The 227,315-nt window shown below is 42.2% G+C and overlaps 14 protein-coding genes and 3 non-coding genes across 33 annotated transcripts; 8 read left to right on the forward strand and 9 right to left on the reverse strand.

The window, feature by feature from the left end:
• Positions 1-1,824: 1,824 nt before the first annotated feature.
• haus7 (HAUS augmin-like complex, subunit 7) lies at positions 1,825-7,176 on the forward strand. The gene is made up of 10 exons (XM_029247905.1): positions 1,825-1,889; positions 2,319-2,434; positions 3,336-3,403; positions 4,031-4,092; positions 4,313-4,389; positions 4,579-4,746; positions 4,938-5,043; positions 6,146-6,355; positions 6,641-6,752; positions 7,075-7,176. Exons 1-10 carry the CDS (start codon positions 1,833-1,835, stop codon positions 7,143-7,145), a joined length of 1,047 nt encoding a protein of 348 aa, XP_029103738.1. The 5' UTR covers positions 1,825-1,832; the 3' UTR covers positions 7,146-7,176.
• Positions 7,177-11,233: 4,057 nt separating this feature from the next.
• Positions 11,234-19,809, reverse strand: emd (emerin). Its single transcript, XM_018725266.2, has 7 exons — positions 19,720-19,809; positions 18,641-18,740; positions 16,950-17,048; positions 16,056-16,090; positions 15,930-15,955; positions 14,419-14,484; positions 11,234-13,495 (listed from the first exon to the last, which is right to left on the reverse strand). Exons 2-7 carry the CDS (start codon positions 18,720-18,722, stop codon positions 13,264-13,266), a joined length of 540 nt encoding a protein of 179 aa, XP_018580782.1. The 5' UTR covers positions 18,723-18,740; positions 19,720-19,809; the 3' UTR covers positions 11,234-13,263.
• Positions 19,810-22,033: 2,224 nt separating this feature from the next.
• flna (filamin A, alpha (actin binding protein 280)) lies at positions 22,034-54,450 on the reverse strand. 4 transcript variants are annotated; one of them, XM_018725592.2, is made up of 48 exons: positions 54,332-54,449; positions 50,603-51,094; positions 41,631-41,879; positions 41,308-41,405; positions 40,705-40,852; positions 40,441-40,559; positions 40,142-40,219; positions 39,890-40,052; positions 39,567-39,767; positions 38,411-38,548; positions 37,669-37,795; positions 37,417-37,553; positions 37,098-37,294; positions 36,878-36,991; positions 36,644-36,787; positions 36,451-36,574; positions 35,795-35,955; positions 35,627-35,717; positions 35,274-35,443; positions 35,061-35,178; positions 34,698-34,960; positions 34,252-34,570; positions 34,002-34,175; positions 33,740-33,902; positions 33,473-33,633; positions 33,185-33,352; positions 32,980-33,103; positions 32,685-32,841; positions 32,250-32,439; positions 31,696-31,719; positions 30,416-30,663; positions 29,206-29,292; positions 28,428-28,527; positions 28,109-28,249; positions 27,727-27,855; positions 27,465-27,638; positions 27,105-27,266; positions 26,627-26,830; positions 26,388-26,540; positions 26,114-26,236; positions 25,591-25,857; positions 25,353-25,490; positions 25,147-25,262; positions 24,088-24,220; positions 23,675-23,851; positions 23,345-23,563; positions 22,924-23,127; positions 22,034-22,782 (listed from the first exon to the last, which is right to left on the reverse strand). In XM_018725592.2, exons 2-48 carry the CDS (start codon positions 50,973-50,975, stop codon positions 22,598-22,600), a joined length of 7,653 nt encoding a protein of 2,550 aa, XP_018581108.1. In that variant the 5' UTR covers positions 50,976-51,094; positions 54,332-54,449; the 3' UTR covers positions 22,034-22,597. The 4 variants fall into 4 exon arrangements, with proteins under 4 accessions (XP_018581108.1, XP_018581110.1, XP_018581109.1 ...); XM_018725594.2 differs by lacking the exon at positions 29,206-29,292 and having other exon boundaries at positions 54,332-54,450; XM_018725593.2 differs by lacking the exon at positions 31,696-31,719.
• A 17,214-nt stretch (positions 54,451-71,664) lies between these two features.
• Positions 71,665-74,579, forward strand: rpl10 (ribosomal protein L10). The gene is made up of 6 exons (XM_018726012.2): positions 71,665-71,807; positions 72,311-72,369; positions 72,843-72,950; positions 73,388-73,526; positions 73,998-74,160; positions 74,354-74,579. The coding sequence occupies exons 1-6, from the start codon at positions 71,785-71,787 to the stop codon at positions 74,507-74,509; spliced, it is 648 nt and encodes a 215-aa protein (XP_018581528.1). The 5' UTR covers positions 71,665-71,784; the 3' UTR covers positions 74,510-74,579.
• LOC114909375 (small nucleolar RNA SNORA70) lies at positions 72,455-72,589 on the forward strand. Its single transcript, XR_003797260.1, has one exon. It is a non-coding gene; the product is annotated as a small nucleolar RNA SNORA70 (small nucleolar RNA).
• Positions 73,555-73,689, forward strand: LOC114909376 (small nucleolar RNA SNORA70). Its single transcript, XR_003797261.1, has one exon. It is a non-coding gene; the product is annotated as a small nucleolar RNA SNORA70 (small nucleolar RNA).
• Positions 74,580-75,010: 431 nt separating the features above from the next.
• Positions 75,011-79,166, reverse strand: dnase1l1 (deoxyribonuclease I-like 1). Of its 2 annotated transcripts, none has more exons than XM_018726008.2 (8): positions 78,805-79,166; positions 78,512-78,600; positions 78,033-78,122; positions 77,065-77,177; positions 76,829-76,941; positions 76,385-76,542; positions 76,093-76,189; positions 75,011-75,865 (listed from the first exon to the last, which is right to left on the reverse strand). In XM_018726008.2, exons 1-8 carry the CDS (start codon positions 79,024-79,026, stop codon positions 75,719-75,721), a joined length of 1,029 nt encoding a protein of 342 aa, XP_018581524.2. In that variant the 5' UTR covers positions 79,027-79,166; the 3' UTR covers positions 75,011-75,718. The 2 variants fall into 2 exon arrangements, with proteins under 2 accessions (XP_018581524.2, XP_029103747.1); XM_029247914.1 differs by having other exon boundaries at positions 78,033-78,157; positions 78,565-78,600; positions 78,805-78,924.
• Positions 79,167-87,583: 8,417 nt separating this feature from the next.
• Positions 87,584-95,483, forward strand: LOC108918560 (L-rhamnose-binding lectin CSL1-like). Of its 4 annotated transcripts, none has more exons than XM_018725963.2 (17): positions 87,584-87,680; positions 87,854-87,938; positions 89,408-89,431; positions 90,210-90,266; positions 90,386-90,521; positions 90,677-90,783; positions 90,879-90,923; positions 91,405-91,537; positions 92,573-92,682; positions 92,793-92,837; positions 92,922-93,054; positions 93,410-93,519; positions 93,619-93,663; positions 94,150-94,285; positions 94,366-94,475; positions 94,580-94,612; positions 95,154-95,483. In XM_018725963.2, exons 2-16 carry the CDS (start codon positions 87,905-87,907, stop codon positions 94,585-94,587), a joined length of 1,233 nt encoding a protein of 410 aa, XP_018581479.2. In that variant the 5' UTR covers positions 87,584-87,680; positions 87,854-87,904; the 3' UTR covers positions 94,588-94,612; positions 95,154-95,483. The 4 variants fall into 4 exon arrangements, with proteins under 4 accessions (XP_018581479.2, XP_018581478.2, XP_018581481.2 ...); XM_018725962.2 differs by having other exon boundaries at positions 87,591-87,680; positions 87,815-87,938; XM_018725965.2 differs by having other exon boundaries at positions 87,591-87,680; positions 87,815-87,938; positions 95,194-95,483.
• A 329-nt stretch (positions 95,484-95,812) lies between these two features.
• LOC108918559 (V-type proton ATPase subunit S1-like) lies at positions 95,813-103,096 on the reverse strand. The gene is made up of 10 exons (XM_018725961.2): positions 102,935-103,096; positions 101,950-102,073; positions 100,469-100,543; positions 100,194-100,384; positions 99,367-99,407; positions 98,816-98,901; positions 98,416-98,651; positions 97,831-97,881; positions 97,412-97,634; positions 95,813-96,926 (listed from the first exon to the last, which is right to left on the reverse strand). Exons 1-10 carry the CDS (start codon positions 103,054-103,056, stop codon positions 96,717-96,719), a joined length of 1,359 nt encoding a protein of 452 aa, XP_018581477.1. The 5' UTR covers positions 103,057-103,096; the 3' UTR covers positions 95,813-96,716.
• A 4,141-nt stretch (positions 103,097-107,237) lies between these two features.
• On the reverse strand, positions 107,238-112,840 carry tafazzin (tafazzin, phospholipid-lysophospholipid transacylase). Its single transcript, XM_018725462.1, has 11 exons — positions 112,712-112,840; positions 111,890-112,028; positions 111,575-111,703; positions 111,261-111,306; positions 110,738-110,823; positions 110,219-110,299; positions 109,958-109,999; positions 109,480-109,542; positions 109,229-109,281; positions 109,019-109,096; positions 107,238-108,706 (listed from the first exon to the last, which is right to left on the reverse strand). The coding sequence occupies exons 2-11, from the start codon at positions 111,996-111,998 to the stop codon at positions 108,602-108,604; spliced, it is 792 nt and encodes a 263-aa protein (XP_018580978.1). The 5' UTR covers positions 111,999-112,028; positions 112,712-112,840; the 3' UTR covers positions 107,238-108,601.
• Positions 112,841-116,413: 3,573 nt separating this feature from the next.
• On the reverse strand, positions 116,414-122,868 carry LOC108918500 (mitochondrial carnitine/acylcarnitine carrier protein-like). Its single transcript, XM_029247802.1, has 9 exons — positions 122,498-122,868; positions 119,723-119,815; positions 119,466-119,593; positions 119,122-119,212; positions 118,773-118,890; positions 118,197-118,269; positions 117,961-118,070; positions 117,112-117,233; positions 116,414-116,721 (listed from the first exon to the last, which is right to left on the reverse strand). The coding sequence occupies exons 1-9, from the start codon at positions 122,609-122,611 to the stop codon at positions 116,659-116,661; spliced, it is 912 nt and encodes a 303-aa protein (XP_029103635.1). The 5' UTR covers positions 122,612-122,868; the 3' UTR covers positions 116,414-116,658.
• Positions 122,869-123,532: 664 nt separating this feature from the next.
• Positions 123,533-135,714, forward strand: LOC108918499 (rab GDP dissociation inhibitor alpha). The gene is made up of 11 exons (XM_018725818.2): positions 123,533-123,992; positions 126,482-126,589; positions 126,865-126,964; positions 127,105-127,239; positions 128,804-129,002; positions 130,247-130,378; positions 130,996-131,095; positions 131,383-131,554; positions 131,915-132,059; positions 132,478-132,532; positions 132,686-135,714. Exons 1-11 carry the CDS (start codon positions 123,948-123,950, stop codon positions 132,836-132,838), a joined length of 1,344 nt encoding a protein of 447 aa, XP_018581334.1. The 5' UTR covers positions 123,533-123,947; the 3' UTR covers positions 132,839-135,714.
• Positions 135,715-138,945: 3,231 nt separating this feature from the next.
• On the forward strand, positions 138,946-144,108 carry ndnl2 (necdin-like 2). Its single transcript, XM_018725688.2, has 10 exons — positions 138,946-139,075; positions 140,145-140,255; positions 140,491-140,554; positions 141,968-142,047; positions 142,676-142,770; positions 142,973-143,052; positions 143,148-143,190; positions 143,273-143,335; positions 143,753-143,867; positions 143,970-144,108. The coding sequence occupies exons 1-10, from the start codon at positions 139,019-139,021 to the stop codon at positions 144,048-144,050; spliced, it is 789 nt and encodes a 262-aa protein (XP_018581204.1). The 5' UTR covers positions 138,946-139,018; the 3' UTR covers positions 144,051-144,108.
• Positions 143,535-143,661, forward strand: LOC114909373 (small nucleolar RNA SNORA11). Its single transcript, XR_003797258.1, has one exon. It is a non-coding gene; the product is annotated as a small nucleolar RNA SNORA11 (small nucleolar RNA).
• Positions 144,109-144,199: 91 nt separating the features above from the next.
• On the reverse strand, positions 144,200-160,587 carry LOC108918446 (6-phosphofructo-2-kinase/fructose-2,6-bisphosphatase). 5 transcript variants are annotated; one of them, XM_018725684.2, is made up of 15 exons: positions 159,626-160,587; positions 152,047-152,172; positions 151,608-151,704; positions 151,096-151,162; positions 150,646-150,720; positions 150,443-150,499; positions 149,952-150,073; positions 149,594-149,801; positions 149,288-149,434; positions 149,101-149,205; positions 148,835-148,964; positions 148,172-148,234; positions 148,037-148,101; positions 147,134-147,253; positions 144,200-146,255 (listed from the first exon to the last, which is right to left on the reverse strand). In XM_018725684.2, exons 1-15 carry the CDS (start codon positions 159,678-159,680, stop codon positions 146,196-146,198), a joined length of 1,497 nt encoding a protein of 498 aa, XP_018581200.2. In that variant the 5' UTR covers positions 159,681-160,587; the 3' UTR covers positions 144,200-146,195. The 5 variants fall into 5 exon arrangements, with proteins under 5 accessions (XP_018581200.2, XP_018581201.2, XP_018581199.2 ...); XM_018725685.2 differs by lacking the exon at positions 159,626-160,587 and adding an exon at positions 157,471-157,600; XM_018725683.2 differs by lacking the exon at positions 159,626-160,587 and adding an exon at positions 154,641-154,831.
• Positions 160,588-160,881: 294 nt separating this feature from the next.
• On the reverse strand, positions 160,882-173,199 carry smc1al (structural maintenance of chromosomes 1A, like). Its single transcript, XM_018725977.2, has 26 exons — positions 172,827-173,199; positions 172,021-172,209; positions 171,503-171,615; positions 171,078-171,281; positions 170,673-170,911; positions 170,085-170,343; positions 169,848-169,988; positions 169,338-169,420; positions 168,849-168,948; positions 168,559-168,666; positions 168,258-168,443; positions 167,591-167,770; positions 167,045-167,191; positions 166,806-166,943; positions 166,577-166,693; positions 166,368-166,474; positions 166,128-166,269; positions 165,776-165,921; positions 165,343-165,496; positions 165,066-165,179; positions 164,798-164,954; positions 164,467-164,621; positions 164,145-164,296; positions 163,051-163,120; positions 162,353-162,463; positions 160,882-162,115 (listed from the first exon to the last, which is right to left on the reverse strand). Exons 1-26 carry the CDS (start codon positions 172,933-172,935, stop codon positions 162,035-162,037), a joined length of 3,702 nt encoding a protein of 1,233 aa, XP_018581493.1. The 5' UTR covers positions 172,936-173,199; the 3' UTR covers positions 160,882-162,034.
• A 1,015-nt stretch (positions 173,200-174,214) lies between these two features.
• LOC108918419 (neural cell adhesion molecule L1.1-like) lies at positions 174,215-213,593 on the reverse strand. Of its 6 annotated transcripts, XM_018725608.2 has the most exons (30): positions 213,447-213,593; positions 196,286-196,400; positions 195,970-196,121; positions 194,546-194,560; positions 193,127-193,229; positions 191,870-192,063; positions 190,826-190,948; positions 190,325-190,495; positions 189,725-189,839; positions 188,897-189,084; positions 188,215-188,346; positions 187,982-188,125; positions 187,655-187,766; positions 187,215-187,375; positions 186,268-186,433; positions 186,022-186,143; positions 185,652-185,753; positions 185,311-185,508; positions 183,200-183,270; positions 182,700-182,922; positions 182,340-182,455; positions 181,780-182,011; positions 181,545-181,667; positions 180,903-181,079; positions 180,004-180,117; positions 179,669-179,815; positions 179,286-179,417; positions 178,664-178,736; positions 178,040-178,051; positions 174,215-177,786 (listed from the first exon to the last, which is right to left on the reverse strand). In XM_018725608.2, the coding sequence occupies exons 3-30, from the start codon at positions 196,100-196,102 to the stop codon at positions 177,510-177,512; spliced, it is 3,876 nt and encodes a 1,291-aa protein (XP_018581124.2). In that variant the 5' UTR covers positions 196,103-196,121; positions 196,286-196,400; positions 213,447-213,593; the 3' UTR covers positions 174,215-177,509. The 6 variants fall into 6 exon arrangements, with proteins under 6 accessions (XP_018581124.2, XP_018581123.2, XP_018581125.2 ...); XM_018725607.2 differs by lacking the exon at positions 213,447-213,593 and adding an exon at positions 212,317-212,633 and having other exon boundaries at positions 195,970-196,400; XM_018725609.2 differs by lacking the exon at positions 213,447-213,593 and having other exon boundaries at positions 196,205-196,714.
• Positions 213,594-227,315: the final 13,722 nt, after the last annotated feature.

Below are 227,315 nucleotides of genomic sequence, written 5' to 3' on the forward strand. Positions count from 1 at the left end.
AGACCTTATGGCCGCAGCTCCGAACAGCCGCACCGACAATGGAGGAGCGGAACATAGTCCATTCAGACTCAATGTCCCCCACCTCCCTCGGGACCTGGTTGAAGCTCTGTCGGAGGTGGGAGTTGAAGACCTCTCTGACAGGGGCCTCCGCCAAACGTTCCCAACAGACCCTCACTATGCGTTTGGGCCTGCCAGGTCTGTCCAGCTTTTTCCCCCGCCATCGAATCCAACTCACCACCAGGTGGTGATCAGTTGACAGCTCAGCCCCTCTCTTCACCCGAGTGTCCAAGACATATGGCCGAAGGTCAGAAGAAACGACTACAAAGTCGATCATCGACCTCCGACCTAGGGTGTCCTGGTGCCAAGTGCACTGGTGGACACCCTTATGCATGAACATGGTGTTCGTTATGGATAAACCGCGACTAGCACAGAAATCCAATAACAACTCACCGCTCGGGTTCAGATCAGGGAGGCCGTTCCTCCCAATCACGCCCCTCCAGGTATCACTGTCGCTGCCCACGTGGGCGTTAAAGTCCCCCAGTAGAACGACAGAGTCCCCAGTGGGAGCGCTTTCCAGCACGCCCCCCAGGGACTCTAAAAAGGCCGGGTACTCTACACTGCCGCTAGGCGCATAAGCACAAACGACAGTGAGAGACCGTTCCCTGACCCGAAGGCGTAGGGAGATGACCCTCTCATTCACCGGGGTAGACTCCAACACATGGCGGCTGAACTGGGGGGCTATTAATAAGCCCACACCAGCCCGCCGCCTCTCACCTTGGACAACGCCAGAATAGTGGAGAGTCCACCCTCGATCGAGTAGAGTGGTTCCAGAACCCAAGCTGTGAGTGGAAGTGAGCCCGACTATATCTAGACGGTATCTCTCAACTTCCCGCACCAGCTCAGGCTCCTTCCCCGCCAGTGAGGTGACATTCCAAGTCCCAAAAACCAGAGTTGGCGCCCGAGGTTCGGGTCGGCCGGGCACTCGGCCCCGACCACCGCCCAAATCACAACGCACCGGCCCCTTATGGTTTCTCCGGCAGGTGGTGAGCCCACCGAAGAGCGGCTCCACGTTGTGGCTTCGGGCTGAGCCCGGCCAGGCCCCGTGGGCATAGACCTGGCCACCAGGCGCTCGCATGCGAGCCCCCCCCCCAGGCCTGGCTCCAGGGTGGGGCCCCGGTGACCCCATACCGGGCGGGGTAAACGGACGCCTTGATTTTTTTGTCATAAGGGGTTTTTGAACCGCGCTTTGTCTCGTCTGTCATCCAGGACCTGTCTGCCATGGGAGACCCTACCAGGGGCATGTAGCCCCAGACAACATAGCTCCTGGACTCATTCAGGCACTCAAACCCCTCCACCACGATAAGGTGGCGGTTCACGGAGGAGGACAGGGAAGATGAAGGAACAAAATTCTGACCACTCTGACATACCAAATAGTTTGTCGTAGATGATGGACAAACTGAGAACAAGTAGGAACTTCTAGGTTACAGGTAATTTCCTGCACCGTGTGCCTGTACTAGTTTAATAATAGACACGGGGATTAGTGTGCAGGCACAAGGTGTCCACAAAAGCCTACTGTAAAGGTGCAAATTAATTCCTAACATTTTGCACCTTCTGTTACTGTGCGTGAGATGGAAAGAGCGGTTCTGGGAATCTAGCTACTTCAGCAGAGGTACAGTACCTCCTCCCGCCCGACAGGGGTCACTATGTACGCGTACTCATGTTCAGGCAGTTGCAGTTGCTCCACTAGTCCTGTAGGGGTCAGCACTGATAAGGACAGCGGTTCACAAAAGGTGCGGTTCCTCTTGCTCGGTGATTATAGTCAGTTTCGAAAGATGGCGGGGACTTCGAAGGAAATACTGCTCTCTCGCCGTATTTATAAAAATTTACAGGTACTAGCGGGGTATGCTGGCGTTATTAAAATAAACTTTTTTCCGTCTCGTTAGGAATATAAGCAGGCAGATAATTTATGTATTATTTTCGTTAAATTTTGTGTTTTTGGCTTGTCTAGAAGAACGAGACGGTTCGGTCGGTGTGAATAGGATGGCATATATTTTATTATTTTTTTACTTGTAAATTTGGAGTCTTTTTCTCAGACTGTCGCCTTCTACTAGATTTCAAAGCAATGGTTGCGTATGTGACCCTTCTCTGATTCAGCTGAGTGGTCGTGTTTTCGGTTATAATAACATAAGTTATTGTTGTTGTTGTTGTTTGCTAGCTAATACTTAGCCTAACTTAGCACTCAATGAAGATGTGCTGAGACGTCTGACAGTGACGTGTGTTAAAGTAGCTGGCCTTCCGCTTCCCTTGTGCTTGTGCAGAGTCTGGCCTGTCCTCTGCTGGAGGGGCTGTATCTCCAGGACGATGAGAGTATGAGGGACTTGCTGTGTACCCCTTCTTTACTCCGCACCGACATCCTCAAATGGCTCTGCCTCAGGTGCGAGCCTCTCATCCAGCTCAGCGGCCAGCAGGGGGCGAAGCAGCTAAGGACCTGTGACCTTTAGCCTTATATCCACTAACTTGAGCTGTTGCAGAACTGTACAGATGGGTCAAATGCACAAATTTGTATTTTCACTGAGATGTACGTTGCTTTGGAGAATGTGTTGTAAATGGAAAATCTAGCTACTGATAAGCAACAAATTAATAACATCATTGTCTGTAAGCATGGGTAAACAGAATTGGTGCCTCAGTTTGGCATGCTTTAGTGAAAGTTGAAATCTGGTAAATATTGCATGGCAGAGAGAAGTGAAGTGTGTGTGTGTGTAGTAATATATAATACCAGGGCAGCTAGTAGTAGCTGCTGTCTTTGGACCTCAGGGTTGTAGGTTCAAATCCCACTTCCAGCTGTAGCACCTATAAGCAAGGTACTTATGGTAAAATAAAATTAAAATTACCTGGCTCTGTAGATGGGTAAATAATTGCAAGTAGCTTGTAAATCACTCTGGAGAGAAGAATCAGCTAAATGTAATATAGTGAATATGTGTGGGCTGCCAGTTTACCAATATAAATAAATTTAGTTTGGGTTTGTACCTTAATTTGTATAGTGTATTTAGCATTGTAAGTTGCCTTGGGTTAAAAAAAAAAAAAAAAAAAGTTGTCAGCTAAATAACTAATATTCATTGAAAGTTGCTTTGGAGAAAAGCATCTGCTAAGTGAATAAATGTAATTGTACTAATGAAGCATCTTGATGTCGTTGCATAATCAAAAGACACAAATGGAAGACTGCTTGTGTTCTAGTTTCACTTCATTGATTTTGTAGTTGTAAATATTGACACTGAGGAACTTCCTGTTGTTTTGGTTCCCAACTGTGATTTATATGTTTGCTTTTGTTTGTTAAGCATTTGCCCATCGCTGGACAAAAAGTTCTCAACACTAAGATCAACACAGACGGATGAAATAAATCAAGGTGTGTGACTTTTTAAACTGTTTTTCAGAATTGTCTCATGATATGTAACTGTCCTGCACACTTGGTATTGCATGTGTGTGTGTAGTAGCTGACATTAGTGAAATGCTCTCTGTTTGAAGTGCACTGTAACACTGCTTTATCACTTGTTATACGTAATAAAGCACATAGTGCAAATAACAATTGTGTTTACAGGGGCAATATTTCTAGCAAAAGCCTGCATACAGCTCAATCCTCAGGGGTGATCAAGCCAAAACAGGAACAGAGTGGAGTTAGAAAAGTGCCATGAAGTTGAATTGGACTCATAGCAGCTGTTCAATCCCACTCCCAGAATTGCAGCTCAGATACTCCGAGGCACCATAGTTACCACTACGTGCCACCATGTTGTTCAAAAAGATTAGAAATAACAAATTACTAATTTTTGAAGAAACATAGCCTATTTTACTTGTTTGATTCTTATCCAGAGAATATAGTGAATTGTTTGAAATATTAAGAATGATACTTTATTAAATAATTGTCATCGTATGTTTCTGTAACTTTGAAAAATTCCTTAATGAAAGACTGACTGCATAGCTTTCTTCATCTGAAACATTGAAAGTATGTTTAAGGAATATTATTCTCCACATACAGAAATCTTGCAGTTGGGCCATGAAATGATGTTGTGTAAACTGGGTGACGTAGATTTGGTCAAGGTAGGATGATTGACTGTAAGCATATAATCTTTGAACTATGTTCATGAGCAGTATTGCAGGTGAATGTTGTCAAAAATTAAGAATAATTACTGAACAAGTTTAACATGAGCTATTCCCTCTGTTTACATTCTGTGTAAGCTATTCCTAAAAAATACGTCCAACCCATGTGAATCCAAATTTGTCAGTGAACACTGCTTCTGCAATTTTTCACAATTGACAGGGTTTGGCATCACCTGTCAGACAGCTTCAGTTTTTGGAACAGCTACTTACTAGTGCTGGAGAGTCTTCTTCAAATGGGTAAGTGGTGCTTACTGAAACATCCGGTGCAGTCAATATAAAAGTATCACAACACGTTTTATCAGAATAAACTGTTGACAACAACCTGTTCTGTTACTGAGTGAATATGACCTCAGATCTGGCTCAGAGAATGGGCCGATGGGAGGAACTTATGGATCTACTCATGATGACGACTGTTTGTGTGCCAAGAGGGGAACAGAGTGTGGCCAAGGCGGTGGTGCAGAATGAAGAGTTTCTGGGTGAACTGCTCTCAGCATCCCATTTGAAGCAACTGGGTCAGCTTCTGTGCCCCACCTGCACTCCATGTACAGATGACCTAAAGGAGCTACTTCACAGAGACACGACCTGGGGCAGGGCGTGAGTTCTCTCCTTGTACTTCACGTGAGGGCTGTATTGTCTGTCTTGGTGTGCAGTTCTCCTAAAGATGTTTTATACCAAATGTTTGTTTACAATGCAATGCATAAAGAGCTACCTTCCCATCTCTTTTTTTTTTTTTTTTTTGTGCAGATTAATCATGCTTGAATTTGATTGGTAATCTGTTGTTTTAGAGCCCATCACCAGTCATTGACATTCAAACTCAATGAAGACCACCTGAATGAGATGACCGCTTTACTACATTCCACTGAGACTCTACTGGAAGAGCTAAACAAGGAGGTAAAACATTTTGGCATGTACTATGAAATATCATGGTTTTTTTTTTTTTTTTTTTCCCCCCCCCCTCCATATGATATTTCAGTAATTAACTGATAAGATGTCAGTAGCTTGTACCAAAGTGGTTAAGGTTTCAAGCTGTGGGGATGACATAGTTCTATATTCTCTTAAGATAATTTGATTTGTTCCAGTTATACCTCCAGCAATATAAATCGAGGTTTATTTTTGGTTTTAAAAAAAAAAAAAAGTTGGTGGTATGTTGATTTAAAAATTCCTTCTGTGATTCTGTCCTAACCACAATGAGTCCTTAACAGTGGTTTTGAACCAAAGGCCTTCAAAGCGGCATCAGTCACACCTTTTGTCAAGGAAACGCATGAAAAAATAACATTTTAAACCCTTCCTACCTGGCAACACGCTCAGAATTTGCCCAAATAAGTCACTGATGACCCGTTTACAGCTCTGAATTCTGGTTCTACACCCATCCTAATTTTCCTAGACCTCATCACTACCTTTGACACTTAATTCATGACATTTTACTGTCCTGTCTTAATGTCTTTGGAGTTTTAATTATGGTGCTTAAATATTTCACCTCACATCTCTCACACAGTGCTTGTAAGTTATATTTCTGAAGTTAAAGATAAAATATTAGGGATTCTCCTACACTGGGCACCTTCACATCCAAACTCAAGTTCTACATATTTACATGTTCATTCATCTTCTACATGAATTTTGTTTAACGCATTTACTTTTGTCCCTTTCGCTCTCAATTTTTCACTATTCTGATTGTACTATTTGTTATCTGGTATCTTTTTTTTATTCTAGTATTTGTTATAATTTTTTATTGTGGTACACTATGGATTTCTGTAAAGTTCTTCGAGAAGCTGCTTTCAGAGCCACTATATTAAACAAAGTATTTTAAAGGACAAACAAAGCTTACAAGTGGTTGTTTGTAGTACAGAAATAGATTGCTTTTTTTATTTAAAAAAAAAAAAAAAGAGAAAATTTCTTGTTCCATAATGGCAGACATGGGAAATTTTACTCACTAAACAGAAGATCCACAATTCTTATATTCTCTCATTTCTACTCCCCTTTCCTCTTTCTGTAGTGCAAGTTCCTACAGGTGGATGCATCCAGTCCTCCCCTCTCGCCTTCGGCTCTGCGAATTGCAATATCGGACTTGTCCCAGCTCATGTCTGCCTTCAGCCAGGTCTTCAACACTCATTTCAGAGGATACTGTAACAGGAAGCCCCCTGTTTTCTCCCCCAGCACCCATACATTCCGGACTGTCCACCGGCTACTGAATGCCTGCAACCAGGTTTGTCACTGGGAGTTGCAGTGTTTGCTTTTTGTTTACTGCAAACCTCCATAGGTGCCCGTGACAAAGCAGTTGCAAAGGATACTTGTGTAAATGAATGTAACAGTCTGTGTGAGTTTTTTGGCAGCAGGTGATTTGCCTTCAGATCCAAAGGCAGTAGCGCTAACCACTACACTGTCAGCTGCCTCATAACATTGCTGTTGTAGAATTCTACACTTTGTTTTGGTCAAAGGAATGTGGAAGGCTTTATGTATGTTGGGTTCAAACTATGCATCTGTCACTCAGGAGCTGCAGGCTGTGGAGCAGCTGTTAGATACCTCCAGTGATGTGACGGAGATGGTGAGGCAGATGCAGACAGAGCGACGCTACTGGGGACATGGAGAGAAGCACACTTTGTGTGAGTGTCGCCTGTCTCGTACAAGGGGATGGGGTGTCTTGAAACCAGTTTCCTTCATGTATTATAATTGTAGCTGTTACATAAATAATAGGTATTGACAGACGACTGAAATATTTAGAACTTCAGTTACTGAGCTTAATTTCTAAGTTGCACAGTATTTGCAATTTCTGTGCTGCCTGCTACCTTCTACTGTGTACAGAATGGAGTACTGTGCTCTACCTACACACTGAGAGCACAGATTTTGTGTAAATTCTGCTTTTGAATGTAATATGAGTGATAAATGTGAAGCATGTTGTGATATGCATTATTCTTTCTGTCTCAGCTGCCAGGATGGAAGAGCTTAAGAAGAAATACACAGAATTTTTGACTTTTTATCAGAATAGCTGTATGTAGGTGAGGACCACCAGATCTGATGTATTGCACATCTTGAGGGTTTTTTTTTTTTTTTTTTTTTTTTTTAATTTAAATAAATGGACCCATTGCACGTGCTAATATTATGACATGATTCACTTTCTCCAGTTTTTTTTTTGTACAACCAGATCTTTTTGAAATGTTGGCTTTGGCATCTAATATTTCTGATACATGTACTTTTTTTACTAATTTAATAAAAGAACTAAATATTGAACTTAAATCTGAGATCAGTGGTTTACTTGTGTAACGAGTAGCCCTTTTACTTTGTCACCTTTTCTGTGTTTTTTTTTTTTTTCTTCCAGATATTGTTTCTCTTGTGTCAAACTAAGCATCTGCTGACACAAAAAAATAGCACTTCTTAAAACCGATACTTGTCTGTCCCAGTATTCCACTGTGCTCTTCGAATTAGCTGAATGTGTTTCCCCCCTACTTTTCAATGTCATGTTTCCGAAGAGGTTCAGCAGAGACGCAGAAGTCGCTCGGTGAAGCCACATGTGTAATGCCCAGTGTCCGCTGACAGGGGGCGCTGCAGAGTAAACGGAGTGACTCGAGTTTCTACAGGTCCCCTTCGCGAGGCTGGAGGCTCCGGCTTTCGTGGACTGAGAAGAAGTATAACTTGTTGAAATTTTAACCGAAGGCCTAAACAGTATGCAAACCATTATTCCCAGAATCACATAACATCAGGAGAAACAGCGTTTGAGGGGAAACTTTTTAGTCAACATTTTCCTCCACGCTGACTTTGCATTGTTTCAAGTGGTATTTACTGCTATTTGTGCACTATGGATTATTTCCACTGTGGCATTGCTGGTTTTCACTCTGCTGTCAAATTCCTTAGATTTGTAGAGTACTAGTGCACGCATAAAAATTGTGTGATGATGGTGGTATTAACTTATTTTTATCATTCTAGTAAGGCGAACCGCACTGTGGACGGCGAGAAGAAACAGTCTGGTATTTATTGGTTTCCTTTTATTTAGACTTTTTTTGGTTGCCACTTTCTTTGTCCAAGTTCTCGCTACATTACTGCTGCTGAATGATGATAGGTAGGAATCACTGTACTTTGCTCGCTTGATGGGCTCGAGACCCGCTTGACGTCACGACGCGGCTCTCCGCTCCGAAGCTCCTCTCAGCCGCACGGCACGTGTTCGAAAACTCGGAGGAAAACAAACTTTGTGAGTTAAACCTTTTTTCTTCTTGGACTGTGTTGGTGAAGGAGTGGGATTCCTTCCCATCCATTCGTTTGCACGCAGGTGCAGGGATTTACACTCATTTACATGGAATTACTTGTCTTGTGCTGTTGGCGCACATCATGAATCGTGGCGGAGATCGAAGCCATTTTGTGCGGGACAGATGGAATGAGCAGCGCTGCCGCTGTTCTCGGTGCGCCCCCTGCGGACAAGGACACGTGTGGACAGGTGCCGACATGGTGGGACAGGGACGGACACCCCGCGTTTGCAGGACCGAGGTGTCCGATAGAATGTGCTCGAAACCTAAAGTTCCATTAGTGTCTGCGGGCTCTGACCATGTGGCGTCATCCATAAAATGACATCAGCAACTATTAATATTATCCAACTGTAGCCTAAGTGTGTAAAGTGGCCTGTTATTGGTGAGAAAGGAAGATGGAAATGTTGTTTTTTTTCAGTCATGTGAAGCAATATCTAGTTAATGTACACACATCCAGTCCAGAGTGGAGACAACGAATAGGGGACAGCTGGTAGCGTACTGGCCCAGAAGGTTGCAGTTTTGATTCCTACCTCCAGCTGTAGTACTCTTAATGAAGGTACTTACCTTGAATTGCTGCAGTAAAATTGCACAAACGGAATAGCACAAGAGATGACTGCTGATGGCGGAGGGGGGTCTCAAGTGATCTCCCTCACTGGTTTAGCTTACATGTGTCTAGAAGCCTTATTTGTACTCTAAAAATCTGTTCTTTTCATACTTTAATGCTAAAATGGGGATGTGATTGGGTTGCGCTGAGACCATTTAAGTTAGCTGTGTGTTAGGTGAGAGACTTGATGATTTCCCCCCCTTCCTATTCCCTCACTTTTGTTATCCTCTTTTCCTGTTCAGGGTTGCAATGGCCTGGAACCTGTCTTGCAATCACTGGGCACAAGTCATGAGGGATACACCCTGGACTAGATGCCAGCCAATCACAGGGTAGCCTCACACACTCCAGGCAATTTAGTGTCCAGTCCACTTGAACTGTATGACTTTGGACAATGGGAGGAAACCCACACAAATTTGATGCAGACTGAAGATAACAAAAGTGAGGGAATAGGAGAAGGGGGGAAAAAAAAAAAAAAATCATATCAAGTCTCACCTAACACACAGCTAACTTAAATGGTCTCGGCGCAACCCAATCAAATCCCCATTTTAGCATTAAAGTATGAAAAGAACAGAGCTGGATTCAAACCTAGACCCAAACTAAACCCACTACCTGCTGCGCCACCATGCCGCCCTGAGATCTGATTATGTTTTAAAGGACATCAATTTATACCCCACCAAACTTCCTGGGGACGTGCAGTTAAAGGGGTATGGAAAGCAGATTTCCAGAGAACTGTAGAACATATTGTTTAACTTAACCATGTTTTCAGTGTATTTCTGTGTGAAAAATTTTTTTTTTTTTTTTTTTTTCTCTCCCCCCTTCCAACAGGAGGATCCATTCACTGGAAGGCAATACAAACCTCTGAACCTGAACCACCATGTGATCTAGAAGAGACTGGGACAGTTGGTAGCCTCGTGGTTGGAGCTGCTGCCTTTGAATCCAAAAGGTCACAGGTTTGATCCCCACCTCTGGCTGTAGTACCCTTGAGCAAGGTACTTACCCTAAATTATTCCTGTAAAAATTACCCAGCGGTATAAATGGGTAAATAATTGTAGTCTTAACACTGTAAATTGTTTTGGAGAACAGTGTCAGCTAAATGAATAAATGTAAGAGTGCAGCATAGAACACGCTGGATGTGGCGCTCCTGATGGGCAACTCGTCGGCATGAAGATGGGGTTCCATGAGGGATCAGACTTCTACTACTTCTACCCCCTTATAGTCCTCACCTCTCTCTCCATGATCCTATGAGCCGCTGTTGGCTTTCTTCTTGTCTTCATAGGTTGGAACTCTCAATGTGTTACTTTTCTTTTGCTATGCATCTTTGCTATTTTTTTTTTTTCCATTGTTCATGTCACATCATTCCTCTGTTGTGTCTTCCAGCAAAGTTTGACTTAAACGGTGTCATGAAGCAGCCTAAACTCAATCTGTTGAACAATGTGGCCACAGTCCACCTAGTCTTCACCGTTCTCAACACCTTCATGGCTTCACTAGGATTGGAGTTTGGCTGGTAAGCAAAGAACCTTATGGTGTATTAAAAAGAACAACACATTTAGAGTGACCAGTGCAGGAAACATGAATGTGATTCTTTATGAAGCTGACACCTTCATCCAATGTGATTTGTATGTGTTAGATTACCTGGCACTTGCTCCACCGAGGTTCATCGACCTACTCGATCGATGAACCTTGGTGTAGCAAGTGGTAGGTAACAAACAAACTAGGTTTGCTTGAGACTTTTTTATGTCCAGCTATGTCTCCTCCTCTCTTAATGTAATGCATAAATTGTACTTTTGCTGAGATGTACATCGCTTTGGACAAAAGTGTCTATTTATCTACCAATTTTTACGGCTGGGAAATCCTAATGTAGCAATTTAGAGTATTCTGAATATCCTCCTTAGCACTGCGTTGCTGCTCAGTGGTATAACGTAGCCCTTACCACACCGGGATTTCAACTCTGATTTTATATCTGTGTAACATATCAGTGTCCAGTAATAACTTAGGAGGGGGGGCACGGTGGCGCAGCGGGTCCTGCTTGGGGTGCCTTGCGACAGGCTGGCATCCAGTCCTGGGTGTGTCCGTGGTGCCGGGTTGGGCTCCAGCTCACCGCGACCCCGCTCGGAACAAGTGGTTTCAGCCAGTGTGTGTGACAACTTACAATAAGAAAGTTGCTGCTTCCTTTTACTGTTAAAAAAAAAAAAAAAAAGTGCTTATTGTTTAAATGTGGTGTTGGCACATAAAAATGCAAGGAATTGTGGTTCATATACCACTCCACACCAGAAATGTCCACTGGCTTTCCTTCAACTTTATTGGCAATATTTTGCAGAAGCAAAAAGTAAAAATAAGGTAGCAACATGGGTGAAGGTGTTTCATATCCCTTGAAAAACCTTGAGCTGCCCGTAAATCGAAAGTTTGTTACCCGCATCCACTAATTTCTCAAAGGAAATATACTGCTTTCACTCAGATATTGGGCTGACTAACTGCTTATTGCCCCTGTAGTCAGACTTTGACACATAGCACCTATAATCTTCATGATTTACAGCAAGTTTCCCTTGGAATGGTGTTAAGGTGGCTATTAAATATAGCATTGGTATATACCATGCTAAATGTCATTCCTTGTTTTAATCTTGTATTTAAAAACTTCAAAGATTCAAATTTAATTGCAGAAAATCTTTACATTTTTGAAAAACAAGTCTAGTGAAAAATTTGATATATATGCTTTGTTTTGCTGCACAAGTGAAAATGCAATCAGAAAATATACAGCTGAATGTTAAGCAAACATTAGACAAAGGAAACGGTAAGTAACATATTAACAAGGTCAAAGGAGAAGAGACAGGGCCACACCTGCACTGAACATACAGCATTAACTGCAAAAAATGGTAAGTAACAGCTGCCATACAAAACAATTATTTTTTTTTTTTTTTTATTGCAAACTGGTATACACTGCATGGCTGAAAAGTTAGTTACCAAGCACAACTCACTAAAACCATCCAAATGTTTAACTTCTAGAGCTTACTGATTTAAGTTATGTAAGAAAAGATTTAGTAGCTCAACTTCACTGGCAATGAAAACTGATTTTTACTGTTATTGTAAATCTTTTTTTTTTTTAAAAAAACAGCTGATGTGAACTAGGGTTCTCCTGTACCAGTAAAAACTGAAGCGTAGTTACTTATGCTCAGTTTAAGTTAAAGCCTTCATTTCCTCTTTTATTCTTAGTTCTCATAAGTATATTACTCTGACAAAAGCTGCAGTAACTGAAAGCCAAACCCCCTTTCACACAGTCAGAGGTCAGGTTTAAAAAATTGAGGTCTGACACTATTTGATGAAGAAACCATCCTACTCTAAATAAACACCACAGAAGCACTATTACTTACTACTAATCATCAAATGGTAGAGCAAATAAAATTTAGCTATTAATTGTTGAGGGAAGCAGGTGTTCAAAGCTCTTAAATGCAATTAAGTTCAGCACTGATACAGTAGAATGCAAGGCTGTGGATCACTTTGAAAAGCTTTTTGTTGTTCCCTCTCAAACATTTTTCAATACTGGCAACTGCAGTATATTTATTCGGATTGTCCACCAACCGTTTAAGACATCTACTTAATTACAGTTAATTATTAGCAGATATACACAAAATAATTCTCCAATTTTATATAATGGTTTATTTTTTAAAAATCTAAAAATTAATTACTTGGAGGCATTGTGCTACCCATCAAACTCACTGCAGACAGCTGGAAGATCTGGGAGTGTGAGGTGATTCTGCAGCAGCAGCCAGCTGATGCTCTCTGGCTGACAAACCTCTCAAGGCTGCACTGGCTTAATACCATGTGCAAATTTTTAAAAAAAAAAAAAACAACACTGATCCAGCATACTTTTCTATATAACTGCTTCACACAAAAAATATTTACAAATAAAGAGTCAAAAATGACTAAACATCCATTTAAACCCTATCCTGTTAACTGCCCTTTAAATTTTCTGAAACACTGCATTATATTCATACAAACAGTTCCTTTAATAAAAAAATAAGGCACATGTACGGTGTAGTGACAGCATTACAAAAAAAAACTTTTAAAAATGACTGAACAGAATGCTTGCAGCAGATTAATGGATTTCTTCAGTAATGGTAACAGTAGGTGATACTACATTTAAAAAAAAAAATTGAAAAACTCATTGCATCATTGACTTAAACTAAAAATTTTCATATTTGTCCTCATTTAAGATCTATATGCATACTGGTTACAATAAAAATGGTAGTTTGGATAGTTGATGGGCTATTTAAAAAAGAATCATTCCAGTTTGCTTACAAAGGGGTTGCTCTCTGGTGTTTCCATATTTGTAAAGACGAAGTACAAGAAGGCAGCCACACCCAAAAACACGAGAAACTGGAACCAAAGTGGAATGAAGCGAGTGTGAGCAGGAGCGCTCTCCTTGCTAGGGCCGTCTCGGGAAAGTTTTAGAGGAGGGGGCTTTGAGCGCGACACGTGACTGTAAACAGGTTCTGTTCTGTGGAAGCTGGGTCTGCAAAACAAACAACCGACATGTTTTTAAACAAGTACATCAACAGGAAGACTGACAGCACACAAGGCTCATTTATGTCATCTTTACATACATGACTGGTTCTGCCTCAAATGCTCATCATGAACTTTCCATCTCTAGGACCGAGATTCAAGGCCCAAGAAAGACCTTACTGAAGTAGCCTTATTTAAGAAACAACGTGAATTGTAAAGGGTGCGCTGGCGCAGTGGGTTGGCCTGTGCCTGCTCTCTGGTGGGTCTGGGGTTTGAGTCCCACTTGGGGTGCCTTGTGATGGACTGGCATCCCATCCTGGGTGTGTCCCCTCCCCCTCCAGCCTTATGCCCTGTGTTCCCAGGTTAGGCTCCAGCTCACCACGACCCTGTTCGGGACAAGGTGTGTGTGTGTGTGTGTGTGTGTGTGTGTGTGTGTGAATTGTTCCGCTAAAGCATCCTGCTGCATGAATGGGTGAAACTAATTTGCTTTGAATACACACAAACAGTAATATTTAAATAATAACAACACAGTGGCACAGCGAATAATGCTGCTGTCTCACAGCACCTGGGTGGTGCGCGAGAATGTGGGTTTGATCCCTGCTTAGTCTGCGTGGAGTTTGCATGTTCTCCCTGTGTCTGTGGGTGCTCTGGTTTCCTCCCACAGTCCAAAGACAAGCTGTTCAGGTTCCCCCCAGTGTGTGAGTGACAGATTGTGTTCCACTAATGTATGGATGAGTGACCCACTGAAGTAGTGTATCTAGCAGTGTAAGTCACCTTGGGAAATAAGGTGTGTGGGCTCATAACATAGAGTTCACTGGAAGTCACTTAGGAGAAAAGCATCTGCTAAATAAATAAATGTAAATGCAAATAATAAAAAGTTGTACATGTCATTAAGAAAAGAACTTAAGAAATAAAGCTATACAACAGACTTACTGGAACTCATAGTCCATCGGAGATTCCCCAGTATACCCTGGACTTGTATAGCGCCTCTGGAAAGAACTAAAAAGGAAATCGCTTAACAGGTATCTTGTCAACACGGTTCCATTGGTCCAACATTATTTGAACAGTGGGAAAAGATTTGAAGATGATACTTATCCCCCAGGTAATGAATGGTCCAGTTAAACTTTTCTCCAATTTTTCTCTTTACAACAAAGCAAACAACCTGTGTTTATACAGCTCTATGTTTACACACACAATCGGTCAAGTGTAGAATCACACAGTTTCCACTGCATGACTGGTGTTCCTGATAGAAACAGCATACGTAAGACGTGTCCTGTTACCATGGAGACCAAAGTATAAATAATAAAGCTGAAAGTGGCAAGATGACAAATGTTGTACGTTTACAGCATGACTTGGTCAATAATCAGGTCTACAGGAACATTTTGGCAGATCTACATACTGAGGGACATGTATACTATTATTTTTATTGACTGTCACTTGAGCAATATGGTGGCACAACAAGTATGCTCTGAAATCTAGTCCATCTGTGTCAAGTTTATGTTATATGTTTTGTGTGGTCTTCCTCTGGGTGCTATGGTTTCCTCCCAGTCCAAAGACATACACATTTAACTGAAATGTGACTAAGTTTCCCTAATTGTGTATGTATATGTGAGTGAATACCCTATAGTGCACAGGGGGGTGCGGTGGGGCAGTGGGTTGGACTGGGTCCTGCTCTCCAGTGGGTCTGGGGTTGGAGTCCCGCTTGGGGTGCCTTGTGACAGACTGGCATCCTGTCCTGGGTGTGTCCCCTCCCCCTCCGGCCTTACGCCCTGTGTTGCCAGGTAGGCTCTGGTTCCCCTGCGACCCCGTATGGGACAAGCGGTTCAGAAAGTGTGTGTGTGTGTGTGTGTGTGTGTCTGTGTACGTACCCTATAGTGCACTGACATCCCATGCCGGGGCTACCCTGCCTTATACCCTATACTTCAGGGATTGGCTCCACACTCTGCACCGGGCAAGCAATACAATGGATGGACAGATGATTGTAATTTGGGATTTAAAAGTGACTTCAGAGTTACATGCAAAATGAGTTACAAACAAATTTACAGTTCCAGTTTTATCCATTGAGGAGTTCAGTGTACAATCTGTGCAACACTTACTGATTTTACATGTTAAAAAAACCTGGATTGGAAATGATCTGGCTAGATGTGAACATTAAAACTGGTTATTAACACTCACTGTAAAATCTGTATGTACATTTGTGTTGGGGCACCTTAATGTGGAATTAAACCCTCAGTTTAATTTTGGTCAAAATTACAGCAGCATTTGAAGCCATGTCTATTTCTTGTAATCTAGACTTCTAATTTTTACTGTATTCCATACATTTCTTTGAATAAATAGTTTTTCTTTGGCGATAAAGAAAGCAATAAAAGAGCATCTTTTAATCAGTTGCCTCATTAACTCTGCATTTGACTGTTTGGAGACAACAACTGTAAAAGGGAACTTACCCATCACCAAAGTTTTCATTTTTTGGCTGTATTTTGAAAACAGAAAAAAGATAGCTAGTTAAGGATGGAAAACCATACAAAAACTTTTGCTGGAAACAAAATATTACTTAATATTACAATACTTACCGGAGTGCGATAGTGGACATAAGTAACCTCTTCCTCTGCAAGAAATAAAGGAAATAAAGTACAAATTAACCAAATGAGAGATCTCTCACTACAAGAGCAAGCAGGTTAACAGATGAAGGCACTTGGGGGAAAAAAGTAGAGAATGCTGCCATCTGCTCACTTAAGTGGAGCTCTTCCAATCTGTGCAACGCATAAAAAAGAACAGGAGCAAACAACAGAACGTTTCCCCATCCACTGACTGTAGTCTCTGAAAATATTGTGGCCGATACGGTTACAAGATACCATTACAGGGAGCAATTTGTAATTTTTTAGGCATAAGCCTCAATCCCTTATTATATCAATAAGCTCAAATCACCTGAGAAACGTGTCATAAACTGTTGGTACCAAACAATTTAACTGTGCATTGACAACTCTGTATCTAAAGCTTTTTATGTGTTCTTCAAATATATTCCTGTTTACTGAGCTGTAAGGTGTTCTGGAGAAAAAAAAGCCAAATGTCAAATTCCAAAGCAATTGATTGCTACTGTAATTCCACATGCCACAATATTTTTATACACTTTATTTGATCATATTATAAAAAACACCAGTAAGACTGAAGACCAAAAAAACAAAGCCCAGTAGAAACACGTTCCAAAGAAATTCATTCACACAAACCCCCCTCAGATGTTAGGATATTCTGAGACCAGTTCCATCGTACAAGAACCACGTCATGACTAGAGTCATGAGAAAAACACTGCAGAACAAGGACATTAAGCATCGTATGAGCTACGGACTGGCCACAATTGGTGTCGCAGTTTCAGCTGCCTTCATCCGCAGCTCTCGCACGTATGCATTTTCTTTTTCCTTCACACAAAAGGAAAATTACAGCAAGATTCATCAGGATATGTGCCTTACGCTCCTCTCTGTAGTAAGTCTTGTCAGAGGAGGGCTTCCCTTTGGCATCCTTGGCCATGACTTCCTTCAGCTTCTTTTCGTACAGTTGTCGTGTCGAACCTAAACGCATCAGGAAGAGATGTGAAAAACTTTCTGCTAAAAAACCCACAGGGCCACTTATATTCGCCAGGTCCTTCTCCATAACTTATCGAACCACACAACATGAGCCCAACAGCTTCTGCAAAACAAATACTTTCATTTAAATATTCATTCTCATCGGTAAAATGTTGCACTGAAATACTGCACTTATGTCAAATTCAGTAGTATCTATTTACTACTTTAATGTAGTGTTCTAGAATCAGGATGAGGACAAAACTCCCTTTGCTAAAGACTATTTTAGCAACATACTCCATTGTCTAACTGGCACTGTGAAATCTCTGAAAGTGCAGAGGTAAGTATACATTTAACAATTTATATGGGAAAAAAAAAAATCTCTGTTTCTATGTGTATAAGAGACATGCTATGTCTCTCTCTCCTAATGTAATGCACAAATTGTATTTCCTATGAGATGTACCTCACTTCGGAGAAAAGCATCTGCTAAATGAATACATGTAAATGTAAAAACCATTAATTTCTCTAGATGCTGGTTTAAAAACGTGTGAAAACTCAAAAACCTTAAAAAAAAAAAAAAAAAAAAAAAAAAAAAAAAAAAAGCACATCAAGATGTCCAGCATTCTGCTTAGATACGTAACTTAACAAAAGCAGAGATTCCACCTCATCGGAACTCCAGTTGCAAAGCTGAAATCTGTGTGTTTTAACCTCTTTTGTGTATAATATACAGGAAGTCCTCAACTTACAACATATCCGACTTATAATGGCCGTCCCATCAGCCTTATTATATTGTTTCTAAGTCCCGACATTTGGTCGTGACATGTAGCAATGACTCTTCCATCTGCCAAGTGATAACATCATTGACCGGCCGCAATGCCAAGGAACCACATTTCCTACGGACTCAGCCTGTGCGTCTAACAGCAACTGCATATTATTTACGAAATAAGAATGCATCACTTCATTTGTGATTCCATTCAAGTTACTTTTTTTTTTTAAAAAGCAATGGCTACTCAGTGCAAAAGCCACTGTTATGGTGGTGCAGAAAAGAAACAGCAAATGAAAACCGCTTTAGAAATGAAAGTGAAAATAATACCGTAGCATGATGCATTAAAATACTGTGCTGTATGTTATTTTTATTCAATATTAAAATACTTTAAAGTAATAATATGTTAAATTAAAGCCCTGTTATACAACACTGGATCATGCATGTCAACTGTTCACGATTTACATGATGGGTATAATGGGATTTGTGACTTTTGATGAGGATGTCAGAACGGAACCCTGTTCTGTGTCACAGTTAAGAGCACTTGTGCAAAGTACTTGAACCAAACCAGTTCAATGAGTTTATTTTATTGAGACAACACCAGTAAACGCCGCTGACTCCCTTACAACATGTACTTACACTTGTTGAAATAATATTACTGTCATCTTCTTCATAGTCCTTATTTCTCTCGATGCACTCCTCATGGTAAAGTTACATTGTGTAGCTTTGTTTACTGTACTGTTTCACTTCATCCGCACTGCTACATCCTCTATATCACAGATATGGAAAATAAAACCCAACATTGCTCTGATGGGGTTTTTGTAATAAACGTACTTACCGACCACGGGCCCATGTTTGATACCGTACTCATCCAGCAGCTCGTTGATCTCCTTGTCAGACTTGGTGCTCAAGGACGACATGGCTGTCGCTGCAAGGATCTGAGGTGAAACAAGCACACGCGCGCACACACATGCGCACACACACGCACACACACCACCCTATCATTTACATATGATCAACATATCCTCTGGTAGTGTGCTTAGAGCTGCTGCACCTGGATGCAAAAAGGTCACAGGGTTGAATGAATCCCACCTCCGGCTGCAGTCCCTTGAGCAAGGTACTTACCCTAAATTTCTCCAATAAAATTACCCAGCTGTAAGAACCTTAACACAATGTAAGTCGACTTCTAGAAAAATCATGTCAGCTAAATTAATAAATATCATATTTCTCTGATGCTTTTCTCCAAAGCAACTTACAATGTTAAGTTACATATAATTATGTAGCTATGTGATTTATAGAGCTGGGTCATTTTACTGTAATAAATTAGGGTAAGTACCTTGGCTTGTTGTTGTTCGTCAGGGTACTACACTGCCAGGTGGAAATCGAACCTGTGACCTTCGAGTCCAAAACAAGGCAGCGGCTGTACCACTACTCAACCACAGCACTATTATTATTATTATTATTATTGGAAAAAAAAAACGCTGTTGTTGGTATCTTCTGGCACCACTGTACTACTACACAGACAATACGTGAGAGGAGCTGAGCTGAGGCGCGGGACACTCTGTGTCCTCGTGAGGAACAGACAGAGAGAAGCGCGCGCGAGCACAGCTCCGCACGTTCGGCCGAACCACAACATGATGGTCAAAATGGCAATTTTCCCTAAATAAAGCTGAGAGTTACCAACAACAACAACTAAGCCAGGCCACTAGTACTAGTAGTAGTACGCGAGCGACGGACAAGGAGTGGCTGCAGTGAGAGAGAGAGAGTCAGTGTAAACACAGTTACGGCTGGATAATAAACGGCTTCGCTAGTTTACGTGGCAACGACTGCGAAGGGAGCGGTTCCACATTTTACAATGAGGTTTTTTAAATAAAAAAGTCCTACCTAAAGTACTTCGATGTGTACGTGTGTACTTACTTTTGCTACAAGAAGACGACTCGTAAGTTTTGCACGGCGCTCAAAGCCCCACGGCCTTCCCAGCCTCCTCCGCTCCGTGACGATGACGTCACTCCCTCAAACCACGTGACGTCTTCGGTTGCCTCGCGTGCCCGCGGAATCTGTAGGTGTGTCTCTCAGCCCAAACTTCGACGTTTCGTCCGCAGTTTGGAAGTTTCTGTGTTTCTGGATTCGCGCATCGATAATGGAGGGGGAAAAAACACTGCAGGATGACAACTTTCGGAGATATCTCGAGTTTTTCTTCTCAGTAAAGCTACCCTGAAAACACTGAGACACTACTTTCCTCATTGTTCCAGCATTGATTTGAACTATCCAATCATGTCTAAGTGGAAGTTGTCAAACTGAAGACTGTCAGAATTATGTTCGTTGGCTATTGCATTATAAAAATCGTCGTGTTATAATTTATGCACAAATTGTCTTTTCTACTATGAGATGTACGTCGCTGGAGAAAAGCGTCTGCTAACTGAATAAATATAAATACAATGGAGTTCACGATTAAAGGAATAATTTTTTCATTTTTATTAACATGGAAAGTGTAGTTGTTCATCTTTCTGGCTGCGTGTTGCGTATACAGGACTTTCACAACACATTCAAGTTAATTGTCTTCTACTGTTTCATTGATTGTACGCTTCGCCAATGAGCTGCCGCGTCTGCCCTTAACGCGCATGACAGATGCAGAAGTAAGAGACGGGCGCCCCCTGCTGGGAGCTGCGTGTAATTGAATGTGGTACAATACTGTGCTGTACTGCTGGGTACTGTGTTCCGTAGTTTACGTGGGGTAGAGTTGGGGAGTGAGTCAGCCGCCTGCCTGCGAAACTGGGCGTTGTCCCTTCCCTAGCTACTACTCTGCTCCCTTTTATTTCTGAGAAATCTTGCACAACATGGCATCTGGAACATGACCACACATACTGACTGACTGAAAACCAGGCCCTACTACTAGGAAATGGAGTTCTATTGCAAAGCACTGTTGATACAGTCCTCTTGGGCATATTAACCCTTTTCTATCCTTACTTCCCATGGAGAAGTACCCTTACAGTCTTGATGGACCATTTCAGCTAAGTATCTTGATCAGGGAAACTACGGCAGCAGGGGGATTCAGATAGGGAACCTTCGGATATAAGGTAATGACCCAAAACACTGCTACTTGCCAGACAAGCATTTTAAATTAAAAAAAAAAAAAAAACCATGTCAGATCTGTACTCATAAATGCTAGTGTTAACATGGGGGGGGTGCAGTGGTGCAGCAGGGTTCTGCTCTCCTGTTGGTCTGGGGTTCAAGTCCTGTGTAGGGTGCCTTGTGGCAGACTGGAGTCACCTCCTGGGTGTGTCCCCTCCCCCTCCAGACTTGCACCCTGCGTTTCCAGCTTAGGCTCCAGTTTGCTGCAACCCCACTCAAAACAAGTGGGGTCAGACTGTGTAGTGTTAATATCTGAACATAGACAATATACTGTTCATTCTGTAATGAATGTAGACTTGGAGCACACAGTTTTTCAAACCAATGCATACAACCCATGTGACCAAAAAAAAAAAAGCAGCAAGAAAAGCACTGAATATAAACTAAGGGGACCACACTTGATTGACAAATTGGATTGTCTAGGCTAGCTGGCCTCCCCAGGCAGGTCTATTTTGAGTCATTTTAAGTAATTTTTCCCTGTAAAAAATATCTCCACAAACCACTCAGGTTGGCAGCAGGGATTCCAAGAGCCTCTTGTCACAGTGAGATGTGGAGTGTTCTATATTGGTGATGACAAATGGTAAGAGGGTACCAAAAGGAAAGGGCAGTAGCTACCACCACAACAGTAGGTACAGGTTTATTATAGTAAACATGATTGCTGCATGTAGTTAAACCAGGTATCTTTAGATGTTTTATACCTGAGGCTGAAGGGTCATTCCCTATACTAGCTGGTACATTGTTCCAGGTATGCTGGTGCTAGATGTGTCTCATCTTGATTGCTTTAAGATACCCACCACCTAACAAAAATTCATAGGCTTGTTTGAGCACTGGTCAAATCCCCCTCGTCACACCCATGACTTTTGTCAATTGTAAGGATGAACTAAGGATCTAACCTTCACTGCAAAACAGGACAGTGATTCAAGTTGATGGCAGTTAATTGGTGAATAAACTGGTTAAAGCAGCAGAGTCCTCCTGAGCATTAAGTGTAGGCTTTTGCCAGAAATCTGATTTTAACTGCTCCAGTACTGGTGTCCTATTGAGCTGGCTGTCTTGTCAAGATGGTACTTAATTGTAAGGTTAATAAGAACACTAAGCAGTAGAGTATCATTAGACAACTTTATTGCATATCAAAATACTGTAACAGTCTAACAATGTTTAGAAAGCAGACATTTCCCTCCACCTCCCCCCTGCAGAGATGCACTGATTACCATAACTAGAGGGGGAAAAAAGTCTAACAGTGGCAAGTTAGGGGTTTGGTGAATCCATTAAACACCCTTTTGAGAGCAGAAGCCCAAGCAACTTCTTGGCACATGTTTAGCCATGACAAAGCTGTAAGTTATTTACATTCCCCTCATGAGAACCTATGCCATCTGAAGTGCACCATTTTCCACTGCAATGACAACTATGCCCAGAAGTATTCCATTTCAAAAACCTGGAACACAATCTACTGAAAATCTCTAAATCATGTGCCAAAGCTAAACAAAAAAGCCACCTTCACCAGAATTCCCAAACAGAACTTGCAAGTGTGGGATTTCTCCATACTGCAAAATTACAACAAAAAGGTTTTATTGTAAAAGAGCCTAAGACTAACAGCAAGAAACAGGGGGAAGCAAAAATTCAGTGTTTATGCATCTCATTGGACATTGGTGGAGGCCTGAGTAAGGATTTACACAGAGAGATGATATGGACTTCCAGGAATGTGTTCATCACCCCACTTAACCACCAGGATGTATTCACCCTTCTCTTTAAGTTGGTATGTGACGCTGTATATGCGGTTGCCCAAGTGCTTGACCAGGATCTCCTCACAAGGCACCTTGGGCCCATCAACTCCAACCAGCAGCATATTCCGTCCTGAAAAAGAATGAAAGTCTTTAGTTCAACACTGCATTTTGCAGAAAAAGCCTTGCAAATCCACATTCTTTGCACAAAAGAAAGTGCTTCTTCCTACAATAGCTGGACACAAACCAGGTCATGTTCATTTCTTCACTGTACCTGCTTTGCTGCAGTCCACAGTGAAGGTGTTCTTCTGACCCACAAAGGCCTTGTTCAGACCTATTCCCTTTGCTGCCACACGGCTGGCATCTGAAGAAGCCCACCCTGGCACTGCCTGCTGGCTGGTGGCAATGCCACGAGATGCTGGATCCAGCAGCACAGAGGTGGTCTCATGCATGCTGTGGCTGCTCACCAACCGTGAACCTAAGAATGGAAAGACAAATACTGCTTTTCACTACTAGGCCAATTGTGCACGAAAATCCTCTTGATTCTATGGCCAACTTCATTCCAACTAGTTGGAAACAAGTTTGGCATAAGCCATGTGAAAATCTCCAGCACAGCTTGAAGTTTGCTTAGTGATGCAAAATTTGCCATTTAAGCCTACAACCACCAATTTCACAGCAGTAACTGATTTTCTTACCTGTAATTTTAGCCTTGAAAGGGCTGCCCACAATGTGGTAGGGGCCACCATATTTTACAGAGATCAAGTAGTTCCCAGGGGCCATGGGCATATATGTGACCTTGTAGCCATCAGTACATTCTTGGCAGTCCATCTTCACCTTTGAGGGGCCATCAATTGTCACTGCAAGAGCCCCAGTACCTGCAGTACTTGTGTTCACAATAAACTCGCATGGAGATCCTGAGGAAGCAGACAGCCTTTGTTTTTTTGCAACAGCCAATTCAAAACAGTAGTAAAGACTCCTTGAAGGAAACTGGAATTTCATTTATATTAAAAAAAAATTAAGCTTGCCTGTAATGCCTCCTTCAAGTCCAGCCCCATAAGCAGACACCATGCCTGGGTCTCCAGCCTGGCCCATCTCTCCCACACGGATCTTGAAGGGACTTCCAGGGATGTGGGACCCATTGAACTTCACATCAATCAGGTACAGCCCGTTCTCCCGTGGAATGAAACGCACTGCATACTTGTCTATAGCTGGAGGAAAATGTTTAAACATGCTTGCACAGAACATGTACATTCCCACCAACACTCAGAAGCTGGCTCCTTCAGCCACTAGGCAGTCCTGCCCTCCCTTATGTAGGGATACTTAAAACAAAAGGTCTACCTCCAAGTCCAAGAACCCCCTTCACTGGAAGTGCAGAAGTCCTACATGAGTCATGACCTGACAGGAGCATACATGTAACCCTCAATAACACTTTGGTTACCTTCATCGATCTCTGTAACACAGCATTCTTCCAGGGCTCCAGATGGGCTGTGCACCTTGGCATCAATGACACCCTTGGCACCATTCAGGCTCACTGCAAAGGAGGCTGGCTGGTTCACCTTCAGCCCAGACTCCTGCAGAAGATGAAAGTTTAACAACCTTTTCTGTTAACCCCCTCAGCCAAGAGGGAAAGGACAGGTATTTACCCAGTTACAAGGTAAGTGGTGATCTTCTGCACCAAACTTCATTGAGAGTTCTCAAAGCAAAAAGTCTTGCAGTACATTTACATCACACAGGAAAACTAAGCTTCATGTTTTCATGCTGCTAAATACCATGCAACCCCTTGCTTGGAAGAAAATACCATATTCTGCCTTAACAGTTAAGATTTCATAGCAGGCAAAGTCAAGTTACCTGAAGGCAGCTAACAAGGTTAAAGAGGCTTTTACTGGATAGAGTGGAGGGGAACCACTTAAGTAGACTGACAACTTTACAGTATGTACAGTTTTCTATGCAATAAGGTTAAGACAGCTGGGAAGGAGTTATGAACACAAGTAGCCTCTTGCCCTCTTTAACCCTTTAGCCTCTGCCTTAGTCTTTGTCTTGTACTGCTGGGAGCCTTTAGGACGAGGCCCGAGAAACACACACAGTCCATTATCTCAGAGCTTCCTGAACCACCCAGCAAAACAGCAGCAGCAGCCCACTCCATCCTCATCCACTGAAGTTATAACCAGAAAGAAAAACTTGATGTGACATTTAATAGGAACTGATGTAGTACCTTTGAGTTTCAATTAATCAGCAAGTATAGATTTCAGATTCTATAGACATTAGATTTGTGTCATGTCCCCCCCCCCCAGTCATTCAGATGCTCAGTTGACACTGAAACACTTGCACTTGATCTGATTAGACTTAATGGAAATCCTAGTTGTCCATATTGGTTTCCCAGTGACACTATGCCTTTAAAACATGTTTATGGACCACAGAGCCTACTGCAGCTGCTGAGTTGTGGGTGGTAATGGGTTCCTCTGGAACGGACATGTGCCTGTCTTTCTCGATGCCTCACCTGAAGACTGGCAACAGTTAGGCGACGAGCATCATCAGATGGGGAGGCCACGGGGACCACGAAAGGGCTATCCGGAATGTGTTCGTCATTGAATTTGATTGACACCTCATAATCGCCTGTTGGGGAAGAGAAAAGATCTCAGCTTTAAGTTGGAAATGAGATCACCTTTAATACATTATCTGTTAAGTTTTACAAAATAGGCTTACCTGGTTCTTGGACAATGTAAGACACCCCACTGGATCCATCTTTACGGTCCTCAAAGGCAATTTCAGCCTTACTGGGTCCCTCCACTGCAATAGAAAGGCCCCCAGCTCCTGCCTCACGGGTCCAGATGCTGAACTCCGCTGTATGAGGTTTGGGGGGGATATAGATGTACTGTAAATGCTTTGAATATCTATTTTAAGCAGTACTCCATATACATCTTATTCCCCCCCCCTTCAATACCTGGAACTCCAGCTTCAGCCCTCTCCAGCCCAGGTCCTCCAGCTCTGACTTTGTGTGCACCACCCTCTCCAAGTGGTCCCACAGTGAACTGGAAGGGGCTCCCTGGTACATGTTGGCCCTTGTATTTGACACTAACTGTATGCACACCCATCTCTGTGGGCACGAAGCGGATGCAGTAGGTGTTGTTCTCTCCCTCCATGATTTCCGCTTTGTGCACTTTGCCAGAAGGGCTTGTTACCTGTGCTGTCATGTCTGCAATTCCACTTTCTGTTGGTGGGGAAGATGGCAAGGTATGCTTTCATTTGGGAGCAAAGAGCAGCTGACAGTGAATTTGATAATAGAATGTACAAATTCACAGAACTTTGACCATTTTTCCCTTTCAACACATTTAAGTGAAAGTCATTTACACTGTTTTTGGAAAAAAAGGCCTTTGCATTAGAGAAGGTTTTGTAAGCAGTGCCATTTAGGTGGTCAGCTCTGAACTCAATTGTTGCCAGGAGCAAATGTGTGTAGCTTGACTTACCTGGGAGCTTTAGGTTGAGATCACACTGGCTGCCAACATTGGCAACAGAGGCAGCCTTCCTGCGCCTGGTGATGCTCTCCTTCATCCTACCCTCCCCAGTCACCTTGACAGTGAATGCACTTCCTAAAGTGCAGAAAATCCATTTTACATTTGATTTTTACATTCCTTTCACCCAGATTTTCTAAATTACAGAAACAATCTATTCCTCAGCCAATTTAAATGATAGCTGTTGCTTTAAAAAAGGTTTACTGAGATTTAGCCTGTGACTGTATACCTGGCACATGCTGGTCTGCAAACTTGATGTTGATAATATAGTTTCCTGGTTCAGTAGGAAAGTATGTAACCTTGCAGGTACCATCCTCCTGATCTTCTGTGTTAATGTCAACCTTGCTTGGACCTTCAATGGAGAGGCTGAGACCTCCATAACCTAAAGAGAAGATTAATTAGCACCTAGAATCTCTGTAAAAGCAATGATTATGCTACTGCTTCACCCTACAGCTTCTCAGCACCAACCTGCTTCTCTGGTATCAATAATAAACTCTGCAGGCTCAAATGTCTGGGCTTCTGAGAGACCTGGTCCAGACACCCGAACCCGGCTAGCATCACCAATCTCAGACTGGCTAATCATAACAGCAATGGGGCTGTTTGGGATGTGTTGTCCATTCTTCTTGATGTTCACAAGGTGTTCCCCTATCTCCTTGGGGACAAAGGAGATCCCTAAAAGGTAGGACAGTTATACAAGTCAAAACATGAACATGTATGTTTGAACTAAAATTTTAGTGATCAAGTATCAAGCAACCTTATAATACCTTGATCTGTCATGTTTACAAAAGTCAAACCTGTTTTGTAAGCTTCCAGTAAGCCAAACAGTATTCAAAATGGTGATGAGGCTTTATCAACCAATTTGTTAGCCCGTTGAGTACAATTATAACTGTACAGATCTGTAAACAGTAAAATAAGTAGTGCCCCAGTTTATGGACTTGCTGCTCACCAACATGTCCATTGCGCAGCATCTTCAGCAGACAGGGTTCTTCCCGGCCTGAGGGGGTGGTGAGGGAAGCAGTCAGCTGACTCAGGTCAAGCTCTCCAATGTCCAGTGGAATGTCAGCTGCAGACCCCACTTTCAGATGAGACATTCGCATTGAATCATCTCCTGGGGTACAAAAGTAAAGTGTTAATGAAACCGTAACAGGGAATTTGCACAAATAGACATCCTAATGTTCATTATGAGTTAGTGTCATGAGGATCTTTTAGATATTCCACTGTAAAAGTACATCTGAAGACCTGGAATTCCACTGTTTCATTGTGAATCACCATCTCAGAAAGCTACCTCCACATATTCAGTACTGACCAGTGATCTTTGCCACATAAGGGCTTCCTGGGATGTGCTTGTCATTGTATTTCACCAGGATACTGTAGTCTCCCGGAAGCACAGGAAGGTATGACACTGTGCAGGTTCCATCTTGATTGTCGGTACAACTGATGTCAGCCTTTGAGGGTCCTTCAATGGCTAATGATAGGCCACCTTGTGGATACAGTGTATAGCGTTAAGTACAGAAGATATTAAAACCTAAGTGTTACAAGTCAGATCACACACACAAGATTTGCTGTACCTTCTCCTGCATCCTTAGTGTCAACTGTAAAGATGGCTGGCTTGTTGACCATACCATGGATGAGTCCAGGTCCATAAGCAGTTACATGGCCACTGTTCACATAGTCAACATAAAACTGTAGGGGGCTTCCTGAATAGAGTAAGAGGAAGAACACTGACTTCAATAGCTTTACCACTTAGTGATTTAACAAAAAAAGTTCCTACTATTCTTACCTACACTTTAAGTTTCATTAATAGTACTGCTAGATTAACTGCTGCAACCTCTAGATGTATGGCAGCCATGTGGAACTACAGATTAAACACTAGTATTTTATGCTCTCAACCCACCTGACCAATTATAAGCCCAAGATTTTTCTGGAAGAGGCATTACCATGCTAGTTTACCTGGAATGTGGATGCCATCATACTTGATGTCCATCTCATGAAGGCCAGCCTCAGTGGGGGCATATTTCACAGTCACTGTGCCATCTTTGTTGTCAGTGATGTCTGGTTTAGCCACTTTTCCAGATGGCATACGTACATCACCTGGTGAAGGGGTTTTGGGTCAGAATTAAGTTCCATTAATCTAATTAGTCAGTAGACCACCATAACTAAGGCACCATTATCCATTTTGTAATCAATGGCTCTAGAATGCAGACTGAAACTCCAGTCAATTAGTTAAGTTCCAAATCAGCATTTAAAAGCATCCCTTTGCAAGCTATACCTGTGATCTCTCCTTTCTGGATAGTAAATGGAATGACCAGGTCAAAAGGTCGTAGTCCAGCCACATCCAATCCGTTTATGCCCATTGGTCTGTCGGTTGCCTGAAATACAGGGTTTAGAGGTCACCATCTAGCAGAAAACAAACAGCTCAGCAGCAAAATTCATACCTGTGAAGAGACAAGGTTAGTCATTTTACCTGGACCTACAATTGAGTTAAAATCAGTGCTGTATGGTGACATCAGTAATTCATGAGTACTGCCAGCTGAAGTGAAAGCTACACAAAACAACCCATACATTGAAAAAGGATTATAGACAGGATGGCTGGAAAGAAGTGGTATTAGATAAACCAATTTGAAGACAGATGGATGATTTCACCAACACTGAAATGAGTGACAAGCAAGAGGTGGGATTTGAGTGCTGGCCACCAGTTGGTCACCATGGCCCTGATGACAGCAGAGCAGACAGGAGACAGGATGACTGGTGGACAGACCAACAATTAGTGACCCAGACACCTGACAAGATGAATGACAACACACCAGCCAAAGGTGAAGACCACGGGCCTGAAATTAGCAGCCATATTGTCATGTATAGCCCATCACTGGCAGCAGGTTCCCCCCCCAAATATGTTAAGTTTTGGGCTGCAGGACAGAGCTCTGCAGTCAAACACTAAGCAAAATAAGTCTGGTTGAACTGATGCTCCAAGATGTAGGCCAAACAAGACAATGTCTGCAAGAGGACAACAAAAAACTGGTACTGATGAAAATTATGTTCTCAAGTACCCAGGGTTGACCCATACTGGCCGCGTAGGCATACTGAGGAACCTGGGTCTGCTGCAGAAGCTGTTCAGTTGGGGCTCCATCCAGGGCCTGGGCAACAAAACAAGAGGGGGGCGGAAATGGGAATGCCTGAGTGAAAGGTCATTATGTCCCAGTTCAAAGATGAAGTTGTGCTTTATTCCTTCAACTGTAAGCTGCAGGAAGAATGATGAGTTAATGTAGCCTAGGCACTGGAATCTGGTACACTGGAAGGAATCCATTTCACTAGTCACAGATTTTGCCAATCTAGTATGTCACCCACAGACCAGTCAAGTTGGGCAAGCTTTACAAAAAAAGTCAGTATAATTTGTCACACTAGTGATACTGCTCATCCCCAGACAGCCAAAATTTACAAAACTGAGCCATTAACTAATGCAGTACTTTACCATTTCAAACATTTGAAATTGTAGCTATACCAGTGTGGATGTATTTTCAGGTTATTGTATAGCAGCAGGATGTAAAGAAAAAAGTAATTAAGTCAAACATTTGCAATTGTAGAACATTCTCACTGTGATATAGTGCATCATAGCTAGTTTAGCAGCCACTTGAACTTTGCCTGTAGGCTGGAAGTTATATTGCATGCAAGTAAAAAATGTAAAGCTTTGCTGTATATGTACAGTACTACCTTGAACATTTGATCCCTTTAGGGGATCATTGTATAAATGAAATTTACATACCTGAAACTCACCTACTTTAATTCAGCTTCTTATTTTTGCACCTGCATTACTTTGCTGCTATATGCATGATTTCTTCTAATGTATGGAGTGGGTAATTATACACCTATTATGGCCACTGAGTGGTTCTGATTACATTTATTCAGAAGTATCTCAGAATGTAATTTTGCAGTCAAACATTCAAGAGGTTCAGACTTTCAAGCAGCATTGTATAAGAGAAATCTGATGGGCTAGAAACCTGTTAAACATCCTCTAAAAGGGTACCAAGCCTTCATTTCAGAGATCTTACAATAGCTGTGAGATCAGCTTCAGTAAACAATAGAAACAGCTGCAAAGCTCAGCAAAAGCCAGCCATGGCCAGCATCAGTTGACAGTTTGTTATGCATGCCACTGATAAACCTGTGAAACCTGGTCCAAGTTCTACAGCTGTAGAAGTGCATGGCTCCACATTTCCATTCCCTTCAAAGAACTGCAAAGAAGCAGCCATCATGTTTACTTACAGTAACCTGGAAGGGGCTGTTGGGAATGTGCTCTCCTCCAAAGCGCACACAGATGACATACTTCCCAGGCTGAGGAGCAGTGTAGAAGATGTCGAAAGTACCGTCTTCATTCTCCACGACATCCACATCCACTTCAGCACCATCCGGCGTGCACACTGTGCATGTCACCTTGCCTTTTCCAGCTGCCTTGGCATCTACTGTAATCACCGTCTGCTCACCGATCTGGATGGTTGGGCCAATTCCAGCACCTGAGGTATACCATACCAAAGATCATTCATTTAGACAAGTGAAACCAAAAGTACTTCAATTAACCACTGCCTTCATCCAGTGCCCTGTAACCAAACATGCATCTAAACTGGAGATGCAAAAATGCTCACAACTACATCCATTAAGTTTACAAGCAGCTAGTTGTCAATTTTCGGAGCTCAGATACAGAGGTTGGACAATCTGCAGCGCAACAAATGGAAACTGGAACACCACATTTTTGCGTACTCCAGTTTTCCAACACTTATGTAGTTAATGTTAATATAATTACAGCAACAAATCAATAACTCAAGGTCTTTTGCAATAAAAGCTAGAACTACCAAAAGGGCACATACCAGCCAAGTTTGCCAAAAGGCTACATAGTTAGTCATTAGTCACCTTTGCAGGAGACCTGAGTACATGTTGTACAGCCAGTTAGGAAGGGACAGTAAATGAGTGAAATGAAGCCAAAAATAAATTTTAAAAAAGAATCCTATGACTGGAGTAATGTCACTTAAAGGTCCTGCTCAATGGTCCTATGCCTTCTTAAGTCTAAAGGCTTTGAGGTGCATTGTGTCATTCATACTGCTTCATTGAGACCAACAGTATGACATACCTGCCAATTTAGATGGTACACTAATTTGTTCTACCAACAGACAGACACTAGAAAACTAGACACCACCACAAAGGATGTCTGTTCTGCTTTAACAAAGCAAGCAAAATTCCTGCAAGTCTCTGTTCTACAGGAAGTACTATCAAAAATGACTGAGCAGGACCTTCAATTACTGAATTAATGGCCTGAAAAAGTTCACATTTTAAATGACTGCAGTCACTTTAGAATCAAGTCCAGCAGTCTTGTAAAATGTTAAATGCTCAATGATGAGCAGTAGGGTTGCATACAGGGGTATGCTGTGCAGTGTTTAAAAAAAGGCCAGTTTCCTCTCCCAATAGTGTACTACAAACCTTGTTAGCAAAAAGTCTAAACAGGCTGGTGCCAGCTATTTCCATGCAAAAATAAAATTTCACAAAGCGCTTACCCAACCCATGACCTCCAATTGAGACTGAGAAGAGGTGAGAAGCAAAAAAGGGGCAAAAGTGAGATTGAAATAAAAATAAAGCAATAAGACAATTGTGCTCCAAAAGAAAATGCTGGAATGGAAACAAAATGTGACCAATGTGAGCAGCACTGCAGAGGTGACATGTCCGTGTGGGGTTTAAAAGCATAGAGGGTCTTCAGTATATGGGTAATGACTAGGGCCACTTTGCAATAACTATAGCAGTTCTGAAGTCAGAGTACTTTGACAGTCAAGCCTCTGGACAAAGAACAAGACAAATTCTATCTGAACTCATGTTGTGTTCACTTTTGGTAAGTATGCCACAACATTTAACTGCAGTGTTTACATGTGTCATCTGGTTAGATGAAATTATGCAAGAACAAAGTTCTCAATTTGAACAGCACCATACTAACATCTGATTCAGGAGACTCATTACTTTCCCCATTCTTTGGGCCTTTGTATACCAATTCACTAGTATAATTGCCAAGTCTCAAACCCTCTTAGGTTAGTTACACACCTGAGGTAAAAATAGTTACCTGTGACTGTGCACTTGCTAGCATCTCCAGTCGGCAGAGCCCTGATGCGGTATGGAGAGTAGGGGATCTCATCGCCACCGTATTTGATGAAGATTGTGTAACGGCCTGTCATATCTGGGACGTAAGACACCAGATATGTCCCATCCTGGTTGTCATGGATGTTGGCCTTCTTTGGTTTTCCCTCAGGATCCTTAAATAACCATTTCAGAAATATGAATTTAACTGATAAATTCTCACTTCATAATTTCATGAATTTGAAGAAATTCAAGGCAGCAGCTTGAGGATAGCAAGTCCAAAAAGATGTTTACAAAAGGACTATTCAAATCTGATCTGTTTCAGTGTTAACTTCATGAAGTTTAACTGGTTTACAGAAATACTAGTGTAAGCTTGAATTGTCATATTAAACATGTTGAGGTAGTCCTGGATTTATCTTACCGTTATCTGGACTGCAAGCAGTCCCTCACCAGCATCCTTGGCATCAATGGTGAACTCCACAGGCAAGCTGGCTGGCACCCCTGTTGTGTTGAGGCCTGGTCCACTGGCTCGCACCTTACTAGCATCATGGGTAGGCAGTACTTTCACCTTGAAAGGACTGAGGGGGGAGTCATGACTTAGTTTATACTGCAAGGCTGAAGAAAATGATCTAGCTACATATTCAGACCAAAGTATTACATTTGGTGTCATTACACAAGTTAATTTTGGCTTGTTTGGGAGCATCATCTTGACTGACCTGCGTGGAATTTCCTCATCTGCATACAGGATACTGATTGAGTAAGGGCCTTCTTTAGTAGGGACATAACTGATTGTGTGAGTCTGGTCTCCATTGTCCACCACTTCTACTGGCTCAACAACTCCTGGAAGCAAAAGGGCTTATTTGCAAGATGCTTCACCTGGGCAACAGTTATGGTACAAACTTGAACAGTCATTCTCCTTACCTTTGGGTCCCTGGACTCGGACTTTCAGAGGGGCAACACCGGCTTTGTTGGCATCAACAGTAAAGGCCTGGGGGATGTTGGCCCTGACATTGGTTCCCAGTCCTTGGCCCAAGCACTTCACCTTTGTGGCATCCACTGTGTCATGTACTGGTACTGAAAAGGGACTTCCTGCAAGCAGAACCACAGTACATCTAGTTAAAGTTCACCAGCTACCATTTCAGTGGATGTTGGTAAAGCCATCTTCAACTCCTATAGATGGAAGTAATGCAGTATGAAAGTAAGTCGCACCAGTGACAGGCTGTCCTCCATAAGTGACGTTGAGATTGTAGGTGCCTGGTTCATAGGGGATATACTCCACAGAGCAGCTGCCATCTTTGTTATCAGTGCAGGACATTTTTGCTTCAGAGGGGCCCTCCATTGCCAGTCCCAGGCCTCCTGTACCTGCTCCACTACAATAGAAATAAGCAGAGCTTTAATACACAGTATGCCTTGGGTTCAAGACCAGTGTTCACACATGTTCCATATCATCCCATCTTAACCACACCCAGGATTCACCGAGTCTCCACTGTGAACTTGTTAGGCTTGTTGGTGGTTCCAGACTGAAGGCCTGGGCCATGTACTCTGACCCTGGCTGGGTCACAGCCTTCTGCCACTGGCACTCTGAATGGGCTGTTAGGCACTGGGGCACCATCATATGCCACCTCCACACTGTGCAAGCCTATGTAGACATAAGGAGTTCTATGAACACATGCAGCCAAGATGACCCTTCCCTCCCTAAATTTCTCTTTTTAAGGTAAGCACATAAAACCTTGACTACCTTCTTCATAGGGTGTATATTCCACTTGGTAGGTACCATCACCAAGGTCCCGAATAAGGGCATCTGTACGGTTGCCTGAAGGGTTGTTGATGCAGGTTTTGATGTGATTCCCACCAGATTTGGTCAGAGCACGAGCATCCACTTTGAAATCGGTGGTGGCTTCACGGAACACTCCTTAAGATAAAATTTGAATTACCAACTTGTCTCTACACAGTAGTATTGCTACTAAAACTATTGTTTATTTCATTACCTTTGCCTTCCACTCCTGGTCCAAAGACTTTAACTCCACTGGTATCCACAGCGGGTTCTACCTTGATTCTTGCTGGGAAGTTTGGTACATCCTGGCCACCATAGCGGATAGTGAGTGTGTAGACCCCAGGGTACAGGGGGATATAGGTGATTGTGTAGGTGCCATCACCATTGTCCTGGATGTGTACTTCTGCCTCTGTACCATTGTCAGAGATTATCTCAATTGTAAGCTCAGCAGGGCCAGCATTGGTACAGTCAACCACAAATTTCCCTGGCTCTCCAACTTTGGCACGTTCAAGCCCAGGTCCTGAACAAAGAACCTGCAGGGAATGTAGAGGATAACATTTACAATTTAGGCATTCATTATAATGGGATCTCTCCAAAGTAGCTCCTTAAAATTTTAATGTCCTTATAAACCTTTCCTAATGTGACTCAACTGATCTTTACCTTTGAGGGATCAGTTGCAGCAACAGCTTCCAGTGGGAAAGGACTCCCAGGGATGGGTGCGCCATCATAAGTGAGGGCAAGTTCATAGCGCCCTTTCTCCCTGGGGATGAATCGGACTTGGCTGCTCTCAGGGCTCAAGCCTGGCTCCACCTTACTGGGCACAGCCTTGCCAGTGGGACCAGTCACTACAGCAGCAACTTTGCCCTGCCCTCCAGCTCCTTTGGTTTTTACAGTGATGTCTTGGTCTTTACCCACAATTAGTTCTGAAGAAAACAGAAGTTGGTAAATACCAAATATAAAGCAACTTATTTTCATAGGTATGAAAAAACAGAACTCCAGACAAGGAGAGATTCATCTACTTACTGTCACTGACTCCAGACACCTTGACCTTATTGAGGTCCAAAGACTGAGCCACTGCCACTGTAAAGGGGCTTTTGGGTATGGAATCACTTCCATAGGTCACATTAACAGCCATGTTACCCTAGCAAGACATATGCAACTTTGATCAAGCACTCAACCCATTTAAAATGTGCTAATGCTTGCAGAACATTTTACATGGTAATTTAGATCACCAACCTGTTGCACAGGTGTATACTTGACAGTGTAGGTGCCATCATGATTATCAGCTATTTCAAAGTCACGGACAGCTTCTCCTTTGGTAGGCCCAGAGAACTGGGCATCCAGTTTGGCTTTGCCTGCTCCTTTTGTGCTCACTGTGAAGTGTGTGGGCTTGTTCAGCTCAACACCTGACAAGGAGAAATGACACTTTAGAAGGGGTAGGCACATTTACCACCATGAAAGATTTACCTACTTATTTTTTGCAATAAAGATTAAAGTGGGAGGAATGGGCAGCACAGAGGAATTTGCAACACAGGCATGTATGTAAATACAGTTGGTGTGCCATTTAGCGGAGGAAAAAAAATCCTTACCAGTCCTGGTAAGCCCTGGCCCCTCTGCTTTGACTTTGCTAGCATCATGGGAAGGATCTACCTTGATCCTAATGGGAGTCATTGGAATGGCCTGGAAACCAAGACCATCCATTACCCACATCTGATAAGTACCAAGATGTTGTTAAACATTGGTGCCATCTCCCTTACCTGATCAGCAAACAAAACCATGATAGTGTAGCTTCCAGCACCAGGGGGTGTATATTTGACAGTGAAGGTGTCATTATCATTCCGTATGATGTCAAAGTCAATGTCTGCCTCAGCAGGTCCCACCACTCCAGGGGCACACTTAATCCCAATACTGATGTCTCCTGCATTTAAAAAAAACCTGCACTTAATTTCTTCATTACTAGCATTTTAGCAGAATTTGTTTCAACACTAGTATTTTCCAGCAAATGTTTATACAGTTGAGCTGTGAAACCAGTGTAGTTTTGCCATTTATACATGTTTCCCTATGTAAAGGGAAATCAATTATATACACCATTTTATTCAATACAATGAATAGTCATTTCACTGCCACAATTAGTATTTTATTCAGCAAGACTCATACCACATGGATCCTATGCTTCTTGCACAACTTCTGTATATGCATGCATACTTCTAAATCACACTGTTACAATAAATCTAACTGCTAAAATGGACTCAATACCATCCTTAAACTGCTTCTTGTAATACAAACCCCCTAACACCATCATGAAAGTCAGTCTCAGCCCCCTCACAAAGACAATTTGCCTGATAGGGTGATTTTAGGCAAACATTACACCCGAGACATTAGGCAACGATTGTATTTAATACCCGAGGCATACCTTGGCCAGCTTCTGCACAATCCACTGTGAAACAAGTTGGTTCAAAAGCCTTCAGACCTGTCTTTGCCACTCCAGGACCAGACACTTTCACTTTGTTAGGGTGACATCCTGCACCAACACTCATCTACAAAGACAACACATTCAGAAGATATCCCAACATTTGAAGTTGAACACATCGGGAAGTTAAACCAACCCTAAAGGGGCTCTCTGGAATGTTGACTCCTCCCCAGGATGCCATGACTGTGTGTTTGACAGGTCTGCGAGGTGTATAGTTGCAGCTGTATGTCCCATTGCCATTGTCCTTCACTTGCACAGGCACTTGGTTGCCTTCACCATCCTAAGATTGAACACATTCAAAAGCACAATTTAATGCAGCTTTTGTCAAGGAGCCCCAGATTGAAAAGTTTTATATTCCATCCTTACGTACTTGGGCCTGTAACTTTAGTGGTGCTTTACCCCCAAGTTTAGCATCCACAGTGAACTCTGCAGTTTGTCCCACAGCCAGCCCACTACTCTGGAGACCAGGGCCATAGGCTTTTACCTGAATGACAAACAAGATGGTTCTTGTGTGTTTGAACACTTAGTGACACCATGAACAATTAAGGATGACAGCCATATGTTAATTCTAAAGATTTTCTTCAGTTTACCTTGTCTGGGAAGAAGTCTTTTCCAGGAGCTTGCAGGATCTCAGCCATGAAGGGGCTATGCTGGATATCCTCATTGTTACAAAGGACATGTACTGCATACTCTCCAGCTTCCATTGGCCAATATCGCACATCACATGAACCATCACCTTTGTCATCACACTCAATCTTTGCCTGAGAAGGTCCTTCCACAGAGAAACCTGCAAGGAAATTGGGGTAAAGAGCCAGTGTGCATCACAAGGCAAGCAGTCAGGTCTGAAGAATGTTTTTCCCCCAGCTTTTGTTGGGGGGGTGCAGAGAGAAGAGAAAAAAAAAAAGTTACCTAGTGTGCCAACATCATCCCCAATGGCCTCTACCACAAAGTCAGCAGATTTGCCTACTACACCACTCTCCAGCCCCGGGCCCCATGCCCGCACTTTCTGGGGTCCAGCCTCTGTCCCTACTTTTACCTCAAATGGGCTGAGAAAAAGAAAGATTCCAAAGTTATTCATATGTAGAATTAATGTCTGCTGAAAACTGTTTTCCAACTGAATGGACCAATTTCCACCCTTTGCTCCTTGACCCAAAAAGTTACCTGCGTGATATCTGTTGTCCACCCCATGTGATTGTGATGACATAATGTCCTGGTGTGGTGGGGTAATACTCATAGCTGTATACTCCATCACCCAAGTCTTTCTGCTTGCAAGGCTCCTCAAGGCCTTCTGAAGACCAAAAAGGTAGTCACTTTTTTTTTTTTAAAGTACATGATCAATCCCATCCTGCTTGATTTGTATGGAACTTTTCATTAACATTCTTAAAGCCATTGTTAGAAGTTAAGCAGCAAATAGGAACTGAAACTTATTTTAACCACATTATACCCAGTTTGAGGTAATATTGCTAATTGCAGAATACACAGAACAGTGGCAGATTGAGAACATATGGGATATGCCACCATAAAACACTTGTACAGGAATACATTTGAACCATGTTTAAAATTTCTCCATAAAGTATTCCTAAAACAATATGCTGTGCAATCCTGTACATAATACAAAAGCACATGGATGAAGTAAAGATGCTGCTGAGAGGGTATCATAGGTCACCCAGGACAGGGTTGATGTAAGCAGACTAGCAGTTTGTGTGTTGGCAATTTTTGCACATTTCCCTCCCTGAAAGAATTAAAGTTGAGGCAGTCAAAAACATCCAAGATGCTACTTCACTTTAAGTAGTTCATATACACTGAGATGATTGTCAATGCAAGATGTTAAATCACAACCAACTGTACTATAGCCACAGAGCTGTACATCCCTCTTCAGTGGAGAAGAGCTGTATCAACTTACTTGGTCCCTTGATTGAGACTTTCAGGTCTCCTGTGCCAGCACCCTTTGTGTAGACTTTAAAGTCTGCAGTCTCCTTAATACGCAGTCCCTTGGGCTGGAGACCACGTCCAGTTGCTCTACACACACTTGGATTACAAGCTGTATCAGAACAAAAAGGAATGTATGAGCTGCTTCATACTATAATCTTGTGCCCATATGGGGACCTACAGACTGAAATGCTTATGTTATCAATGCACTTTGCATTCTGAAAACAAAAAGGATTGGTTGAAGCTTACAGGAGTCTAATTCCATGCATATAATATGTCTGGCAATGCAAGACTCACATTAATACAAAGTAGCTCCCTTCAGTTTCCACTAAGCAGATTGCTTAAAGCAGGAAGCAGAAAGGAGGCAGATAAGCACTATAGTCACTTATCTTTCTAAGCAGTAGCTGGACCCATCATTCTCTTAGTGATGAAATTTGACAGTTCAGTTTCCAAAATAAACCCATTTATACATTGAGATTCATAGTGAAGAAGGAATAGGGGACTGGGGGGGTACACTGCCATTGGGCTAACAGGAATTTAACTGACAAGATGTGGAATTTTAGTTCACACACACAAATGCTTTATCAAAAAACATTTAAGTTAATTTCAGAGATCAGAGGAAAACATGCAGCATGCAAAAGGTACCAAACAGAGATCCAATGACACAGGAAAGGCATCAGAAGCCAAGAAGCTGATCCAAAGGAACACCAAGTGATCAGTGATGTATGCATCTATCAGGATAAGGAAAAAGAGTAAGAAGGAAGCTCTGGAAATCCAGAAACACAGGAGCTTTAGCAAAATAGACTGAAGGTTTAGCTTTGACAGGTGTTGAAAGACTAAATGAGACTGTTTGCCAAAATTCAAGCCAAATACCAAGTAGACTAAGGTATTGTGCAACTTCAGGGCAGGTTCCTACAGATTTACCCTTGATATGCAACTCTACACCTGTAATGACAAACATCTGATCCAGATGTCTCCAGTACTTTAGGTGTGTTTCTGCATTGCAAAATCAGCTGAAACTGCCTGTTCTTGAATAAGGTTGCTTAAGCCAATCAAGTCTTCAACATTAAGGTTTGGCCCAAATGCATAGGACTCAGGAATCTTTCCATTGCCCCCAACCCAAATCTTACCTTCTCCCACTGTGACAGTGTAGGGGCTCTTAGAAATTGCTCCTCCAGCAAATGTGATGTAAACTGTATGTGGCCCCTCCTGGATAGGCTTGTAGGTACAGCGGTAACTGCTGTTTCCCTTGTCCTCAATTACACATGGGACAGTATCCTTCTTTCCACTGGGGTCCATTATCACTACCTCAACCTCACCCACTCCTGCTCCTAGAGAAATAAGAAATAAAAAAAGGTTCAATAAAAAACAGCCATACCCACTAGATTATGAAGGGGGAAGAATACTAAGTTTGCTTAAGGATGTACAGGCAATAGGTCATCTTCAGCAATACCTGCTGTGTAGGTGTCAAAGTAAGTGGCTTTGTTAGCAATGTTTCCTGTAGGCTCCAGGCCAGGCCCCTGGGCAGTAACCTTGCTGGCATCTCCTTGTGCCATACCCACATCCACCTCAAAAGGACTCTTGGAGATGTGTTGTCCAGCAAACAGCACAGTCACCTAAAAAGGTGATCAGGTAAGGTGGGTGTGGGCACAACTGTCTCCAATGGGATTGTAGCTTCAAATTTACTTTGCTACCAGATTGTTACCTTATGCAGACCAGCAACTTTTGGAGTGTAGAATACCGAATAGGTGCGGTTCTTGTCATTGTTTGGAGTCACCTTAGCCTAAGGGAACACACATTGTAAGCATTTTCAGCAATGAAACCAACTTTGTGGTGCAAGCACATGCAACTATGCTGGATTAAAATGTAGTCAGGAAAACAATGATGTGGTCCGATAGGGCTTCCTGTGGCATCAGACGACCACTGAACTTCAGAAATTGCAGAAAGCTGATTGTAAGTATTGCATTTAAAATTTTACTTCTACATGCTGCCCTAGCTTCTTACCTCTTCCCTGTGCCCAGCAGGATCCTCCACATATACCAGTACCTCTCCCATCCCAGCACTGATGGTCTCTACTGTAAATTCTGCCTTCTTCATGACTACATTCCCTGTGGCCTCAATACCTGGAAAGACAACCATTTAGTTGGCCTGTGTCAGTGTCCTAACTTGCAGACTCCTATCCAATAGGGTAGAGGCCATTTAAAAAAAAATTCTAACAGTTAGTTACTTTGGTTATGCAACTGGAGGCATGCAAGACCAAAACATTACCAGGTCCATAGGCACGGGCCTTTTTGGGATTGAGTTTAGGTCTCAGTGGAGCACCAGGCTTGAGCTTAGCTTTGGGGAACTGGGAAAGGTAGGTCATCACAGAATGTTCATCCACATTGGGGTCTACAATCTCTTCTGGAGTGATCACCTAGAATGAAGAAAGAAAAATGTTGGGTCTAAGATGCATAGGGTAAAGTGTCCAGTCACATTGTCATCCAACATCATTTGTTTCCATCTCTTGATTCTGTATGCCTCAATTCCCTTTGCCATGCATGCCAACAAGACCATGACTAATGCTTCCTGTGCAACCTATTTCAGGGGAAGTGGGCCTTGTCACAAGCCACCTCTAGTGGCAGAAACTTTTACCCACAAGAACCAACTGTCAAACTATAGCTCAACATCCTGTCACATACCAACTCATTTCCTACAAGACTTGTGCAGAAAGATATTGAATACAAACTTTGGTCAAATTACTTGTATTAAAAAAAATTGTCTTCAAGACCTGCACACAAGCCTATTACCACTGTACTCCTAGGTATCAGACTTGGAATCTAGGATCTTCTTGACTAAACATTCCACATTGTAAGCAGTTATGTACAGTACCTGAGGGATTCCCAGCCAGTCATCAGCCTGCTGCATAGCTTCACGGGCATTGTCAACAGGTTTGTCCTGGTCCCAAGAATCCCAGTCAGGACACAGACCTGGAAGCAAAGGAGAATGTAGAAAACATTACTCAAATGACACTAATCACTTGGACCTTCAGAACATGAAGTCTTTCACCATGTACTTCAAACATTTTTCCATTTCAGCCAATATCTAACCCCACCCTTGTTCACAGCTATATGAGGTTATGCAACTTGTGGCCATAAAGGATCCTTACAAGCAGAGTAAGGAGTCTCAGGCACTTTCCCATAGCCAATTCTCACCTGGGGCACAGCTGTCAACTAGCGCTCCCAGTGCCTTTCCAGTCTGCCAGTCCCGGCTAAAGTTGGTGATTGGTAGTTCAGGTAGTTTGTTCTGGATCCAGCCAAGCAGCCTTTGTTTGGGCGTCTTTTGCTTTGCTTCTGCATCCTCCTCCTCGTCCCACATGGGCATAGAGATTGAGTAGTGCAGGATGAGTGTCCATACCAGACCCAAGATCAGCTTCAGGTTTCCATCCACAATTGCCTTAGAATCTGGAAGAAGCAGAGGTAGCAAAGCCATGACAAACTTGTTCCGGCTCCTGGAATTGTAAAGGCTATATATGCACAAACCCAAAAAACCACCACCACTCATCTGAGCCACCAATAAATTGTTTTTCCATCACCATGACATGAACATCTCCAGCATGTAGTTAGTATATAACACCAGCACAGCATTTCAAAAATAAAGGGATCACTAAAGCCTTGAGCAAAAACAAGGCAATCCAAGTAAGGCTTCAACACTCAAAAATACTATTCAAAAGAATCATTGCATTAATTCTGCATGGACATGTTAAACTACCAGACAAGTGCATGCACAGTTGCATTCAAGTTTAATGTATATATATATATATATATATATATATATATATATATATATATATATATATATATATATATATATATATATATATATATATGATCAGCTTACACAAACCTTGACTTTCAAAGTGCTTGTGCAGTCAGTTGCTCACATTTTGCTCAAATATCTGTGTTTACCGGCCTAAAAACCATCTTCCCACGGTCCAATCTTACAAGGCATACATTATGTCTAATCATCATGGAAAATTTTAATTGTATTGTCTCAGCAATTAGTTTCTATTGACAATTAAAACCAGGTTTAAAATATTGATCATACATGTTACAAACAAATGGGGTGAGAAAGACCAAATTGCCTGCGGTGAACTGAAAGCCAGCCTACAGCACAGTGGACTGCTGGGGAGCCGCCCTGCTGCCATGGAGACCACATATGAGTCATACTTGAGGGGCAGAGAAGGAAAGCAGCAAGCCTCAACAGGAACATTTCATAAAGTTATTCATTCAGTGATCTATTCTGTAGCAACAGAACATGGCAGGAAATTCATACAAAGCAGGCTGAAGCTTAAATTAAAACTACCAATGCAATGGTAAAGAGGTTGCCACAAAAAGTGGCTCGAGATGGTACTTGTTAGAAGAATGTACTCTTCAGTAGGGACAGAGTCTCTGGGTGTGGTTTGTGCCCTGAGGCAGAAGTGTAAATCAACACTGGTGTCACACAAACCTATGGTTCCTCCAGAGCTCAGGTCACACCCACTTGATACATGCCACAAAGCCTGACGCTACCAGGAGCCAGTAAACCATCTGAAACGGTTTTGATATTGCACATCAAACCTGGGGAAATTCAGGTAAAAACTCTTGAATCACATTTTCCAGCTAGTTCAGAATGCAACCTGTTTTGGGGGGGGGGGGGGGGGGGGGGCAGTTTATGAAAACATTAGTCATGGAGACAATACTTCTCCAGCAGAAATTCCCCTCGAGTTACTTCAAAATTTTCCACACTCCCCTAAATATAGGCTTTACAATTATTCTGCACATTAAGTTACTGCTCCCTTTTAACATGGAGAAAATCTATAACAAAGCATAACAAGCAAACCTAAAATGCAGGGTACTTGTATGGGTAAATTGTAACCTTAAACATTGTAAGAATCTTTGGAGAAGTGTTAGCTAAATGACTAAATGTAGATGTACAGGGATCCATGAGTTTGATTAGGCATGTTTCTGCATATGCAGGCCAAGTTTGTGTGGACTGAGTCATAACAGATTTACATAATCCATGGAATTAAAGAAAGCAATGATTTGTAGCTTTTACAGTCAGGATCATCTCAGCATCCTCACAACATGCCTGCAGGCAACTGAGGCTTGCAACACCAAGTAACCACAGTACATGAAACAGGACAGGACAGGAATCCAGAAACATTCCCCAACCATCAGCTGTCAGAGCATCACCAATGTTTTAGTCAGCCTTTTTTGGGCATTACAACCTAATTATTTAACCACATAAGGCAGACTGAACAGCACTCCTAGTATTTGGGAGTCTAATGCTCAAATTATTGGAATTTGCAAGGTAACCCTAAAAACCACAATCTGCTGATGCAAGACAAAGCATGCATGCCAAGTTTATCTAACATTTTAAAACTGGAATCAAACTCAGTTTTGTAGCAAGTAATGGAAAGCAACAAGACTTCCATCTCCTATTAAAGGAAAGATTATGCATTCTACTCTGAAATAAAGTGATAAACAAGCTTCAGTGACAAGATTGATACCAAGCTGCCATGTTTCAGCAACTGAACAGCAACCAGGTCATGATTCTTCCACACTGGTCCATAACATTGTCTGAAAACCAGATACATGGAAGGCCTCAAATGTTACATATTAGAGTGATCTGACCTGTGGTGGACTGGAGCCCCATCCAGGGTGTACCACAGCTTCAAATCCAGTGATGGGTTCTGCACCACTGACCATGACTGGGACAAAGTGGTTAATGAAAGTGATTGAAAGGTGGCCCTTTGTGTTCCCTACAATGTTGGGAAAAAAACACTACAAAAGTAATTTCCACAACCATAGACCTGACAGGCCAATGCTCATCAGTTCAGCATGTCCAAACACTTAATTTTCTCAGTTAGACCTCAATACTGAGACTAGTTACATTCTACAGAAAGAGGGGGAAGGAAAACAAAGAATCACATTGCTAAACCAAACAAAACCAGGTTAGTGAACACAAATGACTGCACTTTATTTCAATACAGATAGAACTTGCAAATGATTGCAAATACTGATCTTAGGAAAAACACAAGCTGCCCCCCCCCCCCAGCCAGCTCACCGCAGTGGGTGAGGAACACCTCAGACACGGAAGTCCCAGAGGAAATTGTTCACATTCCAATTACAACTTATCACAAGCCCCTCAGTCCGAGGCCTAAACCCTCCCCAACCCCCCCCATCCCAGTCACCCAATGACTCAGGTCTCCAGACAAATGGAAGAATGCAGCTCAACTAGACTGAAAAACCACCATTCAAACAAGCACTACCGGGACACGGTCAAAGCAGCAACTGATTCATCAGCTTCAAATATAAGCAGTGCATTTCTGTATTGTTCACATGATGCTTTTGAGGAAAGCATCTGCTAAATGAATAAGTGCAAGAGTCTTATCTAAAGGGATAGATGCATTTTACTTTAAGAAATGCCTCTTGTTTGAGCCACAGGTCTGAAAGCATTCACTTAGATACAAAGCTTGTACCACAATGGCAACTCCAAACATCCTCTTTTCTTTCTTCTACCTCCAAACTTCCTGGACTGCCTCCCTCGTCCCTCCTCCCTCTAGCTGGAAACATTCCCCTTGATTTTTTTAGCCTTAAAAGGGCAGAAGCAAACTTGATCCTGGCAGGACACCCATTCCTCTGCTCTGGGGTTTCTGATTACAGCAGGGAACATAAAGGAGAGCGAGAAGGAGGAGGGGAGTGGGGCGGGCAAGAAGGGAGGGGAGAAAAGAATCGTGAAAAAGTGCTGTGTACTGAGTTTTTGTTCCCCCACCCACCCGAAAAAAAGCCCAGCACTGACAGCAGCAGAGTGCCATCAGTTGCTCAAGCCTGTGGATGGCAGAAGACCAGATCCACAAGACACCCCCACAATAAAGAGAAAATGGCAGTATGGAAAGAACAAAAATTCCACCCAGGCGCCACTAGCACCCCAGCTCGGTTGAGACAATTCAATGCCATTCCATGACCTTTATTCAAAAGAGACCTTTAAACTTCAGCCCTTCTGTGTCCAAAGCCACAGCCAATTCTGCAACTGACTTCAAATAGGAAGGAGGCTGCCTAAAATGCTTCCTGAAACAAATACCACTCCATCCCTTGTGGCTCCAACAAAGCTGTATAGCTCTCAGATTCAGGAACTAATTTTTCCATCGCTAGTCTTAAAATTGGTCATCTCATATACGACGCAAGTTGTGTGCCACTATAGCATGGAATGCAACAAGAGGGCACGTGGCTGTATGGGGTGACACATTGCTGCAGTGGGTAGTGCTTTTGTCTCAGCACCTGGACTGAGAAACTGAGGTCTGATCCCTCTTGTTTGTGTGGGGTTTGCATTTACACCACGTTTGTGGGGCTTAGTGTGCCGTTCCCTCCTACAGTCCAAAGACATAGCCCAGGGGAAATGCATGTTCATACACATGGATTTTTTTGAAGTTGCCGCATGCAAACGTGCACATCTTACAGTTCTGCTGTCTAGATTGGTGACTAGTTGTCAGTATGGAAGACTTGTGTGCTAGATGTACTCACTTAAGACAAAGGTGTCAGCTAAATACAAGTTGATTGCAATATAATGCTTTGTCAGCTAAGATGCAACAGGATGTCAAACATCAGGTTAGTCTGACTAGAATGCCAGATACAGTAGCCAAGGGAAGCCACTTCTGAACAGATCTCATTGTTAGTCTTTGGTTTCCAAGTCATTAGTTCATGTGTACCAGTTTAAAAGACAGATGAACCTCACTGTGCTCAAAGCAGGGCATATTAGGTATACTGTGATTTAAAGCAGATGTAAACATTACCAGCACAGTAGAACAGAGGGAAAAAAGTTGCACTCTTAGAGGACATTAGCCATGCACAGTGTCTGATGTTTTACTTTGCTTACAGTCAAAGTACTTTTATTATACACAAAGGCACTGTGCCATTCTCCAGATCTTCTATAAAGAGAAATTAGATTGCAGTCTAATGATTTGTCCAAGCAGTAATGGCCATTTGGGATTCATCTCAGCACACAGATGGAGGCTTAACAGGTTGAGTGTTACTGGCATCTTGGTTGATGCCAGTATCTAAAAACCAAGGGTACTATAGTGGTGCAGCATGTCTCAAAGCAGCGAGTCCATACGTTTGCTGCCATGACCGCTGTGCAGCTCTACAACAGTCTTAAACCCATTGTTACCAATTCCATTTCACTAAATACTATTCAAAACCAACACCCTATTTGAAGGTTCCAGATTGGTGAACAGAAGGGATGACATATGGCATGAAAAGGTATGACAGTAAATCCCAAAAGCCCCTAGAAGGCAAATGAAATATAGCAGAAGATTCCCCACTTGTGGCTAGACCACCCTTGACACCATAATTTGGTTTTCATAATACATGAGATTCATAGCACTGCTCCTAAAGAAGCACAAATGCAATAAACCCTGCAAGCAGTGTAAACCTTGCATTGGTTCCAGCATCAGCAGGACTTAGTCATGTTAGCAGCTCCTATCAGTTGTGTGTTTAAAAACAAGTCTTGCATGAATGGTCTGCTACAAAGCAGATTACACAAAGCACAGAAATACACCAACTCCTTACAAAGAATTTTGAGCATTTTGTGGCAAGTGGCACTAAAACTGCCTACTGTTTTTGGAATCCTTTGTTTGAGCTGGACAATCTTGTGCTAAAATTAGTGCTGCACAAAGCTTCATATTCCTGTTAGACTAGTTCTCTTGTGTAGAGGTACAAAAAAAATAACTCAATTAGATGCCTATATCCCTTATTCCAAATTTGGTCAACTGTAGACAACCCTGATTCGCATCAAGTCTTCATTACTGCAATTACAATTTATTCAGTCCAATTTTTCAGGCAGATTCTTCCTGGAATAGTTTGGATATGCCAAACAATGCAGAGTTTCTACCATTGTAGAACTCTGCATCAGTTATAAAAGGCGGATGTGGGAAGTCCCTAGTTCGCGTGCCTGAGGTTAAAAGCTTAACTTGTGGATGAGCTGAAGTAAAAACAAAAATCAAGATGTGGTTACCACAGCTGCCATCAACACGATCGTGGCAATGGCTTACAGAAAACGAAAGTGCCAGATTAAAACTCAAAGCTAATTAGTCACACAGGTTTAGACTGTTCTTAATATAATGTGGAAACTTTCTTCCTACTCTATGGGGAAGAGGTACCAACCTGCTATGCTGTCTACCAAATCAAGTCCACATGCCCATTACATGCCTGTAGGCTACAAGCGGTGTGTCACTGACTAGAGAAGTAGTACTAACATCCCTACAGAGAAACATGCAATGAAAGCAACAATTGAAAGGCATCATCTTAACTACACCAAGGTTGACATGATGGTCCTACAGGTATCTGACCAGGAAACTCAAATCTTAGCTAAGAGCCCAGTATAGCCATTGGGGGAGGCATCCAACTCGGCCAAATGATGGTGCTCTTCCAAGGGATTAAACTAAGGAATGACAGATCAGCTCTTAAAATTAATCTTGAGGGTGAACAAGCCACAGTTGACCTTGGTGCTAAGGGAAAGCAGAGGAATTAGGGTAAAGTTGTCTGCAGATTGAAGCCCCACTCCCTATCATGTGTACAGTGCCTGAGCAAGGAGCCCAACGCTCAACACCTCCACATCCCACCGAGCCCCAAGCTAAATGGAAAGTTATGGATTATGTACCATTTAGTTCATCTTAAATTGCACCATTCCCGTTTCCCAAATAGGAAACAAGGAGGTAACAAGTCTACATGTGGGACAATTCAGAAACTATGTAAAGGTCTGCATATCAAGTTTTGGCAAACATACACCCAATGCCTCCAGGTTTGGCACCCTCTAGTCTTTTAGACCACTTTAGGTTTGTTAACCACTCAAGTCATTCAGGGAAAGCAGGGAACTGGTTATTTCTTGGAAGCCCCCCCACTTTGTTGCAGGCTGGCAGAACTCGCATGCCACATTCTTCCTGTGTGTCTGTCACGACACCACCAAAAAAACCACATTGCGTGATGTTTGAGCTGCATCTGTAACTTCAGCTCATATTTTGCTGCAGCACCTGGCAAACTGAATTTGGCTGACTGTGGCTTCATATTTGTATCCAAGTTCTGCTGTAAAATAAGCTTTTTTCCCCCCCCCTCTATTGCAAATTGCTTTAGAGGAATGTATTTGCCAAATCCATAAGTATATAAAATGTGGTAGCAGGCACAGGGATGAGTTTAGAGAAGTTTCATTTTATAAGAATCTTGCTCCAGTAACAGCTTTCTTTCAGACACCTCCCATATTCCCTCTTGTGCAAGCACAAAAACCATAGAAACATGGGTCATGTGTCAAATGGGTGTGTAAAATGTAGGAGTCAGCTGTGTGATTACAGGAACAGTTATATCCATGCCATGAATGTCATGAACATAGAAGTCAAAGCAAAGAAAGGCTCAAGAACAAACTGCCCAAAATTCATACCTGACAAATTTGCTAACCAGGGCTGCTCCAACTAGACAATACATAGATGTCTGCAGAAACTAGATACTGATGAGGGAAGCTTATGCAGAAGTTGTGGTCAGATTGGGTGTGGCAGTTCTTCCATTATGTATGTGGCAAAGATGAGTAGCCTTGTATACATAGCCACCCAAAAGGAACTGATTTCAACAGCAGCAGGTTCTCTAATGTTGCTCTTCAACTCAACCCTGCTCCAAATGTCCAGGGCAACAAGTAGGTGCACCATGTTCCTCCATAAAAACAATGGCAATAACTCACAAGGACATTGCTTCCTCAGACTCCTGGTAGTCTGAGCTATAACCATGGCTGTTTTCAGGATGACCCATTACCCAACACCTAGAACCTTCAGTATGTACCCAACCCCAATGACAAATTGCAAGACAATATGCAATTCATCAGAAATGCAAGAGCAGCAGTTGGGCAACTAAACATGAGCTGGCAGCACAGACCATCTTTCTTGATGCGGTTGAAAACCCTGCAGCAAGACCAGCAGGTTCTGTTGAAACAAAACTCCAGGACCTGGAACAGTCTTCCGAAAGATGGGCTACACCTCTCTCTGTCTCAGCTCACATTTATCCTGAGGCACTGAAATAAGAGTGAGGATTTCCCCCCCCCCATTCAGATGTAAAACAATACTATTCATCTCTGCCTGCGCATGGCTTCAGGGTGCATAAACTAATAAGCATATATGCAGACATAAGCTGTATATAAGTGTCCTTTGATTTACTGGAATCAAGTCCCATTTTTGAGTTCTGTGGCATAAACGTGGAGATGTTTAGCGAGCTCGTTCTCACACGAGCTACGACGCCACATGCACGCTGTAGCCACGGAAAGTGGGGGGGGGACTTAGGAAAGGGGTCGTTCGCAGCACCTCGGATCACAAGAAGGTAAAAGTTTAGTAAAACTTGGAGGGCCATTTGAGGGAACTGCGACAATGAAGGTATTGAACCGCCGGGCGGACTGAGTAGTGAGTAGCTTGTCGAGTCTGGTTCCCCGGCGCTTTCGCCCACCCCTCACGTCCCCCATCTCCCTCCCCCCTTCCCTCCCTCCTCCCGAACAGGCCGTTTTAGCCTGGACCCCGAACGCATTCCACCTCCACCATGAACTTCCAGCTCTGAGATCGAACACGAGCTTCGTTTCGTTAAAATATCCCGGAGCCATGATTCCCTCAGCGGCCCGTGCAGCCGCTACACACACGGAGTCGGAGACACGCAGCAAAGTTGCGAACTCCACTTTTACCCCGTTCCAGCGGCCCCCGCTACGGCCTAATAATGGACAAGTAAAACGGCCGAGCAGCCCACAAGGAAAAGAAAAAAAAAAGAAGTCTTTGTTAGTATTGGAGTAGCGAAAAGAGAACGCCGCACTAGCCTAGTCTGCAGAAAAAGGCGGCGGGTCTGTCCCGCTGGACATGATTGTGTCCAACAGCTCCATTATGGAGCTTATCCTCGAGTGTGTGCAAGTCCCCTCACCGCACGCCACGCAACATAACCGCACAAAACAAAAGAATGAATAAGAGAGAGAGCGCGCAAGCAAGAAACAACGAGACGTGTCACTAACGCGGACTTACGTTACGAGCAGATCTTTATTTCTGAGCAAAAGCGAACCCAGCCTCAAGAAGTGAGATGAGAGTAAACCGGCGGTTGGCGGTCGAAGACAGAAGGGAAGACAAACACCGACTCACCGATGGACACAAGTTTGATGCTTTCCTTATCCAGGAACTCGAGAGCCACGGACACGTTCTCAAGCTGCATCTGGCGGAACGTGGGGCGCTGGTTGTACTTGCGGAACATCTTCTTCTGGCTGAGCACCTCGAGCAGCGCGATGAGCCGCAGGCCGTCGCTCAGGTCCGTCTGCAGGTTCGCGATGCGCTTGTTCACGCATTTCAGGTGCTCGTTACACCAGCGGGTGAACGTGTTCTGCTGGATCTTCTTCCACGGCGCGTCCTCGGCCAGATCCTTCTCCGTGGCGGGCATGTCCGCGTCCTTGTCCGGGGCGTGAGCGGCGCTGGAGACGGGAGAGCTCGACTGGTGGAGGCGTGGGTGTGGACTGCTCATTTTTATTGACTGCGCTCTCTCACCCGTGCGCTGTCTGCCTCTTGGGTGGGGTCGCTCGCTGCAACTTTTTTATACGCCGCGCAGCTGCTTTGTGAAAAAGCACCAATATCGTCTGATGGCTGAATTAAAAAAAAAAAAAAAAAGAAAGAAAGAGGGAAAACGTTAACAAAGCGACAAAAAAAGACAACGGCGCGGAAAGTTTTATTCTCTTTTTTTCCCACCATCCTGCATAATTACCGCGCAAGCCAGGGCGGTGCGTTCGAAACAAAAGCTGGAATCGAATAGAGAATTAGAGAGGATCGCGGTCTTTCGTGAAGAATTAGATGTTTTCTAACTCTGTCATCAGATGGTTGTTGCCAAGGTATTTAAAAAAAAAAAAAAAGCATCTTTTCTTTGCTCACACAGAGCCTCATTGACATGTAGTTTTTAACAAGTCACCTCATTTGATAATTGTGTCGACTTATGAACTATGTACACTGTGCCATTAGTGACATTGAATCCTCTTAAAATATCTAGTTTTTTATCATTCTCTGTCTGCTTTGCAGCACCACATCAGCCATGTCTACTGGAAGCTTTAACTTCCCCCAGGTTTCCACTTTATGCTTAATTTTCATTGTCTTATTTCCTTCCCACCACAATTCTTTGTCACTGCATTCATCACTTGAACATCTCTAGTAATCTGTTTATATATATATATATATTTCTGAATTGCTCTTAAACTGCATGTATATATGCGTATACACATACACACTCAGGATTTAGGAAAAAGATGCTCCGCAGAACAGTTTTTAAACTATTTACCACTAACTAGTGACCTTCAAGAGCTGATTGTGAGAAAAACCAGTCAAAACAGAGATATGAATTACACCATAAAGAGTCACTACATTTCAGTGAGCTCTTAAAAATAAGGCAGTTCACAACATCTTATTTCTGTTAAAAAGGAAAGAATGTGTATTCTTTATCCCGAAGTTATGTTGGATTAACTATTGTGTATATCACAAAGGCCGTACCCACAAGTTAAAAAAGCTGTGCTTTGTACCTTGTAATGCACAAATAAAAGCAAATGGACACATACACTGAAGGGGAAAGTATGAGCTCATTTATAAAAAACAGTTCTATTGTTTGTTTGGTTTTTTTTATATATATATATACTTTATTTACTGTTAGAGAATTTGAGGAATGCAAATATCTAAAGAGCTACTAATCTACCCCAGACCAGGAGAACGGAGTATGGGCTTTGCAATTCATGAATTACACCACACCTTCACTTGCTGAAGGAATAACTAATATATAAATCAGTAAACTGGTACAGTACATTGCTGAGCTGCGTTACATATAGAAGTTGTTTCATCTATTTTATCTTAAACTAAATCACAAGTGGGGGTGCGGTGGCGCAGTCCTGCTCTTCGGTGGGTCTGGGGTTCAAGTCCCGCTTGGGGTGCCTTGCGGCGGACTGGCGTCCCGTCCTGGGTGTGTCCCCTTCCCCTCCGGCCTTGCGCCCTGTGTTGCCGGGTAGGCTCCGGTTCCCCGTGACCCCGTAAGGGACAAGCGGTTCTGAAAATGTGTGTGTGTGTGTGTGTGTGTGTGTGTGTGTGTGTGTAAATCACAAGTTTGCGACTATTACTTTACCCACAAAATGCAAAGCAATTGGGAAGAATGATTTTATAATGAAATCACTACACGAGGGAAAGAGAACGTGTTTGTGCTCGTGTTACACTGGTTCACACATGTCCAGCCAGGCCACACCTAAACGCTGACAATGAAACGGAGTTCAGTCACAAACGTCAACTTTCGGGATCTGGTGCCCCCTAGTCCTTGTCTTTTGTATTTCAGCTATCACCTCGAGGAAAAAAGAGGGAAAAAAATGTAACAAAAGTCTCAGGAGAAAGTTTTTGGAAATATGAAACGGTATGCTACCTCACAGGTAGCACTGAGAAGCCTAGAGCAAACGACTCGATCTCGGACGTGCCCACATTTCTTCAGTTATACGCCTTCTCAGCCAGGAGGTGGCGCAGTGGTTAGGACTGTAGCCTTACAATCTGAAGGTTTGCGGGTCCAGGCCCGTCAGTAACTTCTAAGGACATCGCTGTCTTTGCATCGAGCGTTTCCTGCCAAGCTGAAGAGACGGATGAAGTTAGCGAGCGTTTCTTTTCATCACACTAACCACACCGAAAAACACTCGCGGGGGGGAGACGAACAAGGAAGGAGGACGGAACTTTGCAGTCTGCTGCCTGCGCCCAGCCGCCTCGAAACCGCAAAAAGCTGACACGCACCTCCACCTTAGCCGAGTGAGACGCACTGATTACAAAAAAAAACGGCTCACCGTCGCTGCCTTCGCATTCGTTTTACACTGTTTTTACTGATTTTGTCATAATCCACAGTCATGGTGCAGTAGAGTAGATCAACAAGTATTTGTCCTTAAGTGCTGCGGAAGCTGGCGCAAATATTGCATCTCAGACTTATTTTATTGTACTTCGATTTGTCTAGATCCATTAATTGCGGTGACAACTTGTTCATAGTTTTTTTGCCCTTCCACCCTATGAATGAACATCTCAGTCCCCGGGTTGAGCGAAGGATGGCGCAAGAAAGCCTCGCATCTCTTTCCAGACACAAAACCAGACCCCCTTTCCCCCACATTTTGCCTTATTTGGTGAAAGCCCTTAATTAGATTACCCGAATGATGCACTCGGAGTTCTGCGAAAGAACAGATGACTTGTGTTCATGTTTCACAGCCGCGACACACGGCTGACTATACAATAATAAGACATGGAGCCATTAAACTGTCCGTGAAGAAGAAACGAAGGAGTCCCATCGAGGCACAAAATCAATTTTAGGACAGTGACTGCCTTGGAAACTATGTTGCGTGTGTCCTTCTTAGAACACAAGGCAGGAATCTCAGCAGGCATTTCCATCAAACAACAGCAGGCTGCAAGGGACCGTCGCACAAAATCGCGTGCCAAGGGCAGGACACGTTTGCGCGGCACGTCTGTACCTCGCAGGCAGGGTGTCTCTTCGCCGCACATCCTGCGACACCTCACCGACTGGCCCCGCTCACCTCCCCGCACTCTTGCACGAGGGAGGAATTAAATAATAAACGACATCTCTGCAATCGAAATATCGCCGAGATTCATTTGCAATGCAGTCTGCAGGAGCTGCTTAATGAATCCCGTGCAGATCTTCACGCTCAAAGACCCGTTAGGTCTCACCCCCCCCCCCCCCAACTCCCGCCTCGCAGTACGAACATGACACGCGCCACTCATCTTTACGTCCACAAGAACAGTTATTAGTTATAATAGTTGAACGCAAAGTGAGACAGGCACGAGGCGCGAAGGTGCGCGTCGAGGTGCCCGACTTACTCGCTCCGGCGCTCTGTCTGCGTGCCGCTCGCTGAGAGACGCTGCGCGCTCCTCGTGCCTCCCGCTCCAAGTGCGCTCGCGACACTACTGAGCAGCGGGACGAGCGCGCGCGCACTGCACCGTGGTATCGCAATGAGTGTACCAGTCAGCGTACCTCCTTCCGCGTCCTGCGGGGAGCTGGGGCTTCGCAGAGCTCCGACGACAGCGAGGACAACAGTGACACGACTCGCCTCCCTCTCTCTTCCTAATTCTTTTGCAAAAGCCTTCATTTGAAGGCAAAGAGGTCGGGGGGAGGGTAGTTTTTCCCTTTTTTTTTATTATTTTTTCTTACTATGTTCAGCAAATGACTGACGTTATGCCGGCGACCGCGCCTCCGGATTTTAAAGGTATGATGTCACCTCTTTGAGCTCGAGACGTACCCGTGCAAACTCCCAGATCTTTGCCCTGCGGAGTGACGCTCCGCTATTGTTCGTTTTTAACATTAAAACTGTACGAGGAGCAGCATTCTTTGTGCTCGTATCCGATCTGCTTGTCTGTTTATGATGAGCCTCAGCCTAAGAGATCCTCTTATTATACCGACTCTTTATCCCCCAACAGCAGAAACGGCGAAGGAGGGCTGCTGTACACTGGGACTCTGCCGCTTTATGGCCATAATACTGATCATATTGGTCATGCTCATCACTCTGGTCAAGCTGATCATGTTCATGCTCAACACTCTGGTCATGCTGATTCATAATGAAGGCTGCGCTCAGCCTGGAAAACAAAATGAGCATTTCAAGCTGAGCAAGCAACCCTCACCACCTGTATTCTGGTGCCTTTTTTAGATCAGTGACCCATGATCGCTATGCAATATTAAAAACATAACATGCTTAAAACAACCACTGCTTTTGTAAACCAAGAAACAGGCTGCTTGTTCTTCTCTGTCCCTCGACACCCTTACCTTCAGATGTACTTCTCTGTCCAAGGGTGTACTTTGAAGAGTCTCTGTGTGCTTCAAGGGCTGACACAGGATACTAAGATGTTCCACACCACTGTCTCCTTAAGAGTTGATATCCATCTGTAACTTCTGAAATAAATCTCACACCAGTTTATGTCAGAATGGTAGACCACAAGAGCACGGTTCCCATTCACTCAGACCAGGGTTTATGTCACGTACCTTTGTCTCACACTCTGAAGTCGTTTAAGTTTGAGCCATTCTTTTGTTTTGTGTAGAAAAAAGAACTTTATTGGGATTATTGCACTGCAACCGTACTGTTTTTAGAGGTGGATACCTTTCTGTATAAGATCTCCAAGCACCTTGAATCACTTTAGCAAAAATGATCCATAATACACCTTTACAGAAAAATCTCCTGCTATCTTGTAGGCCAAAAGTCTGTGAAAACTGTTGTATTGTTGGTGTCAAGATATTTACCTGAACTCTTTTCAGCACCCAGGGTCTCTTCTCAAGCGTGTGCATTGTTTTCCCATATTTCACCTCTGTGGGCAATAAAACCGCACCCAATCCGGACTCCGTCTAATCAAATCTCTCTCTCTTGCAACTATGCAAGCACAATTCCATTGATATGACATATAAGAATTTGTAATGGGAAATTTATTATGCATTCGTTTTTTAAGTGGAAGATTAATATAACACCATTTTACCCTGCTAAGAAACATAGTCACCTCACTGTGTACAGTACAATTTACTTAAATTTTAAATGAAATCTAGACCCACTCATTCATGGGAGCATGAAAACTCATTTGTTCTGTCCACCTGGCATGTTTTGCCCACCTACAGTATCCACTGCTGGTTTTCCAGCCTGACTTGGTCTCACAGGATCCCCACTGCTGGTTCTGTTGGAGTATCATCATTATGTAGTACTTATTATTTTTAACAGCACAAATAATACTGGCACAATAGACACTGTGCAGAAAGCCGAGAACGAAGCCAAAGGCACACGAAAAATGAAGACGACGATAGTAGAGAACCGCAGACATTAAGTATGGGATATATGAGAGAGAATTTATGTGTGGTCCGCTGCATGCAGATGTTGAGGTGTCCCACCCTTCCTTCCTCTGCTAGTTCAGTGCTGTCACATAAGTCGCCTTCTGACTCGCTGACTTACTGTGAACATGGTATTTGACAACAGCCTGACCAACGAGTCAGCGGAAATGTTTCGATGGTGTGGGAGAAACAAAAGAGAAGGAGGGAAACCAACCTACACATTGCAGACTCCAGCAAAGTAGAAATATGGACTTTTTCAAGAGGAAGTAGAAATCATACTTCTAATATAATCACAGTGATAATGCTGATTGGCTTTTTCATCCAGTGAAAGTGAGTCTTAGACAAAGGGGTCTAGAAGAAGAAATTGTTAGAATAAGTACTGATTACATGAGAATGGCATTGAGGCGGGACAGGAAACCAGCCTCTTTAGATGGGGAAATAACATTTGAATATGACACTTTCCCCAAACCTGCTTTGTAATCATGCCTCAGATTAACAGCTGTTCACATCTGTGGTGTGAAACCCTAGTATTATAGTACCATCTGCTTTTGTTTTCAAAGATTTTACTAAGTCTGACTCACTGGTTAGCCTTCGTTGTTTGTGTTTGTGCAAGGTACCATGTGGTTACGCATTTACATGCATCATTTCTGGAGATAACACGCCACAAAAGGTGTTAAGGACACATGCAGTCAAGCACTGGAGAAGTGGGTCTGTTTAAACCAAAGAAAGAAATGCTGAAATATTACTGAATGACCTCATAAATTAACTATGTAATTCGGTCTTTGGTTGGAGTCAGAAAGTGCAGTTTCGGTTCCCCGAGTAAACTAACAACCACAGGCCAAAAATAATGTAGCAGATAATGAAGTTTACTACGGTTCTATATGAAGATTATTTAATCAGGGAGTAACGTATGTATTCTGCTCAGGAAATAAACCAGCACATTGTAAGTAATTTTACCCTTATCTCTTTGCTATATATTTCGTGGAATGTCAGCAATCCGCTGTCGTACAACGGGGAATGATATGCATTCTTTAATTAAGACGTGTTCAAGTTCTGCATACAAGAAGCAGTACTATGAAATGTACAAATAATATTTACATTTAAATTCAGCAGACACTTTTCTCTGAAGTGACTTACAATGAACTCTGAATGGTATTAGGCTGACTCCTTTTCACTTACAATGCTAGATACACTACCTACAGTGAATCTATACACCAGTGCAACACACTCTCTCACACACACTATGTGCAATTTTAAAGTCCGGTTCAATTTGAAATACATGTTTTTGGACTGCGAGAGGAAACATGAGCGCCCAGAGGACACCAGGTGCCCCAGCTACCTGAATTGAAACGTGGTCTTAAGGAGAGTGCGTTTCCTTGAAGCAGTAGAGTTTAGGGTTTGCCGTTGACAGAGCACTTAAAGTACTTTGACTGGTGTGTTCTTTGTTAACATTCATTTTGATAATAGTCAGTAAGTGAGTCACAGTGTCCAGAACCACCAGGGGACTGCTGGCAGTACAGTGGTTGGAGCTGCTACCTTTGAACTCAAAAATTTTAGGTTTGAATCCCACCTCCAGCTACAAGACCCTTGAGCAAAGTACTTACCCTAAAATTGCTCCAGTAAAATCACCCATATATATTAATGGGTAATTAACTATAAGTAAGGGGGTGGCGCAGTGGGTTTGGGTGGGTCTGGGGTTTGAGTCCTGCTTGGGGTGCCCTGTGATGGACTAGCATCCTGTCCTGGGTGTGTCCCCTCCCCCTCCAGTCTTGCACCCTGTGTTGCCGAGTTAGGCTCCGGCTCGCCGCGACCCCGCTTGGGACAAGCGGCTTCAACCAGTGTGTGTGTGTGTGTGTGTGTGTGTGTGTGTGTGTGTGTGTGTGTGTGTGTGTGTGTGTGCGTAACTGTAAGTAAGTAACACCGCAAGTCACTTTGGAGAAAAGTGTTATCCAAGTGAATGAATATGATAGAAGCTCAAACCCAAATGCAGAACCTATATCCAATCCTGCATCCAAAGCACTGTTACCTGCTTACCTGCTGCACCATCATGCTACCGCCATTAGAACCTCCATTGCTGATTGCAGTGACAACATTGTCCCAGGACACGTGCGGGTTTCTTAGGGGCTGGGAAGGCTAATTGTGTGGGCGAAGAGTAGTTAGAAGCCATCAAATTCCAGATCTCTGGTGCTGAAGAAAGGAAATTGTACTGATAAATTCAAATTTAGTACAGAAAGTGCACTGATTCCATACTTTCTGGAGATGTCAGTGAAAAGTTTAGGTCATCTGATTGTTTGAACAGCAGGAGAGGTGTTTTTAAGCAGTGGATAAGTCCGGACTTCCAGGTAAGTTTAAAACATGGATGTCTCCCTATGCCATCCTGTTACAGTTTCTCTGGCCCTTTCTGTTTTACAAAGGAGATATTTGCATAATTGTTGCATTCGAGAGATTGTGGCCTCCACAGAGGGCTGACATACAGTACCGTGAGTAGTATTTTTTTCTGAGTTTCACATATGTAATCATGAATTGTTATGTGCTTCCCTTACCATTATTATTAGAAACTTGTATTTAGCTGATATCGTTCTCCAAGGTGGCTTACACAAATAGATTAATGCAAAGTAAAAAAGTGCTTAGAAGCTCGTAATGTGCCTGCAGTTTGGGCACCAGCTCTTTTGCATCTTTGACTAGTTCTTATGTGGCTTGTCATTGCTGCTGCCCTTCTCATTCATTTTTCATTCATGTGCCATGCCAGCTATCATCACCTTCTTAATTATTAATGTCGGTAAATATCAGAAATTTTATTACAGCAGAAAGAGGTGGTTAGCCAACAAACTGCTGAAAACACCGTGCGCTCTTGTCATTTGTTTTTAATAAGGAACATCATCCTCTTCCAAATCCGGGTGTTTTTGTTTACTTATCTGTTAGCTTCACTTATAATATACTGTAAATGATAGCAGAAAGTGAGCAGATGGGGAAAAAGGCTGACCTTCTCCTTTACTCACACAGTGATAACCATGACAACAGAGGTACAGATTTTGTGTAAACTGTCTAGGATGATTTACATTTCTCGATCAAAGTGGAGATAACATCCTTTTTCCTTACCCCAGCAGCTGGAAGTGATAAAACGTCCAATTACATGCAAGTGATAGCATCTAAAACAAACAAACAGTCAGCAACATTCCTCTTTTAAGTAAAAAAAAAAAAAAAAACTCTGGGTCATAAACGCAACTAGCACTCTGCATCAGCCTGTGTCTTTTAACCAGGGAAAATGCCATGAATAAACTTGAGTCAATTTGAAGTAATGTGACTTTTCTAAGGCTGAATGAAACACTTCTTCTGGGCAGCGCAGCTGAGAATTTAACTTGATTTAAATTGTTTTTACTCATGTCTGCTTTCTTAAGCAATTTGTTGTGCTGCAATGTTGAACCGAAGTGCGCTTTTCAAAATGCCCTTAAAGGAGAAGAAAGCTGCTCCACGACTGTCAGGAACGCTAAGAATGGACTCACTGGTAAACAGCTGAAAGGCTCCAGCGACCTTCGCTTTCCCCACAATGACACAAAAAATAAACGCACAAAACAAGCATAAGTCATGAGTTTGTTACAAAACAAAATAATACAGACAAAATGACACATTGCAGGAGGTTTGGCCGGTGCCTACTGAGGTCTGGGGTTCGAGTCTCACTTGGGGTGCCTTTCGACGGACTGGCATCCCGTCCTGGGCGTGTGCCCCCCCTTAGGCTTTGCGACCTGTGTTCCAGGTTAGGCTCCGGTTCATCGTGACCCCACTTGGGACAAGCGGTTGTTGCCAGTGGATGGATGGAAATAGCACATCACAGAGTGTTCTTAAAAAAAAAAAAAAAAACATCATCATGTCACCCCATGTGGGTTCTGGTTTGATGCCCTTCCTTGTAGCTGGTGGACCACATGCTTTCACTGTCACTCATGCTTGTCTTCCTTCATGCCCCAGGTCTCACCCTTTTGCTCACTTCTTCTTCTCTGGGTCTCCAGCACATACTGGAGATAATAACAGTACTCTTAGAGAAAACCAACTCTTTATATTTCAGTCTTCTCGAGGTCATTCTATCTAAATGCATCTTATCATGAGACATGTTTATCAGAGGATATGGCCTCCATCCAGTTTGTGGTTTGTACCTGCATCAAGGTAAACAAACCTCACCTAGGCTGTCTGGGCTGATGCTGTAGACCTGAGGCAAAGGTTTAAAAGTTATGCTAACAGTCCAGAATGCCTAGAAAGTAAATTGTAAAGTGCTTTAGTTATTTTGGAAAAGGTGCACTGCAGCAGCATCTCTTGATGTAAGTTATTCCAAATATTTGTCTTTGTATTTCTGAACTCTTTTTAAGAGATCAATGCAGAAAACGGCTTTACAGATGCCCTATAGATCTAAAAATTAATATTTGTCCTTATATGTCACAAAACATCTCTGGTTTGACTGAAGCCGGAGCCAAAAATCCTGCCCAAAATGTGATCTTCACCACCTTACCACCTCGCTCTGATCTTAATGTAACATGTTACCCTCTTTCCGTTCACTCATCCTGCTCAGAAAGCGGATGCCTGTAAGCTTCAGTAGAACAAGTGGGAATAAGACAGCTTTATCAATGTGAACCAGCTTGCTGACCGATGTGAATGTGCATACATAGATCTGTGTGTGTGTGTGTGTGTGTGTGTGTGTGTGTGTGTGTGTGGCCTGAGCATACTCCCAAGCACTATTCTTGTTTAGTAATAAAGATGATGGATGGAAAGAAAGGAAACAGAGGCAACAAGGAAGGAGCTGCATTTCAGCCTTAGTCTTGTTGTTCATACAGCTGGGCAGACTGGGACTTTACTTTTGCATCCAACGCAGAACTTTACTGTGACAGTTGAGTAAGAATCGCAGCATAAACTTGTTTATGCACTTTGGAGACAACCCACATGCCCTGGAAAGCACTGAGGGCTGAAATTGCGTAAGTCTTGTGTCTTAAGACGTAATAGACATAATCAGCGTTTTGCAAGGGATAACTTGGTCTTCTCTGGGGAAGGGTGGGCCAGAGGAGTGGTCCACTGAGCAGAGAGTTCCATAGTCTGCTTCCTCTCTGTGACTCAGCAGTGACTCCCTGGCACTGCATCACTGAGTCACATGGTAAAGATAAATGTGCAGATCTTCTAACGCACAAAAAAATGCTGCACTCACACCTGGGCCTCTGCCTTTATTGCACCCCACCAGACAACTGTGATGACTTTAAAAGGTAGACCTTCTCTTACGAAAGAGTGAATCAGAAGGTAGAATTTTCCCAGAAGCTACTGGCCATTACATCCAGGAAAAAAACCTATATAACAAGGAGTTCGCTAAACAAGGACAAACAATATGAATAAATTAAACAAGGAGTGACGCTCCAGTGTAAAATGTGCTTGCTATGAAGTGTTTGGTGTTTCAGGGCTCATGTTTTGTGCAGAGATATATAGTATGAGTAGGGTAGAGCAGCAGTTTTGGCTGGATCCCCCTATGTGGCAAGTCTGGGGTTCAAGTCTTAGGGTGCCTTGCTATGGACAGGTATCCTGTCCTGGGTGTGTCCCCTACAGCCTTGCGCCCTGTGTTGTCAGGTTAGGCTCTAGTTCATTGGGACAAGTAGTTTTAGACAGTGTGTGTGTCTGTAGCACGATCAGTCAGGTTTGTTTTTTGTGACACTGGACACATGCTTCTTACTGTAAGTGATCTGATAATATTTCCAATCCTATTTTAAATGGCAACAACAAACTCTAAAGGCGAGCGAAACTTAATTGATAACATTTTAGATTATATCACTTGCAAGTCAAACTAAAGTTGAGTGAAACCATGCTGCACCTCCTTGCAACGTCTGGCTATGTGGCCGCTTTGTATCAGGCAGACCCCTAATCCTCCACTTGTGATCTCCAGATGTAGTCCCTCCCCACCAACTGGACTCAACAGAACTTCTCAGGTCCTTTTTACCCCATCCGCAGACACAGCCATTGAAGGCAAACATTGTAGCCATTATATCAAGTCAATTTTCAAATTTACATTTACATGTTAATTTATTCATTTAGCAGATGCTTTTCTCCAAATTGACATACATCTCACAGAAAATACAATGTATGCATTACATTCTGAGAAAGAGAGACATGATCCAAAAAATGTTATGTGTCATGGAAGAACCAGAAGACGCAGGAAATTCTGGTGAGAAATTCATTCACACATATAATGTTAAAATGTTATACATTTCATATAACCAGTCTATGGAGAACTGATATGCTCAAAGTCAAGGATGACACTGGAAGTTTCTCTAGCAAAGGTCACAAGGTCATCTACACCAGACTGACAGCATGACAAGTAAAACACTATGACAGAAGAAGCACTAGGCTTAGAAATAAGAGGAATTTATATATCATTAAAACTCTTGAAGAGTCAAGTTTTGTTGCACTGTTTCTTGCAGAGATGTAAGCTGTTATTCTGTAATTTCCAAAAAACACATGTTTCTTTAAATGTCTGCATCATTTGTATACTGTTTTATGACCACAAAAGTAGAGAGCAGATGCTTGATCTTCAATCAGCATCGGAATTACGTCTAGTATTTAAACATCTTTGGGATCATGCTGTGGTTTCTTCCTGGATCTAGAGCCAGTATCAGTGCAGTCACTCCATCTTCATAGCCAGGCCTGATCTCCTGGACACTTTATTCTCAAAGTAGCTCCATAACAAGGAGCGCACAAATGAACAACATTAAGTAAGAATGACTTCCATATCAATGACTTATTCCCAAAACCAGGCCCCTAGAATTCCCTGCCTTTTATTTTGGTCCTTTAATTGAAGAGTGTGGGGGGCATTACATCATGGAGTGAGTAAGAAGGGAAGAGGGAGAGGGAATCTGAGGCTCCAGTGGTTTTGTCCTTATTTGGAGAGTGGAATGCCGAGGGGTCGAGAGGCAGCTATGAATGACTGATCTCTCTCACTTTCTCCCCCCACCTTGGCTCGTTCTCAGTCCTCTGATCTGGATCCCCTGGTCTCCACACTTAACCCTTCACAACTCAAGCAGCAGTCTGAAACACAAATATACAAATAGAATTTCCAGCAGAAATATGCTCAAACACTCAACGGAAAGTGTAGTACAGTAAACAGTGTGGGCATGGCAGGTCCATACAACAACTGGGTGCAGTCAGACTATAGTGGGGGGCAAGGGCGGATCAGGAATGTGTATCTGTTGAAACAACAGCAATTCAGCAGTGCTCTATTTCTCCTTCTTTTATTCCATAAAAGTCGTACAGATTTACTGAATCACGGATGGGGCACAGCTGTGTCTTCAGTACGGTCTACATTAAGTCACACTGTGTCGGTGTGATCGAAGAACATTACTATGATTTATAACAGCCTTCCATATCAAGAACACGCAGATCTTGACGAGATAGTATTACTATCATATTGCTGTCTTAAGTGTGAGCAATTGATTGGGCACTTTTGCATCCAAGCGCTGTCTTCTCCTCTTACTTATTGCTAAAGAAAAATATTCTATAAAAACACTGATGAAGTGCTGTGAACGTCACAGATTCCCAACAGACAAACAGCATAAGAAATGCCTAATAGTTTGCTTAATGCTTAATAATTTAAGAGTGCATGTAAGTCAAAGTAAAACTCAACCGCTCACAGACTTACACGCACAACCATTTAGAACTTGCATCGCTAAGGTAATTAAGGTGTTATCTGTTGCTAGGGTGTGGAATTCTTACTGGAGGGTTGAGAGTCTGCGAACCAGGTGGAGCGAAAGTTGCCTGTGCAGAGCATTTCCTTAAATGGAAATTATTGTTTGTAGCCTTTTTACATACAGATCACAACATTTCTGTCAATTGAGAGGGGTTCTAATTGTCCCAACCGTTGAAAAAGTTTCCTTGTAACATGGACTTACAGACATTACATTACATTTTTTTATTTAGCAGACACTTTCTCCAAAGCAACTTACAATGGATACTATGTAGTGTTACCAGCCCACACACCTTATTCAACAAGGTGACTTACACTGCTAGATACACTGGGTCACTCATCCATACACCAGTGGAACACACTCTCTCTGCCACTCACACACTATGGGTGAACCTAAACAGCATGTCTTTGGACTGTGGGAGGAAACCAGAGCACCCAGAGGAAACCCACGCAGACACGGGGAGAACATGCAAACTCCACACAGACTGAGCAGGGATCAAACCCACGTTCTCTCGCACCATCCAGGTGCTGTGAGATGGCAGCGCTACTGTTGTACTGATATAAAGAATTACTTGTATGTCTAGAAGGAAAGTAACTATCAAAGTACAGCAGAAGTAAGAAACAAGTCACACACTCATATGCAGAAAATTGCTCTAAAACAATATAACGTTAAAAATCTTTAACAGATTTAACACTGATACCTTTTTCTTACCTGCGTTTGGGGTGAATCATTGTAAACAGATGTTTGGGAAAACAATGATGTCATCCTGCATCCCCAAACTGCTAATCAGAGCTGAGGAAATGACTGGACTCTCCTTTTTTCTTCCGAACTGCTCATGGCTTCTCTTTAGATGCTGTTTCCTGAGCCACAGAGAGCTGGTGATACATAGATTACAGAGATACATGACATAGTCATGGATCTTCTACCTCTTAATTATTTTAACATGGCAATGTTTCAGGATGTGGCAGTGATTACTTGGTCAGCATCACTATTACTGTGATGACTGAAGCATGTCCACGAATCCCCACATTATCCAAATTGCAAATTAGTGCCTTTATTGTAAACACAACTGACAAAATATATTGTCTGGTTGCAAGGTCTGGAAACACTTTCTGTAATGTTTCTATGTTTTGTCAACATGTTTTGGGCTTCACCACGAATTAGGGTTGTGAAAAATAACTACCTCATGACATAAAGTTTATTTATCATGCAAAGTCTGTTGATTAATGAAGAAAATGTAAAGTATCTGGGTGAAATGAGAAGTGGAAATGTACTGTGCTGACTTGCATGTCTGAATATAACCCTTTTGACTATGATTTTACAAACTTGAACTTAACACATAATATAAGACTTGTTTTTGAGCAAGAAAATGCACTTTTTATCAGCTGAGGAATCTCCTCCTCCCTTCCGATTTTCTAAACACATATATGCACTCTGCACTAGAGCCTACAGGGGAGTGTGTCTAAACGACCTTGGTGACTTCATATGATCTCATGTCTGAGGCAGCTGGAACTGACACAAAACCTGTGGGGACAGGTTACTCTCTGTGAGATCTCAGGATTCAGAAACAGGCAGGAAAGTGAGAAGAAGAGGGTTAGACAGGCAGTGTCAAACAAATGTGAGCAGATACCATAAGTGAAATGATAGGACGCTCTGATGGTAAAAGTGTTCAGAATAATACAGGAAAATAATTGAAAATCGTAAAAAATTTACAATTCCAATTTAAAAAGTAGAAACGTGCTGTAAACATTTCTGAATTTTCTTAACTAGTACAGAATATGTTTAAAAAATATAAGGATATGCTTATTAATGACATTCTAATTATAGAATACGGTCACTAATCTCTTTGTTTCATTTTCAGTTCCTTCAAAAACCAGTATTAGGACACATATTTCAATAGCAATGCATATGTAAATATAAAGATACAGTTTGTAAATCAACCATGACACAATGGTTACAGCTGCCACCTCTACACTTAGAAGTTGCAGGAATCCCACCTCCTTCTAAGATACTTATCCTAAGTAAAAATTACACAGATGTATAAACTGGTAAAACGTTGGAAGTCGTTTTGGAGAAAAGTATCAGCTAAATGAATAAATGTGAATCATTATCTTTACTGTGTTGTGAAGGGAAATATTTTATCATTATTCCCCACCAAATTATACAGTTCACATTACTATAATTGCATTTTATGGTTACATTGTGCAGCAGGGGGTGTGGTGGCACAATGGGTTTGGCCTGTGCCCGCTCCCTTGTGGGTCTGGGGTTCAAGTCCTGCTTGGGGTGCCTTGTGATGGACTGGTGTCCCCTCCTGGCTGTGTCCCCTTGGCCCCCAGCCCTGCGTTGCTGGCCTAGGCTCCGGTTTGCTACAACCCTGCCTGGGTCAAGTGGTTTCAGACAGTGTGTGTGTGTGTGGGTTACAGTTGTGTATCTAGGCACTTCAGATTGTCAGATTATTTAGTAGTGCTGATATGGATCTTTACAGAGTCAACAGCAAATGGTGAGTTTGTTGTGGTTTGTTTAGTCAAAGCTATTAATAGCCCTTCAGCTACCAGCCCTCTTCAAGAAATAGAAAAGAAAGGCTGCTTCACATTATTACAACTGCTGGGCTGTGATCTTCATGCTCTTTTGAATTAGGGTATTTGTCAATCTTAGTTGATACTTTTAGCACAAGTCCAGATGATGTCTGATGCAGAATTTTTCCATTACCAATATTATACAATATGGGGGCGCGGTGGTGCAGTGAGTTGGACTGGGTCCTGCTCTCTGATGGGTCTGGGGTTCAAGTCCCGCTTGGGGTGCCTTGCAACGGATTGGCATCCCATCCTGGGTGTGTCCCCTTCTCCTCCAGCCTTACGCTGTGTTGTCGGGTTAGGCTCCAGCTCCCTGCGACCCTGTATGGGACAAGCGGTTCAGATGATGTGTGTGTGGGTGTGTGTGTGTGTGTATTATACAATATAATATAACCAGAACGATACATATCTGACATATGAACATTAGAAATAATCATTTACACTTTGTAAGATACTACTTTATAAAGTTCTTATCTCCTGGTACTAATACATGCACACAGAGAGAGAACACCAAGAATCAGCAATTCACAGGGAGCAAATTTCTCACAAACCTGGATAATTGGGAATAATCCTGGATTTGAATTGTGGAATTAGACTGAAGCATCTGAAAAATAAATACAAACACACTAAGGACACGCAAACAGAGCCAAAAAAAGTTGAGACGGACACTGACTACCCAGGAAACGTGGAAGCAAAAGCACAAAAAAGACAAAAGTTAATTAAATTGTGCAGAAACTTCTCATTTTTAGTTTATTTTTCAACTGTACTATGTTATCACCTGTGTTCCAGCTCTTTAACTTACACATGCATTCATTGACATGCAAATGAAATGAAATAACTAAATACAGAAGTAGTAAGAAATCAGTAAACCTGATGGGAAGAAATCCACAGTGCATGGTGGCACAGCAAGAAGCGCCTGGGTGGTGCGAGAGAACATGGGTTCGATCCCTGCTCAGTCTGGGTGCAGTTTGCATGTTTTTCCCGTGTCTGCGTGGGTTTCCTCTGGGTGCTCTGGTTTCCTCCCACAGTCCAAATACATGCTGTTCAGGTTCACCCAGAGTGTGTGCGAGTGACAGAGAGAGTGTGTTCCACTGATGTATGGATGAGTGACTCATTGTAAGCAGTGTATCTAGCAGCGTGGCTGGTAACACTACGTAGAGTTCATTGGAAGTTGCTTTGGAGAAAAGCATTTGCTAAATAAATAAACATAAACCAGAATACCTGCGGAAAACCTACATGAACACAAGGAGAATAAGTACAATCTACACAGACACAGCTAGTGTGAAATTCAAACTCTGAACACAGTGAAGTTTTGGAAGAAGCAGGCTGCCTCCATCCTTATTTTATTTAATATGCATGAGCAGCCCCTATAATAATTAGAGACAGTCTGTAGTTCCTCCATCCTCGTCTTTTCATCCATTTTGTCTCCAACATCTCATTATCTCCCATCTAGTTGAAATTTTCTTCCACAGTTATTATGTGTCTGTTCTCCTGCTTATTCACAATCTAAATATTATTTTGCTAATCCATCTTGCAGACATTAAATTGCAGGGAGCTTGAAGCCAGCCAGTTACTCTATTACCATCATCACACCATGTATTACAGTATCATTCCTTCCGTCACTCCTCTGAACTTACAACAGGAGTAGAAACTTTCTCAATCTTGTTCACTACTCTTTCCCATTTTTATTTCGTTTTCTGTTACCTTCTCCCTTAAACAGGGAATTATCATCAAACTGATGTAAATGGGTTTGGCCTTCTGTGAAGCCTTGCAAAAGATAAAAAATTAAGAAGAACATTGACACATTGCCTTTGGGTGTGGACTAGCATCCTGTTTCTGACTTGGGCTGAAATAAGAAGTAAAGATACTGCCTATGTTATCTGAAACTGGGTGTGAGGAGGCTATTGAGTAAAGGATATCATGAGAAATTGAGTAAAAAGGAAATGTCAATTAAGATGCACACCAACATTCAGAAACAAATCTTCCCAATATGTAATGCAACTTGTCCTTTCTGCAGATAGAGGAAATACTCTGAAAATTTATGAGGTGTCAGATGATCTGAAAGACTATAGCAGTCAAAAGGTGTGAATGTATTCCTACAAATAAAAGAGTTTTGTACAAATATCAGCATACTCTATAGATTGAGAACTTTCTTTGCAGTTTTCTGACTACAGTTGTGCAAAAACAAGATCTTGCCGTTTAGGTGGATAAACTGAGACCTTGTGGGTGGAGGCAGTGGGGGGAGAGAACGGTTAATCATTGTTCCTGTGTGTATTCGACCCACACAAACAACATAAACACTCCCAGAAGTGTCCTTCTTTTGTCACTCATTGTGTGGTGTACAACACGGTTTATGTACCTTGTGAGAGAAACAAGATTAACCCTTAGTCTGACCAAGTGATAAGGATTTATATACACAAACAATGAATGGCCATTTTGTCATGTAACAAATGATACAATATCATTCTTCTTTAAACATAAGAGAGACAATGAAATTTTTTTAGGATTAAGTCATGCCAAGGTTACCAATTCTTAAAATTCCAACAACACCCTCTTTACAAACAACTTTTTTCTTCATAAAAATTACACAAACCTATGAAAGCTATGAGTCCATCATCCTAACCCCCAAATGTGTATAGTTCCAGAACACATGCTTGGTAAATGCGAAGCTGATTCCACCAACAGGTTAATGAAAAGGAAGCCAATTTATAATAAAACTAATTCTTTGAAGCTTAAGAGAAAAACAATCAACAACATCCAAACCTGACCTCTTAGACCCAATCATTGGGACATGTGGTAAATGGGGCACAGAGAACGGTATTGCACCTGTAGCTTGTTGCATGAAGGCAAGAAAAAAATCATCACTCTGTTGAATCGTAGAAGCAACTCACATGAGAACACCACATCCTCTGCAATCAGGCCTCAAGCTCATGTTTATGTAGGCGATGCTTTTCTCCAAAGTGACTTACAACGTTGAGCTACTTACAATGCTTTGCCCATTTATAAAGTTCAGTCATTTTAACTGCAGCATTTGTCAAAGTATCTTGAACTTAGTCTGAGACCAATGGACTGCCAGGGGTGGAAGCAAGACAATGTGAAAGAATGAAACTATCCGCAGTCACACTTTCCACCAACAGGATAGATGTGAGTATAGGGTTAACTATACTGGGTTTATATGCTGTCACACAAATACATTGCTGCAATTTTCTTGGCTAAATCTCTAAAGCCAGAACTGAAAATTAAAAAAACAAAAATTTTGCCCAGAAAATTGTCTCTACAGAAGTCGTAAAGGACAAAACTTCATAAGGAAAACTTACTACAAAAAAGTGTTACAATAACTCCATCTAGTGTTGTACTGCAATTAGAGGTAAATATACTGTAGGAACTTCCCTTTGCATGATGACTGTACATGTTGTAAGAATTCAGATTTACAAGGAAATGTAATCTGTGTAAGGGGGTGCGGTGGCGCAGTGGGTTGGACCACGGTCCTGCTGTCCGGTGGGTCTGGGGTTCGAGTCTCGCTTGGGGTGCCTTGCGACGGACTGGCGTCCCGTCCTGGGTGTGTCCCCTCCCCCTCCGGCCTTACGCCCTGTGTTGCCGGGTAGGCTCCGGTTCCCCGTGACCCCGTATGGGACGAGCGGTTCTGAAAATGTGTGTGTGTGTGTGTAATCTGTGTCCTAAATTTTGCAAAAGAGCTATTAACTCATACTTATGCCTTACAAGTTGAGAAATGTAGAGTAAAACTATGAGATGGTGAAGTAGGCAGTCTCTACCCCACGCCTGGTGTCAAGGCTTCACCTCATGTGTCCATCTCCATCTATCATATTATCATCTATCATAACAATGAGCCTTAAAATTAAACAAAGAAAAATTAAAAAAGGGATAAAATGACAACTTTTTTTAAGGCCAAAGAAAGCCTTATCCATCAGTTTAAAAATTATAGTTAGAGCATGCTTATAATTCCCTTGAATTAAAGGCAACATGATTTATCATTCATTTATGTGAAAATTTGTGTTATAATATTTTGGAAGACATTTATGGGAAAATATACTTTGCAAATACATAAGAAAGGGGTTGATTACAGAATTATAAGAGCTGCATCATTAGTATCCTGATGAAAACTACAGCAATAATCCTCATTTTTATAGCTCATGTTTTTATTGATAATTAACTAATTATTTTGTTGACAAACTACTACTTTTATTACTGTAATTTTAAAGTGCTGAAATGGCTTTACTATGAAGTGCTTTGAGAATCTGCATGTGTTACTATGATGTTACCAAAGCACTAGGTCACTCATTTGGAGAAAATAAACATTCAAAAAGCAACTGGATATTGACTATGATGCAAAAAAAAAAAAAAATTGCTAAGCTGTTACAGGACCCTCCAGAATTTTTGGCACCCTTGGTAAAGAGAAGACAAAAAAGGCTCCAAATAATGTATTTAATTAGTATTCAGATGAAGGTAACTTACAGCATGTTGAACTACCTAGAGTAATTCAGCTAATTTTACAGCTGAGTAATGTAACACACACTATGGGCAATTTAGAGTCACCAGTTAGTTCACCTGAAATACCACTTTGACTCTACTAGTAAGTAACATGACGACGATGAGAGAAACTCCAGACTGATCGTTGAACTGAATTGGATGATTCCACATCTGTCTGAACCCCCACTTGTGAGGCACCAGCGATAGCCGCCGTGTCGACATTTTAAGTGCACGTCGTTTGAGAAATAAACGCTTTAACATATTAAAATCTAAAGATACTGATTGACGTCCCGCAATTTCTATATTTCACATCGAGGCCAAGCTAACGTCCTCTCGCGCCAATAACAAACCGTCCACAGAAAGATAGCGAACCCCCATGAACCGGAAACTATTGACTCGCACTCAGTCGATATCGGCAATATTCATTAAGTGCAAAAATTATTACTAAGTAAGTTAAAGTATTATTTTTTAATAATGAAGGACAATGAACCAATATGAAATATTTAATAAAAATGAATAAGGACATTTTTGAAAGGTGAAATGACGCAGCGGAAGTAGAGGAAGTCCTCTTTTCGCCATTAGGTGGGTACGTGTGAGGGTGGCTGCTCTCTTTGCGCTCCCTCGAAAAGTGTCAGAAATGATGGATTTGTACACTATTTCATGGTTATAATATTTTGTAATTGTGTTTTATTATAGGCTGCAACCATGGGTCGTCGACCTGCCCGTTGGTAAGTGCTGTATTGCTCAGTATAGAGTCGTTGTTCCGCAGCTGACTAAAAAATGGCAGCTTGCGACGCGGCGTTGCTCGTGGCCATGTGCGCTGAGCGGCTGACTGCACTTCATCGGATCGTATTGTCGGTTGTAAAGTACTCTGCCAGGGAGTGGCGTAAGAAAAAGAGCTCTCACGTGGTTTGGAAGTTTAAAGTTAATCAGCGAAATTAAAGTAGCTTTTTTTCCTGGTTGGCCTTTTCTAATTGAATGACAGACTGAGTGAGGTAGTGAAAGTTTAACGAGATATACTGAGTCTGTAACCAGTTACTGGTACTCCATAAGAGAAGTATAATTAGGATTTCATCAACAACATAACGTAATATGTTTCACTGTAAAATAATGACCAAGTAAATTAGCCTGATGTGTATATATAGTATCTCGAGAGGGTGGTTTTTGGATCAGTTAAACGTAGTAAGTTAATGCCTTAAAACATTTTATAAACTTGTTTTAAATTCTACAGCTACAGATACTGTAAGAACAAGCCATATCCGAAGTCACGTTTCTGCAGGGGTGTGCCTGGTGAGTATACCTAGCTTACATTTGTATGTTTAAGTAGTTCTATTAATACGCTAAACTAGAAAACAAGATTTGTTTGCTTTTTGTCTTGCAGCTTATTAAGCCGACCAGACTGGTTGCTGTACAGCTCTGGTGTGCAAAGGCTGCATACATTGATTCTCTTTGGTTGTGTATGTTACCAGCTAAATAGTACTGGTCACGCCAAGGGACCTTTGAAACATTGTTTTTTTTATTATGTAGATCTTGAAGTGTAATTTTCATAACATACTGATGCAGTTATAGTTGAGATCAGTGTCCGACTATCCAAAAGAGAATGCACCCATATTAATTTTAGTATGCAGAATGTCAGTGGACTGAGTGTTTGGTGGAGGATTTCTGTGTCTCTGTGCATTGGCCAGTTTAGTGCAGAAAAGTATAAGTTGCTTGATGTATTTTTCCTTTGTTCACTAAATCTCATATTGTCTGTTGTGAATTAGACCCCAAGATCAGAATCTTTGATTTGGGCAGGAAGAAGGCAAAGGTCGATGAGTTTCCGCTGTGTGGTCACATGGTATCTGATGAGTATGAACAGCTTTCATCCGAAGGTGAGAACTTAGCTAATCTCTTGTCCCTGGTGATGCAGAATGTAGTGCTGCTGCCACACAGCACCTTGGCTGTTTGAATCCAGATCAGTCTGTGTGGAGTTTGCATGCTCTCCCTGTGTCGGCATCGGTTTCCTCCCATACTCCAAAGACATGAAGTTCAGGGAACTTTCTTATGAGAGTGTCTGAGTGTTCCAGAGTGTAGCGGAGATTGGGCTGGACAATAGTTTATTCATTTGAGTGTCTAAAGTGTCAACTTCTTTTTTTTTTTCTTAAAAATCTGGAGTTTAAGCAGTAGGAGTACATGCTGTGCTGACATTTACAAAACTAGTATCCTGTGTCAGTTTTTGTCCCATGGCAAAGTTACTGAAATCTTTTAAGTACATTGCGTGGAATATCTTGAGCCTTGTTCGTAATGTTTTGTAACTTGTTCCTTGCAGCTCTAGAGGCTGCCCGCATCTGTGCCAACAAGTACATGGTAAAGACCTGTGGCAAAGATGGCTTTCACATCCGCGTGCGCCTCCATCCTTTCCATGTTATCCGCATCAACAAGATGTTGTCCTGTGCTGGGGCTGATAGGTAAGGTTCATGCTAAAACAGTCATTCTTTGCAGCTTATTAAGCCGACCAGACTGGGTGTTGTACAGCTCTGGTGTGCAATGGCTGCGTACATTGATCCTCTCTGGTATTGTATGTTACCAGCTCAAAAGTGCTGGTTATGCCAAGGGACCTTTGAGACAGACATTGTGCAGATATGTTGTGGTCTTTGCTGGCTTGCCCAGAGTGAGCTTTATAAATTTGCCTGTACACAGTTTGTACTGTGTCTTTACTGTAATTGGAGTGTGCCTTTTGCATGAAGAGAGGAGGAAGTCTTGTCTGTTGTGTGTGTCTTTGTGAAGAAATACTGCTGAAATAGTGCCTGTCAATGTTTCTTGTCCAGTCTGGACCTTTTTGGTCTTTCTGTCTTTGAGGTGGGACCAAACACTAATTTGTTTCGGGTTAGGATGCCATATTATAGTCTTTACCTTTTGGGCAATTGTTTCCCCTTTAGGCTCCAGACAGGAATGCGTGGAGCATTTGGAAAGCCCCAAGGCACTGTTGCTCGTGTCCACATTGGCCAGGTGATCATGTCTGTACGCACCAAGGCTCAGAACAAGGAGCATGTCATAGAGGCCCTCCGTAGAGCCAAGTTCAAGTTCCCTGGCCGTCAAAAGGTACCGCTTAAACCTGATTGGCAAGCAAAGTACTACATTGCTTACTGCAGGTGGATTATCAGGATTTTTTGTTTGCAGATTTTAATTATGTAACCCTCTCTTCATCTTTACATTATATTGTGTCCATTCCTCTATTTTTACATTTATATTTCTAAATATCCTATGGCTAAAATCTAATGTTCCTCTTTCTTAGATCCACATCTCCAAGAAGTATGGCTTCACAAAGTTCAATGCCTGTGACTTTGATGACATGATGCTGGAGAAGCGCCTGATCCCAGATGGCTGTGGTGTGAAGTACATCCCTAACCGTGGTCCTCTGGACCGCTGGAAGGCCCTTCATGCTGAGTGATTGCCCTGTTATTGTGGGGACAGCTTCACATTTAAGATGTCAGGCAATAAAGAAGTGATTAAACCACAAATGTGTTTTATATATGTTACTCAAAGAATTGAAAACAAAATATTTTGATTTCTGATCCCTACAGTGACATGTTTGTATATCTACTTGCATTGCATAGTCATCCACACAAAGAGAAACTCAGTAACAAATATTTATGCTAGTTTTTTAAACAAAATTTGAAATTTTGAAAACAACATCTAAAGGAACTTAAACATTAAAGCAAATAAATTGCAAAGAAAACAATCTGCTGGATTGCTTACTGGTGTGGCAGCTATAGGAAAGGTGTGACAATTGTCCTGTAACATGAATGTCTGAGGCAATACAAGGTTAATCAATTAATGCTCAAATTGATAGTAACAATTACACAAGCTGTAAAGTTTGTCAAATTACATCGCAGAGTAACATCAACATTAGAGACATTGTTAAATGAGGCTATTGCTAAACAAAAGGCTTTAATATTACCACGTGATTCAGCTGATTTAGTACCCATGTAACGTTTTCTCAACAAAAGCTTCAAAAAGATGGTAATTATAGTGTAGCTGCAATTCAGTTGTATTCAAGGTAAGTGTGCAAACTGCATAATACAGAGTATACAGAAACAACCTGAGCTTCTGAGTGGTATTTTGATTTGCCATCATATTGTGCCTGTGTTCAAGTGCAAAACTGAAGCATACCTTGATCTTTGGATTAAAAACAAATTTGCTAGAATAGCTTCTTGAATACAGAAATAGATTGAAAATGATAAAGGACTGAATTCAAGGACATTAACAGAATTATAGAAGAGCTGTAACGGAAGCATCAGAAAAACCGACAATGTCGACAGTATAATGCGTTGTACTGTTATAAATAGACCTAAACTGAAAATAAAGACCCACAGTTTTAACTTGGATGTATCTTAAAGTGAAACAGTACACTGGTTAAAAAAGTAAGCACAACAAAAAGTTTGTTGGTTGAAAAAAAAATGCCTTACTGTTCCTCAGTGAGATGTATCTCTTCAATAAAACTGCATTTCCCCCTGGTAACAATGTGCAATTACCCAATGATAACTGAAAATTAATTTTTTTTATAATCAGTGCCAGCTAGATAATACATTCATGTTCATAATTTACACACACACACACACATCGTCTGAACTAAAAAAAAAAAGGCTCCAGTCACTCTTCACCCCCAGTCGGGTGAAGGGGTAGAAATGACAAATACGGCCAGAGAGATGACGAGCCGCCAGTCAACGGATGTCTGTTCCTGACCCGAGGAGCTTAACGTCTTCAGCTTTACTTCCACGGGATAGTGGTCACTCACCTGCAACGCCTGAAACAGGAGCACCCACACCTTCGTGTCACACAGGTACAGACGAAGTGCACGCAACACCCAGTACCAAACTGAAATGTACACCTTTCCACTCGGTGAAAGAACAAAGTCAAGCAGTTAGTGAAGAGTCCTCACTGTTGTTGTTGTAAAAGAACAAGGGGCCTCTTGAAGCTAAATATTAGGAAAAAAATTGAGGGACAGATGCTGAGTGAGAAAAACAGCCTTACCTGCTCCTGTGACAGGTGGAAATCTTTAGCAAAATCGAAGGGTCTTGCAGAATTAGGTACGATGGCTCTCAGGAACCGTTCTCCATGCACAACGATACTGAAAGAAACGAGACAGAGGTCCGGATCAACTTCCACTGGAAAGTTCAATGCATGCCAGTAGTGCTCATAACTTTGTAGACGTCATTAAATATGGATCGGTTCCTTTTTACTTCCCCTCAATGCAATCTGATCCTCTCTTCCTGGTTTAATATGTCAAACATGGAGTCAATCTCTAGATATTCCCACTCCTCACCGGTCATAGGCACAGTTAGTGGTATCCTTGACCGTCGTATCAACTTTATCGTCAATCAGCCAAGCAAATCCTGGCTCGGACATGAGCCTAATGTTCTTCCTGTTTTTCTTTGCCACGTATCCACATGCAGCGTTGAAGTCGCCAAGGAACATCACATCCTGCGAAGAACAAGTTGGCTACATAAGAGGGATGAATCTGCAAAATTTATGTTATACAGGCATTACATACTGAGACATCCATCTAAGACTATAATTAAATTATCATAAAAAGGTCTGTAAATGTCGGAATAACAAAAGAGCTGTTCTGCAATCCAGGATAAAGCCTGTGAGCCACAACAAGCAAGAATAGAGCATTCATTTTGCAAAAATATTAATTTTAGAACAGCCTGGATAAAAGTCATCTTCACTTTTTTTCATGGTTATATTGGCGTGCTGATAATTTTACCTCAATTCCCCACTTCTTTTTAACATCTAGGAAGACATCATATAGCTCATCAATCTCTTTGGTGGCGTTGGAGGGGGTCGTGTGCTGAGGAATTAGGACAAACTCTCCAATCACTGCACACAGAGAGAGATGGTCAGAGGAAATGAGCACAAGTTTTCCCAGTCACAGCCTAGTCTGTTTTTTACATCTTCCATGTTTTCTTCAAAGATCTTTCTTGGACCTCTGAGGGCACCTACTTGTGCGGGGCGCTAGCAAGCGGAGCACAAAGGGCTCCCTAGCAAAAGCATCCTCATCACCCTTTTGTATGTCAGGGTACTGGTACTGGTCCCTCACAGTTACTGAACCTTTTCTGGAGAGACAGAAATGAACTTTAGAAAGACTGACATAATGCCACCCATTGCATGTTCAAAATCCAGTGGTGCTTGAAAGTATGTGAAGTCCTTGTGTCCCTTAGTTTTACCGCAAAATGGTTATTTAATGAGAATCAGTGTTTCTCATGTGACATAACAGGTATGTATTGACCAGTTCCATAGTTGCTTAGAGGAAATCGTGTGTGTAGTAAAAGCACGGTAGTAGTGCAAATGTCAAAATAAGTGAAGCCCAAGTTGCATTGGTTAAATCAAGTAGGTAAGTAGAATCAGGGGTGTAAATCATAGTCATTTATTCATTCTATAAGCTTATTTTACAATTTCACGTGCAGATTTTATAAGTTATTTTAATATTTTATGCAACAAAAATCATCATCCCTACAGGGTTGACACAATTTAAAGCAGCACTATACATATATATTTCCATTTAGCTGACACTTTTTTCCAAAGCAACTTACAATGTTAGAATTATTACAAGCTTACAATTATTTATCCATTTATACAGCTGGGTAATTTTTACTGGAGTAATTTAGGGTAAGTACCTTGCTTAAGGGTACTACAGCTGGAGGTGGGATTCAAACCTATAATACTGGGCTCCAAAGGCAGCAGTGCTACCCACTACACTACCAGCTGTCCCCATGAAATGCACAAATATCACTATGTTAAAGAGAAGGGTTTAAAAATATTCTTTGATAAAGTTCTGTTTCTCTGTTACATTACTGGTGAGTAAAGTGGCTGTTTTAGCCCCCATGCTGAGCATGAGCTCTGTGGTCACCCCTCTGAGACTCTGAGTTTGAAACCCCTGATCCTAAAGAAGGTAACTGAGATTTACTCACCTGTAGACAAAGACATACTGCTCTTGGTAAATAGGGGTTCTACCCAAACGCTCGCTGGCCACATAAGCGTACTGATGGGCTTCATCATAACTTGAAGAGAGAGCAGAGGGCTTAAGGAGAAGCGTCTGAAAAGAGGAACTACACATTCATCCTCACGTGAAAACTGAATTTCCCCCATTTAAACACTTTAAAACATCCAGACCGAGAACATTTGTTGCGGATATAGTCTTACTGTGGTAGCTAATTCTGTAACAAATTTATTGTAATTAAGAAATACCGAAGAAAATAATATTTTTTTTTCCATTTTTGTTGAATATCATTTTTAATCTTCATTCAAGTACTACTTTTAGGGAATGAAAGTTCAGCTCTGCTCCACTCTGGTAGTGCCCTGTGTCACTGTAACACTACATTTTACTGTTTATCCTTCTGTACCGCACTGGAACTTTGCACAGCTATGCTACGCACACTTTACCCTGTACCTGTTGAGCAGCGACAGCAGGGTAGGGATTGCTTTCCCTCGACCGTCTCTCACCTCCTGAAGCAGACACACATCGTAGCGAGACAGAACCTGAGAACGACAAGGGTAGAATCAAGAAAAAAAAGCAGAACACATGAGCTGCAGACACGTCCAAGGGCTTAGTTCCTGAGGGAAATGGTTTTTTGGAGGGTTTCCCTCGTAGTATGCAAACTTAAAGCACAAAGACTAAAACTTCCGACTAAGACAATATAGTTGTTGAGCGAACCAGATGCAAATCACAGACGGGTGTCTCACCCTGACCAAGGTTGTCATGATTCTCTCATTGGCTGCCTTGGAATCACCAAAGCTCTGCATGTTGAAGGCACAGATTGTGAAAGCGGCGCTCCGTATCGCTCCACAGAGAAGAGCGAAAAGGAGAACTGGAGATGTGTGGATCCTCATGGTGGGTCTGGAGGCAGAAGGAGAAAGAGGATCTATCACAGTATTGTCAGCTCCAGCAATATGAAGTAATGTCATCTTTTTATGTAATGAGCCAATGTTGGGTGTAAGAGACTCTTAGCCCCTACATAACGTCGCTTGTGTGAGCCTTTACTTTGTCTGGCCTTGCGTATTCTAGTGGCTATAGTATTATTACAGTATAGATAGATAGATAGATAGATAGATAGATAGATCCCACAAGGGAAATTATTATGTTACAGCAGCAGAACACAAGTCTGAAAATACTTGCAATATAAAAAAAAATGAAATCAATATAAAAAATATAAAAACATATAAAATAAGTGGAAAAATACAAGATAAAAATATGTACAATTATATATACAGTTGGAGGAATAATAAATAAGTATATTAAATAAATAAATCAAAACAGTATGTAGTGCAAGTAGTGCAACAGTATATAGTGCAAGTTGTGCAGAATGGTAAGAACAGTATTATTATTTTGTGTCCCTCAAAATACTGCATTTGGACGGCATGTGTTTACTTTCTCAGAGTTCTTCATTATGTACAAAGTACATGAATAAATTACAGTTTATCAACTATTATCATCCATATCGCTTCAGTCTTACGCGATGAAATGTGTCATAAAATACTTTTGCAGAGGTGTCAAAGCTGTATTATATTACCAAAAGAAGTGTTTGTAAACCATAAATCGGATTTGCAAGTTTACAGAATTTGCAAGTAATGAGAGATTACTTAGAATACCTCTGTACTGTATTACCATGTTAAAATAAAAGAAATTGAATGTACTAAAAAGCACCAAGTGAGAAATATGAAACTCTGTTTTGAATACACACATTTTCAGAACCGCTTGTCCTATAGAGAGTCACGGGGGACCAGAGCCTACCCGGCAACACAGGGCGTAAGGCCAGAGGGGGAGGGGACACACCCAGGACAGGACGCCAGTCCGCCGCAAGGCACCCCAAGCGGGACTTGAACCCCAGACCCACCGGACAGCAGGACTGCGGTCCAACCCACTGCGCCACCGCACCCCCCTGTTTTGAATAGATCTACATAATTACTTCAGACTTTATTTGACCAGGAATAATCCCACTATGATTCAAAACCTCTTTTGCAAGGTGTTCGGAATTTTGAATACACATCAGAGTCCCAGCTGACAAAGATTATTGTTCAAAATTTCCTTTGATCCAATGTTGACTCGGCCGTGACAAGTATTGCAGGGACTCGAAAACATCGCCGTCGCTAGTCGGGTGAATGGCAAGGCTGATACTATGGTACCATACCTGGAGAGGACCCAGCAAAAATCCAGTAGTAATTAACTTTATTTAAGGGAGGGGGGGCAATATTCTTTTGGGGGGGGGCAAAATTTCTAGCAAGAGCTCCACTTGCAAAACTGAAAATCCAGCATCTAAGGACACAAGTTAGAAACAGTTGAGTACAAAGACTATGAAGAGAATTTAATATTTACATTTATTTAGCAGACACTTTTCTCCAAAGTGACTTCCAATGAGCTCAATGTAGTGTTATGAGCCCACACACCTTATTCACCATGGTGACTTACACTGCTAGATACACTACTTACACTGGGTCACTCATCCATACATCAGTGGAACACACTCTCCCTGTGTCACTCACACACTATGGTGAACCTGAACAGCATCTTTTATGACTGTGGGAGGAAACCAGAGCACCCGGAGGAAACCCACACAGACACAGGGCAGAACATGCAAACTCCACACAGACTGAGCGGGGATCAAACCCATGTCCTCTCATACCACCCAGGCACTGTGAAACAGCAGCGCTACCCACTGTGCGACCTAATATAACTTTAATAGTCACTCTAAGTGGGTCAACAAATATTTTCATGTTACCCGTTATTAATTTCCTACACTGGATCATACAACCTTCTCAGAAAACTGCTTCATTACCCACACAAGGTCCATTGGCTGTAACAAACACTCCTACGGGCAGCTATTAAGAATGCAATACTGAGACCACAGAATAAGTCAACAAAATGCAGCATCAGCTCTGATTTTGTACATCCAAAAAGTATTAACTGTCAAGTAAAGAAGGTAGCAAAGCACAACTGTCAACTTCTTTTTTTTTTTTTACTGTGGTATAAGGTGGTTACAAAAGTGAGCTGCCATTCGTACTGCGCTTGCAACGAGACGCTGAAAAAAGCCTGAACAAAGCGGGAGGAAGTAACAACGTTCCTCACTTTATTTACTTTTGTCTTTTTAGTGGTTCTTTCCAGAGCAGCGCCGTCTGTTTTCGCTCACGTTACACTCCTAATGTGTCGGGTTACACCCCACCCCTTCTATCCCTTTCCGGCTGACAGCCTTGGGCCTTCCTCTTTTTGAAATTTCGACAAGCCTGTTCCTTCTCCACTCGCCGTTTCTTTGAAAACCATCACAACGCACTCGTTTTCTCGTGCAGAAAAAGCACAGGGTAAAGGCAGGGGGTGTCCCTTGATCACTCATTGGATCATTTTGTCTCTTTGGGCATAAATGCTCCGAACAACCTTTCCAGAAACCTTATAGCAATTTCTAGCTAGTCTCTCTCTCAATTCCTTGCACGTGCCTCCTTCACGGTTTTATTTTTCCAGTCTGTTTAATCAGCAAAAAAAAGGTAATAGTGCCATAAAAGTACATGCCACATCTATTTATTTGCAGACTGTAGTTTACTTATTTTTTACATAGAGAAACAGGCATGAGGGAATGTAGTGGTGCAGTGGGTTTGACTGGGTCCTGCTTTCTGGTGGGTCTGGGGTTCAAGTCCTGCTTGGGGTGTCTTGTGATGGACTGGCATCCTGTCCTGGGTGTATCCCCTCCCCACCTCCAGCCTTACACCCTGTATTGCCGGGTTAGGCTCCGGCTCGCCGTGACCCTGCTTGGGATAAAGCGGTTTCAGTCAGTGTGTGTGTGTGTGTGAGAGAAACAGGCATAAAGCTGAGTACAGTAGCCTGAATTTTTACCCAGCTCTCATTCGTTTGCTTTAAGTGCATTTTACAAACAAGCAAAGCCAGAGAACAATAAATATAATATCAAATATACACATAACAATTTCTATTTTTTATTGTTATGTGTGTATATTTGTACAGAAAGAAAACTCCTCCAGAGAGCATTCATATATTGTCATTCTGAGAAATTCTGACTTGCCAGCATATTTCATAAACATATCCCTAAGTAGTAACTTAGATTTGTAATAGCGATTGGAGCTTGTCACAGCTGTGTTCCATCATTGTCACTGCACAGTAAAATATTGTATGGTTTGCTTTCTATGAAAATTAATTGCAATTTACTATCAGAGGTGGTGTATAAAGAGTGTTGAATGTACTACCTGCCTATAACAAACTGAATGATTGCAGAAGATTTAACTCTTTAATACAAATGTGCAACACAAACAAGTTTACATTTATTCATTTAGCAGACATTTAGTGACTTCCAATAAACTCTATATAGTGTTACTAGCCGACACACCTTATTCACCGCGGTGACTTACACTGCTAGATACACTACTTACACTGGGTCACTCATCCATACATTAGTGGAACACACACACTCTCTCTGTCACTTACACACTATGGGGGAACCTGAACAACATGTCTTTGGACTGTGGGAGGAAACCAGAGCACCCACAGACATGGGGAGAACATGTAAACTCCACACAGACTGAGCGGGGATCAAACCCATGTCCTATTTGTAAGTAGCCCCTAAAGGAATGCAGGTAACTTTCCTGGCAGTAAGGTTCTTTTAAGACAATGGGTTACAGTGATTTTCCACATCACTTAGAGGTGTATACATGGATGAGAAATACTATATGATGTTACCTCTCAAGTCACGATTCAGACTTTTCTTGCATTCAGAATTTTCTTGTTTATTTTGCATATTTTTACTTATTCTGAGGGGGGGTGTGGTGGCACAGTGGGTTGGCCCGGGTCCTGCACTCTGGTGGGCTTGGGGTTCGAGTCCTGCTTGGGGTGCCTTGTGACAGACTGGCATCCTGTCCTGGGTGTGTCCCCTCCCCTTCCAGCCTTATGCCCTGTGTTGCCGGGATAGGCTCTGGCTCCCTGTGACCCCGAATGAGAAAAGTGGTTCAGATGGTGTGTGTGTGTGTGTGTGTGTGTGTGTGTGTGTGTGTATACTTATTCTGACTGGTTGTGTATAGACTGGACAAAGTGGTTTTATAAGCTGTGTTCAGTGATTTGCTGCACTGTGTGGTCTGTTTGCCACTAAGGTGGTTCTGGGGTTTGGCAGGCACTACTGGTACTATGAACTGGATTTAAAAAGAAATTCCCTGCTGGCCCCAATATCTAATCTAGTCCTGCACTTTGCATCTTCTGCTGGCTTGAGAGCTAGAGCATTTTCTTATCATTGGTTGAGTGTAATGAACCTCTAGATGGCAACAGTACATAATCTAAGTGACTCACTCACTTTTGCTTACCAGTGGTTTAGGCAGTCCAGAGCTTATCCCAGAGTCACTGGGTGCATGGCTAGGGTACACCTTGGGTGGGATGCCAGTCCATCGCAGAGTAGCCATACACACACAAATTCATTCTTCCATATACTGTACACACTATGGGTAATTTAGCATCTCCAGTTCACCTGACTAGGGGGTGTGGTGGTGCAGCAGGTTTGGCCTGTGCCTGCTGTCTGGTGGGTCTGGGGTTCGAGTCCTGCTTGGGGCACCTTGTGGCGGATTGGTGTCCCGTCCTGGGTGTGTCTGCTTATCCCTTGTGTTACTGGGTTAGGCTCTGGCTCACCACAACCTTGCTTGGGACAAGTGTGAGTTTACCTGAACCTCATGTTTTCAGATGTGGGAGGAAACTAGAGCATCAGGAGAAAACCCATGCAAGCACAGTGATTACATGCGAACTCTACATAGAGTAGGATTCAAACCTTCACCCAAACAGCCCAAGCGCTGTGAGGCAGCAGTGCTCCCTTTTGCATCACCCCAATCTACATGTTATTCTAATTTTATTTGGAAACTTGACCTTTCCTGCGGCCTTAGGGTCTAATGAAAATTTTCTGTATAAACTTGTTCATATCCAGCACTACGCATAATTCAGACTGCCGTCTTTGGCAACTTCTAAACGCTCCAGAACTCGAGTTACCTTTAAAGGAAAAAACTGAACAGATCGATTTAAGATGCCACCCCATCCTGGGTGTGTCCACTCCCCCTCCAGCCTTGCGCCCCGTGTTGCCGGGTTCGGCTCCGGTTTGCCGCGACCCCGCTCGGGATGAGGGGTTGTTGACGATGGATGGATTTAAAATGCTAACACTTCCCAGAAATACACGTTAAAACTGTTTTCTTCTTATTCTTTCCTAGAATAAGTTCCAAAAACCTGGTAAAGCAAAACAAATATGCTATGGCATTACATTCATTTAAAGAGGGCTGTGTAAAGCGCAGACAAAACCTGCTGTGTTACACAAGCTAGCTGTGGTTCGACATGCGTATCTGCATCTAAAGCTCTCTGGATGTTTTGAAAGGCACTTTTGTTTACTCTGAATTGGATCACTATGTGTGGCAGTCCATGATTATTAAAAAATTACCATCCAAGAATTACAATACTCTGAAAAAGTATCTGCATCTTCTGGATTTCTGCTATAATTACAAATTTTTCACACTGAAAGATTTTGGGTGAAGACCTCAAAACAAATGTTAGACAAAGAGCACCTGGGTGAACAAACACTTCTTAAAACTTATTTCATTTATTTAACAAACAACGCTACCCAACATCAACTGACACTGTGTTGAACAAGTAATATTGGCTACAACCAAACACTCCCTGCAATTCAGTTCATCAGACTTTTACTTTGCTGTGGAAGAGTTTTACCCTGTTCTTCCTTACTGAATTGCTTTGATTCAGAAATTTTGGCAGGTCTTTGAGCAACAATTACTCAGTTCAGGACCTGCCATAGCATCTCTATTGGGTTCACGTTCCTGGTTCACCGGTTCTGGCTCCAATGTGGTGGAATGACTTACCCATCTCACTCAGAACTGCTGAATCTTTTCCTACATTTAGGAAGGGTCTCAAAGGTCACTTCTCCCCAATACAGCTGTCCTTATACCATATTGCAATAAAAACCCTAAACCTAAGGTGTGCTGCCCATGGACTGACTTTTTTCTCTAAATAAGTCTCTCAACGGTTGAAACTGTGTCTCATCGCATCAGAATTTCTTTTTAGAGCAGTAGACTATTTTTGGCTCTGGTTTTTGTTTAGTTAGAAAGTCGTTTACATATTTCGGGTCAGTACGAGCAAACGAGCTTCGCAAGTTTCCTGGAAGAATTACATCTTTGGTTTTGTAATACTGCAGGAGGGACAACATTAAAGCAACAGTCACAAATGATGGACCATATGCAGAAATTCCTGTCCGGTGTAATATAAGCAGGAACACAATGGCTTGTGAAACAAAGAGACTCGCCCACTCATCCTTTCTGAAGGTTCCAGTTATGTGTGCCTGCCACACCGGACTACATCTATCACGATTTTCTCAATTAAATCAGCTATTACAATGCTGAGGAGTAATCTGTGACCTGTCCAGGATCCCATCAATGTGGTATGCCAGTGTTCTCCGGTAAACACAGATCACTTTGTATGGCAATGTGCCACTGGCTGCCAGCACAAAGTACACACAGCAGCATGGCGCCCCTCCAGGGACACAGCTCAAGGGCATCAAATATCCCAGCAGTGATAGAAAACCACAAACTTAAGTGCACAATCCAAATGAGCACAAGGATAAATTAAAAGAAGCCATAGCAGAAATCAACACAGATGTAAGGCAAATAACCCTTTGCTACATACAGTTCAATATATTCATCCATAAAGGCACACAACCAGATTTTCATGCGTTGCTATTAAAGTTAAAAATAAGCAGTATCAATTTTTAATAAAGAGTTAAAAATCCTAATTTAATGAAACAAGTTGAGCTCCAGAATACATCATTTGAAAAGAAACTTTACAAGTACGTATTTCAAAAGGGCAAATTGATTACAGGCATCCCTCAGTTTATCAACTCCTTTTATCTGAAATTTTGGTACAACAGCTCTTGGCTTTTATACCCAGTTTTTGAATTACAGAAAAAAAAACAAAATTTATCCAAAGCATATCCCAAAAAAAGAAAGTCACACATTGTGTCAGTGAAGCAGAAGTGCAGGAATATACAGTAGTCGACGCATCTGCATCAAGCTCTCTCTTGTCTGTCAGTCAGTTAAAGAATGTGACAGTGTTGCTTTAAGAGACTGGGGCATTATGGGAACTGTATGCAATTCTGCAGGAGTGTCTGTCCGCCATATTGGATGTGTTATTTAACTGAATGATTGCAGAGAAAGCAAAGCAATTAGCGGGAAAAGTTTAGCTGTGACAGTTTTAGAAAGTTCTTCATTATAAACATGAGCTGCTCAGTGGAACCTGCAAAATATTCTTACTTTTATTCCTTTTATTAGGTATTTATTCCTAATAAAAGGAATAAAAGTAAGAAATACCCTAGCACCAAGTACGTAAATAACGAGAAAGGTTTCTGTGAACCAAACCTATCAGGAATGATGGGAAAACAACCAGTTGTACAGTAGAGCTGTAGGAGAGCTAGTTGCATAGTGGTTAAAGCTACTACAGTTGGACCCAATAGCTGTGGGTTTGATTCCCACTTCTGTCTGTAGTGCTATTGAGTAAGCTACTTACTTGAAATTGCTCTACTGAAATTCCCCAGCTGCATAAATGGGTAAATTAGTGTAAATACCTTAATGTTGTAATTTGCTTTGGAGAAAAGCATCAGCTAAATGCATTAATGTATAGAAAACTGTTCTGCCATACTTACTTTATGGTGCAGTTTCCTAACTGAATGCTGGTGTTACTGTAAATGCTCTGACACCATAGTTCTAGCAAGGTAATCACCTTGGTGAATAAGGTGTGTGGGCTAGTAACACTACATAGTATCTGTTGTAAGTTGCTTGGGCAAAAGCGTCTGCTAAGTGAATAAATGTAAATGTAAATGTCGTTGCTCCTAGACTTAGGAACTTAATTGGGACCAAGAGTGGGTTATGGAAATGTTTTTATGTCACGTGTGATACGTGAAAAGCGTAAACGAACTAATGACCTAACTAATTAATTAACAAAATGGACTAATGAACAGTACAGCCAGAAACGGGAGTTTGCAAGTGTGTCCGTGTGACAGTGAAATGTACCTTTGTTTTCTGGGATTTGTAGGCCGCTTTGGAGAAACGCGGGTGATAGATGACATTCAACATACACAGGATAAGGTGTTACAACCCATGCGTATATTACAACGACTCTATACAAGGACCCAGTCCAACCAACATCACCATGAAGCCACAGAAAACAACATTCAGCATTGCCAAAAAATATATCTCCATGACTTGAACCAAAAACCTTAACTTCCTTCCCTACCCAGCACAACCACAGGGTATCAACATGGGTATTTCATTGAGGTTGTCAAGTGGGCACCTCCCTTCATCTGTGTTTCGTTGAATTAGGCTCATGACACCTCCGGAAGGCTCATCAGTGCAGTCTGGAATCCCAAACCCCTGCCTTCCACACACGTTAGATGCCCTTTAGCCTCAACAAATACCGCAACTCCACAAACTCAACTACCCCAGTTACACCACAGTTCCGTACATAAAGTACAAAAGTACAAGCAAAAGGCAATAACCTGGACTGGATCACCGAACCAGAGACGGGCTGCTCTTTAGCTGAGGTAATTAAACATCCAGAACGGAAATAATACACAGTAAATAACTTCATAGCATGTTACAAAGCCCCTGTCTTTAAGTGCAATACAGAACAGCAATGTACATTTGACGAATTTAAAGAGAACACTTTGTGCCCAAGTCCCGATCATTTCTCGATGCTCGACGCTCCTGTAAGCAGAACCGGTGACCAGCCTCAGCGTCTGCTTGAAGGGCCAGGTGTTCAGCTGCCATGATGCTGAACTACAAACTGTGTCTGCTTGTTCGTAAGTAAAATGAAAGTATTTCTAAGAGGGTCAGAGCAAAGTACCTAGATACTAGCAGGTAGTGTTTGGGGAAGTTATTTTTAGATTTCCTTTTTCCTTTGCATAAGGTAAAAATAAGAATATGATGTACGTTGTGTTTCATGTTATTCTTCTTTTGTTTCTTTCCAATTCTGTCCTGGATTGTCATTTTGTACACATGCCACACATTATTATCAGTTTAATAGGCCGCAATAATCTCATAGCTCTGCTCTTGCTGAGATTTACACCTCGTTACTTTGTATCTGGGCGGCTTGTACTGTAATGGTTAGAAATGCTGCGTTCAGATCCAAAGGTCATAGGTTTGAATCTCACCTCCAGTTGTAGTAACCCTTCAACAAGGTACATACCCTAAATTGCTCCAGTAAAGTTATCCAGATGTAAAAATGGGAAAGCAACTGTAAATAGATTAACACTGTAAGCTGCTTTGGAAAAAAAATGTCAGCTAACTGAATAAATAAAGATCTGGAAAGGTCCTGCGATGAGACTCGAACCCAGTTCTCCCAGGCTGACGGCTCTGACTGAAACTTCGCTACCTTTGTCTTATGACAGAACTATTAATAGAAATATTTTTACTTTTGCAACAGTCTGTTAGCGGGTCGTTCTCTTGTTTAGTTACCCGAATAAAACATCAATATGTGCTCAAAGCACTATTTGTCCCTCACAGCGTTTTCATCTTTTTGACATCTTATTTCCCTCAATATTGGAAGCAGATCCAACTATTAAACCAGCTTTTCTGTCCTGTTACTTTTGCGTTTTCTTTCTTTAATATAGAACAATTATTTTTTAATGAGTAAAATGTCAAAATCACCATGACATTGTGGACATTTTGAAATAGGCCTATGTGCATCATCAGAGCTAAACGGTGCATAAAGGGCGAAAATACTGATGATACCCTAGCATGTATTTGCACCGAAACTGCTACTGGTGTTCATAGTACAGTCTGTTGCGTAAATAATGTATTGAAATGGACTAAGAAGGCATTTTCCCCTGAGAGCTCAAATTTGGTTTGTGAGCCCTGGCATGCACCAGTGTGTAACTTAGCATGTAGCATGAACAAATAACTTGTTTTTTTTTCAGTAGAACAGTCGTGTTCACTTCTGCAGTGAAACTTCTTTCAATGGCTACCTGCTTCTTTCTTCGATTATGTGAAAATTCCGTTAATGGTTAAACTAGAGCTTCACTGCTTTAATGTAGTCAGACTGACAAAGGATATTTGGCACAGATGAGCCAGGATGTTGAAACACACACACACACACACACACACACACACACACACACACACACACACACAGAAAGCGAGAAAGGAGGGTCACCAGAACCAGCCCTTAGAGCCTAACTGCAATCATTACAACATTTCATGATTCTGTTCATATTCATTTGTTGTGAACAGAAAAGTCTGATAAATTCATGCTTCTTGTGTTTTTTTCTAGTTGCAATGGCTGCTTACTGTTTAGGTAAGTTGGCTTTTTTTGTTCCATTGATCAGTAAATGTGAACCCTGGACCTGAATGGCCTACAAGTTATAGGGAATGTTTTAATTACTGTTAGAATTACACGAGAACCACCAAATGAAGTGAATTAGTCTCCAGAAAATTATTTAGGTATATCAATTAAGAGATGGGGGGGGTGCTCAAAACACCTACAGATACAATGGCTCTCACACAAGGGATCTCACACACACACACACACACACACACACACACACACACACACACACACACACCTCCACCGTTGTGGTAGAAAAAAGGCTATCTGTGGTTTCAATCCCCAGTCCTCATGTGTCAGTGACTCTGCTGGTTTTCAGTCTACCTGACAGCTTAAAGTGCCTAAATGTTACCTGATAAAATTGATTTGTCCTTCAAAAATGATGATGGCCGCAGTTTTTTTCTATGAGAATCAGGGTTAACAGCTTCTGAAGGATGGCATTTATATATGGCACTAAAAGTTGTGGGGTACACTAGTTATACATTTTACAGTGACTTGTTTGGGTTTTTTTATGATCTGAAATGTAGTGAGACTCATTTTCGTGTTGCTTTTTGGGCAAATTTATCACTGCAATACAGGTTATTGACATACAAGTGATTTTCCTCCCTCCTTTCAACAAAAGGAGTATACTTGTCCAATGTTTTATACAAGCGGAATTAAAATAACAGATATTAAGTGTACTATAAATATGATTTATAATAATTTATTACTATTTGTTGAATAAACATCGACAATCTATTTTTTTCAGGATCTGAAATTAAAAGGAGTGTTATGTGTGAAGGGTCTCCCATTTCATTGTTCTGTGGTAAAGTATCATCTGGATAATGGTTCATCTTTCATAGTGCCTGTTAATCCAGTTGAAGGAATTATATGAAATCTTAGATTATTAAAGGTACTGAGTACATTGTACTTTTTAAATGACAGCACACAGTGTCATCAAGATCTATGATGCCAAGTACAGGTACACGGATTCCTTTTTTTGTGGTCATGTTCAACCACTTCCCAACATGTCCAATGTAACCTGCTCGCTGCCTGAAGCCTACAAAATTATATCTGAGAGGTAGGATTTTTTTGCTTTCCAGAAATGTGGCCCACGGTATATTTCATTTGTATTATCAGGAAATGTGGCAATCTTCAAATACTTTGACTATAGTTATGTTTGCTTTTTACAGTATCACTCCTTGGTCTTTATTTTTCTTTTTCCCCCTGTATAAGATGTGATGGTGAAGCACTCTGTGACTTGCTCTCGACTTCTGTATTTCCTGACTCATGCAAGGGCACCTTTAAATACTTGGATATTGCATACAGCTGTCTAGAGAAATGTAAGTGTGTTTTATCCTGTACAAAATGGAAATGGATTTTCATAAGTGCACTTTTTAAAATATAATACATTACTCCAATATTAACTCTTTTACAGATACTGCAGTTACTCCTGAAGGCTTTGTTCAACGTCTCAGCTGTGGTATGTTTAAAATTTACAAGAAACCAATTTGTAATGGGTTAGGTATTCCTGCTGTTGGAGTGTGCCTACATCATCATTTCATTACTCATACCTTCTGTAGTTTCCTATACTTATTCCTGTGAATTGCATACTGTAGAAAGAACCAAGTTGTTTTCTAGAAATTTTTCACACACCAGGAACAGAGTCTAGAAGGCCTTAATTGACTTTTGTTTTAAGAATGCACTGAATTAAATGTCAGGCTGTATTAAAAGCTGTCACATATTTGCTGGTGGATGAGCTGCAAGCACACAGGACACACACAGGACATTAACATCAGTATGGCTGTGTGCTCTTTTTCAAATGTGTGCATACATCTGTGATGGAGAACACCCGGTAACACTGCGGAGCAGTAATAACAACCTTCTTAACCTTTATTGTGTCTCATCATTGACACTCCAAAAAACCTCCAGTTGTCTGATGCTTCTTTACCTCTGTTTTGTAGAAGAGGGTGTGATAAGCATCCACAAGGCAAACTACAGACACACTGCCTTTTTATCCAGTGAAGGTGAACCCCATCAACAGGTGGATGATCCAGAGTGTCTCCAGTCTGAAGCATTATCAGTCCTCTCCCAAAAGTAATCACACATCGCATAGCTGTCCGCACAACGCTACTGCATGATTTTGTTTTTAGATTTGCTATGAGCTGTGGGATGGTGGTGCTGCTGTTTCACTGTACGTGAGCCGTTTGGTTGCAGGTTCAAATCAAGCACCATCTGTGTGGAGTTTCCATGTTCTTCCCGTGTTCATGTGTGCTTCCTCTCATAGTTCAGAGATGTGTTTCAGCATAAATGATAACTCCATTGCTCTGACTAGCCTACTGCTTCCAGGATAGGCTCCTGACCACTGTGACCCTTACTTGAACAGTGGTTAAGGATAGTGAATAAGCTCCTGTGAGAACATTTTATTTTGAATTATTTCTGTTTAGAGTGATTTGGGATATTTAGTTGATAACTTGCAATGTGAAATCATAGGTGAGTATGGATAGGGTGGCACAGTGGCACAGCAAGTAGCACTGCTGTCTCAAAGCACCTGGGTGGTGCGAGAGGACATGTTTGATCCCCACTCAGCCTGTATGGAATTTGCGTGTTCTCCCCGTGTCTGTGTGAGTTTCTTCTGGGTGCTCTGGTTTCCTCCCACAGTCCAAAGACATTCTGTTCAGGTTCCGCATAGTGTGTGAGTGACACAGAGAGAGTGTGTATCACTGATGTATGGATGAGTAACCCATTGTAAGTGTATCTAGCAGTGTAAGTCACCATGGTGAATAAGGTGTGTGGGCTGATAACGCTACATAGAGTTCATTGGAAACTGCTTTGGAGAAAAGGGTCCGCTAAATAAATAAATGTATGCATGTAATGTACACACACACACACACACACACACACACACCAAATTGAACTCTGTGTGTGTGTGAGTGAGTACTCTGGTTTGGCTGGAGGTGCACCCAGTCCTACACTTCATCCTACCTAGGACCGCTTTAGGTTGACTCCAGATCATTTTGTGGTAAAATGAATGAATAAATGTCTATATCTCTTCAAAGAGAAGTTATAGCAAGTGACAAAATAATGCATTTTAATACTCTTGCTACTTGTTTTGTGTTACAAAATGAATAGGTGCAATGGAAAGAGGGTATGTGAGCTGAGTGTAAGTCCAGCTTTCCTGTCTGATCCCTGTGCTGATGGCATCAAATACCTGAACACTTCATACACCTGCCTCCCTGTTAGTGAGTAATGAAAAATAATGGTTTCTTTTAAAACCGCATCAACATGCAGTGATTGTATTACACTGCAGTGTAAAAGTATTGACTCAAATTCTTATTCACTTGTTCTTCAGAGGGCAGCGTAAGCTGTGAACACTCCGTCAGTGAACTCAACTGCGGTGCGGTACCTTCTGTTTGTAATTTATTCAGTTCCTTTATTAAAAATGAAGCCAGTGACCAGTTACATTTTGTGTTTCACACAGGAACAGACGTTATAAAAGTCTTCTATGCTACTTATGGACGCAGGGATGGAACAACTTGTTCTGCTGGACATGACCCACACAAAGTGGCTAATGTGAATTGTTTCCTTAATTGTACTCAGATGTTGTCTATCAGGTAATTATTAAACACTCAATACACGAGTAGAATCCCGTGCATAAATATGATGAGGTGTGTTTTTTTATGCAAAAACTGCAGTTCTAGATTATTTTGGTCTTTTGGCCAAAATTGTCCTGGTTTGTTTGATCATCGGGACATTCATACCATCGACAGAATGTGTTCCTTGTGATGATAAAGTCTCGTCTTTTGCCATTGTATCAGTCATTTTGCTTAGCACACATGTATTTTCAAGTTAAATCAGAATATTTACCATTCCTCAGGTTAGAAGAGCAAATATCCCTGTATTTAAAAATACACAGTTTTTGTCCTGAAGTCATACTAACTTTTTTTATAACATTGTATTCATTATCAGATGTGATGGCAAGACTCGATGTTCTGTCTCAGCCACAAACTCTGCCTTCCCTGATCCATGTGTCGGCACCAAAAAGTACCTTGAGGTGTTTTACGGCTGTTTCCCTGCCAGTAAGATAATATACGTGACAAGAAATGGCGAAGATTTCAATACATTTCAATAAGTGACTAATGTATTAATCTTTGAATTCTTTCTGTTCATGATGCTAGGGAGAAGTATAACATGTGAAGGTTCCATCAGTTACCTTGGCTGCGGTATGGCAGAATGACACAGGCATACAGTTCCCATTATTATAATTGAGTTCGTTTGCACCCCAAGATAAACTTGAAAGTGTGTGCACAACTTGTGTCCCATAGTTTTACCACAAAATGGTCATTTAATAAGAATCAGTCTTTCTCATGCGACATAATAGGTGTGTAATGACCAATTCCATATGTTACTTTAGAGGAAATCATATGTGAAAACATGGCAGTAGTGCAGTTGCAAAAATAAGTGAAGCCTAAGTTGCATTGGTTAAACCTAGTAGATAAATAGAATCAGGAGTGTAAATCATTATTTGTTTATTTCATAAGTCCATTTGAAGATTTAGATTTTTAAAAATATTTTATACAACAATAGAGATCATCCCTATAGGGTTCACATACTTTTGAGCACCACTGTATAATTACACCCTGACCTCATCCTCAAATTGAAAGTATCTGGAGTTTATGCATTTGCTGATGTTGGCTGTGTGTTTACAGGGAAGGACCTCATAATGGTCTATGACGCAAACTACGGTCGGAGTAACTCCACTGTCTGCAGTGCTGGCCGTCCTGACAGTCAGACAACTACCACTAACTGCTTCCTGCCTGGTGCCTTTAAAGTGATGTCTGAAAAGTAAAGCTTTTACTGCAAAGCATACTCTACCTATAAATCCAAATAGAATGAATGTATAGCTGTACTGTTACTCTCGACAGGTGTAATGACAGAAGCAAGTGCGAAGTGATGGCCTCAAACAGCGTCTTTACGGATCCATGTTATGGCACGTACAAATACCTGGAAGTGTCATATGGCTGCCTCCCTGCAAGTAAGTGCGGTATTTTCACTGTGCATTTCAGTGCAGTCTTCAAATGCAATTGGATTTGGTTCAGGTTCATATATTTCAGTCTAAGACTAGCTATACTTTTACAGTTGCTTGACTCTGAAGACATCCTTCCGTGCCTGGTAAGGAAATTATTTGATCATTGTTGCTGATTGATTGCAGATATTGTATATTTAAAAAAAAAAAAAAAAAAAAAATCACACTATGCGGGCAGTCCTCAATTTATGATAGGGTATCATTCCCATCATATGTCACAAATATCCTTACAAACTGTATTACATTTACATTTACTCATGTAGTTCACACTTTTCTCCAAAGCAACTTAAAATGTTAATGTATCTACAATTATTTATCCATTTATACAGCTGCGTAATTTTACTGGAGCAATTGAGAGCAAGTACCTTGCTCAAGGGTACTACAGCTGGAGGTAGGATTTAAACCTGTAACCTTTGGGTTCAAAAGGTGCAGTTCTAACTACTACTCTACCAGCTGTCCCCTTATTACATAGTTAACTTTCACAAAAGTGACATTCCATAACAGCTATTATATTTCTTCACTAATTTCACATATATTCATGTTAGCATATAACTACAGTATATGTTCATGTTGCACTGTTTTCAGTTTTATTTCTAAATCTATTGTCCTTTGCTTTTTCTCCTTCAGCACCACCACAACTCTGTTTTTCACTTGCTGTCCATTTTAGGTGAAAAGTAACTTGAATGGAATCACAAGCAAAATGTTCTGCAAATCAAACACAGCTGTGGAGTGGGCATTTTTAAACAGTTTGAACAAACGAAACTCGAAAATAGCTATCCCATCACAAATACAGCTTCTTCTAAACTGCGTATATCCAAATGGCTCTCTTAGAACATATAAGGTTTCCTCCAAAAGGAATGTGGTTAATGCTTGTTACAGGAAATGTCATGGAAAAGTCTCATGGATGTGGCCTAGACTGATCTTCTGCATATTAAAGATTATTGGGGGTGGATCTATGATTAGCATGACTTGCTTATATAGTCTACATTAAAAATTGCTGCACTTGTATTTAGACATGTTTGTAAAATACCAATTTAGAGAGTCTTTTGTGTTTTTCAAAACCCCTTAATGCTGGAGAACAGTATGATGAGAGGACTGAAGATGGAGTATAGCTGGGATTAATGGGTGGCAAAACTGAACTGTTCTGTAAGTGAAACATCCCTTGCATACTTGAGTGTGGTGTGGGGTATTGCTTCTCATCTTTAAACCCTACTATATTCTAGAGTCTTGTAATGTGGAATATCAAAATACAGTATTACTAGGCAAGATCCAACTGAAACAGTGCAGAAACAAAGTAGACAATTTTATTTAAATTAAATTTACTACATTTCCATCATCCAAAGGTCATTCGTTTCACCGTGTCATTTGAATATATTTGGTCAAAACAGAATTAGAAAAATATTTACATCCAACAATGACATGTAAACATGAACAAACATTTTTTACAAGTTACATGTATGCAGTAGTTTTTCCTGGTACGTACATGAAAGATCAAACTCTCAGTTTCATCTTTTCATTTCACTAATGATTGTATTGCGTACAAATTCAAAGTTACAGCAAAGGAAACCAAAATATTTATTCTTGGCTACTTGTTTCATACCTGAGATTTCAATACAGATCCATAATAAACTCAAATCTATTATTTGTGTTTTGATACACTGAGCTGTGAATCTCAAAAGGCAAGTTAGGAACAGAATTTTAAGGCACATTTACTGTGATGTGCATTGTTTAACTCCTGAATCAGTTGTAAACAGCACAAGTTTACTGCAGGAACTGCAAATGGCAAATAACTCAGTAGCTGTAATCAGAGAAAAGATTAACATTTACTGTTCATGAGTAAGAAATTCTCACTGTTTTTCATTGAAGTAAAATTACTTAATGACTTTAGGATCCTGTACTGCATTGAACAGATCACTTGCATAGTATGTCAAAAATATAGCTAGTTTTGAAATTAAATTATAAACTGTAAATGCTTGGGGGGTAGGAGACAAGTCTCAGATAAATGAGTAGTGGTTTTGGAATTCCAGGAAAGTGAGAAAAGACAGAAATAAAACAATATCACAACGATGTTCAGAAGAAGGAATTGAAGAGATGAAAGGAAAAGTTATTCCACTCATTTTACATGTTGCAAGGCCTTGTGAGCAACAGAAGGGGGGGGGGAAATTTTTTTGGGTGATGGCGCACCTCCTGTCACTCGTTCTGGGGCACTGAAATGGTGGGGCCCTTGGGGTCATCAAAGCGGTCCATGGTGCACACCTGCATGATCATGTGCAGACCATAGGTGAGGATCAGCAGCATGAGCAGTGATGTCAGCAGGCCCATCCAGATTGCTGGTGTGAAGAAGCTGGCACAGTCATTGGCATAGGAGAACCGACCCTTGGTCACACTGAATCCCTGGATCTGTGATAGGGAAAATTTATTGCTTATAGTGGCACTGTTCTCCTGACTTAGAGCTACTCAGTCAATAAAACAACTATACTCTGAAAGTTCACCAGTTTAAAAATCATTAACTGGTACTTTTGTTTAACACCTTTGTCCAAGGCAACTTACACTGCGAGATACATTAATCTAGTCGAGTGCCTAACCATTCACACTACAGGGCACCGTCACACCACACTCTACAGGTATGCTGGTCACCGATTCAACCGAAACATTTTCAGACAGTGGGAGGAAACCCACATGAAACTAGGAACAGGCAAGCTCCACACAGACTGAGCCAGATTCAAACACACAATATAGGAGGTGTGAACCACCAGCAGTACCTGTTGTGACTAACTCATCTTGATCACTTCATCTCACCTCACATGTTTAAATTGCTTTCTGTGAAAGATTTTTAAAGCAGCAGCATTCATGTGCTACAAGGAAAGTTGTAGGGCAGCCTGTACCTGGAAACCACCGAAGGTGAGCATCCACTGGGTGGCACTGGGTGTGCGTGGGGCACTGCTGAAAATGTTGACAGATTCACAGTGGTAAGAGTACTCGCCAGGGGCATAGATGTCACGGGTGTCATTGAGGGTGGTATTCTGGTTGTCATATTCCAGCAATATCTGGTCCAAGGTGAACCATTTTCGTGCTGACACCTTGTAATCACGTTGACTCATGACGAACCTGCAAGCAGAATAGCTTTAGAAGAGACATAGTCCAACAGCTCGAACTGACAGCTTGAACCAACCTGCATTCAGTAAGTGCACCTGGAGTCTCGAACGCCACCGACAGGCACGACAGCACTTAAAGTCTATGCAACTCAAGTTCCTGCAATTTGACCTTGTGTGTCTTTTTTTGTGAGATGGATGAGAAGACTCACGTAACACGGAAGGACTTGAAGCCCAGGACATTTTCATAGTTGATGGAGAGTCTGGGGAGGAAATGGAATCAGTATTTATGTTTACACATGTAACTTTCCCAATAGAGCAACAAAGTACCAACTGTATATCAAAACATATTCCATCATAGGGTCACACACTCCTTTATTCCACAATTTACATTTTTTACTGTTATTATGAAATAAGCATTACTGTTGAAAAACAGCCATACTGTTGACACAATTGCTGATGCTGTATGTTTTGAAATTTCTTCATGCGGCAGCAGGTGCTGTAGTGGTTAGAGTGACTACCTTGGAACTGGAGGTCAAAGGTTCAAATTCCACCTCATTCTGTTGTACCCTTTAACACTGTACATATCCTAAATTGCTCCAGAAAAAAAAATTACCCAACTGTGTAAAGGGGTAAATAATTGTAGGTAGCTTAACAGTGTAATCTATGGAGAAAAGCATTGTGAATAGTGAATAAATGTAAATTCGCTTATGTCAGACCTTGTCTGGAGAACACGTGCGGTTCGCATCAAAAAAGACACACAAATGAGAAACTGAGCAGGTCAGGTCTGTTCTCACCTTGAATCCGTATCAGAGCATTTGGATCCATCCAACTTGGGGGTCTGGGCAAAGGTCTGAGTCGTCAGATTCGTCATTTCCCACTTGCCCTGGTAAACGCTGACAGTGAAGTTGTTCGCCCAGAACAGAATGCAGGCGTTGTTAGACGAGTCATTGAACTGCACCGGAGCGTAAACGTTGGTCTGCAGAAGAGAGCGGCCCACCAGCTGGGAGTCTAGAGACTGCTCTTGTATCACCTGTGGGCCACAACGAATAGACACACACACAAAACACAGGAATATATTGAAAAGAAAATTACAATGTGCACAAACTCAGAGATGAAGGGTTCGACTGAGGAACAAACAAAAACCCATGAAGCCACACAAGTGCGAGGAGAAAAAGTATCATTGTTTGGTTTTACCTGAGAGGGTCCGTGAGCGGTGTATATAGCAGTGTAAGGTATGGCCTGTGCCTTCATGATGTCTAGGATACGGCCTATGACTCCATCTACGGCACAGGAAACACCAGTCGTTAGACCGTCCAGCAGTTCCCTTTGACTGTGAGCAATAACAGATGTCGAACCATGACGTGGAACATGCGACTGAAAGAAACTTTAATCCAACCTGCCCAGCGGGCAGAATGATAAAAACAAAGTGCCAGCCCTTTCAAAAGGTTAATCTTTGAGTCTGCTAGCATGAGACCATGAACTCCCTTTGTATACGATGGGAGTAAAGGATAGAGCAGTACTGCAAAGCATGACACCAAAAAGACCTATTTAGAAAAAACCAAACTGAGAAAAACAGGTCAGTTTGTATTTAATCATTGTTTGCAGTCGCTGACCTATCTAACAAATAAGCTGTAATGTATAGACTTCCTAAGATGACTATTTGAACCATGAATATTAACATTCACACAGTTTAACACAACTGCCGAAAAGAGCAGCCTGGCCTTTGCCCAACAAGACTAACTCACCGTTTGCTCTTAGATCATCTTTAGAAGACGACACATCAGTTCTACAAGAGGGATCACAAACATGACAATTTAAGGACAGAATCAAAAACATGACACCTGGGACATAATTTAATGTGTACAACAGGACATAATCAGCTGTTGGTCCATTTCGTTGTTTCAGTATCCTTTACAGAGCACAGAAATCAAAAATCCAAACACTGGGTCTTTCTATGATAAACTGTCCAAGGAAAGGAAGATGCAAAACATCCCGTCACAGATCTGGTCCACAATGGACGAGACTATGCGGCCTAGTGATGTTAAAGATTGTTTGTGGGGTTTTTTTTTGTATGAATACTGCAAAAAAAATTATATTGCATAAAGTCATCCATTGTGATTCCTGGTGTTTTTTGTAAATCTTAATTTTCTCAAATCTTTTCCCTAAATGTGTATCAGCTTTGATCCTCCAGAGCGTAAAGCATGAGGAAAACCCCCCAAACGGTTCAATAAAGCCCAATAACCCCAAAACCAGAACATCCGTTTGAAAACCATGTATCATCATTAGCCCATTACTAAAATATTTACAGAGCTCATCTTCTCAAAATAATCTGTATGATCACAGCAGACTGCATGGCAGAACACTCAAAACTTCATTAAGACTTGGCCTGCAGAACTAGTGGACACACAATGTTTTGCACTGTAAGGTTATGCAAATAAAGTTACCTGAACTCAATGATGATACATGGTGCCCCAACCATTCTTAAGTGTAACACTGAAGCAGTCACATTCACTTGTCAGTTATAAATGTAATATTTCTTAACTACACAAAGATGGCTCTCACGCCGTCTTACCCAGAGTAAGGTAGTCGGACGACCAGCAGGGCAGGATCCGAGGCACTGAGATGGAGCTGGGCTAGGTTTTTGGGCTCCAGGTACAGTGGGGTTGTTCTCAGCTGCTCCTGAAGGAGCTGCACGATCCTGCTTGAACCCAGTTGTGACACTGAGGGCAGAACCAGCTGGCCAGAGGAGTTCTGCAAAGCAGACTGGGGCAGAGAGACAGACCACCGACCCGTCAGTGGATTCCATTGTTGGTCTCGGCTGGGCGAGAAAAAGGCGGTGAAGCTCACCTTAAGGTTGGGAAAGGCGCCGTCTTCTTCATTGCCAAACACCCCTCCGAAAACCGTGAAGTCATCTATGCTTAACTGGAGAAGGAAGGAAGGAAGGGAATCCACAAAATGACTTTTGGGAAACGCATAAGAACTCAAGTAGGACTCTGAATAACTTGGAAGACAAAGAAATGAAAACTCCCAACACAACATCTCTATACAGACATTCACATTTTTATAAACTACAATCTGTCCTGAAACACAGACTGAATTTAATAGTGTTAGGAAACCAACAGCTATGCTGAAATATCTTCACACGTGTCTATAGGGGTGCTTGAAAGTATGTGAAGCTCTTGTGTCCCATAGTTTTACCACAAAATGGTTATTTAAGGAGAATCAGTGTTTCTCATGTGACATAATAGGTGTGTAATGACCAATTCCGTATGTTGCTTTAGAGGAAATTGTGTGTGGTAAAAAATGTGGTAGTAGTGCAGGTGTAAAAATAAGTGAAGCCCAAGATGTATTTGTTAAACCAATTAGGTAAGTAGAATCAGGAGTGTAAATCATAGTCATTTACTCATTCTATAAGTTTGAGATTTAACCTTTAGATAAGTTTAATGTAATATTTTACACAAGAATAATGATCACCCCTATAAGCTTCACATGCTGTCAAGCAGCACCATATACAACTGTAACATGCAACATGAAAATTTAAGATGTTGGGGGGGGAACATGAAAAAGAAAAAAGCAAAAAGGAAAATGTACTTGACATCCACAGAAATCTGTAGCATATTTCACAATTCCTTCAGATCAAAAATTTGGACCTCTATCCATGCTTCTCTCTTAATAAAAATATTGCTTCTTTTTTTTTTTAACGTTTTGGGGAAGCACATCTAAGACTTTCACATTGGAACACTATCTGCAGCCAATAAACACCTGATAATTTATAAGTAATCACAGGCTACATATCAGTAGCTGGAGGGCTTATGGATGCGGTGGATAGAGGAAGTTTTTAAAAAAAAAAAAAAGTGTGTCGACAGACAGGGCTCAGTGACACAAGGATGGGAAATCTTACACGGTCACGAGGACAGCCACACAAATTCCTCTTTCTAATTAAAACTCACTTAGAAGAAAAAAAGATCCCTTGGCTTCAAACTGGACAACAGAAATAAATAAAATTACTAGCAAGAGGAAACATCAGTGATGTATATTTACATTTATTCATTCATCTGACAATTTTCTCCAAAAGCAACTTACACCATCAAGCTATGTCCAATTACTTACCCATTTATACAGCTGGGTAATTTTAACAGGAGCAATTTAGGGTAAGTACCTTGCTCAAGGGTACTACAGCTGGAGGTGGGATTTGAACCCACGACCTTCAGGTCTAAAGGTAGCAGTTCTAACCACCACGCTACCGGCTGTCCCAGCACAAAGGGGCCACGTTCCGAGCGGTTACAACGTGAAGTTAACGCAAACAACGCGCAGATGCCGCAGCTGACCTTGTCCTGCTGGAAAAGTACCACGGCGCGTGGGCCTGAGCTGAGCACTGATGCCAGGAGGCTGGACAGCTGGGAACTGGACACAACATGACCCGCTGGAGGCGAAGCCTCGGGGATCGGGCTCCTGTGGACTCAAAGACAGAGCTGCAGTCAGGGACGAAGGAAGGACCGGTCCAGCTGTACTCTCAACACACAGACCCTGACCGCAAGGAAAAGAATAGGTGAACCCCTCAGGGGGAGGGGGGTCCAAGGTCACTTACCAGGTTGGATCTGTACACTGCGCTCCTTACAACTATTTACCCATAGAGCAGGGTGTTTTTACTCAAGTAATTCAGAGCGATATGCAACCCGCATAAACATTAAGATGAAGCTTTTAAAATTTAAGGGCATGGAGGGAGACACTGAATTGCATCCCCCCAGACATGCAAAAAATGTCAGTGTTTTATTCCCACAAACCTGTATTATTATCCCGCTATCCAAGGCGCCTTAGAGCGCTGGGCAATCAATTTTACACTGATTTACCCACTGAGCAGGATATATTTACACAACACTGCACCAATTCAGCAGGGTGACAGTGTCTTTGATCAAATCAAGGGCTCTACAGCAGAAAGGGATTCGAACCAGGGAGCAGTTTTACACACGACGACGGAAACTACTAGTGCTTAAGGCTTAAGCAGGAGGAGGAGAGTCAGACTCAGAGTGCGATCGATTCTACTGCGGTACAACACAGTACAACAACAGCAGCAGAGTACGTCACCTAACCCTGATTTCGAGACCGAGATTCTACGGACGCACACATGATCATGTCAAGCTGTAAGCAAAGGCCCTGGGCCCTGGAACCCGGGCTGGAACCCAAGACAGATGGCCCAGCGGACCGGTTCCTCGACCTTCCTCCTACCACAGTTAAAATTTACCGTCCGACTCAACGCACGAACGACACTGCGGAGCTCCGCGAAGAGAAAGAGAAAGTAAGTTAAATAATTACCCTCCACTTGACCACAATATCAGCGGCACCTGGTTGCCGTAGGTTCCCGTAAAGAACACGTTCAGCAGAACGGCAAAAACGACTGTTGAACTGCTCGGATGCAAGATCATCTTCTCCGCCATCTTCAGCCGCACAGCCGGCAATGACGACAAGAGATCCGCGGCAGACGGACCGTCATGTGAGAGAGGCGTGAACCCGAACTTCCGCAAAAATGCTTGAAGGGGGAGGGGCGTTGTGATGTCACGTACGAGTGGGAGGAGCCACATCGCTCAAGTACGTAGCGTTAGCTTGTGGCTTCCCCACCTGGATAGTCGTGTGAGGAAGATGTGCGCACTTGTAATAATGTTTGCCCTGGTTAGTTGTAGACACGCAAAAATAAGCCATCCCAAGTGTTTTGTATTTCTTTTTAACTGTTATTTTTCAATTCGACATATTTTATCGTACATAATCTGGATTTGCATATTGCAGAAACATGGTAAGCATCTAGTCAGTCAGTGCGATTCATTCGGTGCCGGTGGTGTTCACGGATTCAGACTCAGTAAACTGTGGTCCTAATTTTACTGCCAGTGTGAGTGTAAAGTCAGTATTAGTACTGTAACAGAGTACAGTACTGTAATTCCCTACAAACTAGTGTCTAAACTTAAGTGTTGCTTCTTTTAACTGCCCCCCTTGCCCTCTCGACAAGTTCGGGTTAGCTCTGCCTGTCTATCCTATGTCTTAACACGAACCCTCCGCGGAGCTTCCAGTGAAGTACCATTGGCATTGCATTGGCACTGAAAGAACTGTAAATAAACGGACAAATTTCATTTTATGGGTATTTACATACATACATACATACATACATACATCCATCATCAGAACCGCTTGTCCCATACGGGGTCGCGGGGAGCCGGAGCCTAACCCGGCAACACAGGGCGTAAAGCTGGAGAGGGAGGGGACACACCCAGGATGGGACACCAGTCCACTTCGAGGCACCCCGCTGGGACTCGAACCCCCGACCCACTGGAGAGCAGAACCCGGTCGAATTTATGGGTATTTATGAAATGAAATTTGGCGTCGTCGTTGTCATATATTGCTTTTTTTTCAAATTAAAAGAAAATTCCAATCGTATTGTCACTTCGAGATTGATGCAAGGCCTATGTTGTCTTCATCTTTCAGAATTTTCTTTAAAACTTAGGTTCCATACGTAAGGAAATTACAATAAAAAATCATCCATCCAGTTTAAGTAACAGCTTGTCCTGACAGGGTCGCGGTGATCCGGAGCCTATTCCTTATGAAAGGGCACAATAGAATCTATTCTTATTGTTATTATATTATTATTATTAGTAGTAGTAGTAGTATTAATATTAATAAACTCAAAAAACTATGTCGAGTGTGTGCACGCAGGGGGTGCGGTGGCGCAGTGGCGCAGTGGGTTGGACCGGGTCCTGCTCTACAGTGGGTCTGGGGTTCGAATCCCGCTTGGGGTGCCTTGCGATGGACTGGCGTCCCGTCCTGGGTGTGTCCCCTCCCCCTCCGGCCCTACGCCCTGTGTTGCCGGGTGGGCTCCGGTTCCCCGCGACCCCGTATGGGACAAGCGGTTCTGAAAATGTGTATGTGTGAGTGTGTACGCACGCGCACGCTTAGGGTAGTTTAGAGTAACCGGTTCAACTGAAACGCGCATCTAAAGTGTGTGAGGAAACCGGAGTCCCACACCAACAATGGGACAACAGGCAAATTCCAAACAGACTGAGCGCGGAGACCAATTATTGTAGTTGATGAAGTTTCACCTGATTCCTGAAACGGTCTGTGAACTACGTGACGACTGACATGCGCAGCCGTAGCCACGCCCACGAGGAATCGGTTCGCCGCGTGAGACTGACGTCACCAGGGCGCGTATTTTGAATTGAAATCTCTTCTCTAACCTTATTTTTCTGTTAGTCAAATATTGTAGACACAATTGTAAATGTAGTCATTGAAAGGGAAAGTTTTTCTTTCCCCTGTTTATAAAAAAAATTTAAAGATTACAAGAGCACTATTCTACATTCTAAAAACTTGAAAGCTTTGAACTGTTTCTATTTCACCTCTTTAGTACATTGTGCATAATAAGTCTATTTTTTCAGTATGTTTGTTTTTCTTTTTCATTTATTGACTTGCTTATTTTATGTATTTATTAATTTACTTATTTATTGATCTCCTCTTGTTATTGTCTGGCATTGTTTGTTGTGATATCTGTATCTGGTTTTTTGTTTTCTTCATGATCCTGTCTTTCGTAGTTGCTTTTTTTTAATCAATAAGATTTGTTTTTTAAAAAAGTTTCTTCTAATCAGGCTTTTCTCCTGAGAGTTGACAGCTCTTTATGGGTATTTTCAAATACAGATTACATTCGCTTCTGTAAATGGGAATTTACTTAAAAGGAGCATTTGTAATATGAGGTGAAATCTGTGTTTTCATTTGTAGCTACAGTGCCTTCTAAAATCATTGACACCCTTGGCAAAGATGAGTGGAAAATACTGGATGAATTTCACCAGTTCCTAATCAAGTGTCGCAGGGGGTGCGGTGGTGCAGCGGGTTTGTCTAGGGCCCGCTGTGTGGCGGGTCTGGGGATTGAGTCCTGCTTGGGGTGTCTTGTGGTGGACTGGCATTCCGCCTGGGGCATGTCTCCTCACCCCTCAGCCTTGCACACTGTGTTGCCGCAACCCCGCTTGGGACAAGGGGTTGCGGACATTGTATGTAATCAAGTGTTTTCTGTGCTCACCAATATGATAAAATGATATTGTTTTATTATGATGCATCATGAAGTGTATTTAACACAAAATCGTTTTGTTTCCAATTCACAATTACTGGCACCCCTCCACCCCCCTTTGCCAAAATATCTGCACTCGGTCTTCTACACATTGCAAAGGATCTGAGTCCACCCCTCCTTGGACAATCTGTCTAGATCCTCCCGAGTACATTCAGCAGAAGCTCTCCAAAGTTCATCGCTCAGGTGTTTTTCTCTGAGATGTATGTTGCTTTTGAGAAAAGCATCTGCTAAATGAATAAATGTAAGTGTTCAATGGATTCAGAACAGGGGACTGGGGTAGCTGTTGTAAAAGCTTGATTCTGTTGTCAGTGATCCATTTCTGCAAATGCCTGGAGGTAAGCTTTGGAGCATTGCTCTCCTGGAAGATCCAACAACAGTTCAGTTTTAGCCTCCTAGCAGAAGCAGCTTGATTTTGACTTGGCATCTCCTAGTAGTTGATGGAATCTATATGTCATTTCCTCCACAGTCCACAGACATGAAGGCCAGGTGAAAGGGTGACTCTAAATTGTGTAGTTGTGTGGCTACCTGTCCATGGTGTACCTCTCCAGGCCTTGAGCTCAGTGATTGGACAGTAGGCTCCAGACTGCCACAACCCTGCCTAGGACAAGTAGTTGGATGCAACCAACTTTTAAATTTCTCTAACTTGATCCTTGGAAAATTTTGTGTCTCTTGAACCATCCTCTTCACTGTGCCTGGGGACAAAGTAGGCTTGATTCCTCTTCCAGGCAGTTTAATCACAGGTCCAGGTATTTTAAACTTTTGTGATTATTGCCTTAATAGTGATTGGTTGGTATTTTCAGGCATGGAACTGTTTTTATAGCCATTGCCTGATTTGTGATGGTCAGCAAGCTTTTGTGTCATTTCATTTGTGTATTAGTCCCCATGGTAATGGATGGCTAAGAAAGTTTGGCCTCTCACCCCATATTTATACCCCAGTGAAAGAGCAAGTTGTGAATAAAGACTGAGGAGTTCCTAAAGAGTCAGGTGTCCTTAAAAAGTGAATAATGAACAGGAGCTAGTACTGTACTGGTTAGAGCTGCTGCCTTTGGACCCAAAGGTCACAGCCTCCGGCTGTAGTACCCCTGAGCAAGGTACTTACCCTAAATTGCTCCAGTAAGGTTACTCAGCTATATAAACAAGTAAGTGATTGTAGGTAGACTTTGTAGCATTGTAAGTTGCTTTGGAGAAAAGAGTCAGCTAAATGAGTAAATGCAAATATTTCTAGCACTGCCAATACTTGTAAAGTATTTTTGATAAAAAGGGTCTTGTACTGATTGTGACTTTGTGATGAACCTTTAAAGTCGAGCAAACTTTATTTAAAGTGATGAGTAAAACAAGTTACAGCAGACTTCCCAATTGTCTTTATAAGACGAGGAGCTACTGTATTGTTAAATTCACAAACAAAAATTAGTACTCGTTGTTAGATCTACTGCAGAAATGACTGATGTCTAAAATGGACACACAGTAGTAATACAAAAATCAACATTTTATTGGTTTACACAAGGTACAGTGTGGAAAAATACAAGGTTTTAATTACAATAAGGCAAAAATTCATATATTTCTATAAATTACATCATGCAAAATTGCTCATTTCAGTTAAATACAAGGTAAATTTAAGCTTGATCTAGGTAATAACTCTCCATACACAACATAAACAAGAAAAGAGCAACTAGGGTGAAACTATTACTAAGGACAAAAGGAAGGCACACTGACTTCTGTCATTCCCCAGTGAATGTCTACAGGAGTAAAAACAGTCCATTCCATTTTTGATCAGCTGCCTGACAAAAAACAAAGCTGAGTATTACATCCCATGATATGACCCTACACTGAGGTCAGCAGCTTCACATCTTGAATTTGATACTCACTGTCCAGGTGGTTTTGTCACAGCACACTTTTAGGCATTTTTCGTTAATGTCTTAAATGTTCATAGTGCATGTGGTATTTTTAAAATACATTATTTACTATATTTGCACATAATGCACAGTATATTTACTGAAAAAAATTTAAAAACTAAGATCGAAATGGAAAGATAACTCCCCCCTTTTTCAGGCAATATGTGAAATAAATAAATGGTAATTGTACCTTGCTTTATAATTAGGTACCCTAAGAGAGATAAACTTGAAAGAAGGGCTGCACATAACCACCTGGCTCTATTTAAAACTTAAGAGTTAAAAGCTCATTTTTAGACAATGTGACATTTCATTTCCATATCTCCATTAAGCCATTTTAACATACTTTGTCCGACTCAGAACAAGCAGAGATATTATGTGCAGATGCTGAATTCTGTAAATTAACTTGAAATCAAAGCAGAACCTTCAAAAGAACGTAAAGTCTACATTTCTGTTAATATTTAACATACGACTGGTAAGCAATGTGTTAACCTTATTGTGTATATAATAATTTCTGTACTCAGCATGTTTTTCTGATGATCTGTGGACACAAAGTATCTGCAGTAGGCTTAACTTAAGAAGAAATAAGGGGGAAAAGTACAAAGATATTCTGAAAAGACCTGTTTGATGTTTTTAAAAACCTTTTGCAAACTGAGGGAATCCATGTATGTAGATATTCTGCACCCAATGTAACCCCATCTCAATTCTCAGGATAACAGAAGCAGAATCGGGTTCATATTATTTTCATCAAAAAGCGGAACGTTGATTGTGACAAATCTCTGGTCACTCTTGTCCTAATGACTCAGAGATGAGAATTACAGTTTTTTCCCCCCAATGAATGAGGCAGCTGTGTGTCATTGTCTTTCATCCTTACGCACTTGCGTTCAGATACACTCTAAATATGAATCCTAAAGCAGGGCACCAATCATTTTTGGCTCCTTTGCACTTTCATTTTCCCTGATAGCTGCAAAACCTGAGACACTTCAGGCCTCGCTATCGCCCACAGTTCTGAATGCGGTGATGGAGGGCCTCTGCCTGAGCTTTCAGGCTGCGAAACTCCACCTGAATGAAGTCCGTCAAGGCCTTCCTCATTTCCGTCTGAAGACAGACAAAGAAATTACACTGAGATGAAGGTAAGCAAAACAGATCAACAAAGTTAAATGTGCATTAACTTGAAATTAAAACCAAATGTATACCTTTCTACCATCTATTTTTGTCACTATGAATATACTTTTCATCACGAGCACTAATTCTGCATATGCAACTAGATGTGGTAGGGAAGTCATTAAAGGACTGGATGTGTAATAGTTTAAACCTTTTATTTTTATGAACTATCAAATGCACATAATTCATAGAATGAAAAAAAATCATTGTTGAGCAAAAGATGTGATGGAAAAACAGAAATCTCACCTGATTTTTGTTTTCAGATTTCAATTTTTCAACTAGATGTTTGACAGTAAAGGGCTTCCCTACCAACACAGTAATTTTCTAGGGGGAAAAGGAAGAACAGGAATTTAAAATAGTTCACATTTATAGTTTTATGAAATAAAGTTTACAACATTAATATTTTGGCTTAAAAGAATAAAAGATTAAAGCAAAGAAAATTGTAATTTTCCTCACCTGACCAGTCCGGGGGATATAAGGAGGTTTATTCGGAAGGACATCATTCATTCCTGTAGAAGTTTCAAAGTACAGCGCATAATTAGACAGGAATGCAGATCGCCTTACTATAACTTAAAGGCTGCTGCTGAAACTGTTGTAGCAATTTCAATGCTCCTGGTCAAGGTAAACCTAGCAGGCTTTCTGCACACACCGTAAGCCACACCAAAGAATGCCATCTGTAACATTATGAAGGGATTAGGTTGACTTACCTACATGCCAAAGGGGCAAAATGATAGGGTTGAGTGAACACTCTGCTATCAACCTCCCCACACCTGTAATGAGAAAAGTATTATATGCAATCTAAAGAGTGTATTTATGGATGTTCAAAGAGATGACAACAGCATCTTAAAGTAAGTGAAAGGACAACATCAAAACAATGACGCTAAATTAACGTAAGTAACCCATAGTTGCTACTCACTGATTAACAAAAAAAACATCTAGAGGATGACCATGGGTGGGTCCATAGGACAAGTGATGTCTGGATCTTATTTATAAAAAAAATTTTTAAAAGTCTGAAGATGGAAGAAATGCACTCCACAAATGTAATACTGTGTTTAACATTAGCTTTCCAATACATTAAGGTTTTACAGTTTAATTTCCACCACAATCATTATATGGAATTTCTGTGGCGTAAACTGAAGGTCATTGGATCTTAAATACAGTGAAACCTTGAACAGTAAATCTTACCCCATTTTAACCTGATGAACTCCTGTGTCATGTTCACCTTTCCTGTGAAAGAGAATTTTTTACTATTATAAAAGAAGATTATTTTTGTAAATCCATCTTAAGATACAGATTTTATGTAATGATGGAATACTGGGAGCTGGCTAATAGGAACTTGTGTGTGGACATTTAAAAAAAAAAAAACTAGCACATTTTTTTACATCTGATGCATGGTGTGTTTGCATGCATCCTGGAAAGCCTGGCAGACATGGTGTGGTGTCCTACCTTCTGGGAATATGTGTACCCACTCCCCTGCATTGAGCTTCTCCAGGATGAAGTCCATGCCTTTCTGGTACACACCATCTCCTGGAGCAACCACATAATGTATGCGTTCATTAATAATCACATCACTCATCTGAGCTGGACAAAAAGCAACTGCAAAACAACAAGGCTTCTGTGTATCATTTAAGTGTCCTGAGTGATAAAAACACTGCACTGGCAAATAACACTACAAAAAAGTAACTACTGAAAAACATTTTAATATAAAACATGCACATATCATACTGGGTAATGAGTCAAACTTGGCTTTATCTTCTTCTCAGAAAAATAAATGTATGTCAGCCGCATTGTATAAAGACATGGTGGTGAAAAAATAGAACACTTTGATTTCCACATTATTCCAATAACTTGTTAAACTAAAAGTTTTTAAACAAATTACTGAAACATGATGACTGAACTGAAGGTATTTTGTATTTTTTTTTAAATTTGATTTCATTTTTCAACATGAAAAAGTGTGGGCATCACCTCTACACACAGGCACACACTTCCCACGACTGAAGAAACGGGAGTGAAACTCCTTCGTGAAGCATATATCAGAGGCAGCTGGAGTCCTGGGCATGAAAAAAAAATAAATTACCAACCAAAAAAAAAGACACCAGTAAGGCAAGTAAAACAAAGGCCTGCTTCTAGTATATCATAAAACAATGATTGTATGGGATCAAATCACAGGATCAAAAGAAATATTTTGATTTTAACTACAGGTGCACTGTGAAAAAAGTAAGGGGTTCAGTGCCCTTAAGTCAGGACTAAGCAACTGTAGTGCTATTTTCTCTTATAGTTAAACTCTAATTCACCTAATTTGTCTACTCCAACTTATCTTTTATAGGACTGATGAAATCCAGGAATATATTTACCTACTCTTTCTTTATTCTAGGCATGCTTTTTTGAAAGATCAGATCGGGACACTGAGTAACTGCCATTATGTTGATGTTGGACAAAATGTCAAAGCAAATATTTGGAAAAGCTGATGAAAATCTGTGTCACACACCATCTCATCTTGTTAAAGTTCCATAAGTGGCGGAGCTTCAGAATTCCTACAGAAACAAAGAAAATTAAGTGCTAAAACATACCCGTAAAGCACAGCTGCTACCCATTAACTGACCAAGTAAGTAAATTCAGCATTACTATTACATGAGGATGTTAAAAAAAAATCTGCATGTAAGATCTGGGTGTACACTGTAAATCACTGTGGATAAAAATGTGAGCTAAGTAAAGGTTAATAATGACAACAGTAACTGTCATAAGTGTTGATCATCAAGGCTGTTGCACTAACAAGAACAGATGAGTGCAGGATCACAATACCCCAGATGTGTGGATCATCCATACAGGACTGGTGATTTGAGAGTGTGATAAGGGGTGTATCACGGGGCCGCTCATCAATCAGCTCCAGCAGGACCTCCTGGTTGTGTACCATCAAACAGTTCAAGTACTCTACATAAAAATGAGAAACGGGACGAATGTGGATATGAGAGCGAGACACAGGCAGGAACAACTTCAGGGAAGGGAAATGTTTAATTCAGTTTTTATGACCACACTTCCATGCACTTGCACTCTCATGCAGAGTTTAAGAAAGCACATTCTTGGAGTAAAATGCTATGTGAAGGATGACAAACTCACTGGTCCAGAAGTAGCTGTAAGATCCCACCATGCCCATCACCAGGGAGCCCGAGAGCCTCCAGCCCGCATGGGGGCGCTGTGGGAACGGCCATCTCACCTCCAAGGGCATCGTGATCGCACGGCCTTATTCATGCAGCCTCTATAACATCGTTTACACTTAACGTTGCAACCAGCACCTGTTTTTCGTTACAGTCGGAGGTTCGTTCATAACACCAGAAGGACGTCAAGTGGCAAGCATCGCTAATTTCCAAAACAAGGTATATTATATACGCACACAAGTACGTGACGTGAAAACAATGCCATGGAAATTCTGAAGTGCCAAACTCTTGTCAAGTCTTGTCAACTAGGCTACTATGGCAATCTCATTATTGATCATGATTCTGTGTTCCTCATTTTGTGCAAACGATAAAACTTTGCAGAGACTGGTGATTCTTAAAATCGTGAATTATCGTCAAGATTCGTGTAGTTGAGCACGACGAAGATACTAACTAACTTAGTTTCACTACTCTATCTAATATGAAATAATCATGTGTGCGCGTGAAATTAATCGTGTCAGGGATTTTTAATGTTTCCTTGGAAAAATATAAAGTATTCAGATACTTTTACTTTTAAATATATTGACCTAATTATTGATAAACACAGCACTTGTCAGTCTGAGTCTCTCTGCATGCATGATGATCATTTACCCTCCCTGGCTTGCTGTACTGCTTCATTCTAATGCATAATCTTACTTTAAATGCAGAAAATTTATACTTTCATCTTCATTTAGAGCTGTTACTGATGATCAAACAAAAGCGTTAATAAACAAGAAAAAAAAATTACCTTCTCCTGTTAGCTTGCTCTCTTCAGGCGAGGAGTCTTACACCGGAAGGAAGATGATTCGCACAGTGATATTGCTGGGAAGTGTAGTTCATTGCGTTGTGAGCGATGTCTATTGTAGTTCTAGTTTCTCACAGTCTCTGCCCTTCATTGGGAAATTAGCACTTAGTTTTTTGGCACTTATTTACATTCTACACACTTACATAGACGTTTGTTATAAGGCTCACTTATTAGTAATTCATCATTCAAATCATTCCAAAAAAACTGTAATCATGCTATCTGTTAAAACCACCAAAAAATGAATTTTTAGAGGCAAGGCCAGAGTGGGACTCACTCTCAGTCTGGGAGTTTCATGGGACTGGAACTTAGTTATACTGGCAACTGAACAATGAAACACTAACTAATACTGCTGTCATTTCACCATACGTCAACCACATAGGAAATTCTATGTGATCAAATAACAGTGATGCATATAAAGAAAAGAATATATAAATGAAAATTAAATAAGCCATTTTAATTTCTTAAACTGGAAATTACATATGGGGTCCCACCTCACACCTTAGCTCACACTTTCAGAAATCCATTGCATCTAAATCCAAATCCATCACCTTTTCTGAAACTGTGACATACAATGACTGTCCCACATTAAAACATATGTAGGTAATTCCCTTTTATTTGATCTCCCAGTATCAAGTTTTTTCACGTATCAGGTTTGGTTGTAGGGTGGCTGATGGCGTCGTGGTTGGAGCGGCTGTCTTTGGCTCTGAAGGTTGCCAGTTTGATCTCCGGCTGTGGTGCACTTGAGGAAGGTTCTTGCCCTGCAATTGCTCTGGTACCTTCGCTTGGCTGTGTGCCTGGGTAACTAGTTGTGGCCCTGGGATGGACTGGTGTCCTGTCCAGGGTGTGCCCCCCACCCCTTCAGCCTTGCGACCAATGTCTCCGGGATAGGTTCTGGCTTGCTGCAACCTCGCTTGGGACAAGTGGTTATTGAAGTTGGTCTGGTTGGTCTGATTGTCATTAATCTGTCTGTATTGTCATTTTCTGTATTTGGTCCTACCTACAATGTTCAGTCTGGCAGATAAACTGAGACTGCATTTTAAAACTGGCGGCACGGAGGCACAGTGAATAACACTGCTGTCTCACAGCACCTGGGTGGTACGAGAGAATGTGGGTTCCCCGCTCAGTCTGTGTGGAGTTTGCATGTTCTCCCCGTGTCTGCATGGGTTTCCTCTGGGTGCTCTGGTTTCCTTCCACAGTCCAAACACATGCTGTTCAGGTTCCCCATAGTGTGTGACTGACAGAGAGAGTTATTTCAATTATTTGAGTCATTTAAATTATTTCTAATTTATAATTTATGCATTGGTTTCACCCCTACCTTGAATAACAGCTTTGTTAAACTCAGAACAATATTCACTGATGTATGGATGAGTGACCCATTGTAAGTAATGTATCTAGCAGTGTAAGTCACCTTGGTGAATAAGGTGTGTGGGCTAGTAACACTACATAGTGTTCGTTGGCATCAGCTAAATAAATAAATGTAAAGTTGTGGCAAGAGACTGAGATGCGCTGTACTTCAATTTTCTTATTATTTGTTTGAATGTAACATGCCGCTTTCATACATTTACTTTTACTCCTTTAGCTGCTGCTTTTCTCCAAAAACAGCTTCCAATTATTTATGCGTTTATACATCTGGGTAATTCTACCAGAGCAATTTACATTTATTTATTTAGCAGATGCTTTTCTCCAAAGCAACTTCCAATGAACTCTATGTAAGTGTTATGAGCCCACACACCTTATTCACCGCGGTGACTTACACTGCTAGATACACTGACTACTTACACTGGGTCACTCATTCATACATCAGTGGAACACACTCTCTCTGACACTCACACACTATGGGAGAACCTGATCAGCATGTCTTTGGAGTGTGGGAGGAAACCAGAGCACCCAGAAGCCTTACACTGCTAGATACACTACTTACACTGGGTCACTCATTCATACATCAGTGGAACACACTCTCTCTGTCACTCACATACTGTGGGGGAACCTGAACTGCATGTCTTTGGACTGTGGGAGGAAACCAGAGCACCCGGAGGAAACCCACGCAGACACGGGGAGAACATGCAAACTTCACACAGACTAAGCAGGGATCAAACTCTGGAATTACCACACTTGGGGTAATTCCAAAAGGACTGGAGTTTATTAAGGTTCTAATCAATAAGACGGGCTGCTGTCTTATCCACAACCAATGACAATAACACTTTTAAGCACTAGTCTAACAGACCAACCCACTTCCAACCCACACAGCCCTTCCCCCCCTCATGCACACTCCACTACCTCTTATGTCACTGTTCGGCAGTGTAAATAGGCGACTTTCATTGTGAAAGAGAATAACTTGAGTAAATCATGTTTGCTCCATAGGGTACTTCTGGTCAGCTAAACTCGCTTTGCATGCTTTGGTGATCATGCAGGCTAAACAATTAGCGTCAAACAGCTGTCAACAGTCTCTGTGAGATGAAGGCAGGCTGTGGGTTCCAAATCCTCCAGATACTCTGGTTTCCTCTAACGCTAAGTGTGTTTAGTGTGTTTCACTGCTGCATGAATGAGTGACTAACTGTAACGTAGTATGTCTAGCGTGGTAAGTTTACATGGGTGAAAACGTGAGGGCTGATGCTAGTACAATGTTCAGTGGAAGTTGCTTTGAGAAAGTATCTGCTAAATGAATAAATGTAAATTGCTTTTCCTTTGCTCAGGTCCAGGTTTTGTGCTCACTACTTTAATTTATGCATTGGTTCTACCCCTACCTTGAATAACAGCTTTGTTAAACTCAGAACATACAGTATTTTCTGAGAATGCAGAGTCTGCTTAATTAAGTAGATGTCATTTTTGCAGTCAGCATTTTATAGTTTTTGAAATATTCTGTTAAATTTTATTGATATGACCATCATTCGTCTTCATTAATACAATACAGTTCTTGTCTGCCATATGCTGTTATGATTTTTAACCACTCACTTTACTTCATAAAATAGTTTTGCAGTTTTTATTAGTGATACAAATGACATTTTTACCAGTTATTTAACTGTTTTCATGCTACGTTTGAAATATATATTAAAATGCAGGTTTTTTCTATAGTTTATAAAAAACTAAGTGGTGCCCACCTGTGTGACTCTTTTGTCTGTCTGTGTGAGACTTCAGCTGCTAGTTGTGGTCATATTTTTTATAAATTTAGCAGGAATAAGCTTTTTTTACGTTCTAACTCAGAAAATAGGTTTCAAAATCTTCATTATAAGAAAAAGAAAAATTTTAGAGGAAACATCATACATCTTTTCAGTTAAAAATAAAAGCACTAGGCAAAATGTTCAGAACATGATTTACTCCTCTGCATTATAGTCTAATATTTGACATTTAGGTTTGACTTTACTACACCATAAAAATAAACAAAGGATATCAACAGGAGGTGATAAAAGTCAATAAATACATTACATGTAAATGTGTCATAAATATAATCTCACATTAATAGGCTTTATATAAATGTCCTATATATATAGCGTTTCATAAAAATATTTAAAACGAGGATATAATTCAGTTACTATAAGAAAAAAACACAGTAAAGTGTTACAATACTAATTATGTTCTATTTAAAAGCTTTTGAAAACCAGAATATATTGCAGAACCAACGTAAAATATTTATTTCTCACAGTTCTCCTTCCCCTGTACATATTTTTTTCTCCATTTTGGATTATATCTTCCCTTGAGGCAGCATGCAGTTAAACAGATTACTGCTGTATACAACAGGTAGAAATAAAAAATAAATGGAAATACATCTAAATATCAGATTAAAACATGAACAATTATTTTCAGATTAAATAAAAGACATTCATGCCCATTGATTCCCCGTTTTTTTCCTTGGTAATTGCAAACTGAAGTTCCAAGGTGGACGATGACAAACATCACCAGTCTGGAGCCAACCAGTTCAAAAGCTTCAGAGCCACTTCAAACCCGAGAAAACAGGCCTGTGGAAAACCAAACATCACACACACGCTCAGTTGTTCGCTAACGTAGAATTGCGACACAAAACCTCCGTGTCGGCACAGTCTGTTATCACTGATGAAGTTTACCAATGGCATTTATAGGGGCTTTTGGTCAGAAAAGCAGAAGACAGTATAGCAGTTAAGGACACAGACTTGGAAAGCTGATGATTTCATGTCCCAGGATGGACCCTGCTGTTACACCCATTAATAAACTACTTAACTTTCATTGCTTAAATAGAAATAACACGTATAAATTTGTAACGTTGTAAATCGTTTTGAATAAAAGTATTGACTGAGTAAGAGGACGATAACAACGGTGCCGTTTACTATTTACAGTGAACTCAAGATGTATTGAAGAGCTGCAGGACTTACCGCATTGGCAGGGAATGCTCGGAGCATGACAGCATTGAAACCCTTATAGAGTCCACGCATACCTTCCTCTTGGACCAGCTGTCGGAGTACGTCCCACAGACCACTGTACCGACCCTCTGCAGCTGGTACACGTAAAGAGACCAAGTATTAGCCAAGTAAATCTGCATCCAAATCCCCCACCGTTGATATAATGCGCTTTTAGTATTGTTCTTGGTGATGTACATACTTTGGAGAAAAGCATCTGCTAAATGAATAAATGTAAATGTAAGCATGTGTGCACATACAAGCAGTTTAATGGTGCGGACCTCATTCAGACACACTGATCATAACAAAATTAAATTAACTGAGTAAGTATAAAGTAAAGTTTGAAGAAAATAGAAAACATATTATATAACAAGTACAATTATTTAAAGGGGTGTGTGAGAGCTTTTCGAAGTAACAGGTACAGCACAGAAGTGGAAAAAGCAGCAGAACTAAATATTAAAAAGCTTAATCAGTGATATGTTAATAACTGTAATACTTGAGGGTATATTCTATGTTGCCAGTACAAGGTTAGTTTAGGGGATGGGTGTCAAGAGTGGAATCTTAATGTCCATGTATGTCTACTGTCAACACCATAATTTTGGAAAAACAAAGAAAAACGGCATACTTGAAAGTTGGCTTTCATACCCTTACCTGGAGCAAGTTTAATTGGTGAGAAAATGGGATAAAAATACTGATCAGCAGAAAGAAATACAGCACTGTTCTTCATGTATAATGTCTACAGTTATACATGCTCAGGTCCAAAGTCAGGTATGAGAGAAAAGGGTTGACAGTCAGTTCATGCCCACGGTTTCTAAGTCTTCATACCTGTCTGGAAGTTGGACTTGAGTACATCTGGAGGAAGGGCAATCACCCAGTTAAAAATTCCTGCTGTACCACCAGCCAAGAGGATCCTTGGAGTGCTGAGCTGATTCATGCTGGAAAATGTTAGTAAATTATTAAAATGAAATAGAGAGACAGAGAAAAATTGAGAAGGTATTACTGCATGCTAACATTGCCATAATATAATACTTCTAACAAGGAATAAAAGATATGATCCTGACCTTTGACCTTCAGGAGTCAGAAGGTTCTTCACATACTCGTATGTCAGGAAGTACAAACCATTGGATGGCACATCTACAAAGTAGTGGTGTACCAAATCTTTTCAGTCATTTACACAATTGATACACATTCATGCTTTGAATTTTATCACTTAAAGTACACTGATAGTGTCTAAATCTTGTTAAAGTTGTACTTAAAGAATGAAAGAAAATTCTCTTGCTTAGTTTTTTATTGTTATCCCATGCATTATAGTACACACTCATCAGAAAGAAACCAAAAATTATAAAACTATCACAATTAAAAATGGGAGTGTAAATTTTACATTTTAAAAAACATTATTACATCTGTTTTTTAACTTTAATACTAAAATCTCATTCTGTCATTTTGGCATGTTAAAATTGATACAGTAATAAGTAAAGTATACTTGTGAATCCCTCTTTTTAGTAAATTGTAAGAAGTGTGATTTTTTTCAATACAAATGTGAAATCCAGTGGCAGAAACTTTGGGTAGCAATGCATAGATATGCATCTTGAAAAATTAAAACACAGATACCGATTAAGACCAGAACTCTTTGTTACCTCTGATAAGTGTGAGAACTGTTCCTTTGTAGACACTGCGAATACCCTGCTCTTTATAAAGCCTGACAGCGCAATCCATGGGCCCAGTGTACTTCAGCTGTCCTGCCGTTGACTGTACCTGTTGCACACAGATAAACACACTAAATTCTGTCCTATGATTGAATGAACCTACCTATTCGATTATTTCAACACTGTCCAGAGAACAGCTTGACTGTACACTGATTCCTGAAGTTACGAACATTCAAGTTACTCATTTTTGAAGATGGGAACGTTTTCAATCCCGATTATGCTCACAAACTGTGGACCCAGTGTACAGCAGTAATCCATTAGTTGAAGCATAGCCTCTTGCCTGCAGTAAACACTTAATCCTTTCTCCTGGAGCCACAATCACTGTGGTGAAGACCCCTGCCAGCATCCCAGCCAGGTAAATCTGAGAGTAACTGATTGGCAAAGAGAACACCAAAGAATAACAGATGGAGATGGACAGTTAGTTACCAAGCTATGAATCACTTTTCATCAACAGTAACGCATCTGTTGGCGTCCATGACCTCATGAAGAGATCTTTCCCAGTTAAACCAATCTCTCAATTACTCTATCGTAAACACACACACGGCATGTCTGTACACCACTCTGCAATCTTTACTCTGCATCACTAACAAGGCCTCAGGCACTTATGTGCACAATCCTGCAAACCTGAGAGGAGTATTAGGATCTGGCTGCTGCAGCTGCTTCCCCAAGCCGTAGCCAAAGAAGCTGATGGCCATCATAGGAGCCACGCCTGCCAATGGGGCGGCCATGCCTTTGTACAGGCCAAGGACTCCCTAAGGGCCAGAGAGGAGAGCCAAATTAGCCAGCTTTTAACCACAGCCTGACAAAGGTAACTGAAAACAGTCTATAATCAAAAATCTAAAATCACTGAATTTAAAAAAAAAAGCTTGTAATTGCCTCACCTCTTTTGACACTGTCTTCCGAAAACAGTCATAAGCGCCACTGTAAAGAACATACTGATTGCAAGTCCCTCTAGGCTGAGTTTGAAGACGGACCTGTAGAGACAACATAAAGTGAACGATTTAACGCTGTACGCTCTGTCCTCATGTAATAAATATTCAAGCTACCAACTATAGAAAATAGAAAGATCTTTTTCCTTTATTCTTTTTTAATTGTATTTTCTTCAGTTGTCACCTGCCTAAAATTCTGGTTTGGTGTGGCGTGAACGTTATCTGCGTTTCTGCTTGTAGGTGGTAGTTAGCAGTGGAATGCATGCAAACTGAGTAGAACTGCAGGACTTAATCAATTCAACTCACTGCAACAATGTTCAATGTCCCTGTCTCGAGTTCCCGAGTTTTGGTGACTGGTGGTAGAATAACAAACTTTCCACATGTTTATGGGATTAAAAACTTCAGCATTCAGCAGGGATTTGCAGAGACAAGATATTTTCAGTCTTTTAAATCAGTTTTACTAGTAGTCTCAGAGTTAATAATGTTGACGCAAAAGTCTCAGCATTATACTATTTAAAATGGCTTTATCTGAGACTTTTACAGAACCTGACACCAGCTGCATCAAACAAACAAGCTGTTCTTCAGCACCTGTTTGTATGTATCTAAGTGCAGTCTATTGTGGGATACACTATTGTTTACTCTGAGCTGTGTGTCACTTTGGAGAAAAGCATCTGCCAAATAGGTAAATGTAAAAATTTACATTATTGTTATTATAAAAGCAAGTTCTGTGCATTCATTCATTAGTGTAGCTGAAGGTTAACTCGTGCAGGATGTCTGAACCCCATCTACCCAGCTGATCCAAAGTTATGAGGTTACCAGCATATAACAACTGAAAAACTACTTTACTTACTATTTCATCAAAGGCCTACACTTTAGACAGCTACCAGCATCTAACATTTAGGATAGAGGTAAGATAGGATGGTACTTTATTAATCCCAGAAAGGAAATTCATAGGATTTTACCAGTGACATCACGGTATCTTAACAATGTAATGAGGTACCCACTTATGCTCTGAAAAATTACATTAAAAAAATTAACAAATTCAACATTTACAATTTACCGTTACACTAGAAAAAAAATGCAATTAAACAAGTGCACCGGCTCTAGCGTCACAAGACTGTGTGGAATCTGCTTTTCAGCGTTGAGCGACTAACAGGCCATTGAGCGGTGTTATGGACGGAGGTGGCTGTTGGTGAGAAGAAGCCCTAAAAGCTCTTCTTTGTACGCTGCAGTTGAATAATCTGGCGACTAAAGGAGCTCATGGTGATCACTTCATAGAGGGGATGGGAGCCATTGTTCAAAATAGATACAAACTTCCTCCTCATCCTGGCCTCCGCTACTGCCTCCACAGAGTTGAGGGTCAGATTCACGACAGACCCCACTTTTCCTACAGACTTTTTGAGTCTGTGGGTCTCACCAAAACCCGCCGTAACGGATGAAGATAAAAATACTCTTCTCAACACAGTGAAGACTTGTTTCTCCTGATAAAGAAGAATGAGGGGAGGGCAGAGTCCCTGGCCTGGGGTGGAGAAGAAAAAAAAAATCCCTTCTGGCTAAACTGATAAGGAGTTTCTTTAAAAATTGATGTTGCTCAGTGGGGTTTTTTTTTTTTATTATTATTAATATGAGATTTTAAGTTAAACTAGGGGTTAAATTGTGTATAGCGCGTTAGCGGCTTTTAAGAGGTACCCTGCAAGGCTCTTGGTGAATGTTTCACCCAAGGTTACTTAAAGCCTGTGAGAAAAGGGTCCATCTGTGCTTGGGGATCGTGACATTGTTAATCTTTAACTACGAGAGCACGAAGGGCGCGTTAAGCTTGTAAAGAGATGAAGCGTCCCGGGTGCGCGCGCCGTCGCCCAACGTCGAGCGCGCGCTGGCTGCTGCGGCCCCAACGGCGCCTACGTTCCGCGCGCAGCTGCGCTTTCGCAGCTCAACGCTTCAGCGACATACAGAGCCGCCCAGAGCAGCCAAACTTTAAACAGGGAGTCGTACACGGAGGACTAGTCAGCCCCTCTCCACCGCTCCTCTCACTCGGGCTGCTTTTGCATTTCCCTCACAACCACTTGTTTGTTCCTTCTCCTTTCTTTCACAACCGCGCGTTACCCGCACGATGCCACAGCGGGCCGCCGCCACCGCAAACAAGATGTACAGACAGGAGAAGGGCGGCTATTAATTTAAAGTTCAGGTATATTTTTTACGTTCAGGTACGCCCAAACGTGCATTTAACTCTTGCCCACTTTTTACGCTTACAAAACTATGGGTCATTTTCCGTTGAAAGGCGAGCTGTTCTCTTCACGCTGTGCGTTTTCATACATTCAGTCGTCACGCTCATTGGGGAAACCTGTCAGAGCTGTAAATTTCAATGGGAAACGGAGCGGCAGTTTGTCACGTGGACGGCGCTTCTAAATCGACCAAGTCCAAGCGAAGTGGTCAGTAGTGGTGATTGAAAGTGTTTCATTTAAAGCGTAGTCCAACTTTGTAATGCACAAGAATGCCACGAACCCCGCAATATTATTACACAAAACTCCTGCCACGGTGTAAAATTTACAGAACTTGTATCAAAGATTTAGTGCCGTACACATACTGATCAGTTCTGTATTTCACATTTAGGTACAGCCTAGTGCGACATAAGCCTCGATAATTTTGTTGCATTTCCGTATGTTGTGATGTTGCATGTTTTGATGATATATTATAATATTTCGCTTCAAAGATTACACTGAAGATCACCTTAATCGTGTCTAGCGGATGTCCGGCGAATAAAAGACACGCTCCGCCGACCCCACCGGCAATGAAGTTCTTGAGCGGGGACACCGGCGGCTTCCTGAGCTCCGCTTCGTCCATCCCGGAGGGATCCTGCGGCCAAAGGCACACGGCGATGGGCCCCGATAGACTAACGCAGCACCGCCGCCTCCCACATCTCCAGGTAACACCCCCCGATCCGGCCAATTCTCTTCGCACAACTTCTCTTCACCTCCATTTTACTTTTAAAAGAAATTCTTTCAAGACAAGATTTCGGTAATTTGGGAAACAGCGTCCTCTAACGACCGTATTTTACAGTCGCGTACATGGGAAGTAAAACTAATGCAGACTGGAAAAGTGATTTTATTGCTGGACCTTCTCATAATTGGATGTGAAATAAGTAGAGGAAAGAAACTGTTTTAAACAACAACAAATCAGTTTGATCGCTCTTTCACTTAAACTCTGACTACATTTTTATATATGTGCCGAGCCATCTAAAGAGGCAATAACAAAAATTAACATGCAATTAAAATAGCAAGAAATGATAATTATAACTTCGGGACTGTCCGTGGTTCTGAAAGTAAGACCTGCCGCTTGTGACGTGTTCGTGCGGTAGGTTATTACCATACAAACCACAGCGCTGACTTGCATTTATATTGTTAACTTCTCTACGTTGTTTTTTTTTTTTCTTTTTTACAGAATTGTAATGTACTGTATGGAGAATTATATTGTAATTTATTGTATAATGTATCCTGTGTCACAACTAACTATATATAACGAATATAAATAAAGAGGTAAAATTTTCTACGAGGATAAATATTTGTTAAAGTTGCCAATGTTTGCTTTTGAAAATGTGAACAAAAAAAAACATTCATTTTGAATAAAGACAGACACATATCCGAAGGACCGCTGCTGTTCTGTCTCGGTTCCTGAGTCGCTGGAGATGTGGCTGGCGGATGAATACCATTTTCACTGCACCAAGGTCACAAGCTGCACGTTTTGATCAAAAGTGTAAATGAACCGATTACGACAGATGCAGAACAGAAACGGTAAAATGGCTAGAAGATGTTAGCAGTTGCTCCCTGTAAAGAAACTACCTCGGCAAGGGCATTGAATCGTCTATGACGCCTAACCAGAGAGTGCTCGCTCTGTGAGAAGCAGGAAGGTGGAGGAGGTGAGAGGGGAGTGGAAGCGGAGCGTACTATTTACCGACGCGGACGGTTCTGGATAGGGAGGAGCCGTTCCACAGACAGGCCATCTTTGGTCGCGCTCTGTGGGAGGTGGACGTATTCACTTATAATTCTGATATAACAATTGGCACGTATTTTCATATTCTCTGTATAACATCAGTCTGAATCGGTTCGACCGTGTGTTTGTGTACCTGTCTCCGAGATATCCTTGCATTTTCGTCGAAGACTGAAGACAGAAGGGATACGACATGGATGAGGAATATGATGTGATCGTTTTGGGCACTGGACTCACAGTGAGTAATGAATGCCCTTTTTGTGCTCGAAATGCTTCCTCTTTTTATTCTTCTTAAGTTATATATAACAATATAAAGTTAAAAGAAGCAATGAAATCTCGATAATCTCCTCCGGGGATTATTTCCCTTTTATTATCCCTAGAATCAATTGCATTGCATCCCGTACTGGCGTAAATCGTCTTCATTGCTAATTGTAACGTCGTTTAATCGTTACCGATTTAGTCAGTTGCCTTATATACTTTTACATATAAAACATAAAAGGCCTCATTTTGGGCCCCACTTTTGATACATGATCATGGTAAAAGACTGAATTGTATGAAGCTTTATTCTTTAATAATCGTGAGAGCGGAGAAACTGGCCTCGTTGGTCGAGGTAGTAAAAGACTGTTTTAATGTAAGATTCTATAATCTATATACACCTAAAGACAGGTCCATCCACACCCCTTATGTCGCACCACAGGTCCAAGGACAGGAGAGGAAAAACCCATTTTAATTATTTATCGATTCCTGTTTTCTCCGGAGTGCGTTGCTCCGCCTAGCCCAGTGATTTCACACGCCCTATTATAAACTTATACTAACGTCTGCAATGTATGCGTTAGTCTGTCCAAAAGCTTCACTTGTCGCGTGATTTATGTTTCATTGCGACATGGATTATGTAATTTTTATTGACTCGTGAGTCAAAAAAAAAGTTATTTTCCAATATTTGCAGTTACTTATTGATCCAGTCGTGGGTCTGCAATTGTGATGATTTTGCATTATGTGCTAAGGCTTCAGAAGATTATTATCTGCATAGGAAGTGAGGTAACGCAGGTGCTTCAGTGAAGAAGGAAACATTAAAATAATGACGGATTACTGGTTGCATATCTGATTTTGTTCCGCATCTTGAGATGCAGAGGCTCACAAAACGCGGACCGACTCACTGACTCTCATAGCCCCGCTTCCATCTATCTCTTTTCTCTCTCTACTCCAGTCCATTTCTCTCGCATTCACTCTTCCTCTTCCCTCCCTTTCTTTCGTCTCCTTCATTTTCTCCCTCTCTCTTTGAATGTTACGTAACAATAGAAAAATTAAAGCACTAATGTTGCGCTCAGCTGACGTCACGCACAAACAGTCCGTTATATCTAAATACTGCAACTGTGTGCCGAAGTGAAGAAGATAAAATACTTCGCTTCCACACTGCAGGAATTGCCAGAGGCCTGCGAAATTCATGTTTCTAACTATAATCGTCGGAACCTTTCGCTTAAGTTTCGCTTCTTCCGTGTCCTGGATGGGGTTCCGCGAACGTTGAACAAAGCGTTGACGCGTCAGGACCCGCCGCGTCCCGCTGCCCCGGTTCGCGTGCTCCCTTTCGTCGCATCCGTCGCCTGCGAAGTTGGGCGCGGTTTTGGAGGACCTGGGATATCCCGGCATGCCGCGCGGTGTCTCAGCGCCCATCCGCATTAGTCTTGAAAGAGGGATTGTTTGGAGGAAGAAATGACTCCACTGACACGGCTGCAGTTTTATCTGAGCACTGAAGAGTCTTGTTGAAAGATAAATGGTTTTTTTATTTAACAGAAGAATCCGTGAAATGGCAGCTTTGACCGCAGCTCGGGTCGTTTTGCTGCTGTTCCTTTTAGACAGTGCTGAAAAGATGGCGGTACTACTGTGTTTCACCACTCAGGGTTTGGACTGACTCGGTTTGAACCCCCCTGATCCAACTTGTCAGGGTTTGGGGCTGTGGTAAAAATATTCTCAAAACTGCAGTTATACACAAATATTCAGTATTGACAGGGTCAAATTAGGTGTGAAAATGGACAGGACATGATGTTCTCCCTCAATGTGATGCCTCCCTGTGTATTAAACTTATATATGTATATTCATTAAGCTTGAGCACTTTATCTGAAAATACTAGTAACTTCTTTTGCTCTTGGTCTCTTTTATAATGTAGTTTCTGTCATTTATATTTTCAGATGAAGAACAAGCAATTTAGATATTTTAAAAACTATGCTTATTCATACGGCAGGATATCCGAGTATTTTTTAATCGAACATTACAGCAGGTTTTCATCTGTTATATAGACCTGGAGACTTTAGGTGTTAAGTTTGTTAGTTTTTTAACCACTACATCAGCTTCTAGTTCTTGTGACAAGTCTTTTTATATAAATGTGTGCTTGTGCTGTTTGATCAGTTATAAACCGTAGGGTATTGTTCTCACCAATCCCGATCTGCCTTACTGAAAACATTATTACATCTTTTAGATTTCTACAGGTTAATATATTAATTATTGTTACTTTGTACTTAAACTTCAGTCAGAAATTTTGTTGTTTTTTGCTTTTAGGCAATATTTATAATTATACTGGTATAGGCTGCTCACCTGTCTTGGGTTCACAAAAGACTTAAGAATGGGGGATTTTTCATGCTTATTTCAAAAAAGTATAATTATTTAATTTTAAACATAATTAATTTTGCTTTTATGATTTTTATTTGTGTGTATTTAAATGTGTTTCTGTAGGAATGCATCTTGTCGGGGATCATGTCTGTCAATGGGAAGAAGGTTCTGCACATGGACAGAAACCCGTATTATGGAGGCGAGAGCTCATCTATCACTCCCTTGGAGGAGGTGAGGAGACATCCTCTGAGAAATGCATAGGTCTAGTAGTTCCAATTAACACTCAACACCATGAAATAAAAAGTATTTTTACACTGTAGAGATTCCTGTTAGTCTATAGATGTTGTGAAATATGTGACGCTCATGACTATGTTCATAATAAATTGTAAAGTGTAAGTTACAGAATATGTAATAGTCAGTTAATCATTGTGTTAAGTCATATATGCGTTTCGGAGTGGGAGTATTTGCTCCCATTGATTTAAGGTGGTTTGTCTTTTCCCTGGTAGCTCTACAAGCGATTTGGCCTCCCCGATGGCCCTCCTGAATCTATGGGTCGTGGCCGGGACTGGAATGTTGACCTCATTCCAAAATTTCTCATGGCCAATGGTTTGTCATTATAGTCATTTCTCTCGTGCTTGTCTGTCCATTTGCCTTTGTCCATTTCTGCATATTTGAGCGTGACAGTAATGATATGCTTGGCCATGGTTTCAAACACAGTCCTTTCTAAACCACTTCTTAATGCACAGGTCAGCTGGTAAAGATGCTGCTGTACACAGAAGTGACCCGATATTTGGACTTCAAGGTTGTAGAAGGAAGCTTTGTGTACAAAGGGGGGAAGATCTACAAGGTGCCTTCCACTGAGAGCGAGGCTCTGGCTTCCAGTAAGACAACATTTATCCAGTGCACTCATAAATGGTTCTTTAGCCTGATGTGGTACAATTTGTAGAAGTCTCCTATACACCTGAGCACAAATTGAACAAATTGATTTCTTAATTGAACTGCTTTAGGCTTCTCCTCCAGTTCTAAAGTTGTCAGCATTTTATAAACAGCTGAGAAATCTACACACGCTGCTGTCAGCAAGGACCAGGCTTGAAAGTCAATATTGCCCTCACTTGATAAATCTGTCAATCAAACGATACCAAAGTGTTTCCACATACTGTTAATTTTTTCTACATATTGGGTGTAAAAGTGAGGAAAGCTACATCCTATAAGCTCAATGGGGTGATTTGTTGCTAAGGAGGGCTGTACCTAAAAACTATAATTTTTTCCTTTATGGCGGAACTGGACCTATCAGTACGTCCCCAGTTATTTTTCATTTGTAGAGTAGATGCTCTACAGCTATATTAGGACAGATAGCAAGAACACAGAACAAACAAATTAAGGAGTGGCTATTAAATACTTTTATGTGTTACTTTGCCTCATTTGTCATACGGGCTTCTGTTGTACAACAGAGTCTTCTTTTACAGGAACTTAAGCTTACAAAAGGTGTGATTTGTACTTAAAAATTTGCATGACAAGCTATTAGTCCATATTTACAAGATGTACCTTATGAGAATGTAAATTTCAATACAAAATATGTGCCTTGGTGACATCCAGCACTAAACAGAAGTCAAGCAGCTTCTTCCGCTGCACATGGCAGGGTTTCTGCTGTGCATCTCATTTGTCTCATAGCCTTGTTTATGCACATACAAGCAACTCAGAAATCTTGTGATTCTTTATCATCTGTTTTAATACTAAGGCGCAACACAACAAAGTATCAAAGTGCTAAATGTTTAAAAGACAACAGAAAGTCTACTATAAGTAAAACAACACATGGAATTCTCTTGAAAAGCACCGCTTTCTTTATTTTTATAGAGGACATGTAAAGGAGCTTCTCAGAGAACAAAGATTACAGCAACATGGCAAGTTACAATAAATATATGCATTTAAAAGGGACAACAGTGAAATAATAGCAGACTAAAATAGTAATATAAAATAGTATTTAAAAAATAACAACAATAAAAAGACCAACAGAATCCATCTATTATTTGCAACTACTTGTGGGATGCAGTCCCAGAAACACAGGGTCTGAGGCAGGGATGTAGTATGTCTAAGTGAATAAGTGGATGGGACACTCATTCACTTACACATACTACGCAGGTGGTTGAGATGTGATCCTATGAGGAATGTCACTAGTGTATAAGATTCTTTGTTTTTGTATGGATGGACCATTTAATAATGTAATTAAAAAAACTGAGATGTACCTATACTTTTATAGAACTCAGAAGTAGTTCTAAAAAATGAGCTCAGATTCTGCTTTTCTGTCTGGTCATCTTAAAATGCTATTTTAAAGTTGGTTTTAAGATATTTTATTTTTTTAATGACGTTAAATGTTATATGGAGAAAACTAGTAATATATACATTTCCTTTTCTGTGACTACTGTCATGTTATGTGTACCTTTACAGACCTAATGGGGATGTTTGAGAAAAGAAGGTTCCGGAAATTCTTGGTATTTGTGGCAAACTTTGATGAGAATGATTCCAAAACATTTGAGGGTGTTGACCCCAAAGTCACCACAATGAGAGATGTCTACAAGAAGTTTGATCTGGGGCAGGACGTCATCGACTTCACTGGTCATGCCCTGGCGCTCTACAGAACAGATGAGTAAGTGTGGAAAGAGTAATTGCTCTGAAAACAGTTACAGTAAAATACTATTTACTGGACGTTCAAGTCCCGAAAGTTCAAGTTCAGATTGAGCCGTAAATTACTCCTGTAATCAAGTCATCTAACTTTACATCCAAGTTGAGATACACACTGCAGATCCATGAAATCCATGTCTATGTCAAAGGCTGAATTACACGTTATGTGTGAAGTCTCAAGTCTTCAGTACAGTCACAATCAAATTTTTAGTTGACTAAATAATTAATTGCATTATTTAAGTGAGAATATAGCAACTGTCACACAAAACATAGGGAGCCGGGACGGCTGGACCCAAGTGCAGCGTCGTTCATCCGGAGTCGAGGGACGCGGCAAGTTCTCAGTGTCGGGGACAGACGAAGGGTTGGTCGATTGGCGGTCAGGGTCAGGGCGAAGATCCATGAGCGAGGTCGGGGGACTTAGCGAAGGGTCGGTCGAGCGGCGAACAGGATAGGAATGAGGATCCGTGGACGTGGTCGGGAAAAGAAACGAAGAGTCAAAAACCGGAGGACGTGAGCTGAGAGTTAGCGATGCTTTTGAACGAAGCGTCAGGAGGAAGGGCGGTTGTCCCTGACGAGATTCCGCAAAGATATGGGAGCTGCGGAGTGTCTTTTAAAGGGTAAGGAGTTAGTCAGGTGCTGGACCGGAGTCAGGTGCTGTCAATTGAGTTGTGGGCGTGGGCGTGACAGTAACATAAAAGTAGTCAGTGAATTTTAGACATGCAACCACCAACGCAAAATTAATGCCCTGTGCATCAGTTGAGGCACTGAATGAATTAAGTGGGTGTGAAACATTTTCAAACGTTTACAAGGGGTTTACCGTCTCTGAATACTCTGGAACACAGAATTGGAAAAGCGGATCTGAAAAGTTTGTTTTCCACAAAAATTTAAACTGAAAAAGTCTTTCAGTAATGCATGTTTACTAGCCCCTTTAGCCATTAACAAAAATCAACAATCCCTGAAAGTGAGGAAAAAGTAGAAAAATGTCAATCTAATATGATTAAAAAATGCTTGTTTAGTACATATTTATCTTAGAGACTATAGTTCCCTACTTTATGACATGTCTTTATAACCAGCTAAGTTCAGCATTAATGAAAAGCATAACTCAAGTCATAGTTCAATTCAGGTTCTTGACTCGACCTATATCAGTCCTGGACACAGCACTTCCTCCTTATGGGTTCATATTCATCTGAGTTCCTCATTTTATTTCAGTTACCTGGACCAACCCTGTCTGGAGACCATCAGTCGCATAAAGCTGTACAGCGAGTCCCTGGCTCGCTATGGAAAGAGTCCCTACCTGTACCCACTGTATGGCCTGGGGGAGCTGCCTCAGGGTTTTGCAAGGTTTGCATACTTCACTGCTCGAGGGGCACAACGTGACAATAGCAATAACAATTACCCCACTGATAATTCTGCTTTAAGTAACTACTGTGCTCTCTGAGGATGACAGTTTGTTGATTTATGATAGTAAATAAGGAAGAGTTGGTAATGAATTAGCTGGGGCACGGGGGCGCGGTGGCGCAGTAGGTTGGACCAGGTCCTGCTCTCCGGTGGGTCTGGGGTTCGAGTCCCGCTTGGGGTGTCTTGCGGCGGACTGGCGTCCCGTCCTGGGTGTGTCCCCTCCCCCTCTAGCCTTACGCCCTGTGTTGCCGGGTAGGCTCCGGTTCCCCGCGACCCCGTATGGGCCGAGTGGTTCCGAAAATGTGTGTGTGTGTGTGGTAATGAATTACAACCTGTCCTCATGTCTATAGTTTGGACAACTTTGTCATAATTTCTTCAGTTATTTTGACATTTATTAAAAAAAAAAAACGATAAAACACTAGCCTAGATACATCCTGAACGAAGAATAGTCTTTTAAAGAAATTACAAAAGATGTTCCCCAGAAGTGCTGACAGATACTTGGAGCATTTAAAACTTCTGCACTGTAAGTGAAGGAGTCCTTGTTGCTTGTTCAATTTCAGGTTAAGTGCCATTTATGGGGGGACATATATGCTGAACAAACCAGTGGAGGAGATTGTGATGGAGAATGGACGTGTGGTTGGAGTGAAGTCTGAAGGAGAGGTACATGCAGCCTCCACCTGTTTAGTCTCTTTGTTTAGTGAAAATAGCAACATATCTGAGGTCTAGTTGATTTAAAAAAAATGTTTCACAGTTTTTAAAAATACACATGTAAATGTTTTTTGCTTAGCCTCATCTTTCCCATCATAGACTACTGTTGTAGTCTCTCTGTATGTGAATGTACCTGTCCTCTATCTGTGAATGATACTCTTGTCTACTCATGTTACTCTTCCTTCTCAGTCTCAGAGCAGTGTCTGTCTGTCTTACCCCACATTCCCAACTGTGTCCAGGTGGCACGTTGCAAACAGCTCATTTGTGACCCCAGCTACATTCCGGAGCGGGTTCGTAAGACCGGCCAGGTCATCCGCGTGATATGCATACTCAGCCACCCAATCAAGAACACAAATGATGCCAACTCCTGTCAGATCATTATCCCCCAGAACCAGGTCAACCGCAAGTCAGGTGGGCAGTAGGGGGCTTAAGGTTACCATATGCCTGTGTGTAAAAGACTGCATGTTTATATTCTTCAGTCCACAGATGATGAATAAACCTGTTTACAAGTATACTGATCAGCACTGTGCAATGATGAGAGATTCTATCTGGCTGCTCTTTGTATGTCATCCAGTGGTTCAACATCGAATCCCGATCCCAGAATCACCTCTGCTTCCATCAGTATTACATTATAACACTTGTCAGTATTACATTATAACACTTATAATACAAAATAAAGTGTGTTTATTTCAGTTATGAAACACTGTCCAAAAAAGATGCTTATCTTCTACGGGAATGTATGTGAGTATGTTTTTTTTTTTTCTCCCACAGATATCTATGTGTGCATGATCTCTTACGCCCACAATGTGGCAGCCCAGGGGAAGTACATAGCGATTGCCAGCACCACTGTAGAGACTAGTGACCCCGAGGCTGAGATTGAACCTGCACTGGAGCTACTGGAACCTATTGACCAGAAGTCAGTCTGCATTTCAGTTTCTTTTGCAGTCTCTTACGTCTGATGCAATGTGATTTTTTCAGGCTGTTTGCTTAGCTGTCAGTCTGAACTTTGCATTTATGGTAGCAGGCATGAAGTGATGTGAAGAAGTAGCTAAAATGTAAAATACATTGAGTGTAACTTGTCATCCTTAACAGTGTCAGTATGCACATTATAAACTGTGTGACAAAACAGGCACTAGCCCAAAAATCTGTTTGTAATATCTAATTTTCTCAGTCTTAAGAAACTGTAAAAACAAGGAAACTTAAAAAAGAAATAGAAAGAGAACTATATAATCTTGATGTCTGCTGCTCACCAGACTGGAAGCTAGAACTTTATATGTCTGTGACTCCATTAATTCCCAACCTCTACTATTCCGTCTGTTTGTTTGTGCCTCCAGGTTTGTGGCCATCAGTGATCTCTATGAGCCCACGGATGATGGCACTGAGAGCCAGGTGAGTATGACTTAGCAGTCTCTCTTGACAAGGCCATGCACTTGTGCATATAGGAAACTTGAGCTGATATTTACAGTTGAAAACTGAAAGAAAACATTGATTTTCTTGTTTTATTCCACTGCCTCTCTTATAATGTCTGTGATTTTGCTGCAGATATTTGCATCCCGGGCATACGACGCTACTACCCACTTTGAGACCACCTGCAATGACATAAAGGACATCTACAAGCGCATGACAGGCAGCGACTTCGACTTTGAAAACATGAAGCGCAAACAAAACGATGTGTTTGGGGAGGATGAGCAGTGATCACTGGGCAGGTGATATGGAAAGGGTGGGGTAGAGGTGGCTAAAGGTTAGTGGAGGAGTGAGGCTGGGGAGGAGAAGAACAAATTTTTAGGGTTTGTGCTGATCTTGGAGACCCTCCCACTTCGCACATCTCTTCTTCCCACCTGCTTATTGTCTCTGAACATTCACATACCCACAGACAGCACTTGCTCTTCCTCTCCTCTTCCTTCTGTTGGAGTTTACATAACTGCTTGGTGGGGTTGACACCTCTTAACTTTTCCTCATTCCGTTTTTGATCCGGTTATGGAAAAAAAACATGCTTTCTCTGAGCTACATACACAAGTGCACGTCTAGGTGTCTCATCCTTCCAAGTGTCCAAGGATCGAGTATGTAGTGTGTTTTAACAAGATTTTGCTCTGTTTTTCTTTTTTTCCTTGGTTACATGGCAGACTGCAGTTTGTATCTTTCTCACTGGCTCAGTACTTTTGTCAGTGTCGTTACAGCTTTGCATTGTGGTGTTAGTTAACTGCACATGTGTGCGCGCACACAGACACACACACACACACACACACACACACACACACACACACACCAAATCATGCACAACGTGAGTCAGAGACTACATTCTAATACATTTACAAATGACTTGGAGAGGTCAGTTCAACTGGCCAATTGTGCATTTTATTAAAAAACTGAGCAAGAAGAAACTTCAGCATTTAATAGTCAGTAATGTTAAAAAGTCGCAGTGGAGATTTTCTCAGGCTGACAGCTAACATTTTACCCACAGGCTCAGTCATCTTTCATTTGATTGAATACGTATCTTTTATACAGTGTGTACTGGAAGCACAGCATGACAGTCTATAGAGGGGGACATTGAGGAATGAGAGGTTATTGATGTAGGTGCACATTCTGATGTAGGTAACCTCCCTCTTTTTTCTCAAGAAGACATCTGTCAATCATTCCAGTCAACCCTGCTTTTTCAGTCTTTGTGTGTGTCTTTCTCCTTCCCTGTGTCTCTATGAGCTTCCCATTTAATAAACTGGAAACAATTTGGGAAAAAACCCAAAGAACTTCACATAAATCCTTTTAAAAACCAGTGAAGTAACTCATCATCCTTGGGTTTCATTTGTCCCTTTAAGTGGCACCACATTTCCTTGGTGTACAGCACCATTGTTGTGTTCTTTGACATCAGTATGGCAGGGTGGGGCAGTGGGCTGCAGTCTAAGAAAGCTTTCTGTGTTAACATGTGCTTTATGTTTCTGTTCATGTGATTTAGGAGTGTGTAAATGCATTAGCCCCACTGAAACTGGAGCTGAAAGAGAAGAATGCTGTAGTGCTGCATGTGGTTCTGTGCTGCTGTGTTATAGAGAGGGGTGCGATAAAAAGAGGGAGTTCTGTCATATGGGAAGAGTAACAGATTGTCCATGAAAAGTCAATTCAGTTTTCAGGAAAAAAGGCTTTTACCACTTATGGAGAAGAGTAGACTGGTAGAAAGAAAGTATGAAGCTGGACACCATTTGTCTCAGCTTTTTCTGATTTAAGCTGCTGGCTAAACTTACTTTATGAAAAATCCTGGACTGAAGCCTTTTCTAATGTACAGAAAATACAATTTTTTATCAGGTACTGTTAATTTCTTTGTTGACTGCCCTTCCTCCAGATTAGACCCTTTCCAAATAACTTTAATATAGCTACAGAGATGACAAGATGTTGTATTTAACTGAGGAAGAGGTTAAATTTATTTTAAAACAGATGTTAAGCAGGGTAATTTCATTGGGCATTTTCCTACTGTTTTCCAGGTGAACAACATGTTTAGGGATCCATTTTTACTTTTATATGTTTTCTCACACTATTCATTTCAGAACTTTTGACTAAAAACACAGGACACCAAAGTTGGAGGGCTTACATGTTAGCCGTTTATAATAGCGGTTAAATTTTACGATGGGTCTAAGCTCTTGGCTTTTATGTATTCTTTCATGTAAGAAACCACTAACTGCACAGTATTCACCATAGCCTCTCTGTACCTGAAGTAAAAATCTACAAGGTTTGAGAAAAAGTTAAGCTAGGACTGGCTGTCTCAGATAACTACCCTTAGCACACTGTCTGTCAATATAATGAATCCTGAACTAAAGATGGAAACCATAAAATTCAGATGAGGGTATTGGTGCCTGTGTTTCAGTGACACTTTTTAATGCTGTATATTTAGCATGTCATCACTGATCCATTTTCTGAAGTTATGCCCTTTGTCTAACTCGTCTGGTCTGGCTGTTTCCCAGAATCGTGATGTCTGACGCAACCCACACCCTTCCAGCACTGCAATGTCATTAACTATCTTCTACACCTCTCCTTTCATTACTTTCTTGCCTACAGAAAACTAGTATGATTGGACCCCATATGGTGGACTTGGATAGGTCCGGCACAGAGCTACATTGGGCATGCCTTGGATATGTCCCATGTTCCATCTGGCCAATCATGTAGTGACAATGGACCTCCTCCTCCTCCTCCTCCTCCTTCTTCTCATCCTCCTCCTCCTCTGGCATCCCAGTTGCCACCTTCTTGGGCTTGTAGTATCTTAACTTATTTATTTTTGTTGCGTTTTCTGCTACATTCTTATTTTATTGAAGGAAAAAGAAATGCATTGTTTATGTTTAACAGTCATTTCAAAGGAAATACACTTCAGTACTGAACATCAAAACAAAAACTAGGGATTTTTGTTGTTCTCGGTTAACTGCTATTTCAAGAGAGTGTTTAAAGTCATTACATGCTACTTATTAGTGAAGCCTTACTAGATACCAAAATGGTTATGGAAGATAGGTATGTTGAAAAACACAACTTGGTTCTGTTTGATGGGAAGCTAAAGTTGAATGTCTTTTGAAACAGAAGATTGTAAAGTAATCATGTAATGTCTCCATATTTATTTCTCTTCCATATAATGGCACTGCTGTCTGCCTGTAAATTTCACACCGACTACAATCATACCACACCGGATAAAGTTTTGTATAGGCGACAGTGACAGGAATACTGGTGAGTAGGATCCAAAATGCTAAAGCTTTCATAACATATGTTTATTGTTGAAAACGTTGGTGGTGTCATTCAGCAGCTGAACATTCAATTATATAGCAGGAGGTGGTCATTGGTGGCTACACTAAAAGGCATTAAACTCCAGACCTTAAAAAGTGGGGCAGCCAGCTCCTTATTCACAAGTACACTGACTCAGCAAAGACTTGTGGAATAAAAACATAAACCCAGTTTGGCAACCCTTCATTTCACACTGCCTAGAGTTGACCATCTGTGGACGAAGAGTCAAAAGTTTGTGACTCTTGGGGTTCAGTGGAACGGTTACCAGCTCAAGGGCTACCTTTACATCTGCATTGTGCAGTTTAAAAGTTTACTCTCTCAAGTCCATCAGACTGGAATTGTCAGATTTCTTTAAGTATGAGTTTTCATTTTTTTATTTCCCTTTATTTATTTAATGAAAAATAATGTTAAATTTTGTTCAGTGTGGTTTTGCCTGGACCTTTGACATATACGATGAGAAAAATTCAGCAGTAAGATCTCTCTATCTTAACTTTCCTAACTTATTAACTTACTCAGACTGACAAGTAGACGGCTTGTGGTCTTCATTTTGAACACTTATATGTGAACAGTACTTGACATCTTGTTCAAAAAATGAAATAAGTGCATAATATGAACCAGTCAATAAATAGCACATAGGTAACTGTGAAAGTACTGAAGGAAACAGTTGTGCGTGAGTGTGTGTACTGCTGCTGCCCCTGAACTTTGATTCATTTGACTAAATAAGTATCACTATAAAAGTTAAAGTTCCATCTTGATCTAGGTTGGCTGTATATTTGTATCAATGCCATGTACAATAGAGGTATACATTGTTGCTGAATGGTAACCTGCAAATTTAGCCATTACAGTCTGATATACTTGTATTACACTGAAATGTGTTATTGAGAAAACAAGTTACAGTATTATCATTTTCACGATAAAAGCCTCATTTAGTAATAGTCAAGGGCTATTCTTAAAAAAGTTTCCAACTCCTAAAAAAACCTAAGGTGCCTATAATATTAAACTGGATAAAGTACAGGCTGCACTCATTTCCTTAATCACTTGCCCAAGTCAGGGTTGTGGCCATCCGGAGCCCATGGCAGAGACACAGGGCACAACGCTATTTAAGGTACACCCCTGACTGGATGACTGTCCATCACAGGGTAGCCACACACTGGGGGAGTTTAGAGACACCAGTTAAGCTGAAACACACGTCTTCGGCCTGTGGGACGAAACCCTGCATCATGGGAAATGCTGACAATGTGCAATCTCTACACGGAGCAGGATTCAAATCTACACCTCAAGCACTGGAAGTGAGCACTGCTACACGCTGCGGCAACGTACCACCCAAATCGTGTCATTATGTTTGTTTACATCCATGTACCTAAAAAGTAAGGTAGATTTACAAGAAACCTGCTAATATTTAAATACACATGGCAAGGGACTATTTCTTTATAGAGTTTCAAAACAATATTTTAAAAACAACGCCTTAAAAATACATTCAACAACATTGCTTTGGTAAAACACTGAAGCTCTTGAATGGTGCGATATTCTGAGTCTGAACTCATTTGTTGTTTCGCTGCGTGTGGAGAGTGCAGCTTGTCAAAAGATGTCAGGACAAGACACGCCCACCACCGGCCGCGACCACGTGGGAGAAGTGCAGAGGGCTCCACGGACGGCTCGCACGAGCCCTTTATTGCCGCGTGAGAGACTCCGCGCGTGCGCAACGCTGGCTCGTCAGGGACTGCATGGCGCCGCTCCCCATAAGCGGTACAGAGCGCGCTTTAAGTGTTATACTGGCAAAACAGACGCTCACCCCGAATTACCGCGGTAAAAATACCATGCTGTATCAGTGGGTAAAAACTGGATGGCGTTATGGATAGACGCGCCAGACAGGCTTACGGCGAAGGGAGAACCTAGGTTAATGCGTTCGTCTGCTGGTAAATAAATTTGTACTCTCCTAAGTAAGTTTCTTAAGTTGTGGACTACGTTACTATTTATTGTCATACACGGGAAATATAAAATAGAGTCACGGTCTCCTCCAAAAATTCATATTTTTAATTATATATGAAAAATATGTACTCAACATTAAAAACAAACATTTTGATGCGCTGCTCATAGTATTTACACAACAGACTGATGATTGCAGGACTAATATAGCTGACTGAGTTTCAAAGACTTATTTTGGTCGTCATCATGTTAATTTGATCAGACAATGAGAAATCTGGACCTTTGATGACCATAATTAAAAACGCTTAAAATAGGCTGGTGAGCTTCACCTTTATTCGTTATTGAGCTGCTTGAAATTGATTCTGATTATTGTATTTGGCGTTGCATTAATGTGTTACTTTCATCATGCACTTACAATATGCTGTATAAGTCCTCTTTGTTAATGAATAAATATAAATAAATAGTACGCTAATATTCGAGAACACTGCAGAAAGAGGGAAGCAACTTGCAGCTGCAACAACGCGGGAGGGCAGACCGCATGTCTCCTGTAATTTAAGTTACTGCACCACTAAATGATATTTCATATTGTTACTTACTTTATAAAAAAATAAAGCTTTTAGACTACAGGAACAATATTAAATTTCACCGTTTAACACAGTACACCGCTGAGCGAACGAATAACAGTCCTGAGGTAAACACCCTCTCGGCCTGTGCGCGCGAGAACATGAAAGGACGCTCAGCCTTCGAACGCCTGTCCCGTGACGCGTGTTTCACGTCATCATAGTGCGCCGCAGTAAAGAGAATAGTCGCCGGAAACACGGGCTAGTCGGTAATTGCCTCACAGGAATATCAGCAATTGGTGTTAGTCCGGTGTCTGTAGGAACTCCGGCTTTTATATGTGTCTAAGTTTGCCGGGAGACTGTTTTTAAAGTTTTATTCGCAGTGTGCGCAAACAAAAACGTGTTCTTCTTGTTCTTGCGGTTTTGTGAAGCAGCACTCGACTACTCACTCGGAGAGCACGACCACCACACGACCGGGTTGCAAGCAGGTAGTAAATTTTTGTTTACATTTTAGCAAGGGCATTAAGTTTGTTTGTCTGTTTATGTTTTTAGCAAGGCTCTTAGTTTTTTTGTGTACATTTGAAGGGTTCAACAGTGTGGCTGAAGGTCCAGCGGAAGCGGAGCAGGCAGTATCATCATCATGTCTCAGAAGAGGAGGCTGGCGGGGACACAGAGCTCCCAGAGTCGTGTGTTCATGGTGAGCGTCTCCCAGCAGGCTCTGGGGCACAGGCCGAGAGATAAGTGTCCTAGTACGAGGACATTTCATTTAGCAGATGCTTTTTTCCAAAGCGATCTACATGTCAGCGAAAATACAATTTTTGTACATCACAGTAGGAGAAAGAGAGACTTTAGACTAGTTGCAGACGTGATTCTTAAGTAAACCTAGTTTGTTACTTTCCACTTGATGCACCGATGTTCATCGCTCGAGTAGGTGCATAAAATGCAGGATAGATTAATCCTGGTAACCTTCCTGCTACTATTTCTTTAAATTATTAGTAAGGTACACAAATATTCACGTACAATGCCGGAGTAGTGGCTGTCTAAAAGCTTATCTGGGGATGATCATGAAGTTGGGGTGCATGAACATTTACACCGTACGTGAGCTGGAGAGATCTTAGGTGAAATGAATCTGGGGAAAAGGTGAGTTTTCAGACCCTTCTTGAATGTAGACAGAGTTTCTGCAGTTCTGAGTGAGAGGGGAAGGTCATTCCAACACAACGGAGCCAGAAGTGAGAACCTCCGTGCTTTACTTTTCGTGTGTGGGACCACCAAGCAAGCAGAAGTAGACGAGCGAAGGGGTCTGGCTGGGGTGTAGACCACAAGACCTCACATTGTAACTTGCTTTGGAGAAACGCTTAAGCTAAAATGAATAAATAATGAAAGCTAGGGATAAAAAAAAAAATCTCATCATATGATGGCTGAATGGCTAATATGTGTTGGTAGTCAAACACTACTACTTTTGACTGGAACATTTACATGTATTTGTTCAGCTGATGTTATCTGTTTTGGAGGAAACCAATATTAAAATACCTGCAATTATTTACCCATTCATACAGTTGGTAATTTTTTACTAGAGCAATTTAGGGTAAGTACCTTACTCTAGGGTACTGTTGCAGTAGGTGATAAATGAACCAGCAACCTTTGGATCCGAAGACAGCAGCTGTAATCGCTACACTCTATGGCCGTGGTACATAAGCTGTCCTGGGTAAGTGTAATAAATTTACCGCGTACCTGCCCTTTTTTTCTTACCTGTTTTTAAACATCAGCCAAACGAAGTAGTGATGGAGGAGGATGAAGATGTATCCTTCACTCAGCCCAGTTCCTCTCAGCTGCAAAGAGGACTGGACCGTCTCACACCTGCCCAGGTTGACCGAAAGGTTTGTCGTGCTCCAGCTGCTTAGCCGCAACACAGCTGCCCTTTGCTTTTCATGACTGCTCTAAAAGATGTATACTTGTTCCTGCCATTCTGTCACATGCTTAGCACTTTAACGTTATATTTGTTAGGCTTCTTTAGATCAAATTTTAATGCACCACCTTAACACTCATATTTTAGCCTTCTGTCTCTGTAGGGTGTCATAAACTATTGGATTTATTTGATCTTTTCATTTCTAGGTGGCAGAGGTAGTACAGTTCATTCTAATTAAGGATCAGAAGAAAGTGCCTATCAAGAGAGCAGGTCTGCGATTTCATTAAATATTTGAGCTATAGAAATCTAAAAAAATCTGAGAATTTTCCTACTGCCAGTCCTATCCTTTTTTATAAGTAGATGTGAGCATTGAGTTTTGTTGCTCCCCAATTTATCAGACTTAATTGGGATTGAGAATTGGTTCTTTACTCAGAATTCATAAGCCAAATGTGACACGGAGCAGGCGAGAGCGTGTCAGTTCTATATGTAGCTGCTCATGTTATGTATGCCCGGAGGAATGGTGTTATTGGACTAAGTGGCTAAGAATTCCATGTGTGCATCTCTTGACCTGAGGGTTGTACTTTGATTTGGAGAAAAGAATATTAAATGAAGAAACGCAATGTAAATGATGTCAACCCAGGCAGCTCCACGAGTTGGGATGTCCCAGCACCAGAGAAGTATCATTAACTGAGCAGATACGAGGCTGGAGAGTGGCAGGAGTGTTGTTTTTTGGACAGGAACAGAGTGGTGCTACAAACAGCATATTTCTCCTGGTTAGAAGATCATGAACAGTGGGGGTGGGGGGGGGACAGTCCCTCCCTCTGCTGAGCACGTACAGCTTGTGCATTTACCTGGCCTTTTGAGTCGCTTGGCAGGGTTATTTATGACACGGTGTGAATAAGAAAACCCAATTAAAAAAAAAACCCTACCCTAGAGCTAGACCAAGGTGATGGTGCTCACCTACTGCTCTTTGGCCCCTTCTTTTACATCACGTGACATGAAATTCACTTATACCAATAAAGGTATTATAATAATAAAAGGATTATTAGAATAAATTTTTAAAAAACTGCAATTTGTATGTTCATTATTTTGAAGCACAGACAATATTTGGAGCTAGAGTTATTATATAGAGGTAGAGGAAGACAGGCAGCACTTGACAAGTGGGCTCAAAAGTGGTAAATGTCGAAGCCACAGGATCATCTACAGCTTGTTAAGCTGTTTGGCTCTTCTCTACCTGCTCCACTCTTTTGGGAAACTTAAGGCAGTGCTTATGATGATCCCCAGCTATTGGTGCATACAGTGAACTTTTGGCATGCAATTTGAACTGGTATGCAAGCCTGAAAAAAATTGTAAATCAATAAATATGTACTAAATAAAATTTAGCTAGCCTGAAAAAAATACTTCTCAAAGTTTGTATTAGAAAGTTTTTCCACTTGAAAGTTGGTAAGTTGAGGAGCAACTGTAGTAGATGTTTTTTTTTTTTTCTTTTTTTTTTTAAATCACTAACCCCAATGCTATATGCTGTTCATAGCACTCAGTTCTCCCTTGTACTAACCCTTAGGATTGTCAGGTTTTGGCTTTTAAGGCAGAACTGTTATGCATATTGGAATAATTTGTCTCTTGGTCCCCAGTGAGCTAGTTGTGTATTAACTTTAATACATCTCAGCTGTATGTTTTCTGTAGACATTGTCAAGAATGTCATCAAGGAGTACAAGAACATTTACCCCGAGATCATAAAGAGGGCTAATATGAAATTTGAAAAGGTGAGGGGTTTGTGGACTGATGACATCTGATTTGTGCATCCTAATAGCTATATACTGTATAGGTGAGGGTTGGTAAGATGAGTTTGATTCCAGTCACTTGATGTGAATGGTCCCTGGTTACAGAACTCCTAAATTAATCAAATTATGAATGGGGAGAAAGCCTAAAAATGCCTGTATAACTTCTGTCTAGTAATACAAAGTCTAATAGGAGCATAACAAGGATTTTCAGTGGTCAGCTGTTTATGCCAACTTCTGTAGAGCTGTAGAACCGTATCGAAGGCTACATAACTTTATGAATTTTTGTGACAGGCTAGAAATGCAAGTGTTTCCGGTGTTCCCCCCCCCCCCTCCCCCCAACATTAGAAAATTACTTTTCTACGGCATACTGTAGTTTTATGATGTTAATGAAGAGTACGATGCAGCAGCGTAGAAAAATGTTTGTGGTATTTTTGCACTTAATTTTATAATTTGCTATAGTTTTGTTGTCAGTTTGCCACATGACTGGCAAATGTGTTGCTGACCCCAGTTTCTGATGTTCTGAAATGAAAAAATGTGTAACCTACATGAAAAAGAGGAAAAACCCCATTGATGTCCAGTCTGGATAATATGGTGTTTCCACTGCTTACAGGTGTTCGGGTTTCAGCTGGTGGAGGTTGATCCAAAGAATCATGCCTATATTCTGGTGAACAAGCTGGAGCAGAATCCAAGGCAGCCTGCTGTTATGTGAGTGAAGTCTTGCTTGGGTCTGAAGTCCATCTACAGATGCTCTAATGCCAGCATCCAGCTCAGTGATTGTGTGTGAAACCCACTTTTGCTATATCATTTTGACTTGTCTGCTTTACTATAGTCAGAGTTTTAATGTGTCCATATACCACTGATATCTTCTGACCTGCTGCTTTAATGAGTCTATATGTGTTGGTTTCAGGAGCCCTGGACATCCCAAGACTGGTCTGCTGTTTGTCATTCTTAGTGTCATTTTCATGAAGGGGGGTGTTGTAAAGGAACGTGAGTTTTACCCTACCGCAATTTCTGAAAATATTCAAACCAAGTTGTGAATGAACTCATGAGTCTCTCTACTTTGCCATGTCTTTGTGCTGTAGCTGTGGTGTGGAATACATTGAAGAAGCTTAGAGTAGATCAAGGGTAAATATTTTATGTAACCCTCCAAAAATTGTCTGAACACTTACATGGAGATTTTGGGAAAATAACTTGTGTCCTTGTACAGAGAGAAGCACGAGGAATTTGGAGATGTGAAAAAATTGGTTACAGAAGAATTTGTCAGACAGAGGTAAGTTTGGGGGGAGAATCTGTAAAATTCACTTCCACTGGGTGAACTGGTGATGTCAAGAGAAGGTTGTCAGGTTAAGCTAGAGATATCTGAGGAGCTATAGCACTTCACATTGCCAACTCCCTCCTGGTTTGGCTGGCTGCTTCATCTGATGAGGCTGGGCTGTGTAGCAGATACCCCTGAATCTTGTAGCTGAATGTCGGTGTGTTCAGAGCAGGCATCTCGCAAACTATAGACTGCCTGTTTACACCACACCGCAGAGCAATGAGTCAGGAATGCAGGCAGGGTATAGTGTGCCTGGCTGCCACTTTACTGACCCTACAATAATGTGCGTGTAGCTCATTTTCTTGCGCTGAGCGGCACTGCTGTTGCTTGACTGTAGCTTAATGCTCCTTAAAGGATTTCTCCATACCACAGGTACTTGGAATACACACGCATCCCCCATACAGAGCCACTGGAGCATGAATTTCGGTGGGGTGTGCGCGCAGAGAAGGAGGTTGACAAGATGAAGATGCTGGAGTTTGTCAGCCAGGTAAGAGATGGGCAGCTCGTCCCTGTTCTGTTCTCTTCCGTTGATTGAATTGGGAAAAAAAAAAAAAAATTCATGTGGTGATTTTTTTTTTTTTATCTCCAGGTCCATGACCAGGAACCACAGACATGGACCAAGCAGTACAAAGAGGCCATGGCTGCCAAGGGTGGAAGCAGCCGGTCATAGCTGGTGTTACTGTTGGAACTTAAGATGGGTCCCACCCCATAGAGGTCATCTAGTACAGAAGAGCTTCTACCCAGTTAGGTGTCGTCAACATCTGTAGTGGTCTGAAGCTGAGCTGTGTGTGCTTTCGTAGGTGGAATGCTGGTATTTTTAAAAGTTGACTGCTACTACAGTGGTACATCACTGGTGTAAGTATAGAACTCATGCATTGCCAACTGCTTAGAGGGCCTTGTAGCAATGCACTTTTTTTTTTTTAATAAACAAAATGGTAACTTAGCCTGCCTCCTCTCAATAGGAGTAAGAGCAATGTCATCTTAGAATGCTCTACTTTTATTACTTTTACTGGGAATAGTTTGTATAGACTTTCCTCTTGTAATTTAAATATTCCTGAATAAAACTACAGTACAGTTGAAGCAAAACTGGGGTAGTGCATTAACCATCCTTATGGTGTTACTTGCTCCGTGCAAGGCACCTTGTTTCCATTTCTCCCATGTGCCTGATGGGGGAAGTAACACGTAGCACTGCGAGAGCAGAAAAGCAGACATCTGTACATCACTCCGTGTCCTTAGCCTGTATTGCTACTGAATTCAACATAAAACTAGGGCTTACTTATGCTGATTTACCTGAAACTTTAAATTTGTTTTCAAACATGTGAAACTAACACAGTGCTCAGGTAACCTTCACCCTCCCCTGAGGCACAGAAAAATAAGGGGGAATGACTTTGGTCATTTCAGAGCTAAGCAAAATCTGCTAAATTCTGGCTACCTCTAGGCTTCAGAATCAAAAGTGATGTTTATTACCCATCTTAATGCATACACTCCACAACTATGCAATTAATGACCCTGAGTGCAGTGACTGATGGTGCCCTCAGCTACCCTGTTCTCCCAGCAGACACCCAAGCTACTTCCCTCAGTGCAGCAATTAAGAGGTAACAAACAGTCAAAAGGGCTCAACTTAAAACTCCTACACTTGTGTTTACACACAGGACTCCTGCATTGTTTCATTGTTGCATCAGACTTTTTAAAACCTAAATTCCCTTTAACATCTATACACAATGTTAGTATGCCATAGTAGCATTGTCCTGGAAAAAAAAAAAAAAGTTTAAATGGCTTTGCTCATTCAAATACATTAAAATAGCCTACCCCTGGGCTTTGAAAACCAGTTACACAAGTCAGGGGATATGTCAAATATTGCACCTAGCTGGAAGGATAGTAAATGGAGAAAATATTTACATAACCCTGAACAATTAATGATGCACAAAATGTAAACCACCATGAATACTTCACACTGAAATACCCTGGGTTCAAGTAAGAAGTATTCTACCTTGTCTCGTTTTATACCCTTCCTAAGCACTACATCCAGTAATTAGTCATTGTTTTAACTTAGCCTTCAGCATTTTGTTCTGTACCTGAAGCAGTTTGATGCCTTTCCCAGGATGGATGGGTCAGAGGTGTCTAAGCTCAGGCCTGTAGACTAAAAATACTGTTAATGGCAGGAAACAGACCCACTAATGGCAACCTCTGTCCTTCATAGCACACACTGACTACCCCTGTTCAACACCCTCCCCTGCATGATAACCCTAGGATACAGCCCAACACACTAACTGGAGCAGCTGGACATGCAGTGTGGAATAAGCAAAGAGCACACAAACTGCTCTTCAAAATGGTAAGACCTCAAAAGAGTCCAGGCACATCTGTAAGAAATTCAAGAAAGCTTATTGTCCCTGCTTCCATTCCTTATGGATTCCTCTCAGACTGTAGCTCCAAGTTCTCACAGCTTGTGTCTTACACCCATCTCCTGAGACCTGTTGCACTCACAACCAGCAGAGCAAGGCAAACCCTGACAGGTCTTCCTAGTGCTATGATGCATCGTTGGCTTCTCAATGGTTATTCCATGCACGTGTGGACACAGCTACACATTTCTTTACACAGCATTCAGGATTACTTCACTGAACCTGAAAAACATGGCTTAAAAACCCCCAGTTTCAAAAATGGCTTCAGCTCAGAGAGCTTCTGTGAATTTCAGCACTGTGGGAAAGACTTCATATACTTGATATGGGTCATCACAACAGTACAGATTAAATTACAAAAGTAAGTCTCAGTCAAAAAGTTCCCCTTTCAGTTCATTGCTCAAATTGTCTCCTCCTCTTTATATATGTTCTGGGACAGTTTGCAAAGCTTCCTCTGGGTCTCGGGTGACATCCACATTCTGCAAAGACAGTAAAAACTGTTCAAATACCCTGTATGACACAACATGACTAGAACCACTGAGATGGAATGAAGAGCAGGGATGAGCAACTCCACTCCTCAAAAGGACAAATGGTTCATTTTAACTACCTGAGTGATGATTGCAACTCATGGTTGCTCATCCCTCACATAGAGCAGCAAAACTTGAGAGCAAAGAGCCAAAGCTGAATTGTTAACCACATGCAGAGTGGTGACAACCACACAAACATTCTGTACACAAAACATCAGATTAACCATCTTTCAACATTTCTCAATTATAACCTCTCAGATAAAACCCTATCTAAAGCTTTCTTTTGTAATCAAATGCATATAAACATTTGTGATAAAGGAGTTTCCTGCTAGACTGTTACATTGTAGACTAAGGGACCTCTTACCATATATTCACCTTGTTCTGATAACACATACTACAGGTACATTTGGAATGGAAATTCAGCCCCCCTGAACTGAAATCTAGTCCCCTTTGTTCTTTCCCAGAGCCAGATTTATGTATTCATGGTGCACCAACAGCCCTCAGTGGAAGCTGACTAGATGACAGGAGGTACCATCGGTAACAGAACAGCAGATCCGCATGGAAAAAGTTAAGATCTGAGGCTTCACATTCCTACGTTTCCGTTGCACAAACAGGGTGACACTGGGTGGGGGGGGGAGCCTTGATGCAGCTTAGTGTGTACATATTGCATATTTGGTCAAAGTCGTTACATGCAATTCTCAGCAAGACACTTGCATATAAACGGTACACCTTGAGCTGGTGTCTGCAAAGCTGTGTCAAGTTTGTGTTGTGTGTAACACGGGTGGCTGTTTGCCCAAGTGTGTGTGTCAGTGTGTCTGCAGTACGATTACCTGCAGACTGTCTGTAGTCTCACCCAGGTCCTGCAGACAGGGTGTTTTGGTGGGCGTGGGACTGGCCAGAGGGCAGGCCCGCCTGTGACGGTACAGGGGTGCAGTGCTGGACCAGGCCACCTGAATTGCCCCCGTAGGGGGATGCCCAGGACGCAGAGAGACGTAAGAAGAGAGAGAGAGAGATGGAGAGAAACCTGGTTGAAGAAAAGTGTGCGAAGGTATGGTAGGAAATGACGGAGGACGGTGTGGATTCAGAGAACGAGGTTAGAAGATGAGCAACAGGAGGACAGACGAGAGGGTGCAGAAAGACGGTTAAGACGAAAATTAATGTGTAAAGTACGAAAAGGAGAAAAAAAAAAAAAAAGAGGAAGCACGGGTGAAAGATGAGTCAGAAAGGTGAGATTAAAATAGGGAGAAGGAATAATAATAATTTCAAGAAGAAAAGGTCACATGAAATCTTGACACCCACAAAGAAGTGCGTTTTGGAATGTTTTTTTTAAAGCTGCTGCTCCAGAACACTTTGGTGTGTGTCAAAAGCAACAGGAATTGCAAACACAAAATGAACCTCGTAGTATTTGGCAGCAACGTCATCTGAAGTGGATGAGCCAGTCCTCCCTACTGAGGCTCAGCACTGATTACACACAGGGAAGCATTTTTCCATCGTTACATCCTTTGTTACTATGGTAACCCATCATCCTTCAACACCCTCTCACAGGGACAATCTCCTTTAAAGAGCAAGGAGATTTGTCCAAAAATTGAGAACAAAACAGTTTACAAAAGTCAAGTTGGGGTGTTGGGACTAACCATGGCCATTCCTGTATTGCCCTTTTCTGCTCCACCTGCTCCCACCAACCAGTCTGGTTATCAGTGTCCAATAAATCCTCATGGGAGGACCGAACTTACCATGGGCTTGTCCCTGTGTGTATTAACAGCTTCAACGTTCAAGAAAATGGACTCCACTTTGCAACCTGGAACAAGAAAGCCCCGTTAACATCACAGAGGTCTGGTGAAGGGCAACTCTGGGGTGGAGGGACTGACCGTAGGCGACTGGTGTAAGTTTCAGCACCGTGTGGAGGGGGCACTTCAGGTATGGCAGCTCCTCTGCGAGGAGAGAACAGATGATATATGGCCCTTTCAGTGAACAGAAATCCCTTAAAGGTTGCAGCAAGGCAGGCAGGGGGGCACAGTACAGACCAGCCCCTCGCTGAACAATCCCCATTTTCCTATGAAATGCGAAGTTTGATCCAATGTTAAAGACCATGCATAATATGACAGTGGCATACAAGGCCATGGCAGCACAGGGGGCATGGGGCAGGGGACCCTGAACACACCTCCACGCTCTTTGTTGTTTATTGCCTATTAAATCTTGGCTCAGCAGCAGAAGGATGCTAGGTGTCTGGAAAACCAAAACCTGAACTCACATCCTTGTTAGTAAGAAATCAACTCTGTACATCCTCAAGACGTATTCCCCCCCCCCCCCCATCCACCCTACTGTCTGTCTCCCCTCACCACACAACTCATTTGAGAATATTACAATAAAAGTGCGGTTTTTGCATATACGGTTAAGCCTGACCTCCATCCTCCCATCAGAACAAAATCCAACAGGTCACAAGGACTTTCTAAAAATGTTAACCATCTTGCATAAAATGATGTATATGGAGTTCCCCCCTCTCTCTCTAGAAGGCCCTAATTCCTCATTACCTGCACTCTTGTCCAGGAAGTAGGCGAGCAAGCAGCGCATGACAGCCTGGTGGCAGATGACCAATACGTTTTCCTGCCTCTCAAGCTCCATGATCACTGGCTCCAGCCGCTGGACCAGGTCTTCATATGACTGTGGAGCACATAGAGGAGATCAGATGAGAGAGAGAGAGAGAGAGAGAGGACTCACATGAAGCACTGACTTATAACAGATCACAGAAATCTTACGAAAATACTTAGACACACATCAAAAATGTAAAGGGATTTACCTCGCCCTTGGGGTAACGATAACGATACTTGTCTTGGTCTCTCAGAGCAAATTCCTCAGGGTAATGCTCCTGTATCTCCTCATAGGTCATCTCCTCACACACCCCCTGGGACGGACCATAGACGCATCACATGTTAATCAATTCAGATTTCACACGTCCATATCTCCCTCACACAATTTTAGCTTACTGCATCAATCTCATTGAGCGCTTTCCACTGCTCGTACGGCACACCCAGTGCCTCGGCCGTCTGGATGGTCCTCTTCATGTGGCTCGTCCAGACTTTCAGATCCCGGATATTCTGCTCCCTGATGAATTTCCCGAGCGCGTTGGCATACTAGCAAGAGAGGGAACAGGGACACATACCTGAGCAAGAGGAGATTCAGTATACCTCACCACTTGAAGGAAAATCAGCAACATGCCTGCTGGAACTTCACTGACAATCCACTCCAGTTGGCAATCACACAATTGGCTCCTGGTTCGTCCACTGCCTCACCTGACAACCACGGACAGAGAGGCCAGAATCACCCCCGATGCGTCCCAGCAGGTTGAGCTCGCTCTCCCCATGCCGACATAGGTAAATCGAGCGAGGCGTCACATGAATGTTCATGAGGTAGTACACAATGCGGCTCTGGATGTGGTCTAGGACCCGGTTCACCAGGTACCGGCAGCCCACATTAAAGATCTTGATGTACGACAGGTCTCTATAAAAATAAGAAAGTGAGGATGATTAACAGCAAACAGTACCTACTGTACGGATAAGGAGCACTTGGGACGCTGTACACACACCTTCTTCAGTTATCTGACGATGCACAAAACAGAGTTTACACAAATAAATGTGTGAAACCAATCACCTGTCCATGTCATCATCCAGGGGCACATAAGTGGTCTTGTAACATTCAATACGCTTCAGGAAGTCCTCCACAGCCTCATCCTTGTCACAATCCTTATAGTCTGGACTACTGAGCTTCACTTGCTGCAAAACCCAAAACACATAACACACCACAGATCACCATGATGCTGCAGTGGGATGACAGCAAATCAGCCAATCTTTACTATTACATGAACCATTTACTTCTAATAGCAAGTTCAGAATATTAAAAATGGGTCACAGTGCTTATAAAATAAGACAAAACACATCCATTATGGGTGAAAGTTTATTACATGGAGTCAGACTAGTCAGAAAATGGTAACTGCTGTGATACAAGTTGTTCTAAGGCAGCAATTTATATGGTCATTGGAGATTTCATACTTGGCATGGACGTAATTCATTGTTTGACTATATATGGACCCAAGAGTTAAAATTGGAGGCAATCCATAAAGCAAAAAGCATTTCTTTACTTGCCATAATATTTTCTGCAATGATGTCTGGATCATCACATATTGACTCCACAAAGAAGACCTAGTAAAAGGGACAGATTATAGTTTTACTGAAGAAAAGCTGAAAAGAAACATAAGAACAAAAAAAAAAAAAAAAAAAAAAAAATTGTTAATCTATTTCCCCATTTCCCCCATGAAGCAAAATTTTTCATTACAAGTTCTGTTAACCTTGTAACTGTTTTCCTTGGCAAAGCTCAAGATGACATCCCTGCGCTCCCGTGTGGTGTTAGTGGCATCAAATACCTGGTGAGCAAAAACATCAATCATAACTTCTTCAAAAGTCAGTATGGTCTGACCAAATCATAACACTGTCACACTCTAACCAATCATTATGTCACTACACATTTGATAATATTACTGAATACAGTAAAGTTTTTGGTATGTTTCACAACTGTTGTTCAACACAATACGGAGGAAAAAGAGTTATATGGATGAAAACACTACATTACTCTTACTGGTAAACAAAGCACCAGATCAAATACACAGTATATAAACTTACAGTCCATTTTCTGGAGTTAGAAATTAAATAAAAGTAGTAAGGAAAAACAAAACAAAAATGAGGGGGGTGGGCATATACAAAAAACTCTCAAAAGGCCAGCTGGTTCTCTTCCAACTCACCGCCACCTGGCCCTGCTCCACAGTGAAGTACTGGCAGACATCCTTCAGTGCTGCTAAGGCACAGGCCCTCCATGCACAAAAGGAAGTTTTCACAAGATCAGTTTTCTTGCCAACTGAACACCTGCCTTGACCAATTACTGCCCCGTGCCATCTCATTTACCTAATATCGTCCGCAATATCATTGCCACAGAAAGTACAAACTGGTGTAAAAATAAATAAAATAAATTGTACTTTTGCTGAGATGTATGTCGCTTTGGACAAAAGTGTCTGCTAAATGAATAAATGTAAATGGTGTGAAAGGTGGTGCTTGTCTTGTAGGGACCCACACAGTACTTCCGAACTTGTGTGCTGCTCTTTGTTCCAGTTCACCACAACCAAGTTCTGAACTTTAGTCTTGACACATAAGTTACATACATATGAAACTGGAATACATGGTCTCTTCCATACCCCTCCCACCTCCACACATATTCTGCTGCACTGTGCATCGTTCAAGGAACCACCCTCCTCCTCACTTGCGAATCTTCATGGCCTCCTCATTATCTGGACGGAAGAATTCAAAGTTCTTGTATGTTTGGACTGCCTCTCTGCGGTACTGGCCCACATTGAACACTGGCAGAAAGAAGATGGAGCCATAGGAATAACCGTTATGCTCAGTAAGAACACATTAGAAAAGATCTGCCAATATGACATGCAGAAATATGTTGCCTAATCAATTGTTTTGGTTTCCTCACTTTTCAGTGAGCAGGTACAACTCAAGAGCCCAATATTTATGATTCACTGAACCAATATACGACCATCTCGGCCAATCCAGTAGAAATGCAGTTGCATAAACCAGATACAGAACACGTGAGATGTTAAACTACAAGCGACCCTGGATTAGGGTCTTCTGAAAAATCAAGGAAACAGTGTTTATGAATTATGACGCCTTTGCTACCATAAAAAAAAGCGGACCTTTTGTGGGCACGCCAATCCAGTTGAGGTAGCGGGTAAGCTTCTTGGAGATGTAAGTTTTTCCTCGAGCTGGCAGCCCTACCATCACAATCATGGTAGGCGAGTTGGTGAACTGGGGCACTGTGGCTGCAAAACATAAAACACACCATATGTTACACATACGTAGACGGAGCCTAGCAAAAGTATTCAGACTGTGGACCAATTTTCTCATTTTACTGAATCACAAATGGTACACTAAAATTCCATTGCGAGAAACTCTCAAAATTCAAAATTAAAGGTGATATTTCATGACATTTAAGCGACTTTTTTTTTTTTTTAACACTGTCAGGAAATATTTTTAACAAAAACAGAGAACGGAAATATTCCATTTACATAAATATTCAATTCTCCCTCATTAATACTTGGTAAAGCTACCTTTTGCTACAGTAAAAGCTTTAAGCTGTTTTGGGGTAAGTATGTATGAGCTTTGTGCACTGTTCTGGGATAATTTTGGCCCATTTTTGCAGGCCACAATTTTCTAAATTGTCCTACTGAACTTTCTATCAAGCTTTAGCTTCTTAAGACTGAAACACTCTTGCAATATTTCCTTGTATTTTGGTGCATTCTTAATTCTTTAAAAATATGTCTAGTTCCTGTTGATAAAAAGCAGTCCCACAGTATGATGCTGCCGCCACCACCACAACTTACTGTATTAATGGTGTTTCTAGTGGCATTGCCTGTGTTGTGCTTGCTCTACAAATAGAGATGCTTAGCAAAATTTCAAAGCACTGTCTTAGTCCCATCTGATCCCAACCGTCACTCTAACCCACAAAACAGTTATCCACATTGCAGCTGGGTCATGCTCATACTTTCTACTGAACTCCAGATGTGCTTTAAGAGGGTTATTTTGAACGACTGCAACTTTTGTGCCACGCTCCCATACAGCCCAGTGTTATGCAAAGTTCTTCATGTGGTTCATCTGTGCACCTTTACTCGATTCTCAGCTACTCAACTCTGTAGTGCCTTGAAAATGATGCAATAGTTGGTCTCGGTTTTGAGGGTCTTTTCTAGGTAATGCCCCAGTCATGTGAGGGAGTGTCACCTTCCTGATAATTGAATCAGTGTCCACTGGGATATCCAAACACTTGGAAATTATTCTTTACTCTAGTCCTAATGTGTTCATTTGTATTACTTTATCTCTTGAGTTCTGTAGAATGCTCTGTAGTCTGAATTTTCAGACCTTCCTTTCAGATTCCTGACTTGACCAATGATCGTTCACCAACAGGGTTTTTATCCAGAAAAATGGAAGAGGTACTTTAATAATTTGCAGATAGGGACCAATTTTAAGGCAACTGTGCCCTCATTACAACAATTGTTTTAATTTATGTAAACTGGGAACTTTAACAGTACAGGGAGCAAATACTTATACAAACAATACATCATGTTTGTTAGAAACATTTTCTAATATAAAAATGTCAGCAGTTTCAGAGTTTTTAAGTAACAAGACAGAATGAAATTTCAGCACCCAAAAACATTGTTCAGATCAAAGAGAACATTGCATGCAAGTTTTTATGCAAGCCAGGCTCGCAAAAAGTCTGCTTTCTTCTGCTATACAAAAATCATTCATACAATTTCTTTGTAGATTGCTACTGGGTCACCCTGTGTCATGACAGATTATTTAACAAGAACTTTTGGTGAGTGTGTGCGGGTATAAAGTGAGTTGCACCATGTCACCATCGGGGTCTTGATTCTCTGCTCCTGAGGTCACTAGTCTATATGTCATTGAGGAGCTCAAGTTTGCTCTAGAGTTAACCGTTAACCAGCTAACCAGATTAGACTAGGTCTAAATCTGAGCCTTTTTCATAATTTATTTCAGAAAAGCAAGATGGTTCCTCATAAAAAACATACAATATTAGAAGAAAAAAGTTGAGCCATCAACTGTAGCATTTGCTACAGATTCAGCACCATACCTGTCTGCCCACCACCTCATGTGTACAGGAGGCACACTCCTTGCTAGAGAAAAAAACAACTTAACTGGAGACTATGTAAAACCAAACTGCTGAGGCAACATAAGAGATAACATGCGGAATGGTTCGTTTTCAGTTGCTACTGCTGGATTAAAAAACACAGTAAACACATACTGTTCATGAGGGGATACTTCCAAATAATATACATTCCTCCTCATCTCTGCACCCTTATCCAATTGACACCATTTCACCCAGACTAGGAGATTTCATGGAAACAAAGCGCGGGCAATAAACTGATGGAAAACAGTCACACAGACTCACAACAGCCCTCAAGAGAGAAAACACTAACCCAAAAACCCTTTAGGTAAACTCATTCAGTATCCTGGCCTCAGCAATATACAGGTTTTCGCCATGGCAAAGATTTGCTCCCCCTCAGGAAATTAACACCACAGGGCAGCCAGTATACAAAACATTTCAGCACACTGACAAGGATAGAAAAATGGTTTGTCCACAGTGTTACAGAATTGTGTGCTACTGCGGTAAAAACTCGACTTGAGAAGCTGGATTTGAGTCGAGCTCATGAAAGGGGACAGAGGAGAAGGAGGGAAAGACAGAAAGACGACCCTTTACGGTTGAACATAAACTTACACCCTCTCCTCCGGCAGAGCTGGTTGCCCATCCAAGGCACCCAGATCTTTAGCAGGGGTGTCTGTGTCAGCTCAGCCCGCTTCTGAGACATCTCTGTTCTGACACCCCCAAGACACAAGCAGGAGAGAACGTGTGCACACACTGGTGAGCTGGAGAAAGAGCGGCGGTGTCGTGCCTTGCTGAGACAACCTAGTTTAAGGTCACCTGACAGCCGCGAGGAAGCAAGAGGAGGGAAGGGGAGGTGGCGGGCTGGCATGGTGACAGGGAGTGGGGTGAGGGGCGGAGACTCCATCTCCTCTCGCAGGATTTCTCCCCCAGCAGGGCCCACAATGCTCCTGTCGTCACACACAATAGACTGAAGTTGATGACTGGGTAGCTAATTAGAAAAGGCTGAGAGCTGCCTTTCATAATGAGTCAGAAGTCCTTTAAAAACACTGTGGATTTATTTTCCTTGTTTTCATTGGTACACTGGCCTATGACGCAGTTCATTGGCGACAGAAAAGGAATAGATTTCCTGATGTTTATTGAAGGACTTTGTATTCTACATCAGTCATCTCTTAAATTTTTTGACTGTATGTTATTGCATTAAAAGATTGTACATTTGAAATCTGCTTACACAATTTCTAGTACCAGCTGAAGAACAGGATTGTGCTTGGGCTTAAAATCTGAAAATTTGAATTTCTTTGTGACTGGAATGAAGTTAATATACAAGTGCCCTTTAGGTGTGACATTATCTGAAGAAACAAAAGAAACCCAGTCTTTGGAGTATAAAGTGAGAACTCAACACAATGTTCAGTGTAGATCCTTATATCCTTATATATATATATATATATATATATATATATATATATATATATATATATATATATATATATATATACACACACACACATACACATACACACACACACACCTTTCCCTCCAAGGTTAAGTTAGCTGCTTTGCAAAGTACTTGTTTACATATATATCCTTCTGTCTACTTGACATTTTTAAAGCATTTCTGTATGTCCATAATGTACAGTGTGTAAATGTAAACTTGTTTCTCCATTACAGAAATGGGCCACACAAAACCTGTTAAATCTCCAAAAATGCACATGTGCTATGTCCAGCAGTAAAGTATGCAAGTTACTAATATTTTAAGGACCATGTGCCTTGAGAATCTGAGACACACCTAATCTAGCTAACAACATGAAAACCTTGATATTACTTGCACTGGAGCAGGTTAGTGCTCTCTTTCATTCATTTTCCATTGAACATGTTCAAAAACACTTTTCTGTTCCTTTCAGATGCAAAGGTACACTTGATTTTACCCTTATTCAAATAATACAGCTATCTTCTTGTCAAACATATGAAAAACAATCCACATACATTAAATGAACTCTCCCACTCCACCCCAAAGGATAAACACTACAGCAAACAGTTTTGAGAAACTCCAGGCAAACACACGTGCACACAGTCAAATGTACATGCACGCAAACTAAAAGCAGTAAAGAGGTCTGAAAGTGCTGCTGGCAGTTGGAAGTAAATATTTGTTCCTGAAAAACCAGTACAGTGAATTTCTTGATAATCTTTCACTTTAAAGAAGTCCCAGAATGTGTCTCCTGTACCTGTTCAGACATGCATTTTAGCTAGAACTAGACTGGGAGGACACTTGGGAGGTAAGTTTCAAAGACAGAGAGCTGGTGCTTCTCAATCCAGGGGAAAAGCTCCCTTGATAATAGCCTCCATCGGAAAAGCAGAACGAATAAGGAGCTTCTGCTACGAGCGTGGTGAAGACACCCTGCTCTTCCTCTCTCTCCGTCCTTAACTCCCTTCCTCTGACCTCTGTCCTCAGGGGCCAACATGTGTTTGTAACCTGACACTCCCAGACAAGAACAACTGCTCTGTTTGTACCATGCACCATGGTATTCAGAAAGCAGCTTTCCCTGAAAAGCAGGTCACGTAAAGAAGCTCGAAGCAACACGAAGACACCCCGCGTTCTTGGATTTAGCGACAAAGCAACTGGCTGTACTATTTTTACCATCATGGAATATAGCGAGGTTCACATGACCAGCATGCAGAACTGACATTAATGCTCCACGGCTTTTCACAAAATGGCAAGAAAGCAAATCAGAAAAGTTTCCAGCGGCGCCCCTTTCACGTCACCCGGGATTAACAAAGTCACACGAGTTTCACCGAGTTTCTTTCGGACGTTTCTCCGGAAGAAATCGCCCGAACGAACCTCCAACGATTTCTTAGACGCATATGTCAAATACATGGCGATATACAGACCTCTAAGCCACACGAGACCGATGGGAAAGGCCTACTGAGGGAAAAGTCACCGGCGTGAGACATTTGAACAGGGTGAAAGCAGCACACAAGTGTTTTTGTTGCTGGATTTGCTGTTGACAATCTGGTTCACATCATCACAAGGAGTGTGTTACAGCAGTGTTTACTGAAGCACCTGCCAACAATATAGTAAAACACCTGACCTATCACTCCTCCTATACATCTACAAAGCACTGACTTTATACCACTTGGGCTATTTATAGAAAGTCTAACAGCCTTTTATGAGCATGATAATGCTGCAGTAGTTCAACACACACACACATCAAGTCCAGGAACCAAAATATGCTAAGGCTCCTTTTGACCACTAATCATAGTGAAAGGCACAACGTTTGACCGTAACGTTTAATTCGGCAGAGCGAAGAGAAAGAAAAGAATAGAAGAGAAAATGACGCTGGTTAAGTTGTAGTAAAAAAAAAAATGGTAAACACTGACGTGTTTTTATAGCCGCTTCTCAATTTCCTCACAGAAGTGTTGTTAATAAAGGCCTTCTGGGTTCCCTCACCTGTACTTTCCCATCGAATTCGCTTTGTGGCCGTTTTCTTTGGCGTTTCCATCCCGAACGGGAGACGTCGCTCTCTTCAGCGCGAGACGACAGCCGCCGACAGGCGGCACGCGACACCTCAGCGGGTGCCAGGCGCGCGCGCAGGGAAGTCACTGCGAGCGTCCTCACTCTGACACACACACACACACACACTTTTCTCCAAAGCGACTGCCAACGAACTCTATGTAGTGTTACTAGCCGACACACCTTATTCACCGCGGTGACTTACACTGCTAGATACACTACTTACACTGGGTCACTCATCCATACATCAGTGGAACACAAACACACTCTCTCTGTCACTCACACACTAGGGGTGAACCTGAACAACATGTCTTTGGACTGTGGGAGGAAACCGGAGCGCAGACACGGGAAGAACACGCAAACAGACTGAGCGGGGATCGAACCTACGTTCTCTCGCACCAGCCAGGCGCTGTGAGACAGCAGCGCTACTCTCTGTGCCACCAATTAGATTTATTATTATTTTGTTCTTTATTTAGCTGATGCCTTGGTTTTGTCGAAGCCGAAGGTGACTTGGAGAGATCATGCAACAAATGAATGTGATTAAAGAGTGTAACAGTTTGAAAAGTCAAATTATTTAGGCAGAAAATTACAACAAACGCATCCAGGTGAAAACCAAGAGGGCTGTGCGCAAAGCAAACGCTACATTGAGTACTGCAAGGTAAATATGGTAAATCACAGAATGATTACGGATGAATGGGGGGGGATGATGGAACGGATATGGCGCTGCAAAAGTGCAGAGAGTAACCACCTAGGCTAATGTCGCTGATTCAGATCAGCCACTAGTTCACACTAATTGCTTTATAGAGCAGAGACTCAAAAAAGACAAGATTTGTTTGCATCACCTGGCAATACTGCCTCCTTGTTTCAGGAAGTGACATTTATGTTCTCCTGAGCTTTTGTCCCCCACACACACACGAGGTGCCGTCATCCGCATTTTTATACCCTATTCTATGACATCGAGAACAGAGAAACGTTAAGAAACGCATCCGGACTCCTTTTTGTTTTAATTTACATCCATTTCCTATGAAACTTCTTACTGACAGTTATTTACCGATTTATATTATACAAGTGGCTGATTTTTACTGGCGCAATTTAGGTTAAGAACCTTACTTACTCGACGGTACTACAGTACAGCTTAAGTCGAGGGGGATTCGAACCTGCGACCTTTGAGTCCAAAGGCAGCAACTGTAATCACTACACTGCACTGCAAGATGAAGGTGCCTTGTTGCCTGCATGTAAACAGGCGATTGACTCATGTTTTCATTTTATTGAATCACTAATCGTACTCTGAAATCCCATTCGACATTTTTATAGCCCCATATATGATATGGCATATCATCTTTGTTGCCCGGAAAACAAAAAGAGGCGCATCCTTGCCGCACGATTTGAACGCGCAAAATAGCGATCCTCCCCCGCTGGTCTGGAATTATCACCATCTAGACTAATACTCGTCCTGCGCTAATTTATAACCATGTAAATCATTAACCCGTTTTAAAGGCCGAGACATGAATACAGCGCCGCACCAGCGTTACAAACGACAACATCGCGATCATTGGCAGACAGCAAGCTTCCCTTCGGGTCACTGCGAGTCACGAGAGCACATCATCATCATCATCATCATGATCATCGCGATCGCGACCAGCGCGCTCTCAGACGGATCAAGTGGGAATAAACAGCCGTTTTCCTCCACGGCAGTGTTCAAAGGAAGAGATCGTGGGAAAAGAATGGCTTCTCGTTAACAGAAACATTTTTATTGGTCTCTTATGAGCTAGGTATAATGCCGCGTAAACAATATTCCTTCCAAAACCAACCCAGTGTTTACGTAAAATTAAAAGTTGCACGGGAAATCGGGCTATTTTTAAATATGCTTCCTCGACCGTTCTTCTCTTGTGCAAAAATCGACACGTTGACTATATATAAGGAAATTTTCATTTCTAAATAGTGCATTTTGCTCCCGCGGTCACGGACTGCTTGTTTGTATTAAAAAAAAAAAAAAAACAAAAAAACAAAACGAGCTGTATGATCACTTGCACTGTGGAGAGCCCTTTTTGCGGAGGGAGTGTGCGTGGAAGAGCTCGGTCAGAGGACTCACCATGTGGCCGCTGGAAGCGCGCGGCTCGCAGCGGGGGGGGCGACGTCTCGTCCATGGCGAAGCGACTCGGTGGTCCGTCCGCGTTGCGGCGCGGGAAAACAGCGCTCCTATTTTGGGAACCGCTATATTTGCCGTGCGGTGGCGCCGGGTGCTGTGTGTGTGTGTGAGAGAGAGTGTATGTAAGATCCACGCTGCGTCTCAAGAAGACCTGCGCTCAAACGCCGACGCTATCCTGGGGTTTAACGAGCGCGCTGCCATGTTTCTGTCCTCGCGCAACAGTCAGCGTGGCTGTATTTTATATGATACACACACTTGTGTTTGTGTGTGTGTGTGTCCTACAGCGTTAGTCGTGGGGTCAAATGGCTGCGAACTGGAAGGGTAAAAAAAAAAAAACGCTGTGCGCTGCTTTATTGCTTAGTTTCGCCAAGTGTCCTTCTGGCACGAGCACCCGCCCCTTTTTTATCTCAAAACAACACGTGGCGTGGACGCTCGAGACGTGGGTTCTCCAGGGGCGGGTGTCCATGCGATGGTTCATGCTTCACTTCCTTGTTTTATACATTTCATGCACGACCGAAATGAGGAGGCGGAGAGCGGTGGAGAGCAGCGCGGAGGCCCCTCCCTCCTCCACACCCCCCCACGGACCGAAACGCTTCACCGGACCTGAACTTTCCGGGCTTCGAGGTTTTTCATTACCTGCATTTCAGAGTGCTTCTTCAGTCTTTTTGCAGCACTTCAGCTCTGATGGACTCTGCTGTCAGCCACCCGCCTGGGTTCGAGGCCCAGTTGTCCGAGATTTGCCACGGAAAGACTGGGTCCAGTGCGCGGTGTTGTGTGGATCAGAGCAGTTCTAAAGCTGGAGGCCTCAACACACAGCCAGTGCCTTTGACCTCTGACCTCCAGTACCATCAAAGGACGACTTCAGAATACGGTAGAGAAACACATCAAAGAAGATATATGCAAGATTTTATTAATCTTTATTTAGCTAACACCTGTATCCAAGATGACTTACAATGGTAGACACTAATAAATATTACAATGATTTACCTGTTTATACAGCAGAGTATTCTTACTGCAATTTGGGGTAAGTACCTTGATGGAGGGTACTACAGCAGGAATGGGATCGAAACTAAGAACCTTTTGTTTGTAATGGAAGAGCCCTAGACTCTACACCCCCCCTCTACCCCTTGAGTTTTACCAGGATCAGGTTTGTGTGACATGACTCCTCTGGACTGTAAATAAATCATAACATGTATATACTTAACTACTTTATTCAAAGATGCAAACTTGACAAATACAAAGCATTAAAGCAGAAGGCAATTCTAAGTTACATAGAAAGCTCAAATATTTCAGTTATATATAACTGCAAAACAATCTCGTTCAGGAGGAAATAAAGGAATCAGAATAGGAGAAAAAAGGTAATATAAAAATATACAAAAGGTGTGCAGGAAATCAAGGAAGGACCAAATAATTAGCTAAATGCTGGTAGTTGTTGCAGTGGAGGAAATAAAGTAAATGAAGAACAATGCAAGAGACCAGTAGGTGACACTACCAGTCAAGTTTTCCAAAAGAAAAAAAAAAAAAAGAAAAAAAATTCTAATTTGTGTTAGTGGGGAATTCAAAGGGAGGATAAGGCAGTAACTTTTTGACAATAAAGCGGAGGAAAAAAAAAATTCATACAATTTACCTTGCATATAAAGTAAAGTTTAATTTTCTGTTGATCATTTTACCTTGTTTCACTGCATCAGAGCTTTGAGTTATGGACAATTTAGTCTTAGTGAAAATGGTAATGTACACTCTGATCCAGATGTCCCTTGGGTCACTTCAAAAGGGTCATGTAAATTTCCAACCCCCTTACATGATCTTACAACTTAATTAAAAGTTAGAGTATATGAATATATATTTAAAAAAAAAAAATACAACCCGGGTATTCCAACCAGCTGCAACATCTGTCCCGTGACTGTGTCACCCTGGCCAGTATTCAATTTCTACAAATTTCACTGATTTTTTTAAGTCATATATAAGAAAAAACCCTAATAGCAAAGAACAAAAAGGTGCACACTTACACACCTATTTACAGAATTCTGGGAAAAAAAAAAAAAAAAGCTTTTTAATGAGAACCATAGATGGCACACTAGCAGAGCAAGAAAAGTGAACCAAACTGATTTTTTTAAAAGCTCCACATTATAAATATTGGAGTATTGAGAAAGGGAGCTACCTAAAAATCTTGACAGTGTATTTTTCAGTACAGTTAAACCAAAAGGGGGCAACAAAATATTTTTAAACATAATTGAAAGGGATATGTCACAGAAATAGAAATTATATAATAAGAAATCTTACTTCAGAAAGTACAAGAAAGACATTGACAGAGTACTTTTCAGGGAATGTGATTTGAGCAGTTTGTTGTCTCATTTATTCATTAGGATTAGGGTTGGCATCCGGGTACTGAGAGAGGTCAAAAGTCAACACTTTGCTGATTACGCAGTCTCCTTGCTGTGGGAAAACAGAGTTAAAGATTATAAAATCACTTAAAAAAACTGGCATTGAAAATTGCATACCATTATATTAACATGTTGCCACAGACTACAAAACTCCTGTGTGATCCTCAAATGGGCAGAGTGAAATGCAATGAAACAAGAGTGTGTGTGTATATACAGGGGGTAGTGCTGAGAATGCATGTGAATGTATGCAGTGAATGACCGCAGTACTACATCGTTTTAAGGCACAAACCTCAGGGTAGACGCCAATGAGTGAGTCAGCCTTAGTGTAAAACTCCTCTTTCAGTGAGATGACAATGGCCTGAAAATTCTGCACAGATTGGTCCTTGATGTAGTTCGCCACCTGCAGGTCATACAGAGTAATGAACCAAAAGTGACATTTATCCACCCATGTTAACTATTTCAATGCAAGGTCATAGTGGTCAGGTGCCTATTCTGGAAGCACAGAGCATGAGGTACGGTAAACCTGTCGCAAGGCAACCACACATAGTCACACAATAAAGGAAGCCCATAGTCACTGATTCACCTGGACATCATGTTTTTGGACTGTGGGAAAAAACAGAGCACTAGGAGGAAACCCACACAAATGTGTAGAGATCATGCAAACTACATATAGACTGAGCAGGATTAAAATCCACATACACACCCAGAGCTCAGGAGCCGTGAGGCACCAACAATACATGCTGCTCCACCATGCTACCCACTTACATTGACACAGAACAATTTTATAAATGTAGAAATTAATTATACCATATGATTCAACATTTTTCTTAAAATATTTTAAAATTGAGGAAAAAAATAAGTGCTTCACAACAAAATACATTTGTGTTTATAACAGAAAAATTGTGTGGTCCTTGGCTGTTTACAGATGTCTGATTCTCCATCTGCAGTATAATATCATCACCTGTATCTGTCAATAACAGGACATACCTTTCCAATATTGGTGTTGTCTAGTGCAGCATCGATTTCATCCAGCACAAAGAAAGGAGCAGGCTTGTAGCTGGCGGAGGGACAGAGGAAGTTTTAGTTCACACCAGCTAAGCCTACAGCAGAATTCAGTGCAACAATAAAACACATACAACAGAAAACAGCACACAGCCAAATATGTGAACAAGTCCCAGACCTCTCCCACAGGAACAAAATAATCCTATCAACTTGCTTATTATAAATTTCATAGGAAGTAGCTCTTCACCCAGCCCAGCCATTTACCCCCCCTATAAAACACACTGTATGAAAATATTGAATATAAGAAACAATGACATTATATGACAAGAAACAAGCCAAAACACACAACAAAATTACTTTAGAGAAATGAAGATGGGAAAAACTTTGGCAAAAGTAAAATGGCCTTTCCAACTATAAAGCAAATTAAATTTCAGTGACAGGATTTATTTCCCACTGCAAATGTTTCCTGGAAGTAGAAAGCCATTCTCATAAATCAAAACCTTTAAGCAAGGTATGTGGAAGCTGAACATCCACAAACAAAATGTGTGACTGGGCCTGGCTTTCCAATCATTCATCAGTTAATTTACTGGTAGATCCATTTGCATTAACTATTTGCCTTGGTCAGGGTCATTGGGGTGCAGAGACCATCTCGAAATCACTGGGCTCAAGGCTGAGGGGGTGGGGTACATCCTAAACACGATGCCAGTCCGTCACAGTGAATGTGTGCATGTGGCTACCCTCACTACAGGCAATTTGGTGTCACCAACACATGTTGTTGGACTGTGAGAGGAAACCAGAGCACCAGAAGGAAACCCTCAGAGAGAACATGAAAACTCCATCTAGGCAGGACTCAAACCTATGTCCAAACAGCTCAGGGGCTGAGGCATTTACTGGTATATTTGTGTGCTTTTACCTCCTGCCTTATACACAACTTTCAAGTTTATGTAACATTGAACCTTTTTTCTTTTTTGAACAGAAGATACCATACAAATGGATTACAACTAAAGGGTACACATCATAAGTGCAAAAAACAGCTTCCAATCTCTCCGGAACAGATAATATCTGGCATTTATTTTCACCTGTGTATAGCAAAAAGGAGGGCCAGAGCAGCCACAGTTTTTTCCCCTCCTGAGAGGTTGTCCATGGGCCGGAACCGCTTCCCTGGGGCCACGCAGTTGTAGTTGATTCCATCCAAATATGGTTCTTCTGGGTTCTCTGGCCCCAAGAATGCCTGAAACAAAATTAACAGGTGTGTTTCTTTCCAAAGTGTCAGTAAGTTAAGATGCTATATATCAAAGTAAACATGTCTTATTAGTACAACTTCAACACACAGAAGGCAGAATTTTTCAAAAGAGCTTCGTGCAGGAAGAGCAAGAAGCGCGAAGCAGTGTGCACAAGTACCTGGGCACTGCTGTTGCGGGACAAAGCCTTGTAGATCTCATCGATGTTGGTGGCTACAGACTCGAAGCAGGCATTAAAGCGATCAAAGCGCTCCTTCTTGATCTGCTCAAAAGCTTGTTTGGCCTTCTTTGCTCTTTTACGAGCTGCCTCAAACTCTAAAAAAAGATGAAGATGCAGAACATTTTTAACATGTCATCACTGCCATCATGGCCCAGCAAATTTCCACCCCGCTCTTGGTATATTCTGCCTTGCTAGCTTCTACCAGTATCTGACTCTCTCTGATCCATTCAGCAGTCAGTCTCCTCATAGCAGTTTCTGCTTCAGAACATACCATCACTTGTCTCTTGGAACTTGTCCCTAACGCTCTCCAACTTCTCCATGGCCTTCATGTTGGGGGCACTGATCCTCTGCAGGATACTCTGCTGTTCATTTAGTCTCTGCTGCAGATTGTTCATCTCTGCCTTGATTTCTTCTTCAGAGAGTGAGTCCTAGTTGGTCATGGGGAAAGTGGGGGTCATGGCACAATAGTGATCGGGGACAGAGAACCAAGGGCATGTTCTGCTGCTGACAAAATAAAGTCCTGTGCCAAAGTCGAGTACCTTGAGGTCTTCAGACAAGTTGCTATAGTCAATCTCTATAAGAGCTTCTTTTGCCAGCATGGAACTAGATGTCTTTTGACTACTGCTCACAGACTCTTCTGCCTGGGAGGCCCCCTAAGTGACAGACATAAAGCCACAGAGTGAGATCGAGTAAAGGGTAAGGTTAATATGGAAAGGGACATGAAGGCAACATGAAAGGGTAATGGTCACATATTAGAACATGAACATAATTCTACAACTGTTTTCGGCACATGAAGTAAAGGCACTGTCTTCACACCTCCTCTTGGCTGATGTCATCCATTGTACCAGACTTGAGAGGTAGCCGAATGTCCTGCATCTTACAGGCCTGCAGAAGGTTATGTCTGTCGCTGCGCTTCTGCTCCAGCTTGGTTTCAATAGCTGTCACTTCCTTCTGCAGTTGAGTCAACTCCCTGAAGTCAATAACCGCAAACCACAATATTAAAACTGGAATTTTCAGTCTTTGTCAGTATTCTGCATATTGAAAGTTCAAAAATTTTGGTTTTATTCTGTAAATTCATCATATTTGAGCACCACTGGCAAATATTTATCTAGTAGATATTCAATGGCAGCTACCACCAGCGATTATAGCTTGACACTGTTTCTTCATTTCAGCCTAAAGGATGAGACAAAGAGCTTGACACATAAAAGCTGGTTTTCTGGTATATTGTCAAGAATCTAAAATTCCTCACTTGTTAGCGCCACCTAGCTTCTTGCGGATCTCCTCCATCTCATGATTCTTGTCGTTGACCTCAGACTTCTTTGCCAGGTGCTGGTTCTTTAGATCCTGCAGCTGAGCCATTGTCTCATCAATAATCTTCATGTGTCGTTGTTCCTCCTGAGAAAGAAGAGAAAAATGTTAAAGAATCAGAGATGGTGTGATAACCTTAAGGGCTTTGCAAAACTCCAAAATTCCAGTTCCATATTTCTCTCTCCTGCATCGTTCCTCTCTAGTCGCCAAACCTCCCAGTTTACCACAGTATTCTTGTCTTCACCCTACCCTTTCTCTTCCCTCAGAAAATACCATGTTTCCACTCCATTTACCTTCTTCAGTCTCTCAATCTCACTCTCATCCTTCTTCACAGTCTGCTCCCACATCTGCACCTTCTCTTGGTCCTCTTTCAGCTGATTCCTTTCATAGTCCAGTTGGATTCCAAGACGAGTCTTCTGGGTCTCAAACTCTAGTCTGAGAGACAAAGAATAGAACAAGGGGAAAGGAAATTCAAAGTGTGACACAGCCTGGAATGAAAATTACTGATTTTCTCCACAGTTATGAGATCTCACCTTTTCTTGGCAATCTCATTCTGCCTTTTGACTTTCTCCTCTTCAAACTCTCTGATGTTTCTTACTCCAATCTCCTTGCAGAACTCCACAAACACTTCATCCTCAACCTGAACCATGAAAGCATTTCAATAACACCAGCACACCTGTAAAACATCTGAGAAGCCCTGCATATTTTCTTGGAAAATTTTCCAGTCATTGCATTTACCCACCAGGTTCATGCGATCCTTCAGCTCTTTCATGTCTCTCTCACGAGACTGGATGATTCTCTTGATATCATTGATGCGAGGCCCAAAATTTGCCAGTTCACTTTCCAGCTTTGATTTTTCCTGCAAAGCAAAAAAAGTATTTTTTTTTTTCCTCCCCAAAAAAAGTAAATTTTCTTCTAAAAGCAGGGAAATTTTTACTTGTTCCTTTCTTAGGGCACAGGCATGTAGGTACCTGCATGTTGAGAGACAGGTGGCGTGTTTTGGTCTGTTCCAGATCACTTTGGGAATACTTCAATCTCATCTGAAGGCCATGAGCCTGAGACTGAACCTGCCTTAACTCTGCCTCCTTTCTCTTTGCTTTCATTTGTTCCTGTAGATAGTGTGTGAGAAGTTCACATGTAAGCACAGCAAGACTGATATACCCAGCAGTTCTACAATTATTTTCAGATTGTTATACTTTTTGCTTTTCACCTTAAGCTCTTCTGTGAGCTTCTCCTTCTTGTCCTTCAGCTTATCCACAGCTTTCTCATCCCATCGTCTGGCCTTGGCCTTCAGGTCGCTGGCTCCTCCAGATATCACACCAGACTTTTGAAACAGGGTACCATCCAGGGCTACAGTCTAGGAAAAAAACAAGACCTCTCTGTCATATTGAAAATGCACATCTATACATACAAATAAATATAGAGATGAGTTGAATTATGTAAAATAATTTCACGTTCCAATATGGTCTATTTCTGTAGCTTTCTGACATAAATTTGTAGTATGCAGTAGCACAACCACACTTCCCTTCAGGATTATTAGCCACAGGTATGACCACAGTATTTAATGGACTGACCAAGGACAGGAATCATGGCACTGTGTAGCTCAGACTGGTGTTGATGTAGTTCCTGCCTAAAGCTTATTTTGTGGTTTCTTCTATGTGCAATTTCATTTCATTTATAAGCTTTTATTAATGAGGGAGAAGTGGCCACTTGCCACAGCTGATAAGCCCTGGTGCTTGTAATAGTGTTCACTTACCTTGTGTCTGTATGGTCCCCCAAAAGCTATTCTTCGTGCATCTTCCACATTCTCGCAAACTAGTGCATTCCCACAGGCATACTGCAAGGCCTTCTTGATGTGTGGAGGCTCATAACGGATTACATCAATCACCAGCTTTGCCCCACGTAATTCTCGTAGCTTCTCATCCGTGGGCTTCACCTACAAAGTGATGGGGTGAAGGGCAAATGCAAACTCAGTGCTGTCTCACCACAAAGGACAAAAGATTACAAAGAAATCAAATTAATCATAGAAATGAAAACACCAAAAGTATATTAATATCCCATTTACAAGTGTGTATATTTACAACTTCAAAATAATCAATCATTTCAATTAAATGTTACTTGCCTTGCATTTAAATTTATTTATCTAGCTGGCACTTTTCTCCAAAGAGACTTAAAATGTCATAAAGCTGCGTAATTTTAGAGGACAACTTTATGGTAAGTACATTGCTCAAGAGTACTACAGCAGTATGTGAGATCTGAACTGGTGACTTTCAGATCCAAAGGCAGCACCTCTAACCATGATGCTATCAGCTGACCTGGTATTTCTTGAACAGCGCTTCTAGAATTTAGCATCCAGATCTGACCTGAAGACAACATTGCAGAAGAAAGGCACCTATTACTCAAGAACACAACTGGGACCATACCTCTAGGTAGTCCAAAGGCAGGAATGTCTCTGGCTCTCCCCTCTGCTCTTTGATGTACTGAATGCAGTCTCGGCCTGTCTTCTCCGAGTCCACGATGATGGCATCCATATTCTTGCCCAGGACCTTGGTCACAGCAATCTGATACTTCTTCTGAGTGGGTTGGCACAGGTCAATAAGCCTACCATACTGAAGGAAAACAAAGAGAAACGAAGAGATACAGCAATCCACGTGAGGCAACAAAGGAGCTCAACATGTCAGGAACTGTATCGCCTCTTTAGAACATATATTATGTCCAACATACAACAGATCCAGGGTACAGCCTCTTGATGCTCTCCATGATTTCAGCCTTGCGTTGCTGCCTGCTGTTCTCCTGCCTGTCAATGCGGGCATCTCCCAGCTGCTCCATCACCTGAAACCAGTAGGGACTATGGTCAGACATTCAAACAGCTGATAGCATCCACCATTTCTCTTTTTGGTTCTACAAATCAAATCATTGTTTTGATGCAATTACTACTTGTTCCACACCCATCAAAGATCAGTTTCATCAGCTCAAATTTAAAAAGTTATGAAAGAGAAAGAGCCGCACATTACCTGGTTCAGCTCCATGTTAATCTCATCAATCCTCCTCTTCGCCTGTTCTACCTCCTCTGTCAACTCCTCCTCCATGCGTTTCTGTTCATCCAGAGACTGTCTAAAGGAGGACCGGATTTGAATAATATTCAGGTATCAATCATCATCATCATCCTTATTAAGACCATTCATCTGCTGTGTACCTATGGCACGCAATCACACACTGGCTTCAGGATTTATTAAAAATAGCTTTAATCAAAATGTATTAAATATTCCTCAGGCCCAGCCACTGATTTTGAACACTCTAGAGGACACATTTTTATGTGCATCTCCCAATCTGCAGATGCTACAATGCTAAGTAACTGATAGAGGACATTCTATGATTTTCAAAACTACATGCTTGGGGTGGGGCTTGGATACATCCTAGAAATATAGTTTTTTTTTTTGCTGGGTCTCAGAAAAACATTACACAGAGAACCACACTATGTAAGCAATAATACTGGTATGTACCTGCTGGTGGCAATATAATCCTCCAATTTCTCAATACGTTTCTGATTCTCCTCAATCTCCCTGATCTTCTGTTTGATCTTTGCCTAAAGTAAAAAGACAATCATTTGCAACATTTTGACTCTACTGTTCTACAAAAAAAATGCATAACCCTTTAACCAATTCATTGGCCTCAAGACAGAAGGCAGACTTTTTACATTAAATTCAAATACTAAAAACACACAAAAATCAATTTCCAAAACATAAGTCAACGATTACTCTAATTTTCATAAATAAATGACGTACTGTAGATGCCCATTAACATATACTTTATTAAAAAAAAAAAATTTAAATTCAAAGGTACACAGGATGAAACTAATCAATACAAATACCAATATAAAATTTCAATAAAAGTAACTGACAAACAGCAATTGGAAAAAATTACACAAAAAACAACCAATATCCATGTCCACAAAGGGGAAAAGGTTGAAAGATTTTTAATGTCCTTTTCCATGTGCTTATCCTTTTCCATACCTCAGTCTCAACTTTCTTTCTTTCCTCCAGGTCTAGACGGTCCTGATCAGCCTTTTGGTCACGGTTGAACTTCTCCAGTTCCTGAGCCAGAGTGGCAGCTCGCTTGCTGGCCTCCTCCTTCAGCCGATGGTATTGCTTAACCTTTGGAGGTGAAGGAGCCAAATTGAAGTTGCCATACATTAGAGGAAGAAATACCAAGTTTAAAAAGAAAAAAAGTTTTGAAATGTGCCATCAGACCTGGTTCTCCTCCAGAGTGAGATCCTGGCCCTGGCTCTGAGCTTCTTCCTCCATTCTTTCCTCAAATTCCTGCCGTGCCATCTCCACAGCACCCTGCTCACGGTCCAGCTCCTCTATGTCAGCCTTGCGCTTCTTGTACATCTTCTGGGCATTTTGCAGAGACTTACGGGCTGCTTCCAGCTTCTTGATCTTGTGGGCAGTGTTCTCTTTTGCCTTAATGTACAAGGGTCGCTTCTGATTCAGCTCAGCATCTTTCTCCCTGGATAGAAGAGAAGTTTGTTTAACAGAAGGAAGAGGACCTCATTTACCTTAATGGCACAGAATTAATTCTGTTTTTCATCAAGTCATTATTAAACATTATTTACCATTTGCTATAAAACAAAACCAGCTCAATTAAGGTGCTTTAATGGATTTTGGTTTTGCATGTGAGGACTTTAAGTTGCTACTGCTATGAAAACATTCCTGCTGCAACATTCTAAATGCCCACTAAAAGACAGTATAAGACTCATTTCCAATATGCTGAAAAACTCATCTTTCTTTGCTTTCTCCTGACCAAATCTGTACACACCAAACGAGGAAGCAACTCACTTTATCTCCTTTTCTACTGCCTGTTGGTCTCTCATCATCCTTCCTAGCTCCTTCTTTTTCTCTTTCAGCTCCTCCTCCACACGATCCATTCGCTTCCTGTCTTTATCAATCTCGCGGTTGCGGTGTGCGAGCTCACGGTTCAGCTTCTCTATCTCTGCCTCGTTGTGGTAGAGCTTGAAGAGCTGCAGTTGGACATGGGCTCTTACAACCTCGTCCTTCAGCCTCTGGTAGCGCTCCGCCTGGAGAAGGAGCAATGTTGGCATATGATGTAGAGCAATTCTACTGACATACAACAAGAAGTGGTAGAGATAACATTTTCTTTTCTAAATCTGCTGAATGATGGTATCAGCAGAGGGGTCCTCTAAAAAAAAAAAAAAAAAAGTGTGTGTGTAGACATGATGTTACCTCCTCCTTCTCTTGTTTAGCCTCTTTGCGTTCAGCAGCAATGTTCTTCTTGCGGTGGTAGTTGAACTGAGTGTCCTCCTCTGCCTTCACCATTTCCTTTTTCCGGCGGTCGTATTCCTGTGCTAGCTCCCCTGAGCGAGAGATCTCCTCAAACAGTGCAGTCCTTTCCTTGGGGTTCTTCATAGCAATGGATTCCACTGCCCCCTGGCAGGGAGAAGACAACTGTTAATCCTCTCATCATGAAAAATAACAAGAGGGGGATGGGATCACTCACAAAAATGACATTAAAACATGTACAGTATCCACCATTTGCCACTGGGTATCAACAATCCACCAGACTACAAGACTGTGCATGTAAATGTCTACTGGCTGTCAATTTTGCTCATTGATAACACATAAATTTATCCAAGTCTCTCTCATTTTACCTGGAAAACAAGGAAATTCCTAGCTTTGATGAGAATTCCCAGCTTCTCCAGTTCATCGCTATATTCAGAAAGCCCCACAACTTTATTGTTGATGCGGTACTCGGACGACGAACCTAAAACGTGGATTAAAACCACCATAAGTAGAGACAATGGGACGGTGGTATTCACAGAAAAGGTTTCAAGCAAAAACAGGGTTAAAGAGTGAGTAGCCAAGGCCAGTGCTGAGGGACTGGCACCCATCACAATAATAAGAATGTGGGGAAAATCACAGTAAGGAGATATGTTTTTGCTCGAATGCAGAAATATACATCTTCAAGTCAAAGGTGTGGAGCGTGACAGGACAAACAGTTTAAATCCTGCTGCAGCTGATTTTAACAAAGTGCTGACCCTGAATTGATACAACCGACACAGTAAAAACATCCTGCTGTATAAATGAGTAAATCATTATACAGTTCACCATGTAACGCCAAGTCCGCTTAGTGCAAAAAAATAAGATGTCGTGACGTCTTCAGCCATACCTATGATGACCCGCGTAAAGGTGCGCTCCTCCCCGCTGTCCTCTCGATACACCATGCTAACAAAAGCACGGTTTGCAGCTGGTTTTCCAACAGGAGCTCCATGAATGAGGTCTTTGAGGGTTTTCACACGCAGGTTACTGGTCTTCTCCGCCAGCACAAAGCTGATGGCATCCATAAGATTGGACTTGCCTACAGAAATTGTCCAACACAGGTACAGTAAAGGTTAAGGCTGTCGCATTACAGTCATGATAATGTTCTTGGTTTGAAACCATAAGATACTGCACTATTTGTGATCAAAGAACTTAAGTTAATGTAAAAATACCATGGTTCATGAACAGGTAAAATCATTCATTGATTGGAAAGCCCACAATCTTTACATTATAAATCGCTTTGGACAGAGAAGACAAGTAAATAAAGGTTAATAACGAAGAAACGTTTCAGTTCCAGAATTATAAGACCCCAATCAGGATTAGGTTTAATAAACTGCTGAGCAGTTAAGTTGCCACATGAGTCCTGCATGATTCAATAGAACTCGGTAGAGCTACGGCAAAAAGTGTGACAAATTAAGTCCTTATCCAACAGCCTGTGATCTGCCTGCCTGACACACAGAAAAAAACATCTCTCACAGGCCCTGTGGAAATTATAAAAAAGCATCACCCTCCTGCAAAAGGCTCGGGCCTCAGGGGGGACTCCACACACAATCCTCGGCCTCAATTACTGACTGTGGCCGCCGGCTGCGCGCCAGTCCCGGCCTGCTTGTGGCGCGCACTCCGTCTCCCTCCGTTTCCGTGCGCTGCCTCACTTACCCGATCCATTGGGTCCAATGATTGCCGTGAACTTGTGAAAGGGACCGATGATCTGCCGACCTTTGTATGACTTGAAATTTTCGATCTCAATCAATTTCAAATAACCCATCTTCTTCAAGTTAGACAGTCCCAGATTATAACCACGGCTGCAATTTAGCTAGCCTTTGCTAGCTACCTTTCCCTTTGTCTCGTCCTCTCCTCAAATTCAGACTTTACTCAACAACGCAACAGAAATGTCCTAATAATTTTAAAGTTTGCAAATTATGATTATCGATAGTATCCCATAAAGCATAAATATCCCAGCGGTATGTACCGGCGAAGCTAAATTAGAAACCGTCCGCTACCGCGCGCGCGAACAAGAGTAAACACATAAACATCGCGAGATTTCGGACGAGAAAATTCGCGGACACTGCTGACAGAGACTCTGAGGCAGTTTAACGGACTGGTGGATGCAACGAGTGTAGAATGCTAGTTGTTTTAAGTGTGAATACTCAGGTGCAGCACCCATAAAAGGCTTCATTGCGCACAAAATTGAATTCTGAAGCTGTACAGTGATAAATTTGGCTCAGGCATTTCTTTCCAGCACATTTCATTTCCTGTGTATGATACATGTATGCTTAGCAGCTCGAGGCTCGTGGCTTTCTTCTTGCTTAAGTAACATGCGTTATTTCCAAATGTCAAGATTTTCTGTGTATTTTGTTAGCTGACTGGGAAGGACTGAACGTGAAATTCATTGAATGTATAGTCAATATTCTGCGAAAATCATTGCTGCTGTTTTTTTTTGTGAGGAAACCCTAACTGAGAGGCTGAAAGCAGGCTAACTGGGGTGGGGTGTGGGGGGGGGCAGATTCTCTGACATAAGTATTATTTATTAGTGTACATTTATACACAAGTACCTAAATACAGAGAAGAAAATTATCCCATTCATTCATTCATTACTCTGAACTGCTTCTCCTGTCTGGGTTGCTTAATGGTGGACAGCTAGTATCCTAGTGATTTGCACTCAAAGGTTGCAGGTTCAAATCCCCCTCCACCTGTAGAACCGTTGAGCAAGGTACTTGTACACAATTATCCAGTAAGATTTACCCGGCTTTATAAATGGGTAAATAATTGTAGGTGACTTAACATATGTTGATTGCTTTGGAGAAAAGCATCAGCAAAAAAGAAATAAGTGAAAATATATACATAGCCATAAATTGTAAAAAAAAGGCCAAATGATATTGGCAAGCTAACTGTTTTTATTACTTGTGTAACACACATAAATCATGCATTTCAGTAGACATGTACAGTACTTTATATGTATAGTTGCAAATATATGGATGTGTTGTGACCACAGTGACACTGATACACATATAGATGAAAGCAGTCATAAAGCAGTAATTCCTCACCCATTGATACTCTGCTTAATCCATGTATTTTATTTATTGTGGAGTTTGTTACAGCGGCTGATACAGTAAGCATGTACAACTTCATTGCCCCCAAGTGCAAGCCCCACGCCCCACAACCCACCCTCGCCCTAGACCACACCAGTCCCATTCAGCAATAGCGCACACTTCCTTGAACCTCATTATGTTGCCTCCGCTACAATCCCTGAACAAGCTCCTCCTGTCCCTAACAAGGAAATCTCATGTTACCCCTTTGAATGGTTTGTAGAAGCTGTTATTATTTAATTTTTTTAATTTATTTTTTTCAATTTATATTTAAAAAAGAAAGGAGGCAAGAAAGTTACATACAATATCAACATACGTCTAAAAATAACTCAGGCAGTAGAGTAAGCATGTGTGAAAAATTCATCCCTGTTCCAACTCCCTGCTGGCCATGACACAAGCCGTCAGAGAACACAGGCTGGAGATGGTCAGGAATAGTGAGATCTGCTTGTTAAGGTGCTTCCAAAATGCTTGATCATATGTTTTTTTTTATGTAATACAAAAACTTGGACCCCATCAGAATAAATTCAAAATGCGTATACCAACCATGGCAAAATTGCATAAACTGAGGAGACTACTCCGTATGAAGCACGAATAGATACAAACACTCACACTACTGCCTGACCATATAAAAAGACACAGATCAAAATGCACTTCATTCATATCTTAGCATTGATTGGTTTGCTTTTGTTTTACTTTTTTCCATAACATTGACTATGGATGTTCGCTTTTATGTATATTTATTTTTCGTTTGCAGCATCTCTGTCACTAAAGGAATGGCAGGTAGACAAAGGATTGCTTTTGGTAATGATACTCTAATATTCTAAAACAGCCAGATGTTTACCAAAAACAAGACAAAGCTGGTTTATCATGTTTCGTAACAATAAAAAAAAGACATAAAAACGATATCTAAAAAAGTGCAATGATATAAAAAGAAACAAAGCTGAACAAAACATTTTAAGCAAATTTTACACAATCTTTTGGGTTTTATTTACATTCAGAAAGTGACCTTTCATATCCACTGTTTCTTTCCTAAGTTTGTAATATTTCTCTCACTTTCCAAAACCCCAGTCTGTTCTTTCCTCCCTTACATTATGTCATTTATTGTCATAACTGAGCTACACTGGAATCTAGAAACAAGATGTCTAGCATAGACACAATTCCTTCTTAACAGCTCAGCCAGACAGCAGAGACTATTAATAAGTTGCACATACTTAAAAGTAGCAATAGCCACATTTTGAATGAAGAGACAGGCAACAACTGAAGCTGACCCTTAGCTTTACAGCATTTGTGTGTGGATTCAAATGTCTATATTACACTCCCACTTTGCTTTATCACAGATACCAGTATCTGTCCCAGAATGCATTCGTTTTATTTCCGCAACGAATGTCAAAAAAGAAATAATCTGAGATGTGATGAGAAAACACGCCAGTAAAGGAGCTAAATAAATTTTGCACTTACATAAATGGAAAGTCACTAATTTCCTCTGCCATAAAATGCACACAATTTTATAATAGCCTAAAGATGGAATTGATTCTCTGGCATACCTAATAGGTATATTTAATGGATAAAGGAACTGAGGTTAGTCTGGGGAAAAGTACACTGTAGACACATGAGAGGGACACAGTAAAGACTATTTAGAAAACCCAGAATTTCTGCAAGAATATACTAAAGATGATGTGGATTGTTAGTGTGATGAGAGTTCTTGATTGTACAAATGTAAAGGCAGAAAAAAGTCATAATGCATGGCAATAGACACAGGGAAGAATGGCAAAACAGACGAAGACCTGTAAGGAAGGCTGGCCCCTCTCTGTCTAACAGTGGCTCTCCATCTCATCACTTTTACACAGTTCACAGGATTGCATGTTTCCTGACTCATACCCACAGTTCAGCCAAAATGAACCCATGTATAGGTTATGTTCGCTACCAGGCAGACTTCGTCAGGAATTCTTTTATCCGTCTTAAAAAAAAATCACAGACGATGGCAGTTACTTTGCAGCGTAATCCCTATTATTGAGACCCACCTGCCTGCTTGTCTTTGCTTGTAGCTCATATCAGATTACCACTATATCTGTGTACGACCTGGTTACACATGTTCAGCCTGTTCTGAAATTGTTCCAATACTATTCATACAATGTCATATGCTTAATACATGTATAATTTGGCTAATGTTGCATTGGAAAATTCGTTCAGATTTCACGCTCATCCATAAAAGTAGAAAAAGATATGCAGAAGACTTTGAGATGACAGACACAGATTTAAAAAAGAGACATAAAAATTGTGAAACCCTTTTATAAAGCAACCATAAGATATTATGACTCATAAACAAATTAATAAATTTAATGCACTTGTTTGCAGATAAAGTAAAATAAAACAGATAAACAAAATATATAAAACAAAAATAGAATTTTCATATTGATATGAAATGACAGTAGAAAGTACAAAAATAAGAATCGTGACAATAATATTTGATGACAATGAAAAAACATAAAAAAGTTGCTAGTTAGATTCTGTACTCTTACGTACAAGACAATTAAATGGCAGACTACATTAATTGTAACAACCATAGCAATAACAATCGTTTTAAGACATGGAGTCTTGGCAAACAATCCACAAATGAGTGTTTTCAATATGCTTACATCGTTCCACATTTCAAGGGTCTGGTGGAACTTCCCTGGTAAACATTAGACACCATGTCTGAACCTCCAGTCTGTCTCCTAACCACTCCCTCTGTCTCTTTCTGTCTGTCTCTTTCTCGCTCTCTTAGTTTACTATGTTACATTACCACAGGAACATACATCACTGTGTCTATATACTGATGGATAATCATTCTTTCCTTGTCTTCCCCCAAACCTTTTCAACCCAGATATTACCCGGATGGCAACTCAATCCATGCATCTGAGACACAAGAGGAAGAGTAGGACAGGAAAATACGAATGCGATATAAAGGAGGCATTGTGGGTTTATAAATGTCTCAACTGTAAACTACATTGAAGGCCTGGTGAATTCTGTAAACGACTTGTACGATGATTAATTCGATTTTGGGATTAAATTTCTGTGTGTTTTGGTCTTATACAGTCTCGGTGTCCATCTGTGTCAGTCCACCTGCGTCATGTTAGTCCTGTAGAGCTCCGCGATTCAGTAAGTAAGTATGTCATTGTGTGTTTGGCTGTATGTCAGATGGTCTACTTGTCACTCAGAGTATCATGTTGCAGCTGTCAGTCAGAGCACTATGCCCTGTTGTCATTGTGTCAGTCTAATTTCCCCTGTTCAGTATACCAGTCACGGAGTTAGGGACACCGGGGTAGCTGGGAGGCATAATCATTGGGTTGACTGGGGATGTGGCCCCTGAGCTGTCATGTCCCACAGCCCCAGGCACGTCCCGGTGGCCGCTGTACTGTCCGATGAAGGAACCATCCTCGTTGAACTGGATGTCTACACTGTCACCGTAGCCAGCTAGGCTGTCGTCACTGCCCAGTTTGCTCTCCACACCCAGGGATGGCTGGCTGACAGAGCGCTTCTCCTCGTTGTCACTAAGACAAAGACAGCAGGATTCATAAGTGTGCACTGTGTTGGAAAAGCATGAGAGTGCAGGTTAACCACCATGTATGCACAGAGGTGGGGTATCAGATTGAATGTAGGTACCAAATAAGACCCAAGAGTAGAGCTCCTTGGGAGGTCAAAGACCACGCACATGCGACGGGAGCTACTGAAACCAGGTGCGGAACCCTATATCAGCAGCCGGTTGCACAAATGGATGGAGAACAGAGACGATTCTGAGCATACCTTTCTAGAGATCTGCAAGGTGGAGTGAGAGCATTTGGAAAGAGAGAGAAGGTGTGAGACAAAGCCTTGGAAGAGGAAATAATTTTAAATTTCATTTATTAGAAACAATCCTTAGGTCAGACTTGGCCCCCGTGGCATTGTGGCTCAACTGAAACTCTATTGCTGTAACTAGAATAAAACCTTTATGTCATGACTACTTTATGTGTCATGGAAAAAAGCACGGTGCAGAGCTTCCTGTTATTATTTTATCATGTAACCAGTGCTTATGTTCAATGGGACTTGCAGTTCACCCAGCAAATCGGTGTACCCTGCTCACAGATACTACAGCAGAGATCCTCTTCAGACTTCAGCTGGCAAGCTTCCGTTAACAGTTCCATGCCATTAGCTAGTACACTTACCTGCTACAGCTTAGGTGTATAAAGCATGGCGAAAGACAGTATATCCAGTTACAGTGTAGAGCGTACTGATTGCTGGGAAGGAAACTATAGCAGGAGAGTACAATCGTAGAATGACCATAATCCATATGTACCATTCGTTCAAGTACACGTGTGCTTGAACTTCACCAGGTGATGTAAGAGTCAGCTAGTGGTAGTGCTGTGAGGCTGCAGAGGCCCAGTAACAAACCTGTATTCCCCAAAGGCATCATCTTTCATCGGCCGAGCTTCAGAGTCCACTTGGCCCTCCTCTTTGTCTTTGACTGAAAAAGAGAGAGTGCAATTATTATCATCATCACTGTAATTATGCCATCAAGGTATGCTATTATGCAATGAAGTCTTATTCAGATGGTTTGACGTTATTTGTTGGCACTTATGAATTAGTGTTGATATTTTTGATATTACATTGACAGTAAGTTTTTATTTGGGGGATTACCTGACAACTAAACACCAAAGTCATAAAATGTACCGTATTTCAATAATCACCACAGACTCAGCTATTCTACAGGGTCCTCACGTTAAGTGAATTTAAACCCGCATCAGTGCTGGGAATGAGAAGTACCTAAAAGAAACATTTTTAAATGATAAATACCAGTAAACTGTAAATTTTTTGTGCGTTTAAAAAAATATCTACATGCATGTACATTCGGGTTTACGGAAAGAAATCTGGTCATGACACTCAAAGCCCTCACCACCATTACCCTTGCTTAGGCAGCTTCATTCTCTTTGTGTCTCTGTTCTACCGGAGTGCTACGGCCCACCTGCCCGAGGGGGCGCTGCAGCTGTGTGGCAGTTTAGTGCAGTTGTGTTACCTGAATACTTGCCCCCTTTGCTTCTTTTGATGAAGCAGAGAATAAGCAATACCAGCAGCAGCAGCACAATAGCGCTGATGAGTCCGATAAACCAGCCCTGGGTGGCGAAGCCGCCCTCTATCTGAATCGGCCCTTAGGTCAAAAGGAAGGGGTTTTGCACGTTAGAAGCAGTACAGTGAACAGCCTGCAAGCACAGAGGTTTGTTCAGAGACTGTGAGATGAGCGGTAAAGATACCATGAGCAGACAGATGCAAACTATCACAGTCCTACAAGCAAATAAGTCAGCTTCTTAAACAGCCAAATTGCATGTGTGGTGTTCCTTGAAAATGAGTGTGTGGAAGTGAGTGACGCAGAGGCTGGGCCAAGGTTCTCGAGTGCATTACTTGGTCCTTCAGTCTTGATTTCTTTCTCCCAGAATGTGCTGTTGTTGAATAAGAAGCTGAGTCTGTACTGAGATCCCGACTGCAGGCCCTGGAGCTGGTAGAAGGACTGGGTGGAGTTGATCATCTCCGACATTTCCCACCGACCTCCTGATTTACAATAAAGCACAACAACAGTAGCAAGACAATCGATGCAGCACAATACGCTTTTCTGTGTCGATATGAGAACTAGATTCTTGGAAAGCCACAAAAAATCTGGTGACCAATGGCTCTGGTGTAATAAATAAGGCAAGTGAGTGTGTTGAGTACATTAAAACTCCTTTCTGCTACTCCCTTACCGTTCTTGTTAAGGTACATGATGTAGAAAACAACGTTCCGGTATCTCTCGCCTGCCACCCAGCTGAGGTTAACGTTAGTCTCCCCGGCAGTGACGGTGATGTTAGAGGGGGGGCCTGAGAGAATGACACAGAGGACACACTTCCTTTTCCCTGTCTTTTGACAACGAGCGCAGCTTTATCAACATCCGGGTCAGTGATCGGCAACATTGACAACATGTCGTTTTGGTCCAGCCATGACAAAAATGCAAAAATTCTACGTGGTGACAGAAACCCTTATTAAAAAAACAGGAAGATGTAGAACATGTGCAAAAAATATAGCCATGTGAGAAAAGGGTAACATACAAAATAAATATATTCATGTGGTAATTGGAAGATTTATTTTTGTTTGAATTCATTTAAAGAGTGAACATGAACGCATTCGACACTACCATAATGGCTAGATCTGCTGCCTTTAGACCCGAAGGTTGAAGGTTTGAATCCCATCTCCAGCTGTAGTACCCTTACCCTAAAATTGCTCCAGTAAAATTACCCAGCTGTATAAATGGATAAATAATGGTAAGTATCTCAACAGTGTAAGTCATTTTGTAGAAAAGCGTCAGCTAAACGAATACATGCAAATGCTCAAAAATAAATAAGTGATATGTCTTTGGCGTTGGAATGCAACTGTACAATAGCATATGCAAGGAATGAAAACATAGAAAATTAATGTAATTCCATATTTACATTTATGACAAGCTATGTTTCATTTAAAGTGTGATTTCTACACAACTAGAGGATTCAAGTGAATGATGACTTGAAGATTATCAAGTGGCCAGGACTCAGGACTGTTGTACAGCCACAAGGATGGTGGGCTTTGATGGCACTGGACTGGAGCTTCCAAGTAACAGTGGAAACTATACCTCCATCCAGCAGGGTCGCGGCTGTCCTGACAATAGACTCCCCAGGTCCCGTAGAAGTAGAGGCAGATAAGTAGAAAGCGTAGAAGATCTTGGGGTCCAGATTATCCAGTGTTATGTGATAGACATCTGGGTCATTGATCCGCAGCACCTTCATGAGGCCGTTATTGCTTTCCAAAACTACACGACAAAGAGAAGGAGACAGCACAAGTTTGAGGTTAACACACAAGAGACTTTCCTGCTCCCAAAAATTTTAAAGCATCATAAAAATAAATAAAACATTTGTCCCATTTCCACTTCCACAAGTACTTCATGCTTTGAGTTTCATTGTTATTTCATTTCCATTGTAATTTGCATACAGTATATAGGCCACCGTCACATTAGACGGTTTTGTAGCTCAGGGGCAGTAGGTGGCGTAATGGTTAGAGGTAGGATGAGGAGCTGCGTTCGTATTCTCACTCCTGCCTTTAAGGAAGCTACTTACCCTGAATGTCTTGAGTAAAAATTACCCAGTTGTATTAATGGGACAATATCTGATGAATTAATTAGATGCGGATTACGAAACCAGATTCAAAATGGACAGTTAAGACAAAGAGAATGAGGTACACTCTCTTGTACCACAGATGTAGAGATGGCGAGACTTACTCTCCTGATAGTGTAGCAGGTATCCAATCAGCTTTCCATTGGGGTCCCTCGGGGGGCTCCAGTGAAGGGTCAGTGACGTCTCCGAGGGACTGTCGAACGTCAGGGAAGCAGGAGCCCCCGGCACTGCAGGTAAGAAACCATATGATACACAGTGATGAAGAACATATTACCCTTGAAGATACCGTGTCCAACCAAAAGACAGCACACCATAAGAGCAGGCTCCTCGAGATCTCACCTCCCTCGGGTGTGTCGAACTCGTGAGGCCCAGAGAAAGGCCCCTCCCCCTTGCTGTTGTAGGCGGTCATTTTCAGCTCGTACTTAGAGTACGGCCGCAGGCCCTCAAGTACCTCTTCCACTTGGTTAGATCCTGACACATCCACTACCCAGCTGTCCCCGTTGTCACTCTCATGCCCACCCTGCACCCGGATGCCCCGCATATCCTGGGGGCCCAGTCGCCTCAGATAGATCTTTCAGAACAGAGAGAAAGGCTAGAGGTGAAAAAAACGTTCTTCAAATCACAGCATTAATAAACACCAATTTGCATATTCTGAACTACATGGTTATTTTCTGCCTTAGACTTTTGTTAGTCTGGGAGTCCAGTCATGAATATAGTCGAATACCATAAACGCAATATTCCTGCAAGCAATCAATGAATTTTTAATTTGTTTAAATGCCTGCAATTACTTTCATCCTGTGCTCTGAATAATCATTCTGAGGTCTGCTCCACAGATCCTGAAGCACAGACTTAGGGAGATTTAGTGGCTGCCCCCAATCCCCCCCTGCCTTTGTCCACACCTTGTAACCTAGGAGATGTCCCTGGACGGAATCCCGACTCACGGGGACCCACTTCACCTGGACCACACTGCCGTTGACGGGCGTGATTGCGATGTTCTGTGGGGCCATTAGGGGCCCTGGGGCACCACAGTGCAGAGATGGAGAGACGAACACAGAGGAAACCAAACACAGCAAAGATGTGAAGTTGTAGCAAAACTCCTCACACATTCTATGTTTTCACGAGAGAAAAATGTTAATAGGTAAAAGGGACGAGAACTTAGATAACATGTAGATCACAATGTTAACATATCATGGTTAAAAACCATCAGGGACAAAGCAGCAAGGAGCAGCTACGCAGAACAAAAAAAAGAGCATACGCACGGTCTTCCCCAGAGTGCCCAGTGACAAGGATGGGGTCAGGCCCCTCCCCCAGTTGATTTACAGCTTTTACTTTAATTTCAAAGGGCTGAAAGGTGCCCGCTTCCCGGACAACGAATGGGGATGAGGAGACAGCGCTCTGGTTCCAGTGAGATCTGTGCCCTGCCGCACGCCACATCACTTTGTACTGATACCCAGGACCGTTGAAGTAGTACTTGTCCATTTCCTACAAGTTGACATGCATGTGAGAAAGAGTTAATCATAGAGACAGAGTCCATAGAAACACACCACCTTTTTCCCTTTAAGTAATTCTTTAGTTCCTGGGTGGAATACAAGACTGAAAAACAAGCAGTGTTGTCATCTACAGTGCTGTGGATCGCAAAATGCGAGTACTGATGTGGGGACAGCTCCAGCCAAAGCTAATGCCCCAGTAATTGCTGTTCACACTAAGAAACAGTACACAATAGACAGGGTGCACAACGCTCCGTGGTTCGGTGACTCACCTTCCATGCGATTGTCAGTACACCTGGCTCTGTTGAGATGGTCCGCACATCTTCGGGGTTCCTGTCCGGAGCTTTGGAGAGGGACAAAGAGGGTGTGAAAAACAGTCTGAACTGTGTAAATATCTGTCACAACCATAACCATAACTCTTGGTTAGGATAAAGAGGTTTCTCTCTGTGTTATCACTGACACGTTATATTTATTTATTTAGCAGATGCTTTTTTCTCCAAAGCAACTTCCAATGAACTCTATGTAGTGTTACCAGCCCACACACCTTATTCACTAAGGTGACTTACACTGCACGACTCATCCATACATCAGTGGAACACACTCACTCTGTCACTCACACACTATGGAGAACCTGAACAGCAGGTCTTTGGACTGTGGGAGGAAACCAGAGCACACAGAGGAAACCCACACAGACACAGGGAGAACGTGCAAACTCCAGAAAGACTGAGTGGGGATGGAACTCATGTCCTCTTGCACCACCCAGGCACTGTGAGACAGCAGCGCTACTTCCTGCGCCACCATGCTGCCAGTTTATCAACGTTCTTTGATCAGTAGTACTGTTTTTATTTATGCATAAATTAATCAAGCAAAAAACCTATTAACCAATTAATAAACAACAACAATAATAATAATCAGTCATATTTATGGATACAAAAGGCCTTTCATATCAGTAAACAACACACTTGGAAACTTTTTCCATCTTAACACAAATGAAAGAAGGACACAATCATTTGAAATGATCTAATCAGGAAGGCTGACTCAATCCTAGGAGTGAAGCTGGACTCCTTGGTGGAGGTCACACTATGACAGATTTTCAGTGAAGTCTGGTCCTTAATGAACAATGACTCACACCTTCTGTATGCCACCATAATAAAGCAAAGGCGCATTTTCAGCAAAAGGCTTGTCCAGTTGTGGGACCTACTACGTGGCCAAATCCAAATCTACCACAGTCCTCTCCATCAACTCTACAATGAGTCCGCTCGCTTCCAGGGCTGATCTCTTCATGACTGAGTGCCACTGAGCTTTCTCTGCATCGGAAATATGTTTGCCTGTTCATTCATTTGTTAAATTATTTACATTTCCACTTATTTTATTTGCTAACTTCCCTATTGTTCTGCTTATTTATTTATTTGTTTCTTTATGTCTCTATGTGTGTAGATATATACATAGACATATACTGCATACATGTTGCACAGTGCATGTTGCTGCAACCAAAGTGAATTTCCCTCTGAGATTAAAGTTCAATCGATCAATCAATCAATCAATCAATCAATCTATGATACAGTACATGTTTTTGGAACCCATCTTTGGGCCTGTGCACTGGCTGCACCCCTCAATAACATAACTGGAACTGAAAGTTTGTACCTTCACTTTATAATTTCAAAGTCATTTTTACCAAGTCACAGTCAATAAAAGCATATGAGGTATGGTCATACCTCTATTTATTAATGGGTTTGGCCCTGTAGAAATGTCAGATATAGGTTTAATGATTTTTTTCATTTTTAACTTTGAGATTCACACACACGTTTTCCGAAACCGCTTGTTCCGAGCGGGGTCACGGCAAACAGGAGCCTAACCCGGCAACACAGGGTGCGAGGGTGGAGGGGGAGGGGACACGCCCAGGACGGGATGCCAGTCCGCCACAAGGAACCCCAAGTAGGACTCAAACCCTAGACCCACTGTAGAGCAGACCCTGGCCAAACACCCTGCATCACCACACCCCCATCTTTGAGATTCAGAAAAATGAAAAAATATAGAAAACTTAAAGTGAACAAAAATTGTCCTGTGCAATGCAACGGTTGACTGATTTGTCCCGTAAAAAGTGAACTGTTTATCATCTTGTTATGATCAACATTCACAAACTCGGTGGAACTTAGTTGAATTAAGGCAGTTCGGCGATCCACTTGTCTGTGTGCATTTTACTAACACCATCATGTGGCTATGTAAACAAAAGTCACATTTTCTTGGCAACAAATGAAAATTTTAGAAAACAGGTTGGTTCAAAAACACAAAGAAAAACTAGAAAATGTTTGCATCTTCAAAAATCCGTAACTTGACAATTTATAACGCAAGGAGCCATTGTGCGGTATTTGGATTCACTTACCGGCAGGAGGTGTCCTGTAAGTCTCAGAGGGATTGCTGGGTTCGCTTCTGCCGAACTCATTGAACGCAGTAACCCGGAAGGTGTAGTTACAGAATGGCTGCAGTGGGATTTTCACTTGCTGGATGTCTCCAGAGGAGTTCAACAAAAACTGCCAGTGCCCCTTCCGAGAGCGCAACTCCTCATACTCCACAACAAACTCTGAGCAGCAAGACACCGAAGGGTTAAAAGTCAGCGATATCATACATCAAACTGCGCGCACGTGTGTGAGAGACAAGAGAGAATGTGTGTGTGTGTGTGTGTGTGTGTGTGTGTGTGTGAATGCAAAATGAAACATTTGCTACCATTTATCGGGCTGTTGTGGTCGTTGCCTGGGATCCAGCTCAGGGTCAGGCTCCGACTTTGTTTGTTGGTGAGCGTCAAGTTAAAGGGGGGGTCTGGCCGATCTGACAACAAATGCGGATACCGGCAACAAATGTAAATACCAACAACCTCTGGGTCCAAAGACAGGGGACCTAACCACTATTCTACCAGCTGCCATCTATTTCTCAGTGAAAATAAACACAGGTTACTAGACTGTGTCCTTAAGGTAAAGGGCTCTTGGCATCAGGCTTGGTATTTATTGTTACTGCAGTAAATGACAGAGATCAACAAAGGTTATAACTGTATCGTATGTGTGAAGGGCGTCTGCTTTCGATCGCAGCGTTGCCATACCCACAACAGTGATGGAGCCGCTGGCATTAGTCATGTCCAGTTCAGTAATGACCTCACATGTGTACAAACCCTCATCCTCAGACTGAGCATTGGCAACAATAAGGCTGGAGCCAAGTGTGTACCTAAGACAGAGCACATCAGTTAGACAGGTAAGATCCACACATGGCTAAGAGCCTCACTGTTGCTGTTTTACCTTAAAGCTGCACTAGAATCAGAGCGAGAAAAACAGAAATTAAGAAGCCTTACTTGTCATCAAATGAAGATTCGTGAAGCTTTTGTCCGTCCTTTCTCCACAGTGTCTGTGGTGGTGGGTTGCGCAGCTCGTCATCCACGAGAGCATCGCAGGTCAAGGTGACTGACTTTCCCCGCTGAACACGCTTATGTTCAGGCGGGGATATGATCACGGTCCTGTCTGCAAAGGACGAGTTGGGAGATGATCAGCATCACAACACGGTGCGAAAAGCCTCTTAGCCATGGCCTTCGAACACTAAGTGCACACACTTTATGACATGAAGGAGGTCTGGTTTGTAAAACCATTGTCTCATGGGGGCATAAAGTAATATTTTATTCTTCATTTTGCCAATTGGATCTAATACGGGCGGCATGGTGGCACAGCAAGTAGTGTTGCTGTCTCACAGCCTGAGTGGTACAAGAGAATGTGGGTTCAATCCCCGCTTAGTTTGTGGAGTCAGTGTGTGGAGTTTGCATGTTCTCCCCATGTCTGTGTGGGTTTCCTCCCACATTTCAAAGACATGCTGTTCAGGTTCACCCACAGTGTGTGTGAGTGACAGAGAGAGTGTGCTTCACTCATGTATGGATGAGTGACCCAGTGTAAGTAGTGTATCTAGCAGAGTAAGTCACCACGGTGAATAAGGTGTGTGGGGTGATAACACTACATAGAGTTCATTGGAAGTTGCTTTGGAGAAAAGCATCAGCTAAATGAATAAATTTAAATTCAAGTGATGAAAACAGTCAAAGGTGGAGCAGCCCAATGGTTTGTATCACCGTGTAGGAAGAGCAAATGTCATGGCGGACTGTAACAGATAGGCTTTACAGTGAAAAAACAATGATCTGATGTAGAACAATTCATGAACTTATGCATACAAGACTTGCATGATGTAATGATAAGGTGTGCATGATGTGATAAACTTGTCTTTGGTTTAGGGGGAAGGAGGAGTTGTCGAGAAACTCACTGAGCACATCCAGACTGGCAGCGATGGAGAGGTTGCTATCAAACACAGAGCACATGTAGGACCCGCTGTCTTTTGGGGAGGCATTGCTGATCTGCAGGGACCCGTTGACAAGCTGAGACACCCAAGCATGAGACAGCACCAGCTCCAAGGTGTCACTGTTCCTGTTGGCAATGACAAAAGTAGACTTTTGTGTAGCCTTTCACTACCGTTGTTTTTTCCTATAGTAAGAAAATCACTGCATACAGCGGGCAGTGGTAGGTCTCAGTTCCAGGAAAACTGAATTCATAAGCTGCTTCTGTAATTTTTGGAGCCTCTCTTCACGATTCCTCATTATCTTTATGTGACAACTTACATCCGTGAGCATCTAAATCCTTCTGTTTCTACAGCTTTACAGCAGCAGTGGTAAAAAACCTATGTCTCACAAGGTCTTTACTCCTCACCACTGGATCTTGGGCCTAGGAGATCCAAAGGTCTCACAGTCAAGCACAGCCGTCTGTCCTTGTGTCACTCTGTAAACCTTCATATCCCTAGTCAGGATCTGAGGTGGGAGTTCTATAACAAAAGGAATTAGAAGAGACACACCAGTTTTTTTCACTTGATCCATACAGAGGTAAACATACAGCAACACATCAAAAGACAAATGAGAATGTCCAGATTTTTTTTTTTGGTCCATAACTACATTTTGAAGCAAGTTGAAAGGAAAAAGTAACCAAAAAAAAGACATCCAGTCTGATGACAAACAAAGTCAGGGTGGCTGAGATACTCACCAATGACATGTATGTAGGTATTAACCAGGATGATTCCATGCTTATTGGAGGCCTCACACTGGTACACAGCGGTGTCACTTTTGGTCACATCCCCCAGTCTCAGTGTACCTCCATGCACTGTGCGCCTAGGTTCTGGGTCAAGGCCTGCAGAGATACCACACTCCCATTCACCACCCAGCTCTAAAGCTGCTGAAGTAGACTGGAGCTTGTGTCCACAAGTGCCAGCAGCTCACCTGAGAGGGGATTGCCATTGAGGCTCCAGGTGATGGTGGGGGTGGGAATGCCCTCTGCATGGCACTCCAGCCTTACATTCTCCCCTGGGGCATAGAGGTTGCTGGCTGGTTTCTTAATCCAGTACGGTGCGGCTGCGTGAAAGGTCAGAACCATTAGCAACTCACACGCACCATCACTATTATCATCTCCAATGCAGAACATGATGCAATGAATGGCGCTGTTTAGCATAACACATAGCCATTGGCCCCACCTAATTGCACAGAATTACTTGGTCCTGTTGGAAGGGGAAATATATATATATAGGCACGTAAGTGCAGTGTATTAGTTCAGATCTACATTCCATTACCAAAAACCATGAAAGGAATGAAAAAAAACATCAACTGTCACCATAATTTGCATTTGTTCATTTGCTGACACTTTTCTCCTTTAGCAACTTACAATGTTCAGCTACCTATAACTATTTACACAGCTGCATAATTTTTACTGGAGCAATTTAGATAAGTACCTTGCTCAAGGGTCCTACAGCAGAAGATGGGATTTGAAGGTGTGACCTTTGGGTCCAAAGGCAGCAGCTCTAACCACTACAGTAGCAGCTGTCTCCGAATGTCAGGCGGGATTTGAGAATTTTAGTCGCCTACCCACAGCAATGTAGCGCCAATTGAGAAACAAAGAGGTTCTTACCCTCCACAGTGACGGTGAAGAAGTGCTTGGCTGTGCCCTGTGAGTTGTTGGCAATGCACTCATAATCCCCTTGGTCACTCTCATCGATGCTGTTGAAGCGAAGCCATCTGCCAAAGTTTTGCGTGGAGGTGCGAGATGTAGAGAGAACACCATTTGTGAGCCGCTGCCACGTAACAGATGGTGTGGGTCTGCAATTAGAAGGCATGAGAGAAAGGGGAACATCTTCATACATTTTAGGATCTTTATCGTAACATTTCGCGGGACCATTAATCACGGCATTTATATTAATCATTTTTAGTTCACTGAGGTTATCCATGGATCTGTGTAAAACACCAATGTATTGATTCGTGTTTTGTAATCAATAACAATAATTCATGTTTTTGCATAAACAGCTTTTGCAACAATGTTTGAAAGGCTATTTAAAAGTATGGCATTAATGCAAATTGATTTAATCAATTCATTTTGTCGATTAGCAAATACAATATTGACCATTCTACCATCAGATGCTTCACTGCAGCAATTTAGGTTTAACACCTTGCCCATGAGCAATGCAGCAGGGTTTCTCGTGGTAATGAAACTAGCAACCTTCAGGGTGCTGTGTTACTTACAGCTCTTGACACTCTACACAACATGGTGCCATTTAAAGCCTTCTGGTTTGTTGCATGAGCAGAGTATGAATTAAGTAATGGACCCATCAGCACTAATGAAGTGTTTTACATGGTGCGAAGGGTATACAAACTTTCATCTGAGACACCTGGCTATCCTTGTATTCAGACCGAACCCAGACAGAGCTCTAGACAAGCAGGAGGAGAGGTGGAGCCCACTCACAGGCCCTTGGGAATGCACTCCAGCACCAAGCTTTGGCCTCTAAGCGCCAGCACTCGGGTTTCAGAGCCGGTGGGGTGGAGCAGATGGGGTTTGCGATGCCACACCACTGAGTTGGCTGCAGTAAGAAAAGAAGAACCAAAGCTTGATCACAATATTACTCCCATACAGTGTTTCTGATGGGCTTGGGTTCTATATCAGACAATGCTTGACAGAGTGAACTACCTGCTCTGCCAAACCTATCTTTTGTTTTAACTAATATCCAGTTAGCTAAGGATTACTGCATCCAAGGCAATACACGGATTTCACTACGGTGCTTTCCCAGAATTCAAGCATCTACACTTGCTTAAACCGAAGATCCTTGAATCTCTTATTCTTTTAGAGATGAAGTCATGGAAGCTAAGAAGCAGATCAGTTTGCAGCAGTAAAATTACAAAATGTAATACAAGGTTGATGTTATCCTTTAGACATTTTTACGGAATTTGTCAGGCTGTGTACCAGATAAAGATTCACAATTAGGCAGAATTTCATCAGACCTGGACGGACAGAGATGGAGTCTGGTACAGGTTAACATACAGACAGATGTCAAATAGAGGCACTCACAAGGGGTCACAATGAGCTGGATCGGCTCCTTGGGCAGGATGGTCCTAGCGGTGACGTACTGTGCGTGACATATGTAGTCATCACGGCTGTCGCTGGGGATCACGTGGGAGAAATAGAGTCTTCCATCCAGGCCCTTGGTCACACGATCACTCTGATGAATGTGCTGCAGGTCTGAATAGGGAGAGAGTGGAGGTGGGATTGGGTGAAAGGCTAACTTATCCTGAATTTTGCACTATAAAGAGATCAGCGGCGGCATGGAGACACATGCACAGCGGGGAAGCAGCATTAGGTAGAAATACAAAGATGTACAAGTCACTTCTTGGTTTAGAAACAGAATACTGTCTACGTACTACGAATTACTACTACTCATTACTTTGTACTGTGAGCCCTGCGGGCAATTTATCACTTGCAAACAACAGCGGCGAACAGACAGAGAGCAGGATGTGGACATGGGGATCCTCAGAGGGGAAGACAGACAACTTGACAAGCAAGCAAACTTACTTTTGTCCATCCAGTGGATGTTGGGTGGGGTGCTGCTGGAAGGAGGATTACAGTTCAGGATGGCTTTATCTCCCTCTTCCACTGTCTTTCTCTGCCTTTTCTCTTTCGTCAAAATAGGAGTATCTAAAAGCAGAGGAGCAAAAAAGCACCTTTATACTCCCTTCGTTACTTGTCAGATGAATGAAACCCATCATACTGACCTTGGGAAATAAAAAAGGCAACAAACAACATTAAATGATTATTTTCCTACTGTTGTTGCGTGAAACAACACTCATACACTTTATTTACTCACTGTACACTTAATTCGCATAAGAGTTCTGCCGCTGCATCTTTCGTGCTATAACTCAAGACATTTATTGATCCTGAGGGAATGCTCAAATTTATGTCACCATAGAGGTGGCTGCATGACATCATCTCAGCCCTGTTACTTAGAAACTGTTGTCCGGGTAACCAAAAGGGAGGACACGAGACAGGGACACAGGTGGATTACCATCACCAAATGACTGAGCTCCTGAGGGTGAGCTGAGAGTGATGTGCTTGTGTACGGGATGGATTTGTCAAAAGTGACATCGGGTCAGAATACGCACAAGGATGTTGTGTTTGACCTTTACTTAACTCTCTGACAGACTATGAAGCCAAACAATGTAAAATATCAAACAAATGCAATTAGGCAGACAAATACATCAAATTATTTCTTCTAAAGGATTAGTGAGGTAGCAGGCTGGAGCACTTCTGAATTTCCAGCGATCTTTAACAGAACACCACAGGCCACAACAAGCACCGTGTATGTAACCAGGGCTGTTTGAAGAAAAGAAGGGGTTTGTTGGCATGTTTTTGAGCAGAAATGCTCTCGAACTGAATTCTAACTAAAACAAATCGTATCATCAAATTAGAGCAAACTCTTTCTCTTAGCATTTTTAGTCTATGTGCTTTGTTTAGGTCAGTCTGATTCATATGACCGATGGAGAATGTAATGTTAAGAATAATCTCATTATTGTAAAGGCAATAATTTTTACTACAAGTCCAACAGAAAGCAAGACTCACTCTCTGTAATTAGCTGGGCCTCTTCGGAGATGGCAGTACCCAGCTCATTGGACGCATAGCAGCGGTATTTCCCCATGTACTTGCTGATGGGGCCATCTCCAGAGACGACTGAGAACGTTCCAGATTTTTCTGACGTTAACACTTGAGGATCGCTGGCAGGGTCAAACTGCTGCCCATCCTTTACCCATCGGAATCTGACAAAGAGCAGAGGAGAGGGAGAGAGGAGGAGAAGCAAATATATGAAGCTATACATGCACTTGACTTGCTGTGACCTATTCTTTGCACTGCTGTAGATGTGTGCTTACAGGACTCAATTTATTGTTATGGGAAAGAATTTTGGAGAACCATCTGTTCACTGTCGAGCTTCTTGCCTACTGGCACACGCAGCCATTCCTTGTGGAGAAACTTGGCATGCTCAAGGCTTTCGGGGTGGCCGACAGAAACACGCAGCCCCTTTTCCCTCTTAAATATGGGTCTTATCATCCCTCATTAAAAGAACACATCCTTCTTCAGAATGACTGCGTTAGATATACTCTTTATTCCATATACACACAGTGTGGCAGGGCAGGAAACAAGGAACAGCTTTCAGAACCTGCATGCACAACGAGAATCTGTTCCGCCCAAGAATGGTGTGATTGTGAATTGGAGACAAGAATGAGTCACTTTAGCGGAGAAAGTTGAGAATGTGAGGGGGGGACCACTGAGTAGTGTGCTGGGTATTAAGAGGAGAGCGCTCACGGCATTTAGACACGTGAAGTACACACATCAGAATGGAGACCCTGCGGTCTATGGGAGCACTGCTTTCAAGAACAGTGGGCTTCAGAGTGTGGACTCCACAAAGTGAGGTGTGAGTAAGCAGTGAGTAGTTATGGGTAGTCATGTGAACAAAGATGCAGCCCAAAAGACAAGAGTATGCAGAGCTGAAGCTCACTGCATGTTGAAAGCATCAAAAAATGTGGATTTTTTTGCTCACCACCAATTCTACGCGCAGCAAACCATGTCACGTACGCTAGTTTATACGATGGCGTCAGACAAACTGACTGTACTTGGTGAGTTGCGTGTCTCCATCTGTTGGTGAAATGCACTTTTGTTTTCTCTGAGCTGTAAGTCACTTTGCAGGAAAGGGTTAAATGGATAAACGTAAATGTAAGTGGCACGCTGTAAATGAGCGACTGCGAATACGCCACGAATAAAGGGTTCTGTATGGGTACAACATATGTATATGGCAGTGTGTGCTTGCAATGAGAGAAGACTCACTTAGGTGGGGGGTTTCCAGAAGCTTCACAGGTAAGAACAATGTCCTCAGCGGTGAAAGCGGTGTAGGACTCTGGATGGGCTGTAATCACTGGTGGCTGCATTACTGCAGAGAGATTGCAGAGGTTATTATGCATCGCATACACACACACACACACACACACACACACACACACAAAACACAGAGCCAGTATCATATGCAGGATGCAGAGACTAAATGTAATGCAGGTATAAAGTATTAAGGACAAGGAAGAGGAGAGCAGGAGGGACCACTATGGTTAAGCACAAAGATTTCTGCCGTTAAGGTGCCATTTAAAACCCAGAAGAGCTTCCGCTGTCATAAGGAAATTGAAATGAGTCACTAAACACTCAACTCAATGTTGGGACAGTTGGTAGCCTAGTGGTTAGAGCTGCTGCTTCTGGATCTGAAGGTCACACGGTTGATCCCCACCTCTGGCTGTAGTACCCTTGAGCAAGGTTCTTACCCTAAATTACTCCAGTAAAATTACCCAGCTGTATAAATGGGTAAAAAATTGTAACCTTAACATTGTAAGTCGCATTGGAAAAAAGCATCAGCTAAATGAAGAGATGTAACTGTCACGCCCCCGGGAACGAGCGAAGCGGAGACACTTGCGCCCACTCCAGAGGCTCCGTGTCCACACCAGGGCGCGGATTCTTGCAATCGCTCTGTGTCTTTGCAGTTTCAGCGCCTCTCCTCAGCATTTGTTCCTTGCCTGCTCTCGTGTCTCGACCCTTGCCTGTTCTTTGTTTGACCACCGACTTTTGGATTGCCTGTATTGCCGCGTTCGTCCCTGGATTGACCCACGCCTGTTTCTGACTCTGACCTTGCCTTGTGCCTTGAACCCGTGCTACAAGATTAAAGTCCTAGCCGCGATTGGGTCCACAGACTTACCCGTGTCCAGTCCTCGACCCTGACAGTAACTCCAAATTTTAGGTGTTAAAACAACAAAATAAACAGGCCACATAAAAACAACAGACAGCACCCAAAGGCAATAGTCATGTGATATGTGCATTTGTAAAAATATAAATCCACACAGCAGCTCTGTTCCCCACAAATAATACAAAATAAATAATAATAAAAACTGAAAATAATGGAACAGCTGAACTAAAATATATTCACGCTTCCTGTGGTTGCTTCTTGTTCGATCTAAATAAGAAAATTTTCTTGAAGTCAAACTCCGATGAAGATAACGTCAAAATATTTTTCCTCTCCATCTGCCCACCAGTATTGCAATATCTCCTCTGCTTTAATTAGTATTCGTCCCTTCGTTTCCTGTCCACGTTGGAATTATTGTCACCGAAGTCATTTAACGCCCAGTAAGGACATCATTAACAACCTGCCACAAATCACCCATAAAAACACAAAGAGTAGATTGTTACTCAAGAGAGGAAATTACTTACAGTCACTTATGTTGTCTGTGAGGCAAGATTTTGGAATGAAAAAGAAGTCAAGACAATAATTTGATTAGTTCAGTCCATGAGAATGTCACACGCTGGCACGAAACAGACGGGCACAAAACAGCCGGACAGGCACACACAGGACACAACAACGAAAAAATATTCTTTAGCGGTCAAAAAATTCATTAAAACAAAACTGCAAAAAAATACAATGGATTTATGCTATACTTAAAAATTCAGCAATGAACATTATAAGATTATATACATAGAGTAAATTATGAGTGCCGAATCAAAGAAATGACAGGAACATTCAAGCTTATGGATTTCTGATAGCGAGATGTTTAATTATTACTATTTTACTATTATGAATTATTACTACGACTAGTACTATCATTGTACGCCTAAAGTAGTACAGCCCTGCATCAATACTCGTGGTGTGTGATCTGTAAAGTGTCTGGTGCTCTATGTTTACCATAATAATCAAAACTGTAACAGAGTGCTGCTCTGCAATTAACAGCAGTGTCTGGGTGATTAACACTCAACAGCCTATCAATTGACTCAGCTACACACACACTCGAGTGTCACTCATCTCCACTCGTCTACATACATCCTTACGGCACCGCGATCAGAGCCGCGGGCTCCACTCCAAGCGTACAAGGGGTTGGGAGAGAGAGAGAGAGAGACGGAGCGAGAGACGTGTGTCTGGTCATTCCCTCCCCCACATGCTGGATAGACAGATGCTATAATAGTTTAATAGAGGGAGGAGGGGGGGTCTCAGGGGGATTTTAAACAAGCCAGATTCAATGTGTCCTCTATTGTAGTCAATTATATCTCTTTTCCTCTCTCTCGGTAAGCTCCGGGTTTGAGATGTAGGTAGTGCTCTGTGTACTTTCGCTGGCCTGCTTCTTGTTAGTTTAATAAAGGTGGGTCTGTGTATCTGTTTTCCAACACTCCCACACTCTCTGCCAACTATCTTCATTCTCCTCCCATTATTAAATGTATTTTAGAAAAACTAATTCTACGTTGTAACGACGCATTTGTTCTTAATGTTATTTTTTGCTCTCGACCTTGTGTTTCTTTCCTTAACAATATACAGGTCGGTCTTGTTATTTGTACAGTTTATGTTTTGCATCACGGCAAATTCAAATGTGTCTGTTGTTTATTGTTTTGTTTTGACTGGTCCTCCCGACACCGCTCCCCGAAAAAAGGGTGCGGATTTTACGGATGACCCTCTAACCTTCTTCTGTCGTGAAAATTCGTGTCTAACCTTTAATTTTAGGAAGGTCTGGTAGCTCTACATATGCCCTCTAACTTTCTACACCACCTCGACATCTCACTTACGACCATTAACTTCTCTATATGCTCTCCGTAGGTTCTGTGGAGTATATGACACTTTACAAACGATCCAAAAAAAGGGCAATACTCACAGTCCTCTGGGATGTAAATGACTGTATGACCTGGTCCTGGACAGAAGGAGATGAAGAGGACAGAGAAGAGGAGGAGAGACACCGGGGTACCTCGTCCTGTACCGCCAAACTGCCGACGCTGCGCTGAAGGCATGGTTCACCGTCCCATCCACCTGGAACACAGGTGCACACACGCTGCAGGCGAATCGCACCCTCGCAGGGGCAAGAGCGAGCGAATAGACAGCTGTGCCCTCACGGTCTCCGAAGGGCTCCCCGCAGGCACGGCGGACCCCTTCCCACTGACAGCTGACCCCTCCCCACCGGAGGGATCCCACACCTTCCTGAAGGAGCTCCTGTCAATGACCTCTGCGGTGCTCTGGACCACGCCCTCCTGCTGTTCTCTCTCTCCCTCTGGAAGACGGGAGAGCGCGAGGGGGGCGGTGAAGGAGGAGCTGTGCGGAGGGAAGCAGAAGAACACAAAAGAGGTGAGGATGAGGGGAGGAGCAGCGGCGAGGATGTGCGGGAAGAGGAGGAGAATGAATGGCAAAGCCAGAGTTAGAAGCCAGGTCAAACACGATGAGGGCAAAAGGGAGAGAAAAAGACACGTCCTCATTACTGGATACAGCTCTTGGAACAGTTGACCGTACACGATCATTGGACAGCAACGTAAACCATGGAGGTTCATTGTGTAAACAGGCACTCTAGAAGGTCAACAACTATTTCACGAACCCAGCAGGCGGCAAAGGAATGGGCCAACTGTGACACGTGTGACAACTTTGGAGACAGAGACAGAGGCAGATTAATAGGACAACGGGGATAGCCACTTACATGTGCCCAAGTACCGTAGCGAAAGACCTCAAGCAAAGTACTTCTGTTGCAAATCCAACGTGCTACACATTGGCCCAAACATCAGGCACCGACTGACAAAGCGTTGCCCGGGGTGTGGTGTTACTCAGCCGCAGAAGAGGATGTCGAGAAGTATGCTAAGAGCCTTTTTGAGCACAAGCACAGCTAACGTCCGTCTTGGGGGAATAGGCCGCTTTTCTTCCGATCGCGATAATGCACCATTTCTCTCACAACAACAACATGACAAAAACAGATTAGCGCATCCTTAATTCTGGTGGGTTTGAGGATGGAATCAAAACAAAGCGCTCATCTCACGGGCAACTTGCGCGGCTCCGTTCCGCACAAGTCCCCGATGTGAGCGGACCGGGGGAAACTCCACGGGTTACGACCCTCGAAAGACTCCTAAGACGTTTCAGGAGTAGCGCCGCGGTACGCCGAGACGACAGGCTGTGTCAACCTCTTGCGTGCAGTTCTCGCGGGTTCATTTCATTTAAGGCAGAGTCTCGCACCTGGGCGTGCTGACGATTTCAAAATCGCTGCTCGTAATCCTAACAATAAATACAGCAAAAGCTGTTAAAAAAAACAGTTATTACGTTAACAATACACGTCCGTACGCAACCTCGAATTTTTCGCTCAGATGATGCGCCATAACCACAACGTGTCATTCGACTACGGTAAACTTGGACTGAAATAAAGGAAGGAGAGCCAGGAGAAAGGGGGGTGGGGGGGTGGCGTAGGGTGGTTCAGGGTAACAGCTGTGTTGGCAGCTACCCACTCCAGGCCTTAATTACGCACCAGCTCTTCCACTCAATTCATTACCCTCTCATTCCTGCCCCCGTCTCCCGTTCTGTCTGTCTCTATTCACATCACCTCCCCCCCTCGCAAAAAAAACTACACGGGGTCATCTGCCCCTCTCTATTCTTCTGGCTGCTGGATATTAACAATAACTGATCTTCATTTCTGGGTTGTTTGCTGGCAAATTGCTGGCTGGATCCAAAAGGCCCTTAGAAGAAGATGAATAAAACTGGGCTCTGCAGGGTATTAAGCTGGTCTTCCAGACCTGCTGCCACTGGCATCAAAGTGCAAAGTTAATATGATAAGTCGTTCTGTTGTGCGGGACCCCGTGAGACGGCGCACATGCTACGCACCAAGCATCCCCTGACCACCTGCCTCACTGGCACGAGCGCTGTCTGACAGCGCCTGCCTATCAGAACCACGAACGCGGCCCGGGCTGGCACCCAGGCCTGGCGTGAGCTGACCTAGGGTGTGGCTCTTGCCGCACTCCGAAAAGGCCCTGCTTATGCATGCTGAGGACTGACCTCCACCAGAGTGGGGGTAGAGAGGAATAGGGAGGGAAGATGGCAGTGGGGGTGTGAAGGTCACAGTGGGGGGCGTGAAGGTCACAGCGGTGGGGCGGGGCAGGAGGGTGGAGTGCACATAAATACAAAGGCAGAGGCAGAACACAGACAGAAGAACAGGGTACGTGTATCATCCTTCCATACGGTCACGATGTCAGACCCTGCTTTACCGTCGAACCATACAATTCCAACAACGACAGAGATGTCGGCTGCGTACAGGTTGAGGGTGCAAACCAAGGAGTGCCTTTTCGTATTTTGGTGAGGAGAGAACCATGAGGGAAATATTACAACACGGCGTGATGGGTTATTCCAACAAATGGTCCCGTTTCACTCGGGTGACTACGTGCGTCACTGTGCGTAAGTGCAGTGCCTTGTCACTCGCGCTTGTTAAATATTTAACACATCCAGCTGCGAAGACATGCGAAAGAGAGGGGGATGGAGATGAGGGCATAGCATAAAAAAACATACAGACCCCCAACCCTGCCAAGTCCCCTCTGGGCACTTCCTATCTGCCGCCTAAGACAGACAGGCAGAGAGAGGGAGAGTGCGTAGGAGAAAGAAATAATGACAGAGACAGCTGGACCCACAGAGATACTGCACAGACACGGAGATGTGAAGAAATCTGAGCACAGAGCAATAGATGTAGAAGATATGGCCAAAGAACCTTCAGACCCCCAAAAGGGTTAATAATTGATGGCATCTCCCCATCCTGTCACTACAATTTGCCCCACATTCACCAAAATCCATAATTCATGTACGTGGCTCTTTTTATTCCTAAGGTGTTTCCAACATAATCCACAATCCTGGCCTCCAGCCTGTCTCTCTTCCTCTCCTCTCGCTCTCTGACGGGGCAGATTCTACAGTTGTTGACATAATTCCTCAGGGTGAAGGCTATAATATCAGTGTCACGCAGTACATACAGTCCAATGTTAAAATATCAGCGCTGTCCAGTGCAGCTCAGTCCAGAACCGTGTGGACGTTTATTGTCTTTACATTCTAGGCTTATACTATATCTGTAGGATCATAAACTCCACGTATGTAGTACACTTTATGAACATGGATTCAGTCCAAAATCAGTAAGAACATGTGTGCTGATATGTGTGTGTTACGATATATAGAATTATTGGTAATAGCCTAATAAAAAAAAACAATGAGAAACTAGAACAGTTACTTGATAACTAAGATTTGGTCCTTGTACTGTGTACCTACAAAAAAGCACGATGAGATGCTCACCGCCTCAACAACGGGAGGAGAAAACCCGCCCAGGATCACACCTGGTAACAATCACCATAACAACCAAATTTAGGAAACACAACTCAGCTTCTGCACAGTCTGAATGAGGGTCAGGACACGTTGGCGATCGTCCATGAGTAGTCAACACAATTTCCTTGAATTGTTTGTTTTTACTTTATTTTTTATTTGTTTTGATTTTAGTTTAACATGTTATCTCCCGTCGTTTTTCGACTTGGACTTTTTGATCTCTTGTGTATTATGTGCAAACATGGAAAGAGAAATCCTGGAATGTCTCAAAAACCAAAATCACTCTACAGCAAGATTACTTCAGAGCGTAGTGCTGTCAGTTAAACAATTATTTAAATAAAAAGCACGTTTTTGTCTTTGAAATAATCTTCAAAGTCTGCAAAAAGTGCTTGAGTAAACCTGTTCATTGGCCAGACAGAGAATCCTTTTCCTGGAACTGGCTACTCAAGGAGGTTTTGAAGATCCAGTGATGGAAACTGTCACTTAATGTCACTGAGCGTCTTCTTATTGCCACACACATACCCACACAACACAGACGAGGTGAAAATTTATTATGACTGTTTGTTTTTTTTTACATTTCAAATATTTTCCTATTTTAAATTTGATCACCTGTTATTTTTATCTAATGGATGATAATCATATTTATTATGTGCTTATTCCAATTTCCAATTCCGAAATCTCTTCTGCTTCCCAATTATCTGCTCATTACTTTCTCTTCACTAGACATCAATGCTGTTGAATTTTTCCTGCTGTGGAGCAAAATTAAGCTCCTCTGTTGTACCCATTCTTTTTCGTCCTTACATCTTGTGGAAACCTCTCTTTTTCTCCATCTGCATCCCTGAAACACATCTTTCATCCAGCTCCTGTCTGCCCTTCTTTCTCCTTCTCACCTCAGTTCTTGCAGCACATTTTGTGCAGTCCCTTCCTCATCCTTTTAGATTTTTCTTAATCTGTTTTACCACTTCCTGTGTTAATAATCATTAAAAATGCCATGGAGTCATGGTTATTGAGAAATTTTAATGGTGATGTTGGATAGTGATGGCTTTAAATTCAAAATGAACTTAAAATGAAGCATTCTGTAGTTATGATTATCAAATGTCAGGTGCCTGTGCTTCTAGTCCATGTTTGTCCATAAAACAGTAAATCCATCAGCTTTGATTTTCTAGAATCTGTAAAAGCCTTTAAGCTTCCCTCAGTCTCTTTCAGTGTCAAGGGTTAATGTTTTTGTTGAAAAAAGAGGAGTCATATGGAAGAACAGCATACTCCTAACGCTCCCTCACTGTTTCCATGACAACAGGGTCTCTTTCGTACTCCTAATTGACATGGGTTTTTATCCATGCTGGGACCCTACTCTCGCACTTACACTAACATTTACCCCTTTCCTATCAAACTGAAACACACACAGCAAATATCGTAACTGATGCAAGCCAACAAGAGGTTCGTGCTTCTGACTGCCTATAGACCTCTTAAAGGAAACACACATACACTCAAAGGGTGTGGCTCAGCTTTTGTGCTTCATTATAACTAATCCTAAGTAATCCTCTTATCATTTTTCTAGCGCCTCCAGTGGAAATAGCTCCATAAATGTAACACCATCAATGGTTTTACCAAGATGACAAATTTTAACAGGAGCACAAGAGTGGACAGTTGAGAGACGGAGACTCGCCAAAGCTAAGAAACGGACTCTGCACAAGGTGAAAAGAGGTAAGAATTCCGAGACAGCGAGACAATCGAAGACCATACCTATCAATAACAATTTACATAACAGGAGTACGGGAAGAAAATTAATGTTGAAAAAGGGTCAGTAATAGCAGACTCGTGGGGTGCGTAATGCAATATGCCTTGTGCATATCTATATCTGAGTGCCGTCATCAGTCACCGTGTCAGTGTGTCAGGGTACCACTTCAGTGTGCTTATATGCTACCTCCTGTCTGCTATCTGCATGCTGTTTGTTATGTTCTGCTTCACATGGTCTGTTCATTCTGGCTGGTAATGTCTATGATCCAGTTAGTCACCATTATGTCTTAATGAGATGTACAAAGTTAGATAAAAATGACCCAATCAATAAAGAGATTAATTTATCAGCCTGAGAGGCTGATAATGTCATTAGCTGTAGGGCACTGAATAGCAGTCTTACTCATTCTTCCCATAGATCTTCCACTAAATAAAAAATATATCCCATTGTTTTCACTCCATGCAATTAGAAATATGTAAGAAGAAGTCTGTCACACCAAGTCCACTGCATAGCACAAACAGCCATAACAGCTCATGGTACTCCATAAGGGAACTTGCAGTGAAACCAAAACAATGCAACAAACAGCTTCTATATCAAAGCTAATCTTTAACATTCAGCATTACAATATGTCAAGGCATTAATGTAGAAATATCCATGAAAAGGGGTCATTGGAACTTTGCTGGTCTAATTAGTGGTTTGAGAATTTAGAATTTACAAAGAGGTCAGAGGTTTCAATTAGGGAGATGCGGACACCATGGGAGTAGGTTGGCATAAATTCATCGCTCAGAGAACTGCAGATGCCAACTCATCTCTATGTTATCTAGTTATGAAAACACATAAAATGCTTAAAAAGGTCATTACATAGGAAGAAATATATTTTTAAACTTTCAGACTGACATGGCAACAAATGCATTGCGCAAAGTGCCTTTGGTAGGTTCAGATGTCATTCTAAGAAGTAAAGAAATCGTACTTCAGAAATACTGTGTCTCAAGTTTTGCAGCATGATACAAGAAAAATCATAAGAATCAAAATGTCAAAGAATTGCATATAACAATGTGCAGGGAAAATGAGAGGAAAGACTATTGACATACGTCTCCATAAGTTTCCAGAGTGAATGATGGCTTGAGCAAACAATTCCAACATTATTAAATTAAGCAGAACATTTCGAAAGAATGACCTTATTACTCTCCTGCTCTCTCTCTGCTTTCCACTTTCCTTTTGTTCTCTCTCTAAGAAATCGGCAGGAAGTCATCCCTGTTTAAGTTAATTCAACTGCAGTCCCGTCAGAGTCCCACCTTCCATCTTAGTCACTTAGAATCAAGCATTGGGTCCCTGACAGGTTAAAAGCGCTAAAGACATTTGAGACATCTGAGTGACATGTGATGGACTAATGGAGCTGTTACACAGTGGTCTGAAGCAGGTTTGGGCAACAGGAATCTACTGCTGCACAGAAGAGGAAGAACTGATTCTTGTCAGCAGAAGATGTTTAACAGAGCTCACTTGATGAAGTGAGGGCTTCATCTGGTGTAGACATCGCCGTCAAGTTCTATACAACAGAACTTGCCCCAGCGTTCACCAAACAAACGAGACCCTGTGGAACTGGCTGGAAAGTTTATCTGTCCTAAGCCTTTGGAATGTTACCCTCACCATCATCAATAAGGGCAAAAAGCACTGCCTCTTCTTTTAGCACTTCCTCTCAGAACTTTGGCACAAAGGAAGTCTTGTTGATGCATCTGCTAATGAAGCCCCAGTAAAGCGTCAAGAACATATTATAGTCATATATTAGAAAATAAATGATATCTGGGAGACAAATATTTGTCTCAGTTTGTTTCCAAAGGTTCTTTCTTGATACCCTAATATGCAACATCCAAAAGAGACATGAACAATTACACTTGAGTATGAAGAACCTCTCGGCTGCTTCATGTGGGACAAACAGAAGAATGTCACACAGCCGGTAGATACGTGGAGTGAGAGCACACCAGACCTACATGGTAGTGTCACCTCAGTGGACCAACAACTGACACTGAAGTCATCAGCAGCAGTCCTCACCAATGACCGCCAAAGATGTACAAACCTGGGATGCTTGTTGCAGCAAAGCAACTATGAAGAATGATATCAGAGTTACCACAGCAGCATGAACATCCTTTTAAATTATGGACAACATTATTGTGCCTTGTGCCGCTGCTGCTGTTGTTGTTTTTTCGTTTTATTTTCCCATTAGCAACTCGACGCTTACAACCGCCTTACATTTATTCATTTAGCTTTTCTCCGAAACAACTTATAATGTTAAGCTCTTTACCCATTTGTAGAGCTGGGTAACTTTTTTTTTTTTACTGGAGCAATGTACGGTAAATACCTTGATCGAGGGTACTACAGCAGGAGGTGAGATTTGAACCGGCAACGTTTAACCACGGTGCCATCAGCTGCCTTTTCTAAAACACTCTCCCATCAAAAGACATACCCTGCATCCAACCTTGTGTCTCTTCCACCGCTTCCACTCCCACATTCAAAGTAAACTCCATTGCCACGTTGTGGTGAAAACTGATTTGTTTGCCAAAAGAATTCTCGGTGGGCACATGTGGTGGAACTACACGTTAACCACGCAATAATTACTAATACAGTTCGTCAGGGCCTAATTTTACAAACCGGCAACCGAACGTACGATTACGATGTAATTTTTGGCAATGGTCACGAATGACAAACTGCCATTAAATGTTAATACTCAATAACAAAAGCACTAAACAAAAGTGACAATTGAGAACGTACGCTGTTTCGCAGCCAAAATTGTCTTATACCGAACGGTACCGGGTGAACTTCACGTACCAGACACAAAAGAGAGCAGATGCCGTGTCTTGTGCCGTCACTCTTTGCTCCCGCTTTGGACCCAAAACAGAAAAAGAAGTTAGAACCCACCTTTTCGGAGAAGAAGCTATAAAATCCTTGCCTCCGGAAAGACCCATTTTACGAGTGTCATAATTGTAGGTATTATCACCTGATCAAGGTGCTTGAGCAGTGATGAAATGAGAAAGAAACCTATCGCATGTACAGCTAGTTGGAGTTCATTCAGTTTCCATTGACTGGGCAGTTTCGGAGTCATGAGCGCTCCAGTGCGTTTCACCTGTCTCGCTCTAACTGAGCATGGGAGACGGTGCGAATTTATCTCGACTCTCTTACGTTGTCACTGCTACCCTCTGTTAACTACACAGGCAGCTCTGGTGGCAGCAGTTCATGCAAAAGGTGGATAACAAGTTGACGGACATGCAAAGATAGTCTGCCATTCAAATGGCTTTCGGAGAAAGTCGCACTCTATCCACTTCCATTCACGTGCGATGAGTGCGTTATATTTGTGTACTGTAGAAAAGGAAAGAAAAATTGATCGTTACGAGTTTGTGTTGCGCCTCAGCTTTGTATTTGGCTGTCAGTTACATCACTATGGATTTTATTTACTAGGAGGACCAGCTGCGCACTTGGGTCGATATGCATGCACGCACTCATCCATGGATGAGATCAGCCATCTCCACAGCATGTACATACTGAAGGTGTAAATACCTCTTCCCTCCACCACCCGCTCTCCCTGTCCCCATGGCAACCCCCTAACTCTGAAGCACACAGTGATATTTCTCCCTTCCCCCCACCCTGCATTTCATCCCATCCCCCACTCCCTCACCCTGTCTGTACCTTGCTCGCTCTCCTCTCCTGTCACCAGGTCCCTCCTTTTCTGCCGTCCCCTCACTTCTCGTCTTTCCTTTCCAGTCTCTATTGTCCAAGCACTTCTCCCATTTCCTGTCATGGAAGCCTGCCATCTTAAACACCCCGGACAAAATTCTTTCCTGATATTCCTTTATTCTGCTCCTTTCTTCCACCTATCGCCACGCCCCCTTTTCTTCCCGTCGTCGCTTTCACCGTTTGCACCAATCCGATGCCGCTCCATCTCTGTTTATTCTTTCGCTTTTCCTCTCTCCATCCATACTCTTTCAATAGACACATGTTAAAGTTATGAATATGACAGTACAGGGGACGTCTATATAACTCAGTTACACTGGAATATAACATAATTAACAAATGCAATTCACAGAATGTACAAAATGCGTTATCAGATTACGAAATACAAATGGGACTCAGGGGAACCAGCCTCTCCGTAAATCACTGCCTCTCAACCCCCGGTCCGGCCCCACCCTGCCACGCGTTAGCATAACCTGGTCATGGCGGGCTGCACCCTGCTCTATAGCTCAGCCGACCACGGTGCACGTTCATTGTTCCGTGTAGCAGCCGACAAGAGCGGTGCTCCTGCGACCTAGAGTACACGGCACTGCGTGGTGCCGGTCCTATCAGCGAGTCTCACAAAAGCGGAAAATCCAATCATCAGAACACCAGAAAATCCAGCCTTTATGAACCCAGGGATGCTAAGTTCATCATTAGTCACCCCCCTGCCAACCCACAGGCATCCTCCCAGGGATCTATACCTTTTACATTATCTGTGCTGCTCACCATGGCCCAGTCCAGCTGCTTCATTCGGGAGAAAGAGGGGCTAACTTGCAGAACAAGGCCGTTTCAGTGAGTACGGAATATCCATATAGCCTCCGTCACATTATGACTTAGAGAGTGAAGAGACTGACAAAACACCTGTCTCTAAACAACTCTAAACAATGCGTCACTTCCAAGTGGATAAATTCAATTCAATTCAGTTCCATTTATTTTTATATAATGCCCTTCTCACACAGTGGCACAGAGGGCTGAACAAAGAAGTAGAGGCATAAGCTAAACAAATAGTTGGCTACACATTAAATCACTGCAATAACCATATAATTATTATAGCTGAAAGTAAGCCAACTGGCCATGAATTGAAAACATTACACAGAATATTAGCGTTTAAAGAGCTGGTGAGAAACCCAGTGTAGCTGGATGGCTTTGACTGACAAAATCATTTAGCATGTCTCAAAACGATCTCTTAATTCCGTTAATGCGCAAGGTGGATCCAGGATACAACTAATCACAAAAATAGCATACACACTCATGATGCAGTCTTTCTTCCCTGCTGGGAGGAGAGCTTCCAGCACCAATGGTATAAGTCCTCAAGGCATGTGTCATCCTTGGGTGGCCTTAGGAGCTCAAAACAAAACCTGGCATCTATTGCCATTCCCACCAGAGGAAACTGAACCTTCCGAATATTTGCGGGCAATCTAAACAGCCGTCCAAAGCAGCAGTCCCACTTCTCACAGCCGGTGAGAATGGCAGAACCCAGAAGAACCATTTTGTAACCATGAAATCCAGACTGTCGAGAGACCAAACAAAATACTACCGATCATTTTAAAGTTATTAGATAATCTGTCAACAAGCAATTAATAGCATTCACACAGCTACACAAATAACATCTGACACTTTTAGAGCTCTTCACAATAATTATCAGCATTAGAGGCAGGGTTATCCCCGTATATTGTCTAATCATCATTTCCTCTTTCCCATCATATGGCCGGTAGCCATCTAGCGAGTATCTGATTTTACTGAATTCCTCCATCTCTCCACACTCTATCCACTCCCGTTCAGTTTGTGGGCCTTCCGGATAATGGAACATGACAGCACGATGACGGGAAGAACTGTCCCCAGCTTTGGTCTCTGAGCTGGGAGGGAAAGACGGTACGTATGGATGGGGGTCTCTGCTGACTTTCCCATGGGCCGGAGGACCCCAGATATCGAGCTGACTTTGTGAGTTCAATGAGAAAATGAACTCGAAGTAAAAGAGCATGCACTTTGGAATAATGGAACAAAGAATGAGAAGGTAAACACACAAAGTGGGTTACGGTTAGTGAATAGAGTGAGATGCTTTTCTTTTACAGTAGCAGGTACTGTAGTAGTAATAATAAATGTCACCTGTGCTATATTACCTGTGAGCAATGTAATTACCCTGATTTGCTGCGGTAAGAACACCCTTCTTATAAACAGGTAAATCATTGAAACAATTGCTTATTTATCACTGTCAGTTGTCATGTGCAGTGGCATCAGGTAAAGACTAACAGCAAGCCTAATAACATAAATATACTGTGGATAATAAAAGTAATGCATACTGTTTTCTTTTGCCTAAAAACTGTAAAATAATCTTTACCAGTCCCACGTGTTTAGGCATAGGGGCGGCAAGGTGGCACAGTGGCTGGCGGTTTGGGCGTAGTTTTGAATCTGACTCAATTCTGCATGGACTTTGAATGCTCTCCCTCGTTTTTTTGTGGGGTTCCCCAAAGTGCTCTGATTTCCTCCCACCCTCCAAAAAAAACGCAGTTCAAGTGAATTGGTGATGTTACATTGTCCTTAGTGTGTAACTGTGTGTGCCTACCCTGCGATGGACTGGTGCCCCATCCAGACTACACCTCCCCCAGCCTTGTGCCCAGTGGTTCTGAGACAGGCTACAAACTGCCGTGACCCTGACGAGGAGAACACGTATTGAAAATGAGTGAGTGAGTCCTGAAAACGACATTACAACAAACACACGTAGCAAAACCCCAAATGAATTGAACTGAACTGAACAGGACACAGTCCCTGTGCTGAAAGACTCATTTTGGTCCCATATTTAGCAAATGTAACAAATATTGTCTCTGATGACAAAGGGCAAGAATGTACACCACTGTAATGCCTCTGTCAAGAACAATTTGGAGCCGTTCTTCACACCCGAAGCAGAACCAAAAACAATTTGTGCAACTAAAAATAAGAAGAGGCATCTGGTTAGCCTCAAGATAAATGGGGACAGTCACGACAGATGGACAGAAGTGATGGGGAGGAGGAAGACTGGGAAAAAGCAGTGTTCAAAGCAGAAAGGTTTCACTGCACTGATCTGCATGGATCCAGATTGATGGTTCCATACGGGCTAAACAACGCCACTCACAAGCATAAACTTATTTAAACAAACTACCGTGTTTACAGTGTTGAAGTCACTCTGAAAACTCCCAGAGCTCACATCTCTGGGTAGGTGCAGAACTTATAAAATTTGTATTGGTGTGTGTGTGTTAAAGAGGTATAAATGTGTGTCCGAAAGCCTGTATCTGTGTGCCATCCTTATCAATATGGAAATGTATGTTTAAACCCGTCTGTCCATGAGCTCCGTTTTCATCTGTCCTCATATATTAAAGATTGTCTCACACAGCAGTGGCATTTCCCTGCCCCCACCCAAACCCCAATCCATCCTCTTCCATAAACTCAGGTCATCAAGTCATCATGCTTGTTACACATGGTGTTTCTGCATCTATTCTCAGATGATTGACTGAGTTTGAGTCATCTCTACGTGTGAGTGACAAACCTACATTGTACCGGTCCGGCTGTAAAACACACAGGTGAGGCTCGCTATTTGGAATGGGCAACAAATAAATAAATAAAAAACATTTGATTTAATAGATTTAAAGAAACATTTGAGCAATGGAAGCCATCCAAAATGCGGAAACCCACCTAAAGTCCCTATGTTTTCCAATGACCTAAGTGTCTGATATTACAGTCAATGCTCCATACCTCCATCTCTGTCTTGCCCTGTACCCCGTTTTCACTTCATTGCTTTTCTTCCATCAGCCCTCAGATCTCTTTGCTTTTATAACTTTCCTCCTGCTCAGGCTGTCTCTTCCCCTCTTCTTCTCTCTATTGCTCTCATACGTATTCTGCTCTTCATTTTGCCTATGTGTAGAACATTTTTAGATATTCTCCTGTGTCTTCCCATCTCCCAGTGATCTCTTTCAGTCACTTTCCCTCATTTGACCATCACATGAAGTGACTTTTAAACGTTGCGATTAAATTACCAAGCACCATAATGTATTTTTTTAAAAAGTCAAGAATAAAGTAACCATTTATGCAGGAAATCCAGAGCTCCTCAGTAAAATCAGCGAGATATGAGACTGCAGACCTCAGCTCTTCTGCAGATTACCAACCCCTTCTTAAACTCATGCTCAAAAATTATGGAAATATGTCAACACAAAGACAGGGATCTACAGCCGTGTCGCTGGTGCATCCAGCTGCGGACCGTGAGGGAAGTATAATGAGGGACGCTCACCCAGAGCTTGACAAGACACAGATACACAAACAAGCAATCCAGCAACACAGAAGAGATCATCGGAGCGCAAGGAGAAGTCATTCTCACACACCAGGAGACAAAACCGGATGAGTTTCTGTTGTTGAAAACGGTTCTTATGAAGAAAAAGTTTATTTTTTCAAAGCATTTTGCGATAATGCAAATAGGCAACCAGCAAAAATGGGGGATCCTAGACATGAGCACAGAAGCTGGAAGGTTAGTTCTACAAATACGTTCAGCAACCCTCGGTGTTCATAGTATTTCATTCTTATTGCCTGACTTCAGCCCTGTTCACCCCACATTTCCAAAGCTAGATTGCTGTGACAGCCTCACTCCATAATACCTTAGATATGGAGCAGCAGGGTGCAACGCACAAAGCTCATGGCGCTGGTGGCCATGCATAGCCAGGGAAGCTACACTAACCACTGTGCTCTCAAAAAAGGCTCTCAGCATCTGATCGAGGTTCGGAATTTTTTTTCGTCTTATAAATCACAAGACCAAAAAATTATTAAACTGGAATAATTAGTTATCCACTTGGATTTCATAATTATATTCATTTTATAATTATGATTTCATAATTATTATGAAAAATACACCAACATATAGATTTGGTGCATACACTAATGTTGGTTCTGAGGTGAAACCAATATCTGGCAGGCTTTAGGGTTAGCTTGGTTTTTACTTCCCAAGCCACTTCCAATAGGGTGTAATGAGACTGCAGATGCCACAAGTGAGCGATATTAAATTATGTATAGAGATTAGGTGCACCAAATGTATCAATATCTGCCCATACTCAGAAATTACTGTTAATGACTTTATTACAGCTGCCACACTTACAGACAACTCATAGGGGCCACACCCTCTAAACACAAACACACTTTCAGAGCCACTTGTCCCAGATGGGGTTGCGGGGAACCGGAGCCTACCCAGCAACACAGGGCGTAAGGGACACACCCAGGACGGGACACCAGTCCGCCACAAGGCACCCCAAGCGGGACTTGAACCCCAGACCCACCCAAGAGCAGGACTCGGTCTAACCCGGTCCAACCCACTCCGCCACCGCACCCCCCCCGGCACGCACACACAAACAAACATAGACATATATAGAAGCAGATGGTTCATACTTTTTGCGATGGTGCCTTTTTTGAGTGGCCAGTTAAACTACCTTGTTCCGCTTCCAGCCTGGTTGATAAAAAGAGCGAGGCCATAAAACAGAGGAGAAGCATTGTTTTTTTTTTAAACTGGTCTTGTCTGTATTTACTGGGACAAATGGAAAGACTTCATCTAAAGGGAGTCGAGTAAGAAAATGAGAGGACGAAAATTCCTTCCCTTTTTCAAAACAAAGACCCCATTCTTTCAAAAAAAGAAGAGATGGAGAGATGCAGAGGAAGACAAGTAAGAGCCCTCATGGTGTAACTCACGGAGAGGAGGGCGGTAGTGACAAAGACAGATGGACTCATACATTTCAGTCCCTTCCTCTCTGCCGTCATCTCTCCAATGTTCCTTCCGTCCTCTTTCGAGCAGGCCTGTTTACGAAAGACAAGGGAACATTCTGTCCTTCCCACTATGACCCTGCCGTCGTTTCTTTACTCTGCCCTCAGTCCTCTCCCCACGGCTCTTACTTTGAAGCCGCTCCGTTGTCGAAGCAGTTGAAAAAGCGTGCCAGTGTCGGGAGATTTTACAAGTATGTAGCAAAAAACTGGATATCTGACACAGAAGCTGAAGGCTGATGTCCGAGTGGGGGCCGCCGACGTGCCCTACAGTTTATGAAACATCGTTTTTTTTTCATACGCTGGTAAAGTGTGTAAGCGCTGCTCAGTGGAGCTGGATCACTGGAGCTGGTGTGAATGAAGTCCACAGAACCGTATGGCGCTCACTGGACGTCTCTGTTTTGTTCCCTTCATTCCCAGAACCTGTTTTCCTTCCCCTTTCCTCCTTTTTCTCTCAACAAGTAAAGCTCTCATCACTCATTTGGAGTTTTTGCTTATTCCTGTGCTGGGTACTGTAGTTTTTCAGCTAGTCCTGTAGTACCTGCTAAGCCTTTACCATTGTAATTTACAAATTCCCATGTTTTCTCTCATTCAGCTCTTTCCTCCATCCGCTTTGAATAATGTCTTGTCACACAGGGAGGCAGTGTTCATGCTTCTTTTCGAAATCCCCCTCTTTCCGTCGGTCGTACCTTGCAAAACTCCCTTTATGTCCGCTTATGTCTAATCCTCAAGAAACCCAAAATCTAGAAGAATAAGAAGAGTATTCAGGTGTATAACATTTTAGAACAATGCAAAACGACGAAAACCATATTCTGTCTTCTTTCTTTTAACCAGTGCCAACAAGTTCACTTTTCACTTATCTTCCCTCCTGATGCCCACCTTCTTCAACCCCATACCCGTCTCCTGACCTCGCACGGTCTCTCTCACAGTGAGCACATACACATTTTGTCGGGAAACGGTGGCTCTTTGCATTTCAAATGCGATCACTCCCCCGTCTCCTCCACTAAATCTCTCCATAACCCAGCTGGGCTCGCCCCTGAACGCATGTCAATTACTCAGCGAGGTTTACCGGCAGGCCGTGCCTTGCAGTTTTCCTGCGGCCAAAAATACAAATGCGTTACAATTATAAAAGCTATTCCACAAGTCAGTTGTACATTATGTATAAACTGGTTTAAAGCAATAATCCACACACTGAGACAAATTCTTAAATGAAAGCAAATATGATAAATTACACAAAGTTCACACATTGTAAGCCTATATGTCCTCTATGAGTACTGCATGGAGACTGTAATAACATAAATAATTCAGCATTTTACACATGTTTAATATTGACTGGGAAAAGTATAAAAGCCATTTTTGCCCCGGAGTCAGTGTGTAGGTTTATCTATAGCACATTGCGTGTCACGCACTGTGCTGTAGAGAGACACTCTGTGTTGAGATGAGGGGGCTCCGTGCAGCGGCAAAGCGGTGCCACGCCTCACTGTCCGTGGTAAAAACGGTCGGAGAACAGAAACGCTTCGCACAGGTGCCCTCTAGGTGAGGAGAACTGAAGCAGCAGAATGCATCCGGGAGGGGATGTGAGCCGGTGGGTGGTCAAATCCCCCGAGTTTCCCCAAAGCCTCATCCCCGGGAGAACTGTACCTGCCTCCCCAGCCTGGTCACAGAGATACCAGAGTAGTGTGATCGGAATGGCCTTTCTCCTAGACGGTCATCACGCACTCACAACAATCGAACAGTAGCTGCATATCGAAGACCATCTTCTCACCATCCCCTGTACCAGTCCATTCCATTCCATTATTCTATCTCATTTTCTCCCATCTGTCTTTATCATTGTCTTATTGCTCCTTCTCCCTTATCTCTGACCCCTCCTCGTTCCGAGCTGGAATGGGCTGCTGGTTGTTTAGTCCAGTCGATCGCTGAGCCACACTACAGTCAAGGCAGATGAAATCTGCGCAATCAAGCGCTCGCCCGTCCTCCCGTACTTCCGGGCTCTCTGGAAAAGCCAGCTGAATTGTATTAGAGAGAGAGAGAGAGAGAGCAATCGTGATGTGTACTCAGGAAAATTATGCCACTGAAGCAGCTAATGGGGAGGGGCTGAGAAGCAGAGCGATGGAAAAACTGGACAGGTACGCAGAATGTCTACCAGAACCTGGCAGGGAGGATCTAAGGACAGCAAATCTCATTTACTGAGGACCGAAGAGAATAGAGAGGGGAAAAAAGCTATGAAAACTATACAATAGAGAAAATGGAATACAACTAATTCTTATCACGCGAGCGATAATAAACAATCCAAATTTCTGTACGGCAAGACCGGCCTTAACCTGCAAAAACCACCATTTCCGACAGTACCACAGTAATGAAAATACATATGCGTCGCTACAAAAAAAGATGATGATAAAATGATTCATGAAACTGACATACAGCCTAGAATTTCCACGCAATACCAACGTGCAGAATTGAGCTGCAGGATCGATACAGCCTCATTTCCAGCCGATTTAAAAATCTGTAAAAATGATCAGTGTTGTGACAACAACAACGATAATTCCTGTGATTATCCTACCTCCGGTAAAAGTAAAAATGCACCTTACGTAATGTTTTCCTCACTGCTGCAAGAGCCAACGCCTGCTACAACACACACTGAAATAGAAATTCAAGCCATGCTTTATTCCATCAGATTCCAAATCACCTGCTGCCTAACATGGGTGTATCTACCCCCAGCGCACCTCCTAAACGTTGTCAGATACAAGAAAACGTGTCAAACCTCATCTTACCTGTGCGGCTAATAGAATGACCTGTGACCACCTTTCCTTCCAGCCTCACGCCGTTTCGCGCTTTTCTTTTATCTTTCTATTTTCCCTCTCCAAAACAGAGATTCTGTTTACTGTTCTGTATGGATGCTGCAGTGATACAAAAAAACACCCTCTTCTCTGGATCATCTGGTTCCCTCCCTCCTTCCCCCTGATTGGCTGTTGTGTAGCGATGACATCACCCCTCTTTCTCTGTCTCCCTCCTTGTCTCACTCCCTCGCTCCCTCCCCACCCCTCCCTTTAACTCTTTTTTTTCTCCATTCCCTTGATGCCTTCCTGCTTCTCCATCCCCCATACATTTCCTCTCCATACCAAATTCAGATTTCTTTCTGGCAATATCAGCATAGATCAGCTATAGCAACTGAGGCCTTTAACAATAGCAAACCATGCCTAAGAACACATGATAAACATGATTTTTCTGCATAATTATTTTTTATCATTCAGTCCACCTGTTGTTGAATTATGTATACAGCATTTGCGGTCACACACCAGTGTCTTTGGTATTTAATATTTTAGAAATTTTTGATTTCTTGAACAAGAAAACAACTACAGGCTGAACCAGATCTTTAGTAATTCAGATTAAATATAAACACTTTCATCTCATCATAAATAATCATCTGAAATCACTTTCATAATGAATGACCAATAGCTGCAGAACTACAGACCTCAAGATCTCAAGGCAAAATACAAGCAAATTTCAGAATTATTCCCATGTATTATGCTTGTGTGGAACAGGGTAAAATGTCATGCTCTGCTGAAGCTCTAAAACTGCATACTTCAGTTCATTTCGCAGAATATTACCAAAATAAGCCAAATTTGGTGATATCAGTTATTTGGATTTCTTTATGGCATGCAATAATTCTGCTTGAATTAGCTAAACAATTAAACAAATAATCCGAAAGAATTTTTCCTGAGTTTTTCTTCCATCTTCATATACAAACACTTTCACATGTTCAGACTACAGATCATAGACTAAGACAGACTCTAAGATAAAGATCTGCTGACGTGTACATCGACAATAAAACCGGCCACAAGTCGCTTCTTGTAATATAATAGCGGGTCCCAGAAGCCACATTTTGTCCACAAAAACACATGCGCGTACACATTTTTATTTGCAAAAAGAAGAAGAGAGCAGAGTAACAACACTTTGACATATGGCACACACGACACGGGCAGCAACACATCAGGGTGCATCACACTGTCTCCAGCACCGCCTTCTCTAGCACTCCGTGCCCAAACAGATGGAGAGGACAGGGGGTCACTAGGAGGGTCTACAGACAGGAAATTGAACACAAAGCAATAATAACTTCCGTGCAATGCTGACCTTTTATACAAGCTACCTCTACTTCTTATGTGCAATATTCAATATCCAGTCACATTTTGTAATTTTCTTCTTGTATGTACACCACCATTCATGCTCTCGTGTTTGTATACTCTTTAAATATGTTATTTATTTATTTTGTAACTTTGTGTCAGCTGTTTGTTGTCTGTAGATACTGGAAGCATCTAGAACCACAGCAAATTCACTGTGTGCATCAGCATACTTGGCCAATAAAACTCATTCTCATTCTGATTCAAAGCTGAAACCTGATAGCCTTTGCTTTCTGGCAGACGGGGGTAAAAGACTGGGTCACGTGTGCAGCCATGGTAAGGGCACTAGACACTGAGGCAGGGGACTTTGGGTTCCTAAGACAGGCAGAGACATGTCCCACTGGGCGGAGCCTGCAGGCTCAGCCAATCACATCGCTGTAAGCAATAAGGGGCCATGAGATGACAGCCAGCCATTGGATACCGACAGCAAATAAACACTAATGTTACTCATAAATGCCAAAGATTTGGAGAGACACAGAGAGAATCTTCTGGCACTTGATGGGGAAAATGGCAGTAAAGGCAAGAGGATTCATTTCTGCAGGAGTAGAGGGTTGGAAGATTAGACGAACAAATCATGCCCACCAAACTGTCGTGAATACCTGGAACGTCTACCTTCTGTCCAAGGAGGTGTGATGACTGTTCTCTGACAAACGGCTCTGGAACAACAATATTAACCACGCATCCTTGTAACTGACCTCGCATTCAAAGGAAGCAACTTCAAGCCCGTCACAGGAACCACATGGTGTAAAGCAGGGTACACCATGGGAGGGACAGCAATCCATAGCATGTCCGTGGACAAGGATGGTGGAGCTCCATCTAGGTGTTGTTTTTGCAAGAAATAATTGTGGAATGAGAGACTCATCTCTTCTGGACTGGTATCACACAACTAATAGTAAATCAGACCACATTTTGTCACTGGATAAGTATTAAATATGTTCAATCCCCCAACTTCCTTCCGCTTTATACAGAGCAGCAATTCAATTTACACAAGCAGATTCACATTACATTATCTTTCCTTGCGTCTGTCTCCGTTTCCTCCCCCTGCCTGTGGTGTTCTCTCTTTAGACAGCATCCTTCAGAGCAATAATTTACTTTACAAGAGGGAGCAAGGCAATCTAGAGACCAATCGATACAGAAAAATACCTCACTACTTTGCCTCTACCACTCTTTGAAAGTCCAGTGTCTCCTCTATGAGATGCACTTAGGAGTCGCCTTTCCTCTTCTCCACTCATCCTTTGTACCTGCCCACACACACAATCTGACCAGCATGTATTTTTCACCAGTTTACATTCCTCCTTTTCCAGCCAACCCCTTCTCCTTATACACAGTGCTATTTCATCTAAACCATTGTTTCTTTGACACAGCAGTGCACTTTACCGTAAGTGTGACTCAGCAGGCATCAACGGGAAGGAGTTATAGGCTGCGGTGAATAAAATATTAAGGAGAGATGACACAGGGAACTGGTTAAGTAAATGAGCAGGAGACTAAGAAATTAGGGAAGAGATGTATGTACACTATGTAAAGGGGCAGGAAGAAAAGCTATACCAAAGCAAAAGAGCTGAGCCAAACCGGCCTGTATGGATTACAGTACGATAAAATTAAAATTAAACCCCCCTAAACTCAAAAGCCTTTATAAAATTTAATAAACTACATGATCTGTGTTGGCAATGATGTCTCAAGTACCCAGTGACAATTAAGCCATGAGTGTCACCATGGGGGGTATCGAAGAGGGACATAAGTGTTCGCCAGCATGAGAATCGTAGGCAGATGAAATGTGAAGCCTCCTTAACAGGAATACTGAAATTATGTAGTCAAAGATAGAACAGTTGTAGTCTGATAAAACCTTTGTTTAGACGCCAAAAGGAAGCTGCAGAAGGAATCCAGGGCCTTATTATTTACAGAGAAAGCCAACATTTACTGAAACCTATCAAATAATCTGCACTAGTGACATGTCTTTAAATACAAGCCCTTTCCCAAACCCTTCACCCTACAATGTCTTCTGTCATTGAGTCTTTTGTTGATATTCCTGATAAAATATTTGCTTTATGTGACACTGCTGTTATGGTGTTTGTACAGTTTTATAAATGTACCTAAACAAAGGGAGAGATTTCTCAAGCATTTGTCCAGATAAGACCAGATAATTATACTAGACAAACATTTATAGTTGTTTTATAATACTTTTTATATATACATTTTGTATATACTGTAAAATACCAGTAGACTTAGCACAAGACCTAAAAGTTTGAGGTTTTATTTTATTTTTGCCTTTAACAACTAATTTACTGACTGAAATAAAATACTTAAAATAAAATACTAGGTTGTACTTCTTGTACAAGTAATACTTGACCCCTACCACTAGGGGTGCCATCGAATTTCAGGAGATGCTGTTACTATTATGTAATAATAATAATACAGTATTAGAATGACTTTGATTTTTATTATTCTCATGTATTATTCTCGTTCATCTCTTTCCCAGTTACCACATATGCTACGCTTAAACACTCAAACACAACATATACGCATATGGTAGCAAATGTTTTGGTATTGGTGTGGTGGCGCAGTGGGTTGGACCACAGTCCTCCTTTCTGGTGGGTCTGGGGTTCAAGTCCTGCTTGGGGTGCCTTGTGATGGACTGATGTCCTGTCCTGGGTGTGTCCCCTCCAGCCTTGTGCCCTGTGTTGCTGGGTAGGCTCTGGTTCCCTGTGACCCTGTACGGGACAGGCAGTTCTGAAAGTGTGTGTGTGTGTTTCGGTATTAATTAAACTTTGGATGCAAAAAAAAAAAAAAAACCACAGTAGAAAAGAAAGAAATGCATGAAAACAATGCAGATGAATTTCCTGAACAAACTGAGGTGCCCGGGCTGTGCGATTCAACATGGGTTCAATCCCCACTCAGTCTGTGGGGAGTTGGCATGTTCTCATGTTCTGCAAAGGTGTGGCTTCTTCTAAGTACAGTTAGTGCCACTTAGTGGCAAAACATTGCAGACACATGATAATTTCACACATTTTTTGCGCTCAAAGTTTACAACTGAGTGGGATGCAGTGGTGCAGCAGGTTTGGCCAGATCCTGCTCTCTGGCTGGTCTGGAGTTCAAGTCCCACTTGGGGTGCCTTGCAATGGAGTGGTGTCCCGTCCTGGGTGTGTCCCCTCCCCCTCTGGCCTTGCGCCCTGTGTTGCCAGGTTAGACTCTTGCTTGCCGTGACCCTGCTCGGGACAAGCGGTTGTAGACATTTTGTGTATGTGGACTAATTAATGTAGAGATTCTGTGCCTCATGTAATAAGGTGTAGCACCCAGACATTTACCGCTGTGACTGTGTGCAACCTGAATACCTGCGGTCCACCTTCAGTCCCTGTCCTCGCCCGACTCAAATCGGTTGTGTCTGTGCACCCCTTCATCCCAAGTGTCAGCTGCATGTTTTTTTGTGTTCACCACATCAAGGCTCTCAGCTCTTTACTGCGAGCGCAATCTCACCAACTCTGCAGCTGGGTTCGACACTCAGCCCATCTGTGTGTTTGAGACGATTCCGCAGAGTTTGGCCAGATGAGGAATGCCATGCCTGCTCGAGGCACCTGCCCAGGCACTCACGGGCAAACTTGAGAAGGTCTCCAGATTTCATGGAGCAAGTGCTCCAGATACAGCAAGCAAATCTCTCATGCTGAGACCAATCTCCTGACCCTCGCTTGAATTCCCCACAATCGTATGATAAATGAATAGTTTTCTTGTGCAGTGCAAGTTCATGTTGAGCAGATAGTCAGAGGTTTTAGGTTACTTACGTTTGCTTATTTAGCAGACGCTTTTCTCCAAAGCGACGTACATCTCATCAAAAATACAATGTGTTCATTACATTAGCAGAAAGACATAGTTGCAGACGTGTGATTCTTAAGTAAACCTAGTTTGTTTCTTTCCACTTCATGCACCGATGTTCATCGCACGAGTAGGTGTACAAAACTCAGGCTTAGACTGGGCCACTGTTCTGCGACACCCTGTGCCAAAGACCCTGTGGTAGCAAACTATGACAACTGAATCACCCAATTCTCGGCCGGTTTCACTGTGGGGAACGTCTTACGCACATGCAGGAAGGACAAATAAGGCGTTGTCCAGTTCCAAGTTCCTGGCTGCTGGGAGCATGTGGAATGAACAACAAAGCAGTTCTGGGGTGGATAAATCGGTGAACCATCTGTGAAGGCAACAGGTAGGGTTATGGCATGTCAGTGTCAAATCTTTTTTCATTTGAACTCACTGGAGAATCCGGTTGCAGCTGCTCATCTATGGTTATAACCCTGATTTTTCACGGAGCCCAGAGACAGTTCAGATGCTCCAGTGCCGCCATACAGAGCGTAAGGCAGACGACCACCTTCTCGCCCTTTACATATAGCCACACTGAAAAGAAGCAGGACGTGCATAGTTTTATCCATTTTTGACAGTTTCAGTTTTACTCTCCCTTTTGAAAGTAAATTGTGCGCCTTCCTCTTTGTCAGGCTCGAGCAAAGTACATTCACAAACAGGGTGTACTGTACTGAGTTTGAACACAGCCTGTTGCACGGGACATTTGGTGTAACTAAGCCTTGTATGGAAAGGTATAATTTCCATGAGCCATATCATATGAGTGCCGGTGTACAACTCTTGCGACCAAGAAGAACTGCTTCCTCACTCGAAAAGCATATGTAAAAAGGGGCATGCATATTTTATTCATTTTTGACAGTTTCAGTTTTACTTTCCCTTCTGAAAGCCACACAGATGAAGTAGGTTTTCCTGAACTCTACTTCAGTGCCTTTTTTGTGCTGCTGAGGTCTTCAACTCCTCTCGTGGTCTCCAGCTTTTAACGTTACATATTCTTTTTCACAGGACATTACGGACTAGGAGACACTGAAAGATTGTATGAAAAACCAAAGATGGCTCTAAAAGGGAAAACAGGTAAATATGTTTAACAACAACTATGTTTTTACAGTTTGTGATGAAATGCATGTAAATTTCGAATTATGTTTTTGGTAAGAAAGGCACTTCCATATGTGTATTTTCATCACTATTTCAAGCAACAAACAAAACAAAGCCTTGTGCAAATAGTCCATGCAAAAAGAGGACTTGTGACGCTATAACTTATCGTATCGCCTTTGACAGAGGTAGTCTCAGCTAAGGATGGGGTCCTGGATTTCATTGACAACTATGACAGAGAAGCAGGTGCTTCAGCTCAAAGCACCTATGCTGAGTCTGGAGCTTTTGACACCGGATTCTCCGACAAACCAGGGCACCGAATTCCCAAAGCAGGGGTTTACGCGAGGGCTGGGGTCGGGCACGCCGCAGCCCACTACAGCGTGTTTGAGGCGGACGCCAAAGGGCCCAATGCTGCCGCTGAAGCTGGAGTCACTCCGCTGGGAGTTCAAGCGATTGCCAGAGCAGAGATCGCAAGTGCCTCAGCATCCGCTGGTCCTCTCCGTGTCAAGGCTGGGCTCGGTGTGGACACCGGAGTGAAGGCTGGAGCCAGTGGAGTAGAAGTAAAACTTCTGGGCACTGGATTTGCAATTGGGCCAGAAATGAATGTCAGCATCCTTGGAAATGAAGTTAGTTGCTCAGTCATGTAATCAGCAAACGAATCCCCCGCATCACATGGTGACCATTTTCCTCCTGCATTTTGCATTTTCTCCGCTACATTCTTACATGTGATGTTATAATAAAGGATAAAATGCAGCACTGATCCATTGTCTCGTGTGTAATTATTAGTTCCGTTCTTGACAAAATATATGCAATGCTTTCAATACAGTAACAGTGCAATATGAAATTTAACAACTAGGCTGGGACCAGGTGGCAAATAACATGAAGGGAAAAAATAACATTAAGTCCTATAAAAACACACACATGCATTTTAAAGCAAAGACCGGTTCACTAAATGTGCATATGCGTCATTTGGAAAATTCAGAAAGTATGAGAAATACGTTTGTCACGTTGTTTCTTGTCATGTCGTAACTTTTTCATGTTTCTGACAAAGTTGTGCAGCTCGCATACACCATCCATATTGATGAACAACAGACTTCTGTGAACATGAATTCCTGGAAATTTGTTGCGACCTTTAGGTCAAAATGAAACTGAAAGGCAAGTTCAACCGTTCCCTCCAGCTATAGTACCCAGACTTGAACAAGCCTGTACTTACCCCACAGTTGCTCCAGTAAAATTACCCAGCTATATAAATTGGCAAGTAATTGTAAGTCACTTGGGGGCGCGGTGGGTTTGAGCGGGTCCTGCTCTCTGGTGGGTCTGGGGTTCGAGTCCCGCTTGGGGTGCCTTGCGATGGACTGGCGTCCCGTCCTGGGTGTGTCCCCTCCCCATCCGGCCTTACGCCCTGTGTTGCCGGGTAGGCTCCGGTTCCCCGCGACCCCGTACGGGGACAAGCGGTTCAGAAAATGTGTGTGTAAGTCACTTTGGAGAAAAGCATGTATTTTTTGCACTTTCCTAATTGACCGGTGGAATCACAATGTTTAACTGCACTCAGCTGTGGCAGGGAATCCAAACTTTGACGGATTATGAACTGCAGACGCGGACATTCACAGGACAGGGGCCGACGGTGCGTCTCTCCCTGACGAGCTGAACGCGTTTTACGGCCGTTTCTTTCTACTATCCTCCAAGTCCGAGCTCCTCTTGCAGCGCTGCACGACTCCACTTTTACCGTCTCTGTCTGTGCGGCAGACGTGAGGAAAAACTTTCAGCCGAGCCAACATTCGCAAAGCTGCTGGTCCGGACGGAATTTCAGGACGTGCTTTATAAAGTTTATCAAAATCATGCAGTGAGCGAGCAACTGGCTGCTGTCTTCACGGACATGTTCAACACCTCCTTAAAAAGCTCAACTGTACCCACCGGCTGTTTCAAAAACACCAGCATCATCCCCGTTCCTAAGAAGAACAAAGCGAGCTGCCTTAATGACTGTCGCCCAGTGGCACTGACCCCCATGGCAATGAAATGCTTTGAGAGGCTGGTGCTAGAACACATTAAGGACACCATCCCAGACACTTTGGAGCCACTGCACTTTGCCCACCGCCACAACAGATCCACTAAGGATGCAATATCACACACACACCTCACACCACTCTGGCTCGCCTGGACAATCAAAACTGCTATGCAAGGCTGTTACTTACAGACTATAGCTCAGCATTCAACGCTGTCATCCCAACCAAGCTCACACACAATGTCTACAATCACTTGACCCGAGCAGGGTCGAGGTGAACCGGACCCTAACCGGGCAACACGGGGCATAAAGCCGGAGGGGGAGGGGACACACCAAGGACGGGACGCCAGTCGCTCACAAGGCACCCCCAGCAGGACTCGAACCATAGACCCACCACAGAGCAGGCCCCAGCCAAGCCTGCCGCGCCACCGCACCCCCCACATTCCTCATAGTTTTTTTCATTAGAAACATTTACATTACAGGAATGTCTGCGTGAAAGTTTATCCGTTACTCATTTACATTTATTCATTTAGCAGACGCTTTTCTCCAAAGCGACGTACATCTCATCGAAAATACAATGTGTTCATTACATTAGCAGAAAGACATAGTTGCAGACGTGTGATCCTTAAGTGCAGTTAGTTTCTTTCTTTCCACCATATGAACCAATGTTCATCACACGAGTAACTACATAAAGGTTTATCCGAATATCGACGACTGTTAATCACGTTCCTAATCTCACACACACGGAGAAAGAGAGACATAGTGCCAGACATGTGATTCTTAAGTAAACCTAGTTTGTTTCTTTCCACTTCATGCACCGATGTTCATCGCACGAGTAGGTGTACAAAACTCAGGCTTAGACTGGGCCACTGTTCTGCGACACCCTGTGCCAAAGACCCTGTGGCAGCAAACTATGACAACTGAATCACCCAATTCTCGGCCGGTTTCACTGTGGGGAACGTCTTACGCACATGCAGGAAGGACAAATAAGGCGTTGTCCAGTTCCAAGTTCCTGGCTGCTGGGAGCATGTGGAATGAACAACAAAGCAGTTCTGGGGTGGATAAATCGGTGAACCATCCGTGAAGGCAACAGGTAGGGTTATGGCATGTCAGTGTCAAATCTTTTTTCATTTGAACTCACTGGAGAATCCGGTTGCAGCTGCTCATCTATGGTTATAACCCTGATTTTTCACGGAGCCCAGAGACAGTTCAGATGCTCCAGTGCCGCCATACAGAGCGTAAGGCAGACGACCACCTTCTCGCCCTTTACATATAGCCACACTGAAAAGAGGCAGGACGTGCGTAGTTTTATCCATTTCTGACAGCTTCAGTTTTACTTTCCCTTCTGAAAGCCACACAGATGAAGTAGGTTTTCCTGAACTCTACTTCAGTGCCTTTTTTGTGCTGCTGAGGTCTTCAACTCCTCTCGTGGTCTCCAGCTTTTAGTGTTACATATTCTTTTTCACAGGACATTACGGACTAGGAGACACTGAAAGATTGCGTGAAAAACCAAAGATGGCTCAAAATGAGAAAGCAGGTAAATATGTTTAACAACAACTATGTTTTTACAGTTTGTGATGAAATGCATGTAAATTTCGAATTATGTTTTTGGTAAGAAAGGCACTTCCATATGTGTATTTTCATCACTATTTCAAGCAACAAACAAAACAAAGCCTTGTGCAAATAGTCCATGCAAAAAAGAGGACTTGTGACACTATAACTTATCGTTTCGTCTTTGTTTGAGGTAGTCTCAACTACGGATGGGGTCCTGGGTCTCATTGACAACTATGACAGAGAAGCAGGTGCTTCAGCTCAAAGCACCTATGCTGAGTCTGGAGCTTTTGACACCGGATTCTCTGACAAACCAGGGCACCAAATTCCCAAAGCAGGGGTTTACGCGGGGACTGGGGTCGGGCACGTCACGAGCCGCTACGGCGTGTTTGAGGCGGACGCCAAGGGGCCCAGTGCGTCCACTGAAGCTGGAGTCACTCCGCTGGGAGCTCAAGCGATTGCCAGAGCAGAGATCGCAAGTGTCTCAGCATCCGCTGGTCCTCTCCGTGTCAAGGCTGGGCTCGGTGTGGACACTGGAGTGAAGGTTGGAGCCAGTGGAGTAGAAGTAAAACTTCTGGGCACTGGATTTGCAATTGGGCGAGAAACAAATGTCAGCATCCTTGGAAATGAAGTTAGTTGCTCAGTCATGTAATCAGCAAACGAATCCCCCGCATCACATGGTGACCATTTTCCTCCCGCATTTTGCATTTTCTCCGCTGCATTCTTACATGTGATGTTATAATAAAGGATAAAATGCAGCACTGATCCACATGGTCTCGTGTGTAATTATTAGTTCCGTTCTTGACAAAATATATGCAATGCTTTCAATACAGTAACAGTGCAATATGAAATTTAACAACTAGGCTGGGACCAGGTGGCAAATAACATGAAGGGAAAAAATAACATTAAGTCCTATAAAAACACACAAATACATTTTAAAGCAAAGACCGGTTCACTAAATGTGCATACGGGTCATTCGGAAAATTCCGAAAGTATAAGAAATACGTTTGTCACGTGTTTCATGTCATGTCGTAACTTTTTTATGTTTCTGACAAAGTTGTGCAGCTCGCGTGTGCCCGTATTGATAAACAACAGACTTCTGTGAACATGAATTCCTGGAAATTTGTTGCAACCTTCAGGTCCAAAGGAAACTGAAACGCAAGTTGGTTCAACCATTCCCTCCAGCTGTAGTACCCTTGAACAAGGTACTTACCCCACAGTTGCTCCAGTAAAATAATTAATTGTAAGTCACTTTGAAGAAAAGCATGTATTTTTTGCACTTTCCTAATTGACCATACATGACAGAGAGAAAGAGGGCGACCTGTCTTGTTCCTGACGTTTACAACTGGATTACATCTGTTCATTTCTTAGATGCTTGTCATAAAAACGACTAGCAACTGGGGTTAAAAAAAAAAAAAAAACAGGCTTGGATAGAGCGAAGGAGGACACACAGGAAGCGTTCATTGCAGACGTTTTATTAGAACACACAGGGACGCAAAAATGTTCTCGGTCCCACAACCCTTTTTTTCCCGAAGGACCTGCACCTCAAACCAGCCACCCCCAAGACTTTTCTCTCCGCCGCCCTAGGAAACACTCATCGTCACCCCATTATTTTCCCCATAAGTCTCCCAGTGGTTGAACGCTTTATTTCCAATTTTCCCATAATGCAACTGTGTACAATAGACCCGTTTCCCGCCCAAACTCTCGTTGCAGTACTTTTACAGGCAAAGAGTTACGGATGCAGACACGATGATTCTTTGTAGCAGGGTGCAGCACCACAGAGTCCCTTTCTTCTCAAATTCCCCCTTTTACATGTGCTTTTCGAGTGAGGAAGCAGTTCTTCTTGGTCGGAAAAGTTGTACACCGGCACTCATCATATGATAATGGCTCATGGAAATTATACCTTTCCATAGTGTGTGGGGTGGGTTATTGAAGGAAATTGCAGAATAGGGTAAATTCATTTCACTATGTACAGAAACAGTGTGAAAGAACACTTGAGAACAATGTTCTGTCATCTCAAGATAAATCTAAAATCCGAAATAAAATCCGTGCACGTACCTACCTGCGCGTTTCAGTCCGGAGGGAGACATGATGATGGAGGGATCCGTACAACAAATGTAAGAGCGACGTCCGGAAAGCATCACCAGCGCAAAACGGTGGAATCACAATGTTTAACTGCACTCAGCTGTGGCAGGGAATCCAAACTTTGACGGATTATGAACTGCAGACGCGGACATTCACAGGACAGGGGCCGACGGTGCGTCTCTCCCTGACGAGCTGAACGCGTTTTACGGCCGTTTCTTTCTACTATCCTCCAAGTCCGAGCTCCTCCTGCAGCGCTGCACGACTCCACTTTTACCGTCTCTGTCTGTGCGGCAGACGTGAGGAAAAACTTTCAGCCGAGCCAACATTCGCAAAGCTGCTGGTCCGGACGGAATTTCAGGACGTGCTTTATAAAGTTTATTAAAATCATGCAGTGAGCGAGCAACTGGCTGCTGTCTTCACGGACATGTTCAACACCTCCTTAAAAAGCTCAACTGTACCCACCGGCTGTTTCAAAAACACCAGCATCATCCCCGTTCCTAAGAAGAGCAAAGTGAGCTGCCTTAATGACTGTCGCCCAGTGGCACTGACCCCCATGGCAATGAAATGCTTTGAGAGGCTGGTGCTAGAACACATTAACGACACCATCCCAGACACTTTGGAGCCACTGCACTTTGCCCACCGCCACAACAGATCCACTAAGGATGCAATATCACACACACACCTCACACCACTCTGGCTCGCCTGGACAATCAAAACTGCTATGCAAGGCTGTTACTTATAGACTATAGCTCAGCATTCAATGCTGTCATCCCAACCAAGCTCACACACAATGTCTACAATCACTTGACCCGACCAGGGTCGAGGTGAACCGGACCCTAACCGGGCAACACGGGGCATAAAGCCGGAGGGGGAGGGGACACACCCAGGACGGGACGCCAGTCCCTCACAAGACGCCCCGAACCCCAGACGCCCCAGAGAGCAGGCCAAACCTTCTGCGCCACCGCGCCCCCCGGATCCAACTAAACTGATCCACAAACTACTAGGTCTGGGACTGAGTGCCACATTGTGCAGTTGGATCCCGGATTTCCTCACCAACAGACCCCAGCGTGTACGGATTGGCAGCAATACCTCCTCCCCACTGACCCTCAACACTGGCACTCCACAGGGAAGCGTCCTGAGCCCAGCGCTGTACTCCTTGTTCACACATGACTGTGTGGCCAGGCACAGCTCCAACATCATCATAAAGTTTGCTGACGATACCACCATTGTGGGTCTGATCACCAACAACGATGAGACGGCCTACAGAGAGGAGGTGAGGCTCCTGGGAGAGCGGTGCCAGGACAACAACCTGTCTCTCAACATCAGTAAAATTAAGGAACTGGTGATTGATTTCAGGAAACAGGATATGGTTCATGCACCCATATACAGAGGAGGGGAAGTTGTAGAGAGGGTCAACAGCTTCAGATTCTTAGGGGTCACCCTCACTGCCAAACTCACATGGACTGAGCATACAGCATCCATCATCAAAAAGGCCCATCAACACCTCCCCTTCCTCAGGCATCTGAAGAAAGCCCGGATGTCCACTACAGTCCTCACCACTTTCTACAGGTGTGCTGCGGAGTCCGTCCTCACAGGTTGTATTATATCCTGGTGTGGTAGCTGCTCCATACAGGACAAGAAAGCCCTACAGAGGGTGGTCAAAACAGCTCAGAAAGTCATCAGCACACAGCTACCAGAAAGCAGTACAGGACATCTACACACACTGCCTCAGAAAGGCAAAGTGAATCATGGAAGATCACAGCCACCCCCGGACGGGCACTTTTCTTTTTCTGCCCTCTGGATAGTGGTTCAGGTCTATTCGAACCCGCACTACTAGGTACAGAAACTGCTTTTACCCCAATACTGTAAGAATGTTCAACACACACTAATGT

This window comes from Scleropages formosus, chromosome 22 (genome assembly GCF_900964775.1).
Source record: "Scleropages formosus chromosome 22, fSclFor1.1, whole genome shotgun sequence".
Taxonomy (NCBI): Eukaryota; Metazoa; Chordata; class Actinopteri; order Osteoglossiformes; family Osteoglossidae; genus Scleropages; species Scleropages formosus.

What these genes read in the sequence shown, in the direction of transcription:
- haus7 (XM_029247905.1), top strand. Translation starts at nt 1,833, where the DNA reads ATGGCGGGGACTTCGAAGGAAATACTGCTCTCTCGCCGTATTTATAAA. An exon ending in CTCAAATGGCTCTGCCTCAG is followed by an intron (nt 2,435 to 3,335) that starts GTGCGAGCCTCT and finishes TTGTTTGTTAAG; the next exon opens with CATTTGCCCATCGCTGGACA. An exon ending in GACACGACCTGGGGCAGGGC is followed by an intron (nt 4,747 to 4,937) that starts GTGAGTTCTCTC and finishes CTGTTGTTTTAG; the next exon opens with AGCCCATCACCAGTCATTGA.
- emd (XM_018725266.2), bottom strand. Translation starts at nt 18,722, where the DNA reads ATGTCGTCCTTGAGCACCAAGTCTGACAAGGAGATCAACGAGCTGCTG. An exon ending in GACTTACTACAGAGAGGAGC is followed by an intron (nt 16,091 to 16,949) that starts GTAAGGCACATA and finishes TATTTCTTGCAG; the next exon opens with AGGAAGAGGTTACTTATGTC. An exon ending in AATGAAAACTTTGGTGATGG is followed by an intron (nt 14,485 to 15,929) that starts GTAAGTTCCCTT and finishes TTTCCTTTTTAG; the next exon opens with TTCTTTCCAGAGGCGCTATA.
- flna (XM_018725592.2), bottom strand. Translation starts at nt 50,975, where the DNA reads ATGAGCAGTCCACACCCACGCCTCCACCAGTCGAGCTCTCCCGTCTCC. An exon ending in ATATACACCCTATGAAGAAG is followed by an intron (nt 33,903 to 34,001) that starts GTAGTCAAGGTT and finishes ATGTCTACATAG; the next exon opens with GCTTGCACAGTGTGGAGGTG. An exon ending in ACAGCCCCTTCCAGGTTACT is followed by an intron (nt 29,293 to 30,415) that starts GTAAGTAAACAT and finishes TTTGTTGCCCAG; the next exon opens with GCCCTGGATGGAGCCCCAAC.
- rpl10 (XM_018726012.2), top strand. Translation starts at nt 71,785, where the DNA reads ATGGGTCGTCGACCTGCCCGTTG. An exon ending in GGTCGTCGACCTGCCCGTTG is followed by an intron (nt 71,808 to 72,310) that starts GTAAGTGCTGTA and finishes TAAATTCTACAG; the next exon opens with CTACAGATACTGTAAGAACA. An exon ending in TGAACAGCTTTCATCCGAAG is followed by an intron (nt 72,951 to 73,387) that starts GTGAGAACTTAG and finishes TGTTCCTTGCAG; the next exon opens with CTCTAGAGGCTGCCCGCATC.
- dnase1l1 (XM_018726008.2), bottom strand. Translation starts at nt 79,026, where the DNA reads ATGACATTACTTCATATTGCTGGAGCTGACAATACTGTGATAGATCCT. An exon ending in CTGCTGTCGCTGCTCAACAG is followed by an intron (nt 78,123 to 78,511) that starts GTACAGGGTAAA and finishes TCTCTCTTCAAG; the next exon opens with TTATGATGAAGCCCATCAGT. An exon ending in AAAAGAAGTGGGGAATTGAG is followed by an intron (nt 76,543 to 76,828) that starts GTAAAATTATCA and finishes TGTTCTTCGCAG; the next exon opens with GATGTGATGTTCCTTGGCGA.
- LOC108918560 (XM_018725963.2), top strand. Translation starts at nt 87,905, where the DNA reads ATGATGCTGAACTACAAACTGTGTCTGCTTGTTC. An exon ending in TCCCATTTCATTGTTCTGTG is followed by an intron (nt 90,267 to 90,385) that starts GTAAAGTATCAT and finishes TTTAAATGACAG; the next exon opens with CACACAGTGTCATCAAGATC. An exon ending in TTACGGCTGTTTCCCTGCCA is followed by an intron (nt 93,520 to 93,618) that starts GTAAGATAATAT and finishes TCATGATGCTAG; the next exon opens with GGAGAAGTATAACATGTGAA.
- LOC108918559 (XM_018725961.2), bottom strand. Translation starts at nt 103,056, where the DNA reads ATGGCGGAGAAGATGATCTTGCATCCGAGCAGTTCAACAGTCGTTTTT. An exon ending in GTCCGACTACCTTACTCTGG is followed by an intron (nt 99,408 to 100,193) that starts GTAAGACGGCGT and finishes TCCCTCTTGTAG; the next exon opens with AACTGATGTGTCGTCTTCTA. An exon ending in TCACCTTCGGTGGTTTCCAG is followed by an intron (nt 96,927 to 97,411) that starts GTACAGGCTGCC and finishes TCCCTATCACAG; the next exon opens with ATCCAGGGATTCAGTGTGAC.
- tafazzin (XM_018725462.1), bottom strand. Translation starts at nt 111,998, where the DNA reads ATGCCCTTGGAGGTGAGATGGCCGTTCCCACAGCGCCCCCATGCGGGC. An exon ending in GTTCATCAGGTTAAAATGGG is followed by an intron (nt 109,543 to 109,957) that starts GTAAGATTTACT and finishes TTCTCATTACAG; the next exon opens with GTGTGGGGAGGTTGATAGCA. An exon ending in AATCTGAAAACAAAAATCAG is followed by an intron (nt 108,707 to 109,018) that starts GTGAGATTTCTG and finishes GTCTGTCTTCAG; the next exon opens with ACGGAAATGAGGAAGGCCTT.
- LOC108918500 (XM_029247802.1), bottom strand. Translation starts at nt 122,611, where the DNA reads ATGGACGAAGCGGAGCTCAGGAAGCCGCCGGTGTCCCCGCTCAAGAAC. An exon ending in GATCCTAATACTCCTCTCAG is followed by an intron (nt 119,213 to 119,465) that starts GTTTGCAGGATT and finishes TTTGCCAATCAG; the next exon opens with TTACTCTCAGATTTACCTGG. An exon ending in GGATTAAGTGTTTACTGCAG is followed by an intron (nt 118,891 to 119,121) that starts GCAAGAGGCTAT and finishes TGTGTGCAACAG; the next exon opens with GTACAGTCAACGGCAGGACA.
- LOC108918499 (XM_018725818.2), top strand. Translation starts at nt 123,948, where the DNA reads ATGGATGAGGAATATGATGTGATCGTTTTGGGCACTGGACTCACA. An exon ending in GCGCTCTACAGAACAGATGA is followed by an intron (nt 129,003 to 130,246) that starts GTAAGTGTGGAA and finishes ATTTTATTTCAG; the next exon opens with TTACCTGGACCAACCCTGTC. An exon ending in CCAGGTCAACCGCAAGTCAG is followed by an intron (nt 131,555 to 131,914) that starts GTGGGCAGTAGG and finishes TTTCTCCCACAG; the next exon opens with ATATCTATGTGTGCATGATC.
- ndnl2 (XM_018725688.2), top strand. Translation starts at nt 139,019, where the DNA reads ATGTCTCAGAAGAGGAGGCTGGCGGGGACACAGAGCTCCCAGAGTCGT. An exon ending in CTGCCCAGGTTGACCGAAAG is followed by an intron (nt 140,256 to 140,490) that starts GTTTGTCGTGCT and finishes TTTCATTTCTAG; the next exon opens with GTGGCAGAGGTAGTACAGTT. An exon ending in GAAGAATTTGTCAGACAGAG is followed by an intron (nt 143,336 to 143,752) that starts GTAAGTTTGGGG and finishes TCCATACCACAG; the next exon opens with GTACTTGGAATACACACGCA.
- LOC108918446 (XM_018725683.2), bottom strand. Translation starts at nt 154,731, where the DNA reads ATGTCTCAGAAGCGGGCTGAGCTGACACAGACACCCCTGCTAAAGATC. An exon ending in GATTGGCGTGCCCACAAAAG is followed by an intron (nt 151,705 to 152,046) that starts GTCCGCTTTTTT and finishes TCTTTCTGCCAG; the next exon opens with TGTTCAATGTGGGCCAGTAC. An exon ending in AGACTACAGACAGTCTGCAG is followed by an intron (nt 146,256 to 147,133) that starts GTAATCGTACTG and finishes CTGTCTTTGCAG; the next exon opens with AATGTGGATGTCACCCGAGA.
- smc1al (XM_018725977.2), bottom strand. Translation starts at nt 172,935, where the DNA reads ATGGGTTATTTGAAATTGATTGAGATCGAAAATTTCAAGTCATACAAA. An exon ending in ACCTGTCTCTCAACATGCAG is followed by an intron (nt 166,694 to 166,805) that starts GTACCTACATGC and finishes TTTGCTTTGCAG; the next exon opens with GAAAAATCAAAGCTGGAAAG. An exon ending in AAGCTAGGTGGCGCTAACAA is followed by an intron (nt 165,497 to 165,775) that starts GTGAGGAATTTT and finishes TATTGACTTCAG; the next exon opens with GGAGTTGACTCAACTGCAGA.
- LOC108918419 (XM_018725608.2), bottom strand. Translation starts at nt 196,102, where the DNA reads ATGCCTTCAGCGCAGCGTCGGCAGTTTGGCGGTACAGGACGAGGTACC. An exon ending in GAGTGCATTCCCAAGGGCCT is followed by an intron (nt 189,085 to 189,724) that starts GTGAGTGGGCTC and finishes TTCTAATTGCAG; the next exon opens with ACCCACACCATCTGTTACGT. An exon ending in TGCCAGTCTGGATGTGCTCA is followed by an intron (nt 186,434 to 187,214) that starts GTGAGTTTCTCG and finishes CGTCCTTTGCAG; the next exon opens with ACAGGACCGTGATCATATCC.